At 40.4% G+C, this 288,358-nt stretch overlaps 1 protein-coding gene and 4 long non-coding RNA genes across 47 annotated transcripts; 3 read left to right on the top strand and 2 right to left on the bottom strand.

Annotated features, from left to right (window-relative positions):
- The first annotated feature begins 30,053 nt into the window (after positions 1-30,053).
- Positions 30,054-232,358, top strand: TCF7L2 (transcription factor 7 like 2). 43 transcript variants are annotated; one of them, XM_083616611.1, is made up of 16 exons: positions 30,054-31,359; positions 31,780-31,846; positions 32,078-32,202; positions 107,228-107,329; positions 189,901-189,969; positions 197,512-197,644; positions 201,071-201,173; positions 203,870-203,956; positions 209,090-209,230; positions 211,796-211,955; positions 213,461-213,580; positions 220,774-220,822; positions 221,359-221,409; positions 223,260-223,332; positions 224,128-224,152; positions 229,560-229,667. In XM_083616611.1, exons 1-15 carry the CDS (start codon positions 31,171-31,173, stop codon positions 224,132-224,134), a joined length of 1,476 nt encoding a protein of 491 aa, XP_083472737.1. In that variant the 5' UTR covers positions 30,054-31,170; the 3' UTR covers positions 224,135-224,152; positions 229,560-229,667. The 43 variants fall into 43 exon arrangements, with proteins under 43 accessions (XP_083472737.1, XP_083472741.1, XP_083472738.1 ...); XM_083616604.1 differs by lacking the exon at positions 229,560-229,667 and adding an exon at positions 222,548-222,620 and having other exon boundaries at positions 30,055-31,359; positions 224,128-224,153; XM_083616603.1 differs by lacking the exon at positions 224,128-224,152 and adding an exon at positions 222,548-222,620 and having other exon boundaries at positions 30,056-31,359; positions 229,560-229,700.
- Positions 50,091-51,159, bottom strand: LOC310763855. Its single transcript, XR_014548852.1, has 3 exons — positions 51,091-51,159; positions 50,939-51,059; positions 50,091-50,727 (listed from the first exon to the last, which is right to left on the bottom strand). It is a non-coding gene; the product is annotated as an uncharacterized lncRNA (long non-coding RNA).
- On the top strand, positions 54,765-66,444 carry LOC310763858. The gene is made up of 2 exons (XR_014548855.1): positions 54,765-62,264; positions 62,434-66,444. It is a non-coding gene; the product is annotated as an uncharacterized lncRNA (long non-coding RNA).
- On the top strand, positions 79,692-88,022 carry LOC310763857. The gene is made up of 2 exons (XR_014548854.1): positions 79,692-79,868; positions 83,061-88,022. It is a non-coding gene; the product is annotated as an uncharacterized lncRNA (long non-coding RNA).
- LOC310763842 lies at positions 182,146-187,123 on the bottom strand. The gene is made up of 2 exons (XR_014548835.1): positions 186,562-187,123; positions 182,146-185,729 (listed from the first exon to the last, which is right to left on the bottom strand). It is a non-coding gene; the product is annotated as an uncharacterized lncRNA (long non-coding RNA).
- Positions 232,359-288,358: the final 56,000 nt, after the last annotated feature.

Genomic DNA, 288,358 nt, shown 5'->3' on the forward strand with positions numbered 1-288,358 from the left:
TGTATAAGACTATGGTTTTTTTACTGAAAAATTATGTTTAAAACAGGGGGTGGTCTTATACATGGGTAGTGCCTAGGGGGGACTTGGGATTGGTTGATTTTGTGAGCTAGAGATGGTCTGCAGCGTGGTATTGGGGTCAGCGGCAAGGAGTGGCATTGATTGGGTGTTGCTGCATCAATTGGCTGCTTCTACCAGTGAGGGGACAGATGTTAGGAGGAGTGTTAGCGTTGGCCAGGCGGGTGAGTGATATTCAGCAATCCCTGCCCCCCAAAAAGCTCAACAGCTCTGGGCCACCCTCCCCCCCCAAAAGCTGTGAACAACTCTGGGCAATCTCCCCCCATTTTCTAAAATTTTAGTCCCCCAAAATAGGGGGTGTCTTATACATGGGGGCGTGTTATACACAGAAAAGTATGGCAATTCAATTCAAACCCTGAAATGGTGGGAGAGAGCTGGAGAGTCCTTGTGGCTCGTGAGGAGGACCCTCCCCCTCCCCCGAGGACATCAGTGAGGGCAGAGGAAGCCTGGAAGAGACAGGTGGTCCAATGGAGCTTTGTTAATGCTGCTTAGCCTCCCCACCTAGCAGCTGATGTGCAGGGTAGCGCAGCAGCAGCAGCTACTTTTCCGCACGTCCTCAAGCCCCAGAGCTTCAATTCTAGTTGTGGATATCTTTTGGATACAGTATTTTGAGTATGGATTGAAGACAAAGTGGCAGAGAGGGTACTACCCACATTTCGCAATTTCACTTATGTGCTCAGGGGCCCGGAAAGTAACCCCTGCGAAGGTGGGGGGATGCTTGCATTGCCTTAGAAAGCATTTTTATGTAACACATCTAAATCAGGGTTGGGGAACCTGTGGCCATCCAGGTGTTGCTAGATTACAACTCCCCAAATCCCCAGCAATTGGCTATGCAACATCTGGAGTTCAATAGCACCTGTCAGGGACATGCCCAGCAGAGAGGAATCTGCAGAGGAAGAGAAATTGGCTGCACCTGAGTCGCCAAGAAGTAGGAGGCGGAACAAGTGATCAGAGCAGAGGCGGTCCAGCAGGAGGCGGGGGAGGACGTGGTGCATATCTGGCCTTGGGAGGGGTCAGAAGCCAGTTGAGTCAACTGACTCTGATGGCAAAGGATGAGTTGTGGAAGCTTGGACTGCTGTAAGCCTGTTGTTGAGAAATAAGCCTCAGCTACTTAAACTGCCAGCATTCTGTGTCTTGTGTGGGAGAAGCGCTAAACCTGACAGCCTCTGGGCATGCGCAAGTTCCCCATCCCATCTCTGAAGTAAGAGCTGGTTTTCTTAAAATGTATTATATTACAAAGAACTATAGACAACTGCTTTTCAAAATGCATGCTTAATATAATGTGTTTTGAGACAGAATAGAAAGATACTAGGAAAAGTCAACTAAAAAGACAAAGGTAGTAAATTATTTTAATCTCGCTATTTTAGATATTTAGAAGGGTTTGGTTTTTTTTTTTAAAAAAAGAAACCACATAGATAATTTTAGCTCATATTTTAAGAAGAAACAAGATATTTGGAATAGAATTGGTGTTTCTGGACAATTTTTAATTATGGATGGCAATACATTTTTTTCTGAAAATATAAACTTTCATTTTGAAAAGCCTTTATATATGAGGCAATTATGTAAATTTAGTAAAACAATTATTCAGGATAATTATTAACTCACCAATTGAAAAGAAACAGGTTTGAAAAGTGGGAAACCTTGGCTGAATCATGACTTTCTTCTCTTTATCTCTCTCTTGCGAAACATGACATATTTGACTATGTAAGTCTGTTTTTAAGCATAATCAACATGGGCTGTAATAGAAAGTATCAAATAAATATCACATATTCCATTGTGGATTTTAAAGTTTGATATATCCCATACTGATATATACTTTTAGATGAAGTCATAGCTTACACATACTTAAAATAAATAAATATTGTCTTCATATTAAATAATAGTACCATATTTCCACTCCACAGTAAACCAATGCAAATTAGTTTCTTTAAAAACCATTCATTTCCAGCCTTTAACTGCCCCTATAATCATGTAGCTCCCAATTTTGAAACAGTTTATATAATTATATGAGTTTTACACCATGCCCTGAAGGTTACCACGTATGTACATTTATACATCCATATCCATACAAATTCTTGCTCTGGAACTAATCTACACATCATAATTAACACAGAAAATCCAGGCATTTTCTCTCTAATTCTTTAGGAAAGAATTAGGAGTCTATGTGCTGTCATAAGGTCACTAGCAGTAAAGACTTCATTACCCTGAAGAAATGCACTATAGAAAATGTGCTGGTCTGTTATGAATTTGAAACATAATTTTATTACAGATATTTGCCAGTCAAAATGGTGAACACAATAATTTGTATTAAAAAACTCCCTTGGAAATGTATTTCTTGGCTACTGATGAATACCTGCTAATAGTTGTGCTTGGTAGGCATAGTAAAATATTATAGTGATCCTATACCCATTTACCTCTTGGTAAACCTCACTGAACTCAGTGGGACTTATTTCTGAGTAGAAATGGGATGTGCTGTTATATATCACAACCATATCCATTTCTATATCATATTATGGGGTGTATGAGGTGTTGGGGTGGAGTGGTAGCTCTGAGACATGGTGCTTCTTCTCAGGTTGTTTGTCCATCTTTAGTCCCTATCCTGCACTTGCCTCTCAGTGGTGGTTCCTAGAACAGAGTGGTTCAACACATGGCCGAAGGGCCCCATGTAGACCTCAAGGCCTTTTTTGGTGTCCCCCGACAACATTTAATGCCTCCCTCAGCCTTTACACTGTCTTCCCAAAGCCTGGTAAGGGAGGCGTTTTACTTCCCAGAGTCCTCCCGCCTCCTTCCCAAAGCCTATTTAGCATTTCCCCAGCTTTGGGGAGGAGGTGGGAGGGCTCTAGGAACCTGCCAGAGGAAAGGGGAGGGGCAAACAGAAATATGGGTGAGCTCTGAGTATCAGTGCATTGAGTGCAATTCTATGCCATGGAGTTTGATGTTCATTGTTTTGGTGTTTTCCATACTGCAGGTAATTTTTTGGTATTGTTTTGCATATTATTATTTTTTGCTTTCACTTTGTGAACCCCTTTGTGAGCTTTTGTGATGCAAAGCAGTATATTATTATTTGTATTAGTGACTTGCTAAATCACTTTCTAATCCACTGTATCAAGGTGACACAGAAGATAATTAAAAACAGTTCAAAACACAAAAGCAACAAATGCACTTAAAACAAACTGAAACCTTAACAAATATATATATATATGTTTTTATCTCCACATATTGCGCAAAAGAATGTTATAGCTATACTAATACCACAGAATTAAATTGCTCATCACTGTGGTGCTCCACCTAGTCACGTGGCAAAAATATTAGTTGTTCCCACACTTGATAATGCATATCTTATCTGAATATGCACCTGATATCTGTAGCTGCAATTCTGAATCTACTCATTGTGTGATTCATTTGATTTCAGCAGGGATACTGTACTTGCGTGTAATAATTTCAGAACCGTGGTTGCTGGAGTCCAAGAGATGTTGTTGTTGAGGCATGGTTGCTAAATTATAATTAGTAGTACAGTTTAGGAGGCACTGCAGTTCAGCAGTTTATTCACCTTTGATTTATACATCAGCCAGCCCACTTATCGATCATCTTCTGAGTGCTTTTGAATAAGAAAAAAACATTTAATGGCATCAAAGACCCCCCCATTTCCTAAATAAAAGTTTCCTTCCATACTGTCTGCTTGCTTGCTTAATGCAAACACTAAAATATTCAGAAGTAATGTTAGTTAGATGAGGAACGGACTTCCACATCTGCAATAGGAAGCCTCAATCTCATCCACAGGAACCCTTCAATTTCAGTGGGGGAGAGTTAAGCACATCTTTAATTTTCCCACTGAAATATGTGAGATTTAGATTATCCTGAATGTCTGGATTGAGTCTAGATTTGTTCTTGAGTTGACCTCTCTGCATTGTGTAGGGCTACCTAAGCTAACTGAGCTAAAATGAAGCTACATCTAAAAGTCGGTCCTTTTAGGGATGGATCACAGCTCAGTGGCAGAGCACATAAATGCTAGCAGAAGGTGCCAGTCCTACTCCATGGTATCTCCAGGTACAATGGAACTGGTAGCAGATTGTGGGAAAGGCTCTGGAGACTACAAGGCTCTGGAGGAGCAGGGAAACACAAAGCAGACAATAGTCGATCAGATGGGAGAGAGGGGAGTCTGATCTGGTGTGAAGCGGCTTCTCCCTCTCCTGTCTCCAGACTAGTTTGAGGTTTGGGTGAAGGAGAGACATGATAGAGCATTTCCCCTCATCTAAATTTATTTAAACCACTATGCACTCATCTGGGAGAAAAATGTTCCTGTCACAGGCAATCACATCTTCTAAATTATTGAGGTTAGTGTTGTGGCATCTTTAACTGGAACAACTTTCAGTGTGTAGCTTGGCTCCTTCGCAGAACTCATTCTCAGCTATTTGCTCTGCAAGAGCCTTCCTGCAATGCTTTCACTCTCTGCTTGGGCCACATTGCGGACTAGAAGGATTTTCTAGTCTACTCTTAAAACAGCAGGTTAGATTAGACAGCCTTTTTATTCTTTTCAGCTGGTTCCATGATGCACAGTTCCTTTTATTGAGATTCATAGTCCACCCTAGTCTAATAGCAAAGGGCAGTGACACCAACTGGACTGAGCTGATTTTTACTTTCTTCAAGAGTCTCTATGGGTGGGAGATAATAAAAATGGCTGTCCTTACAGCAGGGAGGGGGAATCTGTGGCCCTCCAAATGTTGTTAGACTACAGTTCCTATCATCCCTGACCATTGGGTATGCTGCCTGGGACTGATGGGAGGTGGAGTCCAACAATATCCAGAGGGTTAGAACATTCCCCACCCCTGCCTTGCAGGGTTTTTAGAAGGATTATAACTAGTAAATGCATGAGATGCCCTCAAAGCATTAGTTGAAGAGCAGTAATATCCCTTTATTGGTAGTGCTGGGGGTTTTTTTAGTCCTAACATTTGAGAAAAGTTTTTTTAGACACTAGCTTATTGGTGCTGACCCATTTATGATTTTACCATTTGTGGAGAAAAATGTCCATTTGGGTCTATGCCACAACAGAAATACTATGTATTCCTGCAGGTATTACATTCTCTATAGGCACAATCTTGCAAACTACCAATTACTGTGGACTCAGTTGAGCAAATTAGTTATCTCGGTAACTCCATTAGGGTGTTTGTGTTCTCTTACAGCTCTGCTGATTCAGCAAGAGTGCTCAGACTCAGCTGCTTCTAGGATTGAGGTTTATAATCCACCATCGAGGGAAGGGTGGGGGCGCACACACACAAACTTGCAATGCAAGTACAGAATGTGCTTTAGAAAACAACCACATTCATGCACAGGTAACTTTTAAGGGTGCTAAATAAGCTGCACATCTTTCATTAAGACATATAATAAATGAAAATAACCATTTAAGTGGGGAGAAAAGTTCTAGTAATGCATCAAACCATTTTTCCCCCTGTACAAATTGTTCTCTGTATTAATATCATATCTCTTATATTGTCTAGAGAAGTTCAGAAGAATCTCTGTTCCCACCCACTCCCAACTGTCTAGGTAAAAGTTCGCACTGATACTGGTATTGGGAGAGTTCTGAAATGGCCTTGAAAGGAAGGTCATATTGTGTTTTAATAGCTGTCTGAAGATAAGTTCAGACAATAGGAGAAGCAAAGAGGCAGCTGTATTTGTGGTCCAGTCCCTGGGTTAACCTCAACAGGCTGCGCTTTGGAGTTGAGGTAGGGAGTCTAGTCAGATCTGAATCCAGCAATTAACAAAAGCTAGAGTTCACCCCACCCCACCCCCCGCTTGCACTGCACTAATGGACCACTAGAGCAAGCCTCCTCAGGCCTGCATAGTTGCATTTATATTTGAACAGCAAAAGCCGTTTAGACCTCAGGCACAATCCTGCAGATCAAATCTGTATGCATAATTGGAACTTCCTTCTTGCTATTTAGAACCAGGAAAAAACTGAGTTCCAAGCACTAGGAGAACTGTACCTAAAATATCCGGCTCACAGTGGGCTCTGATTTGTGGCCTTTGCCTATGCAAAGTGCCTGCTTGAGGCATGCCTGATTGACAACCCACATACACTTGTGTGCCCTGCAAACGTCTGGAAGACTCATTTGGTTTGGAGTTGCCTTGCTGTCAATTATGCTTGCCTGGAGTGGGACAAATTTCCTTGCTTTAGTTAACTATGGTTTTAAAAGGTGTGTGTGCATAGATAGATTATAGGAACACAGGAAGCTTCTGTGAGTCAGACCAGCACAGTACTGCCCACACTGAATTGCAGTGTCTGTCCAAGATTTCAGTCTGGGGGTTTCTCCAAGACCTACGTGGAGAAGCTGATGATTGGACTGGGATCTTTTGTGTGCATAGCAGCTAATCTGCCATGGAGCTCAGGCCCCGTCGCCTTGCTTTCCCCCAAAGTTTTGTCTGCTACCACTTGCTCAAGAGGTGAGGTTTCAAAGTGGCAGACTATATTTTATTCCCTGCTTCATCCTTGAAGTAGCCTGCAATAATATCTGTTAACATTTTAAAATAATAAAAAGAGACAACCACATATACCAGTTGCTGAGTCTCAAAGATGGGGACAGTGCTTTTGCATTCAGGTCCTGTTCACTGGTTTCCCATAGGTTGACCACTGTAAGAATAAGTTGCTGGAGTAGTACAGGGGCGGCCTGCCCTGTTTCGCCACCTGAGGTGAAACGGGATGGTGCTGCCCTGTACATGCACCACCTGTTGCTCACCACCCAGGTTCCCTTGCCACCCCCGCTGAAGCCTGGCTTGCCAGGGTCACACGGCTGAGGCTTCAGGGTCCTGGCAAATCTCACTGGGATCTTGCTGGAACCCAAAAGCTGCTGCAGCGGCTTCTCCACACTTTTCTGGCAGCAGCAGGAAGGTACACCTGTGCCGCTGTACATTGGATTCCATCGCCTGATGCAACTGCCTCAATCTGCTTCCTGGATGGGACGTCCCTAAGTAGATGGCTTTTGTTCTAATCAGCAGAGCTTTTCTTGTGTTCTTAATTTCTATTTATGAAAGACAGGCACCACCTTTCTGTAGCCCTTCATTTTTGGCTCATGGCCAAATGCCCATCCCCTCACCTTTACAATCACAGGGCAACTGATCAACTAGCACAGCCAAGTTCATTCTGGAAGCAAGGGGGAGCAGGCTCCTAGCAGCTGCTGATCCTCTGCCTTATGACTGGGGCAAGCTAATCTTGCTGGGATTTTGAATTAGTTTCTCCACGGTGAGAAAATAATCCTCTTTTCAAAAGATACCTATAAACAATGGTGATCATGATGAATGAATATTTGCAATCCTATCGGTTGTGTTTCTTTACTCCCCTTTGATTTTGGCTGCAAAATCAGATAGCAGAAGGGTGTGGGTGCAGCAGGAACAGTAAACAAAGCCATGATAGTGCAACAAGCTGCAATGAAGATACATAACATGGAGACAAACAAACCACTGATTTGGATGCCTCTGAAGATACCATCACCCAGTTTGGTGTACCATTGCCCAATTGGCTCAGTGCACCAACATGGATGCCGCTGAAGATATCATTGCCCAATTTGACATGACCATTCCTGAGATTGAGGAGCAGGTTTTGGTCTATGCTTGGAAATGTTTGTGGGTGGCAATACAGTGTGGCCTGAACCACACTGAGCCAGGACACACTGGAGACAACAATGCGGGAGGGGGGCATGAACCAACATGATTGGTCAGTCGTTAAGTATTTCTATTGTTTTACTTGATTGGGGTGGTGGTGTGCAGAATGAGGAGGCTAAGCTGGTCATGTACAGCATGTACAGGCATGTACAGCCAGGCATGTACAGCAGCACTGCAGTACCTCCTGCAAATTGGGCCAGAATCATATCAGGTTAGGAACCCGAGTGGGAGGGACTGTGCAGAGCCCTAAAGCCAACAAATTATGTTATCCATTCATACGTGTGTGTGTGTGAGAGAGAGAGAGAGAGAGAACGAGAGAGAGCGAAAGAGAGAGAGAGAGAACAACAACAACACCACTTTATTACGGTTGTAGACCAGCATAAGGAGGGAGGGGTACAATCACTTAAAATCTTTTAAAATCTAAAGAAAACCACTTAAAAAGCCCCTAAAACTAAAAGGAGTTAAAACAGAATGTGTGTGTGTGTGTGTGTGTGTGTGTGTGTGTCCAAAAAAAGTCTAAAAGAAGGGTTAGGAACATCAGACAAGAGTGAAAGAGCACAAAAGGCTAGTATATATAAGACTACAGCTATCAGTCTACAGAGCACTCCAATACGAGTGTATTTTAACCAAATTTTACATGGTGGTTCCTGAGATCAAGGAGCAGGTTTTTCTCTGTTTCAATACAGTTGGATGCCATTTTGAACCAAGATGGTGGGCTGAATCTTTCAAAAGTGTACTGATTTCAAAACTGATTTCTAGGTTTCTTAGAATTCCCGTTAATTTATGCTTTGATTATACAGAGGGAAAAGAAATATTTAAATCTGCACAGCAAAATACAGCAGTGCAAAATGTCCTATTAGTTTATGAGTGTTTATTCAAAATTCTAAGATCTCACTTAATAAAGGCACTATATAAGACAGTTAAGGAATAATTATTGGATCTGCTCCAGTCAAAATTGAGACATTTTAAGTCCAATTTATTTCAGTGGTTTCATTGCATATATGCTTAACTTTCATCAATTTATTTTGTTGGAAAAAGAGTTCAGCTCATGATTAACCCTTCTATGAGTTTAACTCCCTTCTACTGGAATCAATGGGACTTAAAAGTGCTTAACTGTGACTGGATCTAGTTCTAAGTATATTGTTGCTCCTGAAAATATCATGTGACTATATGAGAATTTGTATTCCACAAATTGTTCCCTCTTAATGGGCATTCTTCCTTTCTTGACTGCTTGTCTTTTGCTTGAATGGTCCTGATGAGACCATGTAGAAAGCACCTCTTGTTCTTTCGAGTGTACCAGGTACGACCTGTCCAATTACTTAAGTGGAATGTTAATAGATGCCAGCATCAGAGCAGGTGTAGTGAAACAGCAGTGAAAGAGTCTATTCAAAAGAGATTTGGGGTTTTTAAAGTTTCCTTTGTGCATCCTGCCTCGTAGATGCAGTATGGTTTAGATAGAGTGCTCACAATCATAGTATCTATCTGTTCCAGATTGTATGTGAAGGATCTACAAGTTGGAGTGAGGTGCCTTTCAGATACCTCCAAACTCCAACCCTTACAGGCAGTCCAGAAGGAGGATATAGTCCATGGTATCAAAAACCACTGTGTTAGCAGCATCCAGGTATCAGAGCTATTGGAATCTGTCTGTGGTGAACCACTAAAAACATAAGAAGAGTCTGGTGGATCAGGCCAGTGGCCCATCCTGTTGCCACAGTGGTCAACCAGTTGAAGGTAGAAAGGGTGTAAGCAGGAATTGAGTGCAACAGCAGTCTCCCCTCCTGTGGGTTTCAGCAACTGGAGTTCAGAATCATACTACCCCTGAGAGTGGCAGTAGAACATAGCCATCAGGGTTAGTAGAACAGGAGGTGGCTGTCCTCACTTGGAAGAGCCTTTTTTAGTGAAGACCCTTCTGAACTGATTCCACGCACCCAGGCTGAATCTTTCTAAGAAAGAAGGAGTTTAAGGGGCTTCCTTTTTCTGGATGAGCTTTGCTTGAGCAACAAGGTCTTCTTTAGGTCTGGTTCTAGCATGTTCTTTATGCTATCTGGTTTGTTCTCCAGTCCTGATTTTTCATTTCATTCTGATTTGTTGCTTGTTCCTTAGTCCTACCTCTTGGTTTGTTCTTCCTATGTGGCAGGGATGGTGAACCTGTGGCCTTCTAGATGTTATTGGACTCCCAAGTACCATCAGACCCAACAACTATGTCCAATGGAAAGGGATGATTGGAGTTGTAGTCCAGTAGTATTTGGGGGTATTCAACCTATGCTGAATATTGGATTATGAGGCGTGTATGTGATTCTGTATTTATTATTCATTCATTTATTACCCTTATATACCACTTTCCTCCAAGGAGCTCAAGGTGGTGGTTATGGTGGTTTTTCTCCCCGTTTTCTCCTCAGAACAACCCTGTGAGGTAGGTTAGATTGAGAGACGGCAACTGGCCCAAGGTCACCCAGGTGAACCCTGGTCTCCCAGGTGCTAGTCCAATGCTCTAACCATTACACCACACCAACTCTGTTAGCTAATGTGCACATAGATCATCCTATATAAAAACATTTAAGCAATCATTAGAGGAAAATTTAATAAACATAAGGAACCATTCTTTTTGGAACATGTCATTGTTTACAAACTTTACAAATAAAATTTATACTTGGGTTTGATGGATACTGTACTACTTTCAGAAAGCTAAGACTGAAGATTTAGAAATGAAATCACAGACCTTTTCTCCCTGTTGAAGTTCTATTTCTTGTTCCTCAAATTGCACTTTTCTTAATGAGGTAAAGCAAGATTATGGAGATCATTTTTAATGAGAATTCAGGGACATTACTGGGTTAGCTGAGAAGTATGAAAATACTTAACCTCAGTTCCATGGGCTGCCCTTTATTAACATTTTCCTGCTACAGACATTCATATAATTGCAGTTTCCAGAAGTCCCATCTCAACTGTTTGGTCCATATATTTGGTGTTAGCCAAAAGATACAAAACAACCATGGAATACAAATCAATTTCAATCATCATTTCTTCTGACTACAAGATTCTGCAGAATGTGTCCCTGTCATTTCTGAGTAAAGGGCTTTGATGAGCTAAAATATCGAAACATTTATTGACATTGCTGTAAAGACCTTGGAATTGGAGAAGAAAAAGTTAAGACAATAGCAGTAATGGGTGGCAACAGTTTGGAGGCAAAGTGAAACAAAATGGTAGTTTGAGAGGGAGGATGGACCAAAATGTTGGAAGCCGGGGCACAGTTGGTTGCAATTGGGCAATGGTGGGGAACTGCCCATTTGGCTGCTGCCCATTTGGAATGGTAAGCTGAAATGCAGGGAGCCCAGCAGTAGGTAAAGGCATAGCCAATGACAGGAGGGCCAGCTAATTCTACTTTTGTCCCCATCCTCTTTCTTTATGAGTTCTATGAAGACAACATTGAGACTAAGGAAGAGTAACTTGACAGGCAGTGCTGTCCCTTGCCCCTGGACATTGCAAATAAGAAGGCAGACAGTTTGGGGCAGACTGAGGGCAGTGCCCAAGTGGGTGGGGAATCTGTGTCTCTCCAGATGTTGGATTCAAACCATTTGGTTCCATTTCATTTACTACATTGTCATAACAATGCAAGGACAGGATGGAAATAATACTGATATTTCTTCCCCCTGGCTCCTGATCTCATTTTCCCTGTTCCCGCCATCCTTATCCACCAGGCAGTTTGTTAATCAAAGGAACTCAGCACAAAAATTGATTCTTCTGTATTCTCAGCTGTTCTTCACAAACTTCCTTATTCCCAGGGCAGGAAAAGACAACATGTCTTCTTTAGCCTTTTTTATGATCTGGCAGGTTTTCCACAGCTTTTAATAATCCCCTTCTCTAAACACTTTACAGCTGATTGCTACAGCTGTCGTCCTCAGACTTGTGGAGCCTGATGACCCCAGATGTGTAGCACCATTCCTGTTCCATGCCACTTTCCCCTTCCTTCACAGTTTATGGCTAGTATTCAAAGTCCTATGCAGCAACCTAACTGGGCGGTGGAGCTTCTATTCCTTCTAATTGCCACCGCTACCCAACAACCTGTGTCCAAAACGATAAGGGAGGATATTCAGGAGTCAACTCTCTGATTCAGTGTTAGCAGCTGTGGTCAGAAAACTCATCCTCACAAGCCTTTGTTGTGAAATGTTTCTATCAAATACAGCCAAATCCACTTGATAAGATAGATTTCATAGATTAATATTCCTTAGCACAAGGAGCCATATATCAGTTATGAGCTGAGTGTTCCGAAACGTGAGAACTATTTATCAAAAGGTGTTAATGTTAGTGTAATTGTTTTATTACTGCTTCAAGCATTGGTAGATAACCTCATCAGCTTCAAGATATATTATGGTCCAGAATAAAATCCATCAGTTAGTTTGCTTCTGTACATTTTGATAGGAAAAGTGCAGAACAGCTCTAAATTCCCTTGTGATAACTTGATTACATTCTGGTCTATTAATAATTGTGCAAAGCTAGGCTCTTAAGTGTCTATTTAAGCACTCAAATAAATGCTGTATCTTCAATGCTGTTGTTGAGCTTCAGCTAGTTCTTCGTCACATTCTTTTACTCCTTTAAAGGAATTGGTCTGATAGCTGAAGATCGACATCTCTATTTATGCATCTAATTTTGAGGTCATATTCATTTAAAGGAATAACACTTTGCAAACAGTGCCAACAAAGAGATTTCAGAATGGTAATCTCCAACGATTGGCTCCTGTTTCCCAAAGAGCTGACAGTCTGGCTAGAGTGGAGAAATTAACAAATGCTGAGGAGGGGACATGAAAAATTATCTGAGGGAAAAAGCTTTACAAAACAAGTATTTTCTGTCAGAAGTACATCCATTGTGCTGGAGTTACATAGATTCAGTTCCTCTTCCTTTGTTCCAAAAATCAGCAAAATATATGAAATTAGGTTGCAGTGATTCTCTTGATCTGTTATTTTTTCCCCTTTGCCAAGAATAAAATACTGAACAAAAGAACTTGTAAACAGTATTCTACACTGATCACAGTGTACGAATTACCATCCATTAGCATATTCTTTGCTAATATTTTTTTCCTGCTATGCATATCATGCTACAGGAAAGAGCTTTGCTATCTGGGTATAAATCCTACACTTCATGTGAAAGATCTATCCATGGACTAATAATATAATAATGTGTTTCTTCTTTTCCATATAGCCAGACTGAAAGCAGGTCTAAAAGTGGTTGTTGTTTCTTCTTCTTCTTCTTCTTCTTCTTCTTCTTCTTCTTCTTCTTCTTCTTCTTCTTCCAACTAAGAAAGATAGATAATTTTGAATTCACACATCAGCGCATAACTATAAAGACCAGGGGGGCCAGCCTTGCTATTCCACCAAGGCATCTTTATCTAGGACTGGGATACTGCACAGGGATATCTGCTCTTTCTGAAAATATAAAATTTATCAGCAAAGGAATATACTCTATATACTTAAAGTTACATCAAGTTACACCATAGGATTAAAGGCCTATATAAGTTAATATAGAGAATTTTCCTTTTAAAGAAGGTGTGATAGCAACACTTGACACCTTAATATTTTCCTCCCTGTTTTCACCCAAGTTAGTGGCCTTCAAACTATATTCTACTGAGTCCTGTGGCCACTGGAATTTATCAGTGGGGAGGTTAATTAAAAGAAAGCAAGTGTGCCAATATTGCCACCAATCTTCCCTTACAGTGTGAAGCTTCAGGGGAGTGTTGAGTAGATTTTAGGGTGCATTCTCAGATTGCATAGAGCCACAATGAGTTTCAGAACACCTGAACAGTGAATGAAGTATGGCTTCTACCAGCTGTTTCATAATTATTTGTAATGTCCAGGGGATACATAGTAGATAGTTTGGGGTTCCTTTAAAACAAATTGACATCGAAAGCCTGGGTATCACTAGTCTAAGTACAAAACGTAGACTAGGGATTATGGAAGTTGTTGCCAAAACCATCTTGAGGGTACCACATTGACAACCTCTGCTGTAAACGATTGACTTGCCATATTAGCTGAAGCCATTGTTGAAAGTTATGTAAACATGAAAGCTTCCTAGTAGTTAATTCAACTTATTTATTTCTCTTTTAGCACACAGTTTATTGACCACTGTCAACCCTGCTACATCAATAAATGAAGGTAGGTTTTACAAATAAGCAAGAATCAAGAAGACCAATCTAGGAATTAAAGTATTATTGAGGAAAGGCACAAAAATCTAAGCCATCCTGCCTGCTGTTTACTTCGTGTTTCTGTTTATTTGTGCCTTATTGCTTTATTTGAAATTAATTAGACATTTTCCCTAAGTATCGCAGCAAAACCTGCTATCATTATCTGCTACCACATTATCTGGATGCTGAAAAGTAAAGAGAGTCATCATTCAAGCCCTTAACAAATGAATCCAAAACTGGATCTATCACAAGTAGGTTTGCTACCAAGGCTCAGGCAGGGGGTGACTTAATATGCTCCCCAAAGTCCATGATGTTATCCTTGTCCAGGAAGATATTTGTGCCCAGACTTTCTTGAATCAAAGCAAAGCCTGCCATTCCTTGACTGCAAGCCTGCTGTTATAGCTTTTCTCCCCTCCCCTTCCCAGTTCCTGGCAAAGAGATATCTGGCTCAACTACATGCCAGATTGATGCTCTTTGCGACAGATCCCTTAATAATATTCAGGTCTCCTAGGCCCGGAACAGAAAAGCTCAGCAACAGCAGAGATTTCTATCTCCAGTATTTTGCTGATATATGAGAACACTGTTATTTCTCTCCCTCCCCCACTTTCCCAATGAACGCACTCACAAAAAAACATTCACACACCCAAGCCCTCAGGCCCTACGATAAGATTATTTCTGCCTTTACACAGGACAAGCAGCAAAGTGATTTATTTTTAGTTTTATCAAATTTACAGTCAGTGAGAGAAAGTTTACACTTGGGGCTAAATTACATCAGTGCAATATCTTTTAATACATGTATTCAGATGCTATACATGTCTATAGTGGGGCCTCCGTGACAACTGGAGCTACTTCTCCAGGTTCAGCATACAGTGGTACCTCGGGTTAAGAACTTAATTCGTTCTGGAGGTCCGTTCTTAACCTGAAACTGTTCTTAACCTGAAGCACCACTTTAGCTAATGGGGCCTGCCGCTGTGCCACTGCTGCACAATTTCTGTTCTTATCCTGAAGCAAAGTTCTTAAGCCGAGGTAATATTTCTGGGTTAGCAGAGTCTGTAACCTGAAGCGTATGTAACCTGAAGCGTATGTAACCCGAGGTACCACTGTATTGTGTAAAACCGGCTTTTGGTTTTGAATTTGGGTATCATGGACACAATTCATAAAAGAAGTTCACAGGAATATGCTGCATAGCCCATAAAATACTCCTTGCTAGCTAAAAGCCTAGAAGAAGACAACAACATAGCACAACAATGGGAACGTCAGTGGGACAAAGTTGACTAACCACTTCTCACTTCATATACAATGTTTGCGCAGGAAGGATTGCCTGTCCCATTGCCTAATGTTCCACTGTATGGGCCAAAAACACAGCAACCTTTTTTTTTACAAAAAGTTCTTTTTTGTCTGTATTGCTATTGATCAGTACACTAAAAAGTATGAAGCAACAAACTGCAATCCTTCTCTTCTTCCCACCTATTTGCACAAGTTGTACCACAGTTTAACTCCACCACACAGCACCCCGTATATAAGTCTAATTGTGCCCACTATTTAGTCTTTATGGAATCAAGAATAATATCTGAAAATGTATGAAATCCAAACAAACAGCTTTTTTTATTTTAATTCCCATATTCTGAAGTTCCCCTTCTAGTGCAAACATGTGCTTTGAGTCGAACTTCATACAATTTAAAATACTCATTGTGAGCGTTTGCCACAACCATATAGAGAAGTGACATTGCATGATCATGAGTGCCTTGAGATCCCACAGAAGCTCTGGCCGCAGCTTTTACTATCATATAGGCAAGAGAAGATTATGGCAACTTCAGACATATATGAATATATTTGTATCCCAAATTCAGAAAGTGTTTCAAGCAATCCTGAGAAGTATTAAATGAGAAATCTTTTGTATTTTTAAATCTTGTGGTTCAACAGTTTTAGCATTCTGTAACTTAGCCTAAAGTACACTTACTTGGGAGTATGCCCTGTTGAACTCAATTGGATTGACTTCTGAGTAGACGTGTCTTGGACTGTTAGTCTGCCATCGTCCTAATGGAATCATCACACCTATTAAAATACCATTTTAGTCATGCTTAGTTGCAAATGAGATCTTTGTATAAGTTTTAAGAGCCTCGCCTTTAATTTACTATGCACATTTAGTAATATGTCTAGACAAGACTCCCCCCCCCCACTTAAAGCATATTACTTAAAATATTCTAATTAACATATCCCAGGCCTTAAAATCAAATGTTTTCTAAAGCACAGTGTTTCTTTTCAACCTTCACTGCAGGGCAACAATGCAAAACCTGATTGTTTTGTTTACATTTTTTTCCCTTATGTGGTGCACCTTTAACAGACTAAGCCAGCAAATAATTTCTGAGGGTGTCGGTGGTTTATGTGTTCTTACTTGGTCTGCAGTTCCACAAATCGCAGAAGAACAATGGGTTTTTGTACATCGCATTTTGTGCAATGTGTTATACAACACATTTCATATAAATACAGTCATGGACTGGAAAAGCTTACGTCTCATGGAGTCATTATACTTCATAATTTTCAAATTGCTATTGTCTGGTGAGTGTCTCATCGCTTTACTAGCCAAGAAAACCACAGAGATTGTAGCCTAACAGTGCATTCCTATGCAGGTTTACTCAGAAAGTAGTCCCATAGTATCCAGTCAGACTTACTCCTTAGTAAGTGTGTTCAGGAGTGCAACCTAAAGCAATACACTTCAACAGTATTGCCCTTAAAGAGTGGAAGTGTTATTAGTGGCTAATCAATGACTTTAGGCCAATTCAGAAGTTCACACGCAGGCACAAACTGTGTTGGGGGACACAGGGCTGGCAGAATGTGAATATTTTTAAATAAATGAAAGACACCCAACCAGTTTCACTGCATATAGCAACAAAGCCCCACATTTCCTGTCTCTTCTTCTATGCACACATCCTCACTGAGAAGTGCTCAAGACCAAGCACCAAGAGGGAACAGGTATCTGTTAATTTCCCCATGCCTCATGCCACTTTTATTCTCATTAATTAGTATACAGTGGAACCTCAGTTGTCGAACGTAATCCATTCTGGAAGACTGTTTGACTTCTGAAACGTTTGACAACTGAGGCACAATGGGCAGTTGGCAATTTCAATGGAAAAAATGAAGAAATGCGCCTTGGAAGCCGTTTGACTTCTGAGGCGCATTCAAAAGCGAAAGCATTCACTCCCGGGTTTGGGGCATTTGGGTTCTGAATAGGTCATCTTCCGAGATGCTCAAAAACCAAGGTTCCACTGTATAATAATAATAATAATAATAATAATAATAATAATAATAATAATATGCCATCCATCTGACTGAGCTGCCCCAGCCACTCTGAGCGGCTCCCGAAAAAATATTAGACACAATAAAACTTCAAATATTAAAATTACAACAGTGTTTACAGATTGGTGCTCTGGGATCATTATTTTCTTCGATTCAAGCTGGATGGACAGCAGCCCAATCCTAGCCATGACTGCTTAGAAGTAAATCCTATTGAATTCAATGGACCTTATTCACAGGTAAGTGGGTTTAGAATTGCAGCCTAAATGTATATAGTTTGCAGCTTTTCTGACACAAGGACTTTGTTTTCTTTATGATAGGGTCTATATAGCCTAGCGAATGACAACCAGAGCACTGCTTCTGATTCAGGCTTCTGTATTCTCCCAAGATAGATAAATATAAAATAATAGAAATTCTCAAAGGTACTCTTGATATTGATCTCTCTGGGAATACTCTAGATGTTGTTACTGTACATATTACTTGGATAGCAGATTGACACTTAACTGTACTACAGGAAGGCCTGTCCATTCCATCTCCTCTGCTTACTTATGCCCTTAGGCTACACACATACTGAATGTGCCTGAGACAACAGCCGAAACCAGAAACGTCTCCCTTGCCACGTCTTTTTTGTATGCAGGAGCTTCATTTCTCAGCTGCAAAGAGAATCATGTATCTGAGCATACTAGTGACAGTCTGCTTGAAAAAAGCAAGAAGCTGCTCATTTGACTTGTGTTCGTGGATGCACTAAATAGCAGATAATGCACGCGCGCGCACACACACACACACTTTATTTTATTTTTATATTTTATATTATTTTATTTTTAAGCAGTATAGGGGGGAAGGGCGGGTAGCTTAGGGCATTAATCACTTTCATGATAATGGATCTGGTCAGACATTAAACATTTAGAGAGAGAGAGATTCAGTTGTGCAAAAGGATCTTTGCTAGCACAGTGGGACATCCGGTGGTTTCCAAACTCTCTAGAGAAGATTTTTGCAGTGAATGTGGTGGAGTGGGGAAGAGGAGGATAGACAAGGCCTGTGGCACTAGTGAACATCTGCTGTGACTGCACTGTATCTCATCCTTATGCCTTTATCCAGGTATAGTAAGTTGCGGATGAGTCCCACTGAAAACAACGGGTGGAGTTCAACTTTATATTCTTCCCAACAGTCCATTCATTGCAAGTATTTCAGCTTGTCAGATGGAATCATCCCCACTCTCTTCCTGCTGCATGCTGTTCTGGGGTTTCTCCTGGCTCTAAGGGGCCAATTTCAGTGGGCGCACAGGAGGAGGAGGAGAGTAGGAAAGGGCCGTTCCACAAATGGAAGTCCTTGTGCAGGGCTGCCGCTGACAGGGTGCTATAGGTGAATCCAACACAATGAATGGGACTTAACTATAGTAGTGGTTCACTTGTTTCATTCATTTCAATGTGCTGCACCCCTACTAGACATACCTCCCTTTATTATATTGCATTTTTCTTATTTTAGGTGTAGTCAGCGCTTTTTTATGGGGATGGACGCAGGGGTACGCGTACCCCTAAACATTTTGTGAATTAAGTTTGGACTCATTGAGGGGCAGTACAGTGGTACCTCGGGTTACAGACGCTTCAGGTTACAGACACTTCAGGTTACAGAGTTTGCTAACCTAGAAATAGTACCTCGGGTTAAGAACTTTGCTTCAGGATGAGAACAGAAATCGCGGTGCAGCAGCAGGAGGCCCCATTAGCTAAAGTGGTAGCTCAGGTTAAGAACAGTTTCAGGTTAAGAACGGACCTCTGGAACGAATTAAGTTCTTAACCTGAGGTACCACTGTATTTCAATATGAGTAGGAAAATGAGAGTAACCCTAAACATTTTTTTTAGGAAAAAAAAGCACTGATGTAGTTAAGTGGTGACCATTTTAGGTGTGATAAGTGTCCCAGTCTTCAAATGCAAAGGACACAATCCAATGGAGGTCGCTCATGTTTAAGACCCATTGAAACATTTAGCTGCACACTAATTCAACTGATAGGATGCTAACATTTGCTACATTGCATCCAGCAGAAGGAAATCCTTGACATACCCTTTCTTCTCCTCTTATACATTGTGGTGGTAAACATGAGATTGAAAGCACCTACATCTGTTTTAAATGAACTGGAACACTTTGCTGCCAACTGAGACACATGGCACCTCATCTTTACACGTTTTCTCTCTGGCTCTTTTCTCAGTATCTCCTGCTTGCTGATAATAGTAACTCCTTTTGTTTATCTATGGGGAATTTTACCTGGCTCTGTTACTACTCTCTTAGATGTTACTGGGTTTTCAGAAAGGGTTTTTTTAGATTTGTGTTTTGTCACATTTTTTATTGTTTTGTTGTGGTTATGCACTGCTTCAGGCACCATTTTCATTGGTAGGGAATGTGGCACATAAATTCAAGAACTGTATCTAAATAAGATAAATAAATGGAAACCTTAAGAGTTGTCCTGTGAAACTGGATGTCAGAATGCATGCAAACTATATATCAGTATAGTACAAATAAATCAAACTAAAGGAGCCCAATGCTTATAGACGGGCATTAGGATAAGTATATCTTAAGAAAGTTCTTATTCAGACTTGGCTTCAGGCAATGAAACGTCATAGATGTAGAACTCTAGTGAGTGAAATTTCTAGGGAGCAAATTAGGCTAAAAACATCTTCTAGAGACAGCTAGAAAGGAATCACACACCACTTGAAAATAAGGCAAGTTATTCAGTAAATGTTTCATTTATTGGTCTTCTTCCATTGCTGTTTAGGGTTAAAAGACACGCTGTCAATAAAAATGGTAAATTTATGGATGGTTTGGTTTTTCAGAGCCTCGGTCCTTGTTACATACATGTATTAAGCTTGATATTGCCTCATGATAGTGTGAGATTACATTTCGATCACTGCCCCTTTCTTTCAGACTAATAATATTTTTGTTGTCTGGTGAAACTTACTAATAAACCTTGGAATTATAGCAGAATATAGGTTCAAAGAATTTAGTGGTCTACATAGGCATGGCTAGTAAAAAGAAGCTTGGCTTTTAAGACGTTAAGTACCAAAAAGGCTGGGATTTGTTTTTTGTTTTAAAAAATTGGATTCCTTTTAATAACGTTCTTACAGAAACACTCCAGTGTTCAAACTTATAAAAGAAAAGCAAACAGAGAATGCTTTTGATGCACACTCTTGGGAGTATTTATCCATCCACCCCCAATTCTCAGATTTCACACAAAAATTTTAAAATGCATAAAATGTAGGGAAACATGATTGCAATGTAATTTCTGTTTGCTCTAATAGGGACACAGAAATGCACACATCCAATTGCAAGTAATCAGGTTTAAACTAACATGGTTGCAGATAGACACTGTAGCATAGTGGATAAGGTGAGGACTTAGAACTGGGCTGGTATCAGAAGCTCTTCTAGCATCCCTCCTTTTTCTGAAGGAAGGCCTGAGGCCCCAGCAAGGCTTGTTATTTGATGTCCTGCCGCCAGTGTAATCTCACTTCTGAAAATGGTGCCATCTTGAGTGGGCTAAGATGGGAGAACAAGTCCAGTTTCTGGGGAGGGGACAGCATGGATTTTCTTCCTTTCATTCCCTGATGCTACTGTGAATTCTCCCACTGCCAAGATGCCCGAAGAACCAGTTAACGGGCAATGCAACTTCACCAAGCCAGGCCAAGTGAAGCTGAGAGGCTAGGAGATAGGAACCTAGCCTAAATAATACCCAAATTGGAGGCAGGACAGTCAAACACCAACAGCTGTTATAAAGACTGTGCTAATGGTGTGAGGGATTGCATTTGCACAGTAGCCAAACCCTTTCCCTGTCAGTAATTCAGATGAAGGTGACATAAATAAAACAAATCTGTTGAAGGGTCCCCAAAACTGGCTGGTCTAGTCAACAACCAACTGGCTATCTTAATACAGTGGTACCTCGGGTTAAGTACTTAATTCGTTCTGGAGGTCCGTACTTAACCTGAAACTGTTCTTAACCTGAAGCACCACTTTAGCTAATGGGGCCTCCTGGTGCTGCCACACCACCGGAGCACAATTTCTGTTCTCATCCTGAAGCAAAGTTCTTAACCTGAAGCACTATTTCTGGGTTAGCGGAGTCTGTAACCTGAAGCGTATGTAACCTGAAGCGTATGTAACCTGAGGTACCAGTGTATGAAATTAACTGAAAATATTACATCAGTCTGGCAAACAGAAATTGGAACATTTGGAAATTGGAACAGCAGTATTTGATAGCAACTCTGTTGTATCGGGGTGCTGTTTTGGTTTGTACAGTGGCATACCTAAATGGACTTATTTCTGAAAATGTATTACTCATTGATCATATATTTTTGAAGACTGGTATCTTCAAGACACATGGCTCATAACTGGAATGCACTCGCTGAAATCCCACTACAGACAATGGGGCTACTCTTGAATGAATGATTCAGACAGCTAAAGAAGTTCTATTGACTTCAGCCACCTTACTTTGGATAAGATGGCTTGAGGTCTAAAGCATATGTTGTCTAATTCAGTGAGGGTATGACCTTAAACTCATTTATGCAAAAGTAGGTTGACAGAAAATATGGCTTATTTCCATGTAAAATAGTAAGTGACTGATCATGGGTTTACAAAACACCTTATAACAAGTTACAGGATCAGCTCAAGGCTCCTTATCTTGCTGAGATAGTTAGCTTGTGTGCATTTTCCCAAGCAGTTCTGCAAAAAGCAAAGGTCAGGTATGCTAGGGGATCCAAAGCAAATTTAGCAGACCATTTTAAGCATACATAAAGAATTCTGGCAGAAATCCCAGTTATCTTGAGGTCAGTGGCAAAACTCCAAGCTATTTCAAAGGAGACAAGATTTACCTGCAATATTACTTTTCATAGGATTTGGAGGGAGCTTAAACTGGTACCATTGTTCAAACGTCCTTGCTTGGCTCCTTCTTATAATACGTACAGTCCAATCTAAATTATAGGTGTAGATGCTTTAATACAAAATACATTTATCTCAGATCAGTTATTATTATCTGCGTAGCCACCTTTCCTGCAAGGAGCTCAGGGACACAAATATTGAATCCACCTTTTAAGCCTCTCAGTAACTTGTAAGGTAGGTTAGGCTGAGTGGTCAAGGGTCACAGACTAAAATACTACCCATGTCTACTCAGAAGTAAGTCCTGATGAGTTGAGTGTGGCTTACTCCCAAGTAAGTGGATTAGGATTGCAGCCTAAGTGAGTTTCATGGGTGGACTTGAACCTGAGTCTTCTGGATCCTACTCCAATACTCTCTCCACTAATCCACACTGGGTCCATGTGTTATGAGTAGCTTAAGTTATGGCTTTGCTTTTAGAGACATGTAAGTGGGATCCATTCCTTTTCCAGTTTCTCCTTGTGTGTGTTGAAGTGAGATTAATTATACTTAAAAAAATGTATATTGTTCTAATTAAAGTAATCCATGTGCTTAACATATACATGGGCTCCTAAAGTGTGGTCCATGGAAAAGCAGTGGTCCACAAACTTCATTCAGGTGAGCCGTGGTAAATCTGCATTAAATAATCATATTGATTTTTAATTGCTGTTTTAGTTTCTTGTATTGTATTTTATAGCCTCACAGTCTGAATTCTGTAGAGGAGTGCAAACTGCAACACAATATTAGAAATAAAAGAAGCCACAAAAATAAAATTAAAAATCATATAGCACCTAGTACAATTGCTACAACAGGACCCTCAGGACCTTGAGTAATTCTAAAGTGGTCCATGGGGGGAAAGTATGGAAACCACTGTCTTATGGAAAGTATTCATATCACTTGATTTTTTAAGTATTTCATAATACATGGATAAAGCTGTAGGTGGAAGATACTTTTTAAAGTTGCCTTTTATAAAAAAGACTTTTTGAAAAATAGCACTACAGGAAGGTGGTTAGCGTAAAACATTTCTCCCTATCATGAAATTGTAATTGTTTGTATTTTCATAGAATCGTAGAATTGTAGAGTTGGAAGTGTCCACGAGGGTCATCTAGTCCAACCCCCAAGCACAGAGCACTGTCAGAGCTAGCTTTGCAAATGTGCTAGCACTTTTATAGCTCAACCATTTTTAAAATCATTGTCTGTATTATGTCACGTGTAGCTTCAGCTGCGACTTCAAGTGGCAGACTGCGAGTTGCAGAAGAACTAAACAAATACACAAATAAATAAATGAAAAGTGCTAGTATGTTTTTACAGGGAAGAGCATTTAAAAATGGCATTCCTCCAGCAGCAATCTAACAGCTACAGTCCTCTGTGAGGACTTTGCCTCTCGGTTGTGCTGCTTGTGTCAGCACTGACACTGCCAGACATCATTTCAAACTTCAGTAATGGTGATTCCTGTGGGAAAATTAGCCCTTAGTAAGCCTTAACATAGCCCAATAATGCAGGCCTCATTAGTGGCTCCACGGGTTACAGATTTGCTGGGTGTATGGTGAGTCCTTTTCAGCCTGACAGCCATGTTCCCTTCTGAGCATGCCACTGGGTTAGAGGCAAAAACAAGGGGTGTGGGTGGGCAAAAACATTAATGTGTGATGTAACATTCCTTTGTATGGAAGCTCTCTAGATGATGCTCTCTAGATGATGCTCCCTAGATGACGCTCTAGGGAGTCCTCTCTCTCTCCATCCTCCATCCCGGCAGGCAAGAAGCATTATTATAGTATATGTGCTGCCAATGTGAGCATGGCAAGAAGCATTATCACAGTTGAATAACATAGTCCAGCCAGGCAAGAACTGTTAGAACCCAAAACTAAGATTCTGTCAAAAATGTATAACTTGCTGTTGAAATGGAACACTCAGGATGAGTCAGTTAAATCTATGATTAAATGGGCACAAGATGTTGGACATAACATTATGTTTGCTGACTGGGAACAGTTGTGGACCACAGGTATGAAATTTACGGCATGCAATGCCTTAAAAGAAAATATTATGAAAATGATATACAGGTGGTACATGACCCCAGTCAAGCTTGCAAAAATTTACCATTTGCCCGATAATAAATGTTGGAAATGTAAAGAAAATGAAGGTACATTTTTTCACCTTTGGTGGACGTGCCCTAGGATTAAGGCTTTCTGGGAAATGATTTATAATGAATTGAAAAAGGTATTTAAATATACCTTTGTGAAGAAACCAGAGGCCTTTCTCTTGGGCATGGTCGGCCAATTGGTGTTAAAAAAGGATAGAACTTTCTTTATGTATGCTACAACAGCAGCAAGAATACTCATTGCAAAGTATTGGAAGACACAAGATTTACCCACTCTGGAAGAATGGCAGACGAAGTTGATTGACTTTATGGGATTGGCAGAAATGACTGGCAGAATCTGTGACCAGGGAGAAGAGTCGGCAGAAGAAGAATGGAAGAAATTCAAGGATTACTTACAAAAACACTGCAATATTAATGAATGTTGAGTGATGTTGGATTGAAATTAAGTGGTTTCTAGCTGTAATGGCACAAAAGAATATGAAAAAATGGTTCTTTTTTCTTTGTATATAAGTAAAAGTTTAAGTTACAATAATTTAAGAAGATGGATAGAAAACAAGGGGTTTTTTAGCTGTAATGCTATGAGATAAGGATTTGCTGGATAAACAATTTGAACGGGAATACAAGAAAGGGAGGCATGAGGAGGTCAGGGAAATATGTTATTGAAAAATAAGTTATGAACTTTATGTGTTTTTATTATTTTTTCTTTTTAATTTTTTCTTTGTATAAAATGGAAAATTTGACTAAATATCTTATATATATATAAAAAAAACATAGTCCAGCCAGGCAAAGGACGTGGAAAAGGACCAATGAGAAGGGAAGTCTCAAAGCGGGAGGGGAGAGTCCAGGAGGGCCACGTTTGGCTTATGTTTAGCTCCTGAACCAAAATTTGCTCCTAAGACTTTCTATGTCAGAATTTGTGCAATTAAACAGCATACTGCATATCAGTTTGTGTCATGCGGGGGTTTTTGGGGGCCTGGCACTGTACCTTTGTAAAATCCTTCCCAGAGATATTTGATTGGCACACTACTTGCTGTCTTTATGGTGCCTGCTGAGTGCTATTTCATTCTCTCGCGTGCTTTTTGTTAATGTTTTTAAATAGCTGTTTTGCTTCTCCCTTTTAGTATGTGTTGTTCAATATTTTATTGTTTTTAAAATTTTGGTTTTATGATCTATTTGAAGATTGTAAGCTGCTTCAAGCATTGCAAGGAAAGCAAGATATAAATGCTTTAAATCAGTTCATTCATCATCACAGATGCAATGCTTCAATATGCCTATGTTTGGGCCTGGAACAGAAGTACCAGCTGATGCAGAAGGCAGAGGCCAGACTGTTGATGGAACTGCCTGGCCAGCAACATGTGACACCATTGTTAATGCAGCTGCCTTGGCTACCCATCTACTACTGAGCTACACAAAGGTGCAACAATCATGCCACCTGGACTTCAGGCTGCTATATTTATTGACTATGAAAGCACTTTGGTGGTCTAGACAGGGTCACTTCATCAGTTTTAAAAGGTAGCAGTCTAGCATATATAGGAAGAAGTTGTTGAAGTCCAGCACTTGGGTTTGACATAGCAGCTGCTGGTTAGAATGTGCTTTTCAAATCATATATCACATTGCTCACAAAATGGATTAGTCTGAATTTCCCCTTGAATATTGTATTACTTTGGCTATAGCAAGTTATGCATTTGTTTTCATCTAGGATACAACCTGAGAACTTTGAGCAAACAGGTGTTTCTGATCTTGGTAAGTTTTTGTTTCCTTGTATAAAAAAGTGCTGTAAACCTAAGTGCATTCATCTGGAAGTAAGTCCTACTGAAACCAGTGGCATTTACTTCCAAGTAAATGTGGTTAGATAAGAGTTGTGAAACTGTCAGATATGTAGCATATATACATAGTTTTATATAATACTAAATATTTGGTTGCTCCTATAAACTTGTCCCCATTGCAGATGTTAATATGTAAGGATTATTTCCTTAGGATTATTTTCAAAATATGTTTACAAAAGTCATTCTTATCCCACATGCTAGCCACAACCACAATGTAAACATGTCTGAAGAATATGGAAAACCATTTCATTTGAGGGAATATATTTTTAAAAAACACATGTGTTGGTCTTTCCCAAGTTTCCTTCTGTCCTGTAGTGACCCTGACATCACAAAATGCTTGTGTATGCTTTTACAACACTTCCCCTTCTATTAGGTTAAAAAGGTAAAGGGACCCGTGACCATTAGGTTGCACTTTGACGTGCTTTCAAACTGCTAGGTTGGCAGGGGCAGGGACCGAGCAACGGGAGCTCACCCCGTCGCGGGGATTCGAACCGCCAACCTTCTGATCGGCAAGTCCTAGGCTCTGTGGTTTAACCCACAGTGCCACCCACATCGCTCACACGCAATGGGCATAGTGCAATGTGTGTATATGCACAGACAATTCTGATCTTTTGTTAGTAACCTTTGGAGAATGCAGTGTGCATTTGGAGATTCTCTTGTGTGATTCTTGTGTGAGCGGGCAAGCTCTTCAATAATTAGCCACAATGATAAAACTTCAGGAGTGTAGAAGCTTGTTAGTCAGTTGTAGTAAAAACAAAAAAGTCCCATGGCAATTGCAGAACTGTAAGGCCTACATGCATTACCATGCCATAGTGGCAGCACAGTTACCACTTCTGTGGAGGATGCTTGAAATATTTGTTGGGGTAGCTCTGCCCCCATCTTCCCTGGGCTATACAAGGCTTAAGTGCTCTGAGGCAAGGCAGAAGCCAGGGTGCCCAGGCCAACTCCTGAAGGGACTATCAATGGCCTGAGAGAATCCTGGGGTAGCCCCACTTCCATCTTCCTACATCTTAAGGCAAAGAGGAGAAGCCCAGCCTTCAGAGCTAGTACCATCAGCTTCTGAAGTCAGACTGCAGATATTTGTAAATTTTCTTTTTGTTAATAATTGGGAATTGCCTTGGGTGCCTTCACAGAAAGGCAGTCTATAAAGGCAATAGCCAACTAAATAATGTATTGGTGACCACATGGCATTCACAGAGCATATGGGAGACTCTCACACCTCTACCACTGATCCATGGGGCAGCTTAGTGAGTGAACCTTTCCCAAGCGCTTAAGGCAGGCATAGGCAAACTCTGCCCTCCAGAGGTTTTGGGACTACAACTCCCATCATCCCTAGCTAGCAGGACCAGTGGTCAGGGATGATGGGAATTGTAGGCTCAAAACATCTAGAGGGCCAAGTTTGCCTATGCCTGACTTAAGGGAATGATGGCATCCGCTTTCAGTCAGGATTATGTGCACTCAGAAGCCCTGAACTGAGACCCTTATGTTTAGGATTGAAATGCCATATGAAAAGTGCTTTGTGGGTTGTGTGTTTAGTGCTATCCTGCCCTACTAGCTGTGTAATAACAATGACATTGGTTTGCCACATTCAGACATAGGAGCATGCCCCTTTCAAAGAAACAAGACCATTCTATTGATGATGCTATGTCTACTCAGAGGTAAGTCACACTGGAGTCAATAGGGTTGCAGCCCCAGGCAGGTTTTTAGGATTGTGGTGGTTACAATGAATGCTTCCTCTTGGGGACTTTTTTGACACGTCTCTCTGTCTGTAGTTATGATTTTATGTATGTTGTATTTTTAAAACTCTATCTCACTTTGACAATTCCCATTGAAAAGCAGGTTATAAATTTGTATTCAGCTAAGGTTGATTTCAGTGGGTTTAAATTAGTCATGTTCATTAACTCCAATGGGTTTGCTCTGAGTAGGAGATTTCCTACCAGCTGTTGTAAATACATATCCCTCCGTTTAGCTAGAGCACATGGCTCCATACAGCCAATGAAATATTCAGCATTTGATTATTTTTCTTATATTATCTTGGGGTTAAAAGATATTTAAAAACAAAACAAAACAAAAAGCAACGTTGTGAGAAACACTGTCAGTTAAACCCACTTGTTAATATATCAGGTTCATTATACTGATCAGGGGCAATTGACTAGTATGTATGCCAAACATAGTTATTTTTCAGAATGTCTGAAAGCAAGTTGGTCAAAAACCCAGAAGAAAAAGAAACTGTTAAATCCATTTGTACATTGATTTAACAGAGAAGTATTTCATTCTTCTTGTGTTTTTCTTTTTTCTCTGGGTGTCTTGAAATAATCCTTTTTCTGTCTCCATCCTCCCACTTAGACATTGTTCACAGACTTACTTATTTATGAAGTCTGAAGGTTAGTTCCTACCTGCTGAGAGTAATTAGCCCTGTTCTTTGTGTCCTATGCAATCCTGTCTGATTAAATGTACACATTTGTTTTACTTCTTTTCATGTCCCTTTTCTCTTTACTCCTGTTTTCCTGATTGCAAGTTGCCGTGATTCTTTTTTTATTAAAAAAATCTATTTTGCCTGCATCTTTCCTTTAGTATGCAAATTTCTATGTGAACTTATGGTATATATATATATGCTGTGTCAATCGCTGTTTTATTATTTTTCATTCATGTTGCCCAGAGCAGACAGTTTTAGGGAATATCTCCCACCCTCTAAACTCTCTAAATATTGCATGACAGATTGGCTTTGTTTTGGAAGCCCTTTAAGATCCAGTGGTTCGTAGTAAGAGCAGCAGGTTATGCTTCTTGTTGTGTGTGTGGAATGCTTGGATTTAGTACAGCCTATACTTTTTTCTTTTTCTTTTTGACACCATTTCTATTAGGCAATTTACTAATTCCCCTTGAATTTACTCCGTGTGTGTCTTTCTCTCCCGCTCCCCCTCCTTCCCGTCTCCTCTTTTGTTCCTTGGCCCATGTTAAAGTTTCCAATTGACTCCTCCATTGTTACAATTTGTCATTGCTGGAAGATCAATTTGTTTTACTCCCCTCATCAGCACAGTAGAATCGGGTGCCAGATGTCTTTCTTTCTCTCCTTTCTTTTTCTTTTTTTAAAAAGCAGCCACATTATTCTTCTGCTCCCAGTTTGCGCCTGTTTGGAGCCTGATCGCTGGCTGGTAACTGGAAAAGAATGTTCTGTTGCGCATTCCTGAACTGCATCCCCACCCTCCTCCTCCGCCCACCCTCTCCCAATAATCTATATTTGGCAATTCATTTACTAGCCTGCTTTGGGGACCACACAGTTGGATCACACACAGAGAAACAAGCGATATTTTCTGTCCCCTAGAGCCAGTGCGTTTTTGCTTGTTTGTTTGTTTTCTTTTTCCTGGAGGAGCGAGCGAGGGGAGCCGGATGGCGGGACGCGCAAGCAAGAGCGGCCAGCGGAGGCTTCGCACCTCGAGTCTCGCAGCCCTTGATTCTCCCGCCCCGCAATTAACTTCTTCCCATTCAACCGCTCTCTGCCAATCTCCACCAGCCCCAGTCGGGAGGGGGGGTGGGGTGGGCAGCGGCGGATGGTGCTGAGACATCCCTCCCTCTCGTTGTTTGGGGAGGCGACGCCTAATCCCTCTCCAGGAAAAGGGCTCTGGCACACTTTGCCCCGGCGCTCGTAAGGCTCCGAGCCCCGCAGAACCCGGCCGATCTTCCTTCCGAGGAGGAGACCTACGGAGGAGGACGCCGGGCGGCTCCTACCCAAGGAGGAAACCCCTCCGGAGCCAGGGGCACTTTCTTGCCGGGAAGCTGCGCGCAGGGCGCTGCGCGCGCGCGCCTTCCCCAGCCGCGCTCCTGCAGGAGCAGCTTTCAAGTCCCAGGCAAACTCTGCTCAGAAGGGAGAGGGGGGAGAGGGAGGCGCCCTCTGACTCGCTTGCTGCCCTGGCTCAGCTATACTCACGAGGTTTATCTCCAATAAACTTCCTAGCTGCTCAGGACAGCAACATACATAAATATATATTTGAGTGCAGCCATGTAAATATCGCAGGGACGAATAGTTCCGTCCTGGAGCCCGCTTACTGGGACGGAAATCGCAACGGGGTTTACTTTCAAGTAAACGCGCAGAGGTTAGCAGCCCCAATTGCGGTGCTCCGCGTGTGAAAGTTGACGGCTCAACAAATTGCACCGCTGCTTCTAGACTATTTTTGCGCGCAAATGCACAACTGAGGCACAGTGCCATTTTCTTTTAATTGCGTGTGTGTGTGTTTAGCCTGTGTTTTCTTTCCTCTGGGTCATTTCTCTCTACGCCCCTCTCTCCTATTTTCGCATTGTCTGCACTGGACCATTCCCTTCTTTCTTCCTTCCTTCCTCCCTCGTCTACCCCGCTCCTGGCTCTCGCTCCCTCTCCCTCTCCAAAAAGGATCATTGTTAGTTTCTCCGCTTCCCCCCCTCCTCCTGTTTATTTATGCACACGTCATTGGGGAGCCCCCGCCCCCTCCTGCATCTCATTAAGTGCCTAGTGTGTTTCTTTTTCCCTGTCAATAATCCTGGATCCCAGACTTCTCCGTTCCTCCGGATTTCGATCCCCCTTTTTCTATCTGTCAATCAGCGCCGCCTTTGAACTGAAAAGCTCTCAGTCTAACTTCAACTCACTCAAATCCGAGCGGCACAGGCTCCCTATATCTGCGGCTTCTACCCCCCCTTTTTTACAGCTGACTTGTTGTTTGGTTTGTTTGCTGCAATTTTTTTATAGTTCCCCCCTCCCCCGTCTCTCCCTCCCTCCCTCCTTATATAATTTTTTTATTATTAATTTTGTGTGTGTCTACCCGCGTGTGTCTGTGCGCGCGCTTTACACGCTGATCTGATCTTCGGAAGAAAAGAGAGAGAGAAAGAGAAAATCCAGAAGAAGGAAAAGAAGAAACCCAAAGTCACTGGTGCAAAAGGAAAGGAGAAGGGACACTGCCCTCCCCTCCTCCTCCTCCTCCCTCTTTTCCCCTCCCCAGGAGGAAAGAAAAGGAAAAGGAAAAAACTTTCACCTTGGACTTTTTTTAAAAAACAAAAAATTGCAAACTTCCCCCTTTTCTTTCTTTCTTTTTTTAATCCTTCCCCCTTTTTCCTCCCCCCCCCTTTCCCCTTCTTCTCTCCCTCCCCTCCCCTCTGTCCTTGCAAAATTGCTGCTGGTGGGGTAAGTCAGGAGGAAAATGCCGCAACTAAATGGCGGTGGAGGGGACGATTTGGGGGCGAACGATGAATTGATCTCTTTTAAAGACGAAGGGGAGCAAGAAGAGAAGATCTCGGAGAACTCGTCGGCGGAGAGGGATTTAGCCGATGTCAAATCGTCGCTAGTCAATGAAACAGAAACGAATCAAAACAGCTCTTCAGACTCAGAGGTAAGGAGACCCCCCCCAGCCCCGCCGCCGCTCTTCCCAGCACACCTGCCTTACTCCACCTTGGGGGTTCCCGGGGAGACGGGATGCATGAAGTTTGGGGTGGGGGTGGGGAGAAAAGAGAAAAATGCCATGGAGGGGGTGGGGGAACTGAGCTTTCGCCCGGAGTTGCAACTCTGTTTCTTATAGTATGGTCGGCGACTGCCCTGTTGCTTCTCTGGTGGGTTCAGTTATCTCTGTATTTTCCGTATCAAGTTTTGCACAAACTTCTAACTTGTTCTCTCCCCCTTCTCTCTTTCTCTCTCCTCCTTGCTTCTTTTATTTTCCCCTTTCCCCTCTTCACCAAACTGCCTCATTCATCTACTCTCCCGGTGCCCTTTTATTTTTATTTTTTGCCTATTTTCCACCCTCTTTTGATCCAAGGCGGAGAGGCGGCCCCCGCCTAGGTCCGAAAGTTTCAGAGATAAATCCAGAGAAAGTTTAGAGGAAGGTAAGTTGTGCTTGATGGCTCCATCCCACCCACCCCCTTCCCCTTTCCACGGTGGTGGTGGGGGGGGGGAGAGAGAGCGCGCGCGCGGATCTGGAGCACCCCCCAAAACCGTGCTCTCCGTTTGCGCAAACAAACGCTCTTCCAAGTTTCGAGAAGCACTTTTTCTAACCGTGATTTCCCCCCCGCTTTCTGTTTTCTCTCTCCTTGTGCCTCGTTCCCCCGCCATGTTAGCTGCGAAAAGGCAAGATGGAGGGTTGTTTAAGGGCCCACCATATCCTGGGTATCCCTTTATAATGATCCCCGACCTGACCGGCCCCTACCTTCCCAATGGCTCCCTCTCGCCCACGGCAAGAACGGTAAGTCGAGCGTGTGCATATGTACAGAGATACGGCATATATGTGTAAATACCAGCTGTGTTTTCCGCGCATTTGTGTCCCACACCCGCCCAGGTCCCCCTGCCGCCTGTTCCGCCCGCCCCCTCCGCTCCCGGCCGCCGCGGCGCTGCCTGAAACTTTCCAAAACTTTTGCGCCTTCCGCTGACTGCGCGCCGAGGGGGCGGGGGGAGGGCAGAGAAAGGGGCTGTTTACACTTCGCCATGTTGATTCCTTTACTTTCAGTTTTGGGGCTTCGGGGCTTCGGCCCTGGGACTTGGCAAGGCGAAGGGCACCCGGAGTCCCAGCTCCCGCTTTTTAATTCCCCCCCCCCCGCGCCCAGCGAGCGAGCCTCCTCCGCTCGCCTTCCCACAAAACTCTTTTTGCGATTTCTATCGCGCTCTGTTTTCCTTCTCCCCTCTCGAGTGGCGACTGGGTTTCCTTTCTCTCCCCTCCCCCTTTCCTTGCCTCCCCCTTTTAACCCTTTGCTCGCTTGCGGAAACCTTCCCGAGTTACTAATTTACTGGCAGCGTTGCCATCGAGTGATTAATTGGTGCAAAATCTTATCCGGGTTTTTTTTTTAAAAAAAAAACTTTAGGACTCTTTGTGTTTAAAAGATTTCAAGGGTGGCAGTTAACTATAGACAGCTCTCTTCCCCCCTCCCCAGTTTTCCCTTCCTGCTATTCTGTGTAAGAATTTTTTGGCATCTTTCTTTTGGAAGGGGCGAGAAATTTTTATTTTCATTTCTTGGTAGACTGGCTTTGCTTAAAGTCACCAGCTTTCATTTAAATAGATCACATGTATGAGTTCCATAAGAAGATAGTGGATGTGGGCCCCATGTTTATTGTGTTGGGAAGAAAATATCGAAGCCATATATATATATGAGAAGTTGGCTCAGCTGAGTCAGGACATAGTATAGAAAAGGCAAATGCAATCCTGCAAACAGACACTGCCTTCCCATTAATAAACAAAAGTTAAAAGCATTATATAAAGAAACAAGCCTTCACTTGAAAGGAATATATATATATGTATTCCAAAACAACTGGGCTCATCTGTGTACTTCAAGACCTTTGGGTGTGGCAGGAGGATCCGAAGGTGTGGCAGTATGAATGGAGGGAATAAGTTTCTTGTAGCCCTCAGACTGGTTTTGTTAAAACTTTTGGGAGGTGTGAAGTGTTGGTCACTGCCCTCCTCACACATCCTCATGGATTTATGCCAGCTCTACTTCCTCTGCCCAACCATAATACAATCTTCATTAACATTGTTTCAAATACAACTTTTTTTTTAAAAAAAAAGCCTGTTCCCCTAGGGAATGCAGGATTTGTATACATTTTATCTGTTATCTCATTTTCTATTGCATCTTTTAACTGAAGTGATTCTTTCCCAAACTATCCACTTAATTCTTTCTCCTCCAAACTACTGTTCAAATTCTCACCTCTTTTCTTTTAACTTGATCATTTGAGGCAGCTATTTGAAATACAGGCTCCACTGTTAGGTAGCTGCTGAATCTGTTTCTAGACTATGGGATGTTTTCAGTGTGTCCAGTCTACAATTGTTTTTAAAATGTCAGATCAGGCTTGTTTTTTACTTTAAGTCCAAATTCAGATTACAAATTACAGGGGGAAAGATGACAAAATAGTGTTTACTTGTGTATTTTTAAATGTTTTCAAGGATGAGGTTAACCCAGTCAAGATATTTTATAATTTACTTTTATTTTGGGGCTATGGTCATAGCAAGGAGACATTTTTGTAACCGCAGTTTTAGCATAATGGAAAAGAAAGGTGACTGGATTTTGTAATTGGAGAGGTGATGGGACAGGTAAAACGTCTTATATGTTGGTAGGCATAGAGTGTTTGTTTTGTGGTTATTTTAATTATGTACTATGAAAGCATAACCTTTTAAAATTATTCCTCAGAGTGGTTTCTGTTCAAAATAGAAATAATTTTGCAAATTTAAATTAGTGGGGCTGATGAGCATTAGAGGGAAAAAAATTCCCCTGGAAAAAAAAGAATTTTATATTTATTTACATCTTTGTCTAGAAGCACTTAGGATTTAATATTGATGCAGTCCATTACCTTTTGAAATGAGTGGGAACTATTTGTATCGAGGTTTTGAATAGATGTTTGATCAGGGCCCCAGAGTAGTTATTAGTTAATGGAGAAAATTCTTCTTGGCCATATTTAAACATTCTCTCTCTAATAACAACACTGTTACAGTGAATTCATTTCATTGTATAAAAATATATTATTTTATTGATATAACAGGTGACCTTGTTCCTTAGCATCATATGGATTCAAAAGACATTTTCCATATTCAGTAAGCAATTTGCACATAAGCCAACAGCATATTTTGGGCCCTTTCTTCTACTCCCAATGATTTGTATAGTTTGCATTTGTGAAAGCAAGATAAATTATGGTTTAAAGAGAACCCATTATTTGTTTATGGTAGAAACCAGAATGATTAAATATTACAAAGGATTTATTCAGTTTATAGTGTTCAAGGTGTATTCCTGTAATTTGGCTGTTCTTTTTAACTCAAAGGTGTAAGTAAATAAATAATATTGAGTCTTACATATAGGTAGAATTATCACACAGGATTATGAGCTCATGAACCATATTTTTCACTGAAGGTTAAACAAGTTGTTTTGCAATATTGTTTCCTCCTTTTTGGTTTTTGTTCTTTTATTTTTATTTAGAGGAATATTTTTTGTTCTCATATGCAACCTTCAGTTCTTAGAAATACATAAGCTGAACACTGATTTCTGATTTTCTGCTTTAAGAAATGTAAAGAATTATGAAGTATCATTAAATCTGCTTATGATGAATAATACATTACTTTAGGAATAATGCTTTAATTGCCAAAGAGTCCATAAAGCTTGTTAGCAATAATTTTATTTTAAAATGACAAAAGATTATTCTACATAATGCTAATTTTGCTTTTGCTAAAGTAATGTGCCTGGCTCTGAAGAGGACCAATATGCAGTAAGGAGAGCTCTGTTAGAAATGAAATAATGAATTAAAGAATACACTTGTGTAGGCAATGTGGTAGTGGTTGCAATAGAATTTAACAGAAGAACAATTAAGTAGTTAGATGTAATTCTGGTTATGAAAATACTGTTAATTTGCTTTTTGTGGGTGAGAGTTGTTTCACGGTGCTGAGTTGTTTCACAGTGCTCATCTTTCATGAATCTAAAATGGTTAGTGTAGGAAAATATGAAAGTGATATGGCTTGTGATCTGGTAAATGCCCATTAACAGAAATATTTTAAAATAATGCATTGGAAAATGTATTTTCTCCCTTTTATTTCCTGAAGTACATAATCTTCTGCACAAGATTGTAGATCCTGGTGCACGAAGAGTTAATGCTATCCCCCCCCCCTTGTTCCCCTGTCTTGAATTGTTTTGACAACACTTTTCAAAAGTGTGACATTTGGAGCCCCTGCAATACAATGTAATATTACTATAATTACACAGGTCATTACATTTTAAATAGAGAACAATGGAATGCTTATCATGCTGAAAAACAAAGAACAGGTGTTCCTGCCCTTCTTTGGTATTTATGCTAATTTGTTTTTTCATCTTCCTTAGAAATATTTATTGCTCGGCACTGTTAAGATTTCTGCTTTCAATGTGATGGTTTGATTCCTGACTAATCCTTAAGGTTGAGGGCTTAGCTGATTTTTGAAATAAGGGTTATGGTGTTAAACTAGTTGGATGTTCACAAGGTACATACAGTTTTCATATGTCAGCGTGTTTGCGCTTCATGGCAGAGATAAGCTATTCATTGAATTGTACCATTCACCTTCTTGATGGCTTTAAAACAACAATGAAGTTTCCCCCCCTATAACTGTGTAGAAACAAGCTATTCTCAGCCGATGATCTTCTGACACCAATCAAATGAAGCACGGGAGTCTGAAAACCTCTCAGTTCTTAGCCCAGTTAGAACGCTGTTTCTGCTTTGCAAGTGGCTTGCGAAATACATCATAGCAACTAGCATTAGCTTTGTTAACTTCTTTTTTTTAAAAAAAGGCATTTAAACTTCTCCAGCATGATTTTAAGGTTGCAGGACAGAGAGGGAATCAGTGAATTTTAATAGCCAGTCCTCCTTTGGAAGCAGAATGCAAGCTTGTGAGCCCAGAGAAGTAAAAGTTTGATGCTTCTGACTTGTGGCAAAATTTGCAGCATCTTTTTGTGTGAGGGTCCCAAATATTGCCTTTTGTTGTAAGGCAATGCTAAGATGTAGTGTTTTTAAATAAGTATACCAATATTTGTCTCTTGATTTGAAAGCTCCAGTTTTCATGGATTCATAAGAAAATGCTACCCCTCCCCTTTTTTAAAAAAAGCAGAATAGAGAAAGGACAGCTGTAGATTTCTTTTTCTGCCTTTCTTTTTTTTTTTTTTTGCATGCATGTATGTGTTTCCACACTGCACCATGACTAAAACTGTAAGGCCCCCCCATTTCCAGCTGTCTGGTAGTTATGTGGAAGTTGGATTATTGGCTGTTAAGCATGAGACAACCTGGATTTAGCAAATGCTTTCCTGAACAGGGGAGTAGGTGACTGTTTGCGGGGGGGTTTGAGGGGAGAAAACATTTGTGAGGCACTTTGTGGTTGTTCTTGAAACATGCATGCTGCCACAATAAAATGAAGAAGGGATGCACTCTTTGGGTCAGAGTGCATCTAGTTTCCAACAAAAGAGCCCTTGCAGATAAGAGGGCATGGATGTGTGTTTTTGTAAGTGCATTCAGGGATGTAGGTGGAATTAGAATGTTCTCCTTCCCACACCTTACCTGTTGTGGGAACTTTTTGTTTCTTGCTTGCTCCAGACTTTTTAACTGCTGCAGCTGCAGCTGCTGGATTGTTTGCATAGTAAGAGAGTTTGTACTCACCCAAGCCTTTGTGTGTGTCATGTGTGTGTGTATTCTCTTTGTACTGAGCTATGGCAAATATGCAGGCAGAGCCTTGCCCACTGACTCGTAATTGGGCATGTTTGTGAAGGAAATGGTTAATTTTACAACCAAAGGCAAACTTGCACCTCAACAGGTCTGCTGAAAGAAATGTGCCACAGTCATTTGCTGGCAGGCAGCGAAGGGTCATAAATCTACAGGGTTTATTTACAGCCTATAACACTTATGAATGTTAAGATATTTGACGCCACGCTGGCCTTATAATATCCAAGGTCCACAGACACTGGCAGTGGGTCAGGTTTCTTTCACTAATTATAAGCAATGAGAGATGGGGAAATTGGGGAAATAAACCCATGAAAAGCTTAGATTGTTTTGGGGGGGCTGGTGGGAGTTTGGTGCTTGTTCTCCTAACTGCACGGCTGGCCTTTTCCTATGATTCAGAATTAACGCTTGAAATACTGAGGGGCAATGTGTAGTGGCTTAAGCAAACCTTTCACACAGCCTGCATTCTTTATCAACGTGCTCGCAGTCTTGTGTAGGATATCTAGACAGGAACCCTGCAAAATATTTCCCAGAATACTTTCAAAGAAACCTGATATAACCCTGAATATATTTGTTGTAGCTGAGAGGGGGGGGAAGAATTGCCATGCCTGAATTAATAAACAAGTTACATTAGGCTATATTTAACAGATGTATGTTTATGATTGATCTCTGTCTTTCTTTCTTGAAATAATGCAAGAAAGTGGCACTTCAATAAGAATATCTAGATAGCAGACAGATGATACATTTTTCATTTCAAAGTCTGGTTTTAAATTACGTGCCTACCTCCCCACCCGTTATTTTAGAGAACTGAATAAAATCTGGGTTTCTAGAGGGGACAGATCAGGAGAGAAAACACATTAGAAAAAAAACGTGTATCTGGGAAAGAATGTGGTAAAATCCAGAGGCCAGGAGCAAATAAGGAAGAATGCTAGTGTGTAGGGGGTGCTTGAAAAAAATATTGTTGAGATCAGCTGCTAAAGGGGAAGCTGGGCATCTAGGGAATGATTGGCTCATGTGTCAGGAAAGTCTTTGGGGCCAAGGCGAAGCATCACTTGAGGGGCCCCCTCTCTTGTTCTCCCTGTATTAAACAAGTGCATTGTTTAAATGCTTTTAAATGCAAGAGTGCTTTTCTCTTAATCTATATGATGATGCTTCTTTTTTTAAAAAAAGCCAAACCCTAAATTATAAAAATAGGCCAAAGGATAAATCAGGGTTTTTAAATAAGTCCTAGGAATATATTCCCCCACCTCAGCAGTCTAGTTAGGTGCATTATCACATTCAACTTAGAGATACTAATTTGGGCAAGGGAGTATGGGAAGAATACATATATTGGTTTTCTCCCATATGTTTTTACCCCCTTCCATTTAAAATACTGAGTCATTTCCCCCTGCAAAATATAAAATTGTATTTTTTAAAAAAAAAAACCCAACAACTTTCCACTAGTAAATGTTCAAGAAGCCTAGGACATAATGTTTTATGAATTTTCCTAACCAGTAGAGTTCTGTAACTTATTAGCCCCTAGGGATAAATCTGAATCCTTAACACCACATTACAGAGGTGATGTGGTAGGACCTTTTAGCAGGTTATCAACAGTGGTGTTTGTCTGTTTCCCAAGAGAATTCATTCATTTGCAACTCCCTGTTTAATTCCAGGTTGGCACTTGGTCTGTTCTTTTGTGTGTTTTTGTTCAAGTACTCCAAAACCCTGATCCTCATTATTCTTGAAGCTGTACACAGTCAAGCAGGCAGCCATGAATGAGTTAAGTTGCTAGCTAAACTTTGGCTTGGGGAAGAGAAATTTGGGGGCCTGGTTGGCATTAACAGGGTACAGCACATTTTACAGAGCTTAATTAGTACGAACTGTAATTGTTTGTGGTCTGCCAGGAGGAGTAATGTGCAGGAAAAGTGGAGTCGTTCTTTTGCAGTCTTCAGTTTTAAAACGATAAATCACTTGCATATTTGTGCAATGATTCAAATGGAGCTGAGACCTCTCCATCTCAACATGTGGTAAATTGTAAAGTCAATGAATTGCAGATGTAGGCTACAGTCTGTGTGTGTGTGTGTGTGTGTGTGTGTGTGTGTGTGTGTGAAATGCAGAATGAATGGGAAAGAATGACAGTATAAATATTTACTGAGAAGATAACTGAGCTTTAACTTGCTAGGCCAATTATGAAGTACTAGCCAGTCGTTTTGTTTTTAGCCATTTGTTTTAGCTTTAAATAAATTAAATCAAGGTTAGGGGCACTATTAGCCTTGATGAACATTGCTGATCCTCGAGAAACAATGGCTTTCTTGCACAGGACCGTGAAACAATTGGATTTAGTAGAAATTGGTTCACTACTATCACTGGCAGCTAAGTAAAATAACAAGGGAAGGGGCACCTAAAATGCTTCTGCAACAAAACCTTTAACGAGAGATGTAGACAACTTTGTGTCTCTCTTAGAGAATATACTACCAGTTTGTAAGAGATCTGTTTCTACATTCCTTGCACACCCAGAAGTCTCATCAACTTCACTGAGACTTCCTGCTTGAATAAGGAAGGCATAAAGACCATGTCTTTCATTTTTAGCATGTTTGAAATGCTCAATGACCCCATTGTTTGCATCTCAGTTATCCAGAGCTACTTGTTAGCTTGATTTAGGCCCCATTTACACAGCCAAATAGCGCCAGTGTTTCTCCCTCCGCCCCTTGTGTTGGTTAGTTAGAAAGGTATATCCAGATAATTTAAATCAGGGCAACTTTTCTGGACACAACAGTAGCAATATCTTCATTGGTAGCAGACTGGTCATAATCACAGATACTGTTGCTCATTGCCTTTCTCAGTGGTAATTGAGTTTTGGTTTTCTCTTCTACCTGATGGTATTTGTTTATCTTTGGAAATGTAAACATTCTTCTGTGAAGTAAACAAGTTACAAGCACAATGAGTAATTACCCTTGGGCTTAACTGCATGTACCCTCCAATGATGACTTAACTATTTCCAGATGTCACATTTGCTTGTCTTCAACCTAGGAGCTGTGATTTAATCTCCTCCCCTTTCTCTTTTGGATTTCCCACATCCCCTTAATGGTTTGCTACAACCATAGCTTGACAAGACTTTAAAAAAAAAATTGTACAAGTGGTTTGAGCTCCAAGTCTGATTTCTAGATCTACTGGTTAAATGGTGCAAAACACTAATGGGAACTAACTGATTTTACCTTTGGATCCGTATTCATGTGAAACTGAATGTGCACATTCACATGCTGGCTGCCCAGCTAGCATTTGTCTTCCTTCTTGCATCCCATTGTATTTGTCAACCTGATGTCACTGATATTAGCGAAATCTCCTGTGTTTGATTTGTGGATTGGTGCTACAGCAGTGAGCCCAGTGCCTAAGCACTTTCCCTCCTTCCACTCTTGTCGTGTGTTTTAGGCACATAAACCGCCTTTTTATTGAGTCAGACCATTGTTCCATCTGGCTCAATATTGTCTGCAGTCACTGACAGTGGCTCTCCAGGATTTGAGAAAGGATTCTCCCCCAGCCCTATCTGGAGTTTCTGGGGATTGAACCTGCAATCTTCTGCATGCAATGTAGATGTTCTACCACTGACCTATGGCTAAACCCTCTGTAACCCTCAGCTGTATGAGGGTTCTAAGCATAGAAGGGGAAGCAGGGCCCCAGCTTGGCTGCTACATATTGAATAGGGGCATATGAAAAAGCAACACCCTTATACATATAGCTCTTTGCTTGTAGTCTAGATTGGGGTTTCAGATCATCCAGAGGTTCAGGTACATAATGTTGCACACAAATGCTTTCCTTATCAGATGTCCATGCCCAAAATGTTGACATCAGGGGTGGGATCAGCAAAATGCCCCCATTTCACCTTCTATGTGTTATGGGGGTTCATTGCTATGTGTTAATACCACGTTGACAAAAACCATTGTTTGCTGCTGCATCCAAACCAGTTGCACTTGCAATCTGAAAAAAAAAGACTTGACACTAGAATTTGGAACTGTTGTCTTATTCAGCTTGTGTGATAAGCGTCCATTTTTGCTTACTATTTTGCAGAAAGTTAGTTAGTCAATTGAGTATACAGGAGAAGGTGGGAGCACATGGCTGCAAGTTTGGTTCATGTAGCCCTGAATAATGCTTTGTTGTCAGTTTGATTATAGTGGTCCAAGTAGGGTATAAAATGTAGCAGATAGTTTATTTTCTTCTTGTAAAAATAGCTATTCTGAATTTGCCAAAATATACATTTGGTCAACAGAAACAAATGATAGGCATGGGTTGTTAAAGGAGCTATTGAGCTGGTGAAATTTACCAAGATTAATAGTTTCCTAGCTTTCTGTCAGTCACAGACATGATTTCTTAAGTTGGTTCAGCTTGCAGTTAAGATTTAACACAGTTTCAGTGATGTCCTTACATTAAGAGGCTGAAGCTACAGCATTTTCCAACTGATCAAATTAAAACAAATGATACTTTTCTTGTAGAGAGCTGGTTGTGTGGATAATTCCATTCAGAGATGGTTGCATTAGTGTTGACAAATCGCTGCAGAGTATATATTATGTATATAAATTAATATTCAGTGGTACAAGCATTCTCATGAGAGGATATGACCTTGAATGAAAGATCAAAAGAATATGATGGCAGCCCGCTGGCTAGTTGTTGTTTTTTTATATGTATTTTTTCCCCTTGCCACACCTTTTTAGAAAAGATGTATGTCTTATTGTGCCTTGCATAGATGTAAAATGTTTAAAAATATTAAGTCCCTTTGTCTGTCTTCTCTTCACCTTGAGAGATGTATAACTAAGTATAAAGGCATCTTTTAAAAATATGCTTCTCTGCTTCTCAGTTACTGGATAAATTGTGTCTGAGGGACTCATCAGTAACAACCCACCCCCTTTCCCGCTTTGCAATAATCAGAAAGCAACATAAAGAGAAACACTTCTCCCACTGAGAATATTCGCTTGCATCTCTGCATTACCTGTAGATCACCCAATAGCGCAAGTAGCTTCAATGTGTGGGTGTACCCATGCATAATGAAATACATTTTTGCATTTTAGTTCAAATTTACTCACTTTTAAAAATTCTTCTGGTGTCTAATTTCATTGCTCTCAAAACATTTCTGTGATGCTCAAAGAAATATGTGAAGTGATAAGTTACAACACATCAGTTTCATTAATAAACATAAAGTGTATCTGTATTATGTTTATACTTTTGATACGTATACTTTAGTTATCAGGTGCTATTCAGTATAAACGGGACAATATGAAATTCCTTGGTTACAATGTGTTCAAATTGACCAGGGACTCTATGGGGTTCGTGGAAAGAAAAGGCTGGGCAAGTTTTCATTAAGGTTTAAATCTGGCAATTGGAAAAGAGGAGAATAAAGGGAGCTCAAAAGAGGGACAAGTGGTTAATGTAGCATTCTGTGCTCCAAAGGGAAACCTCTTTTAGACCAGAGTGGTTCACAGGCCAAGAATTTCAAACTTGCAGGGAAACCTGTCCAGAACACACAAGTCGTTGGAATGGTTGCAGAATTGTCACAGCAATTAGAGCAATCTCTGCTAACTGAGTGGCAGTTTTTATAAAGGACAGAAGATAAAGGGTTCAGATTCATTTCTCCCTCTCTCTGTGTCCCCCTCTGTGATTCACTCCTGATCAACCATTGTCTCTTTGGGTATGTACAAGAGACGGGGAGAAGGGGAATGGGGTGAAAGAGGGCAGGCATGTTTTGAACTGCTTACTCGTCATTAGCTTTCCTTATTTTTGATGAACCTAGAGTTGCATTGGCCTCCTCCCCCTTCAGTGAAGTCCAGCTATTTTGGCATTTCCTACTCCCATTTGTGTGTACTAATTGTTGACACTTTAGACAGCCGGCTTGTGTGTTAATTTAGCTCTGTTCCTTGTTTAAAAAATGTGCTTGTGGAAAGATACATGGTCTTTGATTTGGTATAAGGATTGCATATAGAAGCGTAAGCCTTAGGTTTTACTGCCCTTAAAGCTTGTGGTGTAATAGATTGAGTTTTGTGGTGCTGGAAGAGGTGCGTTTCTGCAAAACGATAACTTTCTTTACAATATTTCAAATGTAGGAGGGTGACCTTTTTCTGACAGCGTTCTGTGCATTGATCAGTTTGCATGACAAATAGAAATTCGGCACACAAAGCTTTCCCCAGTCAGCATGATGCATCAATTGGAACAACTTTATCTGCTTAATTTCTGCTCATGATATAGCTGTTAAAGGCACAGGAGCCTTGTCAGGTACTTGCCACCCACTCACCTGTGATTCATTTGAAGTTCTGTCATTTAAAATGACTTATATCCTAAGATAAATGAAGTTGAGAAAGTTTATTAAAACTTCTACTTTTCATACACCCGACTCGCACCCCTAAAGACCCATCTCATCCGATATTCTGTTCTCACAGTAGCAATAGCACTCTCTCACTTATGATGCCATCATGACTCTGTAGCTATTGATATCTTTATTGATGATGCATCCTGTGTTCCTGATATACGTGTACCTATTTCCTACTTTCTCTTTTGGAGTTCCCTCAGCAGTCTGAAAGAGTCATTATAGGACTGTTTTAGCTATTTACCTTGTATAGTTGGAAGGCTTTTCAGGGATCGCAGATAAGAAACCTCTTTTGTTAAACTTGCCCATGTCTTGTGAGTAATCTGATTGGTTCGTTGGAAGGATTATAAGCCTGAGCTGATAGAAATGGCCCCATGAATCATATGCTTATTACATTCCAGGGCTGAGGCACACCTTCAAGTAGAGGTGTGTGAAGTACTGGTAACAAGGTTCAGGACTACCTCAGATGAAACACGTGAAATTATACGTTGGTGTGCTTTCTAAATGTCTAGCTAATTTTCTCATTAGATACATTTCTGTTTCCATTTTTTCCTGTCCTTAACAAACACGTATTTGAAAGTTTGGGATCTAAACAAACACTGGCTATTTTGGTTTGAAACATCAGTGATTTCTGGGGCAAATGTAGGCCTGTATCTTGGAAAGATTCAACTCCTTCAAGGCAAAAAAGAACCTGATAAGGCAAATCAAAATCACTCATTATGTTAATTAAGTTGGAAATTAATTTGCAAAACACACCCTATAGAGTCAGCTCGACTCAATTTCAGCTTAGTAATTATCTTGTGGTGAGAGCAAAAGGTGTTGAAATATCCCACTCCTTGCAAATGTAGAGTACATGGATATTGGTTTTTCCTGCCTAAACACTGGAACTTCTGTGGCAGACTAGAGTCTATTTTATCAGATTGACTAGGCTGTTTCCTATGGAAGTTCATGCCAAATAAACTAGTTGGTGTCTCCTGATTTTTTTTTAACCTAGTAGCTATGGATACAGTAACCATGAAACCCACTTACTATAAAATTCTTTGTTTGATAAAAATCCCATACATTTCTGTTGATCCCTAGAATGAGGAGCACGTATGTAGTCACGAGATCTCTTATCTCCAACACTTGCGGCAGTTTTTGTAAAACTGTTTTTGGCAAGTTTTCATAGTACCAACCGACGTCTGACTAATAAGAAAGTGTCAGTCAAGTAATACCAGGCTTATTTTCCTAAAACAGCTCCCCCACCAAGATACGTGAGGTGTTTCCTGTTGGAACTGCTAGCTATTTTCTGCAAATATTTCAGCACGTGTAGATAAAGATGTTGTTGTCACTGTTGCTGTTGCAATTTAATTACAATGTTTGCTGGGAGAATACTTATTCAATCCTCACAGTATGTTTCCATCTTTTTACAACACACGCGAGGATATGCAACCGGATGGGCTGCATGTGTCAAACATTATTTGTGGCAATCTTGATAACGTTTGATCCTGTGATTGAGGTGGATATGTTTTTATGCAAATGTTTAATGTGCATGTGACTCTTTGGGAAACAGTGTTACTTTACTTAAAAGCAATTTGCATTTTTATGTACTGATATTTATTTATTTATATACAAATTTGTATTTTTAAAAGATAACTAAAGCAGTGAACAACAATAACAAAATCACTTCATTAAAAAAACCCCCATAAATGAGTAACACCAAATGATACAATATTCACAGTAACATGTGGCATGCACCAAGCTAATATTAATGGCCAGGGAATTTATTTGTTTTCAGAAATTATTGGGATGGGATCAGGCAATGGGGACTTACACAGGATCATAATGCTATTCAGCTTGGTCACATGACCTAACAACCCAGCAGAACATACATCAGCCAAAAAGGTCAAACTCTGTTTGAAAGGCTTACTTCTCCCCTCCCCCATGCGAGGCCCATTCCAAATCAGCAAGCAGTAGCCACACTCCTGAACAGAGTTGGGATCAAGTGTACTTTTCACTGTGTGATTGCTGCTAAAGTAAATAGTTCCATTTTCTTCCATGCAAGTAATCTTAAATTGGTTGTTCTGATTCTTGGTATTTCTTCCTGCGCTCAGGATTATGGGATACATGATATATGAAGGATATTGCCTCTGGCACGACACAGGTTTTTCAGGTCCCTTTTAGTCCTATGGTTGCAGGAGGAATTTCTTCCAGAGACTTTTCTCTGCAGTGATTGCACGAATAGTTACTAGTTAAATCACTTAGAGCCATTGTGCCTTCACGTTATTAGCAACACTAGGTTATTTGCACCTCAGTGATCAAAATTGCTAGCTTTATGCTATGTTTAACTGTGTGAAAATGATGCTCTGAGTAGCTGGTCATTATCGGTGCCCCACAATTTCAGACCACTCTGGTAGCCAGCCCAACCCTGTGGTTTCCAGGGCTCTGTGCCAGCCCCAGTGTGTGAGAGGTGAGATCTTGTTTCTGACATAGTGTTGGATTCAAGTGCAGCACAGAGACAATCCCCTGTTATTCTCCTCAGGTCCAAGCTCATGAGGAGTGTTTGGTATCACCCATGTGCTTCTGAAGTGCTCTGGAACTTCTGCATGTCATGAACTAACCCTAGCTATCATCAAGCATCTTAAAGCTCTGTACAACTGTGGGGATGGTTCCTCTTCTATCCTTCCCATCTCCATTCTCAATGAGAGGTTTGGAGCTCATTACACTCACAAAAGGAAGACTTGTAATGAAAAGTCAATTTTGTGGACCTCTCATCATTAGAATAATTTGGATGCTGCAGTCTCCCCAGGAATATTCAGAGCAGTGAAGTAAAATATCACAAGGTGCAAAATGTGCTACCTAGGTTTGCAACATTTGTTCATCTGCATTGTCTACTTGTATTATTGCATTGCCCTTTTGTCTACCAGAATAATCCCTGCTTTAAAAATATTTTTACTTGAGCTTCACGATGAATAAAATCAACCACTTTTGCATTTGGTTACCAGACACAGTATTTGGTCAAGTGGTGTTTTTGTGTTTCCAGTTAAGCAAATTATCTTTGCAGAAAGTGGCACCTATGTAGCCATAGTTTTTGTGTTGTAAAGGATCCTATTTCTGAAAAGCGGCAATGTAAATGTATGTTTCAAGCTACCTTATTCAGAAAGTTGGGTTCCATACAAGAAGAGAGATAGTACACATGATCAAATGTTTTGACTTATGCACCACTGAACATCATTTTGTGTTAAGGTTTCAGTTTCATGATGTACCATCCATGCATGGCTTTGTCATTCTGTACTGATAAAACCAGTGTGTGTGGTTTATGCATCATGAAGTAGACATTCTCTGCAATCCCAAGCAAACTTGGCTCTCACACAAAAGATTTTTTGAAAAACAATTTCTGAACTGAAGCTTAACTTCATGCAACTTTTTGCTCTGTCTTAAATTGCTTAAATTGTAGACTGCATGACAATACTGGGATTTTGTAACAGTAATAGTAATTAGTATCTAATGGAGCAATCCTACACATGTCTATTCAGAAGTAAGTTAAAATGTGTTCAGGGAGACTTATTTTCAGGTAAGGGTCTTGCAGCTTTAATTTTGCTAAAGTTGTTAACCATATCAGGCATGTCACCTAATCACTTGTTTGTCCAAGAACTAAGGAAAAGGAAGTCTTAAAGATTTATTCTCAACTTACTTGCCACTATTCATAGTGAATGTTTTTTCATTTAAATGGTTAATGATTATGTTCCCTCTTAACATAGCTGAAGCTCTTTCTCTCTTAGAAAAAGCTCCTCTTTTTTGTGTGCAATGCATTTGTTTGCATACAAATATGGGGTATTCACAGGAAGAAAATCTCCCAAACTTTCATGCAAACCCCCGTAAATGATAAAGGTAGAGTATTTCTGAATCTGATAGACCAATGTATGATCTGGGTTTATAAGGCATTCATTGTTTGTTTCTAATAGTTATAACCCATCTTCTAACAAGGGTTCCTGAAGCAGCTTAGCAATTCATTTAATATGCAGTAAACAGGAATGCAAAGTTTAATATGCAGTAAACAGGAATGCAAAGATAAGCACTAAAAAATAAAAACAGCACTAAAGTTAGCGGCACAGCTTATAACTAAATGCCTGCCTAAACAATGACTTCCTTGCAATTAGGCACCAGGTCATGTGACATCGAGAGAGTGATCTCATTAGTAGGGTACCACTAGTGAGAAGGCTCTCCACCCACCACCTTAATTCAAGATGTGGAATGAAGATCTTAGCAGTTCAACAGGTGTATATAGGAGCAGCTGATCCTTCCAGGTAGCCTAGTTCCAGACTGTTTAGGGCAGACTTCTTAGCCTTGAGTCCCTAAATGCTGTTTGACTACAACTCCCACCATCCCCAGTTAGTGTAGGCTAGGCATGTCCAAAGTCCATTTCAGGGGCCTAATCCGGCCTGCTGGTTGATTTAATCTGAACCCTGTGGCAGTTTATTTCCTGGGGGAAAATAATAAAAAAAGCTCAACTAACAACTTCAATCCTAAAAAAAGGTTAACAACTTTGGTTGGCCCTTTGGTCGGCCCTGCCCTTCACTTCATCAAATCTGGCCCTATTTGAAAAAAGTTTGGACACCACTGGTGTAGGCAATAGTCTGGGTGGTGCAAGTTGTAGTCCAGTAATGTATGGGAACCCAAGGTTGGGAAACACTGGTTTAGGTATTTCAAACCCTCTGAATTGTAGCTGGAAATAAACTGGAAGCTAGTGAAACTCTTTAAATGCTGGCAAAAGTATGTTCCTTCTAGCCTTCGAGCTGTATTACAAACCATTTGAGGTTTCAGAACCTTCTCATCTAATTTAAAGAATATTCTAAGTCTGATCTCTGGTAAACAAATCTTAAATTTGGGAGAAACCATTGTTGGTAGTTTGGGTTTGGATGAAGTTTTTGATTAATATTTCAAAGTTAAACAGCTGAAAGCCAAAATCCAATACATCCGTTAAGTGCATTGCCTGAAATATGTGGCTGTAAGCACACTAGCAAAACAGTCTTTCTTCCTGACTGAGGGGAGCAGGGCAGAATGAAGCAGCAGAGTCACTGCTGCACCCAAAGCCTGTGTCCTACTAGCCAAGAGGGAAATGTGAGGTGGTTTTCTCCCCCCCTTTTTTTTTTGCTGTGGCAGTCTAGGCTGAGGTGGCTCAGACTGGGGCCTTGAAAATGGGCCAGGCTAGGATCCATTGCCATATCTGCTTCACCTCTGCCCTCCTGTCCTGCATGCCCTGTTTTGTGGACTTATGTTCATGACTGTCATTGGGAGCTTCCTGAACGTTTGTGTTTTTGGTGAGCGCAGTTTGGCAGAACCAGGTGAAGGCATAACTCCACCCAGTCGCATCTCCTTCCAGATTGGGGTTTAGGATTGCTCTCTACTTGTGCTGGATTGTGGCCAATGTGTTTCATAAGGTTCTAAACACTTCAGCATAAAGCAGAGCCTAAAGAGAGATTATGTAGTTATTAAACCAAATTACTATCTATTATTTATAGGCTGCTTAAAGCTATGTGTACATGTCTGCATTTACCTTTTCCCAGTGGTATTTTGTCCTCATCTGATACTACTTTTGCAATAGCTACGTTGCTTTCTATCTGTGTTCTGTAACATGGTTGTTTAATTAATTCCTGTTTGCACAATGTCTTCTTACTCAGAGGAGTACCACTGTTTTCCTGGAGCAGGTAGGAAGCCGTCAGGGACTCGCACAATAGGTTATCTGTTTGCTACAAAACCATCCATGTAGTCTCTTAATACTGACTTAACTTGCAGTATTCAGAACTATTGCTGGGTTTCCCAGTAGTGACTACCTTAGCATTGCATTCAAATACTACTGAGGAAATGCAAACTTTATAGTGATTATTTCATCAGGAAAGGGCTAGTGGAGCCATCAATATTTCAAGTTGTGTACAAATGAGCCTCCAACTACAGAAAAACGTGTAAAGTTAAAATACAGTGGTACCTCAGGTTACATACGCTTCAGGTTACATACGCTTCAGGTTACAGACTCCACTAACCCAGAAATAGTGCTTCAGGTTCAGAACTTTGCTTCAGGATGAGAACAGAAATCATGTTCCGGCGGCGCGGCGGCAGCAGGAGGCCCCATTAGCTAAAGTGGTGCTTCAGGTTAAGAACAGTTTCAGGTTAAGAACGGACCTCTGGAACGAATTAAGTACTTAACCCGAGGTACTACTGTAGAACGAGTTGGTACTCTGGCACCAGCTATGTGGGAATTCTGACAACTCCATTGTTGACTGCCCTCCTGGTCTTGCAGGATGAACTTTTCGTCTGTATAACCCCCGCTACTTCAGCTCTGCATTTTCATGTGGAAGAGTTACATGTCACTTCCTGTAGTGGGACAAGCCCACTGTCCATATATGCCCAGAACAGCCAACTATGGCACACCCCAGAGCTTAAAAGAGGGAAATGAACAAGCTTTCTTTCAGTTTACCCAAAGATTCTCTGATTGAACTCCTGGAGTTTTATTGGGAGAAGCCATAATTTAAACAGTTAGGTTGACCAAATTGCTACTTATGTTTTGCAACAAGTAAGTGGTACCAAATGGAATTTATCATTAACTATCCTTGCAAATAGCAGGGAGGAAGTTTAAAATCAGAACAATTTTCTGTGTTAGCAATAGAAGACTCAAGGCTTTGAGTTGTACAGCCTAGCTGTACCTGAAATGTCCCCCAAAGGCTTTTGTAAAGGACTCCGTATGGTGGTGCATACGGAAGACCTGGTTGCCGTGTCCTTCCCTAGAGACCTCTGCAAAACATCATACAGTGGACTCACTCTCTCTGCAATATGGACATCTCAATTGGCACCCTCCAGGTTGCAACCCTGGCACCTCTGATGCCAGGAGAGTAAGATTCCAACCAAGTCCTGCTGGCAGCCTGCAGTGAATTCTTCCAGTGTTGATTCCTAAATCTGGCCATGATTCTACCTTAGCAGAACTTGCAGCAAGCCTAAACTGCTTTGTAATATTGTATCATCTTAAACTCTTTTAAAATTCATATTTTTATGACTAAAACTTTCTTATGTATATAATGTGTAATACATACCATAAGCGACTTCAGATAAATTCCCTCCTGTATTGCAAGTGTGTGAGAGAGGTTTATAGGACTGTGTGGACTAGCCCCACACCCAACATACCCATTGGGTGACAAGGGGCTTTTTGCATGTATTGATGTATGCATGTAGGGTTCTTCAATGAGACAGCAGGTCCTGCTTGGCCTAGGAACCCTCCACAGGTAGAGGAGCCCTACACCTGTGTAGGACCTCTTCAAAATGTTGCTGCACTTCGAGTCAGCAGGAATAGCAATGCCCAGGTATTCAGGGGAGGTGGGGCTTTTGTGTTTAAATGCAATGTGTACATACCATGTCTCAGGAAAAATAACCAATTTTTACTGTCTCAACTGTCAAGCAGCTGTTTGCTGCCCCTGACTTTGGTGGTGGGTTTTGCTCTGAAAATCTCCCATCTTCAAGAGGAAGATTAATCCTCTCAAAGCTTGGGTGTGTGTTTTGTTTTGTTCTGATGCTGAGTGAAGGGAGAATGATGTTTTCTGCTCAATATCAACAGTATATGTATGAATTGACTCTCTTGCTGTAGATGGTGGAAAAAAAGTTTTAACTCAATTGGGAACCTGGTGTGTGTTCTGCTGTTCCAAATCTTCTTCTTCTTAATAATAATAATAAATTTTATTTATATCCCGCCCTCCCCAGCCGAAGCTGGGCTCAGGGCGGCTAACAACAATCAAAATAATCCAACATTCTAAAAACATTCATTATAAAATTAATTAAAATCAAATTAAAATCAAATTGATGGCAACCATTAAGCAAAATTCTGTGCAGATTGCCAGAGGAGGGGGTCAGGCTGCTCCCTGGCCAAAGGCCTGGTGGAACAGCTCTGTCTTGCAGGCCCTGCGGAAAGATGTCAGGTCCCGCAGGGCCCTAGTCTCTTGTGACAGAGCGTTCCACCAGATTGGAGCCGTGGCCGAGAAAGCCCTGGCTCTAGTTGAGGCCAGCCTAACCTCTCTGTGGCCTGGGATCTTCAGGATGTTTTTATTTGCAGACCGTAAATTTCTCTGTGGGACATACCAGGAGAGGTGGTCCCGTAGGTACGAGGGTCCTAGGCCGTATAGGGCTTTAAAGGTTAAAACCAGCACCTTAAACCTGATCCTGTACTGCACCGGGAGCCAGTGCAGCTGGTATAGTACCGGATGAATATGATCTTGCAGCGAAGACCCCATAAGGAGTCTCGCCGCGGCATTCTGCACCCGCTGGAGTTTCTGGGTCAGTCTCAAGGGCAGCCCCACGTAGAGCGAGTTACAATAATCCAGTCTGGAGGTGACCGTCGCGTGGATCACAGTGGCTAGGTCAGGGCAAGAGAGATAAGGAGACAACTGCTTAGCTTGGCGGAGATGAAAAAATCATCCTCCTCCTCCTCCTCCTCCTCCTCCTCCTCCTCCTCCTCCTTCTTCTTCTTCTTCTTCTTCTTCTTCTTCTTCTTCTTCTTCTTCTTCTTCTTCTAAAAATGTGAACTGGATTGATGGCTCCAGACCTGTAAACTGATTGTGGGAGAGCTTTTGCAAGCTGAGCTTTGGTTCTAGTTTTAGTGGAGCCCACCCCAGGGATCAGACAGTGTGAGTCTGTCTGACAGAAAAGTCATGCCAGTTTCATGGTTTTGTGGTTGAAGGTTGTTATCTTAAGCCCACTTGGTCCTGAACTGGCCATTTGAAGACAGATAACTTCACTGGAGGGTAGGGCACACTACAATGTGCATTACTGAGAAATCTTATCCCGTTAATATTTGTCTGAGAACAGACAGCATTGTTCTCTTGGCTTGTGTTTGCTAAGGCTTGATGCCCATGTGGGCAAACAGAAGCATGCAAAGAACTTGAATGCTTTTAGTATGTATTGATCTGCTTTGAATCCCCGATACACCACATTGTGTCTTGCTTCGGAAAGCTTATTGTCCTCCCACTCTCATCTAGCTTTAGCATTCAAGGTGAATGTGCTAGAAAGAGTTGGGAGGAGAAATATTCAGGATAGTGGAACAATATCTTTATTGTCTTTTTTTAAATCCCTCGAAAGAATTTGTGAAATGCTTTCTCTTTTACTTTTGCATACATTTTAGTAAAGGAGAGCTTCCATCAATCATACATACTTTAGCACAGTGCCACCCTGGGTTTTATTTTCGTATCCTGAATTTTGGATTTGGTTGAGTCATTTATGTGGCAGATTATTGTGCCTTCATAGGTCTGTTAATCCCCTCACCACTTGTGGCAAATGGGTTTTGCTCTTGGTTTTGGCTGCAACAGGGTGTTCCTCCACTTATGTGTTCCTTCACATAAGAATATGATGTGGGGGGGTGGGGATGTTTGTTCAGTTTAGACAGCTGTAATGCACTTTACTTCTTCACCCTGTCATTATTTTATTTTATTTATTTCCAAGCTAATGTTTAACGAGGCTGCACCTAGTCGTTTTATAATAAGTAGCCTTAGGAATTCATTATGTAAAAGCTTTTGGCAGTGGTTTTATAGATGAGCCCATCTGTTTGCAGGTGGAGGTGAAGTCTGGCTCTCTGTCCAGACTGGTGAGGAGCCATTGTTGCTGGAACTAGAATGACAGTGGTGACAGCCAAGGGCTACTCTCTTTACTTTTGAGAACTTACTGCATTGAAAACCTGCTAAAACATTGCAGAAGCTTTACTTCTCCTCCCTTTGGGCTTCCACAAACTTTTACTTTGTGGCAATGCTGACTGTGTGTGCGTAAATCACATCTCTATGGTATATTTAATCAGTGGAGAAATTTCATGCTCTGTCCTAACATTTAACCAAGTATTTCACAACTTGACACATGGAGCTGTAGGCAGTCCACCAGTGGTGTGGTATGTGGCCTCACTGCTCTATGACCACCCCATCTTCTGGTTTTGTTCTGTCCCAGATATAATAAAAGGAATTTTATTGGGTCTCTGATAGGCTTCCTTATACGGCTGATGGTACAACTTCACACATGGCATTTTACCTGCATGGAAAAATGTGTGTGAGCTGTCATGGGTGATGTACAGCACACTTGACATTTTCCTGCAAATACACAGCTCAGGCAGCTGATGCGTGCAAGGGAGCCAGCTTGGAGGGAGGGCAAGACATGCACAAACAAGAGAAGGAATTCTTATTTCTTTGGTGCATGGTGTTCTCTTCTCACCTTTTTTCGAAGGAGGTTGGGAGGGAGGGAGATCAGAGTAGGTTCTGCTAAGACTTCAAGGAAGAAAGAAGATTTAAATCATGCTGTCCCAGGGAAGAAGATTGAGATTAAGACTGGGATCCACCAGGGAAGGAAAAAAGGATGTTAAAACTGGACTTTGCTAGGGAAAGCAAAATCTTCCCAGCTCATCCTAACTCTTCCCACCTGATTTGTCTTCATGGAAACTGGTTGGGAAATGAGATTTGAGACTGGACTGCGTGGGTGGCCTTCCTGTCGTTCTTCCTGGATGATTTCAGAAACCTGGGTGCCAGATGCCAGTAATAAATTTAAAGAGGGCAGTAGCAACTCAGTTTCTGCAACCTTGTGGAAGGCATGTCTGTGTGTATGCTGCATGGGTGTTTTCTAGCCAGGCTGGCTATAGACCTTCCTCCCACCAGCTGCAGCTTATGATACATTGCACAGCATGCAGCAGAGCAGACTGCCAAAGGCAGTTATTCATATCCATCTAACTGGAAAACCCACACACAAAACAAGTAGAGCAAGTATTCCCATGTCAAATTTGGAAGATTGATCAAAATGTAGCCTAACAATTCTTTACCTAGTTGTCTCACAGGGTCAACTTGCATGAGCTGCTTGACACATAGGAAAGTGTAGGATGAGACATTGTATTCTGGGGCTATGTAGCAAAAGTGATCATTGTCTGAGTAATTAAAGAACAACACTAGTTCCATAAGGCAGAGGAAACAAATTTTGGGTTTTTTTTTTTTTAAAGGTTGCTTGTATTTTTTTTCCCATTTTGGCAACAATGAAGAGACTTTCCCCCCGTTTTGTATGAAATATTTTGCATAAATGGGGATGATTCATCCAGTAGAAGACAAATATGCCCCTCCATCACAGTGGTCTTGACAGCATCCTAGCCTATAAACATTTTTATTGTGTCTACCTGGCTTCAAGAGACTTTATATTCCTATCTTTATCTTAAACTTGCCATTAATTAATCAATCATCCTGGCCCAGAATTCCTGGGTTCATGTTATTTATGTAATCCCCCCCCCCCTTATTTGAATGTGGAAAAATCTCTTCTTTAGTTGTGCCCTGGAAAAGCATGACTTTATTTTATAAGCTCAGTAGTAGTATTTGAGCAGTCTAGTTTGGCTTTCCAGGTTTGGGGGCATATGTTTCCGATAGTGCAAAGAAGGTGGAAACTATGTCTATGAAAGCATTTTTCCATACTCTTGAAAGGAAATGTAAGGCTGCAATCCAATGCACATTAACCTAGGAGTAATACCTATTAAACTCAGTGGGACGTTTGAGTGCACATTCATAGGATTATTTTATACATTTATTTAAAAGAGTTTGAAGAGAATCCTTTAGGTCAAGATTGAGGAACCTGTGTCCCTACAGATACAGTTTGACTCCAAACTCCAACCAGGCCCAGACAGTAGGACCAATGGTGAGCAATGATGGGAGATATAGTCAATTAAAATCTAGAGGCCCACTGGTCCCCATTCTTCCTCTGTAGTCTAGCCTGTCTTTGCTACTGAGCAATGTTATGACTCCTTTTCTCAGAAAACACCACTAAATGCTTTTTCAGAAGAGAAACACTGTGTTTCTTCAGGAAAGAGTGGCATTAGAAATATTTTTATCCTTTACCTCTTCCTTTAAAAAAAAAAAGAAAACCAGCAGGTACCTAGTGTCTCACTAGAGTCATCTTGAAAGCTAGTTTTTTTATTTTAATGTACTTATATAAAATTTCTGTCCTGTCCTACCTCAAGGGCTTAACTTCACAACAGCTCTATGAGGTAAGTTAGACTGAGAGATAGAGAGCTACTGTTCCAGTTAGTCCCTGAATTTCCTGATTGAGAAGACTTGGGATTTGGGTCTTGTTCATAAGTCCAGGACCATAATCATTAAATCACACTGGTTTGGTATTCAGTTTGGCTAATGTAATATATCCTGAAGCGATTTCTGCGTTTGTGAGACATTTGTGGGTACCCTTCTCATGCTACATTTTGCAGGTTTGAGTTTGGTTTTGGAATTATTTTGGTGGATGTATGTTTAAACATGAAAATATTTTATTAATGTATCACCTGTGTTAATGATTTGCCCCATGCAGGGTGCCTTTTTGCAGTAATCTGGGATCCAGCTCACACAGGTTTTCATTTGAACTTTCCCCCAAAATGCCCTGTGGATGCAGACCAATTTTACTGGAAGCGTTTTAGAGTTGTGGCACCTAGGAAAAATTATATAGCATAAAGGAGTGACAGGGTGTTTTTCTCAGAACGAGGGAAAGGATATATTTCTTTAATGCCACCAAATATTTAAATAGATGGATGACATACAGCTGTTTGTCAATAAGTTCCTTTGAGAACCGTCTGCTGAAAAGACAGGACATTTCCTGTGTCAACAGAGCTGAAGTTGTTTCTGCAAGTGTTGTTGATGATTGAAAATGAAGAATTGTAAGCACAATTCATCTTAGCGAACACAGGGTGTGAGTAATGCCGACTGGGGCCAGACATTGACATACGGGCCGTCATCAAACTAATTGTTGTTTGAATTACCTGTTATGATCCGATGACAAATCTCCTTCACTCCTGCCACTGGAGCAGAAAATGTAGCTTGAATTGTCGTGATGTTAGCAAGTGTAAACTGTACTTCAACAAGATGGATAAACCCAATTATGGGGCAGACCTGTAGAGAGAAAATCCATTTAAATCTCGTAATGTTAAGCAGAGCTGTGTTTAATTCATTTGGGCCAATTTGGGAATGATGTATGAGTCTTGGTGAACATTAGTCAAAGGAGGAAACAACATAGGAAAGAGATGCTCTATAAGCTTCAACAGAGTGGCAGGCGAGTGCTGTGCCGTTTCAGTGCCTAATACTAATGACTCTGGAAAGCTGAAATGACAAAAAGATGTACTAACAGCTATTCTGAGAGCACTACTGTGTAAATGAACCCACTGGAGAAACATGGAGGAGAACTGGTTTGTGGTTATTGGTAGGATGTGGGTTCTTATTTTTGCTTAAAACTATTGATTTTCAAATGAAGAAGGAAATATTAATTTATTGTTACAATCTATGGTTACCATAATGCAGTAGATTATGTCAGCCTTTTTTTAAAAAAAGAAGAGCTAGACATGTCGAGAGATCTATCAGTTGGAGAAGACAAACAGAATTCTGAAACAATTCACCATTGTGTTGAATTCTCGTTTTTAGGTAACATGAACATTATTCCTTTCATCACCATAATAAGCACTAAGTTGATGGACTTAAAGATTGCATCCTGATTCTTCCCATTAGTAGTGGGGTGGGTGGGTTGGTTGTAAGCTGTGTTTCACAATAGCAGTCCTGCAGGCTCAGTGTTTGCCAAGCACGGAAAGCAAGATGGTTCTCTGACCTGTAAAGGATGTACTCTAGGCTAGTAAGCATTTTTTGTGATGTGCTTATCTTAGCCTGACCTCATTGTCTAGTATCTTGAGTGAAGGTCCCCAAAAACTCTCGTGGACTGTATTTATTTGTCTTAGTTATCTTTGTTAGCCAGTTGAAAGATATGTTGATTTTTTTCTCCAAGGTTTTATAAGCACAAAAACCAACTGTGGACAGTTAAACTGTGTTGTTACATTAGTATTAATGTCCTTTGCAGCATGTTCCCCTTACTACTGCCTCACTTTCCCCCAACGCATTTGTCACCTTCAGTTTTAGGTAGCATGCCTAGCATTTCATAGGGTTTTCGTATATGGTTCTTTACCAGGCCCAAACTGAAGCAGTTTTTGCAAATCTTTCAAAGATTTCCTAAACTAAGCCCACACGGTTTATTATGCAACATTCTCCTTTGTTTCCAAACAAGTCAATCTTTTCTTGTTTCTTTATTTCCCTTTGTTTGTCATAGTGAGTTTCTTTTAATTAAAGGCATGAATAATCTAGTATGGTTTCATTTGCATTTGTGATTGAGGTCTTGTTCACACTTTGTGAATTACTCCTGGGTCTCCACTCAGGGTTTGCCATTCAGTCTTAACCTGCAGTGTGAGCAGAGGGCAATTGACACTGAAGCCTTCTGATTTTGAATGATGTTATCAGGCATGGAGTGCCATTGTTTTTATTTCCATGTTGATGTTGTACTTATAAAGGATTGTTGACACTTATCAGTTGTGGCTGAACAATATTTCAATCATTGTGCAATTTACACGTCAAGGCCTTTTTTACCTGGCAAGAAATATATTTTAAAAATTAATTGTAACATAACACAGCAACAATAGCCTGCTATGAGGCTAAGTCAACCTATCAATTGATTCTTCTGCTATAGAGCACCACCTTTCAGAAGCTTAATCTTTTGCCATTTGAACTCTGAAAAGCTGATACTTTTTTTTAAAAAAATGCAGCAACTTGGAACTAAAAGTATTGTGCAAAACACTTCTGGGTTTATTTAGCATCACAGACAACAAATCTATTCTCCATTCAAGTAAAGACTTGTAATGAATCCCCATGTTCCCTTATATAATATTTTTGTATCAAGGGTTGTGCGTACATAGCAATTGCACCACAGAAGCACAGAGCTCGGGGCTGACTTCAGCCTGCAAATCATGTTGTGTTGTTATCCCAGGCATTTTTACTCAGAATTGAGTCACGCTGATGAGCTGCTGTCTAGTGAGGGCACTCGGGATTACAGTTGTAGCATCTAAAACATTTTTCCCCATGTCCATTTGCTCCAGGTCTTAGCAACCTTCTTTTGAGTGCTGATGCAGCAGTACCCACAAGCTAACGTAGCACAATCATTAGATTTTGGTTGCATCTATAAGCATTGGATAAAAGTTGTGAGTTTTTCCTCTTGCAGCGGTTGGAAACCTGCTGCCTAGTCAACCATAGACACTCTGATGTTTGGCAACGTAAATTGCCACTATTTCTGTCTCCAGACCACCAGCCCCCTGACTTCTCAGTGGGACTTTTAGCTAACTGTTTACCTTCATACTCCAATTACTCTGGTTTCCAAATATGTATAAATCTACAGCTTTGGGGAATAACCAAAGTCAGAATTGATGATGGAAACTTGGGTTGCTCAAAATATTGATTTAAAACAAGGATTTGAACTGGTTTATCTTTTAAAGGATTCTAGAAATGTGTTGTTTAGACTCGCTTAAAAATGCCCTCCTAAAAGTAAATGGCACTTTAGCCCATAACCCATTTTGAAGGTTTACTAACCCTCAGTCTGTTGACAATACAGTCTATTTATGTTGTCATTTTTCCTCAAGAGCTACACACAGAATTATTATTTAAGAATCTGCAAGTGAGTCAAATTAGTGGTATTGCTTTTCAGCAAACCACATGCAAAATGTATATGGTTTTGATTTCTGCTTTAGTGGTTCACTTATCATTCTCATTTACAGAGTGGCTTTTTATCTCTGTGTTTTGTGTTTTTTCAAAGCTAGTTTTCACTGCAGTTCATCACTCGTGGTTTTTACTTGCAACACACCTACAGAGTATATCTAAGACTATGTTTTAATATGTCTTACATACATATTTTAGATTAGCTGTAACATTATAATTTTCTTATTCTCTTTCATGGGCCCTCCTAGTGAGGTTGGACTCCAACTTCCAGCCACAAAGGCCAAAAGTCAGGGATTATGGGAGTTGTAGTTCAGTAACACCTGGACAGCCAAGGTTCACAATCCCCATTTGATTTGTTCATTTAGCTCTTCATCAACAGCATGTGAAAGCTGTTGCAAGTGAAGCTGTTGTGCAGAAATGACTACCTCAATCTATTATGAAAACATTTGCAATAGTATGCATAGTTACAAAACACTTTAAAATTATGAATTGTTTGGACCCAGTCCACACATTTAGGGGAAATTGTTTATTTCTGATGTTGCATACGGCATGATTTTGCACCTCTTTGGTTTCAGTGACAAAAAATTTAATTGATATGAATTGAGGCTTTAGCCTCAGTGTCAACAGATGTAATATATCCAGCAATACCAGCTAGCCCTTACAACAAGGTGGAGAAACTGAAAATCTTCCTATTGCCCTGCCTAAAGTGTTAAATTATGTTAATAGGTACCATAGCATTTAGGAGTTCATCTTGCACTGATGTGGCCTGGTGTGTGGATCACATTAAACCAGGCATGGCCAAACTTGGCCTTCCAGATGTTTTGGGACTACAACTCCCATCATCCCTAGCTAACAGGACCAGTGGTCAGGCATGATGGGAATTGTAGTCCCAAAACACCTGGAGATTAAACTATAGTGCTTTTTATTATCAAGAACTATGGTTGAATGTGAACACACAATGTGCTGGTGCACCTGCTGAAAAGTTCTTGCTCCACTTCTGCCCTGTTCTTGGTACTGCTGCTCTGATGGAAAACATAGCATGTTGTGATGTCTAAGCCTGGCCTCATGGTTGGTACCTGGATTATAGTTCATGATTTGCTTGGGGGAAGTTTCTCTGACCACCACTTGAGTATAAAGGCTGGAGCCTGAGTCAATGATGTAGATAGAGCTGGTGCATACATGAGACCCATAAAGAGCTAATAGCAATGTAAAGAACAAAATGAGACCGAGGAATTGATATAGCATTTGTCTCTACCTGGTCTTCTCTAGGGTCATTGCTTGCAGCTAGGTGTTCTGCTTCCTCCCAGGTAGACCCTTCAGAGCAGATGCTTCCTCCCAAATTAGATCCCTGCTGGTAGAACTGTCTGGCAGCTAAAGGGGCATCCCTTCTGCAACTATGGCGTTTCTGTCTAGTCTGCTGCCACCTTTACTCACACAGCTCAAGGGATAATGGGGAAGAATAAGGAATCAAGACAGTGCTTGGAATGGGGTCATTGGGTGACTCAGGCAAGGCATTGTTGAAATGAGTCTCTTCAGACTGCTTTTAAGACTGGAATGTTGTCCTACATGGGCCTCCAGCCACTTCTCCCAAAGAGGGCTCTTGCATCTAAATAAAAATGCTTAGGATTGCTTTGCACACATATTTTAGAAATGTGATGGTAGAATTCATAGTTCCATGCCCATTATCTCTCCCCCCCCCATCCTGCTATTTAAGTCAACCCTTTTCCTCTTTGCCTCCCTAGGGAGAATGTCATGCTAGAAAGGCATTATTTCAACTATGTCTCTTTAATTTCTTCAGATCCCAGCACCATTGTTGTTTTAATTAAACCTAAAGCTATAAAAGTGCTGATGAGCTTTGCTAGACACTAATCATGTTTACTCTTTGCTGTTCAGCCGCCATATGCAACAGTAAAAATCATCCTCTTAAATCATCTCTACTTGTGTACTTTTGCTCTTAATCGTGAGCCCCCTCTCTCTCTAAAACATTTGCCCTTCATGCATTTTATAGTGTTATTCAACATTTTGGTTCTTTTAAAAGTTTTAGATAATATCTTTTTCCATGAAATGAAAGCAGCATCTAATCTAATTCTCCCTCCCCCTTCAAATAATGGTCAGCTTATGCTTTTGGTATTGGCTGGTGTGATCCATGTGGCCAATATTTGGTTAACAAGAGCTGGGAGGGAAAAGGGCATAACATATGACCTAATTTATCTTCCTGGGGTGCTGGGACAAAAGGTTCCAGAGAGGAAGGATCTTGGAATTCTCCAGCTCATTGATAGGCATGAAATTAGTGGCAGTCAGATGAGGAATCTGTTGCCAGTTGCGCTATTTTGTTCCATGTCAGCTTCTTTTATGTACAAGAAATTCCTGTCACGGAAGACTTTATTTCCATTTTACAGCCTTCAGCCTACTTGTTAGAATGTTAGACTTTGGCCTTTCAGGGCTAGAAGGTTTCCTTCATTAACTGCAGGAGCATGTTTTTATAGGCTCAATAAACATCTGAAAATTATCTGTCCCAATTAATAAGTATGTGATACCCATCCCACTTGTCTGGTTTGCTTATAGAAGTTGATTAAAATAATACTGCCATGCCATTATTGCCGAGAAATCTTGTGCTCTTTTTATATACAACCAAGTTATGAGTTTTCAAAGCCATCTGTATGAAAAGATACGCAAAACACTTTGCACTGTTATCGCTTCATCTGCTTGTCTTTCGTTTTCACATTCTGCACACTTATTGCAAGTCCTTCGGACGGCTCCATTTTAACAAATAAATAAAGGACCCCCCCCCCCGGTGATTGAATTTCACATTTGGGCCTAGGCCAGTTTCTGAGCTTTGGTTTAGAATGTTAAAGTATTTTATGACTATTGAGTAGTTAGAAATTCTACACTTCTCCCATGTGGAAGGCCACAGTTCTTTGCCCTCCTGAAAGAAGAAAAACTGGATGTGTTAGTGCCATGGGTGGCTTGAGAAGTGCAATTCAGGCTCCCGTGTCAGTTCTCAGTGGCAGTGGATTGCACCTAAGTGTGCCTGGAGGAGTAGACTAAGCAATGAGGAAGGTTTGCAGCTCAGTTGCAGAGCATATGCTTTGCATGCAGAAGGTCCCTGATTCATTCTCAAGCATCTACATGTAGGGCTGGGAGAGAACCCTGTCTTGAAACCTTGGAGAGCTTCTGCCAGTCAGTTCAGACAATGCTGACCTAGATGAAGTGAAGCTTACCTGTATAGGGAGGTTTTTTAAGGTTTAATGTTTTATTATGTTTTTATATATGCTGGAAGCTGCCCAAAGTGGATGGGGCAACCCAGTCAGATGAACGGGGTACACGTGTATTATTATTATTATTATTATTATTATTATTATTATTATTATTTATTAACTTCCTATGTTCCTATACAAAATAACATTATTAGGAACCCTAAATAAATACTAGGACTACTAAGCCTTCTAAGAACTTACTGTGGCCCTTAGGAACTCTACTCAAGACTCCTCAGACGGTTCTTGTATAACAGAAGAAACATTGTAGGAATGTGATTTCCATTCTAAGACAAATAATTGGGCCTCTTGTAATCTACTCACAGTCATCATTGTCTGCATACTGGCAAATGTGGAAGCTTTCCTGTTTATGGTGGACTGCAGTAGAGGGTCAAAGCATAAAGCAGGGGTCAGCAACCTTTTTCAGCCGTGGGCCGGTCTACCGTCCCTCAGAACATGTGGTGGGCCGGACTGTATTTTGAAAATATATATGAATGAATTCCTGTGCCCCACAGATAACCCAGAGATGCATTTTTAAATAAAAGCACACATTCTACACATGTAGAAACACCAGGCAGGCCCCACAAATAACCCAGAGATGCATCTTAAATAAAAGGACACATTCTACTCATGTAAAAACATGCTGATTCCCAGGCCTTAGGTTGCCTACCCCTGGCATACAGCTTGTAGGTGTAATAGGCATTTTGGAATGTGGGGCAAAACCAGATAGGCAGGTGTTTGCGGAAAACCCAAATTGTGCTGCTGTTCCGATTCAGCTTTAAACAGTGGGTTTATGTGGGGGAAGCCCTAAAGGGGGCGGGAGCACTTGGACATGGCACTTTAAAATGCAGACCTGTACCTAGAAAGCACAGGGCCAAAGGTAATATGTATGAGCCCTGAGTTTCTTGCCTATTGAGAAACATCTTCATACTCATGGGGGCTGAACCTTGTTTTGTTTAAAATGAGATTAAGGGGGTGGGGAAGCTGTGGCCCATCAGATGTTGTTGGACTGTGTTGTATTCTGTGCTGTGTCAGTGGAAGTTCCTCTCCACCCCAGCCCCTCAAAGAAAGCCATAGCCCTGCTCTGGAGAGTCAGTTTTCTTTTACCTTTAAAGGTTGTGATTGTTTTGAGGTAGCCCATATCTTGTTTGACTCTGCAATCTCTTCCCCTCCTTTTTATTCACAACTTGAGGAAGTGTAAATTAAAACACGGCACAATTCTTTAAGAAGCTTTTGTTTGTCTTTCCTTGTGTTACAGAGGCTTACTGTTAAAAGAACCCAGTTGTAACTTGAGAAACTGAAAAGCATTCTTAATCAATGGACTCTTAACTCTGAAGACTTGAGTAACATGTATTTATTGTTTAGTCAGATAAATAATTGATTAGGTTGGGATGACAGCTTTTGTCCATTATTTATTACATATTTTTTTTTTACCCCACTTCCCAGCTGCACAAGGACCACAGGCTGCTTACAACAGGCTAAAATAGAGTACATACCTGTATAATAAATATGGTAACATTAAATCAAAGCACAGGATAAAACAATAGTGTGAAAGGCAGGAAAGAGACCCATCTGCTAAAATAAATTAGGGTATTAGATCCTTCCTAAAATGTTCTTATTCTGTCTCCTAAGTGCAGGGAGTGAGGGAGTCAGTTGAGTATCTCTTGAGATGGTCTTCCATGCTTTACACAACAGAAGTACAGTACAGAGGTATAGTTAGCAGGGAGTATCTTGCTAAGAGGTGGAATGTATGGGAGGAATATTTTGTGGGAGCTTGCTACCATTATTTTAACTCTGGCCCCGTAATGTATTGGTAGCTAATGAAGTTGTTTGAGGGGAGGAGTTATATGTCCTCTATGTTTAATACCAGTCAGCCACCTTGACACAGCATTCTGGACGAGTTTAGCTCCACATGGATTGGATTGCAGTGCTTCATTTTATCAAAACATCTCTATATTAACAATTGTTTTTAGATCCAGATTTCCCAGGTGCTGTGCTGCACAGCCGTTGTACCAACCCAAACCTGGAGCAAGTACCTTCTAGGCTGTAGCTGCTTTCAGCAAAGCAGAACCCAGGAGTGGCCCAATCTTCATCCTTCAGGATGATTTTAATCCCTTTATCTAGAACTGGATGACAATATGGCCACCACTACCCATGACTAAATCATATTTCACTTGAGCTTCTGTTTATTGCATCCTGTCAGCCCATTATTGATTCCAAGAACCAGTTCAAGGAGTCTACCACTTCACTGGAATTCAAAGAAAAGAAGAGATATCTACTAGCAGTTGTTCTTAACTGTGCATTTTATGGAGGCCCCATAAAACTACTATATGCATCTAAACGGGACAGAGTAGAGGTAGGAAGCAGGTGGGGCCATCTTCAGCCTGGAGAATATGATTAGTAGGGAAACTGACACCACCTTTGTCCCTATTATTCATCTTTTATGATCCCTTTTATGGGCCTTCCAAGCTCTGTTTGTCCATGGAGCTTTTTGGGCAGTATGGAAATGTTGCAAATAAATGCCAACTGTTGCTAAATATGAAGGGTGAAATAAGGATTTTGTCTGACAAATATGTCAAAGATAGACTATGCTCTACTTGAGCAATTGAATTTGATTTTACTAACTGTGGCCGTGCAGTGACTGGTTTGACTGCTACAATGATAGAGGCTTTATAGAGCTGGGCAGTAAGAACGACCAATCCCTTATTTACATAGGACCCAGCTACCAATTCAGATCTACTTAATGTTGACAGGGGAAAAAAAGTATCTCCTTACATGTATAAACACAAAAAATATATCGCCTCAAATGGAAATGAAGCAAACTAACCCCCAGCGTAGCCTGTTTAGATGTTGACATATTTTGTGTGTGAAGAAGGGAACTCAGTGACACAATTTTTTTCAGTGAACTGTAAATCAAGGTCATAGAAACTCTTGGCTATCGAGTTGTAACTATTGAGGCTGTTAAGTTCTTTTTCAATACTTCCCCCTCCCCTTTACATACACATGGTTGTATAATTATTATTACAGCGCTCAGTTTCTGCTGGCTTTCTTCCAGTAACAACATCCCTGTCTTTTTTCATCACTGAGCAAAAGCAATCTGAAGGCTCCATAATTCCTTAAATTGGATTTTAATTCTGATCCCTTTACATTCTGTAAACAGAGTGTTTTATGAAACCTCATTGCTTTATGAATAACAAACCAATGATAGTTCTTTTTTTCTTTATTTTTAAAGTGCAAATATATGTTCATGAAAGGTGCACTTGTTTTCTGAGTTGTGAGCCTGGTGGCCAGTGCAACTGAGATAGTCAGAACATGCTTTCCCCTTCAGATGGTTGATCCGACAGATAATTCTATGACCACGGAAGAAGGAGGGCAATACATGTGTGCGGGAAAGGTGATGTGCAAATCAGCCCCTCAGTGCTCCACTCTGAAATCATGGGCTATGAGTTTTAAGCATGCTTGAACATTTGGCGGGGCTGAATGTATCATAGCCTGGAAATAAAGTGTGGAGGAAGAAAGACCAATGAGAAGAGAATATTTTATCTCACTGGTGTACTAGTGCATTTGCTTTGCATCCTCTGCTTCCTCCACACCAGCTCATAATGTTTTTTTTTAAAAAAAATAAACAGAAACAAACAATTTCCTTTTAATACTTAGTGCTCTGCAAACAAGGCAATGGGCCTTTGATGTTATGTTTATCTCTTGCTACAGGGGATAGAGACTGAAGACTAGAGTGATTTCCTCTCTTGAGATTATAACCTAAGATTTAAACATAAATTAACCCTGAAAACACACCGTTTGCACAACTGGACCTGTAACAGTCGTTTGGGTGGAGCATAGGGGAAGTATTCAACTAAATAATGGGGCAAGTGGAATAATATCTGCTTGTGTAACAGGACTTCCCCTATCTCACTTTCCCTGCATGTGTCCTGTGTCATTCCCAAATTTGCTACAGAGAGTTGGGGAAACCACCCCTCACAAAAAACATATTTGGACAGCTCACAGAGGGGAAGGAGGACATCCATTTGTGCAAGTGGAAGTCACTGAATGCAACCCCTGCTTGCTTTTTTTAAAAGGTAATTGTAACGCAATTAATTGTGGCATATAGGGATATCCTGTGTTCAGATTTAAAGGTTTATATATTTAGGATTGGGACAAAAATAAGAAAATTCTCACTATGAATGTATTGGTGTGAGAGCTAATTTTCTGACATACATACATATATCCATACATGGTAAAAAAGAAAGAAAATAAGTAGGTGTAAGATTACAATACTAAATGAAAAGACTTTTTTCACATACTGAAGAAGAGTAACCAGATGGAAAGTAATGGTAGACCTACTTAGAAACATGAATACGTGGGATGTCTTCACTGTGAAGAAATCTACTCCCCTGCAGTAAAGTTTGTTATAAAGAGCAAAATGCTTAGGATTCCTGCATTACAGGGGGTTAGACTAGATGACCCTTGTAGTCTTTTCCAACTCTACAATTCTGTGATTCTATTGACCATTGAGAGATAATGTAAGCAGCAGAAAATCAAAAGATTAAGCGCTTTTATCTTGGCACTTAAAAAATAAAGGGAGACACTGATTGTTTATGACCACTGAGTGCTAGTTTACTTTTATGGAAAATTCCCAGATACTCCTATTTATTAGAATGCATTTGCCAGTTTTGCAGAATCATAGAGTAGAAGGGGGTTGTTTGTTATTTGGAGGACCAGGAGTGGGAGTGTAGCTGTAACCTATGCAGATAAACTTGTTGCTGGTAAATATCAAGAGGGCTGAAAGGAATGTGACAGAACCAGCTAGCATTTCTTGGGTGTACTCTGAGAAACGTAGTGGGTGAGACATATTTCATTGTGATTGCTGTCACCATCATGGAGTCCACATGAAAGATGAAGAAACAGTGCTTGAAAACTTTGGTAAACGATTGTTTTCTAGGAAGTATCTACTTCAGTTATGCAAATTTAAATACCTTTTTGTACTTGCTTATAAATATTTAGGTATGCTTTTTAATTTGGATTTTCAGCCTATGCAGCCTTGATGTCTTAAGGCAGGTCTTGCTTGTTGGCATTATCAAATTTTGATTTGAGTGTTGCAAAATATAAGTTAGAAAACTGAAGTGCACAATTTGAGTTAGAATTACCTCCGTAATGACTTGAACCCTAGGCATTACTTTCAAATCCAGCATAATAATCACAGATGTAAGGATATAATTAAAAATGTTCAGATAAATGGAGGCTTTTGCAAGACTCCAAAGTATGAGAATACCTAAGCCTGAGAATGCATGTATTAAGTGTCCTTGTGTTGGTACGCTAGAACAATCCGAGGGCTGCATTCTGTTATAGGCACCCTTCCAATGGCTGCTTGTCATTACTGGGTGTGGCCAGAGGCAAAGTGGGAGGAGCAATGGATGTGACTTTTACCTTTCTGCAGTAGAGAATGTTCTAGCCATGCAACATACACCTTCCCAGTCAGGCAAGCGAGATGTATCATCACACTTCAACAATATGTTCCAGCTAGGCAAAAACACTCAAGGAGCATGTGGAGAAAAAAAAGCCAGTGAAGGGTGTGGGCTGGGAGAATACCAAGGGCCAGGAAAAGAGGCCTGGAGTTCCACATTTGGATCCTGAGCCTGAGATTCCACACTCCTGATATAAAATATGCTATTTTCTGAAGAATTTCATTTTGCCTACTTGCTTGTATGTAGAGCACCATCACTGTGCTTTCGGTGGCACAAGAAGACATACCTGCAGCAATGTTAGGGGGAAGGACCACAGCTCAGCAGTAGAACATCTGCTTTGAATGCAAAAGGTCCCGGGTTCAGCCCCTGGTGTCCCCAGGAGGGTTGGGTGGGAGAAACCCCTGTCTGAAACCCCGGGGAGCTTCTGCCAGTCAGCACTGAGCCAGCTGGACCAATGGTCTGCTTCAGTTCAGTGTAGCTTCCTGTGTTCCTAATGGGATGGGGAGAGGAAAGAGAAGATGAGGTAAACAGGAAAAGGATGTGCTATTTCAGCTGCAGGTACCTGGCCTTAGTTCCAGTAGGGCATGGGGAAACCAATCCAGTGATTTAAAACATTCTGATTGAAAGGAAATATGAGAAGCCTGCATATTATGATTCTTAAGGGGAAAATGTCCTATAAAATGTGGTTTCCATTTCTCCTCCGCACACCCAAGTTCCCTCGTAGCCATCACACTTGAACTTTCTGGTTAGTTCCTAAAGGAATTAACAGGTTGCCAAGTTAGCTGCAATCTGAATGTTTTCCTGCACCTATTTAGGTGTCATGGCTTCTCCAGTGCAAAGCATCTTAGGAGGGGGAAATCTGAAGAAGAAACAGGAGGGAAGGAAGTGTTTTAAGCTTCCCTTGACTACTTACTTTCCACAGATTCCGGACATATATCCCACCTGACTTGAACCCTCGTCCTCCTGTTCTGGTCCCATGTTTACCAACAGGATCTGGAATGCTGGGGTGGGGGGAGTTGGGTTTGGGGGGAGTTTTAAGAGAAAGTTGCTGGTATGGGAGGTGTTAGACTTTCCTCCTGTTACTTTTCTAATGCTACTCTGCCCTTTCCAAGGCCACTAGACAACAGAGAAGTGTGTACAACTGCAATGTGTAATGTGCAGCTTGCCCCTTTCAGTGATGATGTCAGCTGCTGCTCTTAGGTACGAGGGGGTGGATTTCTCATGCTTTATCTTATAAATCCTAAATTAACAGCTGGTTTGGTAAGAGTTCTTTGGGATCTGACTAAGGGATTATGGCCATTCTCAAGTGAGTCAATCTAGTTTAATTTATTTCAAATCTATAAAAAAAAAATCAATCCAAGCTCTTTTGAAAGTAAAACTGTAATCAGCCTGCGTACTTAGATGTCAGTGTAGTTGTTCTTTTTTGCTTCCCTGACGAGAAAGGAAAAATTCCAGGCTGCAGCTATGAAGAATATATTTTAGTAAATATATTGCTTTGTTTCTTTCACGCACCACTAGCAGTTTTTGTAGTTTCTTTCAAAGCTTGCTTGCGTTTTGCGAACAGTTAAAATCTTCATATACCTGTAAACATATACCTGCTTTTTGAAAACCTGAACTTGAAATTGTACTTGAATGGGAAACTGGTGCTTTAGTGTTGTTTAGTGTTGTTGTTTTTGGAAAAACAAACAAAAAGAAATGTGCTAAATGGTTTGGATCTTCTACAGTTGACCTATAGTGTGGATATGACACTTCTCTTCCTTTCAGTACTTAACATTTACTTTCAGTTAGTTTGGATTGGCATAATAAAGGACAATAATTCTAGGCTTCTTAAACTAAGCCAAGAATAAGTGAGTGAATAATAAATATGATGATGAAGCAAGTCAGGATCTTTATGCTGAAGCCAGCACATAATAATGGAAGGAGAGGGGGAGAGAGAGGGCACTTCACTGGGTCCTGATGCTCCTTCCCAGCTTCATAAAGATGACTAATCTTCACATATTCCATCAAAAAGGTTGCTGCACGGTGTTGTAAATGCGTGTTTAACCTTCCACCACCATCACTAAATGTGCACTCGTGAACTCAGAGATATTCCTTTTTTAAAAATAATCTTTTAATTTGATTTTCAAAGATAAAGAAAGAAAAAGCGAAAGAAAATAAACATACATAAAAAACCATACAATATTCACATATTGAAATTACTCTGAATCTCCTGACTTCCCCCCATCCCCTCCCTGGGTCCTTTTGATTCTGTTTTCAACTGCATATCAATATTTCTCCAATTTTTCATCTTCCTAAGTTATCTATACATCCTGTTACATTACAAGTGTGTTTAAAATCCTACTAATGTTTTGACCTGTTTACAATGATTTTATATATACATTATAAACATTCCCCATTCTTTTTTTAAAATTCTTGTCTTCTTGATTCCTTAGAACTCATAGATATTCCAATCCACTTTGGATTGGTCAGATCTGAACAGGCGGGGATTGTGACACAATCATTAAGTTGTCTCCACTTCTCTAAAAGCTACCCCTCTTTCAGTAAAATTAACAGATTAAGCTAGTGAGGTCCATATGGTGAGTATGTTTTCAAAACAAAACAAAGGCTGCTTAATTAGCAACAACAACAACAGCAACAAAAAATTAAAAAAAATAAATAAATTGAGAGGAATGTGAACAGCATAGGAAGGAAAGATATGTAGGTTTATTTTGAAAAATGAGGCTGTGAATCAAGAAGTGACATTGCTTCCAGCGCACTTTAAAGAGCTCAGTTGCCACTGTAACTTAACCCCAGGGCATGGAGGGATGTTCTAGATTTTGTGAAGCTTGGGATCCAGTCTCCAGATGCACTGGCAGGGAAATTCAGAGCTTTGTTACATACACAAATGAAGGCTAGTGCACATGTAAAAGAGCCAAACGTTTAACTTGATTAAGAAATTGGAAGTGTACTGCAAGATCATGGGCTCCTCACTCACAGGCCTGCAGTAAAACGATTCACTCGCACTGATGTGAACGTGTTAACGGTTCATCTAAAAATGGAATTTCAGGACAGTATTCAAAGAAATTAAAATTACAAGTATATTATTAAACCAATTTAGGTCTGTATATTGAGGTCATGCATGTAAAATGTTCATTTGCACTGCATAACTTGATTCCTGGCACATAGAACACATATTACAGTACATGTCGGTAGCAGAGCTAATGATGGGATGACCTTCTTTGCTTCCCTATCTCTCAAAAAGCATCCTACATAAAAAGAGGATTTTTAGCTAGTTAAACAGTGGACAAATCTCATATCAGGAAGGAGGAGTAAGATCTTAGTAGCTGGCTTGACCTGAAAGCTTATATCAATAATTACCTCATTGCTTGCTCCTGGCTGTTCTGACAATATCTGCCTGTAGAAAGGGAACTGGAAAAGATGACCTTCTATCCCTTATAACCCTACAATTCTGTGGTTTTGTGATGTTATATTATGAGACCTTCTGAGCACATTGCAGCATGGCATGAATGATTCATCCTGTTATTTGGGTGGTATGCCATTCCAAGTTCCATAGTGGAATATAGCCAATTCACAAAATTAGAGCATACAAGATCTGTCATGCTACAGCTCCCACTAATTAACATTCATGTTTTGCCAACATTGTCCTAGGTGCTGCACGTGACAGGTTGCGTTGAACTTAGTGTGCACCCCATCTGTGGTTGGCAGTGTAAATTTCCAAAACCATGTACAATACATGAACTGACTTTTCAGTGGAGAGTCTCCTGTAACTAATTTCTAGCTTCTAACAATCAACTTGGAAGCCATAAGATTTTTATCACTTGGTTGTTTTAGGTATATTGCCTACCAGATATCCTCTGCTGGAAAATGCCAGGTGTGCTCCTGTTGTAATAAAGATGAATCTGAATTGGATGTGCCTAGCAGTTCGAAAGCACGTCAAAGTGCAAGTAGATAAATAGGTACCGCTCCGGCGGGAAGGTAAACGGCGTTTCCGTGTGCTGCTCTGGTTCGCCAGAAGCGGCTTAGTCATGCTGGTCACATGACCTGGAAGCTGTACGGCGGCTCCCTCGGCCAATAAAGCGAGATGAGCACCGCAACCCCAGAGTCGGCCACTACTGGACCTAATGGTCAGGGGTCCCTTTACCTTTACCTTTAAGTAAGAAAGTCCTCACTTGAAAATATATTAACTTCCAGTAACCTCCACATCTAGAGTTTGGTTGATCACTCCCGATTTTTATCACTCCTTTTAGTATCTTGTCTTAATGTCTGACCAGAACAAAGAGATTAGGAAGTTTCCTGTTGATTAGAATATCTTAAAGCCAAAAAGCAACAAATAGAGATTGGTGTTATACAATTACCAACTTATTTACAGTAGTAGAGAGAGAAATTCTCCAGAAACCTAATTGTCTTTCTTTTTGTGTTAGATCAGTCAGTATAAAGAAATCCTGGTAGACCTTTCCCCTGCTTTCTGACTCATTTCTTTCATATGGAAAGGTTGTTTATGCACCTTTTCACAAAGGATTATCTCTTAAGAAAGCTTGTGCTTTTCCCTGAGTGTTCACACATTTTATATGCTAAGACTTAGAACCAGTCAGAAGAAGCTACTGACATGTTGTTGACAAAACAAATAATAGGGTGAGTACATTTTTACTATCAGTGATTTGTTAAGCTGCCACTTTGAATATCCCAGGAAGTAGCTACTCACGTAAAACAATAGTTTCATTGGAAAATGTTTTGCGTAGTTTCCAATTAACAGTATCAATTAGTTTTCGTGATTTGGTGTTACTTGCCTTGAAATAGACGCTTTCGCTTGAAATCCCAGAAGTTTTGTGCCAGACACAATGTAGTTCTCTCATGGATAGATCATCTTTTTTATTCTGATTCCTGTACATGTGACAGAGGTTCGTAAGGAACATGTCACTGTATCTACCCGCTTCCCTGCTGCCTAACCACCATCTTCTATATCTTCCCTTTCCAGTGCTGAAGTTGTCCCTTTTAAAAGCAAGCACTCTAAGGAGGTCTCCTACCTTTGATGCTGATGTGTACTCGAACCTTTAATAATTATTTTTTCTCCCTATTACTTTTACCTGGGCTAAAAAGGAGAAGGAATATCCAAGAGTAAATGCTAATAATTGTACATATAATGTAATGGAAGCAGTTCATTTACATGCTTATGCAAGCTTCTTCATCTCAGTACTTGAATGTACCACTACACTTGCATTTAGGTTTGTGTTTTTTTTGCTGTGCTTTGATGAAGGTAGGCCACATTATAAATAAGCTGGTTGCCATGGTGAAAATCAGAGTCCTTGTCTGTTGTGTATAACCTTTCCTATCTTTCTGGACACTATAGAGACAGTGTATGGGTGATATAATACATATTAAAGTATGTGTGTATGCTTAGTGGTAGCTGGATAGATAATGTGTCCAGTGTAGAGGAGTTGAACAGAATCTCATTTATATTGGGTGATATTTGGACATAGGTGGCAAATTCAACACTCCACTCATCTTTGATTTAAGATGCCTTAAAACTGGGAAATATTTTTGGGGCCTTGTCTTGAAAAATTATTGAACAGTCCCAGATCATTGATTATGAAACTGCAAGGTCAATGCATCCTAATATAAAGAGTTAGGCTGGTGCAACAGGCTCTGCCTAGCCAGCTACGAAGCCTGTTGGAAACAGTTGACTCACATGTTTATCATGCAACAGTCTCCAGATTCCAAGGACTTGGAAGTTTATTTTAGTCTCAATGACTCTGATAGCTGAGGAAGGCTCTTCACTGTACTTTGCAAGACACTCTGCTCATTAAGCTATTAAGGCCATTGTTCTCTGCATCACTGTTTATTTTATTTGGCTGATAAGTGTAATAAGAGGACAAGAGAAACTAGATAATTTGAAATTGGAATAACGGCAGTATGAATCAGCAAGCACTGTCTCTTTCCATCTAGTAGTATAGGAAATTCTTTGTACCCCTTAATATTTCATGTGCTCAGCTTCTCGGCTAGCATTGCTCCTAGCTAGACCACCTTTATCTGATTGCCGACTAGACAGGTGATATTTATTTTGAATTATTGTAACTGCTTTGGATTGGAGGTTGTGCCGTAGAGATTGCAGTACAAAAACCTTTAAATTTTGCAATTGGAGCAAAGTATGCAGTGTTATTTACATTTGTGAAAATAAGACTTGAAATCAGCCTCTTGCTAACTATGGTTTGAACCAACCAATATTCCTAGAGTTCATCTGCAATGGGGATCTATGGTTTGCTTAAAACTGGAACCATATGCTTTTGGTTGCTTCTGTTAGTGAATGAAAGAGGAAGACAGTGCAAGAATGAGGCTTGCTACAGTTTGTTCATGTAGCAATAAACCATGCTTTCCCAAAACAGGCCAATGAGGATTATCCCTGGTAAACCATTCTGTTCCTTCAGAAAATGGCTTGAGAAGAGCTTTTTGTTATGTTTTATTACTGTTTATTAATATGCCACCATTTGGCCAAAAAAAGGGGGCCCCAGGGCCTTTTTTCAGACACAAACAATACAAACGACGATTCAAAACTAAATCTTAACATTTCAAAAAATATTAAGACCAAATACATGCATGTTCCTGCCCAAAAGGCAAAGTGCAGTCCCCAGAAAAATGCTAGAGAGAACAAGAGTAAATACTTCAGCATGTCTTCCTTATAAGAATCTCAGGCAGCGGTTGAAGTGGGGCAGGACAGGTGGAAAGCTTGCCCCATGATGGTTCCCGCAGTTTTTCGCCTGTAGCAATATTATTCAAAAATTATTTCATTGTGTATGTTTTGGGACAGCACTCAGGATCTGATGAAAACCAGTAGCCTTAAGGGACCCGGTTTGCGAAATTCAGGTCTCAATTACTCCACACACTTACCTTTAAGCTTAATGGCGAGAGATGAGAGGCAAATTGGCAGTAGCTCCAGAGGAATGCTAGAAAGTACTGACTGATAAATGCAAGGTTATCATGTCAATAGAACGGAGGGAATTTTTGACTTGGAAACCACCCTCACTCCTGCTGCATTCATTTATATATATATATTTTTAAGCTTTAGCTCTAGCCTCTCCAGCCATTTTTGCAAATCTGTGGAGAGGTAATTTGGGACTCTGGAAACTAACAACATGGCAAACAGTGGTAGTGTTAAAACAGGTCACGTTCAGTAAGGAAATAGGGGCAATGGAGAAGATAACACATTGGTGAACTGGATGGAGATGGTAGTGGTGGTGCATGTCAGGGATGAATGTTGGGACAGCCTAAGCCATGGGTAGGCAAACTAAGGCCCATGGGCCAGATGCGGCCCAGTTGCCTTCTCAATCCAGCCCATGAACGGTCCGGGAATCAGCATGTTTTTACATGAGTAGAATGTGTGCTTTTATTCAAAAAGCATCTCTGGGTTATTTGTGGGGCATAGGAATTCGTTCTTTTTCTTCAAAATAAAGACTGGCCCCCCACAAGGTCTGAGGGACAGTGGACCGGCCCCCTGCTGAAAAAGGTTGCTGACCCCTTTTAGAGCATGGGTTGGCAAACTAAGGCCCAGGGGCCGGATCCAGCCCAATCGGCTTCTAAATCCGGCCCGCGGACAGTCCGGGAATCAGTGTGTTTTTACATGAGTAGAATGTGTCCTTTTATTTAAAATGCATCTCTGGTGATTTGTGGGGCCTGTCTGGTGTTTTTACATGTGTGTGTTGTTTTTAATGCATCTCTGGGTTATTTGTGGGGCATAGGAATTCGTTCATCCCCCCCCACGGTCTGGCCCCCCACAAGGTCTGAGGGACAGTGGACCGGCCCCCTGCTGAAAAAGTTTGCTGACCCCTGGCCTAAGGGGGCCTAAGCCTAGGAAAGCATGCTGTGATAGAAATATAACATAGAGTTGCTGCGAGAGAAAGAGGGAAGGGAGCTGTAGGGCTGTTGGGGTCTATCCAGGTTTAGCCCAATAAATGGAGATACTCTGACATGCACAAACCTAAGACTGATTTGCTGAACTGCACAGATCTCTTTCCAACCATTCCCTTTTTTGTGCCTTAAAAATGCTTCCATCATTCATCAGTCTGAAAATACATTTGTGGCTGGAATTTGAGGTTGCTGTTCAGTGCAAACCTGCAACACCCTTTCACTTATCTCTGCTTGTGGTTCTTGGCTGAGACTACCTGCTCTGTGATTGAAATAATCCCCTACACCGTTTACGACCTTTTTCTGCCCAGGAATCAATCTGTTTCTAATTTGAAGTGTACTTTACATAGGCATTTTAACTCTTGAAAAGGTAGCTGCATTCTCTTCAAGCTCAGCTTCTCTGTGCCAGGCTATATAAGTTTTAATTGAAAATAGTTGCACTTGAAATGGATAGCATTAGGTAACTCTTGTTTGTGGGAAATCGCTGGATGGTGGGGCTCATGGCTGGCAGTCCTCTGTATGCACAGCTGCTGCAGCCTGAGAGTCTGGTCTTCTCTGTTGGCCCAGATTTGGGGGCCACTTCTTATGTTGCAGCTTGTACTTTGTTATGAATAAAAAAGGTAAAGGGACCCCTGGCAGTTAAGTCCAGTCGTGAACGACTCTGGGGTTGCAGCGCTCATCTTGCTTTACTGGCTGAGGGAGCTGGCGTTTGTTATGAATACCTGAATGCAAAAAGAGACATGGGTTTTGAAGGGAGCATGCAGATACAGTGGTACCTTGGGATGCGAACGGGATCTGTTCCGGAGCCCCGTTCGCACCCTGAAGCGAACGTAACCCATGTCCGCGCGTCTGCGCGTACGCGGGTCACGTTTTGGCGCTTCTGTGCATGATGTCATTTTGATGGTCTGCACATGCGCGCACGGCGAAACCCAGAAGTAATGCGCGCTGTTACTTCTGGGTCGCCGCGGAGCGCAACCCGAAAATGCCTAACCCGAAGCGTATTCCTGAGGTATGACTGTATAAGCCTTATTTTATACTTTATAATGTTCATTGGTGGTGAGTAGGGAAGGATCTGACCGCCATTTGCACATTTTAATCCATGATGAGGGGATACGGGAGAAAGAAGCATTAATATATTAATTTTAATATCTATAAACTGCCCTTCATCAAAATAGATTACAGCTTGGTTTAAAACATTATACGTTGGTCAGTGGCTATTCCAAAATGGATAAAAGTGCCTAGCTTTGGAAATGCTCCAGATGTTGGCTTTTAACCACACCCCTGGTTAGCATAGATAGCAATACTGCATACAGATGAGTGAGTGGGCTGTCAGAAGGATGGTGTTTACCAGCAAATACCAGTTGCTGGGAAGAGGTGTCACTACATTTGGGTCCTGCTTGTTTTGGGCTACCCACAGACATCTGATTGGCCACTGTGAGAACAGAATGCTTGACTAGATGGACCTTTGATCTGATTCAATAGGGCTCTCCTCCCTGCCTACCACAGAAATCAAGCAGGCTGCCAGAAGATGAGTAGAGGACTCTGGTAGCCCACTGCATTTCTATGCTGGGTATGGAAGAAGGCACTTTGGCCTCCTCCATGTGCAGCATAGAAACTATGTGGGGTGCCAGAGGATGGATGCAGAGCTTTGTCCTTCTTCTAACAGCTCATTACATCGCCATATAAACATGCAGGAGATGAGGTTCCTTCCTATGTGCACAGATACTAAGCATGCTGGTGCCAGAGGGAAGGAGCACTCCTTTCCTCTGCTGCCTCCATTGTTGCTAGGCAAACACCATGCATATCTAGCACATAAGTGCATCAGGTTGGTAGTGAATGAACAGAGGGATCAATTTCTCCATTGCCAGGTGGAGAAATTGGATGTGGAGAAAGCAGCTGCCTCTTCCATGCATCCAGCACAGAAATGGTGTGGTAACTGGTTGGGTTTCTATACTTGGTGAGCATGACAGCTCATCTGGTGTGCAAACATGGTGAGTGATGGTAAGGGGGCAGAACAACCCATATACCTTTCTTGCTGGCCTGCTGAACTTCTGTACTAGACAAAGCCCTTTGCTGCATGGCCAGCATAGAAATCAAGTGGGTTGATATCAGAGGCATGGATCACTCCATCTTTCCACCACCAGCCTGCTATGTGTCCTTTCTGGATATGCAGGACACAAAAGTTGCACCAGTCTTGCTTTTAACCACTCCCCTAAACATGCAGGGTGCGCAGCACAGGAACCATGTGGTCTGGCAGAAGAAGCACAGATCACTCTGTGCCCCTTTGACAGTGTTTGTCGCCTGTAAAATATTTTACTTGCCTGCATTTTACTCACAAGAGGGTCTGGAAAAGGAAAAACACTGTGCTCTGTTCCTCCTCCACAAGCTTTGACTAAAAAGTATGTGAGTAAAGTTTTTGCTGGCTAGTAACTTTCTGAGACTATTTTACATGGTTGGTTTAAGCCCTAGTGTCTTCTGGAGATACCAAAAGAATCTGATGCAAGTGTTCAGAAAAAATCCCCAATAATACCAAAGATGTACCACTTAAGGTTTCAGGTAGAGATTGTTTGAATTCTGTACTACTAATCCCTGCGCACAAACATATTTTTGACATTCCAAATATAGGGGGCTTAAATACAGAATATGAATGTCTTTTTTGGTGTTTTTGAACTAGTATTGCATAACTTTAAGTCAGAACTATTTTTAATCTTGTTGGGCGTATATCTGAATATTTTATCCTGTTCTATCTTTCAGTTTATTTTGGATTTTGTAAATAAATTGACAACTGGTTTTCTTTACATTGTTATTTTTGCAGCTTATAAAAATGTTTTAGATCACATCTGTCTCTGTTGCTCTCTCTCTCTGCCTCTCTTTTAGAAGAAAAAAAGACTTGTTTTTCTTGCTCTCCATGCTTCTCCCATGTAGAGAGCCCCTAGATTTTGCCTCTGATTCTTTCATAAATCCCCCAGTGAAGGTGGAATCTATGTTACAATAGAGGTGGTTGTAAGGGCAGCTGACAGATGAAATGTTACAGTGGCACGTATTGTATCCTAAGCAGGGTTGTATATAGACCTCATGATGGGCTGGCTTAGGTATTTACTTAGAAGCATTTCTAGAGGGCAACCTCATTGGGCTAAAAAAGCGTGCCTGAACAAGGAGCCTGTTGTTTGTGCTTGGCTCCTCTCACTCACTGGGAGAAAAAAACACACACAAATGCCTGGCAGTCAGAAAGCTATTCAGTAGGCAGAGAGGTGTCTAGGAGGCCTCGGTCACTCATCAGATGCTGTAAAAGCCCTCACCCTGTTGTAATTCCTGGATAAAAGCAGCGCCAGATCAGCTGTCTCTTTTTTGCGGTGGAAACGCTAGAAAAGAGCTCTAAGTGGAGTTAGGTGGTTTAGAAGCTAGATATGAAAATCATCTGTCTCCCCAGAAATAACAAAAGGAAAAGGGGAGAAAAAGACAAGTAGTTTGAACTGGGATCTTGCCTCAGAAATCAAGCTATCATAATACAGCTGGTGCAAGTTGCTTGACTGCTGCTTAGATGTTGTTAATTCTGAATTGTAAACCAAGGTTAACTGTGTTCACTTGCTGAGAGGAGGCTGCAGAGTAACAGCCCAGGGTGCGGCGTGGGGTCTCAGGAACACTGGGCACATTAAGAAAGAAGGGGATAAGTTGGCTGTTTGGGTGTGCTACTGGATGCAGTGCTATTTCCTGATTTGCTGGCTTCTCTTGCACATGGTGTGCACCAAACTCATCAGTGTGTGCTTCCTCTGTCCACATTGCTCCTATGGTTCAGATTTGAATTTCCCACTCTGATGCTGCTGGCCTCAAGGAAGGCTTACCTTTCAGCCATGGGGATCCCAAAGGAAAATAAACCAGGACAGGGAAAATTTGGGGTCGATTTTCTATGCTGGAGTACCCAACATGGTGCCTGTGAGCCCCCTTCCCCAATTTTTAATGATTTTTTGTTTGTTGTGGTGAGGTGTTGCCCACATTTTCCTTTATTTCATTTGTTTTGGGGTATGTTGTATCCTACATCATCCATGTTCTTTCTGCCCTTGGTCCAAAGCAGAACTACCGTACCTCTTTCTATAAGTTTGCATTGTTCTTTCCATTTCTGGAAAGCCTTTTCCAGAGGACCCTTTCAGGTGCCCTGATGACCACACCTCTTTGTCTTTCTGCTTCTCAGATGAATGTAGTTACTAGAGGTTGTCTTCCACTAACTTTTACTCATAGTAGACCCATTGAAATTAATGGACATGCCTAAGTTAGGGCCATCAATTCGAATGTGGTTACTCTGAGTAGAATTTAGGAGAATACCACCCCTAGGGTTCTCCCCCCGCTCTTAATGGTGTGCTTTATGTTATTTTATATTATTTTTAATAAGTTTTGCTAGTTTTGCTTTGGAGATTTCTAATCATGGATAACCGTGGTTTTGCTTGTAAACCTCTTAACAAATGAGTAAATACATTACATTAAACAAAATGCGCACATAATGGTATCCGTATGCTGCAGACAAGACAAGATTCTGACTACTTGTCACTATGATTGCTTTCAAATTTCACAGCTTTTTCTTTTTTTGGTGGGGGAGGGAGCACGGAAGCCATTGCAGAATTTGGCAACTATGACTTACTTTTGTGCATCACGATCCTAAGCATGTTTAATCAGAAGCAAGCACTGTTGATCTCAGTGTTATTTATTCCTTTGTAAGTGTGTTTAGGATTTCAGCCTTAATGTAGCAGTTAGGCACATGGCAGATTTTAACGGTAATATTTGTATGTGTAAAATGTCACACTCTATAGCCAAAACATCTGATACCCACTCAAGTGTCAGGAAACAGTCGCTAAAAGTACCAGTGGAAATCTTTGGAATTACTCCATGACAACTCCTGTGAATGACAGTCTCAGGCAGCCTCTGTAGCTGACATGGAAATGTGATGCAAGTTTGTGAATAGGACCTCCTATCCCAGCTCTGGAACATAATCTCTTTTACCTTAACAGTAAGCACTTCCATGACCTGCTGACATTATCCAGTATAATGCATCTTCTGAGACCGAAATTATAATCACATCTACACAAGCCATTAATTCAACATTATTTCTAGTTACCTTGACAATTTTGGATATAATCCACAGATTTATGGACACCACTGAATAATAATGACCATCGAATGATGTGCATAGTTTGTGCATCTTTGACATATAATTGCTGCTTGAAATTGATCCAGCCAATATGAGCCAGTGAAGGCCAAACCTTCAGGATTCAGAACGGATCAACAGTGCTAAGGTATTGGGATCAGGCTGCTGGATCATACATTACTCTGCCCTCCCCTATTTATATTGCAGCACTATGTATAAAGGTGGCACTACACAGGGACAAAGTGGTCTCTGCCTTCAATACAGAACTGCCATGGTATAGCTGCCCTTGCACCTCTGCTATGTAGCCGTGAAGAATTAAACACCGTAGAATATGCAAAGAGAACAAAGGGTAGGCAGACTTCAACAGCATCCTGACCAGAAGAAAGCTGAGCTGCCCATTTCACCAGCAGTTTTCTCTATAATAGCTCCTTAGGATGTCCTATGAATATTAGCATGCCCCTTACCTATTGGTATCTTGTAACCCTAATGAAACTTTTATTTATGGTGCATGAGTACACTTGGAATGCATGGCTACAATTTCAACAGTGAGCTTGCCTTTATCACAGCATACGAAAGAGATTTTTGGGGCGACAGAGCCTATTGCTCTCCACTGTTCCTGCCAATTGTGTTGGTTGCTGTCAGGGTGAATTAAGTCAGTTGGCAGCACCTATCGATGGCTGTGCAAGTCCAGGGAATGAGTGACGTGGTGGGTGAACATAATACAAACATTGCAGAAGCTTTCAGTTTGTGTTGAGTGTATAAAGAGATTTTCTTTCTTATGTTCACTCCAAACAAACATAACACTGTTATCCAAATTGGCTTCTGCCAATTGATTTAGCCCATGATAATGGCCTGAGTTGTCTCCTGAAAACATATGCAGGAGTTATTTAAAACAAATAAACATTGTTTATGCTGTGTTTATAAGACATGCTGTAAATTATTCTGTAAAGTTCTGATTAAGTTGCTTTGTGTGTGTGTGTGTTTCTTTGTTTACTGGAGCCCTAAGGTTTTCTTGCTGTTCTATTTAAAAAGATACCAAGTAGATATTGTTTGAAAACCCCCACTAGCAATATTTTAGAATGTAAGTCATTCTCTGTAACTCCAGTGGTTTTCACATCTATAGCTACTCCTAGGGTTCATGCCGTATATTCTTTCGGTGTAATGTAAATGTGTGACATAGAAGGTTGGGCCCAAAGGTTCTTTTTCTCTGATGGATGGAGTCCATCTATTGGAGAAAGACCCTTTCCATTTTTGGAAGGAAACCTTTGGATTCAGCCCAGAGCTCCTGGCATATTGATAATCGAAAGTACTGCAGAACTGCCAACTGTTCACTGATCTGCATGCCTTTTGCTTGCCTAAATGGTACTCTTGAATATTGTGTTGGAAGAGATTTGAAGTTTAGCAGGCCTCACTCATGTTTTAGGCAGAAGTCTTCATGCACCCCTTCTCTCATTTTGTTCACTTGTTAGAAAAGGGCTCTGTGGTCATATTGATTCCGCATTGAGTTTATGTTTAATTCTAAACATGAAGTTTATGTTTTCTTCCAAATACTTGATTTTCATTCAACCTTTTAAGCAGCTGTACCCGACCAGTACAGTAGGAGGAGAAAGACATGTGTGTAGAACAGCCATTTGCCTGTCTGGAAATGTTTGGGTATGTCCAAGCTAGTAGCGCCCTAGGGAAATTGTGAAATGCTACCTTGGGTCATTAATTGAGGTTCCAAGATAAGATGTTCATTAGTGTCCTTTTCCTGGACTCGTCCAATCCAGATCCTTGTGTTCTTGTGATGTGGTCTCATCAGCTACAACTGTATCTGTCTGTAGCGATAATAAAGCAATACACTTTAGTTAGGAAATCACATTTTCTTCCTCTTTGCCTCTAATTTGCTTACCCTTCCAATAAGCCTTAGTGAGAAGGGAAGCTTCTGCCTTCCTTCTCTGGTACCAGTTGGCACAAGTATTGCCCAGAAGATACGATGTGAAAATTGCCAGTGATTGCAGTGGCAGGCAGCCTAGGCCAAGGTGGTTTGGCAGGGTTATACATCCAGTTGAGCTGGAAACCACTGGGCAGTAGTATGTGAATCTGATGGTGGTCCCTTTTTCTTTTAGCAAGCAAGCAGCTCCATTTGGGGGATTGTAGCACCAACTTCTTGATGCTGAATTTGTTTACTACTCTGTTAGTAGAGTAAAGAAAGCCAGCTGGTTTCAGCTGTCACTACATGCTAATTAATAGGTATGGACAGGCTATGCTGAGCTGCTGGCATATCATCTCTGGGAGCTTGCCTTTTTAGTGGTAGACCTCAAATAAAAAGTAATATGGGAAACCTTATAATGGCAGGGTTCAAGTTTGCATACTGCTTACATGACCTACTCTGTAAATGCGTACGCAGCAATATTCAGTTCTCTCTGTTCTCTACATTCCCTCTTTTTCCCGAACTGCTCTGCATTACGGGAGTAGTTTATGTCTTTGAAAAGATACCAAGATTTGGTATATTTCCCTGAACCACTGTATGGTGTTTTGTGGTTTCAAAGGCTTTAAAAAAAGAAAGAAAAATGAAGCCCACTCACGTTTGGTCAAAAATGTTTAATACCATTTCCACTTCCATTTTTCATCATTTTGAGTCATGCTAAGTTGCTGACCTGAAATCTCAACACGCAGAGCCAAAGTGAGGGGGAAAGTGGGTTTAGGACCAGCTTTGACCTTCAGATATTTTACACTACCAATCAAGTGCTTCCTGGTGCCAATACGAGTTGTGGTCTAAAACACCTGGAGGGCAACAGATTGGGTAAGGCTGGTTTAGTGCACCATATTGGCTTTGAAACCAACTTTTAATGTCCCACCCCTGTTTCTGATTTCACACAGTCTTGCTCCTTCCCCACCATGTTCTTCCTCCTTTTCCTTTTTCCAGATTCCTCATCACTGAAAGAGTGATGACCGGAGAGGTCATTTCTTGTGACCTTGCAGCTAGAGATGGCTAGAGCTCTGCAAAATAAAAGTTCTGTCTTGACACTCATCTTAAACAGGAATGATAGCTCTCATAGCTGGGCTCTTCAGCTTTGCTGATTGGTTGGCAATCTCAGCTATCAGAAATCTATGGAGGTCTCTGTGCATAGCTGCAACTGAAACTTTTATCACCACCACTGCAGGAGAAAGACTTTCATTTGGCTGTGCCGGTCCAACAAAGTATTTTATTTATGTGCTTCCAAGCCCTTAAAAATTCTTTTAGGGTACATCAGTAGGGAGTTAATAGAAACTTTGAAACAGGAAAAATGCCTGTGGGTTAAGCAGAAAACCCAGTTGACTGAGCTGAACAAAAATCTTGTACTGTTTTTGATAGGTCATTTGCCAAAGGGGGAGCTGAATGGATTGGTTTCCAGTCTTCCAATAGTATCTGCAATTTATTTTGCTCTGTGGAAAGGAGTTATCGGCTCCTTTTGGGGGCTAAGTAGAAATATCATTCAGTGATGCGATATTAAAGAAGCCGCAGATAATTTTAATCATTAATTTAATCATTAATCAATACTGTTGGATGTAAGCAACTGTTTCTATGAAGCTGTTGATTTGAGAGACAGAGAGAGAGACAGACAGAATGTGTAATATACTGTATATTCCATTTCAAAGATTAATTTAGCTCAGTGTTTGGAAGATTATATACTGAAAAAGCCTGTGTCTCTGCCCTGACTTCACTATACCAACAACAGAGATGAAATAGAGAGATTCTTAATCTTTCCCAAACACTCTTCAAGAGAAGCAATTTAAAAAAATGTTACTTTCTTAAGAGACTAAAATGTCTTAAGCACAAACGTGCTGCTCTACCTCGTTTGTGCTAAATGGGATTATAGGATTTAATTCTGTGAGAAATTTTACATGTTGATGGAGGCAACTTTTCACATCTCTTTTAGGTGGGAAAAGGGGATGGAATGTGATATCCTCATTAAATTCACATCAGATCTTTTGTTCTCCTAACCTGGATTTTTCTTGTGCTTTTGAAGGAATGAGGGGTAGTGGGTCAGGTGTATAAATCCCTAAGACTGGGCTTTAGGAGAGAAGTGTATATTTTCAATTTGTGATCCATAGCTACACAACAAGTATTGTTGCTGGAAATACCTGCTGGCACTTGAGAAGTTTATTCTCATCGTGATGCTATAAAAGTTGCTCTTGCATTGATAACACCCTCTATCATATAATCTGTATGTAAAATTAAATGTGCTATAAGTGTATGCCAAATTCTTTCTTCCTTTCTTTCTGCTTATAAAGTTTGCTGTCAAACTTTGTTCACCATGGATATTTGTTTATTGGCGGCAGGGAATGGAAATTGAATGCAATTGTAGGGCAGTTAGGAGCCCAGACAAAATGTTGGTGGCAGTGACACAAATTAGAAAGGACTTTGATACAGGGTTTTATATTTTTAGAAATACTTCTTTCCTTTCTCTCTCTTAAAGAAATGTAAGACTGTACATGGTAGTTTACTACTAGGCAAAGCTTGAATAAGATGTTCGTCTATTTTTGTTCTCAATTATTCCCTTTTGCTATTTTTGTCTTGATAAAATTGACATTGTTGGTGAGGTGTTAATTTCCTCCCCCACAATCTTCATATAATCCCTGAATAGAAGCTTATTACTGGCAGAGATTTATTCTGGGTAAACATAATTTGCCTCTTCCTGTATTATTTTAGGAATGGAATGCAGTACAGGATTTTAATTCAGTTTTCTGCCAACTTTATTTTGGATTCTTCTGAGTCTGTGGGGCCATTATCAGCCCCAGAACCCCAGTATAGCAAAGGGTTTTTTTGTTTTCCCCCCATATTTGTAAGTAGGCTCCTATATGTGTATCACTTGTTGGATTAGGCATAAATCAGATGTGCCTGCTGATTGAGTCTGGTTTAGGACATATCGACTTTACTGCACTGTTCATGGGTTGTGAACAGCTAAGTGTTTACCCATGTTATAGGTTGTACCATGCAGGATGTGAAACCACAGGAGGGGAAGTACATGTAACCTCTGCATGGCAGGGGCTGAAATAGCAGCTGTAGTTTCTTCCCTTCCCTGACATGTGTCAACTGCCATCATTACCCCATTCTCCCACCTCCAATTCAGAGTAGGAGAAGTGCCCTTACTCTCAATTGACTTCATCTGCCCACGGTGCAGTCACATGATGCTACGTATAATGATTTTTAAAAACCCCTGGAAATATGGCTGGGGTGCAGGGACTCTTATTTCATTGAGATGCTCACAGTCTCAGGGTTATGTGATAATTATACCACGATAGGGTCTCATAGTAATTGATATTGCATGCACATATACTGCCAGCTGACGCATTAATAATGTTAAATACATCTGAAAAAGGGAATAAAGAGAGAGAATAATTTAAAGAGGAACCAACAGTGAGTCTCCTAAAAGCACCTAGAGTACTGATTTTATTTGAAACACCTTTTTAAAAAGGTACGGTGGGAAAAACTAACGTGATTATCTTGAGAGACTGAGTTCCACACTGTGAGGTCCTGTTTGCTCACTGACTTAGGGCAAAATCCCAGGACAGCCGGTAGTTTCTGAATATCTGCTCTTCCCACTGTTGTTCAAAGGCAGGACATATTTTGGTTTTGGTTTTCTAAATGAACTTTTCAAAGAATAATCTGAGAAAAAGAAGACAGGTTGATGACTCTGAGGAAGTTCTTCTTTTTGTCGTGAGAACCTTGTGTCTTACTGTTGAATAAGCAGAAGCTACTTCCTCAACAATGGACAATCGTTTTTTTTAGGAAGGCAGTACTAATCAGACTCAGTTCATTGTTTTTCACTGATTCAGATATGTGGAATTTTCATCGCCTAAGAGCTAAATTATTTGATGGTTATGTTTCTTCTAGGGCCCAACTGAGGCCCATAGAACAGAACCACAGAACTCTCATCCTAACACCAGTGCCACTACAGCTTATTTGGACAGGACTAGGTCAAGGATTTGTTCTGCCAGTGTGCCCATGTCGCCCCAGCCTCCCCCTGCTTTGCCCCATTCCAGTAAACTGCACCAGTGCCAGTATCAAGAGGGTGGTTTTACAGCTCTGCCCCACCACGTAGACCACTAGAACCCTTGGCTTATGCTTGGTGGAAATGTTTTGCAAATTCTATGTGCAGCTGAATGGGCAAGCTGGTTTTAAATAAATCCCGCTTGCCAGTTGATTGGCTGCAGTAAAAGCTTTCAGTATATTTCTGGCTGTGTATGCTTGTCCCTCATGAAGAATGCATGTTCCTGTCTAGAAACACTGCAAACAAATATACAATATTATTTATTTAAAAATTGTATTAAAAATTCCTAATCCACCTGCTCATACATAAGCGTGAGTCAACTGAGAGACACAAACCAACTTTTTCTTCGTTTTACAAATCCTCCTCACTTCATAACATTAAAAGTATATTTGCTTCCCCCTGGTGAGTCGCAGTTTACAAACTTGGTGTGCAGGAATGTGAAACTTTCCATATTCAAAATTAGAAACGCCTTCACTTCCAATATAACATCAAGGATTGTCAGAAATCCCATTCCTTCTGTGGTGTAGGTCATGCTAACCTTACTATCCAAGATTACCTGTATGGGTTTTAGGCTCTGAATTGATTTAGCTTACTCAAACTTTCTCAGGTGGTTGGTATATTTTAGTGCAGTTGTAATTTAAAGAAAGTACATTGTTGCAAAGGTATTGCACATAAGTACAACAAGCTTTGCCCAACGGATATGAGCTAAATTACATGGCCATTCCTAGTCAAAGTCTTGTTCACATATGCCCTCTCCAAAATATTAGGCATAGTTGCATCTGTGCACTGCATACAGAGTGTGCTTTAATTAAGCAGAAGATGTCGATGGAACCCATTTGGTTTTTGTGTTTGAGCTTTGCCAAAATGTCACTGCCTTTTCAATGGTATAAGCTGACACCTACCCAATAGCAAGCTATAGAGTAATTGGAGTGAACTATACTACGACTTATTACTACCAAAGTCTCAACAGATTTTTGCTCTTATTTCCTGGGGATGGGTCTAGCTTCCAGTAGCTGCTCGGTGCTCACTATGTTTTTGTTCACTATATTTTTGTTACCTTGCTTTACTTGTGTCCTCCTGTCCCAGACCTTCTGCTCCCTATAATATATTTGAAATGATTTTCTATATGTCCCATCAATGGCTGAAGCATGTGTGGTCAGGATAAGAGAGAGAGGGCCTTCTCCGTTGTTGCACCCTGATTGTGGAATATCTCCCCCTATGTAACCTGTCACTTTTTCCAAAAAACCAACTGGTTAAAATTTCCCAGTTCTGGCAAGCATTTGTCTCACTTAGCTGATGATGATGGTGATGACCCACACATTAGAAATGTTTTTCAGTGCTTCCATTTTTATGTTGTTGCTTTTATTTCTTTTATGGACTTGTTTTGTTTTAAATTGTTGCAAGGGATGCAAATGTATTGGAAGGGCAAGGTATAACATTTTAAAACACACACACAAAATTGAATTCTGTTAGTTGGAAAGATTCTTCAGGAAACTTTGGATAGAAGACTCTATAAAACTGTCCGAGCTGCAGCGTATCTAGATTTTGAGCTCTTTAAAATGGGGAGGTAAGCTGTGTTTTGGTTTCTCTACCCCTGGCACACTGAAATCCTGATTTAAATTGTGTCCTCTCAGTGGTGAAGGAATAAATAATTTAATGCTGTGAGGTGAAGCAGTACATGAAAATTGTAAGTGGATAAGTTGTCAAATTGAACACACAATTAGAAATGCAGTTGATGTCAGAACTTCTTCTTTTTTAAAAAAAACCCGCTCTGTTCTGTGTGGATTTTTAAAAAAATAAATAGGAGCTTTATTCTGTCAAATCCTCACATTGGTGCCCTGCTTGGACACTTTTCCTTTGCTGGTTTTTCTTTCTTTCCTTCCCCCCACCTCTCTTCCCCCTCCCTTGTGCGCTCTCTCTCTCTCTCTCTCTCTCTCTCTTTTTTGGCCAGGATTTTAACATATATCACAGGCTGGTAGGCTAAGAGCCTGGGACTTCCCCTCACCACACTTGGAGCCTTTGATCTTTTGCTTTGGAGGTAACATCAAAAGGATGGCTGAGAAAGACAGCCAGGCTGTGAAGTTCAACATTCAAGTTAATAGCTTGACTGAAGGTTGTGCTGCATTGCTGGAGCTGGAGTAAACATGGGCAATTCAGCAACATTTCCCTGGAAACTGACCCAAATGTTGTGTATTAAAAAAAAAAGGAGAGAGCTTAATTTGCATTAGGATGAATGACAGCTTTTTCCCTCTTTTTTTTAAATGAAACTTCTACAGTCATGAGCACTATGCAATAAAGAACTCAAATGATTCATGTGGTATTGCAGGCATGGCATTTAGTGATCATAGCAACCTGCCTTGTCTAGATACTGCGCTTCACAACCAGGCCCTCCTATTTACATGGATTGGTTGTCAGTTTTGATATTTTCCCTGCCTCATCAATATGATCACAGTAGTGGAAAGTAGTCAGATGCAGAATGTACAAGCCAAAAGACTTTCTGCGTGAATCCAGGCTGCATCTTGACCAAACACTATAAAATAATATGCACAGGATCTAGCCTCACTTTCAGAATTCTAAAAATTCCCTTCATTTTTTATTTTATTTTTAAAAGTGTGTTTCTAGACCTCATGTATATGAACAAGGGGGACAAAGAAGGGAAAATATTGGAGGATGTGACTGAGAAGCCAATAGGAGAATCTCCAAGGGGATTCCAATGTTAGGCAGTCTTCCTGCCTTCTGCTTTTATACTGCTGCCAAGTATCTCATTGTCTTTCCTCTTTAAGTGACATAATGCCATTGGGATAGACAATGGGTGGGTTTTTTTGGTAGACCAAATACAGAAACATGGAAGCGTTTGTAGCTCAGTGCTAAAGCACATAATTTGTATTTAGAAGGTCCCAGAAAAATGGATCAGGCAGCATGTGATGTGAAAGGCCTCTTCCAATCCAAGTAGACAACAGTGGACTAGAAGCCCAAATCTAACCTGCAACAAAGCCACCTTTTATGCATCTTTATAGAATGCACACTGTTAATCATCTGTTTCAATAAAGAATAAGATTTTGGGAATTTGCCCAGTGTGGTGTAGTGGTTAAGAGTGGTGAACTTGTAATCTGGTGAACCGGGTTCGATACCCCACTCCTCCACATGCAGCTGCTGGGTGACCTTGGGCCAGTCACACTTCTCTGAAGTGGGATATCAAATCCAAACTCAAATCCAAACTCTTCTGTATAATAGATATCACCACCACCACTTACCTACGTTGTTTTGTTATTGTTGTTATTACTATTTACAGCAAACTCACACAATGGATGCATTTGCACTTGGCTTGTCTGTGAGCTGTTTCTGGATTTGCACGCAGTGGAAAGCTATGGTTAACAGCTGAATTCTGGATTGTTCAGCCACTCGCTTACTGGGTAGAGGAAGGTAGAGAACCAGGCCAGAGTGCAGAGGGAACATTTTCGCCACTGTGCACAACAGAATGCCTTGCGTTGGCTTGAGCCACCACGCATCATCTCAGGAAGATGGTTCAGTAGATTAGCTGCTATTGGATCATTGCATATTCTTTAGTAAAGCCTGACACAACATTTGTGTGAGTTGTAAGCTTCTTATGTGCAGGACAGCGGATTACACTGCCAGGACCTTGCATTCAAAGGTCTTTTAAGTCGAAAGGTCCCTAAGGTGACTGCCTTTGCCACACATGCAAATGTTTGAGTGAAGTAGCCTTATTCAAATAGTGTGTAATGCAGTAATATTGTCTCTGTGTGTGTGATATGCATGTTCATAGACACAGTGCGAACTAGAGGCTGTTATATTTTTCTGTTGCACAGCTAGAGACTAGAATAGAGTTTTGTTTTTGAGGAGTTAGTATCTATTATGAAATGAGGCAGTGTAATTAAATTATCTTAGTTTGCAGTTACACATATGCAAGTTATTTTATCTTCTAAAGGATAGGTGGATAATAAGTCCTCTATGTATTTCTCCTAACCAATTGTACCCCCTGCTTGAACCTTGAAAACTTACTGTGGACTCTCATAAAATATAAGATTATAACATGTTATAAGATTGGAGCCTTTGCTTTACTGGCTGTTCAGTAAATACATTGGTGTCTCTTGGATATGCCCTGAGGCGCTGAAACCTGAGGCCTGCCCACATCTTGAGTTCTACTTTCCTGCTTGCAAAGTGCCTCTGGCTAGTGGAGCTGTCGATTTCTCCCACCCCCTTCCCTTCCCTCCTAATAAAAAGATTTTTTTGTTGCTTAAATAAAAAAAAAAGGTTGAACAGCTGTAATGAAATTCAACAGTTTCTCCAGTTTCAAATCGTGTTAAAGCTTGACATTTTTCATTGACAAAAGGTTTTAAGCCTTGGATATTTGATTTAATGTGTGTGTCTATTTTAAGTGTGACACACACACACACACACAGAGAGAGAGAGAGAGAGAGAGAGCTCATGCACAAAGTATTCCAATTCAAGAGGCACAAATATGGATGCAGAGAGCAGGAGCTTCCAGATGTGCATATCTCCTGCTGTTTGCTATAAGATGCAAATTGACAGAGGACGATATGGTTGGACAGTGTTCTCGAAACTACCAACCTGAATTTGACGAAACTGCGGGAGGCAGGAGTGCCTGGCGTGCTCTGGTCCATGAGGTCATGAAGAGCTGGACACAACTAAACAACAACAACAAATTGATTGGCCGACAAATATATCCCCTTTACTTTGTGATTCAGGAAGATTTCTACTGTTGATATTAAGTAAGCCCAGAAGAGTAAAGTCATGAAATGCAGATTTTAATAGGTCACCCCTTTTCTCCTTTGCACAGTTAAAGGAAAAGATAGTCAAATGCCCATAGGTATAGGAGAGTTGGTAGATGTATAGGTGAGTGATGAAGCAGGTGAATAAATTTACTTCTAGCACTTACTGCAGTAGATTTACCTAGTGGCAACTGGAAGGAAATGGATTGTTGCTAAATTATATGCATTGTAATAGTATTTGATGAGGAGTGAAGAAGAAACAGTAAAGAAGTGGAGAGGAGTCTATCAAATGGCAATTACAGATTTTTTTAAAGGCAAGGGTAGCTTAGAGAAGACTGTTGGTTTGTGAGACTTTGTTATTATACTTCCGCATATAGGGAGTATAACGATGGAAAGCACAAAGACTGGAAAGGGCAACAAAAATATAACAGGCTTGTAATAGGTGAATCTCTGAGAGTTTTAGAAGGTGTCATAAGGTGAGAAGAAGGTTGTTGTGAAACTGAAGGATGTAGAGCTTTTAAAATAAGGACCAGTGCTCTGGAAGTGTAGCAGGAAGCCAGTGCGGGGATTTCAAAAGACGGCCACCATAAGCCTGATTCAGGCGTTACTTGTATATATGGTGTTATCGTGATTATTTTTGAACACACGAAGAGCTGTTGGATCAGGCCAGTGGCCCATCTAGTCCAGCATCCTGTGGCCAGCCTCTGCGTGGTTAGAGCCTCTGCTACCCTTTCTCTTCAGACAGCTGCAGGCCATGGTTGTTTGAGGGAAGAGACAAAATGTTGCTAAAAGTTCAGTCCCCACAGTTATGCCATACAAGCGAGTGATATGCCTCAGTAGCGCTGCAGTTATCAAGGGAGGAGAGAGGTTTTGTGAATTTTCTAAAGAGAAGCCACAGATGCAGGAATGGTTAGTTAAGAAAATGGTTCAGCATCATACGAAAGAACAAGGCATATCCTAGGGATTTAACACGCAGAGATAAATACCAAATCTTGGAGTTGTTGGAAAGAAAGAAACTGGTATGGCTTGGGTGGGAGGGAAAAGGAAGAAGAAAAGTGTTCATAGATGTGTGGCTCAGATATGTAGGGCGATGGTATAAGCCCAAACATAGCAGAGAAATGTGGGCTGTAGATAAATGAGGATTATAGTTTTGTATGGTTTTGCTGAATCGTAGTTACTTAGAATGCTATACAGTGCTGGCTAAAGAATGTCCTACGTATCGAAGGCAACTCACTTTGAATCACTACCATGCTACCAACTAACTAGCTTGACTTGGGCCTGCTTCTGTTTTCATCTCAGCCTTAGTTTGCCATTGCAACATGAAGGTAGTAATCCTGTTTTACTTTACTGAATTACAATGAGTTAATGTATGAGAAATGTATTGGATACTCTTAAGGCTCAGTACTATTTCTATTACCCAATAGCTGTAGGTCTTAATAGAACTTACAGTGGGATTACACTGTAAAAGCACTATCATGCCATTATTTTTGCTAACATTTTACTAATTATTTAAGCTTTATCTATATTTTGTGTTTTCTAACATCACAAATAGAAGCACAGTCATACCTTGGTTCTCGAACGCCTTGGTACTCGCATGTTTTGGCTCCCGAATGCCGCAAACACGGAAGTAAGTGTTCCGGTTTGCGAACGTTTTTGCAAAGCGGCTTCCAGTTGGCTGCAGGAAGCTCCTGCAGCCGATCGGAAGCCGTGTCTTGGTTTTCGAACCGTTTCGGGAGTTGAACGGATTAAGTTCAAGAACCAAGGGACGACTGGACTATCTATCATCGTGGGTTCCTCCCATGGCCCTATGTTTTGATATAAGTGACATGATGATTGAGACAGACTCTAGATGTGCTGTGGCTCTCTGCTTGTGTTGATGAGATGAGGTGTCTATTTGGGATATGAGCAGCCTTTGAACAGTAATGCATTTATTGGCATTGTGCATTCTTTTTAGCGGTTCTGCTGAGAAGTATTTTGGCCACTGTTAATGCTCTTTAACCAAATGATTGGCAATGTGCAAGTATCTACAAAATTTAGTATCTCACTTTGGAGTGCTGTTTATTTTGTTTCACATGTATGCTCTCTACTGGTTTGTTGCTGCCGACTGCATAGCTGACTGTACTGCAAATATAGCTGAATCCTTCTTGTTTTCACCTTTATGTGGTGGAGTTATTTTAAGTAAAGCTGCTTTAAAAATAAACAGGCATATTCCTATTTTATTTGTGTGTGTGTGCGTGCCTGTTTGCACTCGTGCACTTGCATAACGACAAAATGTGAACAGTGGCCTGTCATATTTCCTACTCCTGAAAGCCACACTCCTTTAAATAAAAATCAATATCAAAAGTAACCTTGTGGGTGACGCCTGTTATTTACAGCTGATCTATGCTTAGGAACAAGTGTATCCTTTCAGGTTATTTAAAGGTTTTAAAAGTCCACGGGCCCCTTATATTCCCTCTTTGCTGTAGCCTAAGGGCTGAGAGTGTTTGGCCCATAGTTGAATATTGTGGGTTAGTGGAGTGGGTGGGAGTGGCTTAGTGGTTGAGATGCCTGTGGTGCTGTTTTGTCTACTGGGGGGAAATGTGGTCAGAGGTTCTCAGTCAGTGTGCTGGGCATTCTTCAGCCTGGAAATGAGAGAGGAGGCATTCACATTGCTTCCTACCTCTCCTTGTCCCCCCCACACCCTGCAAGAATCCCTCTCATCCACTACCACAAATATTTGGCACAGGGAACAAATGTCAGCAGGAAGTGAAACACGAAGGAGGCCAAATTATGTCCTTTAACGCTCCACCTTCTGTGTTTTGCTTATTACATCTTTTTGGGAAGAGGCTTATGTGCGTTTTAAGCCTGGAAAGCACCACTCATTAATATTAAAATGTTCGTGTTTACTGCTTATTTACTGGCCTCTTGTCTTGCGTAATATTTTGATTTCGATAAAATGAAAACAAATCAATACAAGCCTCATTAATCATTAATGTTTTACATAGTGAAGCTGCTTTGCCGGTTTAGATCACTGTATGCATTAAACTCATTCCTGCATGTTCCGTTCCCGGAAGTTCAAAAAGACTGTTATTGCTGGTGTGATATTTTTTTTTGCACCAAACGCCAGTAACGGTTTCCACTAATCTTTTTTATGTATTTTAAAAAACTGTTGGTCACCTTTTCAACAAAACAACAGTTCTATCGGCTAAACTGGCGTTAGGGATTTAAACCAAAGTACCTCAGCCAAGGGACACGGGTGGCACTGTGGGTTAAACCACAGAGCCTAGGCCTTGCCGATCAGAAGGTCAGCGGTTCGAATCCCCACAACGGGGTGAGCTCCCGTTGCTCAGTCCCTGCTCCTGCCAACCTAGCAGTTTGAAAACATGTCAAAGTGCAAGTAGATAAATAGATACTGGTCCAGCGGGAAGGTAAACAGCGTTTCCGTGCGCTGCTCTGGTTTGCCAGAAGCGGCGTAGTCATGCTGGCCACGTGACCAGGAAGCTGTATGCCGGCTCCTTTGGCCAATAAAGCGAGATGAGCGCTGCAACCCCAGAGTCGGTCACGACTGGACCTAATGGTCAGGGGTCCCTTTACCTTTACTTTACCTCAGCCAAACCAAGCCCAAGATCTGCTACATCCTATATCACTCAGCCGGGAAGATGTGGCCTCACTCTTGCACTCTTAATTTACATCCAATAATTTCAGTGAGTTTGCTTTAACTTAGTTGGAGTCAACCCTCTGTCAAGAGCAAGCAGTGTGCCAATATAAAAATTCTTTCTGATTTTTAGAATTTTGGTAGAAATTCACTTAGGTAGAAGAAGAAAAGCAACAACTTTAACCGTTTCCTGTACAAAAAGAGGTTCCTCCTTTCCTGACTATTGCTCAAACTATATTAAAAAGTGTGTTGATTGAAATGCTGCACTTTTGAGGGGATAGCCCAAGGAATGGGCCTATATTTCTCCAGCAAACCCAAAGGGTTTGTTTTCCCAAACATCATTTCCACAATTCTTTTAATCCACCCCTGTGGTTCACTTTGATTGGTTTGTTCCTTCACAGCTGAACATTTCGTGAAATGATTTGGGCTGGTGTTGGCTGGTAGGGAGGCTGTGAGCCTGCACTGAGTGACTTGGATTAGACATTTGTAGTGTCCTATCAAAATCACAAGTGTGTGGAGATAGTTAACCATTGTGCGAGGATTTCGGCCTTGCATCTTTTACTTTTCTAATGGACAATTGAGACATTCAAGCTTATGGGTTGAAAGGAAAATGGGTGCAAGTGGTTTTGCTGGCCTCCCAGGCTAATGCTGTAGAAGAAGCAAATAGAGAAAAGGATTATTGATAGGGGAAACAACTGGTCTTGAATCCTGGGAGGGAATGTTTATTTCTCTGCTCTCTAGGAGGGATTTGGAAAGAGCTGTAATCCTGGGTTAGGAGTAATTTGTTACAGCAAGATGATACTTGAGTGGCAGGAGGTTTCTGGCTGAGGCAGCAAGATTTTTTTTTTTATTGTTCAGGGGAGTAGCTGGTCTCTTCCGAAGGTCAGCCTGACATAAATCCCCCACCCTGAAAATTTTGTTTCACAACTGACAAAATTAACCAAGAGGACAGTTGACCTTTTTGCATCATCCTAGGGCATCTGTGCACACACACCCTCCCTCTTCCCTCCCTTGCCCCCAAAAACGGTTTCGACGAAAAGAATGTGCAGAAGAATGAGAGCACAGTGAAAAGTTTAAGTTTTCTGCTGGGACTTTAAAAGCATTCCCACCTTCTCCTGTGAGACCAGAATGTTTCTGTTTTTAATATTAGCTCAGCAACTTCCAATCTTTTTTTCTGTTTTACTGAGATGACATTTTCGGTATTAAAGCATCCTGCTTGTTTTTCTATTTCCCCACTGACCCTAGGGAAGAGAGAATTTTGCAAGTCTCTGGGTTGTTGGTTTTGGGGGGTTTTTTGGTGAGAGAGAGGCAGTAATCTTTGGAGCCAAATGTTTTGAAGTAACCCCTTGTTACAGTGAAGGCCCATTCACAGGAAAAGCCACAAAGGACGTGACAGAAAATTCAGTTTGAAATTTTATGGGTTTACTTAAGAGCATATTTAGCAATTCATTCCTTTTTTTGTCATGTTCAACATTAGGAGAAAACTGGATTACTCATGTTTAAAATGACCCCTATAGTTGTCATAGTAGTATGCTAGAGGTAGTAGTACTTGGAAGTTAAGAAAAGAAAATGAAGTAAGCATAAAAGTACATCTGTATCATTAAGCAGACTAGTGTTACTGATAGCAAAATTGATATGGGGAAAATAATAGTCCAAGGAATTGTAATTAAAAACATGGAGGCTGACACTGTAGTGGGCATTTTCAAGGGCGACTAAGTGGATGAGAGGAGTTGCTTTAAGTCTTTTAAAACACCTAAAGATGTCCCCCAAACCAGTTTTACTCTAGCTGGGCTCCAAAACTATCATTAAGCATAGCTACAGAAAAAGATTTATGTGAGGAATCAAAGGCAAATCTGGGGGAGTGCAGCTGGTGAGCTTGCACCCGGTGCAGAGCTTCTGGGGTGCTGCAGGGGGCGCCACAATGATGACCTCTAGTGGAAGGCAAGAGGCAGGGCGTACATGCCAGATTTTAGCATTGCACAGGATGCTGCTGAAATTTGAGGTGCCCAGGTCCACGAGTAGTGGGATTAATGCAAGGAGAAACAGGGAAGATGGGAAAGTTAATAATAAACCATTTTTCTCTCCACCAATTCACCACCACAGTCACTACTCCACCACCATCATGGTCATGTTATCTCCATAAAAGTGTGTTGGAACATGAGTATGTCAAGTTAACAGCATTATTGTAAGCTTCCATATTTGTGGTTTACACAGGGAGGGAGGAGCAGAACTGCACCCTCCAGTCCCTTCCTGACATTTTCATGGGTGCTGCAGACCATCAGAAAGGAAATTTCATGTATGTACACCCATAAGCGTACCCATGTAGTCAGGAACCTTCCATGTTCTAGATTCCTGATCAGCTAGAGGGCATGTGTGCATATAACTTTATGTATGTAGGCTTTGTTTCCCAGTAAGCACTTGGAGATTGTGAGGTCATAGACATGCTGCTATAAGGGGAAGATGTGCACCCAGTGATGAATAGCACATGCATGCAGAGATGCCAATGAATAATCCTAATGTGTAGCTGTTCCTTGAGAGTGGCACCACATGGTCATTTCTTATTTAAAAGTGGCTTAGAAAATATGGCTTCATTGGGACCACTCTCCTTACATATTGGGTTATTTGCTGACTGTGAAATCTGAGTGTTGAGCTCTCTCAGAAATTGTTATTTTGTTGTTGTCGTTGCCAGGCAGGCCACCTTGAATAAAATATTGGGGCGCAGGTAAGTCCCGCTTGCATAATCAATCACAAAACACGGCGCGTGAACACCATTTGAATGGCAATGCATATCTACTGGAGGGGGGAGCCCCCTCAATTATTTTATTGGGGGCAGGGGTAAAGGGACCTTGGTCTCAAGGAGTTTTAGTGTCACAGGCACATTGCTATTTGAAGCTGGATCTCATCCGGTTGGAGCCAAAGCTGTTTTTCTTGCCCTTTCCCTCCTGATAATAGTTCCCTGCCCTGAACTCCTGAAAAGATGTTCTGGAGGGCCAGGAAGCCTTTGGAGTGAAGTAGGAGGCTACTATTGAAATGGGAGGTAGCAGAAATAGGTCAGGGGCAGATGAAGTAGGGTGTGAAGCTGGAACAGTCAGGATACAATGGCATGGTGCCCTTTCCCACACAGCAGAGCTCAGCCTACTGCTTTATTTTCTGGGAAACTAGGTTCAATGAAGTAGACTTTGAGATGACGATAATACAAATAAGCAAAAGTCTTAAGGTGGCTCCCCTTGAAGCCTCCTCCATGGCAGTGAAGACACAATACTACATTGCACCAGCAGAGTTTTTCCAGCTGGTACTGGACTTCCACTCTCAGAGGGCAGTTGTAGCATGTTTGCTAAGAAAGTTGTTTTTATCCACCTTGACTTTAGCTGTGCTAGTTCAGCATTTTAGTCCGTGGTTGTGCCCAGAGCACTGTCTAATATTGGGGCTATGAAATGAATTTACGTTATTTCAGCACGAAGACCTGGACCTAGTGGTGGTTATTCAACCCTCACCATTATGTGCTTATTGCATCTAGCAGATGTGATTAATCTTACAAGAGGAGTGGGCCCATCTGTCTTGAAAGAAGTTGTTGTGAGGCCACTATTAAATAAGCCCTCTTTGGTCCAAGGACTGCAGTACTGCAGAGTTGGAATGGATCAAAAAGGTCACCTACTCCAACCCGCTTCAATGCAGGACATTTTTTTGCCCAGTGTGGGTCTCAAACTCATAACTCTGCTTGTTTGTATGAACGGTCGCTGTGTGACTTCTAGTGCTCTTGAATGAAACTGATTGCCTGGATCTGTTTCAGTCTAAGTGTGGGCATGGTTTGGCACAGAAATTGCCTTGGCTGTCCTAATGGATGACTTGGTCTGGATAATGTGCCAGGGGATTCTGAGCCTGCTATTTCTTCTGCATCTTTCAGCAGCTTTTGATAAGTACCATTGACCATAATATCCTTGTGGATAGGTTATTGGGAATGGGGGGTGTTCCCTTTCTGACTGAATGATTGATTCTGAAAGATGTTCTTCATGAAAGCTGTCTCTTAGTAGATGATCAGCTGCTTGCTTCGTCAGGTGTAACTTCAAATCATTCTTCAAGGGCAGCACCATGTATAAAGAACTACAGTAGCTGATCCATGAGTTTACCAGAAGTGTTAATGATGGTTGATAGAGTGACATAGTCCAGAAAAAGTCATAGCAAGTGAACCTGCTAAGCACAATAAAAGACACTCTTCATAGAATATTTATAGTATTAGAGCAGGAACAAGTGGGCTGTTCAATCTGGCATCTAAATTGTTGTTTCAGAATGCGCTATCTGCTACTGTATGATTTTTTTGGTTCCTCTTCCAGTTATGAACCTATCTGTTGACCACATTTTTGTGAATGAAGCTGACATTCTAAACTTTAAAAAATAAATGCATTACATTCACTTGGAAAATCTTGGTTGTATTTAAGGATTATGACAGAAAAACATGTCTAGATCTGTCGGTAGTGGATTGGTAATCTACCAGTGGTTTACAGTAGCTTTCCAAGTGGATGATTTAGCTGTACATTCAGTACACATTGTAGAGAATGTAGTGCAAATCATTGAAAGGCGATTGATTTCGGGGTTAGGTGGTGAGATAGATTAGTGGCAATGAACAAATTCTGTTGTTGGATCTCTATAATATAGTGTTGGGAGCCTCTGAATAAGCTTAGCAACTGCTCTATATTTCCATTGTCATATCTGTTCCATAGGATTAATATAGTGATGACTGCAGATTATTGGGTGGAATAGACATTTCTGTGTTCAGTGTGTTTGTGTTTTTCCTTGGTAATGTCTTGTTCCCCCAAGACTGGGCCTAGCTGTGGGAAAACTTTCCAATGGCAAATATTATCTTCTAGAACTAGATTCTTCCATCTATTGAACTAAGTGAGTTTTTAGTATATTATGTCAAGAAAATACCTCTTAACATCAAAAACAAAAGGAGTAAGGACGTAAGGAAAGTGGTGCTATAAATATCTTAGGTCTTGGTTTTTCTGATACTGTATCATAATTTTCCTGACAGTCACGAGGTAGAGCATAGTGGCAGGAGTTTAAGTTTGCAACTTTGTTTTTTGGTAAATTTATTTTATTTTATTTTCTTCTTTCAACAATAAGTAATAATTCCACAAATAACATCAAAAACAAGTCCCCCCCTTTCCCCATATGTACATTTATCCTTTCAACACTATATCTTGTGAGATTCTTAAAATCTTTCATCTTCCCTTCATTTCTACTTCTGGTTCCTTATATATACCAAATTCTTCTGCATTTCCATATCTACACTTAACCCATTATTATATCCTTAATTATCCAAATTTCTGATAATTGCAAGCATTTAGTTGACTAAATGCTTGAGTTTGCAACTTTGAAAAGGTCTTCGTGTTTGCCCCCCCCCTTTCCCCCAAGTCTGCTGTTCCTAGTCTCCCTGAACAGGATTTTGCTCCACTTAGCCATATTGCCATTACCAGATATTTTCTCTAGAAGTGCTTTAGCTTTCTGCCTTGGGCTGTGCCTCATTTCAAATGTCAGTGTAGCAATAAGATGGTTGATAACATCTGCTTTCTTGCAGGACCCAAGATACATTTCCTCCTCCCTCTCCACTTTTTAAAAAGCCCTATCCTTTGCCATTTGAGGTGTTTGCTTTCCCCCTTGTGATGACAATTTAACAGCCTTTCAAGAGTGTGTTGTGTTTCTCCTCACCCACCCCCTGTGCACGGATTCTAGCCAGCCACACATTATAATATTTTGCACAGACAGTAGGAGCCTTAAAAGATTTGGAGTTCTCTCTTCCTCTCTCTCAAAAACAGAAGAAGCAATAATGATCTATTGCTAGATCATCCTTTTAAATCAATATTGAACTTCTGGCCAGTATATCTATATTAATATTTCAGCTTTAAAATGGGACATCAGAACCTATATACATTTCCCCCCTGTTTTTAATATTACACCAGTTTGTTGGAACATAATATTTCCTGTCAAATAGAAGTAAGGCTGGAAAAGACAAGAAATTACAGAATTTTTATAGAACAGAGTATTTGGATTCTCTCTTTACTGTATGATATAGACACAAAGTTGGGATCCCGTGAAGGAAATATCTCGCCCCCTCCTCCCTTCACCTTCTCCTTTTGCAGACACTTGCAAGTTGAAGGGACTCCTGGCTCACATTTGTATTTGAGTCTGAAAGAATAGCATTTCCTGCTGTTTCATGTAGGAGGAAGGAAAGGATTTACCACTCTCTAGTAATGGGACAAAACCCCCCCAAAACTCTAAAAAACAAACAAAACACTATCAGAGAGAGAGAGAGAGAGACACACACAGAGAGAGAGAGAGACAGAGACAGAGAGAGAGAGAGACCCCTCTGATTAGTTGCATAATTCTGCAATAGTAAACCCGAGAAGGCAATTACGCATTCCCCTTCTAATATATGCTGTGTAAGTGCTGTGATGCAAGTCTTCCTCTGCCAAAAGAACCATCCCTTCTTTAGTTTCCAAACTAATACCTTAAAGCATTGTGTGTGGATGGTGGGGCAATTACTTGGCAGTTCATTCCATTGTGCAAGAGTTGCTGTGGGCTGGAGCGCTGCTACATAATTCCATAGCAGTGCTTTCTCTTTCTCACTCTCTCACCATCTGGATTGAGTTAGCTCACTCGGCAGTAGGACTGAGTCTCATTTCCTCCAACCAGTAATGTTATATAGGCAGTGATCCTGCCCTGCCCTAACATAATTGAAAATTATGTGTATTGTAGACTCGCAGCGCTGAAATGTAGACTCGTAAAAATCTGGGGCTCAGGTAGCCTGTGGAGATTGGATTTGGCACACAATGAAGCTTTTATGTAAAATAAGAATTATAAGCCACCACATTAATATTGTATTATGGCCATGACAATTCCTGGGCTGGGAGACTTTGAGGCAAGCTTGAAGCTGTTGAACGAAACAAACGTTTTATTCTTTTATCAATAGAGCTGGATCTTTTTATTAGGGATGAGCTAAAACCAGGGGGTAGGGATTGAGGGATTCACAAATTTATTCGCTCATAAAATGCACCCCCTTTCACCAAGCTTTTGGGTCTCTCTCTCTCTCTCTCTCTCTGCAGGTGGTAGGTATACTGCAAAGAAAAGGTGGTCCTTCTCACACATTCAGGTGACTACTGGCCCCTGTTCCTGTCATTCAGGCAGTGGTGGTGATACAATTCCATTGAAAGTGTGTTTGAAGTCCCTGTTGGCTGCAGCTTTGACACCATTTTTGTGCACGTTCAGTATAGCCCCCTTCTTACAAGCAGTAGATATTTTCACATAACCAATCAGCTTTAGCTGTGTGATTACTCCACTGAGGGCAGAGCTAACACAGAGTGAGAACAGAGCCTTTCCTCTGAACTGGGTTTGTTGTTAGCTGAAACCTATTGACTATACAGTGTTGGTGTTATTTGGAAGAAAATAGGCTGCAAAGCAGGTACAACAGTTTCTGGTGATGGGAATACAAGCAGCAGTGAAGTGGTATGTAAAAAGGTGAGCTTCAGTGGGTCTTTTGGGCCTGTGATAGTGTCTTTACAAAAAAAGGCTTTCTGGAGAATATTGCTGGAGAATCATTTTAGCAAGCAGCATAGTTTTTTTAAAATTTTGATGAAGACAGCTTTTTCAGGTCTTCTTTTTGTTTGTGTTCCATAGTAACCTTCACTTGGAGGTTACTTCATTGATTGCTGTACAGTATTCCAGTCTTTGATTGAGTTCGTTTACCCGATGGTTTATGTATCAGCATAATATCAGTTGCTATTAATACCATCCTTATTGCTAATAACACGCATTGATTTTTTAAGGCATAGTTCTACATAATTTGAGATCACACCTTTTAATGTCAGAATAGTATTGGTAGAGATTTTCACACTTTGAGACTTTCAGGTTTTCCTCTTAAACAGAAACATTCTTCAGGTCCTTAAGCTTTTAAAGATAAGTTTAGAAGTGTGTAACCAATGCTTGGTGAAATCTCGGTAGCAAATTTTCAAGTGATTTGAGATGTGGGCTTCAGTTTGCTACATAGATAATGAGCAAATGAGCAAACTCAGAATAAATTTAGCAGAAGAAGCTAAAATCTTTTCCAAATTTGATAAAAAAATTAAATATTTAATCTGGTTTGAGTCTTGTAGCAGAATCTGAATTATCGTTTGGTACAGTGATTTGACCCCCCCCCCCCCCGGCACAGTCCCCCTACTGACATCTTCCTACCAGCACACTCTCTCTACTTGTTTCCAAAGACTGACTACAAAAGAAGAAAAATGGCACCTTTTAGAAAGGTTTTTTAAATTGGCATTTAATATTTGGGAGGGAGCGGGGGAATCCTAGCAAAAAAAGACTGCAGTTAAAATGTATAAGGAAGAGTGTGAGATCCCTTTTGGTATGAGCTTTCGTGTGCATGCACACTTCTTCAGATAACAGTGTGTGCATGCACACGAAAGCTCATACCAAGAACTAACTTAGTTGGTCTTTAAGGTGCTACTGGAAGGAAATTTTTTTTTTGTTTTGACTATGGCAGACCAACACGGCTACCTATCTGTAACCAGATCCCTTTTGGTTGCTGCAATTATGTTTAGAATCTGATATGATTAGATAGTCTCCAAACTGCAAGTGAGGGAACTGGGCCTCTATTTTTGATAATAGTTTTTGGCTACGACTCCCAATAAATATATATTGCATTGAGCAGCATTGCTAAATTACAGTGGTACCTCTGGTTACGTACTTAATTCATTCTGGAGGTCCGTTCTTAACCTGAAACTGTTCTTAACCTGAAGCACCACTTTAGCTAATGGGGCCTCCCGCTGCTGCCGCGCCACCGCCACACGATTTCTGTTCTCATCCTGAAGCAAAGTTCTTAACCTGAGGTACTATTTCTGGGTTAGCAGAGTCTGTAACCTGAAGCGTATGTAACCCGAGGTACCACTGTACTTGTTCTTAAACAAAAGGTTAGCCTCTGTGTAGTAACAAAATGTTTTGCACTCCTTAAACCAGCATTAAACCTGATGCTTGTGGTAACCTAAGCAAGGATTTTAACAGCCATTCTCGTCAGAGCTCAAACACATGATCAGTAGTTATTCATTATGTATTAGTTGCTGGGCTATACCACTTCACTCTGCAGTGACTGCTGCCAATAGGAAGGAAGGCCCACATATGAAAATCTAGCAACTGGAGAACAGAGTCCAGACTATCATTATCCTGCTAGTGCTAAGTATTTATGTGTGAGGTGGTTCTCTCTCCCCCCCCCCCCCGTTCTCCCAGTAAAGGTCAGTTGTGAAGCCTCACTGGAGCTTGTGCTGAAAAGTGACTAGGTAAATTCAGCACATTCTTTCTCAGCAGGACCTGCTTCCTGTGTATCCCGAATCCTATCTAGTGACCTCAGTAACGAGAATAAGCCTTGGCTGCTATTGTTGGAGGGAGTGAGCTGTACCCTATTCCTGCTTGTGCATTGTGAACAGGATTGTTTACGGAGTCTCAGTTTCACGGGCAATCTAGTGACTTATGCAAAGCGGTTGCTTGTACGTCATGGGGACACATGTTCTCCAACCGACTATCTTTTATAACTTGTGCTGATGGACAAGGAGGAAAGTGCTCTGCTAGACTAACAGAACTCAAGTCACGGCTGTCTTTTGAAGAGAGCAGCATGCAGATACAACACTGTGGGTGTGATCATTGTTATAAGTGATGCTGACCTATTGACAATACAAATATTTGGAGAATCCATGTGTCTATTTTCTCTGTTCTAATCTGTTTTCATTTTATTTTGCCACATTGCCATGCCCACCCACCCACCCCTTCTTTCGTGGGCAGTTTTTTTAGCCTAACACTAACACAGGGGGGTTGGTTGGGGTTGGGGGCTTCTTCAAGACTATCTGTTGTGCTTTGCAGATGAGAGCCCCTTCTCTCATTACAATTTTAGGGATATATTTGTGATGTTTCAAATGAAAAATATCAGCTTTGAATGTATGTGTGTCAGATGTAGGACTGTTACCACCATTCATATTCTTGATGCAGAGCTTTAGCTGATTCTGACACGCTGCACCTCTGTGATGGATGGGCGTTGGCATGTGCATAATGCATGGAATGGTCCAGAGGAGGGATTTTAAAGTGGGTTTCAAAAATTGAAACCTACACTTTGAAAATAGCACTATACTGCCTATCATAGATGTTGTCTTGCATGAAGGAGTAGAGAAGGACACACTTTACTAGGGCCTGGGTTCCTGGCCCAGATTGCAATTTTATTACCATGACAGGGCAGCTGGAGGGAATGAGTCAAAGTTGCAGATCTTGCTTGAGGATGTTTATGGAAACCTGTTTCCTGTATTTGGATACATTGGGCAGGATTCACCTAACATAACCCCATCAGCAGAAGACCTGCACAAGAACTTCCGCTTGCCCAATGGGGCTTTCCTCCCTGTATAACCCTCCCTGAAACTGGCTCCTGGAGGGAGAGTCCCACATAAATGATAGGGTGATAATGGTTCCTGGCTAGCTGAGATGCTTTCACAGATGTAATGACTGGAAGAGCACAATGATGAATTTATTATTATTTAATAAATTTATTTACTGCCCTTCATCCAAAGATCCCCAGGCATATACAACATAGAAACATATTATGTATAAAACAACAACAACAAGCAATACCCCCACATCTAAAAGGACAAACAGTGTTTGATAACCAAAGGCCTGGTTGAAGTGGAATGTTTTTGCCTGGCATCTAAAGATATGTAATGAGAGCATCAGGAGAGCCCCCCTATTGTCCGGGTCTTGCGAGATTTGCTGGTCCCAGTCAGAAACAGGATGAGAAAAAGCAATGTTCTGAACAGTCAATTATTGGTCTGTGCCCTTCTTTAGAACAGAGGAAGTGTGCTTAGAAAGTTAAACCATGACTTGTTTGAGTTTGAGAAATAGTTGTACTTGCTTGTGTGGCATGCTCAAGGAAGTACCAGCCCCAAGTTTCTTCAGGTATGAGGGAAAGCTGGTGTGAGGAACATAAAAACCACAATAATTGATACCAGAAAGAGTGGGAAGCCAAAATTTATGTAAGTAAATATCTAGTACACCCACCTGCCAAATATGACTATGTCATTCATTCTTTGATATGAAATCATTCATTACTTTGATATGAAAAGGCTATATAAATATAGAGGTTTAAAGTGAATTAGTCTATTTATAAAATGTTTGTAGCTATGGTAGTCCATTAGGCAAAAGCAACTTGTTGGGTTGGGCAGAGTCCACTATCCCCGGCAGGTGGGTGGCTTACTGTGAGGGAGAGGGGAAAGGCAGTGGGGCGGGCAGTGTGGTGCAGACACACTGGTGGAGCCAATCTGGTGCTACTGTTGGTTGGTTTGCACCCTGCCTCCTTCTCCACCCCACTCTCAGTGGTGTAATTTCAGAAATGTAGAAAATGTAATTTCAGAATTAACATAAAAAGCTTTGTTTCATAACTCATGAGACTGTATGTCTGGAATGGGATTGTAATAAGAGTATGGGAGGGAACCCATGTTATGTATTTGCCCGCCCCCTGCCCCCGCAAAAAAAATAAATTGTTTAACTTTTAGAAGGCATATATTCTGGCAGTAGCTTTTCAGCCATTCCCTACTTGGTTTATCAGCTTTAATGCCAGATTTTTCAACGTTAATGTGCAGTTTTAAAGTTACTTTTTTCTGTTCTGGGATTCACGGATATTTCTATTCCTGCAATTGTGGTAACGATGCGTTGCCCTGTTTATTCCTTCCGTCCTCTGCATAATTTTTCTTTCCGGATTTACCATAGCGATTGGCATATGAAACAGAACATTGTGTTTGCCCTTTTATTCCCCTTTTAGTAAACACCTTGGAAATGTCTGTACACTCCATTTTTGTTCAACACAAACCCAATAAAGTATTTCTGTGGGGCTTTTACTTTATTTTTGTTGCATGCATTTTAGTTTCACTTACTTCCCCACGTTCCTAATATGTGTTTGCTTTTATTTTATTTTTAAAGTTGCCTTTCTTTTCTGAACTCATTTTTCCTTTCCCCCATTTTTGTTTCCTCCATCCAGTACCTGCAGATGAAATGGCCACTGCTTGATGTTCAGGCAGGGAGCCTACAGAGTAGGCAAGCCCTCAAGGATGCTAGGTCTCCATCTCCAGCACACATTGTTGTAAGTAAACGAAGATGCACTACTTTTGTTTCTGTGTCTCTGTTTCTTTGGTGGAGGGGAAAGAGGAACGGGTTTAATGAGTATTGCTTGTCACTTTTTGCCTTCTCCAGTTAAACACATTATGAAATAGTGGGGATAAATTCTCAGTTCTTGCTCTTTGAAATATCCATCAAGTTAAATACATTTTTTCCCTTTGTACCACTTATAAAAGTGTATTAAGTTATCTTATTAAGGAACGAGTGCTTTTTTTGGTATAAAGTGAGAGGGCCAGTACACTGGTACCTTGGTTTACAACCATAATCCGTTCCAGAGGTCCATTTGTAAACCAAAACAGGTTGTAATGGGGCCTCCAATTTTTTTTTGTTCATAATCCAAAAAAAAAGGGGGGGAAGGTTGTAATCCAAAAAAAGGTTGCAAACTTGGACATGCACTTCCAGGTTTGACGTGTTTGTAATCCAAAACGTATGCAAACCAATATGTGTGCAAACCAAGGTACCACTGTACTCATTTTTTATAAAAGACCCATGGGTGCCAGCACAAAATGGCCGCCACGGGCAGCAAAAAAGAGAGATGGTGATACTCAGTACTGGTGAGTGCTGTCACAAAGAAAACCACTGGTCATAACTGTTGATCTTCAAACTGGGCTTATGATGATTGTTTGAAACACAGTTTTACTGAAGAAAAGGGACATTTCATAAGCAAGCTTCTTATTTGTGTGTTTCTTTTTTATTAATTCAGATTCAGAACACAAGGAATTTGGGCTGCAGAGAATGTTAATTTTCTTTTTTTAATGAGCTCCGCTTTTCTTAGCATGAGAAATTGATATGCAGCCACACTGTATCTGAATGGAAAATTAATTTCAGTCTGAAAATAATTAAGGATGGTTTCTATTTTTGTAGGCAGAGGTGTGTGTATGTATGTGCGTGCGCATGGAGGTGACAGAATGACATTTTAAAAATTCTGGATCAGTTTTATAAACCTGTTGTGGTAGTATTTAAGGAAAGCTCTTCCTTGACCAAAGCGTGCTTAAGATAGCTACCAAAGTTACAACATGAAGCCTACTTGTAGGAATAGTTTCTTTAAATACTTCAAAAAGCTTCATGAAACAGCTTGTTCACACTACAACCATAATTCCCACATTCTTATCACACTATTCATAAAATAAAAATGGAAGAGAAACCCACTTCAAGAAAACAAAGGTTTAGGTGAATCAAAGTAGGCCATAAATTTTTTATATTTTATTGGACACCTGTTAACCTTTTAAAGCGGCTTGTTCATTTACAAAGTCCTTAATTTCACCTCACACAGCTAATTTTCCACCTTTTAATTACAATTCATACATTTACAATGATTTCCATGATAAAAATCTAAGGTATAAATGGGAGTTAAACACTTACAGCTAAATTATGATTTATTATAACATCTATAATGGTATATAATAGTGTGTGTAGGTTTTGTTTTTTGTTTTGGTACCAGCAGTTGTTGCTTATTGATAATATTGGGTGGCATCAGGAATACTTGCTATTTTACCTTGTAAGACTCTATATTCTGTTCAATGAAAATGTCATTACCATTTTTGTTCCCTATTGAGCGCACTGAATGTGGCATATTCAAATAAGCAACCTCCCCCATTTCTAGAATACCTATAACCTTTCAGTGAGCTGGTATTCTTCTGCCATTCCCTTAAACGCATTTGTTAAATGGACTTTGTGGGGTGGGGGGAGAACCTCTAATAGTAGCAATTTACTTCACACTTGTATCAATTAAATCAGAACTGGAGCTAGATGGTTTGAGAATCGAGGGACTGCAAACATTATCTGAAATATCTACTGTTTAAGAAAATTTTAAATTACTGCTTGCCTGTGCTGAAATAATGAAAAAAAGGGGGGGGGGACAAAATACCCTGACTTTATATACTGTACCTCTTAAATTAAAATTTTTATTCTCTGTAATGAGTCATGTTTGTTCAGAAGCAGCAAGTTTTGAACTTCGTTGAACATGGCTGGCTTTCGCATTGGTTTCAGTAGTTCAGCTAAGTCTGAATTCAACCTAGTAAGATTAAGCTGCAACCCTCAGCCTCTTTTTTTTTAGGAAGTAAGGCTTCAATCCTAATTCTATTCACCAGAGACTAAGCCCCATTGAGTTCAATAAATCTGAATTCTGAGCAGATATGGGCAGGATTGTGCAGTATATCCAACTGAATTTAGTTGGATTCTACTCTTGTGTGAGCAAGAGGCATATTAGACCATTTGTAGTGTTTTTTCTCCCCCTCCCTTTTTAAAGTGCTCTAGTTTTTCTTATGAGAATATATTCTTGCTCAAAGTGCTTGGGCAAGATCACAGGATTAGAGTGCTAAGACCATTCCCAAGACATACTTCTGTATTTTTGCTATACAAAGACTTACATTTAAGTTCCTTTGTACCTGGCAAAAAATCATGCCATGCCAAAAATAGTGGTATTTTGGTAACACACACAGCTTATAAAACGGAAACTCTTCAGAAATTCATCTGATTCCCTCCCTCCCTCCCGGAGGCAAGACTTTTGAAGTCAATGTAAATTTTACCTTGAGGTGAGTTTATAGTGAGCAACTGTCCTGACTTTTCATTGTGTAATGAGCACATTCATAAACTAGGTTGGAACCTCGGGAAAAAAGTACTATGGTGCTATAGAAGATCTATAATTACGTGTATGTTTTTGCTCAAGGAGAGGGAAATCTTGCTTTGAAAATGCAAGAGGGCAGGAGTAACTTAGGACAAAAGTTTCTGAAATCTCTCTGTTCTCAATATATTAACCTATCGATTTTCACCATAGGAATCTTTGCACAGTATTCAAAGTCATGAGCTGAATTTGGACCACAAGGCAATTTTATCTGAACGTTCACTGTTTTCTTAAGTTTCGACCAGGATAGTGATAGAAAGTTTGGCCACAGCTGCAATAGTTGCAAGAGGATGGAGTTACTACTTTGAAATGTTTTATTTCCCTTGGGTTTTGCATTCAGTTCCTATATGCACCAACTGTGTGTGTTCCATATTGTCCAAACCCTTTTAGTTAGAAGTACAACAATTTATCAGCTCCTAGTAAGATGTTGATTGTGCAGCAAGGTACACATATAGCCCATTTTGAGACAGTTCTCCCCTGACTATAGAAACACGGCTCTTCCAAGTCCTAAAAATCGAATGATATAAGCAGTGAATGTGAAAATGTGTAGAGTCATTCTCAAATTCGAGGGAAGGGATGGACTAAATAAACTTTTGCTCTTTGGGGGAAAGGTGACTCTGAGAAAAATCACACGACATTTTGACAGCATATTTATTTTTGCAGCGTATTTATTTTAAAACCATTTGTGCATCACCCTTTATGTGGTTCTCAACAGTTTTAAACAATATTTAATACACAGTAGGAAACTTGCATAAAAATAAAACACAGAAGGAACAGTAAGAACTGTTTGGAGGACTAAGAATAAATAAAATAAAAGATGGTATGGTGGAAGACATAGGCGAGTAAAAGGATATTTGCCAGCTGTCAAAAGAATTGATTGATTATTTAATTTCTACACCACTAACTATATTAAAAAATATCTCTTAGTGGTATATAGAAAACCGAAGCAACAACAGAAAACTTAAAATATTACAAAAGTACAGTTACATAAAAAAGTTACATTAATGCAAAGTTACACACACACACACACACACACACACACACCCTACCTCAGTTCATTTTCCTTCTGACATACCCTCCCTCTCACCCAGGGTCCAAACAACCCCCCCCCCCAAGTTTCACAATGAGAAGAGTTCCTAGTCTCTCACTCTAGACTTGTTTTTTATGGGCAGGCCGAAGCGGATGGCACTTCCTCAGGCTGCCCATATCTGTGTCTTGTTCAGCTTCACTCTCCACACCCAGCTCCAGGCTCTGCAAATTTAAGGAGCTTTCAAGTGGGTCCAGAGAATGGGACAAGGGCTCCCCGTCACTCACAGATTTTTCTTCACCCTCTGTCCCCTCCTCCTTTTCAGCAGCCCCAGCTTTTGTAACTGTAGTCAGTCAGTGCCCCACGGAAAAGGGCCTATGGGGCAAAGAGCAGGTCTTCCAGGACTCACAGCCAAGATGGGAGATTAGGTTCAAGTTTAAGCGAGCTTCCTTGTGGAGAGCGTTCCACATGTTGGAGCACAATAGCTGCAAAAGCCCACAGTCCAATTGTCACCAGCCTAAGTTGAGGGCCTCTAGAGATGGGCGTAGCATCCAGGCTAAAAAAACTGGATAAGTCTTCAAAGGCAGCTCCCATGCAAAGCACTGAACTAGGCAGCCCTGAGGGGAATAACACTGGATAGGTTACCTTGGGGCAGGAGTGGTTATGGCTGGTGCACCAGCAGCTACAAAGCCCTAGACTTACCTAATAAAATCCTGTCCACAGCAGGCTGATTTTCTGGATTGGAAGAACAGCTGAGTAACTGTATCTTTGCTTATAAACATAGAGCCTCATTACTGTTTTCTAACACTGATACAGCACTTCCACTGCAGCTGAATTTTGGGAAAATAGACCCCGAGGGGGGTTGGTGCCACTAGCAGGTTCTTTTGCCATAGGAGACTAGGTTTAGATGTATAACCATAATTGCCATGTGTCTTCTGCTGGTGCCAAAGTGTGCCAACACTGAATTAGAACGGCACCTACAAAACAAGAGAGATTCAGCATTGGTGGTGATCTTGTCAGCAGCCGTTATCACAAGATTTGTGGATGGGGTGGGGGCTGAAAGGATCCCCCATTAAACTTCCCTCTGACTTTCTACTCTGGCCAAGGGGTCACTTACCCCTCCCAACACCACTGTCAAATCTGACAGCGCTGCTCATGTGTTGGGTGACTTAAGAGCCCATAGAAATGCCAGCATGTAGATAGATAACTGACTGCTGCACTTGTGCTTCTTTTTATTGGGACTAGTATAGGAGATGTACCCAAATTTATACTACTAATATGGATATACAGACCATCACAGATATCTTGCTGCCTGACTAAGTTCTTTGTGCATATCCGTTCTTTTATTATGCATTTATTCAGCACCATCAGTGTGCATGGCACTTAACAGTTTATGAGAGGACAGTTCCCTGCCCTAAGGGCCCTGCAATCTAAATTTAAACATAGAATAAACAATAGAGGAAAAGGAGAGAAGTGGCAGCAGTGGTAAATAGAAAATCAGTGTGCAATTGTTTCAATTACATGTACCTTAGCTTAGTTATATGCTGTGGCTGGAGTCCTTTATCTACTTACCTGAGAAAGACTCTGAGTAGGTGTGCAGGGGATGGTGGTGTAAGGTACGGTGGCACAAAGCCTTCATGGAAATGTGAGTTTTGAGGAGGGATTTGAAGGAAGTAAGACATGCGTCTGCTCCCCGCCCCCCGCATTTTACAGCCAGACACTATTATTTTGGGTCTTATATCCGTTTACTGGTGAAAGGTTTGCAGCACTGTCAGCTTCTGCAAAATGTAAAGCAGAAAAATTGATATTTCTGCCTCCCCCCCTTTTTCAGGCTCCTGTCCTCAAAAGTTTACTATGGAGAGTCATGCCACCCAACTAATGCCCCCCCTCCCAGCTATTCTTGAATTTCATGCAGCATGTGTACCTGTTTCAGTCCTTTCTTCTTCCCAGGGTCTTCAAAGCTACCATCTTTGCACACAGGCTGCATGTTGAAATCCTACCAGAATCCTGTGGTACTACAAAGGGAAGGGTTTGTGCATGTTTCATTTCATTCCTTACAACGAAGAATGCTGCATAATATGAGGTCAAGGAGGGCTGGGTATTAGCATGCGTTGCAAAAGGGCAGATTTTGGCATATAGACATTTGGAATAGCTTTGTAGCCCTTTATGAATACTGGATGTGATAACTATTATTGCTTCAACATGAGTCACAATGGAACTGTTCTACTAAGGCGTTTGGCCCAAGTTAACCCTTGTGAATTATAAACTGCACATGATATTATTTAAGTGGATGTTAATGAAATGCATGTTTATGCCCCCTGAATATGCAAATGACATCAGGACACAGATGAGGGCAAGGCCAGGGTAAATGTGGAAAATGGTACATGTGGGTCTTATCTTTCAGTATGCATCTGCATGAACAGAAAGGGAAGGCCCATGTTGCCTGTTTGGCATTTTGCTTCATAGCCACCATTCTTGGGGGAGTAAATGACTGCTTTCATATGGTACTTCACTACATCCCTGTGTGTGTTGAGTGTCTCACAATGGGACCATGCTTCTGCCCGGAGATAAAGTGCACACTTTAAGGTTAAACGTTTCTAGGCTGATGGGAGTAAGGGAGGTTGGACTTTGTTCCAGAATCAGTACCCAAAATAACAAATAACTGCTGAAAAGTGAAGGGTCTGTTTTCTAAGCAAGATAAATGGCAAGCATCATCCCATTCATGACTGGTCTTCATTGTTGAATTTTATCTGTGTATTTATTTCAGAAGTGCGTATCTTCAGAGATAAGCATTTGCAGCAATTCCTGCAACTTATTGTGCTACCTTTTGGCAGTGGAAGGAACCATCTGGTGACTCAATGATATATTCTCAAGGTGATAGTTTATATGAGGATTGAGTTGAAATAATGCCTCATCCTGCTTCAGAATATTTTTGCATAGCCAACATACATGCACAGTGACTGTTTCTTCTTTCCCATGTATCCAGCAAGCCAGAAGTATTCAAATGTGTTTGGGCAATAGTAGCAATGATTAGGGTAAACAGTCTGGTATTCACCAACGGAGAGCATACCTGCATGGTAACACATACTCAGCCGTGTGTCTCCAGTATGGGAAACAACATTCTCAGTGATTAGGTTGAATCCTTGAAACACTTATACTTTGTAGCAGCCTTTCTTATCTGTGAAACAGGGTCTGTCCTTGCATCTTTAGTTGTACAAGTGGAGTGCAGGCGGGTGCTGGATGTTTGTGTCAGGCATCCTGAAGCAGAGTACATGTCAGGGTTTTAGGCAGACAAGTGTAAGTCTTTAAGTATTTATTCTACATCTTTATTTTGCACCTATTCATGCCAAGTACTTTGTTTTTGTTCAATTCACCCTTCTCTATAGTTCCTGTCACCAGTGTTCACCTCTGTATGCTCTAAGCATGCACAATATGAGGCCTCAAGGTGACGTTGCTTAACATCCAAGTTATGGTCTCCCTGCTTCATGTTTATAGGTTCCTACTGCACTGTGATCAGAGGAATGTGATGGGAGAAGGAGGGGACAGAAGTTTTTTGGTCTCCCTTGAGTTCTGTGAGTGGTTTGGTGTTTTGCTTTATTTTTCACTTGTACCACTGTCAAAGTCGGTGCAGTCATATGTTAGAATTGGAGGTAGGACTCGATCCTTAGGGAGTATAAAATTTGTAATAAATAATAATTACTCCTCCCATTTTGTCCACTGGCAGTGCAGACAAGCTAGTGTGGAGGTGCACAAGCATCACAAAGTTGCAGTATCAGTGGTGATGGTGTGCCTTGGATGTATGCTGGAATAGCCAGGTTTTCATCATACGCTGACTAGGAAGGCTTTGGAGTATTTCCACAAAAATTCTTTAGCAGTTATTAGGAATAATTGTATGAAAATCCAGATGCCTAGCAAGGCAAAATGAAAGCCTAGGACATTGAAAGTGCAATAAAGAAGAATATAGATTAAGAGGATGCAAGAACTGACTGAAGGAAGGGTGATGAGGAAGAACACAATATTGACGCTCATTCCTGGCTGCTAAACTGTGGCTCATCTAGAGCAGAGGTAGCCAGCACAGTGCCCTTCAGATGTTGGACTGTAACACCCATTACCCATGACATTGGCCATGCTTGATGGGAGTTGGAGTCTAACAACGTTTGAAGGGCACCACTCTGGCTGTCCTAGCCTTAGAGATATGACTGTCTACCCCTCTTGTTCTGCTGTTCATCCCCAGTGGCTACAACCTAATGACAGTTGCCCTCATAGGAACACATAAGCATTATACAGAATCTGACTATTAGTTTATCCTTCTTGGTATTGTCCACAATGACTGGCAATGGCTTTTCATGGTTTCAGACAGGGGGCATTTCCTGCCCTCTCTGGCTATGCCAGGAATTGATCTTGGCACCTTCTGCATGCAAAACAGATACCCTAACACTGGGCCACAACCCATCTTAATATTCCTTATGACGAGCTTCAGACATCTCTATATACAGTTTAATCTTCAGAGAGAACTGAAATTACAACTTTTAATAATCACTAATTACTTTAGCATGCTTTAACTGGTGCACTGCAACGGAAACCAATCTCCTCTTCTTTCAGTGCTTACATTGTCAGCCAACATGGCATTATTTGTAGTAACTTGGAAATAAGTGTTACATGGCTAAATGTGACTGGTAATATTTCACTATTTATTCACACTCTTATTTACAGCATTCAGTAGCTTGCTGAATCCTTGGGAAGCAACAGGTAGGAGGGGATTTCATTCCATGTAGCTCAGGTGTTATTTCACATATTATAATATGGAACTTGGATCAATGAGTTAAACTGACAAACAGAAATCCAAAACACTTAGGATATGGATTGTTAACACATAATAAGGCATCTGCCTTCTTTAAAAAAAGTAGAAGCAGAAGAAAAGAACACCAAGTCGTTGCATCTCTCTGTAATCTTCTGCTGAATGATAAGTCTAGGATATCAGAGTGTTTTGCAAAGAATAGACACTGCCATGTAAAGTCTTGAAAAGACAAACCAAGTACAGCTGTTGAATGTATGCTTCCTACCATCTGTTAAGAGTTCACGTCTTCTATCAGATTACACTGTTGTTCAGTGTAATTGCATTGCCTTAGAAGGCATGGCCTTGGGCATTCCAGAACCTTGGCATTTTGGTAATCTTCATTCATACCCTAAGATTGAAAGTCACTGATGGAAAAAGCCTGAATGAATCAGTGTATACATAAACGTTGCAGGAGTACTTAGCTACTGTGCTAGAGTTTATTCAGCTAAACTTCATTTAAAACCAACTGTACATTCCAAGCAATATGTAAAGGAGTGATTCCTAAAACAATGTGTTTGTTTTGATGTCCTAGTTCCTGGGTTTCAGTCAGTGTGAAATGTAAAACTTCTTGATTAAGCTATGAGATGAGCAATGGATGTTTGAGCAATGATATAATGTAAACATACAGGGTGGAATTCAATGTAGTATGAAGGAGATAGTTCTGTCTGTGCAAGCCTTTCTGTTTGCCCGGTGGAACAGTCTCGCCTTGAAAACTGTGTTTATTGCACTTTTTTTGTCAAATGGAAGGGAATTTGCAAAATGTTTGGAGGATAATGGAACTTACATAATACTGTGCAATACTCTGCAATTCCCACCATGGCATTGTCTTTTGGTTGCTAAGTGGTTAGCAGAAATTATTCACAGATTTTTTGGGGGGAGAGGGTTCTGTGGAATAATAAGATGTGGGGAATAATTTTCAACTATTAGAAGCTCTTGGGAATGATATTCTGCAATATTTAGGCTCATTAGTAAAGGACTGTTGCTTGGCTCATAGTGAAGATCTGTGGTGTTCTGGTTGTTGATGTGTGAGGCTGCTCCATCCCAAGTGTTGCCTAATCAGTGTGGGAGACTTGGCTGGGCTGCCTGATACAAGACTACTTCAGGCAAGTTGTAATTAAAACTAAAACTAAATGTAATCTGACATAGTGAAAGAGATTGGAATTAAGTAATTATAGATTTGACATTTGAGCCATGGTCTGCCCATTGGCTGAATCCAATTCAAGAAATAGGTGTTTAATACGATGCCCAATATAAACTGGAAAAGCTGAATCAGTGTCTTTGTGAGGTAAGGATGCAGTAAGATTTGGGTACTGTTCCTAAAAATAATTTTAAAAAAGAATTACCACAGCTGTCCAGGAGCAACCTAAAGAAAACAGCAGATCTTTGATATTATCAAGGAAGTTAGAATCACTATTTGCTGAAGCTGCTATAAATTCATTATGTTACTTTGGTGAATACAGTTCAGGAGCTTTGGGTGGGCATTTTGTGTTGCTCTTCAGACATTTTGCCCTCTGTATTTATCTCACGTTTCTACTGTCCCTTCATATTTGTAGGAGAGAATAAAAGCACTGCTCAGAAGATTCAGTGTAAAATTTAAATTAGATGTGAACAACTTGCTTATGGGCTATGTCTAAAGACTGTTGAGCACTAATCCATTAGATTGGAAATAATAAGGTTGTCCAGGAAAAGGCTTTTCTTGTCTCAAAGCCATATTTTGACAGAAGTGTTAAAAAATGTTCTAATTCTGGACTTTAGGTAAAAAAATTCTAGAGGAATAAAAAAGAAAGAAGGAAAGAAAGAATAGTTCCTGACCACTGAAGTACAGTATCAAGACCATTAAAATTGCAATTTCCCCCTTGATATTATTTTACATAAAGAATTTAAAATCATATATATTATCACATATAATGAAATAAAATGTGAAGACACAAGAAGAACATAACCAACAGCATTATAAAGTTCTTAAATGCATTTTGACTGTGTGGTCGTCTTCAGTTGCAAATAACAGTAGTAAGTAGATTAGCCGCTCCAGGGTGGCTCCAGAATGGATTGTATTTCAGGCTTGCTAACATCAGGGTTCATGGTCATATGATCTGGGAAAATACTATGATGAAAAATCCTCCAGTCACCAGAGTATTGGAGCCTGGACAAGAAAAGTTCTAGATAGAATCCCAAGAACCCACTGCAAATTCCTTTGAATATCCATCCACATAGGCCTTTCTGTAGAAAGGGTGCCTATCCAACGGTGTATGGAATGCATATTTGTATACAGGCAGTAGGCAAGCACTGTAGAACCACTGCCAGTTAGGACTTTCTGGTGCATATTCAGTGTATCTCCCTGTAGTTTTCATATATGAGAATATATGTAAATTGGGTCTCAATATTGCATGTTTACAGAGGTTATATATTCCATGGTAATTGGATAGTGAAAGGCCTCTTGACTTATTAAGCTCTCTCAATAGTAGTAATATGTTTATCCTTCATTATCGTCATAATACTAACAAGTATTGTTAGACACTTCTATGTTATTAGGTCACATTCCTGTTCCTAGGTACTTACATATTCAAACTGCCCTGCTGTTATTGCATGTTGCTACTTGCACAAGGCAAACATTACACGGTTGTACTTTGCTATCACAGTTTTAGCGAATTATGGCACACTACTTGGGATTATTAAATGGGCCACCCAGAAGCAAGTTGCCAGACTTCCATCCTGAAAGAACTTGTAGCAGCATCCTGGTTGCAATGGCTTATTAGCACTTGGATATTTTCAACAAGCTCAGAAATCTTGATTTATATATTTTTTACTTTTAAGGGTATTGAACTTTCAACCCAACTTGAGCAGTATTAAGGTCTATTAAGCAAGGTTATGGTTTACAATAAAAGGCTGGTGTATTTTGCGTTGACATTTTTGCCCCATACTTAGGGAATCTAGGCACAAGTAGGCATTTCAAGCTTTCCCAATATTTCACAATCACAAACGTCACGCAACATGAGACAAAATGTCCAGAAGTGGCAAATGGTTGATATGTAACATGTTTCTGTAAAGTTATTATCTCTCGATGCACTACCCAAGTCATGGACTTGGCATGATCATTCAAGGTTCAATTGAGCCAAGATTCACAAGGCTCTAGTCCTAAATCCAAAATGCATGAAACAGTAATACAGTAGAAATGTTTATAGGATATATTCATTTTGTTTCCTCTAACCATTGAAAATTTTCAGCTAGCTCTATACTGACACTTGCCAGCCTAGTTCCCAGCTGCCATAAACTGCAGCCAGCACAGCCATTCTGCCTAGGCATGGTTAGAGCTGTAATCCAAAATAGTTGGGATACACCAGGTTGGGAAAAGCTGCCCTGCACATGTGAAAAGAAGATGTCCAGGACTGCATGCATGGTTAGCTGTAAGACACAAATACTAGCAGTTCACAGCTATTGTTTTAGATATTAATGCTGACAACAGTCTTGTGTGGGATGGACCAAGTCCTGGGCCCAGCTTGGTTAAGGCACCATTTGTTGTAGCCATTAGTGGGGTATATAGCTGTTAATATGTTTATGTTTCAAGCACATGCTGTGTGCGCATGTGTATGCATGCATTAAATAGGAGAGACAGTAAAAAAAAAAAAATAGGAGGGACAGTGCAGGAAGTAGCAGTGTGTTAATTAATGCACAACGTGCGAAGTATCCCTCTATTTTATTGTATCTAATATGCGAAAAGCTGCTTACAGACGATGGAAGTCTGAATGCCTGCATTGAAAACACCCTCCATAAAGCCTGTATAATGTTGCTGTGTGCATGTTGTACCTCATTGCTAAGAGAGAGAGAGGGAGAGACCTCCGTGAAGAGAATGACAGGGTTTGATATAAACCAGCAGGACTGCATTTCTGCCATTATTCAACAGTAAACCCTTTCACAATACCATATGCTGTGCATTCCATCACAGCAGTGTAGGGTGTGATATAGTTAAAGCACATTCTGCAAACAGGAAATGCTGGTAACCACTGTGTGTGCTTTTCATGGAGATAAAGTAATGGGAGAGAGTTAAAAAAAAATATACTGCAGTCTTGGCAAAGGGAAGGAAGGGGGAAGGTATGATGTGAGACTGAGAGAAATTTCAGACCTAGAACCACTAATATATGTAGAAACTCAGGTTGAAAATGAAGCGACTCAGCACTGAGCAACAGGTGAAAGTACTGCTTTACTCTTGAGGGCTTCTCTGTTACTACTTTTCAGTGTGGTTCTCCTTTGCCCTCATGGAGTAGACCCACGTGGGTGGCTTTCATTCCCCCCCCTTGCCGCGCCAGTGTTTTCCTCACACGCTCCTTTGATTTGGGTTCCAAAAAAAATTGCACAAGGCTTATTTTTAAATGTTTGTGTGCTATTTAAAAATAAATAAATAAAGCATGAACTTTTTTCCTCCCCTCATCTTGGCAAGCCCTGCAAACATTGGTATTAAAAAATATTTTGTTACTTTCCTTGGCAGCCTTCTGGAAAGAAGGAGTTGCAACACCAGCCTAATAGGCAATATTCCAAAAAAGTAAAGGAGATGGAGCAGTTGAGAGAGAGAGGAGAGAGAGAGAGAGAGAGAGAGAGAGAGAGAGAATCATAAACAGACACCATGGCTTTAATAAAATAAATGAAGTGAAGCCTTTTGAGCTCTGGGTGGACTATGTTGGTGCAAGTCAGGCTTTACTAGTGGTAGTGAAAATTGACAGGCTGAGAACTGGGACATAAACAAAAATGTCAGTCCCTGGGAGTCTTGTTCGCTGGACAATGTCTCAATTGTTTCCTTGATTTTTCGCAGGCAGCAGGGGATATTGGGAGATTAACTGTTTACCATCCATACAGGCTTTAGAGGTGTTTGCAGGAAGAGGTGGCAGAAAATAGTGTTTTCTGTTTGGAAGCGATTAAACATGTCAGTGGGGAGATAAGGAAAAGGTCACCCTGCTCTCCACATATTTGTCTAGCATTCAAGTTGAAAGCCCCATGTGTTTAAAAAGTTTTGCTCTCTTTTTTGCAAACTGCCTTTTTTTGCATTCTGCAAAGCAGGTTGTTAGAGAGAGAGAGAGAGAGAGAGAGAGAGAGAGAGAGAGAAAGAAAGAAAGAAAGAAAGAAAGAAAGAAAGAAAGAAAGAAGGATGCGATGTTTCTTTGGAGGTGGGGTGAGCCGGATTTTTGTAAATGTTCATTGGAAAGATAGAATCAAGCCTGCAAGGAGTTTCTTCTTTAATTTAGGAGGCAGTGTTGACAAGACAGTTTTGAAATCGGGCGAAATCTGAGAAGCAGCAAGTTGCGTCAGTATTTTAGCCACTTATTTGTTTTATTTTTAAAATATACAGTATCTAAAGGACAGGGAGAGACTGGCCACTTAGTCTTCTCCTCATACTTGCACTTTCTTCATTACAAAAGCAAGCAACAAGAGTCTATAGCATTCCAGCTGTTTCTGAATATGTGTCTGAAACAATGGAACTTCGAAACCCTTCTGTCAGCATCTTTTAAATGTATGTTTTGTTCCAAGGGAGGAAGGAAGGGGAAGGGGGGGGAGCAGGAGAAGCTTTTTTCTTCGGGGTACAAAGATGTGGAGCTTCACTGCAAAGAGATAAAGTCTGTTTTTAATAATTTCTTCTTTTGTCTCATAGTTAATGCACTTTAGGGCTAGAAGACAGTTTTTCATACAAAAGTCATGAGGTGATATGATGCTGCTAGTGGGAGCAGAAAACTGAATTTACTGTATTATTTTTTTTTCAGTTTCCCTTCCTTTTTGAAACATTTTGTGTCTGTTCATTCTCTGTGTCCCTCTTGATTTCATCTGCCTTGTCAACTGCATTGGAAATGTTATTTGCATTTTGTAGGCTGCTAAATTCTATAGTACCCCCTCTTTCCGGTCAGAAAGGAAATATGACAACACAGCATGGTACAAATCATCTTAGGGACATAGTTTATTTATCAATATATAACACTATTTTTTTTTCTTTCAAAGTACCATTTAGATTCTGGCAGTGCCGCTTTTGCTGCTTTTCTATAAAAAATAGCTCAAACACGGCTTGTTGATTTTGTTTTGCGATTTTGCAAAACAAACAAACACTCAGCAACCCAATGGCTTACATTGCTTTGTCACATGGGTTAGCACTGCGCTCTGAAGCAAATGCTAGACGATTATTTAAATGGGGTGGTGGTGAGGAGAAGAATCTTTGAGGAAATCAAGTGAATGGCTGGCCATGAGTGTGTCGTTTCAAGCTGATGTATACATGTAAATGAAAATCTGGACAAACACTGCCATCTTTCCTTGGGAGATAAGTCCCACTAGATTCACAGTGCCTCACTCCTAAGTAGGAGGGCCTCTTTCAAAAAGTACATAGGAAGATGAAGATTAGCATAAAATTTGCACAAGCTAATTTATGTAGGCTGCCCCATTTTTTTAAATGAACAACAGTCTTAACAACAACAACAACAACAACATAAAATGTATAGATGAAAATTTAGAAGATAATCTACTGTAAATTAAATAAGTTACAATCCATATCACCACAATGGGTAAATCCAGGTGCTGTCAATTAGCAGCTACAAGGTCCCTCCTATTCTCTCTTTTTATGTTTTGTTTAAAGGTCAAATAAAGGTAGGGCACCCTATAGATAAGTATGCACAGGATTGTATCCTAAGAACCAACACTTGTTTGAAAGCATGCTTTGTAGCAATATCGGTGGTATCCAAGTAAATGTGTTTAGGTCTCAGGGCGTATGGTTTAAGTGAAGTACTGGTTTACCCTGGGCAGGTAATCATCAAATAAGAGAGCTTGTTTGTTAAATTACAGTGCTATTAACTGTATTAAACAAATTGAGCTTGGGTATCTGCAGGAGAAATCTGGAAGAAAGGGAGGTAAGGATATTTTATAATATTGTTCTTTCTGGGTTGGTGGTAGAGGATTCTGCTGGAAATCTCTCCTATAATTGGTATTTTCACATTTTTTGAATTGAATTAGTACCACACGGTACTTGAATACATGCAGTCTGGGTTGGCGAGTTCAAATCTCGCCACACCTTCTGTGCAACAGCAGAATGCATGCAGAATGGGCACACCTACCCCAGCCTGTAAGATGGCGATAAAAACACTGACCTAGTTTTAAGAGTTGCCGTAAGCATCACGAGAAGTACACTCTAAATAATTATACTATTTTGCTATTTTTATTTTTTTTTCTACTTTATGATGGTGCTATGGAAGTACCTGTCATTTAGCATGCATAACAATATGAGCAGTGCGGCAGCTCTTAGGCTAATTAGGATACAAGGAAGTGGAATGGTATCTGTTTGCTCCCCCCTCAAGAAGGAGAGAAGGCTTTCAGGGTTTCCTTTCCACATCATGTGATTGTTTACAGGATACACCATGAAAACACAGCAAGGTAAAACCCTGCAGATTATCGCATTGCACGCTTTCGTATTCTGGGTCAAGAGTTGAAGGGAAGTGTATCAGCCTTGAACCATTGCAGCATGACTTAATATGTCAGAGGGCAAAGCATGTAAATGAAAGCTTGTCCTCACCCTCTTTTTCCTTTCCTGTGGTAAGATAAATATTGGATACAAGAGCCAAAGTGCTAAAGCTATCTGAATAGTACCAAAAACCTAAAATTATTTGGATATTTGCTGCAAATGGATGCAGTAAAGTATTTTTGATCATTTCCACCTCTGCCTTCCTTTCTTGACTTTAAATGTGGATTTTTAAAAAAGTTCTGTTGTTATTTTGTCTTTGGATTAAAACAGAAACAACGCTTACAAGAAATATCACTATTATGCCAAACTTAACATTCAGCCCATTCCCTTACATTGTTTTATGCATTTTGTAACTTGTTTTTTTCTTGTGCCCAGTGCATGAGTTCCTATTGGATTCATAGCTTTACCTTCTGTAACTGTGTGTGCATGTGTATGTATTGTGTTACCCTCTCTCTCTCTCTTTTGTAAAAGAGTTTAATAATTGCTTTTGGATCTCTGGAGACACGTGTCAAGAATCATCTCTGCGTTGCTAGTCTAGTTCAACAAGTATGCTATAGAAATGGAAGGTTCTGTTATCCATCAGATTTTTCTGTTCCATTTGTTGCAGATGAAAGGCGAATGAATTTAGTGCTCACTTTCTTCTCACTCTGACAGTTATTGATCCTCTCTGGAACTTTACAATTCACAGTCTGATCCTGTCATGACACAGGGAATTCCCAATTTGTTGTAACTGAGCTTTCTGCTGCTGCTACGGTTAAGAAATTGTTGCCTGGCTGTGTTTCAAATGCAGAACTTAACATTTTCCAGTGGTGCATCTTAATAAACTAGGCTTGACTTCCTTGCTTTGAAGAAATTCTAATTGAAAAAACTATTTTTTTTTAATAAACCGAGAGCTTTGTTTGGATATTGTAATTTGTAAGTGCAGTGACTGGTACACCCGGATGAGGTGGTGCTCAAAGTTCCAGTGCTATCTCTAGCCATCCTTTATCCGATCAAGTGCCTTCTCCCATCTTACCCAAAGTTTACCTTCCCATAGGAAATAAACCAGTGTGTGTGTGTGTGTGTGTGTGTGTGAGAGAGAGAGAGACAGAGAGAGAGAGAGAGAGAGAGAGAGAGAGAGATTATTTCACTTGATATTCTAATGACTGACCATGAGGATAAATAAAAGTTGTGGTTTCAAAGGCCTGTGATGATAGTGGAAGTATGTGGGGATATGGTATCAAGCAAGGCAACGATTGTGAATCTACTGTGTTAGTGTGTTAACTAAACTGATAAAGCAGACTGTCTGGTTATTCCAGAAAGAGGAATGGTATTGTTTGTAGTAATGCTTCTCTTGGGTTTCAGTAGCTGTCTCAGCACTATGGAAAAGATTTTCACTTCAAATTCTACCCTGGTTGCACTTTTATAGTAACTCCAGTGTGTTCACCTTTTCTCATTTGCAGTGTTTATACACACAGTCTTGCAATTCCATGAAGATCTCAGTCCTAAACACACTTACCAAGGAGTAAGCCGTGCTTTTGCATAAATATGTATAGGGTTGTAGTGGGATATTATTTTCTGCTAGTTTTATTAGAGAGAGAAAACTTGTTTTACAGTGGCGTAGCGTGGGGGGTGCAGGGGGGGCCGGCCGCACCGGGCGCAACATCTGGGGGTTAGGGTTAGGGGGCGCAAATCCATGGGTTAGGGGGCGCAAATCCATGGGTTAGGGGGCGCAAATTACTTGCCTTGCCCCGGGTGCTGACAACCCACGCCACGCCACTGCTGTTTTATCACTGCAATCATGTATGAAATAAGACAGGGGAAGCCAACATGTTGCCCTCTGAATGTTGTGGACTACAACTCCCAGAATTTTGTGAGTGTTGACCATACCAGCTGGACCTGATGGAAGTTGAGGTCCACAATATTTGGAAGGTACCAAATTGGCTACAGCTAGATGAAGGAAACAACCTTCGTAAGCAAGCACTACAAATTTGTATGTGGCGCCATCTGCAAGCAGAAATGCACCTCCATTTGCACAAAGGGGGACCCACCCCCATTTGTGCTGATTCCCTCTACCTCCTGCAGCCTCAACAACAGATCCCTGTGTTGTTCTGGGCAGTCCGCTCTCCAGGAACAGATTTTCAACAACTGAAAGGCCAGAGTGCATGAGTGGGAAGTTTTTTCTCAGATGTTTGGGTCCAACCTGAGACTTATTTATTTATTTAAGATATTTATATACCACTTAATTACAAACATTTCTCAACTGTACATCAAAATTAAAAAGCATGCAATGGGAAATATTGATTAAACTAAGTCATAAAGAGCAGAAAACATCCTTTAAAGGCTTGCTGAAATAGAAGGGTCTTTTGACAAGAGCCTGAAGTTCAACAGTGAGGGGGATCTGTCAAATCTCAGCCAGGAAGGAGTTCCACATAATTCATCAATATATCCTAGAGCAAGCTGTTAAGCACCTTCTAAATTAATACAAAGACCTTGAACCCAGCTCAGTAGGATATGGGCAGTCAGTTCAAGCTTTTACGACAGGCTTCCTCAAACTCTGCCCTCCAGATGTTTTGAGACTACAGTTCCCATAATCCCTGACTACTGGCCCTGCTAGCTAGGGATCATGGGAGTTGTAGGCCAAAAACATCTAGAGGGCTGAGTTTGAGGAAGCATGTTTTACGAAGTGGTCTTATGTGCTGGTGGTAGTCTGTCCCCACCAGCAGTCTAGCTGCTCCACAGTGTCCAAGCTTGAACTTCTGTACCAGGCCTAAGGATAGCCCCACATAGAGTGAATTGCAATAAGCAAGACTTTGCTTGACTAAGAATTTGAATATGGTTTGGCTGTGGCACAGTTTGCTTTGGTGTAAATGGTTTTCCCCTCCAGGATGATTTCCTAGCCATTCAATTTGGATGGTAATTCAGTTAACCATAGCGGTTAACGGGATATAGCACTTTAGAGTATGGTTAGGGACCCAGGGCTTATTAGAAGAGGAGAGAGCGAATTGAACAGCAAACGCTGAAATGATGGTAATCAGCCTTTCCCAGCTGGTTATATGCATTGCAGGAGGTTGGCAGGCCCTTTAAACAGGAGAGTCTCACATCTGCTTTTGTTTATCCTTTTGCTGCAGGCAAGGCTGAAAACTTAATAAATGGCATGAAACATAAGGAAGCATAAATATAAAAGAGCATTAGATAAATTACACCATCCTTGCCTACCTGCAATGTTTTAATAACATAAACAGAGGGTGTATGTATAATTTCTCTATAAAAGCACCCACAATGCACTGGCTTTTTACTAAGGTTCTCTTGTTTGAAACATTCCCCCCCCTTCCTCCCTTTTTGGTGGGGTTACCACTCTTTCTGGCCTGGTTCCTATAACTCCTCCCTAACGCTAGCATCATTTTGCAGTGGCAGGCAGCTCTGCAATGATGCAGTGATAGTTTTGCAGAAGGATATTTTATAAAGTGGTGTTTAAAATGTTACAGAACCTTATATCTCACAGAACAGATGAAAGTCCTTTGCAATGGAGGCAGAATGTACAGCCAATGCCTCTTAATACTACCTTTAATACGCTCATGTCTTTGCTTTCATGTTTTCCTACCATTTCTTCAATCCAACCTTCCTGTCAGTGAGAGTGGTGTGAGTGGGGCTCACTAAGGAGAAACAATGAGCATAGAAGCCCAGCCACCTTGGAAAGAGGGAGAGAGATTGAATTGAGTACATTGCTGCTGTTGTATGATCCATTATGAAAGAACTGGCATTTATGCATTAACCCTAATATAAGTGTAATATAATGTACATTTGAAGAAGAACCACAAAATAAGTATTTTCAACAGCTAATGGTTTGTTGAATACCTTCAATTCAATTGCCTGCTGATTATTAATAGGAGGTGTAACTCGGGTCAGAAGAACAGTATAATTTGAAGACCTTGAACTGTTTTTTGTCAGTTAAGAGCTGCAGTCTGCATCCGCTCAAATTCAGATTAATTAATCTAGTGAAATGGGAACCTTATAAACTGAAGAATTCAGAGTATACTGAGAAACAGGTTTTGTCTCTTAACATTCACTCAACTATATTCTCTACCATTTCCACACCTGGAAATGGAAATGAGGTTGCCTTGAAGTTTAGTAATTAGTTTCCATAAGGGATGAATGTACACAAACTAGATGAGTTCCCTTCCAATTCTGTTATTCTAGATGTCTTTTCCTTGAGGCATAATCTGTAAGTAACTACTTCAGTGCACAGCATGCTTCTTGTGCAGTTCTCCTTATTTCAGTAGGTCCTGTATGGGACATTTTCCCCATTTGTCACACCCTTCAACTGTGCATGCGCTATTTTGTCTCCAAACATCCTCCTACATTCTTACATATAGCAGCGGGATCCCAAATAATTTTATGGGTGTGTTCAAAGCAATCTACCTCAACCCCAAATAGGCACTCAGAGTTTGCCGATCACTACTTTGAATCTGATAAATATTGAATTAATCAGCATTTAAAGTTAGTAAAGAAGTAAAAGAAAGGGATTAGGATGAGAAGATTAGGAGGGAGGGGAGAGATGGGAAAGGTGTAAGGGTAAGGCATATGAGAAGGAAAGGAGGCATTCCGCTTCATTTGGAATTATTAATGTAGCATAGAGAAATTCAGAAATTGAGATTTATCTTCTTACAATAAGGCTCTTGTAATGAAGTATAGCTGCATTTACGTGAACAAGCTGTTCTGTGTCTGGTGCTCCCAGCGTGCTCTCAAAATTCAAAATGTACCCACTGGTTCAAAAATGTTGGCAACTCATGGTCTATAATAACCCAGTTCTTCAGAACCAGCCACAATCACTAAAGATGTCATCTACTCCATTTCTATAACGGTGTGTCAAGGAAACCAATGTCACTTCCCCAGTGCCTGATATCAGTGACATGTTGTATGAATAACTCTGTCCTGTTCATCTTCTAATAGTTCCTTCCTTAGTTTTATCCTTAAGATACAGGTTTTTCTTAGATCAGTAGCTAGGCATTGCTAATGCAGCTGAATGATACTAGACAAACCTTTCAGGACTTATATGTGTTTGGGTTATCTAAGTTAAAGTGTTCTTATACATTAGAAAGGTATGAGATTCCCATGTAGTAGTTTTTGGTTAATGCTTGGGTTGTATGAGATTCACAGTTTGCATGCATGTGCGCATGCACACACACACACACTGCAGTTGAAAGCTCTTCAGCTAGCTAATGTTTGATGTCAAGAAAGAGCCACCAGGCAAGGCAAGAATGATTCATATATGTATATGAGTGGAAATGCCATCAATATGCACGTTCCCATGCAAATTATAAGAGCACAGGGTCCTGCCTGAGGAATTTACATCTGTTCAGGGCAGACAACAGAGCAGGAGTTGAGAGACGGAGACGGGGCAAAGAGGGGATATTATTATCTATTTCAGTTGCATGTACTCAGGATTAAGTTACAGCAGAGTATGGGAACAAGGCGGCTGTTGCAAAGACACAATATATATATATATATATATATATATATATATATATATATATATGGACGCGGGTGGCACTGTGGGTAAAAGCCTCAAGGCCTAGGGCTTGCCGATCGAAAGGCCGGCGGTTCGAATCCCTGCGGCGGGGTGCGCTCCCGTTGTTCGGTCCCAGCGCCTGCCAACCTAGCAGTTCGAAAGCACCCCCGGGTGCAAGTAGATAAATAGGGACCGCTTACTGGCGGGAAGGTAAACGGCGTTTCCGTGTGCTGCGCTGGCTCGCCAGATGCAGCTTTGTCACGCTGGCCACGTGACCCGGAAGTGTCTCCGGACAGCGCTGGCCCCCGGCCTCTTGAGTGAGATGGGCGCACAACCCTAGAGTCTGTCAAGACTGGCCCGTACGGGCAGGGGTACCTTTACCATATATATATATATATATATATATATATATATATATATATATAATCAATGATAAAGTCTGTGTATTTTATTTGCAAGCTGTATTCCAATCTATCTTTTTTTTCATCCTTCTAACTGTTCAGAAAACTTCATCACAATCTTATTTTATAGTTTAGGAACTTAGAAGAGTAGACGGTGATGGGGCTCAATACTATCTGGGAAGAAAACATTTGACTTGGAGTTGGACCTACATGTTCAGTCCACTGTATTCTCTACAGTCCCTGTGTGTTCCTACACTTGTGTGTAGGCCATGAGGCCATCGTACTCCAGTAGGGTTCATCCTTCAGTTCAAGTCTGGGTCGCTGTCTCCACATATGGCTAACCTATGTTCTGAAAGCATTGGAATGAAGCAGCTGCCACTCGAGGCTATTTTGATTACATAACTCCATTGCATTCACAGTGTGATCTTGCATAGCTAGCTTTGTGTAGTGGGAGAGATAAGGGTCTTTCTGCTTCTGTAGCTGGATGCCCATATGGGTAGTCAGAAGCAATTTTTGTGGTTGTCACCTTAGATTCAAAAGCTGTTCAACTTAACACTCCTGTCATATTGCAACAGTTCTTGCTTTCATTTAATACTTCGTTAAGTCAAGAAAAGAAAATGCTAACCAGCTCAGGATGTATATGAATTTCAAAGATACTGTTTTGGGGACTGCAGAAAAATAATTTTGGAACAGAAGGATCACCGCCACTGTTATACTTTTCAAGTCAAGAAAAAGCACAGTCTCACATGCATGCAGTGAATGTTGGACTTTGATTAAGGCAGTTCGTGTGGCTATGACCTTTCACCCATGATGTTCACTTTTTGACCATCTCCAGTCTTTATTATTCAATCCTACTTACCTGAAGATAATTGTGAGGTTATAAAACAGAAAATATTATGGATAGTATGGAACTAAGTTTTACTTAAGAGTAGTCCCATTGAAATTAACAGCCCTAAGTCATGTCAGTTGATTTCAGTGGGTTGAATACCACCCTATATGTATCGTCCTGAGGTCCTTATAGTAAGGGATGTCTAAAATGAACATGCTATTCTGAAGTTAAGAAAAGATATCAGCACTATAAAGCCATGGAGAGTGGTATGATCAGGTTTCCCCTTTCCTCCTTCATCCACACCAAGCCAGACCCACCTCTCACCAAACCAACCAGCTGTGGTGCAGCTTTCCTCTAATGGCTCAAGGAACGCCCCTCACCCGCCTTATGTTTAATGATGCAGTCAGTGCTTTTTTCCCCCTAACAAAAATGTTTAGGGGTACTCAATTTCCACCATTTTATTGTTCAAATTGGGGAAAATAAATACAGTAAACGGACAAAAGTACAAAGATTCACAAAATGTGTAGGGATACCCCTGCGTCCCCACAGAAAAAGGCACTGGCTGCAGTCCTGTTGTTGTTTTTCAGTGCTCATAAACCTTAGAAAATAGTAGTTAATGTCGTGGCTGAATGTTGTGTTGATGGATAAATGTCTTTATCCATTTCATCAAGAGCAGTTTGGAGCTTGATTCAAGTATGCACTCTACTTTACATCATGGGTGGCTCGATGGTCAATAATCATGGAAGTGTGGATCTGGGCCCCAGTTTTCCAGTTGCGTGTTCTTTGGACTAAATAATACCATCAGCTATTTTCTCTCCAATCACTAGTCTTTAACTTTCCTAGTGTAAATAACTCACCATTGAATGTTATATACGGAATTATAGGAATTTAAGGAGGTTTCTACTTCCCACTTCGGGCAAGATAACATTTTGGTGTTATCCTGACATTTCCCTGATTGTAACCATCCAGTGAGTAAAGGACTGACAGGAAACAAGTGCACAAACTGCTGTGTTCTGCCTGTTTGCAGTGTTTGCATACATCAAGTCAGGATTTAGCATTATAGGACAAAAATTCATCATTGGTGTATTTTAATTTGTGTATTTTAATCATTAAGGTTCTCTAAGAAGTTGTAAATAGTTGAGTGGATTATTTTATTTGTGCATATGAAAAACTGAAACCTATTACCTGCTTAGCAATCCATATTTTACTTGTAAATTAATTGCTCAGTATATATTACCTGGCTTTTAACGCTAGATAATGAGGGTTTTGTAGGTTCACATGAATATGTGGTGTGGAATTCATGCCGAACAATTTAGCTATTTCCTCAGCACAGAGCAATTCATTGAATTTGTGGAAATGCAAGATGTCCTGATACTTCTCATGGAGGAAGTCCAGTGCCGTGATTATAAAAGGCATAGCTTGATGAATGGGCAGCAACTCAAATGGGAATGCCAATCAGTGATAGCAGCCAGTGGTTGTTTAATTAAAAAATGTTAATAATACAACAATTGGGTCAAGGTGCTTCTCAAACACATGCTGAATCACTCCTGTACAAATAATGAGAGTATATTATCTCCCACCTTGAGGTAGCAATTGTGGTAGCAAAGCTACAATCTAAGAAATGGAAGGTGGGACAACTGAGACCTACTGATGAGTGTGTCGTGATATTCCAGTGAAGAAACAGGAAATTCTTCCCCACTTCAGTTAACATCCAAAGCTGCTTGCAATAGTCTCTCGCCAGTTAACCAGCTGGCATATTTTGATATACTCTTGTAGAGGGAGAGTTGTGTATCACACAGGATACGAGAGGGCAGATCTTCAAAAGCTCAACAATCTTGTATTGGCATAAATCTCCCAATGATAGTTAAATGCGACTGAAATCAAAGTTTATCCTTTTATGTTAATGAAATGCAGGTAGTAAGAAAGTGATGGTTCAACTTACTAGTTATATTTGCTAAAAGACAGCAAAGCAATAAAACTTCAATGTAAGCTCCAAATCTGTCATTTAGCGATGGGAGTAAAACATCTATAAATAAGGAAATAGCAGACACCTGTAATTTTGCTGAATGGCATCCAGTGGCAGATTTCGCCAGTGTTGTTGTTGTTGCTTGACACAGAAAGCAGTAGGCCCAACGTTTCTCATTTGGATTTTGCAAAGAGTTTGTCAGATTTCTTCTTGTTTTTGATACAGGCTTTGGCAGCTCCATTTCACTTTGCTACTTAACCATAAATAAGTTAGCTTGTGATGCACCTAGTACTACCCTTGCCTTACAGAAAGCTGCTTGAAGAACGTTGAGTGAAATGATAAACTTCATATCTTGTAAATCATAAAGGAGCATATTTGCATCTCTCAGTGCTCTGCAAACATCTAACATTTTTTCATTAAAAAAAGAGAGAGTTTTCCAAACGAAAGTATAAGGTTGGTGGGCAATTTATGATAGAATATCTGCCAAACTGTAGTGTCAGTGTTTGTAGTGTCACTGCTTATGCAGTGCTTCAATTGAGGTGCCGGTAATAATTGAGATGGATGAACTACAACTCTTACCATCCCAGTTCTGCCAACTTTGTGAATCAGCTGACATCTGAAATCTAAAAGGGTGGCTGGTCATACTGAGGGGTCATTGTTAGGAGATGGTAATGAAACATTTTGTATACAGTGGGACCTCGGGTTAAGAACTTAATTCGTTCTGGAGGTCCGTTCTTAACCTGAAACTGTTCTTAACCTGAGGTACCATTTTAGCTAATGGGGCCTCCCGCCGCCACCACACAATTTCTGTTCTCATCCTGAAGCAAAGTTCTTAACCCGAGGTACTATTTCTAGGTTAGCGGAGTCTGTAACCTGAAGCGTTTGTAACCCGAGGTACCACTGTTCTGGTATCCTGATCTTATAGATAAAGAAACATAACTGCGGCTACATAAATAATGTGTTGTGTTCTGCCTAATTGGTATGAGTCCATTTTAAAATATTTTAAATCAAATATACCTAACATAACATGCTCTGGGTTGGTCAAAATCCTTTGGTTAGTGTGCATAATTCAGTCTCACACCATCCACTGTATATCACTCACCCCAATACACTGGTCCTTCTGGTAACGGTAGCTGTTTCTGGAGGATCATTGCTGACCCACACTATTGTGCTTGTATAACGTCACTGAACAATTTCTGTTGAAAATGCAACATTAAGGATGGTGTTTCTCCACTGGAGCAATAGTTGTTGTGCTCTGTGCTTTAAGACCAGTCCTTAAGACAGGGATGGAGAATGTGTGGCCTGCTGGATGTTGTTGGACTCTCAACTCCTACCAGTGCCAGTCAGCATGGCCCAATGGTCAGGGATGATGGGAGTTGTAGTTCCACAACAACACTTGAGGAGGAGGGCACAGGTTCCCCATTCTTGCTGTAAGACAGTCCTTTGTCAGTACTATAGCTTTTTCAACCCCTCTCTAAAAAATAAAATGGCACTTCTGACAAAGAAGAAAACCACAGTTATATCTGAGAATTGGAGGGTAATGCTTAGAGAAGTGGCTAATTTCTTCAGTTTATAGTTTTAGAACTACCTTGCAGCTTCTAAGGGCTTATAATCAGGACTTGTAAACTGGGTGTTTGCAAGTGCTGTTTCACGGTGTACATAGGACCAAGAACATAGAACTGGGAGGTAATGATAGCGATCTTCAAATATCTAAAGGGCTGTCATGTGGAAGGTGGAGGAAACTTGTTTTTTCCTGCTCCAAAGACGAGGACTTTCCTTTACTGGATGTCCTTAAGCAGGGTTGAATGGCCACCTGTCATGGATGCTTTAGTTGAGATTTCTGCATTGCAGGTGGAAAACTGCTACAATGAGTTACCGGTACATGGAAACTCAGCTAGGGGGATTTGAGGAAGTCACCCGACAATGGTAACAAAAGTGGGACTATAACAGTTAGGATAAATGTTTGTTTGTTTGCTTATTTTTCTATGTTTTCCTTGTTTGTTGTTATGTTTGTTATAAATTTGGAAAATCAATAAAAAAATTTGGAGAGATTCCTGCATTGCAGGGATTTGGAATGCATGACCCTTGGGGGTGGAGTCCCTTCCAACTCTATAAATCCTCTGATTCTGTTGTAGAAACTATGATTGTACTATCTAGAATCCAGCCGGTTAGTTCTCTGCACACAGTCTTTCCCATAATGATATGTAGAACAGGGAAGGGAGGGCCTGTTGCCCACAGAGTACCGTCTTCTAAAGCCAGAGTGCCATCTTCTGTAGCCAGGAGGGAGTAGATGGAAAGTTGCAAGAGTGATAGCTGGAACCAGCATTCAATTCGCTGATATGCTTCTTTGTTCTCTTGGGAAACAGAGATGTTCCAGCATATTTGAATAGCTTACATTGCATCTGCCTTCTACCTGCATTAGTTCAATAATAATAATTGTGTGTGGAGATGATAATCTTTGTGATTTCTCTCTCTCTTCTTCAGATATTATTCTGCTATACACCTTAAACCGAAGGTGGTTTTTTAATGCAGCAAGCTTGTAATGTGTATAGGTTATGTAATCTTGCATTTCTATACTATCAGTCATAGCTACACATTAAAATAGTTGTTGACTATTCCCTGGGAGAAAGCATTTAAACAAATTATGTTGTTTAGAGTATCCTCTACCTTGAAAGAAAAACATTGTGTTGAATTGGAATTGAAATGCATGTTAAACTTGAGGACTGTGACATAAGTGCCTCTGTATCAGAGTCTAAATGTTCACCTTCTTAAAAACCTTTTAAAATTAAAATGAAATACGGTAAATCCAGGCTTTGAAAATATGCTCTCACCAATACATCTTGCATAGCCGAGCAGTTTTGTCAAGGGCATTTCTTAAACCTAAAAAGCCTGATTAAAACTGCACAAACATAATGACATATAAGCTTATACCCTGCCATGCAGAGAACTGAGGTTGTGTGTGTGTGTACACTGAGCAGTCCCTTATGGGCTGTATTTGGCTAGCCTCATCTTTGTGCTAAAATCAGCTACTACCTGATCATTAGTAAAGATCATCCAAAGTCACCGGGGCACAAATTTTCCCACCACCTGTTTTATCTGCAGTGGATAAATTTGTAAGTTGAGGGCATTTCATTATTGGAAAGAAGAATGATCAAGATCACAACATGCTACTATTTGTCTTAAAAGTTTTGTATAGATCTTGATTAGATTCTCCTAATCCTCCCCTTTCTTATATAAAAAACCCCAGCATCTTAAAAAGATGCTTACACTTTTAGTACTCCTGTGTGACATTTTAAACTTTTCCTGGTTTTTCTATTGAAATATAAGTGAGTTTGCACATGTGCTACTTTAATCTTGTGTTCAGAAAAATGGCTTTGCTAAAGAGAACTAAAAAATACTTAGTAATCTTGACTGCTAGTCATGCTGTTAGTTGCTTTAGTAAGTGGAAACGGAGTTAATATATGTTTGATGTGAAAATTATATGGAAACATGTAATTGGGTTTATTTGTACCGCACAGGTAGCCAGCTGAATCGATAACTGACATTAATTATTTTTAACCATCTCCCCATTTCTTCTTCCTCTTCTGCCCTATTTTCTTACTTGATTGCATTTCTGCTTTAGGGTAGAAAACATGGTGGGATATTTGGGGCTGTGACATTCAAAATTAAGGTATGCCCACCATTTTCTATAGGATAATAGGTTGACTTTAAAAAATCTGGTGCAGATTTTACCTTCATGAAAACTTTGCTTTTAAAGAAGTTTTTTAAAATAAATGTTGCCAAGCTCTCTTGGTTATAGGGACAATTTTGAAACTATGCATTTGCTGGAAAAAAATGGAGGGTGCTTCCAGCACATGTTCCCCTTCTCTTCCTTATCCTCACTCCCCACCCCCAGCAGAGCCTTGGACCTGGCCCAGAGCAAATATTTCCCCCATACATGCCCACGTTCTTCTCTTTTCTTTCTATTTCACTCACTCCATCCTTGTTCATCGCTCTCAACTTTGCAAGCAGAATAAATTATGCATGTATAACGTGCATAATTTTTGAGATGGTGCAACTTGCAATGTTGAGCCACAGCTAAATTACCGTATTGCCAATGTTTTGCTGGCAGGCCTTCTGTTCCTTCAACAGGTGCATAACAAACTGATAGGCGAAGCTTTCCTCAGTATTCAGATGTATATCTGTGGATGACCTTACTGATTGCTTCAAATTTCATCGCCCATTTTCATTTGGTATGTGTGATAGTTTATGAAGACACTTTACTCTCCTCCTTTCTAAACAATAGAAAACGGAAATGTGAGCTTCTGTTTTGCATTCAGCATCTTTTGTGTTCTTAAGTGTCTGGTTCAAAACAAGTGAAGGTTTAGTGATTATTCTAGCGAGGAGATGGGGATATCAGGTTTCCATAGTACCTTTCGCAGGCATGCACATGTTCATGTACAAGAGTTTTGTAATACGAGAATGGCCATACCAGTTTCATTTGTTCTGACATGGATGTAAGGATGCTGATTTCCCCATTTGTCTCCTGATACATATCTCTGTGAAAGGATGCACTGGGAGATCAATACACACAACATTGTTGCAGGCATGTGTATATGTAAAAATAACAACAATGGAACAGCCCCAGGCATGTGCTAGATGATAGATAGGAAACCTTATTTGTGATTTTTAGGGCACATTATTTAATTATAGTGCCCAGATTGCCTTTAGTATTGTTCTTTCCTGGAAAAAGCCAAATATCGCCCAATAATTGGCATTACTAATTATTAGACTATCTTGTGCAATAGCTTTATGTCTATTAGTGATGGATATGTTTTGCAGAAAGATAAACTGGCTTCAGGAACATGTAATAACTTGGCCAGCAGAACTGATTCATAAAGTGGAGGTCTTTATGTGTGCAAAAAAAATGCAGCGCCATAAATAAATGCATTTTCTTTCTGTGTCACTTGCAAATACAAAATGGTTACATTTTGATTCCATTATCACTGTCTTGCACACTTTCAAGCAGCATAAAAGAATTTAAAAGCAAAATGTTTTCAGTATTATATTAGACAGTTGTTGCATCACAAAGGCAGTGGCAGTTTGATGCTATTAGCAGAAAATACACATTATTATATAATGCTAATGAATAGTCCTGCTGCTAATATGGAAGCAGTTATAAAGCTCTGTCCAGGAGGGAGACCAAGTGCTGTTTTAAGAGCAAATAATGAAGTGATCAGACAGTGGAGAATTAAGTGACTAGATGGGGTGGTGGGGAGACTGCACATGTAATTAAAACACATATATAGTTTATATTTATATAGGGATATATCTCTACCCAAAGTCAATACTACCCAAAGTCACAATGGGCCAGCATTTCCCAAAATCTTTCTTTTCTCTCATTGCTGTAAGATATAATTGCCTTTCTTCACTCTCTATAAGACACTTTTCACTCACTCTCAGGCATGCTCTCTATTTCTATCCCCACCAAAGTTAGGCATGTGAATAATGTGCAACATAGAATCTAGGCATTAGGTATTAGAATTGAGGTAGTGGAATCTAGGTATTAGACTCTACGGAGTCAAACAGGGTATGTTTGAACTTAGGACACGAGGCACATGTCTTCCAAGATAACCTATCTTCTCAGGCCTCTTCCTGACTCAGTGGTATCAAGAACTGGAAGAAGGCCCTTGAAAACCAGATAAACCAGAACCTAACCCACGTAGAGCAAAGATGAGGAACCTGTGGCAACTCCCATGGCCAGTAGCCAGGGGTGATAGGAGTTGCAATCCAACAACATTTAGAGAACCACAGATTCCCCATCCAGTTTTACAGTCTAGACCAGGCATCTTCAGTGTGGGACCCCCCCAAATGTTATTGGGCTACAGCGCCCAACAACTCTTGACTATTGGCCATGCTGGCTGGAACTGATGGGAGTTGGGATTGAAAAACATTGGGGGATATGAGGTTGGCTGTTTTAGCTTGCTTAGGTCTGCATAAACAAATACTTCAAACTGCTTTTATAAAATACCTGCAATGTGTTTTCCCTTCCTGAACAGGGATAAGGAACCTATGGCCATCCAGATGTTTTTGGACTACCACTCCATTCTCGGTGTTGCCTAATGGGAATTGCAGTCCCAACGGCATCTGGGGAGTCACAGGTTCCTCACCCCTAATGTAGGGGATTATAGATAATGCTTATCTATAATCATGTGACTCATATGTCCACTGGTGGCAGAACTCAAATGCTTCTTTCCATCATCCTAACTTCCATGTCCTATGCTCACACTACAGTTATCAATTCTTGTTTCCTGCAAAAGCTGGACATGTCTACTAATCTAAATGGATCCCATCATATATGGTACTTGGGGGTGACAAGGTTATGAATAACAAATGAAATCCTAAGTGCAATAAGTCCCATTGATCTGGGCTTTTGAATCACATGCTGAGGATTACACTATGGACCTGTTAGATTTAGGCTACAATCCTATACACAAATACCTAAAGTAAGTTTAAGTGAACTGAATGGGGCTTACCTTTGGGTGGAAATGTATGTGACCGTACTGTAAACCAGACCTAAAGGCACTGCTTATTATGCACACCACAGAGATAATTTCCTTTAGGTATCTATAGAGAGCAGACCTTGGTTTTTCCTGACAGCAGCAATGTGCTGGTGTATGAAAGAGTCTCATCTGAAGTGTACTTTCCTATATCTATTGGCAAACAGGATGGAGCCACAGAGCACTTAATTGTCCTATATTATCTTATCATACATAACGAAAGGTACAGGTAAATAGCCATAAATCATCCATCTTTTATATGGCACCCACCCATGATATTTGACCTTTTCAACTTGCTGTAAACACATTCTGTTTTAAGGCAATTAAAACAATAAGAAAAGGGACATGTATTAGTCATATCATGTTAACGCTGAAGATTGCACTTTGTTTGCAAGATTGACAACTTTAAGTCATTGACCCATGGAAGACTTTGAAATTTATCCAGTTCCTGGTGATGTGTCTTCCCATGTTTCCAAAAGTTGACTGAATATGATGGCACAGCAAAGGTCTTGAATTGTTCTTCATTTCTTTAAGACAAAGCATTTGTTGGTCAGTGAGCTTCATGGCTGAGGAGCTTCATACCTAGGCTCTTACTCAGGCATAGGCAAACTCACCCTCCAGATGTTTTGGGACTACAACTCCCATCATCTCTAGCTATCAGGACCAGTGGGCAGGGATGATGGGAGTTGTAGTCCCAAAACATCTGGAAGGCCAAGTTTGTCTATGCCTGCTCTTACTGAACCAAGTTAATAGAATGCGACAGAACCCAGTGATTTGGTGAAGATCCAATGGTTGGGAGTTCCTGTGCTGCAAATCTTCGAGATTTTTTTTTTAAAAAAACCTTATCTCTAATTTTTTAGTTTTCCAAGGAAAAATGATGGATAGAGATGCAAATCCAAAATGAGCTTTCTATCATTTAAAGCCTTATACTATCAGCAAAAATAGGATGTCACTCCTAGGACCATAAATCCCCCAGCTGAGTGTGTGTTTCAGTATTACAGATACCGTGTTAGGTGGCATACTGCAGGTTATCAGTGAAGCATCTGCATCTGGTACAGAATTTAATTCATGCCTGCTGTCCTCTTGCTGTCAGTTTTATAAGCCCAAACTGATAGCGTTTTTCTGTGATTTTGATTCTTTCTAACAAAACAAAACAAAAAAAGTTTGCCTGATTTTTTGCAACAGTCTTTCCATATCACTTACATATGGGACTGTTCATGTCATTCAAACTTTCTGGATATCTGGAAGTCATTCCGCTACAGGTATCATTTCTGCAGATTGAAATGGAAGTGCAAGTGCAATTGAATAGAGGAAAGTCAAAGGAGGGAAGAAAAATATGCCCAATGGCACCAAATAATGACTGGACTGAAGAAGAAAGTGTGAGTGAGACATCAGATGGCAACTAGTACTTTTCACCTCATTTGCTTGTTACCTTGCCACTTCCTTACTCTACTTTGGTGAGTGCAATGCTGTTTTATTGATTCCTCTCACATTCTAGAAAAACACAAATATTCTAGAATAAGAACAATTTCACTATTTTGTAACTACCAGCTCTGTCCATTCTAACCTTCTATTAAGTGAAAGAAAGAAAACTATTTGTTATCAAATTTTTGCTCACAGGGCTAAACGCCAGTGTTTTCTCACCTCCAGCAGTAAGGTTCTAACACACTGTATGTGGTTTCCCCCTATTGTTGTTCTTTGTTTTGCAATAATCATTCTTTTTAATGCATTTTTAATAAACAAGATTCTTTGGAGAGAATCTTGAAATGATGCTACAGACAGCAGACAGAATGCCTTGTCCTAAAACACTTTCTCTTGTCATGTTGGTAGTTTTAGCAGATAAAAGAAGCCGGGCTTTGGGCACTGTATGTTTTACTCTATACATTATATAAATGTGTATAATAAAGAAGAGTGCCTGCTCTGCTCAGTTCAGTTCAATGCAAATACAAAGGGGAAAAAAGTAGATAAGTTGGAAGCAGGTTCGTATTTAACCCTTGTATGTTGCAAGATATTTTTATATGTAGATTGGTTTTGGGTTCAGCATAATGGTCTATTTGAAGTGGAACATAGCTCTTAGTTAACAGTGAAAGTGATAAGTTGTCTAAAGCCCTGTTTAGACAGACAGAGCTTATTTGGCATCCGCATTAAGCTGTTTGACAAAATGTTTCGAATGTAATTAGTTCACATCAAAGGTACACCATCTTCAGTGACGGGTAAAATTGATGAGAACTAAAGAGACTTAGATCAGCATGAATGGAGGCCTTGGGTTTCAAGGTTTTAGTGTTGTTACATTAAAAAAAGTAAATCTGCTCTTTCAAACTAGAAGTTGTCTTTAATATTTGGTAGAATTTCTGACTTTATATTATGTTCTCTATGTTGTTCTTTTGTCTTCTTAAACTTTCAAGACAGTGCACCCCAAACAGATACAATTTTCATCATGATTGTAAAACATTAACTGACCTGCTTTGTTTGTTTTATAATTACACCTGTTGAAAGAGTGCTTCTATTTTGATCATTGGGGGGGGGAGGAGGGAACCCACACACTTCCTAGATTGCACCCTGGAGACCTTTCCAGATGACTGAGCTATCCATGTTTTTGTTATGCCAACAACACCTTCATATTTTGCCTTGAATCTGAGGGCGGCTTTCTACATTATGAGGGGGAACTATGCAAGTTCTGCATATTTTTTAAATGCTAGATCGAGGTGCAAATATCTACCAGGTATTCCCTGCAGCATTATATCAGTATCAAACTCATAGGCGACTTGTGTTTCTTTTGCAATTGCTTCTTGCCTCAATTCAGTGAACTGGGTCAGATGTTGTCAAACTGTGGTATGGTGCTACAAGAACAAAAACTGAGCTTGCATGTTGCCTCCTTCTCTTACACACACACACACACACACACCCCACACACCCTCTTTCTATTCCTCACAACTACATCCATCACTGCTCAATATCTCCTGTCCTCTGGGTAGAACAGAGAAGAGAGGATTTCTGATTAGAAGGATGTCTGAACTTTGCATACAGGCCAGAGAAGGAAGCAAAGAGCATGAGGAGGGAAGTGCCCAGTTTTTGTTTTTATGGGTTCATACCTTGTGTTTATCTTTTCTAGGACTGCAATCAAGCATCAAACAATAGTCTACAATTCCAGTTAGGAAGCCAAGTATGAATCATAGTTTGTTCATTTGGATGTAACAGAGAACTGTATCTCACACTAAAGAGGAAACAACCAATTGGATTAATTCAATGAGTGGAAAATGGAGATGTGTGATACTGTTCACAATATCTGCTTTTCAGTATTGTGAAGTGACAAACTGGGTAAATTCCATGTAAAAATAATGAAAGAGGATCCAGTTTTTATCTGACTTCTGTGTTCATCCTTTTCTATGGCAGCCATTTTGTGACTGATGCCCATAGCACTTTCTCAGAATTCCACGTGCCCAGGTCTAAAAAGGGCAGAGACCTCCTTGGTGGTTACTTTACTCAGAAACAAAACACAGTGGTATGCACTAGTTAAGTGTGCTAGCAAATGCTAATATTTTTATCTTTTCAGAGTTTTTCCCAATGGGATTCCAGTTATCTTCCCAAGATCTTTCTGTCTTCTCCTTTTTTGTTTGTAGGAAATCCTTTGTTGTTTCTTTGTTTCATCTTTGAAAAGAAAAACACAAGCAAACAAAAAAATGAATTCCATTTTTAGCAATCATATGGTGTGAACAATGGGAGTACACACCTACCCACCCACCCAGTAAATGTTGTAGATGAATCATTTCTGTGAGTAACAAAGGCTAAGGAATACACAGATAACTGGCAATCTCTTAATTCTCAATCTGCATCACATGGGTAGTGCTTACAAAAGGAACGTTCTAACACAGCTATGTGCCCGTTGGACTTGAATGGACACATGATGCCTGTTAGGATTCTAAAGTCTCCAGGAGAAACTTTCAGCCACCTGACAACCTCAAGGATGTATTCCAGCTGCATGCTTTAAAAGTCTATGACCTTTTCTTCCCTCTGCTCTTTCAAATACAAGGGCTGGATTTAGCTATCCCATTATGCTAGCGGAAGCCAGCACAAGGACCCCCCTTTTCCTCCCCAGTGCCTCTCCCAAAACTTCTCTGGAGGATCAGGTCAGGAGAACCCCCAGAACAGTGCACAGGGAGAGAATAAGAGGGGAGCATTCCATCTGACAAGCAGAAACTCTTGCATTGATGGAATGAGCTACTCAGAACTACATTGAATTCCACCCCTACATTGGAATCTCTCACTTACAGCAGTCAGCAGATTTCTTGGCATCTTCCTTCTTAGATTGCGAGTGTCACAATTTGCTGTGTGTTATGGAAAGTCAAACTTAAGCACCCATTCAATTGTTTTCAGGGTGATACTTGGGAAAGGGTGGCAGTTTGCTGCTTATACCATTGTTAATATCAGATAGCTCCAAGGAATTCTAGTTCTATCCTTGTAATAGGTCTGTGAGGGGGGTCATGGTGGGACTTCCTTTGTTCCTAGCCCAGTAACTGAGTGCACTCTTTTGTGCACCTTCCAAGTAGATGAGCCAGGAAAGCTGCCCAGCCACTGTCACAGACAATAAGAGACCACAAATTTAGTTTGATTAGCTGACCTCCCTGTGGGATTGTTACTGGAAAAAGTTAAAAACCCGATATAAACAAAGGTGTTGACAATTGCGGACTGCTATTTTTGGAATACACAATATTTTACCATAGTTTGATTTAGCTCTATCGTGAGATTATTTCCCACCACATCTAGTCTATTTCTTTGGGTGATAGTGGCTGGAATACAGTGTGAATTTTCACTGATTTCTCTTCCCTGTCTTTTCTCCCTTCTACCCTGAAGTCCAAGTCAATGGCTGTTTTCAAATAAATGGATTTTCTGCTGTGAGGTTTTGTTACCTTCTCTCTGCTTAAAGTATAAAGTAAAGTTCTGAAACAGAGTATTTGCTCCCTGTCCTTTCCATGGACTTTCCCCCTGATATTTGCGAGAAGACTGAGGTTACCACTGCTTCAGAATGGGCAAGATCCCTGTGAGTAGCGTCTCCAAGCTATTGGTAATTTGGGTGGTTTTGTAAAGAAGGTCTGATTGTGAACTTCTGTGTCATAGGGGTCTGACTGACAAGTCTCTTGGTATGTACCCTTAATTAAGCAGGACTGTAGGTATTCTATACTATGTAATATTATGTGATATATAGTACACAATATATAAACTGAGGCAGAAGTTCATCTGTAATATTTTGTTTCTTATCACAAGACAAAAGGAAGCTGAGTTTGTCATCCTATAACCACTTAACTTAGGAAAAAGACCAATTGAATGGAATGGATTTCAGAGTAGACTTGGGCTGTGAATTGCAGAAATTTGGGGCTTTGCATGCAGTTTCTCCATGAAGTCATGCATAACTAGGCAACTTTATTTCTTGCCTTTTTATTTTTCATTGTATATAATTCTGAAAAACTGGGGCTAACATGAACATAAGAAGAATGCTATGCGTTGCTTGGAAATAGCAATCTCATAGGATGAGAAGCACTGTTAATTCCCCTTAAATAATTCAATATAATGTCAATATCCCACAACTCCCTAGACTTAGAGTGACAAGCCTGTTCAAATTAGTAGCCCTGAAGACTAGAGAATATTCAGGACATGCTTTTATCTCAGGAAAGACAGAGCTCAATGCGGATGCATAATTTTTGCAAGGAAGAGTCTGAAGACCAGGCTTAAACCTGGATGTGACAAGTTATTCAATGCAAATGCCATTACTGTTTAACCAGCACCAATATATTTCATTCACTTTTTGCCTAGTTAATAAAATCACAGTATGTTTCTTTAATTTTGTTCATAGTTTTACAAATATGTGATGATGGTAAAGCATGAAAAAGTATTATTTCATTTTCTTATGACAACTATGTTGAATATATACTGTAAAATGTTGAGATCTGTGGTTTAAATTGTCATAGGATTACTTTCAAAGTGAACCCTATTAATCTAGCAAGATAACTCCGAAAAGCTAGCTAACTGTGCAAGCTTAACCACTTCTACTCAGATGTAAATCCTATTGAATTCCACTGGGCTTACTCCCAATTAAGTTGGGTTAGGATTGTAACCTAAATTGCCTAGATGAGTGGAATTGTGTATCATATTTTGGTGTGCTCTTATGTGATATGGTTGGACCATTGATCATTTCTGTGATGAATTTAATTCTGTTGTTCTCTTTGCACAAATCTGCAGCCCTATGGGTGTGATTTCACACAGCAGGGTGTATTTTTGAACAGAACAACTGTGTAAATTCCCACACAATTAACACATTCATGTGGTTGTTTGTATGCAGGATCCTAGGATTGCACAGCAGCAAAGCAGTTCTCACACCTCTGTAGATTAAAGCCTCTAGCCATATTTGGGTGCTAATGCTCCCATGCTCCTCAGCATAGGAGTGGGTGGGGGGAGAGACTACATGGCATGTCTTTGTCTAAAGAGCATAACAGCTACAGCACATTTTCATGGACTGCTGCATGCACAAAGCATTACAGTGGTACCTCGGTTTAAGAACAGTCCAGTTTAAGAACGATTTGGTTTACAAACTCCACAAAACTGGAAATAGTGTCTTGGTTTGAGAACTTTACCTCAGTCTAAGAACGGAATCTGAATGGTGGAAGGGCACCGGTGGCAGGAGGCCTCATTAGGGAAAGCGCGCCTTGGTTTAAGAATGGTTTTGGTTTAAGAACGGACTTCCGGAACGGATTAAGTTCATAAACCAAGGTACCACTGTACTTGCAAACCGTAAGCTTAATTGTATAGCTTCTGAGTCACATGGAAGCCTGTATGTCTGGGGGCTCCATAGTTACAGATGACCGGCTGTGCTTTTCACACAAAGGGGAGGGGCTACTTAGTGTGTCCCTTTCCCCATATCAGTGAACATGGGAGCATTAATGCTCAAATAAACTTTTGTCTTATGTACTGTCCTCCTGAATGCTGGGTGCTTCCTTTCCTCATGCTGGGTTTGTCCAAATACACCAAGACATTTAGACAGACTCATACTTAATGACTCAGATGCTTACTCAATTCCATTATTCCATTATAAGCCTTGTTAACTTACAGTACAGGCACACACACTTTATGTGCCATCCACTCACATGTGACGATGTTTACGCGGGTCATCCTGAGATAGATTGACAAATAGATAGATAGACAGATAGACAGACAGACAAATAGATGATAGATAGATAGATAGATAGATGATAGATAGATAGATAGATAGATAGATAGATAGATAGATAGATAGAAGTCGCTTGGGGCTACTGCCCGGAAGTGAGCAAGGAAAGGTCCACTAGGCAGCAGCCCCTATCAAGGGAAGGCTTAGGACAGGCTGGGCAGCGATCCCAAGCAACTTCCAGGCAGCAGCCCCAGTGATGCATATGAGTCTCCTTCTCTCTCTCCTCCCAATACACCCTCCCCATTAAAGTCGTGTGCTCCCTATTTACATGATTTCACTTATGGTCACAGGGGCCCAGGATGTAACCACCCTGTAAGATCTCCACATGAGTAAGGCCATGAAGGGGAGGTAGACATTAATCCTTTGGGAGTGAGAGGAAGGAGTGATTGAGGTCTGGCATATGAGGAATTGATGGGCAAGTTTTGTAAACTTAGATGAATCTTATTCCTGGCAAGTACACATGTAGTAGAAGAGTATAAAATGTAAGAAATATATCTGTAAACATTTCAGAGTTATGATTCCCTCTTTTCAAAGTTTGCATTCGCAAGAAGGTTGGAAATTTACTATTATTTTTCTGAGGTTTTTTCTTATGATGTGAGAGCATGACAGAACAAATCTGCTTTAATTCTCCCTATAATCTACTAACACCTTCTTCTGCAATCAAGCTGTTGAATTTTTCTTCTTACAAAATCACAGGAACGTATCCAGATTTGAAATGCACTTATAATTGCAGTTAAGAAAACACAAATAAAGTTTTGCATACAGCAGGCCAAGCCAAATATAGCTCTTGAAACTTGGCAAAGAAGTATAATCTGCTTGCTCAGGTTATAAATTTAAATTCCTTAACATTCATTTTATACTGTATTTTTCTAGTACATACACATCTGGGGCATTGAAAATATTTTTTTTTAAAAAAACCACACACACCAAACCAACCAAACAGTGGTTTAAAGCATTCAAATGTACATAAGCCCTAGATCTGATATGTTTTCAGTCTTATGGAATCTTAAGATTCCAAGGGGCCATGGCCATTTTTCAAAATATTAACAGTAACAGTATTTATCTCTCCAGCTGACTGGATGTGGGCAGCCTGTTACAATCCAGGGCATTAGCTCTTAAAGTAAAATCATAGGTTGTATCTGATTGTGACTTTGGATAATGGGATGTGTTTCTGCTCATGCTAGGTGGGACTTCCAGTTTCCACCAATACCCTCCATGTGTTTCAGCCCTCTGTTCCACATCTCTTCTGCCTCTGAATCAAATTTTTTGATGATGATAATGATACTTTATTACTTATACCCCGCCCATCTGGCTGGGTTTCCCCAGCCACTCTGGGCGGCTTCCAACACGAGACTAAAAATACATTAAAACACCAGTCATTAAAAACTTCCCTAAACAGGGCTGCCTTCAGATGCCTTCTAAACATCAGATAGTTGTTTATTCCTTTGACGTCTGATAGGAGGGCATTCCACAGGGCGGACGCCACTACCGAGAAGGCCCTCTGCCTGGTTCCCTATAACTTTTCTTCTTGCAGTGAGGGAACCACCAGAAGGCCCTCGGCGCTGGACCTCAGTGTCCAGGCCAAACGATGGGGGTGGGGATGCTCATGAGTGGCTTCATTGGGTGGCAATTGAAAATTGTCACCCTTGTCTTTTGTGCTGTTACAGCTATAGTGCAAAGCTTCTTTGAGTGACTCTTATAGTCTGAGAGAAAACTTGCTGTAGAGAAGGAGAAACCACACTCTGGAAGGCTCCTTCTCACGGTGGTGGTGGACCCCCTACAGGTGAGAGTTCATTATGCTTCTTCATGGGGCAGGGAATCCCTGCACTATTTGTATGCTGGGATTTTTCCACACCTGTAGTCTGAAGTGGTACAGCCCTCATAAGAGGCTGACTTCCTCGTTGACACCTAGGTCCTTGGTTTCTTTTCCTTAGAAAGACAATACTCCTGGTATTTCTCTCATGCCTTGCCATGTCCAGCCTCAGCACTTAAAAATCCATTGCATGTTGTTTCTGCACCTTTAGAATCTTTTCTTCTTATCTTACTTTGCTGATATTGCCTCAGCTCAGGATGTTGAGATCTGTGGCTGTTTTTATGCTCTGATTTTGTCTACATTCCGACAGGTTTATTGCATTAATTTTGCTGCTTATAATGCTAGCACTTCTTGTCCTGATTTGTCGTGCTCCTTCTACTCTGTGTTACCTGTTGCTTAATGAAACTGTGACTCTTTCATCAGTTTGCTGACCTGTCACGCTAAATTTGAAACAGTGGGAAAGAACTGTATGCCAGGATACCACCCCACATTTTGCCACGTGAAATTGCGACACAAAACTCATGCTTTTCAAAGTTATTTTCTTGTGGTTTTCCTGAGGCAACAATTAACAAGGAAATAAGCGCTAAACTTCTATTAAGATTCCAGTACGTTTTACTGGAGTCTGAGTTTTATTTGTAAAATTGTAATAAATAAATAAATACTGGGTTTTATTTTATTTTTTGTAAAATTGGAAGTGGTTTTGCAGATTTCTACAATTCTTACAGATACTCACATGCCTTGTTTGCATGTCATAGTAAGTCATAGTTTAAAGAAAACTATTGCTTAATGGGAATGAACAGTGAGCTGGTAAAGGCGGTTAAAAAGTTTCTTCCCCCTTCCTGCTATGTAGCAGATGAAACAAGAAAGAGCCTGGTTCTATTATCTGAACCCAGGCTCATTGTTTTGCTTCTCTCCAAACAAACCATGAGGGGTTAACCAATGTTTTTTCTTTGCTTACCGCTTATAGATTATTTGGAGAGAAACACTGTGAGCCCTGGTTTGGATGACACAACAATCCAGACTCTGGCCTTTTATTTTTATTTTTGCATAAGAATTCAGATTAAACTATAATTTCTTTAAACTGTGGTTTAATATTATATGCAAACTGGGCCATAGTTTGCTTCAGTAATATAATTTATTGGACAGTGCTTAATCATTTACTGCTATGTTTCAGGCTTCCATATGTGGTGTCACTGCTACAACCAAATGATCATCTTTTAGGGCTCAGTACCAACATGGTGGTGGTGGGGGGACAAAACACCACAAACTCATACATAATGAGTCATGGAAAACAAAGTTTATGTTTTAATTCTGAAATTATGTTTCAACAATTATGAAATAACACCAGAGACCAATTTACTTTTAAACTTTTTTTCTGGCCTTTTTGTTGCAAAATCATTATTTATCTACACAAAGTTGCTTTGTCTTGCAAGTTCATATTGGACAAACAAAGCAGCTAGGTGAGTGAACTATTCTTGCACTGTGTGTATGACTAAATTTTCACTCGTATATACATTTTAAGCCTGTAAAAAGAACCCAGCCTGTCCCTGGGATAAGTGTTCCTTGATTTACTGTTACGTTTTCCCCCTCCCCATAGCTGAACCTCCATTCTTACTCACAATCAAAACCTAGTGCCTAAATAAAGTACTGGAATATGATTTATAGCCATTTTTTTTATCCCCAATACCTTAGAATTTCAATTCTGAATTAGCCTTCTATTTTCATCATTATTTTGGGATGGAACCCATAAGTGAAAGTTATCAACCAAACTATAGAACAGTTTTGTTTTTATTTTATTTTTTAAAAGTGGAGGGAGGCAGACTAGCCACAGCTACCCACATGATCAGATATAGATTTCTCAAGTAGTAATCTAGGATTTGTGTGGTTATGGGTGTGGTTTTCTTCCACCCAGAGAGAGCAGTTTCATTCTCTGCTCTCCCGCCCTGTCCTGCACGTACACAGTAAGTAAGTCTCTCTCACCACCTTGCATTAAGGGTGGTAGATCAGTAGTGTAAACATTGCTAAGTAAGTAAACACAGCAGAAAATGCATCATTCACTTCCTTTTGTTTAGTTATCGATAGATATTTGAAAGCAAACCACCCTAAGTAATTGTATTTGGGTCATTAAACATGGTTTAATAATGACAATAATAGGGTGTGTACTCAGGGAAAAGCCAAAGCCATGCTCCTATAATTGCTCTAAAAGCAAGGTTATTACTGATAACAAAACAGCTTGTCCTGTCTCATTGGGATTAGTGGAGGGAGGGCAGATTAATGGACAACTTCTTCACATGTTTCAACCAAATGCTTCAGTTCCCCATTTGACTCTTGGCAGCTCTTGAGATTGGAAATGAACCATTCATACCTGTATTTGCTGTGGGTTTCATCCCTTTGTATCATACTGGATAAAAATCTAACTTCTTGGGGCCTTTGCTGAATCTCATGTAATTGTGCTATATGTGTCCAGTTTTTGTGGGGACTCAAACTACAAGGGCATCTGTTTCAGTAAAATCAGGTTTTTCTCCACACTTAAAAGAGTAATAATTTGTTAGAAAAAATGTGATCTGACCCACCCCACCCTGATGTTGCCTTTTGGGTACCATTTTCTTTATATTACCATTTTAGCAACATTTTAACAAGCTTTTAAAGCTATAAGGTTGTGTACGCACCATACAGTTAAAGCACATCACTTACTCAAAAGAGTTGTGGGAGCTGTTCTTTGTGAAGGGTACTGGGAATTGTAGCTCTGTGAGGGATCAGTTACAGTTCCCAGCATTCTTTGGGGGACGTCATGTGCTTTAAATGTATGCAGCCATAGTATTGTTTCCTGCTCTACTATTCCTCCACTATTGCTGTAAGAGTCCTATATAAAATAATGGACGAAATCCTGGTGGACATCAAAGTACTCTGTCCCTTAAAGCAGTACCCAATGTTCACCTTTCTTTAGTGCAGTGGTGGGGAATCTGTGAACCTCCAGGTGTTGTTGGACGCCAAATCCCATTAGCCCCAACCAGCACGGCCAATGATCAATGGTGATGGGGTCACAGATTCCTGGCCCTGCTTTATGCTGTGCACTCCTCTGCTGAATCAAACTCTACTTTACTGTAACCTAATGGGGCAACTACACAGTTTGATGTTTGCATACCTTCATCTAAAAGTTGACTGATTTTTAAATACATTCTTTACTTACCTGTGAGGTTATCAAGCACTCATTAATGGGAGCCTTTGACTGCTCAGTCATCATAGGTGAATAACAACTTTGCCCATTTTATCATAGCTAATTTTGCTACTGATTAATTATGTAAGTGGTATAACTTCTTTATAATCCATGATTCAGGATAGATCAGAAACTGTAAATGAATTAGTGGGTCCAGTCCTAATCCTTTGTACTCTTGTACCCTCTCTGAGAAAGTAGCATTCTGAAAGAAATGCATGTTTGGAAGATCAAGTGTTGTGGACTTAATATGGACGCAATCTGTCGTTGTGGTCTTGCACATTCCTGATCATTTTAACAAGTGTGTTGGTAGGAAAACTTCTCAGTTATTTGTTCCCAGTGTTAACTTATTTGTAATTGTATGCATGTGGGTGTCCATCCCTGTAATTATTAGAATGTATTCATTTGTTTGTTTGTGTGCCTGTGTTTGGAAAGGGACTTTCTGACATATTTATTGATGGCACGGATTAAGCTGAGGTCTGGACTCACTTGAATGTGAAAATTTCAGCCAGTTGTCCTGGTACGCATGAAAAGCGTTCATTACACTGGAGGGATTTTAAAAAATTTTTTTACAGTGGAAATAGATACTACTGATATCATCCAGATTACTATTTATGATAGGTAGGGACATAATTCCCATGTGAAATTGTTGCATTTTGTCTTTGTTTTCTAATTTTGGTAAATTAGTTTGGTTAGTTAATAAATTGGTTTGGGAATTTAGCTTGAAAGACAAAAATCAGAGATTATTGTGCATCCAAAATTGTTTTTAGCAGAATTTGACTGATAAACCAAATGTCAGTATTTGATTTAGTTTTCATACAGTTTCTTGTTTGTCTGTTTTTTATTCAATGTATAGTGATATATCCTGGTTAACTTTTATAGGCCAACCCCAAAGCAACATGTGCTAATCCTATGGTTCAAACTACTGAAATAACCATTGAACACTGTCTTTGTCCCCTAACTAGGTAGAAATTTGTGATAAAATAATACTCTGTGGGGGTCCTGTTTTTGATAGGTCAAAATTACTTGATAATCTAAAGAGATGTACATAGTTTTAGGTTTTGCTTTCTTCATTCCTCATAAACTAAGGAAAAGTTGCTTAACTGGGAATTTAATGGAGGCGGGGGGAGAGCCGTCTTATATTTTTGATGGGGTCCACTCTGTGTTTCTACAAATATATCCTACTGAACCCTTTCCCTGGTTTGCTTTTCCTACTACATACAGTAGAAACCCCCTTTCAGCTTGCATTTAGGTAATGAGGAAAAGGAGACCTGAATAAGGAGTAGCCGCGAGTGGGAAATAGCTGCTTTAGAGCTCCACCTTCCAACAGTTTTCCCCTGTCAGCTTTTCACTGCACTGCCTCTGGCCCAAGGCTCTGCACCAAGCCTTTGCCTCTTAAGAAAACAACATTGGCAGGGAGATAATGTTAGGTTTAACATGATCTACAGAATTGGGGTCAAGGGTGATCACAAAGGCCTTCAATCAGTAGGCATTTGTTTTAGTGTGTCATCAGTACCAGCAGTTTTCAGATCAGGGTTACATTTACAACAAACTAAAGTGACAGGTAAGAAGCCTGCTTTTAACAGCACACGGAAAAAGTGTAGTTTGGAAACTGCCAGGGAAAAATAAATGCTACTTGAAGAACATGTCACTATTCACTGTGAAAGGAAAGAAGGTTTGGTGCTGGTACTGCTGGTACTGCTGCTATTAAATATTATTATTAGTAGTAGTAGTGTTAGCCTTATATTTATGTTATTTATAACTTTTCTCCTAGGTTCAGTCCCTGGTATTTCTTGATGAAATGGGAAGAGACTCCTGGTGAAAATGCTGGAAAGCCATTGCCAGTGGTCTTGTTCCCATGCCATGTTAAACTGACATTTCATTAGTTTTTTCCCACCTAAGTCTGCACCATGGAAAGTTTGGATCCTTTTGATGCATAAATAGTATCTCCCGCAGATTTTTTTTTAAAAAACGAACTAATGTTAGTCTTGTAAGAATACTGTTAGCATCCATATCTTGAAAGTGGAGCACCTTTAGGGGACTGTGGCCAGTGATACAGACTTGCAGCACTTGAATGGTCATTGCAAATTTCAGCTGGTGCGAGCTTTGCTCAAAAATTTAATTGCAGGCCTACACATGTGAATTTAGTGTGATCTAAATATTGTCTTCTAATGAGTTGATAACTCGTCCTTCTAAGAAACTGAACAAGTTGGAGGCACTGACATATGAATTAAGTTTCCATTTTTCCTTCACCTTGGTCAAATTTCATTTCTGTTTTGATATCTATGACAGCGGGTCACTAAACACTTGCCTTTATTTTTAGGGCCTTACTAATAACATGTATGCAAGCAAAGCCAAAGAAATTGGGTTGAAAATGCAGTGGCTATAATGTTGTTTGGACCCAGAGATCTTGCAAAGGGGAAGTGGAGGCAGATTTTCAAGTTACTGAATTCCAAAAGCAGTACCGTGTGCCCAGGCAGCTGAGGATTGCAAATGGTCCTGGCTGCTACCATTGCTATAGTACCTTCTGGTCTGATCTGATCTTTTTTTCACATTCATCTTCCTGTGCAAAAGAACCTCTGAACAAATGTGTTTTAACCACAGGTGGGATCATTTGGCCGCTTTCTCCTGTGCATATTCCAGTGCTGTTTGTTGCGATATTCATGCTAGTAATAACAAAAGAGAGGTGGAATCACATCAGGTGCAAGCAAAGTTTGAGAACACCAATGTGTGAAATGTTATAACTAATAACTTCCTTTCAGTATTATCACATTAGAGACTGGTAAATTGACAATGTCAAGAGCGCAAGGAGTTCCTTAGAACTAATGATGCATTTAGCAAAACACTGGGCCACCTCACATCATGAGGAATTCATTGTAGGAACATAGAGGACATGACCACACACCATGTTTCCATAGGGATGACTCAGTGTGCATAATTTACCCACTGAGGAAAAGCACTCAGTATACGCTCAGAAGCAATCTCTTATTATCTCCTTTTTCAGGATAGCCCTGGCCATGAAAACAGCTTCCTGAGCAGGATTCCTTGCTGAGCTTAAGCCTTGGGAAGGTTATTGAGTATAATGTGACTTTGCAGGGATGGATGGGAAAGAATGATCTAATAATTAGTAGTAGATGTTTGTATCAGTCTCCCTTTTGGTGCCTTTAAACTCTAAAACCAAGGCTGCAGTTTTAACCCTACTTACCCAGGTGAAAGTCCCATTTAATGCAATAGGGCTTACTTCTGAGTTGACATGTTTAGAATTCCACTGTAAATGTGTGGAAAAGGAAGTGGGCATTAATTACATCCCCTAAATTTCTCTCTTCCCCCTCTCTCCCTCATGCTTTTTGGGTAGTGTCATCAAAGGGCAGCTTTTGCATTTATAACTCCAGCACAGCCTTGGCACGCTGCATTCTGTGGCAGTCAAAATGTTCACGTGTGGCCCTCTGCACAGCAGTTGTTCCAAACAGAAACAGCCAAACATTCTGTGACCTGCTTCCGCTTGCTCCTGTTGTTAGTCCTTATGAACAGAGGGAGAAGGAGACAGGAGTTTGGCTTAAGCACAAAGCAAAAATGATGGTCTGGGCTGTGTTCCCCCCCACCCTTCCTTTCTCTCTTTTATGCCAAGGGAAGAATGTGGAATGAAAGCTGCAGCAGGGCCAGGCAAGCAAACAGCCAGCAGGTGATGAGCCATTTGAGAATAGCAGCAGGTCCCTAGACAATTTAAGAGGCTAAGAGCCTCTGAATGCCAAAATGTTGTGGCTTAAGTAGCTGCGGGGGGGGGGGGGGGGAGAAAAAGAGAGAACAGCCATACCCTTTGGTAAGGACTAGATGGCGCAAGCATGTCTCAGTTTAGACTGCTTATTTAGAAAAGAGAGTTGTGTATTATTACTTTGTTATTGTTGACAAAAAGAAGCAGAAGACATGACAGCTATGTTGAGTGTTTGGCAAATGGTGCACTGAGCCCAACGTTCTGTTTCCAACAATTATCACAGGATGGTACTATGATATTGCTTCCTTCTGCCAGTAGGTCCCACAGTTCAACCAAGCTTTAGGTACGATACCTGGACATTTCATTTGATAGACACTGGTATTCCAATCTTTAATCTAATCTAGAGCTTTCCAAACTGTGTGTCACGACACGTTAGTGTGTTGTGCAAATGCTCTTATAAGGGGTCAGTTTAACCTCCGGTTTGCTAGTAAAACTGAAATACTGTGTTGCAAATGACCCGTGTCTAAAAAGTGGGTCACCAACTTTAAAAGTTTGGAAAGCTCTGATCTAATCCTTTTCCTAACCCTGTTATACTATAGACCACCACCAGAGCCCATGTAGATCAAAGTGTTCCACAAACTGCATCCTGCTTTAAAATATGATGGCCATTTTATCTGGTTGATTGAGGTGAACAACATTGATTTATGTTTTAGACTTCCTGTGCTTTCTTATTAACACTGTAGATCAGTGTTTTTCACTCTTGGGTCCTCAGATGTTGTTGAACAACAACTCCCATCATCCCTCACCATTGGGTAAGCTGGCAGAGGATGAGTTCTAAAAAGTTTAGGGATGCAAGACTGAAAAATACTGCGCTCTCTCTCTCTCTCTCTATATATATATTCCTAAAATATCTGCATTGGCTCCCAGTACGTTTCTGAGCACAATTCAAAGTGTTGGTGTTGACCTTTAGGACTTTAAACAGCTCTGGTCCTGGAAGGAGCATCTCCACCCTCATTGTTCAGTCTGGGCATAGAGATCTAGCGCCAAGGGCTTTCTGGTGGTTCCCTCTTTGTGAGAAGTGAAGTTACAGTAAACCAGGCAGAGGGCCTTCTTTGTAATGATGCCCCCCTGTGGAACAGCCTCCGATCAGATGTCAAAGAGATAAACAATCATAAAGGTTGTCTGAAAGCATTCCTGTATCGAGAAGCTTTTAATGCCTGATTTATCATGTATTCTTTATATTTTGTTGGAAGCTGCCCAGAGCGACTGGGGCAACCCAGTCAGATGGGTGGGGTACAGGTAATAAATGAGGGTTATGATGATTATCATCATCATCATCATCATATGTTACATAGATGCTCTATGAATTCTCTATTATCATAATTGCATCTATCTATCTGTTATCTATCTATATCTGCATAATGTCTGCCTTATATTGTGATTTTAGGCCCTGAAATCTATGGGAATAGGGCGGTATACAAATTTAGTAAATAATAATGTTAATAAATAATAATGTTACATTGTTTTTAAGTATCCATAAATGTTTGTGAACACATGCATTTCTGCCTATGTGTGGACATCTCTGCTCCCCTCGCCCCCGCCTCAGAATTTCTGTTGCTTTATTGGACTCTGCTTGTGATAATCTGAAGAGTTAGGCAAACGGTTTTACAGGAGGTTTTGGGGCACTAGCTTTGGGAATGGCACTGCTTCTTGCAAAGAAACCAGTGGAGACACCAGATTGGCTGTGCAGATGTGTGTGTAGTACAGTGACTGACTGGAGCTCAGATGATCAGCATACAACAGCATACAGTGCATACCCTGTGGGACTTCACTTGGGCCTGTTTTGGAAGCGCCAGCTGACATAGAATCCAGCGGCAAGAATGCTGGTGGGGGCAGATGGCAGGCCGCATGTGACACCTCTGATAAAGCATCTGCGCTGGCTGCTGTATGTGCTAATGTGTCAGGTTCAAGGTTTTTGAGTTGATATACAAAACCCTGAAAAGTTTTGGTCTAGGATACCTGTGGGGCTGCCTGAGCCCATATAGTCAAGCCCAGGCTTCCTCAACCTCGGCCCTCCAGATGTTTTGAGACTACAATTCCCATCATCCCTGACCACTGGTCCTGCTAGCTAGGGATCATGGGAGCTGTAGGCCAAAAACATCTGGAGGGCCGAGGTTGAGGAAGCCTGGTCAAGCCCAATCACTGAGTGCATCTGGAGAAGTGTTGTTCATTGTCTTCCATGTTACAAAGATCCACTACCTAGAAGCCAAGTGTTTAGTGTTGCTGGTCTCATTCTGTGGAAGGCTCTTCCAACAGAGATTTGCCAGGCATCATTGCTTTTTACATTCTGGTGTCCCTTGAATTTATTTATTTTTACGCCAATACACCTATGTAGTTGTCTAAAACATCCCTTGAGTAGTCATTCATTTTAATGCACTGTTGCTTTGTAAAGCTGTTAAATGTTTTTATGTTGTACATCACCTTCATGTTTAGAGAGAGGGAGGTATATAAATACTTTTATAAATATTAATAAATAAATACGCTACTTTTCCTGGGTACTCTACTCAGTAGTGAGAGTTTGAAGGCCAGCTATAGAGAGAGATGCTCCCTGTCTGGTATTTCGTTAAGTTCATTCTTAATGTGATTCCTATCTTGTATGTAATGAATCAAAATCCAAGAAGTAGCGTCTTTCCCAAAGCTGCAAAGTGACCCCAAGGAGGAGTTGATACTTCCAGGCATCTCTTTACATGTTCTATCTACATTGTTTTAAAAAATCTGAATGCTAGAAAGTATCAGGGATAGGTAGGAAAAGTACTAACAAGAGGCAGTTTGGGTCTAGTGAGGAGCAAGGCATATTCTGCAGTGCATGTGCTCAACATTATTGCAGGAAGTTTTAAAGTTACCTACCCAAATTCTTTGACAGCAGCTGAATTCTATGAAAAGAGCCATCATTGTAGGGCTCTAGGAGAATGCAGCTGATGTTCAATTTGTTCATGTACCACAGTTTGTAAGATGTACTTTTCAGAGCAATAGTATAGCATTTACCCTTATCTGGTTGCCATCAGAAACTTGCCATTCTCTCTCCCCCGCCCCACGAGCTCTTGCATAAATGAGGGGGGAGGGATAGGGTTTGGTGACAGATTGCATGTTAAGCACTGGAAGATGAAAGTGCCAAATATTTACTTTGGAAAGCTAAAGTGAAAGATTCTCTCATCCTTCTAACTCAAACTGAATAAGCTAGAATTCCATTAACAAAAATGACTCTCTACTTAAACTTATTGGCACCCCCTGGGCATCATTAAGATCCCTTTTTTCCATTTTACAGAAGAAAGGAGGGGTAGCAAAGAGCTAATTCAGGGCAGGGTAGCTCATGTTTTAATTCATCATAATATTCTGGAGTGAGGGTCCTTTGTAGAATAGTTGTCAAGCTCCATAGTTAAATGTGACTATTACACAAGTGTTATCTTCATTTTTCAGGAATATTGTCCGCATAGACCTCCGTTTACCCACCTGTGAAAGATAGAGATTGTTCATATGGTATTTCAAACTGCTATTCAGAATCTTATTTTATTTATATAAAAAAACTGTGAAATAATAACACGAATTGCTGAATGCTTGATATTTTGGTGAACGAGTAAGACAGCTTAAAAAGTAATAGCATCCGTATGGAATGACTGTCTATCCAGTTTAATCCCAAAGAGCTATTAATATAGGGTGGCCAACAGTGGCAGCTGCTAGTGCACTTGGGTTGAGCCCCACTTACTTGTTTGCAAACACCAGTTGTGTTCCTATTCCGATTCTTGGGATCCTTGTCATGGTCACCATGAGTGAGACAACAGGACTGTCACTGCTGGATACCAGAAATGACTATCACAACTCCATGAAGGACTTCCAGCAAGGCGTGATGTATGAATGAAATGGATTGGTGTGTGCAGTCAATCGTTTGATGCTGTCTGAAATTACTTTAACAGGTTTTAGAATTAATTTTTGCATTGTTGTAACACTTCACCTTATAGTGAAGGCATGGAATATGCTGCTCCTGCTCCTAATAAGAATAATAATAATCAGATCTTGTGACTGCTTCTCATGCTGCTTTTTAAACGATATACCCATCAGATGTCAAGGAAATAAGCAGCTATCTTATTTTTAAAAGACATCTGAAGGCAGCCCTGTTTAGGGAAGTTTTTAATATTTAATGCTGTATTGTTTTTAACACTTGATTGGGAGCCGCCCAGAGTGGCTGGGGAAACTCAGCCAGATGGGCGGGGTGTAAATAAATTATTATTATTATTATTATTATTATTATTATTATTATTATTACCACTATCAATGGATACATAAAAATATCATGTGGAAACTGGAATATACTAGTGGTGTGCACTGACCACAAGATTTGGTTCCGATCCCAATTTGGTGCTTTGGAAAGAACCCCACTTGGGTGTGGGGCACTTCATCAGCTGCCCCATTTGGTTCGGAATGCATCCAGTTCTGCTTTGTCCACCATTCACACCCCAGTTCAGTCCTGGAAAATAATGTCGTAATAAATAACCATCTATAACTTTTTTAAACTTCTGATACAGTGGATGAAAACTACAGGCGAGCTAGTGCTCCAGATTAGCTAAAGTGTGCCAAATTATAGGCAGATAGATTTAGGGATGTTTTTTGCCGAGCACCTTTAATAGTTGCCTTTTTTTTAAAAAAAGGAAAAAAACACACACACATATATAGGGGCAGAGTTTAATGAAAATCATAGGAAGCTACTCCTTTGCTACATTTCTAAAGGATTACTGCAGTGAGTTTCCTGCAAGCCACCTGTTAAGAATTCTGATGTGGATGAAAATGAACTCTTCTAATTTTCCCATGTATTTTATGTGCAATTGGTCTGAAAATCGCAGAAACGAAAGCGTAAGAAACCCGCCGAATTGTAGACAAATACATAGAGGGACTTCTGTGCTAGACATCTTTTAAAGTTGATTTGGGGGTGGCGAAAATTACTCCCTTTGACCTATCAGTCACAGTGGACTTCTACCTCCTTCCTCTTCTGATTTGCTTTCCCTTCTTCCACCACACCATCCAAGGCTGGATCTAGACACATCAAAGAAGCATTTCAGTTTAAAGCAGGAGTCAGCAAACTTTTTCAGCAGGGGGCCGGTCCACTGTCCCTCAGACCTTATGGGGGGCCAGACTATATTTTGGAAAAAATATGAACGAATTCCTGTGTCCCACAAATAACCCCGAGATGCATTTTAAATAAAAGCACACATTGTACTCATGTAAAAACACGCTGATTCATGGACCATCCGTGGGCCGGATTTAGAAGGCGATTGGGCCAGATTTGGCCCCTGGGCCTTAGTTTGCCTATCCATGGTTTAAAGCATTGTAAATTTAAACAGGGAAAACAGGTAGAGAAAAATGGGGCTCCATGTCGCCATCTGGTGGCACAATGTTATATTACACATACAATGCATATAAATCATTTTTTCTTTGCCAGTCTAGCAGAGTCCCTGGTGTTATAGGTAATATTAGAGACATTATGTTTGCATTCAGCCAATGCTTGCCTGCAACTTTCTTTTTTAAATGTCTAGATCACTGAGGCACCCCAAAGTGCTTAAGGAGTTCCTGCTTACGCTGGTGTGCCTTGCAGAGACCCTGCTTTGCCTCTGATAAACCAAAAACTGCAAGAGTTTTGAAAGACCAGCAGAGGTCAAGAGTGCACCAGTGCTGTTGTTTTTTTAAGGGACACAAGCAGTGATGCTCACCCTTACGCATGCTGAAGTCTTCTGTAAGGATTGACTACTTCTTCAAAATATGTACAGTGGTACCTCAGGTTACATATGCTTCAGGTTACAGACTCCGCTAACCCAGAAATATTACCTCGGGTTAAGAACTTTGCTTCAGGATGAGAACAGAAATCGTGCTCTGGCGGTCCGGCAGCAGCAGGAGGCCCCATTAGCTAAAGTGGTGCTTCAGGTTAAGAACAGTTTCAGGTTAAGTACGGACCTCCGGAACGAATTAAGTACTTAACCTGCGGTACCACTGTATTCCATTTTTACTCTTTTTTAAAAAAAATGTGAAAAAGACATGTTTTGTGACCCCCGGGCTGCTGGAATGTGGAAAGATGGAGTGGAATGGAGCAGATTTGTGTGTTCAGCCCTAATTCTTAAAATCCTGGTTTCAGAGGCAATCTGTTTCTTACTTCTGGGATGAGAAATGGGAAAAGATAGAGAAAAAGATATTCTGTGCATTGTCCAGCAAACTTTGCTTCCCATAGCACCATAGCTCAGTGGTCAAGCACCTTCCTTGCATCTGGGATATCCAGATTCCATGCCCAGCTTGGTATGGCTTGGTGAGAGCCCTATCTGAAGCCTTGGATAGCTTCTTGCCAGTCAGTATAGACAAACTGAGCTAGGTGGAGCAAGAAGTCTGTCTCAGTATAAGGCAGCTTCCTATGTTCTTATGTTCCTATTCCAGTAGTCAGCCCTGGTTCTGAAACCGGCTAGTATTGAAAGAGCTTATATTTATAGTGGAAATCATAGAGGTCTTGTAAACAGTTCTTGTACTACAGTCACACCAGGAGTGGTAATTAAGAACACCCACATTGCCTTCCTTCATAGTGTCAATAAACATGTTTCTGGGTCATGAATTGCAGACTGCAGAAAAGAAAAGGTTTCCCCCTCCCTGCTGTGTTGTGTCTTAGTCTGTATAATTTCACAGACAAGCCTTCCCCCCACCCTTCACACACCCCAAAACAATTGTCTTCTAAAGTGCAAAAAACCACAAAGCCACCCCCCCACACACAAACATAAACATTCATGCATGGTGAAAGTTTAGTAAATTGCAAATGTAGAAGAAGAAACAGACTTTTTCGAAGTACTGCTTAGGTGGAATTTTGTAGGCTCAAATGCGATTGTGTTGTTTCAAAGTCTTGCAAAAATAACTCCTCAGAAGGAAGCTCTAAGTCTAAAGGGGATTCCCAATATCATTAACGTGACATTTCCTTGGTAGTATTTTTGTCACGATAAGGAAACATGTTAAGGGAATGATCTTTCAGTTTTAGCTGAAACATACATGCAAATTCAGTTTCAAAGGTTTTGTGGTACTGAAAACTAAAGTGATAATCACAAGGGACTTAGTCGTGAGTGTTAGCTGTTTTGGGGCAATAATATACTGATCTGCATTTTGAGGGGGCGGGTGGGGGGCTTGCTTTTCCATCTCCCATAATCCCTTCTAGCTTCTGCACTTTTTATCTAAACTACCTGAAACTTGCAAAAGAAACACCTGCATCTTTTGAATACCGTTTCAGACAATAGACACGTGACTGCTGTTGAATGTGTACCTCTTATCCATTTAACCCATTTTGCAGATTCTAGAAGGAAGACTGTAAAAGTCATTTGCTCGTTTCTCATTGCCAGCAACATTTCAGTCCTATGGATTTCTGATGCTTGTAAACACTGAGTCATAGCATAAATGTGTATGCGTGTATATAGATGTGTGTTTTATTTAAAGCACATTTCAACTGAAAAAGCTCCCAGAATGGTGTGAGATCATTAACAAGCGAGCCAGTCCTTGCCCTCAGGTTTACAATCTAAAAGACATAGCACAAAAGGAGAGAAAAGAAAGCAGATGGGTAAAGGAAAACAAGCAAACCGAGGCACCGGTTCTTGAGAGTTGTGATGGTCATCTTGAGGGAGAAGAGGCCCAATGGACCTGGTGTCTTAGCAGAGCCGATGGGGTGGTCCCACTTCCCATGTATTTTGCTGGGCTCAAGACTCTCCCTTCTCCTCCTCTGCCAGCCCTGAGTGAGGTGCTGCCCTGAGACTGCCTTTTCCTCTCTGCATCTCTCTGTCTCAACTGTGCCACGTGTGTGCTGCTCCCAGGGGCACAGTCCAACTCCCCCCCCCCCCCCGTGTTTGCTGCACCAAAATTGGATCCAGAAACCCACCCAGCAGAATTCTGCTCATGCTGGAGAAGGTGAAGATAGGTGATTCTTCCTTCTTTGTAACCCCTGAAAATCTGCTCCAGAGGTTTAAATCTGGAGAAAATCTGCTCCAGGGGAGTCTTCCAGGGTTGTAGTTGAAGTGCATGACACATGAGAAAAGAGAGTAGATAAAAACTGCTTCTCTATTGTGGAGCTTCCACTACTAGATCTTGGTCCATTCTGTGGATGGAAGGAGCCCTTCCATTCGCAGAAGGATCTAACCTAAGGTTACCAGTGTGGTGTAGTGGTTAAGAGCGGTAGATTTGTAATCTGGTGAACCGGGTTCGCGTCTCCGCTCCTCCACATGCAGCTGCTGGGTGACCTTGGACTAGTCACACTTCTCTGAAGTCTCTCAGCCCCACTCACCTCACAGAGTGTTTGTTGTGGGGGAGGAAGGGAAAGGAGAATGTTAGCCGCTTTGAGACTCCTTCGCATAGTGATAAAGCGGGATATCAAATCCAAACTCTTCTTCTTCTTCTTCTTCTTCTACTACTACCAGACGTCCCCGTTTCCCGGGGACAGTCCCCGGTTTTACAAATCAGTCCCCTGACAAAATCCATCTATTGAGTTTTAATAGGAAGTTGAAAAGTGTCCCCAGATTCATGGAAAAAATCTGGTAACCTTAATCTAACTCACTGTTTATACATTGCCGTTTACCTTGAAGCTCTGCAGGCACAATGTTCCTAACCTTAACCCCACCCCTTCCCTTCCCTTCCCTCTCTGCATGAATCTTATGCCAACCATACTCATGATATAGAGTTATATTGAAGAAATAATAATAATGATTATTTATTTATTTATTTATTTATTTATTTATTTATTTATTTATTTATTCCCCGCCCATCTGGCTGGGTTTCCCCAGCCACTCTGGGCAGCTTCCAACAAAGTATTAAAATACAGTGGTCTGTTAAACATTAAAAGCTTCCCTAAACAGGGCTGCCTTCAGATGTCTTCTAAAAGTCTGGTAGTTGTTTTTCTCTTTGACATCTGATGGGAGGACGTTCCACAGGGCAGGTGCCACTACCGAGAAGGCCCTCTGCCTGGTTCCTTGTAACTTGGCTTCTCACAGTGAGGGAACCGCCAGAAGGCCCTCGGTGCTGAACGATGGGGTAGAGACGCTCCTTCAGGTATATTGAAATCTCTATGACCATTTAGTTTTTAATCAGAATTTGGAATTTAATCAGAGTTTGAAACTGGCTTCACAATTCCATGTTAAGAGCAAACCATGGTTAGCTAGCACCGTGTAAGACTTAAGTGAAAATTTGTGTACACAACGGGAAGTGCTGTCTTCTATACCCAACCCTTAACTGCAGTTTAGGCATTGACAGTGTTTTGTCTGTATAGGCTCTTTAGGGTTTGCATTCTGCTTCCATTGAACTCCATTAAGAGGCTGCCAGCTAGGATCCAGATACGTATTCAACTGTTCATGGGCTGAATGATTATAAGCATGTGCAGAGAAAGAAGCAGAGGGCATTTTTGCTCCTTTCGCTTTTAAGGAGTACATATGCCTTGGTGTGTCCCACTGATAGCTGGAATATGTGTCAACAAAATTTCTGACTGCATTGCAAACACAGATAATCCTTCGTTCCAAATCTTTTGGAACGGAGCCTCCAACTTTGAGGAAAGATTTTTCCTTTCCAGAGATTGGGATGGGGGGTGGGGAATATTTTAATAGAAAGAATCTTTTCCTTTCCTCTAGTTGAATGTCAAACTAGAATTACCACTGAAACCACATACCCCAAAGGCTTTCTAGCCCTTTTGCAACGCTTATGCTTGCATACCATTGAATCAGAGGTGAAAATATATGGACACAAATATTCATTTATTGTCTGGAGCCTTTGTTTTTATGCCTCCACAGTGTTCCAGCATATTGTATTGAATGCATTTTGGGGAGGAATTGTTACAGTACCTCTGAAAGTAATCAGTTACACTGAAGCCTGCTGTAGACTGGTTGGATTATGTCTGAAGACCATTTAGATTTCCCTAATTTGTAGAAAAGTTGTGTAGTGTGTGGCCATATATTTTTCTGGTTTTGTCGCTTACAGCCTAGGCAGCCTAGGCATGCTTCCAGCCATACCAGAAGATGGTGCAGTTTGCTAATATCCATTTCCCTGTGAGCGTGTTCTAAGCAGCAAACTGACTCAGCGATTATGAGTTCTCATAATTCAATGCTTAGTAATGCCATAGATGGTAGTGATAATGTTGTACAGTGGTTAGAGTGCAGGGAAGAGCTGAGTTCAGATTCCTTCTTGGATCACTGCTACCATAACCTCTTTCGCATGGCTGAGATGAACTTTCACCAAATATTGGGTGAACTCAGGAAGCAAAAGGAGGGACATAACTAGCCCCTAAACTTATCTTATTTCTCTGCCACTGCTTGTTTTCACATGTGACAAATATGGCCATTGTGAGGTAGAAACAAGTGCTGAAGTCATTGCTGAAAAACAAAACGGAAAGCCCAATTTCAGCTATTGTTTTCCAGTACAAAGAAAGGGCCTGCCATTCCTCAAATGCTAAAAATTTATTTTCATATCAGTGGAGCTTTTTATTTTCATTTTTGATGGGTGGTGGGGAATAATTAGAACAAAATGAATTTTGAACTTAGTGAAATTATGCATGCATATAGAGCAGCCCATCAAATCCCAAACATTAGGGTTGAACTTCAGATTCTGCAACCAGTTAAAAAGGCATCAACATATTGCACAAATCAGTGGGTTATTAGACTGATTTGGCAGGTCTTTCTCTCTAAACCTTATTCATTTTAGATCTAGACAGCAAAAAGGGAAATTGAAAATAAGGGCGCTAATTACCTTTTTAACGTTAATACATTTAAATTAGTGATGCATCTTTACTGGAAGATAGCTGATTATCTAAATTTCTGGTGTGTTGTTTCCAGCATATTTCCTTTGTTCTGTGTTACTCTGTTTCTAAATATGTATCAGTGGATAGAAGTCTATATGCAATTAACTTTTCATTATCTTGCCAGTTTCATATGTTTGTATCATTTGTATTGCACACTTGTGGTGCTAAAGCTGGAATACTCTTAGGGAGGCTTAACAGAGCGCTTTCATATGTATCGTACTGAAAATTGTTCATGTATTTAAAATATTTATCTACTGCCCCTCATAAAAATAATATCAAGGTTGTGTATAATAAAACAGTTCCATACAAAACAACAGTTTTGAAATTCAGTACACAATAAAAACAATGCAATAAAAAACAAATTACAATTATCTAAAGCAAGTTGTCCATTAGTGTTAGGCAGAGCTGCTACATTGACTTAGTGGCAAGGATCGGAGTATCTCCCGTTTTGCACTAAGAAAAGAGAGGTAAAGAACTACCGACTGCCACTATGTAGGGGAACACAGTTACAGCTTCCTTATTCATAACTGCAGACTGAGGTCATTGCACATTAATGTGCTTTGCACAAAAACAACACTTTTTGCCCCAGACAATGATAATGGGGAGAGCTTCACTAATGAGGGAGATCTATGATATGGGATATTAGAATTCATATTTTGTGGTATAGGGTCAAATAAAACATTTAGGTTATCCACACAGCTCTTTGTTGAATAAGGAACTGGGAACTGGGAACCAACTTCAGCATCATAAATGCACACAAGACAGTGATAACTGCAAAGTCATCATCTGCTTTCCAACTCCTGAGGTTCAACACTTGCAAAAACAAACAAACAACCACGTCCAACCGTGGTACACTTGGTACCAATTCATCATTTTTTGTGTCTGCATGATTGGGTGGCAACATGGCACATTAAATTTAATGTAAACAAGACATCTTAATTTCACATATATGCTCATGGGATCTGAACTGGTGGTGACTGACCAGGAATGAGACCTTCATAGCAGATAACTCAGCCGTGGAAGAGGTTAATTCCAAGCTAGAGATCACCAGGAAAGGAATTGAAACTAAAACTGCAAATACCACAATGTCATTATACAAATCTACAGTGTTACCTCATTTGGAATACTATGTGCAGTTCTGGTCAATGCACCTCAAAACGATATTGTAGAGTTTGAATTGGTTCAGAAAAGGGCAACCGAAACAATCAAGGAGATGGAGCAACTCCACAATGATGAATGGCTGCGGCACATGGCATTTCTTAGTATACAGAGAAGGTGAGTAACAGGTGATGTTATAGAAATCCATTTTAAAAAATACATAATGGTGTACCTTTCAATAGAGAAACTCTGAGATGGTATAACGAATTGGCTCCCGTTACAGTCAAACCTTGGTTGTAGAACGTAATCCGTTTCGGAAGACCATTCGACCTCTGAAACGTTCAACAACCGAGGCACGGCTTCTGATTGGTTGCGAGAGCTTCTTGCACTGAAGCAGAAGCCACGTTGGATGTTCGGGTTCCAAAAAATGTTCAAAAACTGGAGCATTTACTTCCAGGTTTTTGGCATTTGGGAGCCAAAACGCACGATAACAGAGGCGTTTGGGAACAGAGGTTTGACTGTACTGCAAATACAATTTTTTTGGCTAAATTTCTTCTCTGTGCTAATGACATGAAAGCCTCTGGATAGTCTTGACAGGCGGTGTTCTTCTGTCTCATGCAATGGGTTCTAACATGAGAAGCCAATATTGGTTTGACAATAGAAGATAAAACTTAGCAAGCTCGATGGTGAAAGTGTCCAATTTGAGTTATGATTGTTAGAGCCAAACAATGCATAGCTTGGAGCAAGTGGACAGAGAAATGTTTTTATTCCTCATAACGCTTGAACTCATGAACATCCATAGAAGCTGAATGTTAGAAGATGCAGGTCAGATAAAATGAAGTACTTTGTTACGCAGTGCATAGTTACAACTATGGAACTTATTCCCACAGGAGATAGTGATGGCCACCAACTAGCATAGCTTTAAAAGTGATTTAGACAAATTTATGGAGGATAAGTCTGCCAATGGCTACTAGGCATGATGGAGGCCATTTTCTGCCTCCACAGTAGGAATCAGTATGTGTATGAATACCATGTGCTGTAAACTACAGGAAGTGAGAGTGCTCTTGTGCTGGGGTCCTGCTTGCCAGGTCCATAGATATCTGGTTGACCACTGTAAGAACAGGATGCTAGATTAAACGGGCTATTGGCCTGATCCAGCAGGCAGCTCTTATGTCCTTGAACTGAGTGGGAAAGTTTGAAGGGAGTTTTGCAACCTATGATGACTACTGGGTACCCTCTGTTATCTTCTTCAATGGGGTTGTTCCATGACAGATTCACACCTGTACATCTGTGCCACTGACACTCAAACTTTGGGACTGTTGAAATATATACAACAAAAAAGTAATCAATTTGAGTCATGTGACTCAAACTGGGTCTACTAGATCCAGAGTTTTTAAGCAATTTGGACTAAAGTCAATTCTGGGGCCTCTTCAAACTTAGCTTCATTAGTTTCATAGTAGATCTGCCTCTGCTCATGGAGTTGTTGCAAGGAAAAAAGTGGGAACTATGTGCACTGTCTTCAACTTCTTGGAGGAAAAGCAGGCAGAAACACAAATATAAATAAAATATATTTTCACGTCTCTACCCTATATCAAATATAAATTACAAAACAGCAAATTCTTCAGACACTCTATTGTTCCACTTATGGTGATAGTTTATGTAGCATTTATTATCAACAAACGATAGGATTAATTTGCTTTCTAGTATATTTTACATATTAAAGAGTCATTACTATAGGCATGTATTTTCTTAGTGGTGTTTTAACTTCAAAAAAGAAAAATATGCATATATTTCAGTATCTCCAAAGTCTGTACTTTAATCACTTAGGCCCCATCTGCACTATACATTTAAAGCAATAACATACCCTATTGTCATTGTATACACTGAAATATCCATATTTTTATCAATATACCGTGGTACCTCGGGAGTCGAACGGAGTCCGTTCCAGAAGTCCTTTCGACTTCCAAAACATTCGGAAACCAAGGTATGTCTTCTGATTGGCTGCAGGAAGCTCCTGCAGCCAATCAGAAGTCGTGGAAGCCATATTGGACGTTCAAGTTCCAAAGAACGTTTGCAAACCAGAATACTCACTACCAGGTTTGCGGCGTTCGGGAGCCAAAACGTTCAAGTCTTAAGGCATTTGTCAACCAAGGTACGACTGGAGGTTATACTCTCTTAAAACACAGGAATAGAATAGAATTGCTTCATAATTATTTTCTGGTATTATTATTATTACTTACTAAATTTGTATACTACTCTTCATCTGTAGATTTCAGGGAGGTTCATAATATAAAAATACAATATTGTAAACAGTCTCATAAAACAGAATATTTCCTTAAGCACTTTGGGCATGATCCAATCAAAGTTAAGTGCTTTTAAAAATCCTAATTGATTTCTGTGTAGAAATTAATTTGACTTCAAAGTGCTAGACTTTGCTGGATCTTGCCCTATATGCATTAACTGTGAAGAAGTTCCTTTAGAATAAAGCGTGTTCTCCTTCATGGAGAGCACGTGTTGCGGTGGGGGCCGCCAGGATACTCCAAAGTTGGGGGCGGGCTAACTGATCGTTGGCCACTGATGCGATTGGGGCTTCCCTTGTTGTTGGGAAGAAGTTAAAGTTGCCATTTATTGATTGACAGCCAGAAATACTAAAACTCCTTGCACAAGGCTAGGGCTTCCTCTTTTCGCCCGTGCATCGGATTGCCCGTCCCTCCCTAGAATAGGGTTGTTCCCTTTGACCTTGCTATGCCTGTCATGGGGTCGTCTGCTTTGGAGCGGGGGCCTGGTAGGAATTTTGTCCATCTGGCTGATTGGCTGGGGCCATTTGGGTTTTGCCTACTGCATAGCAAATCGTCACAACTTGTAAGGTTGCGGTTAGGCATTGGCTTATGGTTTGGTTGGTTGAGGGGCATGGATTGGCTGTGCCTGCCCCTCTAATGCTGCTGCTGCAAGGGATTCCGTTAAAGGAATTGGGGGCTAACTATTGCTTGTCCACTCTGTCAAGGGGGCTCGGGCCATAGCAATGAGCTCCTGGTTGCATTTGGGGTGAGGGCAGGTTCCCTGCTCCGCGTAACCCCCAAGTGTATTCCCCCATTCTGACTTTCGCATCGTGCGGAATGTCAGTCTGTCCCCCATGGTGGGGGCAGATAGTCGCAACCAATGCCTAAGCAACCACTCACAAATTTGTATTTTAATAAAGTTGTGGCCAAAATTATGCCAAAAATCTTAAACAAAAATTCTGTGTGATGTGTGAGTTATTGGGGTGGACCTGGGGACCTCGACACGCAACTTGTGCTTCTTGAAATTATACTCATCATGTTTTTTTCTTTGGAATGGTAGTTTCCTGCCTATTCATGAAATGTTTTAGCAACTTCAAAACATGTCTTAAGTTGTAACTGTATAAGATGTGCATTCTCCCCATATTTATTCATGTGCATGTTCTGCATACGTATGCAACACCACAATACACAGCATGAATGGGATAATTAAACGGTGGGTGATTTACTAATAATGTGAAGCTATCATCACTTTGTTGACATAAATATACTGTAAAGAAATAAAATTTATACAGAATAAGTAAATAGAATACAACACACCCAGGCATTATACAAAATACAATTTTATGCCATTTTAACTTGAATTCACAAGTGTCTCTTAAGTATTCATACCAGCCAAATGCTTTGTAGATAACTCAAAAGAAATATCTCTGAATAGTGGCTCCCTAATGGTCTGTTTAATAGACGATTTTTGGGAATACTAAGAAGTAAAGAAGACAGGTACAGAACTGACTTTTTAGATTTGGATGATATACTGCATATTAGTATGATATAGACTTAAATGAATAAAATCCTAAATATTTATAAATTCCAATGATGATTTCATAACACACAAATCCCAATAAAAAGTTTAATTTTGTGTTCTCTTCTGTAAAAACTGCTACATGTGTACTTTGATGTGTGTAGATAAACAGAAATTCTGAAAGAATTTAATGTTCAAATGTTTTATTCTTTCCCACAAACATCAGTTTGCACAATCAAATACCCATCTCCTACTAAGCTAGCCTTTAAGCATGTCATTTAGACAGCTAAATGCTCTGAAAACTATGATTAAGTGTAATTCAGAGAATTGGGAGTATTATAATCTGTAATGAAAATTCAAGTCTGCTACTTGGCCTTTAATGACATGTTTATCGTCACCTCACTGCTCTTAACCTCTATACTTGCACTTTTGGTTAATGTATTTGCCTACTGAATCATTGCCTTGCATCAAAAATTGTGCTTAAAACATCGGCAGTTATCTCATGTGTGATTTGTATTCTTTACATAGGCATATATTTAATTTTACTTACATTCTTTTGCATTGGGCATGAAATGCGGTAATGTGATACACCAGATTGCACGGTAGTTTCGTAATATAACATTATATTTTTTCAACACAGGTGTGTGGGATGCTTAAATTGGTTAATTTGCAATCTGATCATAAATATTGACCTGCCTTGTCATTAATGAAGGATGAGCCTAATGATAAATTGTTAGACAAACATTGCAAATGCAAGCATGTGTGTACATAAGAAGTCATCTTGAGCTATATAACATTATCCGGCCTTGAGTAGTCCTATTTGTAATGATCCATAGTTTTGCACTTTGGTGCAGCTGGAATTGATCTCTTGAATAATAATTATCCACCATTCCACATTGACTGTGATGTTTGTTACAAAATGAAGCCAAATTGCCCATTGATAGAGTTAGATATCTCAATACATTCTATCATATGAGAAACCTGATTTTGTTTGACATTTATTCATATATATTTTGTTAGCTAGGGATCAATATACTATGAGTTTTCTATATGTGGTCAAAGTTTATGGAGGTTTCAGGAGATTAACTTTTAAAACTTAGGTCTTCTTAGGTCAACATTTAGAACTAGGTGCAACATACATCTGGTGAAGATTAAGGTGTGTGTGGACCAAGTGTGTGAAGTGTCAAATTCCCATCTAAATTCCAGAAAGTTGGTAAATCCAATGGAACATATGGGGTTCAGGAGGACTTTACACTTAACTTTGTTTCCCATGTTGCTTAACATTTACATTAAACTGCTAGAAGAGTTTGTCCAGTGGTTTGGGTGGCATCAGTATGCAGATGAGACCTTGATTCTTTAATCTAATTCCAGGGAGGCAGTGAAGGTCCTGGTCTGGTGTTTGAGATCTGTAAAGGACTGGATCTGAGTGAAAAATCAGAAACTTAATCCAGATGGATAGAAACACTTAGAGGTGTTTTTTTGGGTTTTTTAAGTCATGAAGAAAGTTATATGACATGTTTTCAATGTGGTTGCCCTTCCCTTGATGAACCAGGCTCATAGTTTTGAGTACTCTTCAAATTAGCATTGATTCTTGATCATTGAGCAGGGGCTATGGCCAGGATTGCTTTTGCTACGCTAACTCTGTCCTTTTCCATAAAAGTCAGCTCCTACCGCTATCACACATCCAGGTTGAATTAATTCAGCACATAGTATCTGAGTACACTTTTGAAGCATGCTCAGAAACTTCAGCTAGTACACAATGTGGTGTACCAGGCTAAGCTTTTAAAATAAGATATACCCCTGCTGCTTTATCAGCTTCATTGCTTCATTATTGTTTCCAAGTTCCATTGTACTCATTATCTTCTGAGTTCTGAATGGTGAGACCAAGATATATAAGAGGCGGGTCTTCTGCTGTATAATCCTTTCCATCTGTGTAGATCTCTGGGGCAGACTTTGCTTCATGTTCCACCATCAGCTGCTGGGTACATGGGAAGGCCGCCTAAGTTCTGAAACTCCTTATCTTAAGAGGTCTGGTTGGTCCCTTCTTTGATAGTATAAAACAAACAAAAAAGGTGTTACTCCATTGTTGGGGTCTGGATAACTCTTCTTAATGTTGATTTTATTAGATAATTCTTGATATGTTTTAGTGTACTACTTTCTCTTGTAATTGATTTTTTAATATATTAAAATCTTTGTTAATTGACTTGGAGGATTCATTGATGGAACAACAAGTATGGCATATACCATATTTTTCCGTGTATGACTAGGTTTTTTTCCTAAAAAATAATGTCAAAAATTAGGGGGTGTCTTACAGTCTGGGCCATCTCCCCCAATTTTCTTAAATCTGAGTCCCCAAAAATAGGGGGCGTCTTATACATGGGGGTGTCTTACAGACGGAAAAATATGGTACTCTGTGGGATATGCTTGATTTGATAGGCCAGTAATAAAATATGCATTAATTCACAGTGTGCAGAATTGATGGGAGCTGCAGTTATATTTAATACACATTCTCATATGCACATGTATGTTAAGCTTACATGCATTCTGTATTATCGGGTCATGCCCTTATTCTTCCACATGTTTGCATATATCGGACACCTATTCCATGGGACAAAGTTTCTAATGTGCACCTAAGACAGTCAGTAGTCCGGAACACTTCATTCTTAAATGGTTTACTTTCTTAAACAAACAAACATCTTTGTCATTGTATGAATATAGCTGGTGGCAAAATATGATAACTCAGTGAAGGCAGAAGTACATTAAATAAAAAAAAAAGAATTTGTAGCTCTAATACTGTTGTCAAATATGGTGGAGATAAAGCAGGGGCATTAGGAAGTTAAGCAGCTTTTTTGTTGGCAAGATGCCAAATCCAGTCTATATATTTGATAAGATTTAGACATTGCATAGTCATATCTCCCTTTTGTACCCCAACAGAATTTTGCTGAAAAGCTCTATTTTATCTTATGTCAGAAATGATCACAGGAATCTGTTTAATTGGGAAATACTTTTAAAATAGTTTCTAATTGGCATCAGAAAGTTGAAAGTTCAATTCAAAGGTGAGATCTAAGCTTCCTAATTAGATTGAATAGGCTTAAATAATAGTTTTATTCATTACAGAGACAATATTTCAATGAAAAAATGCTCATATTAGAAGAGATTCTTCCACTGGGATCGTAAGTTTATTCTATAGTCAGATAAGAATGTATGCTGCTCTAAATTTATTTTTGTTTTAAGGTCACAAATAATTTTATTATCTACAGTTTACCATCAATTTAAGATAACTTTTTTTTTATCAGAACAAAGCTGTCTCATTTTCTGCTGACAAGAACATTCTTATTTCAGATAATCTGCCTTTTTTAAAAAACAAAACAAAACCCAACAACCCTCAAGTATTATTTTCACTTGCATAAAATTGTATTATGAACTTATTTTCCCCCTTCTTCCCCCCCCTCCCAAATTGTTTGATGCGTCTGAAATGGAAGGATGAAGTAGAAGTCGCCACTTAAGCAGTGAAGGGTTATTCTTTGTAAATAATAGATCAAGAGCACCGGAGCTATATCTAATGGAGCCGTATGCAGCCTCCGTTTCAAGGACAGCGCGTGGTTGAAAAAACATAACCGCAGTTCATCCTATCTGTAACCTGTGGTCAGTTCTTTGCCACTGCCAGTCAAATATAACCTAGTAGACTTTTCAATGCTGTAAAATACCCTCACATAATTATATATAACTCTATCTATCTATCTATCTATCTATCTATCTATCTATCTAAATGTTTACACATATATAAAACCATCACATGTAAATAATGTTCAGTATTCTTGAAGAGATGAAAAGACTACAAACTTTTCAACATATTTAATTTCTTTTCCTTAAGAATTGTTGCACACCAAACCTGGAAGACTTTTCACAATGAGAATTAGTCCAGCTTCGCAGTGTTGAAACAAATCAATTGAGTCTGCATAACAGAAGCATTCCTGTGTGTTGATTAAAATATCAGTTTGCATTGCCTTAGTTTCGTTTTTAACGGTGGTAATAGTCGCCCCATGCAGTTGCTGAAGGTCCATCCGAGAGGACCCTTTAAAAGGGTGTATAACTCTTGCTCCTGAAAGGTTTTAGAGCTTTGTTTTAAATGCTAGGGCACAATCCGCTGGGAAAGTTTTCCCACACAAGTTCCACGGAAATCAATGGAAACCACACAAGAGCATGTACGTTTGAATGTGCGTGTTCTCGCGTAGGTTTCCTTCATTTCACTGGAGTTTGTGCAAGAAAACACCCCAGTGGATTATCTTACTAGATTCAAAATGACTCTTTTGATTCAAACAAAAGATTAGAGACAGAGAATTGTCACTCAACGGAGTGTCGCTGTTTATGTTTAGAACAATGTGGAAAAAGCACAAGAATTTGTCTCCGAGATGATGGAGATGGAACCTGTTTTGCAAATATATTTTTGAAAATTCTTTCAGCTAATTTTTTTAGCTTTATTGGGGCGTAAGAAAGAAATCAAAAGCAGTAATTTTAGACAGCAGTAGTTTCAAATATTGGTTTATATTCCTTGCACACACTTACCTGGTAGTAAGTCCGACTGAAGAATGTGACAGTTACTTCTGGGTAAAAATACACATGATTGCACTGCAATAAACTAAAATACATGGCTAATTGAACATTTTTATTCATTTTGGGTTCATGAGAAGCTCTAGTCATTAGCAAATAATAGTGCAATAATATATTTTATGAATCGGTTTGATGATTACTCATATAGTTTATAATTTATATAATTAATAATACTGATTTTTCAATAAGATGTTATATTGACAACCAGTATAAGCCTCAAAAAAATCTTTTCAAGCTTCGATTCATTGCCATCATCCATATTTTTGAACATTCTTCAATATTTCCTTTATGAATGTGATCTGTTTTGTAAGAAGGCAGGATAAGTACTTGTGTCTCATAACCTTACGAAAGCTCCAAGAACTGTGCGCAACTTTTCAGGAATTATTTTCCTTCCTGGTTTGTGTATCAACACGGTTGAAATAGTATCAGCTTGCTCAACAGAACCCTCCTCCTTTGCTTCCACATTTCCCATACTTGACTTCTTCCTAGCAAGGTTTTGCTGGGTAAAGACAAAACATTAGATCATGATTAGCTATCTTTGAAATAACTCCTGTGATGCGCATCGTCATGCCGGTTCTCGGCATTCTATTTGGGAATTTGTTAGTCGGTGCCGGGAAAAAAAGTCGGGTTGACAGCTAATAGATATCCCCACCATCAATTGTTTAGACATTTTTGTCTTTTGTGACATTGAGAAAAAGACAAGGAAGGGAATGGAAGCAACTAAAAAATGTCAAAAGATCAAAAAATCAATGGGCTGAAGGAATGTGATCTGTTTATCAGGGTGTAGCTGCTCTTTCTGTTTGCATTAAGTCCGAGTGAGTGTCTTTGGTAGCCAACTGAAGCTGCTTTCATTCACTCCCTAGGAGATGTAATACAAGCATGAAAGTTACGATGTCTCACAAAGCAGACACAAGAACAAAAAAAAAATTCGTTAAATCAGCAGCTTGGTATTACGTGTGTGTTTTTCCCCCCACAGTCGTGTTAAGGCTGCTATCCTCCCCACAAATTAATTGTTGAGTACTGCATACGTTCCATTTTGGTTTTAAGTGTTTTAAGGTGAAGGGAAGATATTTTTAAGTTCTTGTTTTTGAAAACATCAATAAAATGAAATGGGTTTAATAGTTCAGTTAGTGAACTTCAAGGAGATGATTGAAGACATGTGCTTTCAGGTTTTGACAGGTAGTATAAAGTCTTTGAGTGGACTTCTCCCTTTGCTTTAATGGAAGAGGAGTTGGGTTTGCTTTATCTGAGATGGGAAAAATGCAAATGGAAGGATTTCCCCCCCTAAAGTGTTTTACTGCTTGCTACTGTTTTAAAGACACTAGTTAGTCTAAAGCTGCAATGGCCATGATTCCTTCATTTCTCTAGATGTCGGTGTGTGTCCTTTCTCTCTCGCTCCCCCCACCCCCTTCAGTTCTATGCCAGCCTATAAGAACCGATGAGTAGACAAGGCAGTGGTCCAATCTGGTGGACAAATTTCTCATCCCTTCTAGTTTCTGTGTGATAGGAAGTATGGCAGGGGCTGCATATTTTATAAACTTTCTATTAAAGTTGTGGCATGTTATCATAAAAATGAATTACGATACTTTGTATTACACTCTGGGATTGAGAGATAGACATAGGATTAAAAAAACAATTTCTAGGCATTTCTAGATGATAAATTTAATTTTCTTTGCTATTTGGAGGTCTTCTTTGAAAATGCAATTGTAATGAACGCATTCAGAACTGGAGAATAGATTTACCCTTGGCTTCAAATAGTTGACGTTATCAGGCTCTGTCATTCGTTCCTTCCTATTTTCGGGCTGCTAATTGATGTTTTTGATGTCAGCAAGAAAATTGAAGAAAATGTCATGTGTGAACCAGTGCGGAAGTTAATAAGATTGACTTCGTTGACAGAATTTACAATGAGCGCAGAGACCGCATAATGGGACCGCTGCGAATTCGTGTGCTCTCTTTGGAGTCAAAATTGACACCTCACGCTAGGCCAGCGGTCGATAGGAAAGATGGAACATTTGGGAAGGTTCTTAATCTCATTTTTCTCCCTTTCTTACCCCCCTTCTTCTTCTTCTTCTTCTTTTTACCTTTTGGAGATTATTCAGTTGCACAAGCAACTGTTTATCCAGAAGGCTACTGCTTTGGACCAAGTCAAAGTCTTAGTTCAATCTTCTAGCGCCCCCAACAATGCTAATTCTTTATGCTGTTTTGAGTTTGAAAGCAAACAAGTCTTGAAAAGCTTGAAGTAAAATGTGTCTTAAGGAATGATATACTAATATCACACGGGGTCATTGCATAGGCTTGGACTATGTGCGATAAAGCTGAAACGTAAATCTCATCTATATAAAGGACGGAAGCACCTAGAAAAGTTTGAAACAAAACAGAAGACTCAAATCTACACTATTCTCATTCTCGACTCTAAAGACAATATCCCTTGAAGTTCAGTGTTTCATCAAAATGTTCCTTGAACCAAAATCGTACCCCAAACTTATGCACAATAGCAATGCCTTTGCTATAATGGTTTAATTTTCCAGTAATGTGACAAAGTTTATTGGATTTTGTGTGTATAATTATGGAATGGATTAGCTGAGTTTGGTTCAGTGCATCTGATTATTTTCTGGCCTTTAGGGAAATGCGCTAAACCCCTAATATGTCCACTGCCCCCCAAGCGGTCTTTTTTTGAAGGCACCGCACAAAATGTGGTCTCTACTCGTGCTCGGCCTCCAAGGATCTTCAGTGAGAGACATTATTCTTGGAATATCCAATTAATTCCATGGGCAGTGATCAGTTAGCGCTTCTTCTTCCTTTCTCGCCATTTGAAATGCTAACACAATGAATATTTTCTCATTGGTCTGCGTCCCTCGGCTAAGCTGTTGCCGCGGGCTGAGAATTTCATCGACTGATGAGACCAGAGGCTGCACCGATAAAAGGTTACAGTACGTGATTTGCATGCCAATTGGGGGTTGCTTACATGAACTTGAAAGTTCTTTAACTTTTATTTGACTTTTTTCTTCTGTACATAGATGATTTGTGTTGGTAAAAAACACACACATTAAATTGGTATACACAATACATTATTATTATTATTGTCTTACTGTAGATCTTTCAAATAAACAGATAGAAAATGTTCAATATCTTGAAAATTTAAACCTATTGCTAGTCCTCATTGAAGTCTAGGTAAATAAAAGCTCTGAGTTTGTCTACTGAATCACAGATATTTTCAACTTGGATATGTTCATTTTCTTCTGTGACACAACATTGCCTTTTTTGTTCCACTAAGCCATAATTACTACAGCAATTTTCCTTATATTTGATGGTATAATATTTGTCCTTAGTATTTGTTCTAATGACAAAATACCCATGCTTCCTCAGTCAAAACAGTACAAGTGAAAGGTTAGCACAATTTTCTTGAATAAGACAGTACAGTGCTGAGTTTGATGGTAAATTGGCAGAAGGTTCTTCAGATTTCAGTTGTGCTCCATCAAGAGCTGAGACAAAATATTGTTTGTTTTGTTAAATTATAAAATACTTTAAAAATCAAATATATCCACCATTTCATCTGTAGATGTCTGCCCATAGTACAAGCAACACAGTGGTCTAATGTGTAACAAGTTCCTAAAAATATGGTGGCATATAAACTGGAACAATGCCAGTACCATGTTCTGTGTCAAACAAACTATAGGATCTCTGTTGAGGGCAAAGGCAGGTAGTCTACACTGTCTTCAGGCATGAGTTATAGTTGTGATTGGTTTAGAGTTGCGACGGAAATGTTTTAGATCTGGGAATATGTGTGATAGTGAAGGTAACGTTTCTTCTATTTAAAAAAAGGTGTGTGTGCGTGTGTGTGTGTGCCTGTAAAAGAGCGAGAGAAGATGAGAATTCCAGTCTTCTATAACTGTAATCTTAGAGGCTGGGTAATGCGTTTGGAGACATGACATATTCCTACTGAATAAAAATCAGGAGACCCTTTCCAAAATTGCCAGCAAAAGGGTCTAGTGAAGATAGGTATGAAAGGCTCCCCCTTCCTCTCCCTAGCTGTCTACGAGCAGTAAAGCAGGTGGCTCCCCGTGGCTGACTTTTCATGACAACATGCCATTAGAAATTGTGGTCCTGTTGATCAATCCACTCGACATGACAGCTTTGCCGCAAGGCCTGGCTCTTTGAGCACCAGCGCTGTGGCTTTTCCCTCCTTTTTTCCTGCACTAATTGGTGAAAGTTTTTACTGTGCTTGTGGCATAGGAAATTCTTTTGAACATTGTCACAATCAAGTGTTGACTTCTTTAGAATTGCAAGTAGGTTAAGTGAGTATCAACATAGCAATATCTTTTTAGGGCTTCTCCCCCCCCCCCCCCGTGTTAATTTAAATTTTATTAGAAACAAATTCTTGAGGGGGGGGGAAATAGTTTTCCAGAAACAGTATTTCTAGAAAATAATATTTTGGTGCTGAGCACCAAAGTATATTCCTTCTGAGGGGAAAAATATGGCAGAATTGTATGGCAGAAATGTTGAGATATGTTTTCCTCAGAAGGAATATACTGGGAAAATTAAAGGTATAATACATCTCTTAATTTTCCTGTCCTTGATTTTTAAAAAGAACCGTTTTTAGAGTGCAATCCTTTGCATGCTTGCACAGAAGTAAACCTGCTATGCTCAGTGGGATCAGGATTGCTGCTTTAGTTTGTGTAAAGTTGTTCCTGTACACAGCTTAAATATATATATATTTGAGGTACCTTCCCTCAAAATTTTCTTCAAAAAGTGCCCTAATATTTGACGCTGATTAAGTATTAAGGATTATTGTTCTTTTGCTATGCTAATACAGAAAGTTGTTGACTAAATAATGTGTGTCTCCATGAGGAGAAAAAGAGCAAATATTCACCATATATATTATTTACTTTTATAATTCCATTAGATTTCTGCCTTCAGCATGATGTTCAAGAAAATGCTTATAATCTATTAGTGGCACAAAGGATTGTTTGATTTAATATATAACAGAATCTAATTAGTGAACTTATAAATATATAGATTTAAGTTCCTCGGTATTTAATCTTTAGTATTTAAGCACTGATTTATTCTGTTTTTCAGGCAACATGATGCTTGCCTCTTTCTATATTTGATAAACTGTGTGAAATCCTTTTGTTGTACCTAATAATCGTATATCCCAAGGTACATGCATTAAAGAAAGTGTTATTTAATGTGAACATATTGCATGAAGTTATTTGGAATTCATATGAAGAACAAACAAGGACTCGTTGTTTATACAAGTGGCAAAAAGACAGGAAAGCGAATATGTGAAGCTTGCAAATAGCTGCTAGTTCCCACTACACATCGTACAAGAACGCTAAAATAATTGTGTAACTTCTAGCCCAAAGCTCAGTTTTATTTGCAGTAAATAGCAGGTATTTCAGTGTGATTTTGCCAGTACAAATACCAAAAATTGTTATAGTTTAAATGCAGAACACGAGCAGCATTTCTTTTTTGCAACTGTAATTGCTGCCATGATTTTTTTTTTGTACTTCAGATGCCCAAATTGAAAGGAGCATAAATTCATATAATTAATTTTGCCACTGTAAAAATCATTTGCTAAAATTTGCATTATTAACATTATCAAGTCGCTGGTTGGTAAGACATCAGACATGACGAGTGAGAAGGGCAGCTTAGGGAGAATTGGGCTTTAAACCCTCAGCAGATCGGAGTTAGGATCAAAGGCACTTGTTTTATGTGGCTGTGTGAGACTTTGAAGTCCTGACTGCACCTACAGCACTCATTTCATCAGGTTCACTGGTGTCTTAATAGCAGATCAATAAGTTTCAAAGTCGGAGAGTTAATTTGATACTAGTGCTGATGCAGTCGTGCTGGGGAAGCAGAGAGAGGCAGAGAAAGCAGCCTATTAAGAACTGAGATGGGGATAGGTGTCTGATGGTGTTGATTGGTATCCACAAAATCCCAAATTGTAAATATTGACCTAAAAATTTGCAAGCTCTAACATATTATTAAGGGGAAATGAGATGTTGGCTTTATTGAAGGAGATTATAAGCTACTGGTTTACTGTTGTGACCAGTATCGGGTTTGGTAATACAGGCATCGAAGTAAATTTCCATTTAATGTAGAATAAATAGGCCTGAACAAAGCCCAAAGCATAGTACCTCTTGAAGATGATAAGTCTCTTATTACTCCAAAAGAGGGTATACAAATGATAGAAAATGTTCGTTTCTTTTTCCTTTCTTACTCAGCTTTCTTTCCTACCGCAGTGTTGCTTGTTCACACTGAGGGGTGGGGGGAATGGATTTTAAGACAAAGGAAGTTCCCCCTATTATTAAAACCCATAGGAAAATAATTATATATAAATAAATATTCTTTTATTCTACCTTTCGCAATTTTTGGATGCTTACAATTAACATTCGGTAATGGCCAAAAAAATATTTTTATGACAAAGAAAATGATGTATGGGTATGTCGGTCTTTTGAAGGCATCCTAAACCCAAATAAATGAAACAAAAATCTGCTTAGACAAAGTGCATTGAAAGAAGATTGCGTTTTATTGCACTTTTCCCCCCCTGTACCAAAGAGTGGTTGTGGGTGGAAATGATTCCCAAAACTCGGCAACAGTGTTCTTGTTTTATAGAAAAATCAATATACTAAAGAAGTTTGTTACCTATTATTATTATTTGTCTTGACAAGGCAGTAGTTGATGGTATCCATAAAAACTGCTCCTAGAGAGAGAGAGGGCACACACATACGCAAATGCAAAATCCCTTTGAAAAGGAGATTTCTTTAAAAAAAAAAATCATAAGAACTTTTCCATCTGTATGTACGGCAGAGGTTTCCTGGCACCAGAGGTCAACTTCACACCCTTTTGGAACAAAACTCTAATTTAGAATGTTCATCTAAGGGTTGATAATGGTATTAGGGGGCCAGTAGGCTGGTCAGTGGGAGCTGTAGATTAGCGCAGTAGCCTCAACAGCTTTACCTAGACCCCCATGATTCATTGGACAGATTAGCTATCACATCTGTCATTTTCATCCCCTTTCGTTCTCCCCCTTTTACCACATTTAAAATAAGAAACTTCTCCCCAAAATGGAGGGAGGGGGAGGATTAACAAATATGATCTCGGGAGCAATTTCTGCGAAAGAAGCCACCAAAGGTATGTTCCAAAACGCGCCTGTAAAAATCACATGCCCAGGTATATAAATTAAGTAACTGATTTGATCTGTGTGGGTGTGGGTGGGTGGGTGGGTGAATTGGATACAGCAGTGGATACAGATAAATTGGTTAAAACAGGTAAGAGACAACTTTTTAAGATGTGATTTATTTTAAAACAGCGAGCGTTGAACTGCTCTAGTAGCTCAGCTCTGTGTGGTCATTTTTCAAAATCTTTCCAGTATTTCCTTCGGTTTCCATTCGCTCCTTTTGATTTCACGAATCCATTAATTATCATAAGGCATAATGCACGACTTTTCATGTTCAAAAGTTGGGACCTGGTTGAATTCAAATTAACAAGTTTGATCTCTTCCGAGTCCAAGGGAGACCACTTTCCGCTTACTGGTTCGTTAATGGTTGTTCTTGGGTTCTTCAAGTGTTGTTTCCTGTGTGTTTATTACAGAAAGATGTCACCATTAAAAGGGAATTTAAGAGTTTCTGTAAATGTAATGGTTCATCCAGAATAAAGTGAGTGAGACAGTTCTTGGAAACTAGGGAATTGGAGTAGAAGGAATTGTAGCTGATGAAGGTGTCTCTTGTCAAAATTGTGTAGGAATTATTTACTGTGCTGTCTTTTCTGAGCTGCTAGACTAAAAGTGAAGACATGGAAAATTATCCCAGATGGGATGAATTGCTCCTTCTCTGTTCTTTTTTTTTTAAGGAAAAAAGATTTCAGAAAAAGTCTTCTTTTTCTTAGAACAGTATGAATAAAAATCTGGACAGCTGTCAAAAAATATATGCAGTCTGTATTTTTTTAAAAAAATAAAAATAAAAATCTAACAATAAGCATAACTAAATAGCTTCAATAGTCTATATCTCACCCCCCCTCCCCAAATAATGATCTGTACTTCATTAAAAGAGTATTAATCTAGTTGCCGGTCTCTTGGGAGACACCTTAAGATGATGATATTGTGGGGGGAGGGGGTTCCCCCCCGAATTGTTAAAAAAAAAAATTCTAGCAGATTTGGTCCCTGTCAGTCAGAAATAATTGTGTTCTTAATCTTGTCCCTGATGGATGACTCGGAGTTCAGCAACGGGCCAGCTCCAATGACAAATACAATATTAATATTCATTAACTGCTTTGACAATGCTAATTTTGATGCAGTAGTAAAGGGCCTTCCAAAGTTAGCGGCCAAAGCATCAGAGCTACGCAAGGTGGCAAGATAATTTGTGCTGGTTTGCTGAGCTGAAGGCTTTTAAAGTCTATAGCAAAAAGCTAGGTACCACAAACAAAAAAGAGAAAGGGGAAAAAGTTCTGAAGCATTGGAAGGCAGGGCGGCGGAAGTAATACGATCACACTCCGCTAAAAAATTTGACACCTCTGATGCAGTTTCTTTGAGTGAAATTTCTACAAAGTTGCAACAAAAAAAGCATAGCATGGTAAGTCAGCACATTCGTGATTTTGTTTAATCTTTTTGATCTTTTCAATTATCGCTATTTGAAGATCAATAGTCATTTTTTCCTACTATGCTTAGAAGGCGCGCAGCGGTGGTTTAATATGTGTTAGGACCATTCGCTTTAAAGGAAGACATCCGCAAGTTTCTGTGATTTTTACTTAAAACCATGGGAAAAATTACATACTAAATGCTTCTGTTTTTGTTTTGGTTTTTTTGTCTGCTTTTTAGACATTATGCTATACTTTTTTAAAGTCTTTATAAAAATAGAATTCAATTATTGCTGTTGACAGGAATTTGGGAATGGGGGAATTTTTGTAAGCAAGGGGGTGGAAAGAGCGGAACAATCTTCTACCTTTTACTGAAATTGAACCACGGGCTTCCCCCAATTGAGTGGCATCAAATAGCCATTAAAGCTTCATTTCAGTGATGAGCAGCAAAGCAGTGCTTTCACCAAGTTAGGTGAACTTTGGAGAACTGAGATTTCCTTTATATTTGCCAAGTCGGCAAACAAAATATCGGCTTTTGTTCTTTAGACTGAATATACAGGGTTTTGTGGGAAGGAGGGGAGAGAGAAACGAGAGCTTTTTCACTTTTTTGTGGATTTGCATTGAATCAGGGGGAGAGGCGAGTATTGTTCATTTTCCTACCATGCGAGATAATTCTATGAATGGAACTGGACTTGAGCATCTTTTCTGAAGAGCTGGCGTTGCAGAGCTGCTTCCCGTGTGTTTATCTGCTCAGTGCAGCTCAGTGGTGAATGGCTTAGGTAGGGTGCTGCCCTCCAGTGGATCAACCAACGGCAGTCTTATTGCACATCATGTAGGTATGTTAATATAACAAGCGGCAGCATGCTTGAAACCAGGCAGCGTGAAGCATCCTGATTAAAACTGTTGTAAATGGTAAGCTAAACCTTTTCCTCTTTCCCACAAGGCTAGCAGAGTGAGGCATTGCTTTTAATGAATCGGCACTGATACTTTCATTTCTGTCGCATGTTTTTGTTGCATGTTATTTTTTCTCTGTTCGGAGCATTTTAAGATTGACGGGTTTAAAGCATAGCAAAGAGTTTTTGTCTTTTAAAAGAAGCTTCAGAGCTTGGGAACTTTAGCATGGACAAAGCGATCTCTGTCATCATTAACAACTAACCCTTTGCCTTTTTCTTCTTCTTGGAGACACACAATATTCTTCAGTGCTTTGCTCCTCAAGGTTAGGTTAAGTAAGGCCATCACTTTCCTTCCATCAACGAAAAGTTGTCCTAGGGAAGCCGAATGTTTGGGGGATTCCTCCCCTTGTAGAAAATCTCATGGTAGTACTTGTTCCCCTGTTCCCATAAATAATAAAGTTTGCTTTAACATCTGTGTGCTGGACCTAAGAAGAATCTGATATTGAACAGCAGATCCATTTGGTCTCTCCCATGTGTAATTGCAACTTCATTGCAACAAGAGGAGGGTTCTATCCCTCCACAGAGGTACTATCACAGCTTATTTTGCTAACTTTCAGATATTTCGTTTCTTAATTAGTTGGGTTTCTGTTCTTAGACTGTGCTTACTTCTCTGACACTTCAACACCCCCTGCCCCCGCAAACCCAAATATTTTTGGAAATTTTAATTGCAGGACGCTAACTAGATGACTGCTCTCCGCAGTGCTTTCAGATCAGTTCTGCTGAGAAACTATTTTTTGAGGAAACTTGGTAGGTGCATGCATTGCTTATAGGAAAGAAGTAAAGAAAAAATACTGGGCATTATACTGTTGTGCTTCCTCAACCCCCCCCCCCTTATGTTGCTTCCCTCTGCCTCCTGTTTTTGGGATATCCAAGAAAAGGAAAGCCTCTGTTTAAAAGCTGCCCATCCTATTTGCTGCACTTTATAAGTTATTGTTGCTAAATGATTGGGAACTGTCCATCACCAGCCAGAGAACTTGCAGTTTACTTAAGAAATTGCACGTGGGACAAAAGCAGCGGCTGGAGTGTGGTGGCCGCTGTGAATAGAGGGAGGGAAGGCAATTAGTTGCCGTGTTGTTGGAGCTTTTTACTTGTCAAACTGGAGCCTCATTGCTTTTGTTATTGCCATGTAAAGGGAAATTGCAGGGTTTTGTTTTGGTATTAAGGGCCTTAACGGTTGCTGGCTGACACTTTACGTGCAAAGGCCAGATAAGTGCGGAAAAGGATGGTGGTAAGAAAAGCAAACAGAAGAACTTTCTGTCTCCGTTGATTACATTCTGGCGAGTGTCTCCAGATTCTTAAGGTTTTGTCTCCACTTCTGAATTGCAGATCAGTCTGTACACCTGTAAAGTAATAATAGCAACGATAGTAATTAATACAGCAGGACAACATTGCAGTGACTTCTGTAGTGATTAGCGCAGCATAACTTTTGAAACTGTCTTAAAAATCATTGTGTACGTTATATTAATATATATAAAGGTATAAGTGTTTATGACAGGTCTCCTTCACATCTCCTCCAGATGAGTATAAATTCTTTGTGGGTTTTGGACAATTCAGAAACTTTTTTGCTCTGATAAAATTAACTTGCACTCCTAACTACTAATGATACTGAACCACAGATAGTTTTACCTATCCATCATGCTTAACCATATTACTGGCGCTTTCTTGTCAGGTATTTTGAGAGGTAGCCACTATAGGTTTGACCGCATTCCCCCATAAAAACCAGAGCTGCCTTTGCGATTTTTGTTTCTTAAGTCAATACCTATCACAAAGGATGGATAACTTATGAATGTAGATGAAAAAAGACACAATTTTTCAGTTCGTGGAGGAATCTGGTCTCTCTTTTAAGCTTGTGCTTACAGAAACTAAAATATGCTTGCTGTAGCAAAATACCTTAGACAGTAAGACTGTAGTAAACTTGATGAGCATTTCTTATACTGTTTTCATGTGAACCAACCTGTTTAAACCAAGAACCAAAAAATTTAATATTGGTAAAAGTTGGGGGCGAAGGAGAGTGATTACTAATGTGTCAAAATGATAACAAAATCAACTGCTTCCTGCAGGTCTCTCCTGAAGAAATTTGTTTGGTGGGATCTGACAGTGACTGCTTGTTACACTTAGGTGCTCCTGCTCCCTCATGGCTATCCGTTGTTGCCTCACTACGCATAGCATTACCTGTAACTATCTGAATCGTAGTAGCGTTGTCATTTATTTCCAAGGTAACTGCTTCTTTAGCTATCCTTAGCAAGCAAACGGAGGGGCGGTTGGGGGGGGGGTGTTTGACAGTAAGAGAATTTGTGTATTAGAAAACCGAAGTGATTATTTCAAGTTTCGAAATCTGCAACAGAGACAATCTTAGAAAATAAGACACCTTCTCTCACAGCCGACATCCGATGTCACGATGGATGCAGAGCATTCAGGGAACGCCAGGCCTCAAATCTGGAAACATCTTGATCTTTTAGGACTGTACTTTAAGTGAAAAAACGCAGGCGGGGGATGGGAGGGAGACAGAAAGTGAAAAGCTGCAAGGGAAATAATACAAAGCTAGTACAATTGGCATCTAGACAGTGAAGGGGGGAAAAAGTTTATGAGATTAAGAGTGGGAAAGACAAAGCCGTTATGTACCCGAGGGATGCAATTTTAGTGGGAATGGAAGATTTGAGTGGTAAAGGAGGAGCACTCGCCTCTGGGTTCTCTCTGTTTCAGCAGTTTGGCTGTTGGCATCTCAATTTGAATTGCTGGGTGAGTAGCATTTGTGTTTAAGTGTGTGTGTGTGAGAGAGAGAGAGAGCGAGAGAGAGAGAGAGAGCGCACATCTTGACCATTGAACTAGTTGTGTGACTTGTTTTTATTCGTGTCTGTGGAAGCATTTTTTAAAAGGAAGATAGAACAGTCAATTCAAGCTGTGACCTTTGTTCAATACTTAAAAAAAAATACAGTGCGAGTCAGTTTAGGGGAGGGGGTAGAATGACTTGTCAGTGACAGTTCTTAACATACTGTAATAGTTACAAAACAACACAAAGCATGCATGTCCTTTTCATCACATGCAAAGGCCTGGAACAATTAAAAAATAATTGTTGGAAGGGATTTTTCTTTTGCCTTTTCTTCTTCTTGGAGAGCAGTTCTCTTTTTCGTTGCGGAGTGTTGTCATAGTGAAAAGGCCATTTCATAATATACAGCTGGTTGTATTTATTGAGCTAAAGCTGTTGAGTGGAGCTTGCCAACAAAAGCAAGTGTGTATGCGTGCATGTATTTTTTTTGTATATGTACTGTGATAGGTGTATGTAGCATAACAAAACATTCCCTTTTTATTTATTTGTTATGTTTGTTTCAGAATTTTATTTGATTGTGCAGGTATTTCATCTCTTAGTTATTCTCTGCTTTGGAAGCCAAGCCTTATTTCTGCTTGACAGACATAAGTATTTACATTAGTAAAGTAAGTTCTGCTGATTTTAAGTGCCTGATTTCCACAGTGGAGGTTTTTTTTATTTTAAAGAATGATAATGTAGTATTTAAATTTTCTACAGTCTTAACCTTACATATTACTTGTTTAAATGTCCCATTCACCTTCACCCGAGGTGTTAATTTGAGTAGATTTGTTAAACATGTGCTCTTTCGAATGGTTCTGGGTTCCATGTGGAAATAAATTGGATTCAGTGAGGACAATATTCATTTACTCTATTAGGAACATAGAAGAGACAACAGGTTGTTATAGTAATTATTTGCATTGCAAAGATATCCAAAAGATGTTAATTGAAAAGATACATATACTTCAGTGCTTGTGACAAGAAAAATGCATTCGGGGGGGTTTTCAGGACGCATCTAAGGGGATGCAGAACATACCTTGCTTGCTATGCTGTAATTACCAAGCTCTGCTTCACTGAGGTTTAGGCCTTGGTATGGATAGCCTTCCCTATCTAATGTCTTCAAAAAATGGTTGAAATGCTATTATATATCATTTTTATCTTTCAGTTTTCAGTGATCCTCTCGTCTCGCGCGCGCGCGTGTGTGTGTGTGTTTAAATATTTTGTGAACTAAAAGATTCTCAAAGACGAAAGTTTGGCTTAACGTCTCTCTATGTCTTTATAGTTGTGGATATTAAACTGTTACATAACGCACATAAGTTAATAAAAATGATCTTTTATAGACTATGTAATAATGAAATGCATATTTATATAGGATATTGGAGAATTTATAATATTGAATTTTATTTTTTAAATGCTGTCTTACTGTTGCGATAAAAACTACATACATATGAATTGCAGTTAATCTAGTTTTCTCTCATTTCACTCTCCCCTTTATCCAAACCATCTCTTCATCCTCAAATACATGTAGACTTTGGTTCTGAATAGCTTTTCTACTGTATATAAATACCATGTTTTCCCCAGCCTGGGCCGAGTGTGTGTGTGTGTGTGTTGTTTTGTTTTGTCTGCACATAATAGAGACCTGCATAAACAAGTGCATGAATTGGCACACCACAGTCCCGTCCTCCCCTGTGTTCTGGAAATCAAAAACTAAAGCGTTTAGATAATTTTTACCTTGATAGTGATTCATATGAAAGAGGAAGCCAATCTTTCCTCTAAATACATTTGGAACAAAACAGCACGACCTCGTTCTATCTGTACATTATTCCTGAATTCCAAAGCACAGTTATATGCTTTTTTTGCGTGTGTGTATTGTTACTTGTTTTGTGATTGGTTTCATTTGTTTCTCTGTTGATGCATGTACTTCCGAGCATCACTTTGGAGAAAAATCATGTCACTGGGCTCTTGATCTTTATCTGTATTATATCTATATATAATTAGGTGTATAACAACCTAAAACAAATTATGTAGATGAGTTTAAATATAAAGTAGAATGAAATTAGTGCTTGTTTCAAAGTTTCCATCAAGAACTAGGCAGGTGGGTAGGGGGCAGATTGTGATGGCTGTCCGTTTTTCCATCACAACTTCTTGTATTAGGCATACACCTGTGGGTTTCAGTCTTTAATCCTTTTATAATGCTGGTAAAACTAACCTGGAATTATGTAGGCCACAATTTTTAAATGGCTAGTTATTTAACAGGCTGCTAAATTGTTTCAAGTAATAAAAAACCAAGCATTGTTGTCACTTCATAAAGAAATTAGCATGAATTAGGAGAAAACTATGTTTAATGTATTAACTTGTAGGGTTTTTTTGCAGAACTTTTAAAAGCTAACACTGACTGACATGATATTGATTGTTCCCAAAATCTTCTTGCCGGAGTATTTAGATCTCACCCCAAAATAAAATAAAATAAAACCTCCCTGTAAAAGAATATTTCATGTATATTATCACATTTATTACCTGTACATTCTGGGCTATGTCACATGCTATTATGAAACACGGTTGGTTTTCTGTCCATCAAAAGTAGCTTTAAAATAACAGCAATCTTTTTTTTTTTTTAAAAAAAATGCATTTGTTTGAATCTTACTGTTTGAGGTACTATGTATAGTTTTCTTTCTCCTAAGCAAGTGGTAAAATCCTAATGATTTCAGTTACAGACCGATCCTAGCCATGTTTACTTGGAAGCAAGTCGCCCTGAGTTTGTTGGAACTTGTTTCCTGGTAGGTATTCTTAGGATTGTATCCTTAATGTGTCTTTGTTATTAAATTACGTGGGTATGTCTTGCAATCTTTCTATAAGAAAGAGTGTATAAAAGTGTCATGTAGAAGTGAGGCAGGGGACATGGGATATCAGTGAACATTGCCCCCAGACTTTGTTTAAATTAGCTGTCCCATATTTTAGAGCAAGAAGCCAGCATTGTTTTATTTAAACAATTTACCGAATTACAGGGACTGGAAGGTAGGCCCTTATTGATAGGAGCAGTCCTCTAACCAGGAAATAGCTGCTAAAAGAAAAACAGAAGGGAAGTAGAAATATCCTGTGCCTACGCCACTCCTTGAAGAGGTGTGTGTGTGTGTGTGTGTGTGTGTGTGTGTGTGTGTCTCTCTCTCTCTCTCTCTCTCTCTCTCTCTCTGTGTGTGTGTGTGTGTGTGTGTGTATGTGTATGTGTGTGTGTGGTTTGCTTTTTGTCAGACTCAAGCTAGGGGAGTATTGTCCCAGCACATGGTTGTCAGCGCTTCTGTTGTCATTTGTGTGAAGGAAGAAAATGAGCCCTTTTTTTTAGTGTAGGGAGCCATGGTTATCAATGGAGGCCTTGTCTTCAGTTACAATAGGGAGCGAGCACAGGGCAAGACCTTAGGTAGAAATGAGCTACACTAAACTTTGAAAGGGTTCAGAGCACTGTATCAACAATAATAGGCTAAGGAGAAGTAGATTTCTGAAGAAAATGCTTAGTCAGGTGTGAAAGCATTCTTTATTTCAATAAAGTGCATGTTGCGTAGATAAACAGAATGGTCTCATTCCGCACAAGAACATGTCTAGCACTTGGAAGGGGGAAAGATGAAGAGTTTGTTTGTATTCATTGTCTTTTAAATGTGTCAGAATTCTCTAAAATGTGACATTTTTTTTTCTTATTCTGTTGTATTTGTTTATTTAGGTAATTTATATACTGCTCCATATTTCAAAAGGTTTACAATCTTATTTTGTTTGAATTAATAATGCACATTAAAGACACACATTTCTGTTGTAAATATGGCATTGGGAACCAACATGACTGCAGGGACCGACCAGGTTATAGGAGACAGGTTGGTAAAAATAAAATTTAGAAATAGCGTAAAATTCAGGCACTCCTCCTGTGAAATTATGGTGTCCCAAAACAAGAGAGAAATCCATGTTCAGTGTGGCTGATGTTGTATTATAATAATAAACTGGCTACAGGCACATTGCTTTTTCTAGATTTGTAAAGTCCAGAAACTTCTAAAGAAAGCTTTAAAACGTTCATTGGTTAGTGAAGATAAATGAGATTAAATTTATGCATTTCAGTCTTGATAGTAAAAATTAGTGGATCTTTCTAGTCATAAGCGTGTTACCTCATAATAATATTTTACCGACTGCCATAAGTATGGTGCAGAGTTTTAATAAGAGCACCTGGAAAGAGTATAGAATACCAGTTCTTAAATGTAAATGTGTTGTGAATGGCACAATTTGCTGGTGCACAGAGCTGTCCTTGGAAGGGCTTAGTAATCCAAGATGACTGTGCTTTAATGCAATCTCTCAAAGATTAACAGAAAAGGCCTACAAAACTACTTCGCTTTTGCTTTAGTGTATTAGGCTTTTAAAGGCAGTTTTAAGTTACAAGTCCAGTTTTGATTGTGTAGAAAAATAAAGCACTAAGGGAATATTGATGGGGAGGGGAAGGCAGGTAGAGCTATAATTCCATTTGTTTTCAATATGTGGTGATGATTCATAGATTTAGAGGTGAGTTGCAAGATTCCATTTCTCTTAGAATATGAATCCTAGAGGAAGAATTAGAGCCATATAGGTCTGGGGCAAAGTGCCTATTCAATATTAAATTTACCACAATCCAAAATGTGAACAGTGTAGACAGGAGGATGCTAAGAGAACATGCTGTGCAAGCTAACAGAAGTTTATGCTTTAAGTATGCTTGGAAGGTGAGCGGTTCTTTCCCAGGGTTGTGACCTTCATGAACTATGGCATGGATCTCATTTGTTCCTATTGAAAGCTTTCTGTACCCTTGAGCATTTGGCATATAAGAAGGTAGTGCATTGGGCTGTATATGTAATTATTGCTGTTGTGTGCAATTACCTTTAATTTTACTAGCAGTATCCCTGCATGTGTAATGCACTGGTTTTTCTCCACCTCATGCATTGAGGGAAATGTATAGGAATTTACTCACAACACAGCTGTTCTTTCAACTACAGTTCAGCTTACATTTCTAATGGGAAACTCAGCTCTATGGTTTATGTTATCTTTGTTTATACATGTGCTAAACCATCCCTAATTCCTGTTTGGTAACTTCATTGTTGATTCCATGAGTGCAATTTAATTTGCTTTGCTTCAGGCATAGGCAATCAAGGGGGGAAAACAAACTTTTCCTGTTGTTTGTATTTTGATTTGCCTTTTCAGTCCAGAACATTAATTAGCAAGTTTAAAACAAAAGGAGTGCCTTACTTCCTTATTCTCTCATTTTATATTTACGTTTGCATTTATTCTAAATTCCGTCTACTAGGATAACTAACTTAAAAAATAAGAACTGCTGTGATAGCCATTAATGGCATAAAAAAGAGATGCTGTTTCCAAAGAACTTCAATTTTCTCAGAATAGCTATTAGCTTTTATTATAAAATAAGCATGAACAAAGTAAGAGGAAAATATACTCCAGGGGACAATCACATACAGTATCTGGAAGACGGGATGGGCTAAGATGATCTAATAGTGCTTTTTATCTAATTTCTGTGACTTACCTTTTATAGCCATTGGATAGTGCTAGAGACTGCTCTTTTTAGTCAGGCAAACCCCCTGTATACTTCAAAGAGAGAAGCAAATGCAGGATTAATCTTCTTCTCATCACTCACATTGCTAATAGTCTCCCCCTGTGCCTCTACTCCCCCCCCCCAGTCAAAGCTTATTTAATATAATTCCATAATCCTACTTTTAAAGCCAACCTTGTTTGTTACACAACCAGAAGTGCTTCCAGAATTGTTTGTACCTTCCTCTTGCAAATTATTGGATATCTTTAAACCGAGCATAGCTTTCCTCTCCCAATGCTTCCTTCTTCAGTGATTGTCTTCACCTTACTCTTCTATCCGTGACAAAACTAAATTGTGACCACCAAACAAAGGGAGAGCTTCATTTCTATAGAAATATGCATATATAGATAGATTGACATAGATTAGTTTTAACCATGTGTGGTCAGCACTATGTATCAGCACACTTAGTGTTGCGTTTCCCTCTTAACTGTGGAAACAGCCCCAGACCCTAGTTTTGAACAGAGTGCTGGTAGGAGAAACTGGAGTGGAAGAGACTGCAGACTCATGACTCCCAGTCTTCTGTTGTGTGATCTGCTTTTTTAAACTGCTGATTTTAACTGCTGCTGGGTTTGTTTGCTAGTGCATTTTGTTCTTAGGTTGCTTTTTAAATCTTATTTTGTACTGTGTCAGTTTTGTGTAAACTGCCTTCTGTACAAATTTGCAAATTCAACAACCACCACCACCGTGCTGTTGTTCTGCTTCACTTCTGCTTTAAAACCAACAGCGTGCCGAACGCTTATTCAGAGATCTGATCACTGGTATCAGACCTGGTGGACAAAGCAGGAAAGGAAGGCTTGACAGTACGTGAAGGGCAAATGAGTGTTTGATGTGACAAGGGAGTAACCTACAGAACCTTCAGGAATAAACTCCCCTAATAACCAGGTGAGGCTGTTCCAGGCACTGAACGTGGCATGGCAGGACTCAGAATAGCAGGACTGAAATAGGAAAACAAAGGCTTCCCTCCTTCACAAAGCAGTTATTACAAGTCTGATGATAACTCAGAAGACCTGCTATGAAGGTGCCTCAGCCTCGAATTCTAGCATAAATTTCTTGATGTGGTGAAGAAAAGTCAGCATCGCTCATGCTAAACATTTATAGGAAGAGTGAGGATTGGAGCTAAGTGCTCACTCATAAGAACATTAGCTTCTGGGCAACTATTTGAATAAACGAGATTTTCCCAGGTAAAGATTTACCAAATTATTCTCTAAACTCTTTCTTTGGGAATTGTACCAGGGTTCCGCTGGTGCTCTGTCACCATCCCAAACTCACTGCTGCGATACCCTGCTCCTGCCCTGCCCTTGGCAAGTTCAGTGACACCGGTACCAGGAAGCCAGGTCCACAGGCTGCCCTCCCCATCAGCTGCTCTTGTATTTTACCATGTTGTATGTAACATTTCATGAACTTTGGAACACCAGAAGCTGGCGTCATGATTTTACTTCTGTATCTGAGCAGGTCTAATGCCGAAGCAGGCATGTAGACCATGGATGCTGTTAAGGCAGTGCATGTTATTAATGAAATGCGTCAATCATTCCCAAAGTTTTCATTGGTTTGTCACATCTGGCTTAGTATGTAGTGGTCCAAACTATACACACAAAGTAAAAAGATGTTCCATGTCATATATTTTGGCTGGTCATACCAGATTATATGCCATGGTTTCTCATGGAAGCCATGGAGGTGTGATCTGTGAACTGGACTCTGCTGTACAGTACATGGAATCTGAGAATTCTACATAGAATCCATGTGATACATTTGACTGATGGTTCATTGAGGAGTTTAAAAGCTACATGACCGAGTACACTCTGACATACCTACACTGTAAAAACTGCAAGCATGCAATTTGTCTGAAAACAGGGAAAGGAAGTGTGGAGGCAGTGTGTGTGTGTGTGTGTGTGCAAAGCTTGTTGAAGAGATAAAATGAACCCCAAAGGATTTTCTTCTTCTCTAGTGTGACTTTCCTCTAACATTTTGGTGTGTGCATTCTTTTTAATTAGGTCACAGTTTACAGTTTGCAGATATAAAAATGCAAGATGCATTCATGGAAGGATGAAAGATTGCTTGACTGCATCACCCATTTAGAACAATTTAGAACAATTCCACACAGAACAAGATGGGTGAACCACCACACCTTGTAGTCTGTTAGAAACCCTTCTACACATACCTACCCATTTGCTCCATTCAAATACCACTTTTTAGTCATTCATTTGTGTGCTTCTGAAATAGCTTGCGAAATAAAAGCCGTAAAATAACGAAATTCTTCTAAAAACGAGTTAGCATAAAACAACAAATAAGAACAATAGGCAGTAAATGCACGGTCCTTGTTGAATTATTCTTCATAAAATAGTGAGTTAAGTTGTGTTTATTCCCATTGTACAGGTGGGAAAATCAGGCCAAGAAAGCACGACTTTCCCATGAATGCATGCAGTGTGTTCTTCTGAATGTTTACTGAGAAGCAAGTCTCCCTGTGATCATTGGAACTCAGTCCCTACTAAGTGTGCCTAGGATTGCAGCCTTCCAGATAGATTCTTGGTTTTCAGTAGTAACTCCTGTAGCATTAAGCAGACCTCACTCACTCCATAGCTGTGCTGAAGTTTTAACTTAATTTTAACCAGTTCAAAGCTTTTGTTAATCTTACTGCAAAAACAAACATGAATGATACAGTATTTTGAAAAGTGCTTTGAAAAGATCAACAAAACACATACGTATTGTTTTTTAATGAACACATTCTAGGTTTCATGGTCTCCATTGAAAATATCCATCCCCTTTTGACAATGGATGCTGCTAATCTAGTCTGAGGATAATAGCAAAGACTGACAGGTGCTGGACTGAGGTGGCGCTCGAGAGCACCACTGCACTGTCCCTCGGTCTTTTAATGTAATTCCTTTTACTTGATGTTAATGCAAATTGTTCCTTACTTAAAGTAATAAAAGAAAATGAAGACACATTTGAAAATGAAAGTTGACTCTAATCCATTTGTCATCTAATACTAGCCTCTTTATCTTTGCTGCTACCTAATCTGGTTAAATGTCCCTGTTGTAGGATTTTATTGTAAATCCTCTATAGGGAATAAGCCTCTCTCTCTCTCTCTCTCTCTCTCTCTCTCTCTCTCTCTCTCTCTCTGTGTGTGTGTGTGTGTGTGTGTGTGAGAGAGAGAGAGAGAGAGAGAGAGAGAGAGAGAGAGAATTGGATTACTCACAGTGAAATGGTTCTTTGCTTTGCTTGTTTCATCTTAATTTTTCCTTGGTGATCTTGTGAAGGTAACTTACAGTATCATACAAACTGTAGCACTTAAAAAAATATATATTGTTGCATTCTGTTTGCGTTATTTTTAAAAATAAATAATAGCTTTACATTGTCTTGGAATCATAACAGAAAAAAATGTGCCCTCATGTCTTTAAGCATCTGTTTATAACCATGCCATTTTTCTCCCTAAAACTTAGTGTACTTACATTCATTGTTAAGAAGCTGCTTATTAGTGTACTTCGAACTGAACATTGCTGCACAGTTTCATACATAGCTATTCAAAAGTAAGCTCCACTGAATTCAAAGGGTCTTACCCTCAAGAAAATGTGTAGAGGATTGCAGTCTCAATCTCTTTTACTACAGAGCAGTGACCAGTTGTTCGTTTCTAATTAATGGTCTAAGTACTGCAAAATGATTTGTCCCGTTCTCCGGTTCATATGGAAAGAGTTTTAAACAAAGCAAAACAGAAGTTGGTCCTTCTGATGAAAGAAGAGGATGTAAATAGTTTCTCCGTAAGGAAATAATAGAACTGCCTGTTCTCAAAAGGCATGAAGGGAAAATTGGGGGTGAAATTTGAATTGCCAGGCCTCCACGTTTCCTTCTTGTAAAGATTTGCCCCTTTTTTTTTTTTTAGAACATACAAGATCCAATGGGAATGGCAACTTATTACAGGGTGTAGCAGATGCACAATTGGCTCTGGCTTCTGCATGCCCGCTAATATAACTTTTGAACTACTGACACATGGGTCTCACTTTTGGCTAGATCTGTGTGTCCTGGAATGAACTCTGCAGCATGCACACATCTGACTGTGGGTGAGAGCTGTGTCTCAGCAGTTTGAACATTGCATTATTAGCAGGTACATATTGGTGAAAGTGATCCTTTTAACTCCTATACCCGATAACAATCAACAATCAATTGCTCCCTTAGGCTTCCTTATTTCAGGATGCTAAAGCCCTTTACAAGACCACAATGCATCCTGCCTTTGTCTAAGCACAGTAAAACAAACAAACACAATATACTACTTTCTGTGCCATAAGGGCAGCCCCCCCCCAATCGGTGGGTGGCCTGTCTGTAGGTCCCGAAAACCATACAGATGGGTTACAAGGTCACCAGGAATGGGTGCTGGGACAATACAGTGCATGGGATTAAAGAAGTTTCATTTTACAGGTCAGGCTTTTGCAAGCCAAAGGGTGGTCCTTAATAACAATGAGCTTATCTTGACCGACATCTTTAGCAAACAGTTTGAGAACCAGATCATTAGGAAAAGCAGGAACTAATAAGCTTGTGTGAAAATGTGGGGGGGTGGGGGACTGAGGCTATTTTGATGACACTCTTACTGTGTACAAATGTCTTACGCCTAGTTTTATAGCAGAGTATGTGTGTGTGTGTTTCTAAACTGCTTTCTTAATGTTTGCGCTATGTAGCTTTCTTAACACAGCGTTTTCCTCACACTCTCCATTTTCTTTTTTCACAGTCTAACAAAGTCCCAGTTGTGCAGCACCCACACCATGTACATCCTCTCACGCCGCTTATTACGTACAGCAATGAGCACTTCACACCAGGGAATCCTCCTCCACACTTACAAGCCGACGTAGATCCGAAAACAGGTAGGGTGAACAATGTTTGATGAGGAGCTAGGCTATGCGGGGACGAAGCTTCCTGAAATATCATAGAGTTAGATCATTTTGGGGGTGGGGGGGACACACAAAATATTCACTTAGGAGTAAGTATATTAAAGCTAATTGTCTGCAGATTACCCAAAAATAAATAAAATGAACATATTGACTGTGTAATTGATCTCAGGATGCTGTCTCCTGTCCTTTAGGCCCTCAATCGCATTTTAATAACAACAGTGTGTTCAATTTCTAACATCTATGCGTATGATGGAATACGTTGATCAAAATCTAGAAACTGAAATGACAAGTTGTCCCCATTGTTAAATTCTAATAGTGCAGCAGTCTGTAATGCTATACAGGCATTCACTGTTCCAAATAACTGATGTTGGAGGTGCTATTTTGACTAAAGGTTTATATCATAAATTACTTTAGATGTATGATAAAGAACATTTCCTAAAAAGAGGATAAATGGAGATTGCCCTGCTTTTTGAATACTTTTTAATTTCAGAGTCATTTCCTACTACTTTTTATATTATAGTATTTAAAGGTTCTATAATACTTTTTTAGCTCTTTTCCTGGATAAAATCAGTTTTTTACCTTAGCTTTTAACAATTCTGTTTTTAAAAAATGAAATCTAAATCCTATGTGTAGTTATAAAACCACATTCTTGAGGCCATTCTGTTGACTTCATCAAGTTATATATGTGGCTTGCTGATTTTAGCCAATGAATAAAATGCATAATCTTGTTAAGTGATCTTTTTGGCTGCCAATGTCACAGGATCAAATGCTCTCTTGTAATTTTTAATCCCACTGCTACATTCTGGTAAATTTTACTCCAGTCCAAATTGATTATTGTGGACACATGGCACTCTCTCAACCCTGCTTAGATTTATTAGTGTTAAAGACTAGATTTTAGTTATTTTGTTAACTAAAAATATATATCTTGTTAGCCTGTTGCCCTAGAGGATGTAATAGTGTCAGTCTTTGTTCTGTAGACTGCATAGAGTCCTCAGAGGGCATTTTTTTCAGTTAGTCCAAATCCTTGCAAGTTAATTAAAAAGTAAATTTGAAACCGTGAATACGTGTTAGAGCTTGTCAAAGAATTGCTGTAGTTGTGATTAACATATTTAGATAATGCATCCAAACTCAGTCTATGAATGAATGAATCAATGTTTCTTTTATTCCCATATGCCACAATTGGGCTTCCTTTGGATTGTGTTTAATGCTAATATCGCATAGGTTTAAAAGGATCTTCATCCAGCCATCTCTGTATTGCAAGTGCATGGCAGCATAGTCTGACACCCATTTAAATAATGGTAGTACAGGGAATGCTTTCTAAATGGTTATCGTAAAACATATGATTAACGTCCATAGACTGTTTACTTTTCTTCTGCGAACATTCTTTCAAGTGTGCAAACAGCTCACTGTATGGTTAAAGCCCAGTTAATCTGTTTGGATTTTGTAATGGAGAAAAAGCTGTGTCTGCCCGAAAATGTCACACAGGAAGATTTAATTTAGAGATTAAAAGCTCCCTGAGTGTCTTTTAAAAAAATCGTTTTTTAGCTGTGAATACAGTGCCTCTTCATTTTAATGCTTCTGTTCTTAATTCTACATTTGCTATATTTTGAAGAGCTGGGTTCTCTTGAGGTACCCAACCATGTAACTTTTACTCACCTGAGAAAGTTTGAACATGCAAGCACTGCAAATTATGATTATTTATTCCTGGGCAGTCTTGCAGAACAATCGGAATAGTTCCAAACAAAGTGTTTCAAGGATCTCATCCTTTACACTCATTTTATCTGAAAAGATAGATGTTTACGCACATATTATCATCAAGAGTCAGGATTTGCTGAAGCTCCCACTTGAGTTTACACTCAGTCTGAAACTTGAGTTTGTTTATGGCTGGGAGGCATTTGAAACTGGTTCTTCTGAATCCACACCAAAACAATCCAAACCACTCATGATTTGGACAGTTATCACATATAGCTGTATATATTACAACCAGTGCTTTTTTTCCTTAAAAAAAAAAATGTTTAGGGGTATTCTCATTTTCCTACTCATATTGAAATACAGCCCCTCAATGAAGCCAAGCTTAGATTCACAAAATGTTTAGGGGTATGTGTCCCCCCCCCCCAGAAAAAAGCACTGATTACAACCATCACTTGGGGGGAGACACAGCGCTCCCAATGGCTAAAAGGGCTTAAAAATCACTCACTTCCTAGCTTCTCTCTCACAATTCAATCCCCTACTTCCTTTGGCTTTAACCATGGTTAAGGATTAGTGTGCACTGATTCTAACCAGGGCTAATACTAACTAGGGTTCCTTTCATGATAGCTTTAGTTTAGAACATAATCTTTAACTATGCTTATGGCCATCAAGGGAGGATTTGCATGCATAGGTGGAGGGAGCATACAACCCTATGGACCACCATTGAGCACTTAAATGAAATCAGAAGCACTGTGTATGCCCAAACCCTTGCAACTGAGGATGCCTTTTCTACCTAGAATAATGTGGATTAATGTAACCTTTCATACATATTTCTCTTGTATGTACAATACAATATGGTTACTTGTGCTTGGAAAATGTAGTATTCTTTGTTAATCCAAGGATTTGTTTCTAGATTTAGTATATTTTCTTAGTCACTAATGAAGTTAAATTTGCCATTCTATTCTCTAAATGTATTTTGGAACAGTGAAAAACTTTACTGCTTTGTACAGAAACAGAATGTGATCCATAGGAAAAGAGTAATTAAAATAGCTAAGGGCTAATAATGTCCATTAATTAAATGGATGACTACCCCCCCCCAACTCCTCAGATATAAGTTCATTGTTTTGTTTCATTTTCTCAGCACTCCATCCCCGCCCCCAAACTTCCCTTTACCATCAAGGTTTTAATGTTTCATGTGGAAACACTAATCCAAATCAAAATTAGAACAAATGTGGCTTATATAAACTCGTAACAGGAAAGTTCTGGTAACAGAAAGGCACTGCAGCCATATAAAATGGTTTATTTTAGAAAGTACCTTTTTGAGTGACCTGAAGGTGTCTGCACAAAAGAGGCGACACACATGATGGTACAAAATGAAAGCAAGGTGGGAGCCTCCATCCTTTTAAGACTTTGGGAGAACAAAGTCCTGCACGGTCTTTGACTGTGGGGAAGAAAACAGATCAAATGTCCTACTTCTCTAGCTGAGTCTCATTTGCTTACTGTACTAAGTAGGACGCTCTGGGGACGATAGGTGAAGGCAGCAGGCCATGTCTTGAGAATAGGAAGTAGAGTTATGAAAGGCAGAAAGTGTGGTACTCATGGTGTAGAAATTTGTATGACTTTCCTGCCTCCTTTTTCTTTTCTTTTTTAATCCCCCTTTTCCCCCTGCCCTGACCCACTTTCATGATGCTTCCTTTTCCTCTTCCCTAGGAATTCCACGGCCTCCGCACCCTCCAGATATATCTCCTTATTATCCACTATCACCGGGCACTGTAGGGCAAATCCCCCATCCGCTAGGATGGTTAGTACCACAGTAAGGAGTTCCATTTTTTCCATTTTATTTTTTATTTTTCATTTTTGTACATATGTGGGGGGGGAGTGGGGGGGGAGGATAATTGTGCTTATTTGCTTTGCCTGAAATGCATACGTTGAGTTAAGCATGCTTGCCAGCTGCCAGTTTATGGCATGGGCAAATCAATAACTTTGGCTCAATAAAGATTAAATGAACTAAAGTGACGGGTCATTGCGTGTTAAATAAGAACAGAGCATGAGGGCATCATTTCATGTGTCCTGACATCAGAGGGTGATCCATGGATCATAAATGTCAAACATTTGTTCTGATAGAGTGGGGTGAAAACGTTCTGGATGGTATAATTTGTAGGATTGCTGTTTCAGAAACATCCTTTGCTGATACCCTATTATTTTTATAGTACACTACTATTGCGCATTGTGCAATTGCATTACATTTGCATTCCCCTTTAATTCTTGTTTCCAAGGTTTGGGATAATATTTTTTAATTGGCTGGAACATGGCCTAAAAATTGGGAGGGAGCCAAGTGAATCATAGGATCATAGAATTGTGGAGTTGGAAGGGACCATGAGGGTCATCTAGCCCCACCCGCTGGAATGCAGGAATCTTTTGCCCAACATGGGTCTCAAACCCACAATCCTGAGATAAAGAGTTGCAGGCTCTACCGACTGCAGGAGAGAGCTCATGGGGAGAACCTAATTTCAAAATGTGTAATAACAACAAGAGGGAAGAAGAGTTCTAATGTGTAGGCAGTATTTTTGCAATGTCTAATTAATAGGTGCAGTAATGGTCTTACTAATCTGAAAATTAAAATTAAAAGAGCCAAAATCTTAAAACAATGCTTTAAAAAAATGTGATTTGCCTCATACATTTTGACTACTTGTCTTCTTCAGGGACAAGCAAATCTTGCACAATCCTGTTCCACTGCACTAGTTGAAACAATTGATTGCAACATGCTCTAAATTAATAGTTGTAATAAGCCACTGTAATAAGATTGTGTGATTTACATGAGTCTGAATATGACAATTAGTCAAAATGCATTAGATGCAAAAAGTACATTGATGATTTTGAGTATTAACTTGAACCAGACTCTCTCTCTCTCTTATTTCCCCCCTGATTTGTGGTGTTGTCCCCTCCTTTCCTTCTGTTTGGCTTTATTAATCTAATTTTAGCTTCAAATAATTTCCTTTATTATGTAACCCATTCTAAGTAGCAGGTTCCCTATGTCCCTGCAACCTTTTGGTGTTGAAATGGGAGAAAGGTTGTTTGCACTGAAAAAATATCAACCTAGTACTAATACTATACTACTATACTGTAGTATATACAGCTCGAATATATTTGCAGAATTGGAACCTGTGGCCTTTTATGTGGCCACCTGGAAACAGTGGTTCCTTTTACAGGTGGTACACTATTCTATTCATTTTCCTGGTCCTATGGGCCTATTTCTTATTTTTATAGACAAAATGTGTGATCCCTAGGGGGGGTAACACTGCAGTTTTAGAAAACACATCCTGATTATGCTTCAGAAAGTTCACACTTCAAAGGAAGAAAATAATAGCAGGAAAATAGAATCACTAGCCTCTTGTTCTCCCTGTGACAGTTATCCAAACAAACACCAGTATACCTTTGGTTTCTATATTGTAGTAGGACTTTTACAATGTCTTGTCATTTGATGGGCTACCTACATATCTTCTGTATGCAGGAGTAGATTTTACAGAATTCATAATAAATAACTGTTTGGGTATTTCAAAGACATTTTAATGTACAACTATCATCCCCCCTTCTTTTCTTCAGAGAGATAACTTTTTTGTACCCCATGCAACTTTTTGAAGAGCCAAAGAGCATAAACATCAAATTCCTTTAAAAGATAGGACTGTCCACCTGGTATTTTTATTATTTTAACCATTTATGGGCTCTGCTCTGTATTAAGATGGGCTGTGAGTATATTTAGCAGAGTAACCTTTCAAGAAAAACTCACACCCCAAATAACAACTTACCCGTTCAGTGGATACATTTGAAAGACAGATGAAAAGGACCAGCCAACACAGACAAACCTCAATCAGAAAAAGTTGTGTAGCTTTCATGAGGATGCTGTTTTGCATGTTGCTGTATTTTTTAATTATTGTAATGAGGTATGATTGTCTATTGGTTACCCACAATACTTCTTGGGGACTCTCCCCCGGTAACTCTTGTCAACACTTGTTAATCTGACAAAAGGCTACAAATTAAGCTCTGTTAATTTAATGTTTTCTCACCGAGATCTAAATACCGAAAGAGGCCCAAAGCGCAACTGAAGTCCTTTGATTCACTGTACTTTATTTTGGTATAAATTTACATTCATTATTGTTTTCCTTTGGATGTGTAGCCCTCAATTAGTGTGATGGCTCCATTAAAGCAAGCAAGACTTCGCCTTTAATTATTACAACAAAACACCTAGTTTCAGCTTGGGGAGAGGGTCTCTATTGACATAAGCAGAGGTTATAAAATTTAATTAGCCATTCGTATCAGATTTATGGCATTCAAATTGTTCTGTGTTTCTTTCCTTTGATCCGTGCTGTACAATCCCCAAGATTTTTGTTCTGATCAAATGAGAATAAAGCTTACTGTGCAGAGAGAGAGAGAGAGAGAGAAATTTAAAATGCCAAAAATACATACCCCTGGTTTTTTACTCATTCTTTCCCCCTCCCCCCATCTTTCTAGGCAAGGTCAACCAGTCTATCCAATCACAACAGGGGGATTCCGACATCCCTACCCAACCGCTCTGACTGTCAATGCTTCCATGTCAAGGTGAGTTCAAAGTACTCAGGTCCAGAAGTAGGGGCATCTGCTACTTCTGTTTATCACTCTCTGTAGGGCAGTGAAGTTTGCTAAAAAAAATGCCTTTATTTAGTTATGCAATGATCTTTGTTTTAGTTTGGGGTGGGTGTAGGGAACCCTCACATCGTTCCCAGTGACAAAGCCTTGTCATATAAGTCCGTTCTTGAAGATCAGTGCTTTTGAACTGCGTTTATTTTAATTCTTAACTAACTAGAGGGAGGCATCATTGTAACCCTATGATATTGAGAAGCCTGGAGATTATGCTGTTGCAAGTTTTGCTTTCTCCATAGCTCTCATTTCAAGCAGGGTTTTCTATGAAGAACAGGGTCTGTCTGCTTTTATTATGCAAGCAGACTTAGAAGGAGGGGTGTTGCATTTTCTTCTCATTCCCAAGCTCAAATTATTTTTAGTTGACATAAAAAGACCCACCTGATCCTCTAAAGGGCTTAGAAGTATATATTTTCTCTCTCTCTGCCCCAACCTCCAATTAATTCCAGCTAATTTTCCAAGGGCTGCTAGTTTTATTTACAAACTGCTTGGCAGCACTATGTTTAAGTAATCACTAATTGCTCCTAATGATAGTTTTATTCTCTGTTCATCTGATTTTCAGTCTAGTTAATTAAATCGGTGGAGGTTTAGACTTTCCTGATGGGCTGAAACAGCTAATCCATTTTGATGATGGTACATAATTAAATTAGCATGCATTACATAGCAAGGTTCCACATTTCCCCCTCAACTCCCTCCCCCTCCTGGACCTTTCCAATCCCTGCAGTTAATACGTGAAGGTTAGATTACAGAGGAGGAAGGGTTTGAGGAAGCAAAGGGCATGGAGAAGCTAAAGGAAACTTCATGGCTAGCAGATAACTCTTCTCTTATACAGTTGCAGAACAAGGCAGCAAACCAATTCTGCACACACAAATATAATCAAAACCCAGATTCCCTAATGCTAACCTTTCTGCTAATATTGCACATTTGTGAAAAAGACTGGCAAGCTGAGAAAGGGCAATAAAAATGAGTCTGAGTTCATCTTAATTATTATTAAGGCTGTTCTATTTATCTGTTTAGTTTTTTGCAAGGGGCAGGAATGAGTGAGTGAGAGAGAGAGAGAGATCAGTTCTATCCCTTAGATATGCCTTTATGAAAGGGATCTAGTTAAAAAGGGTATACAGCAAATTAAATACATTATTGTGGTAATGGGACGACAGAAGTACAAGTCTATTATACTTACAGCAGTTATAGGAATTGTATGCTCCTTGCCCTGTTCTAGCACATCCTTTGATATTCATTCTATTCAGCAGCAGGGCCAGGACTTCTCAGAATTAAGTGATGGGTCATTATACTTTAAACACCATGGAGAAGCCAAGATTGGCAATTAAACAGCACTTGCTGACACTCGCTTGTGCCACTCTGTGACCCCCTTTAGATTGAGATGTTGGAGCTCGGGGCCCTCAGCCTGCTAAATTGGTAGCAGGCACTTCTCCTGACGAGGGCTGGCTCTGAAATCTGCCGGCTTCAAAGGGAGCAAGATCATGTATAAACCATAATATGGGTGCACCGTGGCTCAAAAAAAGGAGGAAAAAAAGGGGGGGAGGCAGGAATAGATGAAATGTTACAAGTGCAAGGGGAAAATGAGGGAATAATGACAAATCTAATGCAACTCAAAGCAGAATTGTTGCACGAAAAAATGCATCCCACTGCTTGTGCATAAAATCAAGGCAGGCAGATGACATCCAGTTAACAGAAACATGTCAACAGTGAAGTAAAGTGAGAGTGAGTAAGAGAGAAGCCCCTGAGACAGCCAGGAACAAAAAATTAGTTGTCCTTAACAAGTTACGGCTCATCATTATATTCTGGCTTGGAGCCATAAAAGCAGACAGGGGTATATAATGAGCTGCTTAGAATTTTTTAGGGTGTTTGTTGCAATTCATAGAATACTTGTCTGCGGAAAGGAATTTCTCAGTCAAAGAAGGGTGTGTGTCCTTTATATGTGATAGCACGCTATGCAAACAAACACGCAGAAAAAGGGGGGGTAGCATTAAAAAAATAATCCACATGTGCATGCACATGGCATGTGTGTGCGCAATGAAACATGTTCTCTATGTTTAACGGACAAAAATGCATTAAAATGTACAATGTGTGCTTTTATTTCATATGTGAAAATTTCAACTTTAAGACCTACTGTGTGATGAATAGTGTGATTAAGCATTTTTGCTGACATGCAGTTTCTTACATTGCTAAATATGCTCTGTGTAATTGAACATTCACCACATTCATATGTTCATGCTTGTCCACTTTTGACATTCATATGTTCATGCTTGTCCACTTTTGACATGCATGAGTGCAGGACATGTGCCTTTTATAATCATGCCCCATTGTATTGAATAGGTGGTTTGATGTTTGATTTAATATTTAATTATATTTATTTAATAATAATATAAAAAGATGATAGATTCCCCCCCTTCACACAGACCCAGAATTAAACGCTAAAGTAGATTACTATCTTCTCTCTCACCCTCCCTGCCTCCCTCTCTCTCTCTCTCTCTCTCTCTCTCTCACACACACACACACACACACACACCACAGCTCTCTGTCAAATTCTGAAATTGGGCATCAACTCATATTTTACACCTCTCTACTGTTGAACATATAACTTTGCCTACTTCTTTTATGCCCTGCTACACCCCAAAGGCATAGCAAACTTTTATGACCCTTGTGGTCTCTTTCGATTCTATGATTCTGTGACCACATATTTTACAGCTGAACATAAAGTTTGAGTCTTGATAAGTACCTTTGTAGTTATAATCAGAAATCCCATAGAGTTTTGTTTTTTTTAAAAAAAAATACAAACAAATTTGAGGGTAGTATTCTATTATGTTTTATTCAGAGTACACCTATTGAAATTAATAAGCATGATCATGTTTGGTCATTGATCTTTTTTTTTTTATAAATTTTTTATTGGTTTTTCAACACATATTAAAAGACAAAACAACACAATACATAAACAAACAAACAAACATATAAACACATGTAATTTCTTAACTTTTCTTTCCTTAAACCTTCTTTCAGCGACTTCCCCATACCTCCCCTTTCTGCATCCCTGTTTTAAATCAATCCAGCAACCCCTAATTTCAATTTCTTATAGCACTTTCTTTAAATCTTTTTTCTCATAACTAATTGTTTGTCACTGCAATTCTGTTTTGCTTTACCCATGACATTTTAGCACTCATTAATTTTACAACAGTTCTTAAGATAAACTTTAAATTTCTTCCAATCTTCTTCCACCGTCTCTTTCCCTTGGTCACGGATTCTGCCAGTCATCTCCGCCAGCCCCATGTAGTCAATCACCTTGGTCTGCCATTCTTCCAGTGTGGGTAGTTCTTGTGTCTTCCAATACTTTGCTAAGAGTACTCTTGCTGTTGTTGTAGCATACATAAAAAACGTCCTATCTTTCCTTGACACCAATTGACCTACCATGCCCAGGAGAAAAGCTTCTGGTTTCTTCACGAAAGTGCATTTAAGCACCTTTTTCATTTCATTATAAATCATTTCCCAGAAGACCTTAATCCTAGGGCACGTCCACCAAAGGTGGTAGAAAGTACCTTCAGTTTCCTTACATTTCCAACATTTGTTATTGGGCGTATGGTAAATTTTTGCCAGCTTGACTGGGGTCATGTACCACCTATATATCATTTTCATAATGTTCTCTCTTAAGGCATTACATGCCGTGAACTTTATACCGGTGGTCCATAACTGTTCCCAGTCAGCAAACATAATGTTATGACCAATGTCTTGTGCCCATTTAATCATAGCTCTTTTCTTTCCCATTCTCGTTGCTTCACCCCCTTCTAACCCCTTCCCTTCTCATTTGATGCTACACCTGTCCCAAGTGAGGTGGTGGGGAGGTTGGTATCCTGGCAACCAGCCAGGATCTTCAGATTGGCTCTGCTGTTGCATTTGCATCAAGCAGACATCTCCAGTGCCTTGCTCCTCCTGCCCCTCCCAGTAAGCAATAGTGACCCACCTGTTGGGAAGCTAGCACAGGTGATCTGCTTGGCCTCACCTACTGAGCTGCTTCTGGCACTAGCATATGCCATTGTTGTTATCTGTAGCTTGGTTATGCTAGATTAGAATATGGCAAAGAATGACAAAAAGATGATAGGGACCTATGCAATTTTGCATGTGGGTTGAGGTGAAGGAAGGACTCTACTTCTTCTTCCATCTTTCTTTGGTTCAGCACATACATACACACCCCTTTTAGAGTAGCGTTTTAGGATTGAAGGGAAATAGCCTAGTCAACTTTAATGTTGCTGCTACTTACTTTGAGTACACTTGAACACCATTCATTAATCAGTGTATTGTTTTGCCACTAGAAAGCATGTTTATTGATTCTTGTTTAGTGAAAGATGGCTATAGGAACATAGGTACAACACCAGTGCACGATCCAATATTTATTTGACTGTACATTTGGATCTTACCACTCACATATCCCATTTTCCTTTCAAATGTTTCCTGTTTTCCCTCTTTAAGAAGTCCCTGCTTTTAAATCTCAAGTCAATTTCAAATTTGATTTCCTGTGCCATGGAGTTATAAGACAATGATTAAAAAACAACAAAACCTGCAATTTTCTTACGCTCCATTTTAAGAGACTATAGCTAATAAGGTGAAGAATTGCATGTAAATCGAGGTTCCACAAACACTTGCTATTTATAACAATGAAATAAAGAGCCATTTTATAATCCTCAGCCTGATTTGAGGTTCATATTAAAAGTTCAAATCCCCAGAGGCTGTTTCCCCATAGTTTTATATGAGTAGGACTTGCACTTTACAATGAAAAAGGAGTGGTCAAATTTCTGGTTTTTTTTTAACCATGAACTGAACTATTATTATTATTGTTGTTGTTATTGTTACTATTATTATTATTTAAAAAGTTGTTATTTCTGTTCATGATAGTAGAAGAATTATGATGTTTAAAGTATCATTTATTGTTGCTGCCAGTTTTCATATATGCTTGTCTAGAGTTTGTTTGCTTTTTATATGCCTTTTATTATATGCGTGTACACACCCCTCCCCATTCATTCATTTTTATTCTGACGATTTACACAGCTTTCTCTCCTCTAGGTTCCCTCCACACATGGTCCCTCCACATCATAGTTTACATACGACTGGGATTCCTCATCCGGCCATAGTCACCCCAACAGTCAAACAGGAATCTTCCCAGAATGATGTCGGCTCACTCCACAGCTCGTAAGTATTTTTTTTTAATATTCAAATCTATTTTACAAACTTTTATTTAATGTTGCTTATTGTAGAAGGTGTGGAATATTGGAAGCTGCCTTATGACAAACAAAGTAAAGACCATTGGACCATGCAAGCTCAAAATTACACATATTGGCAATAGTTTTCCAGGGTTTCAGACAGGGAAATATTGTGGATCAAGTGTACTACCTTCTACAAGCAAAGCATACACCTCTATAACTAAACAACAGCCCTTTTCCTACAGGATGGGTGTGCTGGGATTTACAAGCACCTAGACTGTGTCTTAACTTTCATTAGCCTTTGAGTTGTTCAGGGTGAATTGATGTCAGAGAGACATGAGCCTGCCCACCCCAGACCTGAGAAAATCCCAAGTCCCCTTTCCTTCATTTGGAGAGTGCCTGTATAGATATATATGAAGTCTATGGTTTTTGAACGAGTCAAGATAGTGAACAAATGTGTGTATTTGAAGCACTCGGGAATTCCTTATCTTTTTATTTATGGGTGGCTAATAGCAAAGTATTTATGGGACGCGGGTGGCACTGGGACGCAGGTGGCACTGTGAGTTAAACCATTGAGCCTCTTGGGCTTGCCTATCGAAAGCTCGGCAGTTCGAATCCCCGTGATGGGGTGAACTCCCGTTGTTCAGTCCCAGCTCCTGCCAACCTAGCAGTTCGAAAGCATGCCAGTGCAAGTAGATAAATAAGTACCACTCCAGCCACATGACCCGGAAAAACTGTGTGCGGAAGCGGACAAACGCCAGCTCCCTCGGCCTTTAAAGCGAGATGAGCGCCGCAACCCCAGAGTCGTTTGCGACTGGACTTAATTGTCAGGGGTCCCTTTAAAAAGGTAAAGGTACCCCTGCCTGTACGGGCCAGTTGTGTCCGACTCTAGGGTTGCGTGCTCATCTCGCTCTAGAGGCCGTGAGCCGGCGCCGTCCGAAGACGCTTCCGGGTCACGTGGCCAGCGTGACGAAGCTGCAGCTGGCGAGCCAGCACCAGCGCAGCACACGGAAACGCCATTTACCTTCCCGCTATAAAGCGGTACCTATTTATCTACTTGCACTTAAGGGTGTTTTCGAACTGCTAGGTGGGCAGGAGCTGGGACCGAACGACGGGAGCTCACCCCACCGCGGGGATTCGAACCGCCGACCATACGATCAGCAAGTCCTAGGCACTGAGGATTTACCCACAGCGCCACCCGCGTCCTAATAGCAAAGTATGCAGCTTCTGAAATAACTTCAGTTATTTGTTTCCAGAGCAATTGCCAACAATTCTGGCTAAACGCAGTGTATGTGATCCCATGTAAAGCCTGTTGTTTCTAGTAAGACTTGGAGAGAAGTTTTGCCCCACAGATATTTTGCACATTCATATGCTGTTTATTAAATAGGGGCCGTAATTTTATTGGCCAAGATTATTATTAACCAAATAAGCATTTTGAATGGTTAACCCGGGGCCCAGTTTTTCATCCGCCCAGACATTGTGTTAAACCTCCCGCCTTCAGAGTCATCACAATCGGCTCAGTTGGTTTTAGAAAAGCAAACACATTTCAGAGCCACATGGTAGGGATAAGCATCAGGAAGGGGCTATCGCCTTCACACACTGCTTGGCACCTGGCTGGCTACTGCTGGAAGCCAGATGTACAGCATTGTTCTGATCTTGGAAGGCTCTTCTTGCATTCTCATGAGCAGGTTCACTTGCACAGGCTTAGATTTCCCATTCTCCAACAGTTTGGATACCTGTCTCTTCGTCATCCTCTACCCTAATTGCTTCATATCTCAGCACCTATTGCTAGGCAAGAAAATTAAGACCTGGGGTTTGAAGGCTGTCTACTGCCATGGGGAGAGTGGTTATAACCCAGCAGAGTAACACCTACTTTATGCCCCAGGTTCCCTCTCTGGCATCTCCAGTATCTGATATGATTGGAGAAGACCTGTCTGCTGGAGACTTTGGAAAGCTGCTGCCAATACTGGGCTAGTTAGACCAATGGTCAGGTTCACTATAAGTCAGCTTCTTCACACATTCACTGTGTAAATTATTAGATGCCTGTGTTACATGACGATCCACAGGGGAAGTTACAGGTGGGGAAGAGAAGAAAATTGTTGGAAGTGTTTATAAATATCCTGGGCAGCGGGGAGGATCCCCTTACTGTGAGGGCAGTAAAATGGCTCCTTGCTACCTCTGCATCTTATGATAGTTCACCTCAAAGCTCATATTTGCTTCAGAGTCAGGTACTCGAAACTGATGGCTATGTATATTTTGGAGCACAGAACCCTAGGTTTGCCCATGTAGATATGGCAAAAGGTTAAAAATCTGATGTAAAAAAAATACATGGAGTAGTGTACTGTAATCTCATGAAGCGATGTGCTCCAAGGGCAGCTCTCTCTCGTACATGGCTGCTGGTATGATGCTTTACAGCTAGTTTCAGGGTTTTTGAGTTTTTCTTTGCTCCCCTCATTATGGTTTTAATGATGGAGGCAAAGATTGGGATAAGTGCATAGAAGTATTTTGACAATGTTGTACAAGCTCCTTCTGTCTGTTCTTGTCAACCATCCAGAAAACATCAGGACTCCAAAAAAGAAGAGGAGAAAAAGAAGCCACACATAAAGAAACCTCTTAATGCATTTATGTTGTATATGAAGGAAATGAGAGCAAAAGTTGTAGCAGAATGCACATTGAAAGAGAGTGCAGCCATCAATCAAATCCTTGGTCGAAGGGTAGGTAACTAGTCAGGATATGTATATGCAAGTTTGCATGTGGGATAGAATGAGAGTGTGATACTTGTCTGAAATGAAAGGGCACAATCCACAATGTTATTTTAAGTGTGATTATGGCATTTGGCTGCCCAGTGGAACTTCCGAGCTTTCTGGTTGAATACTTGTGCTTTGAAACTTCCTTGCATTCTAGTTACACAGACAAGGAAATAAAGTTACATTTTCACCAAATGCATGTGCACATGCACAGCATAATGATATGCTACATACTTTTATCCAGCAGATGCATTTCTTTTTCTGTCGCTATGACCCCACTTTGATGTAGACCTTGCCTTTTCAACTCCATCCACCTCTCCATCAGTGCTTGGGCATCACCATACCTTGGTTGCTCTGCCCCTTAATTCTGAGACATGTCTTAGGAACCCCAGCATTCTTACTTCTCTCTGTAAGGTATCTCTAAACACACCACTGTAGCCTCTTAGTGAAGAACTCTGTACTTAGAAGGCTGTAGAAGCTTTTACTTGAAGCTTGATTCTCCATTCTCTAGATGTAGGAACCTTAAGTCTGGATGTTGTATGAACTGTAGGCCTCTGTTCACGAGTCCCATGTGAAGCTATAGTAATTTATGTAACTGGTAGCCGAAAAATAATAGTAAAAACAAACTTCTTACATATGGAAGATGGAGTTGTATCTTAAAGCAGGCCTTCGCAACTTGTGGCAAAGCATAGTTCTGAAGACAGGTAGCAAATTCAAGATGTATTGACTTCCCAGCAAGCTACAGCTTGTAGGTTCTATTTTACTTATTCTGTCACACATTGTGCAGGCCTGCCTTACAGGCATTAAAAATAGGTGTTTGATTAATGTATGTCATTATTATTATTTGGAGGGGGCTGGTTTACCAGAGTGACAAATTGTGACAAGTGGGGAAGGGAGAGGCAGATTTAAAGTGTGGTCTACTTTATGGGCATTCCTTACATGTCTTGTTCAAATGAATGCTGGTTAAAGGGGAATAGCTGTTGGCGGCTGGTCCATCCAGGGTGAGTGGGGCTCTGTCCCATCAAGACCTCACCTGCCTGCCTTCTTACTTACAACCATTCCTGGGATGGCACCGCCTGTCATTTTCCTCCTCCTTAGTCTCAGTACTGCCCTTTCACAACACAGCAAAGAGGATGTTGGCGACAAAGCTGGAATTAGTTGATTCTGCCTGTCATTGGCTCCTGCTTCTACTACTGTTGGTCTTCCAATGGGCACCATCTACCACTGGTAAAAGTACTTGAAGAATTACACTACTCCATTTTCAAAAGTGAAAGGCTCCATCGGTATAACCCAGCTTAAGCTAACCTGGATAAAATAGAGTTCTTAATAATAAATAAATGAATAGTCTGCATCAGTTGATATGCTTTAATTGGCTGCCATTTTCCAAAGCTTGAATGTGAATGCACATTGTACACACACTGTATTAATGACATTCTGTTGTGCTTGTGGTTTTGTTTTCTTTCTCTCTGCAGTGGCATGCATTATCCAGAGAAGAACAAGCTAAATATTATGAACTAGCCAGAAAGGAACGACAGCTCCACATGCAGCTTTACCCCGGCTGGTCCGCACGGGATAACTATGTAGGTGGCTATGTAGGTGGAATTTTTTTCAGTAGTAGAGCTTGTAGACAAGTACTGCTGTAATCTGCTGAAGTACACCCACACACGGAAGACAAGCACTACCAATCCAGTAATTCTAGCGGATGTTTTGGTTTTGTCGCCAACCCATTTGGATACAATTGGCACCCATTCAACTGAGGTGTGTCAGTAGAGCTCTGAGGGGGGGCGGGGAAATCTGGCCGTGTGTCTTCCATCAGGGCACCAGCTTTTGTGCAGTTTACAAAAAAAGAAAATAAGAAAGAGCTCCCTGTCTATTATCACCCTCATCTCCTTCCCTTACCCCCCAAATTAGTGCCTTGTTGCATACCTGTGTGAGAGTATAGTGGAAAGTGGAAGAATGACTTACCCTAGCTTCAGAGAAGGACTGGCAAAGACTTGTTGGAGGTCTTGCTCTCAAGTGGGGCTAAATAAATTATTCCACCCTCTACTTTTTTATATTATTGTACTGTTGTCTGTCATGGTCACAATTTTTTCATAAATGCTTTCAATTCATGATGTCTTTACCAAACATCTTGGTGCTAGCTATTGGTGAACTATTCCTGTGCAATTCTCATTTGCCACACTTTTCTTCCATTGAGTTATTCTAGCTGTGGCTGCTTGGTTTCAGAGATCAGTGTCTCGATTTAACAAGAGAGAGATGTGCATGGAAGCTGCCTTTTGCATGCATGACAAACCCTGCCTTTGTGCTGGCAATGCAGATGCATTGTGAATGAGCATTGGACACTAAAATGTTCATTCAAACCCTGATGAAGTGGCTGGCTTCATCTTTAGATGTGAAGGGGATGCAAACCTGCATAAATCTACCAATTAATATGCATGACTGTTTGGTCACAGCTATGGCTGAACTGCAACCAAAATCCCATAGGCAGGAAATAAGCATAGCATGTACATTCAGAAGGAAGTAATAGCTCACTGATAAGTATTTCCAAGTTTACAGATTGTACCTAAAAGAAATTGGTAAAATCTCTAAAGCTTCCCAGACATAATTAATTAATCACTGAAAGGCACCAATCATGTAAGGGAAAATTTAAATAGAGGCCAGATGTCAACAGTATCAAGACATTATTGCAAGATCACAAGTGGAAGGGGGGTAATCAGTTTATTTCATTTAAAAACATTGCTCCTCTGCTTTTGCCACAGATACTTTTGAGCTGTTTCACAGAATTAGCATAATATACAAGATGACATAAAAGCTGAAATACACAGCCCCAACATATTAGACCCTACCAAACAGATGTTTAAACCAAGTCTTGCAAGCACTATGGAAAAGTTAATACAAGTAGGCTTTGACAGACCTCCTGAGCCGCTGGTTCTACAAAGGCCTATAATTGAGAAGGGTGTGCTTTATATATGGTAGGATGACCAGATCCTGTTGCTTTAAGAGTTATATTGGAGAGATTCCACCTTAACATGAGAAGCTGGACCTCTGAAATTCCTTCTTCACACAGGTATAATAGGTACAGGATCCCTGACCTCCTTTGCCACTGGACATTGTATTGTTCCTGCCAATCTTACCTCTCTTATTGTAGACAATCTGATATGCATTATACTTAGCAATTTTGTTGAATCTGCTGTCTTGATTATTTCTTTAGACTGCAGTCCTATGCACACTTTCCTGGAAGTAAACTCCATAGAACTCAGTGAGGCTTAGATCTAAGCGTGTGTGTGCACGTTAGTTTTGTTTTGTTTTGCAAAGGCAGGAATTTGTTCTTCTGTAAATTAGGAAACCTATGTTCTTATGCAGCTGCACATATTTGCATGCATAAGCCTATATAGCCTTACATGAAGAGGAGAGGCACATTAATATGCTACCAAGCAACATTTTATGAATTCCATTTATTGAGAGAAAACAAAGACAGCATCTTAGTTTAGTATTTTGGCTCCTAAAGATGAAGTGTTGTGTAAAACTTATAATCAACATCTGTGGTATCAAAATCCTCACATTATCCTTTCCTAGTTCTTATTTCTTCACGTGCATAAGAGAGTATCTGTATGCCCTCTTTTGAGGCGATTTCCCTTACAACCCAGGAGCTGTCTCCGACCATTTTTGCCACCACCAAATTCATAGCCCACATTTTGTGCCATGAATGGAGTAGAATGAAGTTGTCAGACCACAGGGCCGATTCATTCCTGGTACTCTGCAGTCTGATTCCTCTTGGGAGTTCCTGGGGGAGTAGCGCTGGGATGTGCCGTAATGCTTGAAAGCTTTCCAGGAAACATTTCCTCTGCTTTAGTGACTGTGTCACTGACAGATGGGCATGTACTGTGTCTTAAATGTTTAGGACCTTTACATTTGTCCTCAGCGTGTGAGCACTGAAAATCCCTTTCTTCTCAAGCTAAAAAGGACAGGATAAGAAAGCTGATACGTCCCCAGCAGCTTGAGGCTCTATCCCCACCTGACCTTCAGGGGGAACCTTACTACAGTAGGAGAACTCAATAGCTTTGGATCACACAAGCACATGATCTACAAGGGTTTTACTTTTTTCTGCATAACACTCAGAATTCTTGGAGCCTATGCTCTTCCACATGCTTTCTTTGGACATCAGTCTTTCTACAGATATAGAAAAGAAATGGGGACTGCACTCTATGTAGTGACTAGATGACCCTCTGTGTCCTTTTCATCTTGTATTTATGTGTCACACACATGATAGTGTCTGCCATACCTAATGAAGTTTTGGAGGCCTCTGTGCACATATCTTAATTTTTTCACAACTTGAAGCAAAATTAAATATCAGAAACTAAGTCCTTGGTTCTAACTGTCCGGTCCGATTCATATTTTTATTTTTATTTATGCAGCATGTCAACTAGGATAAGAGTTTTGTATACTTGAACGATATTTTTTTAAAAAACACTCCCTGAAGACAGATTAAAAGTTGTTATACAGAAACATGACTTTTAATTTTAAAAATAATCTCAGAAGTTCAATTTCAGTCCCAGGATGGATGGATTCAGTTTACAATAATACCCTTGCTATTCAGTCTCCATGGGACTACAAAAATTTATTTTGATGAGCAAGACACAAATGTACGGTACTAATAAATTGACAGCTGGCTCACACATGACAATGCCCCTACCCCAAGATCACTTAGATTACACAAGGTCTCACCACCAGCTCACATCTAATCTATGCTTATATAAATTCTCTTGTTTGTGGGAGCTGGCACATCTCTGCAGGATGCGTATATATCAGAGGTCTAAGGTTTTTGAGCTTGTACCACTATGGAAATTGTAGAGGTTTCATATGCCACACCCATATAGAAGCATCAGTTCACTGTGACATGACATGAAGATGGCCCAGCTATAGTTACTTGTAATTTTAAATTGAAAGGTATAAGGTTAAATAAATAAATAAATCAGTAAAACAACAGAGTAGAAAGATTAGCTGTTCTGAGCCCGGCTTCGGCTGGGGAGGGCGGGATATAAATAAAATTTTATTATTATTATTACTAAAGCTACTTACAAAAATCACAAAATACCTAGAGAGCTATGGGTTCAGAGTGGAGAGCTCACTATAAGTGCCTGTTTCATCCGTGAAAAAATAAAAATTCAGTGTTAGGAAATACTAAAGGACTGAAATTATCAAATAAAAGTATGATCACTCTGAATACTATGTACATTTCTGGTCCTCTCTCTCAAAGAGTATGCCAGTTTGCTGAAAGAGCAACAGTCTTTGGGGATTATTAGTTTGGAAAATACAAAACTAAGGAGGGATATAATAAGTATTTATAAAACCATGCATTTTTATCAAGTGAATGATGAGTGAGAACAATAGAGTAGAGCTTAGCAGTGTAACATTTAGAAGTAAAAAAGGAAGCACTTAAACATGCAATGCCTTATTAACGTATATTATGGTGAGATATAATGTCTCTTAGCTTAGATTGCTTTTAATTAATCAATAATTAGTCAATGGCTATTAGCCATGTCATAGCATCTCCATCTTCAGAGGCTCTAGGTCTCTGGTGGCCAAACTCTGGGGACTAGCAGTGGAACAGAGTTTCTTGGTTTTAAGCCACCTAGAAGCATCCAACTGTCTGTTATTGGGGAAAGAATATTAAGAGTAGGTAGATATTGGGCTGAACCAGTTAGACAATGCTTTTGAATACTGTAAAATGTAGCAATTTTGAGAGACAGTGACATATTTTCCATGCATTTTCAAGATACCATATAACATGATATCATAAGTTTCCATGCTGAATGGACCTGTCTGTGTAACATTTACTAATATTAGGTTATGTGTTTTTATATTATAAAACTCCCTGTGATGCTCGGGTGAGGGGCAATGTATAAATTTAATTATTATTAACACCAATGATGAAGAACCTGTGGTCCACCACATGTTGTTGGACTGCAGCACCCATCATCCCTGACTATGAGACAATACTGGCTTGGGTTGACAATATGTAGAGAGCCACACATTCCCTATCCTTGCCTTAGGCACTAGAAATGTCTGTATGGTGGTTCAGTAAACAAAAAGAGGTTTGCCAGTCCACCTAATTATAGCTGTTAGACATCATCTGTAGGAGCTTGTGAACGTTGCATATTCTATAGTGAAAAGTACGCATCTCTTCCAGAATGCCAGGATTCTAATAGAAACAAAACATCTTTATACTGTTTCTCTTCCCACAACATTGCCACTTATTTAATATTATGTACTGGGTTCAGAAACTTGTTTTTGAGGAAATATGGAAGGGCCTTCGTCAAGTTCATCTATATTAACACAGATTTTCTAGCTTGGTTTGAAAAGTCAACCAAACTATCTGAAGTGAAAAGATGCACTTGTCAGGTATTTTTGATGGATTACTTTCGAAGGGGAGAATAGTTTTTCTAAAATACTTATTACAGTGTCAGATTAAATGATAGGAATTTACTTTTCAACAAGCTATCTTGTTATCTGATGGTAAAGGAAGCTGGTCAAGTAGAAACTTATAATTGCTTGACTTTTATGTGGGGAGGGGGGATTGAATTTCCCACCTCTTCCTCTAGAAGGATTAATTCAGTTCTACCTGTTTTGCTCCAGTCCTTTTCATGCAAAATAATAAACTCTCCATGAAAGATGTTGTTTACTAGTTCACTATCCTTGTCACTTTTGTTGGTAAAATAAAATCTATATATTTTATACCATAAATTTAAAACTGTTTCAATAATATTGCGTGAAAATTTTGATCCTTAGTTATGCAGTACACCATTGAAATGTCTGAGTTGTTTTGGTCCCCTCTGTGGAATTATTTATGGAAAGGCTGTGAAACATTAATCTTTCTGGATTTTGAGTATGGTAGTACTATATAGCTGAGATACTAGTTCCATTCTGCAAATCACCTTATATGTGGTAGAGATTAAGTTGAGGCTTAAGTTGGGTAATTACTCCGTTTCTGTAGTAGTGCCACAAAATTCCCGGCAGGTGCATTAAATCTGAACAAAACAAGCAAGCACAGACACAGCCTTCCATCAGCAAAAGTTCACCTGAACAAGACTTTATTTGTCACATCCAAATCGGCAGGGTAGCAGTTTACAACCAGAATGAGCAAGGAGGAACAAGTTCAAAGACCTTATGCCTGGAGACCTGCATGAGCTACATTTTCAAAAGGAACGTTCACATCTCCTCTTCTTACTGGTACATTCCAGGGAACATAAACATCATAGTGGACATGCTGAGTTGAAACCCAAAATGAATCGCTGAAGTGGGAACTAGACCAAGCTATTGAAGAGAAGACATCACAGATCTAGGAAAGCCTCTCGCCCACCTACCTTAGGGTTGTAGCCAAATCTTCACTAAGCCCAAAGCTTTCTCGTTCCGAGAGCATGCTTTCAGTTTACCCGCTGATGAACAGAGATCTAGTCTCTGTTACTCCCTTGTGAATTTCCATTAATATCTCCTTATTAGAAGCAGAACATGCAAGTAACCACCAGGCTAACCACACTACGCAGAGCCAATAAAGCCAGGTGAGACTGAGCAGCCTTTTAATGTTTGCTCAGCGTTGCCAGTTCTGTTGTAGGGAAAGCAAATTTACTGAACATAGACATGAGCCCTATTCAGGCCTTACACTAATGAGGGATGTGAGAGGGCAGATGGGTGTGAGCACGCTAGCTTTACTTCACATACACCCACAAGGTTGCTCTCCATGACTAATTGCAGCCGGGAACTGGCTTTTGCTTGTGATAAAAGTGAGCTCTGCATCATGGAGGAATCCTAGCCAAGTGGGAAAAACCTCCCTGCAGACCGTTGCAGCTCAGCTTATGAGGGGCAATGGCAACAGTGATGGGGGTTGAGCCTAGCATGTTCACCCCCATCTTCCTTCTCAGGTGTTTTATTTCCTTACTGATATAATACCTGAATAGGACTGCTGTTCTTTTCATTTCTTGGCGTATTAAAAATAAGAATTATGCTTCCTTAAGGTTCATGGGGAAGTTGAGCCTTATTTCTAATACGTACATCTTTGTTTGTTTGTTTGTTTGTTTGTTTGTTTAAATTTATATACCCCCCTTCATCATAAGATCTCAGGGTGGTTTACAAAATAAAATACAAGATAAAAACACAAGTAAATAATTAAAACAAAACTGTTGACAGGAAAAGGTTTCCTGCTGAATGCAAGTTTGCAATCCATTTTTAACTTTATTTGTTCATGAGATTTTGTCAGACATTGTAGAACATATTTTGGGTGCAATATTTTCCCACCCATCCCCAGTCCCATTTGTTCTGACTGGATGAAGTGCAGAAGTATGTAATGGTAATTATGTAACACAAACAGAGTCTTGATTGCTGGCCAGTTTGGGATTCTTTATGGGAAGTGTTGACATTAAATGCTCTGACACAATTTTATCCAATAGTAGTCTATATCAGTAGTCTTTAGCGCTTCAGATCCAAGACCCACCTTTAACCCAAACACGCATTTGGTGACTGATTTATTTTATCATACATTTATGTGCTGCTCTTTGTGCACGGTGTAAGTTATACTCTTAGGAGTTCTGAAGTGTCGCTATGACTAGAATGAAATGTTAAGTAGAAAGTGGGCAATTTGAGATGCTGAAAAGCGTTGTGTTGCCACACACATTGAAACGTTTTCAAATATGTACAATTCTAGCAAGCTTTGCAGAACATTCCTTTCCTCTTGCCTCTTTTTGAAAGTAGGTTCTGTAACAACCTTTTCATGTATTTGTGTTTCATTCAGGGCAAAAAGAAGAAAAGGAAAAGGGACAAACAGCCAGGAGAGACCAATGGTAAGTAAAATGGAATGTTTTACGTATTCCTTAGTGGAACAATGAAGGCCATAAGTTACTAATACTGTGCATAAGAAGAAAGTTTGAAATCTCCCAACCTTCTTGCCACAGGGCCATTACTACATCCAGCTTTTTCCTGTTGGATTTTAAGTACAGTTAAATTCTTATTGCTCGCCTTTTAAAACTAGTAGCCACGTAAATGCATGAATAGCATATTATAATGGTAGTTATGTTTGTCCTTAATAACTGCAGAGCTACTCACTGTAGAGCCATAGTTTGTTAATGCCTGTGCCATTATTACCAAAGGTGTGTGTGTGTGTGAGAGAGAGAGTTTGGTATTAATCTGGGCTGTTTCTGTGTGAACTGATGCATGCCTTTACAGTGGTAAATTGCAGCCATTTTTTTTAAATTAAGGAGGTTTGCCATTCTTTCTAGAAAATTAGAAATACTGCATAGGCAATCTCATAGTCAATTTTGAAAAAGCCCTGATTAATTTTTTCTTTGAAGCCTTTGTATAATTTGTTCTTTTTTTTCAGAACACAGCGAATGTTTCCTAAATCCTTGCCTTTCACTTCCTCCGATTACAGGTGCTAATGTCATTTTCAGCCATTTAAAATAGTTTGTAAATTGCTCTTTTTTTATCCTGCCATTTTAGATTTTATTAACATTTAAACACTGACATTGAAAATAAATTTATCATTCACACGTTTGTAGCGTATATATATGTGCTATGGTTAGTTTTTTTCTTTGTTTCTGATTTGTTATCCATTACAGTTGCTATTAAACAGTAATGCAGTAAAAATAACTCATTTGTACTAACTGTGCAAATTGAATATGCAGTATTTCTTTAAAGAGACTGATATAAAAAGCTTAATAATGAACCTCCTTAATCTAATGGCATTTTATGCGGCACCCACTAAGTCTTCTCATGCCTGCATGCGATATATATATCTGTATAGAGATATATATATATAGACATATGCCTTTCTACTCAAACATATCCATTGCTATTCACCTGCTTTACCTGCATACCACTTGCTTCCATGCTTCTGATCATTTTATTTCTGGCTGAAACTAACATATCCATTTTGCTATCTGCTTATTCTGAGCCATTTCTTTTTTTCTTTTTTAAATTATTTTTAAAAAAATACAAATTGAATGTTTATTCCCAAAGCTGCATTATCCCCCCCCCCAAGAAGAAAGCATGTTAGCTATTTCTATACTAAGTTCCTTGTCTCCCCCCCACACACACCTTTTTTCCCTATAAAAATAAATATTTCAATATCAAAAGAGAAGTCCACCAAATAGTGTTCTTCACAAACCCGCTGCATTTCTTGGGGGCTTGTGCAGAAACAGTAGACGGGTTGTGCCTCCAATGCCTCTTGAATCAATTGCAGTTCTTCCCATTATTATTATTATTATTATTATTATTATTATTATTATTAAACAGTCCTTTCCAAAGGGATACTGCAGCTTTAATTGCAACAGCTAATTTCAAAAGTTTGATAGATGTGACAATCACTATTTAAAGAAAATAAAACAATCAAAAGTTGATATTTTGCAGTTAATAATGAGGTCATTGATTTTATTTCCTTTTATTTTTATTTATTTTTCTTATTTTTATTTTTTATTTTTTTATTCTCCTTTTCTCTCTCTCTCTCTCTCTTTCTCTCTCTCTCTCTTTCTTTCTCTTTTCCTGCTCGCTTCTTTCTTGACCTCATTCAGACCTGAGCGCTCCTAAGAAATGCCGAGCGCGCTTTGGCCTTGATCAACAGAATAACTGGTGCGGCCCCTGCAGGTGTGTATAGTCTCCCCCCCCCAACCCCGACTTGCTATGGCTGGTTTTGCAGCTGGTTTATTTGGTACTTCCCCCTTCCCCTCCCTTTCCTCCTGCTTTGTTGCTTTGTAGCTCTGTGTTGTGATCTAGAAGACACAAGGGAGTGGGACGCTGCCGTGAATGATCATCTCTTTCTGTTTAAAGGATTTCGCTCTCTTCCGCCGCCCCCCCCCTCATTTTTGTTTCCTCCACCCACCTGCACACTGCCGCTAGCTGGAAAATTCCCACTGTAAGACAGCATCAGCCTAGGCTTGCACACACAATCCCACCCTCCTCTCTGGAAAGTTCAATACCATCCACATATATATATATATATATATATATATATATATATATATATATAGCATTGCTAAACATCCTTTGATAGCACAGTGCAGAATTCAACAGAGAAGACACAGGGCTAAGTGAAGAGAATGCACAGCAGGCTTAGGCATTGTAAGTGTGTGTCGCCTTGTGGAGATCCTCTTTTTTTCTTGCCCTTTGGTCTGCAAGATTGCCAAATGAACTGGGAGAAATGTTAGCTGTAGCTAAGATTTCGCATCCAACTGAGCTCTATCCACCATTGTGTTGTATTTTTTTGTGTTTACCTTGTGCTAACAGATGCAAATACTCCAAAGAAGTGTCGGGCATTGTTCGGGCTTGACCGACAGAGTTTATGGTGCAAACCGTGCAGGTATACTACCCATTAGGCCTTTGGGAACTAAAAGCATTCTGTCATCTTAGTATTAAATGTGTGGTTTATTTTTAACCCCTCCCCTTCCACTTCTCGCCTTCCTTGCTTCTACGACATTGATTGCTAATCAATTTTTGATCTTCAGAATTCTTTGCTAATTCAATGCAAATTTCTTTTCCTTCTTGACCAATAACCTCTCTTTTGGTAGTAGAACTGGGAGTTGGTACACACATCCCCAAGATGCAGAAACTAACATTTTCTTGGTCAAACAAGTGTGTTAAGTGGACATCCGTACAAGTGTCTATGTGTATGCTCTCAGTCTCCAAAGGATATTTGCAGCACTGGTATTTTCACTGTGATGAAAGAGGATACAAATTAGAATTTCTGCTTGGATCTAAGCTAATAATATATTGGGAGTCTATATAACAAATTCTTCTGTATATTTTTGAATCAATCTTGTGTGCTTATGAAAGCTCAACTAAAATTCATATTAGGCACATTCATAAGGTGCCTGGCAAAAAAATATTTGCAGTAGTCCATTTGTCTCTGGCTTGTTAAGTTGACATTTGCTTGGCAAGTTGTTTTGGGATTTTAATCAAATTACAGGACATTGTTCTGCATTGTTCAGCTTAATGGCACCGAAGACCAAAACATTTGAAACAACCCATGTTCTACTGCAGGATAAATTCAGTATGCACTTGTTTCTTGGTGAAGGGAAGCAAACTATCTCTTGTTGCATTCTTTTTTCCCCTTAATATGGTTAAATTTGTTATTTCTCTGTTCTGATCCAAGCAGTCTTTGAATTTGGAATATTATGATGGTAGGTATCTCAGTCCAACACACACTCTTTTCTGTATGTAGTGCTCCCCCTCCTCACCTTTCCCTCTGATTCACACCCATACCATGTGCTTCATTCTGTTTTTTTAGACAATAGAGCAGTTATTCATATTATATGCATGCCAATTCTGTTAGTTTTGTGATTCCGAGCTATACACATGGATTGAAAACGTACTGTACATCTAATTGTTAGATAAAGTTCATGCATTGTCCTTTATGGACAGCATTCCACCTAAACTCTGTAACTTCCCATCAGATGCATGCGTAAGCACTGTGATTGTGTGCCAGAAGCAGCAAAATAGCACAGGTCATTGTCAATGCAGATTATTGAATACCTTTTGGAAATTACAAGTTCAAGAAACATTTGAACAGCCAGATTACAACTTTAGCTTTCTAAAAATAAGACAACACTACTAAGCTTATCTGGCAGTTATTCTAGTACATAGAGAAATAGGCGGCCATTTTTATATTTGTCAAAACTAGAATGCTGATGGAAGGTAGGAATTATGCTCTAAATCCCTTATCAGTAAAGGGACTATTTTGAACTGAGACAGAGGCCAGCAATGTTGGCTCCACACGTCTGGTCACTGCAACATAAGCAAAGGCATCCCTAGCCATCTATCTTGCAGGCTATACAGTAATAAATACTTTGTCAAAGGCTTCGTTTGGGGCACCTCAGGTGCTCACTGCCATATTCACCTGTGACTTCGTTTGTGCACGGGTCTGAAATTCTCTTTGCCCTGGGAGGAAAATGAGATTAAAGACCATTTTTGTATGTTTCTTGGTTTGGTCGAAAGTGGCCAAGGTGCCTAATTGTGCATGGGAAAGAGGTTGGGATCAAGGGAGCCCGATAGGATGTCTTTTGAGGATCAGATTTGGCTCTAGCTGCCTGTCTCCAGCATCTGCCTCTTTTATTACCTTTTTACTGCAGCCAGTATTTTATTGCTTTAAAACTACATTTAACTGTTTTCAAGTCATATTTAAAGAGGATCTGCTACATGATCAGTAGTATTTTCAGTCAAATGATTGTTGAATTGTGTGTGGAGAGAAACAAACTCTTTTTTCTAATACAAAATAGCATTTTCAGCTTAACATAATTTCAGTTTAGTTCTAAAAGCTTTGCGGTAGGATCTTTAAAATGTCATTCTTGAAGCTACAGAGCATGCATATTAACACTTGCAAAAAATTTTTTTAAACAAACTGTTACAATAAACTTTAACTTGAAACTCTGTAGGTCATCACTTTCTCTCTTTCTCTCCCTCACTCTTTCTCCTTGACTCCAGTGTTTTGTTTTTCTGGGGACAGATGATACATTGCAGAGTTCAGTAAAGGAGCAAATACTGGATGTGATTGGGTGAGGGCATCCCACAAACCCAAGATAGTTTTTTATTTCTGATAGCAAAACTCTACTGAGAGTAAAATGAGGACAGTTGGGACAATATTAGTATTAATTAGTACTTAATATTCCAAATTTGCATTAGTCTGTGAGGATAGGTAAGTATCATGGCCCACACCTCATGTGTGTATCATACCTAGGTCAGTACTGTCATAGAGTTAAAATACTTTAAACATAAATACTTTAAAGGTCAGTTAAATTAGGTATAATGCTTTTAGATAGAAAATTGGTTTTCTATAGCTGTTACCAGTGCCGCCATAACTAGCTGAAGAATAAAGTGCTTTTGGGTTTCAGTTCCAGTATTTGCTTCATGGTATGTCATCTACACTATATCAAAGCATATATGTACGAGACATTACCACTGGGCTCAGGGACACTTTTATTATTCAATTAATTAATCTAAACATGCTTTGGAGCTAAAAAAAATTGCCCATAATCCACTAGGTCTAAAGTGCAAAAAGAGAGAGCGAGAGAGAGCGCTTTGCATGTTCCATGACTGCGTTTTTATTTCACAGTTCTGTGGCTGCTCTGTGTAAGCACAGAAACTTTTGTTGAGTGCTGAATTAAAAAGTTGTAAGATTATTTTTTTAAAAAATCAAGTTCCTGGACCTTATGGTCAGGAAAATCACTGCCAACATTTTGAATTTCCAAATGTTGACCAGAGAAGGAAAATACATTTATGGCTTGCATAGCACTTTGTCCCTTGCCATAACTCACAAAATAAATTGTTCAGGATAAGAAAATAGGTCTGTATTTATTAGTTATTATAGAATTCAGCTTTTCTCAGCACTGAATTTTTTTATATATATACTACCCTGGGCTTACTACTTGTTTTCTACAAGCCTCATGCTGATGACCTACTGTTTACTCAGCTATAAATCTATACCTGTTGCAACACTAATCACACACGTCTTCAGAAACATCCGTTTCTCTTGTCCTTTATATAAAACTGATTTGCCTGAACCATACGAGACTGATTCTGATTTTGAAGTGATTTCTGTAAATGAACGGCAGCAAACAGTAACAACCAAAACGCCACTTTCAGTAAAGACGCTACATTTTGCCATCGCATGTTCTGGGTTTTCTTGGCCCGATGCTGTAGGGAAATCCTTTAGTTGTAAAGAAGAGTGGGTGTCAGGGAGGTGGAGGAAACTGAATTTGGGCACTGATCCCAATCCTATTAGGGACAACACTGGTAATGCAGACATGTAGTTTTCTTCAGCACCTCAGAACAAGAACCCATCTTGAAGCTTGTTGGCTTCTTTATGGGCTTACCATTTCAGGCTATGTCTGTAATGACCAAATCCTTGAGCAAGGAGGTGCATCTGTGAAGTTGAGTTTGGTGGGAGGGGTTAGCATCTAGAGATCCTATCCATCGATCCATGAAGTGTATGCATGCACACACATGCTCCTCTACCCTTTGTCCTGCATGGCCTGCCAGAGCCTCCCACTGCCTCCCACCAACAGCATGGCGACTGATTCAGAAGGTCCCCATGGCAATGACAGGTAGAGCTCTGTGTGCTATTTGGAAAACGCTGATCTGTAAGGGAAGATAATAGTACCTTGCATGCCGATGTGGAACAGATAATGGGATCTCCTAAATATTAGCACCACTCTGTTAATATAATCTTGCTTATTTCCCATGGGTTGGTAAAAAAAATATGCTGCTTTGAACTGTTGATATGGTAACATTGCCTCCTTTCTGCCTGAAGGGACTAATTAAAGAGTAAGACATAAAGAACATGAAATAGTTCAGGCCAGTGGACTACATCAATTTCTTGCTAATAGATTTCCAGTTTTTATTACTTGAGGTAGGAGGCTTCTAGCAAGGTTCTGTTTAGAGCCCACCAATTACTCTTTTTTATCTTTTAACTTGCCTTAATAAAGCATGGTTTGCTGTTGCTTGCCATCTTGCACTTTCTCTTTCCTTTTATTTTCTGCTCTGTGCTTTGTTGCTTTAATTCATAAGGTTTTACATGCATGGCTGTCTTAGTTTCTAGCATGTATTGATCAGCAGGCTAATGTGGTTAAAATTCCCCACTGCCCTAACAATTGACTTTGCTGTGTGGAACTTTGGGCAGAACCTTAATCTCATATTATTATTTTTTTGGAAGGGAAATGTTCTTAATCTGTTCTGTTCCAGAAAACTTTAGGAATTGACAAGAGCAAGTTGCTTGGGTTTCCTAGCTAATCCTTTCTAAAATGTGACCCATTTTATTTATTTATTATAAAAATATTTATATACCACTAAATCCTAAGAGCATATCAAAGCAGTTTACAACATTAAAATGATTTTTAAACAACATACCATAAAAGCGTAAAGGTTAAAAACAATTCAAGGGGGGGGGGGATAAGAGCTAAATTTGGAAGCTGCCTTATACAATTTGCTCCATTTTGACCAGTATTGTTTACACTGCCTGGCAGCAGCTTCCAGACAGAGGTCTCTCCTAGTCCTACCTGGAGATACCAGGGATTGAACCTGGGACCTCATAGAATAAAGTGCAAATGTATCATTAAAGGTGCAGTGACAGAGCATCAGTGAAGTGAAATGGAGATTGTGACATGAGACTAATGCTGGGTGGAATGCCCTCTGAAGTGGACATAGTCCACTCACTTGGATTTGAAAGTGTTAACTCTCAGATTACAGATGACTGGGTGATAGTGTTACTTTACTGGACTTTTATAATTACACCAGTGGAAAATTTTCCAGCTGACCTTTATAATTCTACATATGGGTCAGCTTGGAATCAATCACTTAAGCCCTGACACCTGATGGGGGCGTTGGCCAGTTTCAACATAGGGTCAACTGGCCACATACAATTACTTGCCTCTCAGCCTCAGCTGAGAGTCTCATGCTAACAGACGTGAACTTCAGTTGAGAAAGGTGCCTTGTATTACTCCAACACGAGTGCTTTGGGCAAAAAAGAAAAAGATCAAAACGTCGTGTTTGCTGTGACCGGTTTTTAGAATCCGTTTGCCCTGTGGGAATCTGCTCCAGAGGACGCATTCATTGTACGCCTAATATTTTTGTTCTGCCACTAGACGTGTCTTCTGAATATTAGGCAGTAGGTGCAATGCATAGATTTCGTTCTTTATGTAAGTTGGATAAGCCAGGGTGCCTAGTGGCCTGATTTAATAGCACTGATAATTTTTGTGAAATTCTTAACCGTTTTCTGATTGTTTCTCTTTACAATGATACCTGTTGTTGCTTTGTTTGTGCACTCCACGCCTAACCAAGATTTAAGTTTTCTTTTGAAGTTCTTTTAATTTCTATAAATTAAAGTAGAAGCCAAACGATTCCTTCTCCCACCCCACCCTTTACGAAATAAAATAAAATAAATGAATGTGTGATAATCCACAACCTGCAGGTTATACAACCAGTTATTCTTGTTAATTTGGACGGTATTTCTGTTCATCTTCCTTTTCCTTCATTTCCCACTTTTATTCTTCCTGTTACTCTTTCCTCTTTTTTGTGTCTGTGACGTTGATTTTTTTGTTTGTTTTTGTTTTCACACGGTGTGGTTCTAAACAGAAACAAGCAGGAGTGGTAGATCCTCGGCTGCAATTGGTCGCAAAGGTGGGGTTTCTTCCAGGGCAGGCAGGGAGATATTCCAGAAGCGAGACTCCAGAGTCAGTCTTTCAGAATGCTTGGTGCCAACTGAGAGGAAGTATCTGCCATATTTTGGTTTGTAGGGGAACGAGAATGTAAAAGCTAAGAATAAATTCACCTGGTGCTAAAAGAACAGAAAACCGATGGCTTTTAAAATAAATAAAAAATTACCTAAATGGGACAAAGCACAAATTCCGCTAGTTAGGAGAAAGACGGATTCCATAATTGTTGTCCAGAGGTAGACAGCACCATTATAATAATTGGGTATAGCTAAACAGAGCCCGGCATAGATGGTTGATGGCTCTTTGCTTTAGGGTTATTATTTTTCCCCTCCAAATAGCGTTTTTGCCCTTCATTCACAGATTACTCTCTCCCTATTTCTAGGAGAAAAAAAAAGTGCGTTCGCTACATACAAGGTGAAGGCAGCTGCGTCAGCCCACCCTCTTCAGATGGAAGCCTACTAGACTCTCCACCGTCTTCTCCCAACATGCTAGCCTCCCCCACAAGAGACTCAAAACCACAGACTGAACAAACCCAACCTCTCTCGCTCACATTGAAACCCGACCCACTCTCACACCTCTCGATGATGCCGCCCCCGCCGTCCTCCATAGCCCTGACTGAAAGCTCCACTAGCAAATCCAGCGGTCTGCCTGCTAGTAATTGTCAGAACGGGGCACTGGACCATCAGTCTGCCACTTTACCGCAGTCCGCGCCGTCCTCCTCTTCGCTAGCGCAACCCTCAACATCCTCCTTGCATTCCCATAATTCTTTGGCTGGGACACAGCCTCAGCCACTGTCACTCGTCACCAAGTCTTTAGAATAGCTTTAGCCTCTTGTAGCCGTTTTTAAATTTTATTTCATTTCTTTTTGTGTCAAGATTTCTCCCCTCCCCCCTTTTTTCCGTTTATATATTTTTTAAAAATTTGTGCCATATGGCTGGCTACATTAGTTGATGTGTATCGAGTTCATTGGTCAATATTTGACCCATCCTTATTTCAATTTTTTTTTTCCTTTTTAAATATGTAGATGGAGAGAAAAAAAGCCTCATGATTCTGCCAAAATTTTTATCAACAGCTGTTTAAAGTCTTTGTAGCGTTTAAAATATATATATATATATAAATATATATATACATAACTGTTATGTAGTTCCAATAGCTTAGTTTCAAAGACTGATTTTAAAAATGAAAAAAAGAAGCAATTTTGAAGCAGCCCTTGCCGAAGGCGTTGGTTCTTTATTATTTGTATTAAATACGAGCTTGCGAACCAATCATTTTACATCTGGTTTTTAAAACTTTTTAAGGGCACAATGAATGCAGTGCCGCTATTTTTTCCCCGTTTTTTTTTCCTTTGTGTGATATAACTTCTCTTGTGATGTTACTTGTTATTGTTTAAATGTACAGAAACAAAGGGTTAAAATGTGTTAATATACCTTGTTCCATGGTGTTGTTCTTTTTTGGGGGAGGGAACGCTACTCAACAATTAAAAAGTATCACAACGCTATTGGACCAGTAGTATTTATTGCTTTAGAGATTGCTTGTTGTATCTGTATGTTTGTCCATTTTTTAAAAGAAATGCTTTCCTTTCTTTTTTTCCTTGAAACATTGTGTAAAGGCCTTTTTTCCCCCCTTAGTGTAAGCAACATATATATAACAACTCATTTGTACAAGGTTTTTAAGTTTATATATAAATGTGTATATATATATTTTTGTTGGCTTCTTTTTTATTTTGTTTTAATTTCTTCCTTTTTTTCTGTCACACAGTTGCCACCAAATGGACATTTGCAGATGGATCAATAGTGTAAAAAAAAAAAAAAGCTTTAAAAGCCATTACATGAAATAAGACTTGAAAATTTAGCACGGGACTTTTTATCAGTGCTGTTGGAAAAACAGCAGAATTTCCCATTCAGAACTGCAGATGACTTCCCCTGCCACTTGTAGGCTGTGAGCAAAAAAATTTATGTGCCAAAATTCTCAGTGATTTTCTCCTTTCCCGACAATTTTTATGCTGTATTTTTTTTTGTTCATCCTGTTTTGCTGTGATGTTACATAGGTAGATATGTATGTAGTTTTTAATGTCACCTATTACAGACGTGTTTGGTAGCAGATTGTCCAGAAAGCATTTTAAAATGAAGAGGTATAAACCCTAAAGGGCCAAATTCTGTATATTAGATTATTCATAAAATGAAAAATCAGACTGCCACTTTTATGTACACTTACTACATACAGGTAGGTAGCAAACTTTAAAAAAAAAAAACCTAGGCATGTTGATGTTGCAAATTTTTTAAAAGAAGATAAATGCTGTATAAAGCTGAAAAAAATGTTCATCTGTTCATCCAGTGCCATTGTAGTTGACATGAAGCGATTGTAAAACTGTCTCCAGTTTTCTTCTCTGGTTTATTAAGATGCTAACTATGACATTTTTTGTGAATCCTTTGAATGTTTCCTAACAGTTGTGATGTTACTGTTCCGTTTTATTGCTCTTATTCCGATTTTTCATTTCTAATGGTTTGGAAGCCATTTTTGTAATGAATAAATGTCCATGCTGTACAGTATCTGTAGCATGCAGTTCTGGATTAATAAAAGCAACTTAGTACGTGCAGATGGACTTGCAGCTCATTTACCTAGAGGTTTTATTTAACCCCCAGCACCTCCGCCAAGAAGGCTTTTGACAGGATGTGTTTTTATCTGTTTCAGGAAAAGCAGCTTTAAAAAATGCTGAATAAACCAACATAGAGGTTGGGCAGGTTGCTAAGTATTTTGTGACTGCCTAGTCCTGAGGTTATTTTATAATGTTTCAGATCGGAGGAGCATAGGATTGATTCAAGACCATTTGGACACTGTGTTTATTCACCAAACACAGATAGGTAATATTCACTGAGAGATTGTGTCTCACCCAAAATACACAATCTGAACTAAATTTGGATACTTTAGCCTCTAGGCCAAGAGCAGCCAACTTACGTTCTCATCTTGGCCACTGGCCATGCAACAACCTCTGGAGGGCATCCATGGTGGTTCTCTCTGCTCTAGACTAAGCATAGGGCAACCATAATCTGAAAAGGGGTAGAGCTTCTGTTGCTGTAAGACATCTGAAGAGAACCCCGATGCCTCTTGGCAGGTTTCAAGAAGCATCTTAAGAGGGAAAGCACAACCACACCTAGGATCCCGCTTTCCACAGTTCCTTGCAGTATGCAAACAAAAGAACAAAAAAGGGAGACGTGTAAGCTTTAGATGAACATGGAGCTTATGTATTTCTTAGATGGAGTTCCCTTTTCTTATATTACAAGGAGCAGCAGAAAGTAAATGAGAGAAAACATGCTGAGATGCTCTTCAGTGCTTCTTGAAATGTACATAATATCCCACAATGTTGCAAGGATATGGGAAAAATGATAATGCCATTCTACTCCTCCATACAGCTCTTGAAAAGAAGTCCATCAGGAATCCTGTCTCTCTCTTTTTGAAATTTGGACACCCTTTTCACCCACAGTTCTTCCCCACTGCAGTAAATTCTGTTGTCAAAAACTTGGAGCAAATATCTCTCTCCCATCTTTGCAGACAAGATCATCTCTAGAATTCCACTGCCATTCATTTGAGGATTTTAATTATTGGTACAACCATACGTCTTCCTATGCCTGTTGAATGGAATCTCCAGCTTCCCTTCTCTGCAAGGACAGAATGCATTTGAAGCACATACAGTGCTAAGAATTATTGCAGCCAGGAATTTGTAGATACTTAGTAGGCTAAATTCAGCTTACATTTTGTGCATTTCAATTCTTCTGACACATGCTTTCCCATCAACTAAAACTCATGTGGCTCCTCAGTTCTAAGAGCTGCCCAACTTTGGACACTGTTGTTTGGAGAACATCACACATTTGAATAATGTACATATCCTTTACTTGGCAGTATGTTGTGTTTTCTTCTTAATGTTGCATTATCTGCATGACATTATTTTCTCAATAAAAAGGATTACTGTATCTTTTTTTGCAACTTGTAGCCATCTGTGAACACCAATAACTCATGTAGCTGAGAGAAGATGTATTTGAGACATTAGAATTGCCATATTGTTTGAGAGCAAAAAATGTACTGAGGGAAACACTGGAACGTCTTGCACTGGATATTTCTCTCTCTGAATTTCTTAGTCTTGCGCCTTTTTTTTTGGAGATCGACAATAGATTAAATGGTAGAGGAATGGTGGGATGAAAAAAAAGTATTAATCTCATGTTTCTCCTCCCAATCAGAAACTATTAAAACATACAAGGAAGAATAATTTCTGTCCCATATTTCTTACTGCCCTATACTGAAAGCTCAAACAAGTAAGGATATAAAACAAACTGAAATTTAAAAAATCACCTCTAAACTAAATCAGACAAACCTATATAAATTGGACACACATACATACTTTTACAAATATTATTCTGTTTGTGCTATGTTGTATAATTTGTTTCATATTATCTCATTTTACTTGGCAGGAATGCCACGCCTATTATTGCTGCTGCTGCTGTTTTATCAATCATTTTATTCAAAAAAGTAGATTTCAGAGTGCCTTGATTAAATTTCCATAGTGGTATGCCTGGCAAAAATGTAGCAGGCACAACTTTTGCTATATCTCTTAAGTGGGAAAAGCTTTACTTGATAAACCTCTGCTCCACACAGTTTTTAAAAACACAGGGCTCTGCCAGGAAATTGTGGTGGCCATGTTTTGCTGGAGCTTTGAGACCAATAAAAGTGCAACTAGAACAAAGTTAAGTTCACATAGTGGCTATTTCTAAACATTATGTGAAATTCAGCCCCTTAAGGTTGTTAAGTTGCAAAGACAGCTTAAGCCACCCTGTTATCTGCTGGTCCACAGCCCAAATCCTCTTCCAACATCCTTTAATTTTGCTTTTTCTACCTGCTTCCGGACTTTTTCCCCAACCCTGCTTCTGCTTTTGCAGGCAGAGGACCACACTGGCCCAAAGTCAACTCTCCAGTGACATTTTTTTCTCTCCAATAGGGCACAAAAAACTTGTTCATTGCTTACTCTGCACTCTTCCACTACCCTGCCTTTTTCCCTTGCCCAGTGGAGTAATTTTATCATATTAAGATGTAAAGGACTAGGGCTGTCCTCACCCACATCTCTAAGGCTGATCTTGCACATGCCACCTGAGTCGGGCTGCAGTATTTAATTGATTAATCAATACACACCTTTTAATCGTCTAAATGATGCCCCCAATTAACCAGGCAGTAGATTTTTACAAATGGCAAATTATTTTTATTCCAAGTACTTCTAAAAACTGCAGAAGGCAAACCTCATCTTAAAAAAGGCAACCTGTCTTACATTGTGGGTGCTCCCCCTCCTAAAATGATACCTGCTACATGCAACAATTTATCTGAGAACAACAAAAGTATGCTCCTCAATTTAAGTATACTGCGTCTGCATTTACGCAAATGTAATTGCTCAGCTGAACTTCACAAGATTAGTTAAAACGTAATCAGGTTGCAGCCCTACTTTTGAGCCACTCTCCTGATGATGGTATGCGTGTGGTAAAAAGAGTCATTCAGTCTTAACTGCAGTAGTGTGAGGCTCTTCTGTCACTTACTGCCAATTGAAGAAGCAGATGTGTGCATTTCAGCTTTCCTGGATTATTGTTTAAGCTATGAATATATGCACTCTTACCTGAAGCAGAGCAATAGGAGTCATTCTTCAGCAAAGGCCAGTTAAGAGGAGATGTGGTGACATTTAAAATATAATGGGAAAGGGGAAATCGAAAAAAGGCATCAACAGACACTTGACAGGTTGGGGTTTTAGTAAAAAATCATTAGAAGCCTCTTTCCCCTCTTATTGCTCACTGGATTTCTTCCACCCCTTGCAGTATAAGGGGGGCACATGAGGATCACCTTGGATTACTGAGGTGTCCTGCCTCAGTTACAGATTGTTAAACCAGCTGCCTCCAAACTGCATTTTCTAGCTGTGGTCACAGCCCAATTGCTCACCCTGACTTCTGGTAGTGCGGAATTAAGTCAATTGATGGTAGTGGGTCTGAGGAGTAAATTTTAGGGAAAAAAGACTGTTTGGCTTGTTCCATAGGTTGCAACCAACATGGGGCTTGAGTAGGGAGTCCAGAAGGTATTTACAGTGGTACATCGGGTTAAGAACTTAATTCGTTCCGGAGGTCCGTTCTTAACCTGAAACTGTTCTTAACCTGAAGCACCACTTTAGCTAATGGGGCCTCCCGCTGCTGCCGTGCGATTTCTGTTCTCATCCTGAAGCAAAGTTCTTAACCTGAGGTACTATTTCTGGGTTAGCGGAGTCTGTAACCTGAAGCGTCTGTAACCTGAAGCGTCTGTAACCTGAGGTACCACTGTATTTATGCATTTATTTATAAGAGTTATTCTCCGCTTTCTGAGGAAACCCTCCACAAGACACCTTTCAACAATATGAAAAGTAAATCTACTTTCATAAAACCATTTAAAGCCCCTAGTCATCATCAATAATAATAATTGGGGGAGGGGTGGCTAGCACAAAACAATAATAACTGAGCTATATCCCTACTCTCATTTATAACCTCAGATTAAAAACTTTCGAGAACTAACAGGCTTTAAAAGCTGCCGCCTTCAAAGACCCGAGACATGGATCCCACCTTATCTTTGTAGGGATTGCAGGTGTTCGGCGCTTTAAAGGTAAAAATTGGCATTGTGAATGGGGCCCAGAAATGCAGTTGGTGTGGCCAGTGGCGTAGCATGGGGGGTGCAGGGGGGCCGGCCGCACCGGGCGCAACATCTGGGGGTTAGGGTTAGGGGGCGCAAATCCACGGGTTAGGGGGCGCAAATTACTTGCCTTGCCCCGGGTGCTGACAACCCACGCTACGCCACTGGGTGTGGCATATTTTGACTGCCTGCTTCTCACCAATAGCCTGGGAGCCATATTTTGTTGAAGCTTCTGAAACATCTTCCATGGCAGCCCTACACAGAGCACATTACAGTAGGCCTGGTGTGGTTTGAAACTGAGGTGAGATTTGAATTCTTCGGTCAGGTCTCCCAAGTAGCATACCAATCTAAGCTGGTAAAAGGCACTCCTGGCTATCATTGTTACCTGAGGTTTCCCAGCCAGCACCACCAAATGTTAAACTTAATCCTTCAAGGGGAGTACAACCTCATCAAGGACTGATTGAAATCCTTCCAGATTTGCCAGATCTCCCACTCTAAGTATCTTAGATTAAGCAGTCTCCTAGCCCTTCTAGAAGCTTCCTGATGTTGATTGTCCATGCCTTTCAGAACAAAGATCAGTCACAGGTTAGAGCCTAGCACAGAGTCACCTGTACAAGCCAAACAGCAAAATACATTTTACTCATTTGTTAAATGTATATACCACCCACAGGCCCTGGCTCTCTGACCAATTTAAAGTCCCCTCGCTCTCATATTTACACCAGAGTTGTCTTTAAGTTAATAATGGTGCAGATTAGACATGTAAATTAATAGTTATATGACCCATAGCTGACCTACTCACAGTCTCTCTCACGTCTTAATTCCAGGAGTGTGGCAGGAATGCAATTTTTGCCAACCCAATAGTTTACATTTAGTGGGTTTTTCCAGTTCATTCAGCGGACTAAATTCCTGTCTAATGTTCACTTGGGGAAGTAGTGCTTTTTCCCCCAACAGTGGTCAGTGATTTTGTAGTGGGGTTTAGAATGGAAGCTGGGAAAACAATGTTGTTTCAGAAAATAAACTCATGGGCAGCTGCTAACCTATAAGATCCAACTATGATCTGAGTCAATCAGAAGATATTGATGTCAGAGTTAATTGATCTCTCAGGTTTGACAAGTTGACTTCTATATATGAACTTGGAAACCATTGGTTTTTTAAACCACTTTGTGAGGACAAGCCAGAAGCAAACTGGTTTCAAAATTTGGCTTTATTTAGAGTTTTGAAGCCACTTTCGTAGCTCTGCAAGCACCTACAGCTAACTCTTATTTTCTGCAGGTCTCTCTTCTTCCTGTGGGCCAATGAGGCTCAGCGGTACTTTGAGTTGCTTAGTAAGGAAAAGTTTCTTCTGCTTTACTTCTGTAGGTTTGCTTTGTAAGCTGGTCAGCAGCAAATATTCCTATCAGAAACTGAAAATAAAACACTGAAGCAAAAGCTGGACAAGCTAGGACAGCTGTCATTTTAATGAAGCTTTGAGTTGAAAGGTGCTTTGAGATTAAAGAAAAAAGGTGTAAAATGTTAAATACCGGTAACTAAAAAAATGCATATAAATCAATATCATATTTGGTTCCGGCTGATGATGCAGTAGTCAACAGAGGAACAGAGGAAATCTGGAGAACACTATCATTAGCTATCAGCATTAGAATTATCTAAAACTCACAAGCCCACAATGGACAAAACAAGTGAGATTGGAGATGTTCCTGTATCAGGCCTGAGAAACTGAAATGGTTGTAGTACCAAGCAGTGGTTTTTCCCCTGGGGGGACACAGGGGGACACATACCCCTAAACATTTTGTGAATCTAAGTTTGGACTCATTGAGGGGCAGCATTTCAGTATGAGTAGGAGAATGAGAGTATTCCTAAACATTTATTTATTGTTTTGGGGGGAAAGCAGTGGTACCAAGTGTCAGTGAGGCTTTAGAGAAGTGCTTTGACACTGAGCTGACTATGTCAATGTGGAGGCAATCAGATACAGAGAATTATAAAAGGGAGATCTAATGATGGGAACCAAAATTTTCCTACTTACGAGTGTCTTAATGAAAGCATATTGGGGGCATACCAGCAGAGAATTGAAACCTAGCACAGGAGCCATTTTGAGATCACCTGTAGTTTAGGTGTCAGGTGAAGTTTGCGCCATTCACATCTCCTGTGGCACTGACATCTGCTTGAGGGCTTCCCAGAGGCATCTGGTTGGCCACTCTGGGAAATAGGATCCTTGAATGATAGGCCGTTCTCTTATGGCATCATTTGCCAGAGTAAACGTTGCAGTGGAGTCAAGTTGTTGCAAGAGAACCAGAGGAATGAAAACGAACATGACGGCACACTGCTCTCCTTATACTCTCATGTTTCTGTTTCATGAGCCATGCAAAGTTTGCAACAAACAATATTATAATAAGAAGTTTCTTACACCAGGAGTATTTTTCCTTTATATACAAATTTTATCTCCACATCTGATTTATGCCACGTAATGGAAATCTTGTTCTGACATAAACCACAACAAATCCAAAATATCAAAATATAATAAAATGCAAAACAATACTTATGAATCACATTTTTAATCTAAAGGCTCTTAAAATAAAATAAACAGATGTAATTTTGTACCATATGGTGGAGAGTGAATGGGAATTTTAAATTCATTACTTCTGCTCCAGTTACAAAGTGATCTGGTCCAGACTATTAGTTTAAACTTCTGTTTAAACTGTTCATTTATAGACATCCAAAATATAAGCAGTGGGCAACAATCAGTTAATTGCTTAGTCATATTTTCTGGCAATGAGTTCAGTTGCACACACTGGTTCATTGGATAGGACAGGGTCAGAGACAATATAAATAAGTCGCTATCACCAGGACAAAGAGAGAAAAGAGGAATGTTCAGGATGAACTACTTCTGAAATTTCTCTAACGCTTAAAATAAAATGAGGTCCTTGTCTGATGAGAGAGAAAGATCCGGGCGGTGGGGGGAGAAAAACTATAGCTCTCCCCAGTTTTATGGAATTAGGGTATGACTCTGACTTTTTAAAATTTTGTCTCATTCCTATCGGCCATCGACTCTCCCTAGCTTTCCACCTCCTTGCAAATATCCCTCTTCCTTTGCCACTTTAAAGCAATCAAGTAGTGGTGGAAAGTCCATAGTTGTAAAGATAGAACCCATTAAAAGATTTGGTACCTCAAGAAAGTTCTATTTTCTTATAATCACTTAAATTTGTGATTCATTCTTGGTTTATTAAGGGAGCAGAGTAACCATATACACCAAGAAAACCAGACAAACCCTTTGAAACAAGCTAAAAAATATGCATTGCCTAAGCATCAGATGAACAAAAGACAGCTTGCCTTAAAACCATGAGTGTGTAGTCTCAAGAAACACTTTTATTCAATAAAAAGGCAATTGTCATAGAATTCCAGAAAAAGTAAATTAAACACAGTATCTGGCTTTTAAAAAAATTAAAATCACGTATCCTTTATATGGTAGTGATTTGGGTTGTACCCAGCCATTTTCTGTTTGTTTCAGAGTGAAGAGGTTTAATAACATCTGGGGGTTGTTTTCAAAGACTTTTTAGAGAAGGAAAAATTGGTTCCAAAAATAGTGTTCACAAAGAAAACCCCAGCAGTTATGCTTCATATCTCCTAAGCATGTGTTGAAAATAACAGGCAATCTACTGACATCACTTCTGTAGACAAATTAAACTGCAAAAAGGGTTCCAATGCCTTTTCCTTTGGCGATCACTTGCAGCCGAGTCAGAATGTCTTCCCATTGAGTCCACTGGGAAGTTCCGTAGCTGGCATACCTTCTGTCCTGTTCTGGGGCTGTGTCAGCAGAATGGATTGGATTCCAGTGGATCCGAAGTATCCCCTGATCCACCCCAGAATGCCCCCTTTCCCCCCACTTCCACTACCTGGGCACTGACAGTGGAGGACGGGCAGCTACAGAGGTTTCCACAGCTGCCAAGGAAGATGCCTTGGTGAGTGAGTGTCCTGGTCAGCTATTAGAGAGGGAGGTCCATACTATTCTATGGCCTATGGAGAGCTGTGACAGGGACATGGGTGGACTTTGGAAATATGGCGCCTGGAGCAATAATTCCTTCTGGTGCAGTTTACTTGTATATTTACCCACATAAATATAGGTTGTTGCTGTTGTTGTCATGTTCCCCTTTGGCTCTGTGCCTTATGTAGGGGACTGTACTCCACCGCCCTAAATCTGGCGTTGACAGGGACCATGGGATTGCAGCCTTAAGAAGTTGGAATTACTGTGGGGATAGGTCTCCTTTAAAAGGTAGGCTGGAAGAAACAATAGGTAATTATAGATAATGATGTCAGCAATTTCCAGGTGTTCCACCTCCACCGGCTGTCATTTTGTGACTGGTGGGCTCCAGTAATTTCCAACCCTTTCAACTGGGTCCTGGCAATAGAAAATTAGAGAAACTCCGCTTTACAGCAACCATTTTTGACAAAGGACTGGAATATTTTGTTAGAGGTGCATAGTTTTGCAGGGAATTTCAAACCGAACATGGCAGCACAACCAAATATGATTACTGAAAGTGTGGTAGCTCAGTTGGAATGGGTTACAAAACAACGTGCTCATTTTGTTTGTTGTGTCGGATAATGGACCACCTATATTAGAATTTGAGTGCTTGGCTTAATCAAAAGAATGTACTCAGTGGAGGAGGAAACACCTGGTAACATGGAATTGTTTCATTGATTTCACAGGGGAGTTGGTAAACTAAAAATGGAATATGATATACAACTGACTACACCAAATAGACCAAACATACATACCCCCATATATGTTACTCTAGTACTGCCAAATCTTTCAAAGCAAACTGGATAAATTGGTGGACTTTCAAATTACTGGAAATTACTTTATTACTCTTTGGTGATAAAACTAAGGAGGAAAAAGGATCTGTGTCTATATCTCAAACAGTTAAATCTATACGGAGAGAGAACATTTTTCCATTTCCCAGCAGAGAAGAAATCTTGAGTGTGCTGGCAGGTGCAAACTATTTCACTACTTTGGATTTCTCATGTGGATTTTGGCAGGTCCTCTCACAGACTGCAGTTCATGATTATGCACTTTAAAATTCTTTATTATTCATATTTTATTTCAGTTTTTTAACAGTAGGTGTTGATTACAAACTACTGTTTTCTTGTCCCACAACTACCTCTCTTATCTCCAGTTGTTACAGTTTTGTATTAAGCATTTTTGCTTAGTGGAAATTGCTTGTGTACAATTTGGGCTTTTTTTAGAAAGTGGGAAAAAGAAAAAAGAGAAAGTGAGATGGGAAGAAAGAGAAAGGTAAAAGAGATGAAAGAGAATGGAAAGGAAGAAAAGAGGAAGAAGGAAGTCAATATTGTTTTATTACACATGCTGTGCCAAGGTGTCTAATTCTACCCCCACCCTATTTTTAAAATTTGAAATACCACATATTTTTGTGGGCTGCTAATACTAGGAGTCATAGATGCAAGTATCCATTCTCAGGATGAACTTTGCTTCCCAGATTTGCAAGATGATACACTGGCTCTAGACTTCCTTTTGCCCATCAAATAAGTTTCAGTATATGACCCACTTGGGTATTACATCCTTCACACACCATTGAAAGGTACTGTGTTTTCATATTACTATTTGGCTTAAAGTTTCCCCCCAAATCATTCCATAGAAAAATGCAATTGCTTGAGGTCACAGAAAAGACAAAAGTGATATCTTCATCTGGTGTAAGACCCTGGAAGGACATGCTCAGAAACTATGAAGGAGACTTATTCTTCTTTTTTCTTTGGCGATCATTCATAGGTTAGTAAGATTGTCTTCCATGAACACAGCCTTAACAGTGAGTCCGCAAGTGACTATGGAGGCGAATTCTGGATCCACATGTCCTTCCACAGTGGGGACATAGGTTTCCAGGTGGGAGTTGATCATGGTGAGGGTTTGCCAAATGTGCCTTCCTCTTAGCACGTTTCTCCCTTTTGTCCTGAGTTTGAGTGTCTTCAAAGTCCATGACACCTTTGGTAAAGGCTGCTCTCCAGTTGGAATGCTCGCAGGCCAGTGTTTCCCAATTGTCAGTGTTTATATTATGTTTTTTTTAAGATTTGCCTTGAGATAGTCTTCTGTAGCTATTATAGTCTCATTTTTTTGCCATATGGAAAGAATCTCAGAGGGCAGTTTGAACCAACAGCATTCCACCCATTAGATCCCACTGACTTAAGATAAAGAATGCAGTGTATTTCCCCCTCTATATTTTGCCTTACTTTCTCCCTTCCACCCCCCAAAAAACACAAATACAATAAAATGTAAACATATTGACAGGTTTGGATTGCCTGTGTATCAGATCGATGCCAATCCATCTCTATTGTGTGATCCCACAGTGTCTTAAATGCTGCAGAGTGTAGTTGTGTTACACCATGACCTCTCACAATCATTACTACAAACCGAGAGTCTATTTTGCCTGATTTTATTCTCCCCAGAGCAGGAGGCTTGTACCTTACTTTGTGTGTGTGTTGACACAGAGAAGTAAAATACAAACTCATGTAATTATATCATTTTGTACATTTAAATTATCCCAGTTTGTGCAATAAAGTTTGCTCTTTGACTATGCTAATTGGCATTGACAATAAAAAGGAATTCATAGGAGCTTTTTCTGCAGCCTGAATTGCCTTGCCACTTCCATGCCAAAAATAAGGGATGCTGTGGAGCTGCTATATCAATTCTATATAGTCAACATAGTGTGTTGGATGAAAGGGCTGTTGGTTTTCCTGTGCCCCAGTCCCAGCAATTGACCTGTGGACCACTGCTGGCCTGCAAACTGATGGAGGATGAAGGAGCCAGGTTACAGTCCTACTTCTAAATTGAAAGCCGCCCTCTTTCTTTCCTCCTGCAGCAAGCCAAAGAGATCAATTGCTATTGGATGTGAAGCTGCTGGTGCTAACAAGTTGGTCCCTTTTGCCTCACTTAGCTTGGTGACTGCAGTACAGTGGCCTGGCGGCCCTGGCCTCATGGGTCTCAGGTAGCTGGCACACTAAAGTGTGAATTTAAGTTGGCCCATATAGTAAAAGCATTTAAACGAGACAAAACCTGTGCAGGACATCCAGGTAAATGTTTTGCCCATGATCAACTTTATGCTTAAAAACCATTAATCTACTGCGTGTGTGCATGTGTATGTGTTTGTGCATATATATATATATATATATATATATATATATATATATATATTCTGTGACCTATGGGTTTTGGAAGAAGGGACAACAATATTTGACTATGATTGAACCTCAGCTTGTAGATATATATATATCTATATTGGACTGTGGGATAGTAAATTATGAAATTCTTTAGACTTGTTCATTTGGAGGAAATTCAGCTTTCTGTGCAGCGAAGCCCCAGGACACTTCATGGTTCTGTAGCAAAGTCAATACCACCGCTTGGTGTCATCCACGCAGGCAAGAGCCAGTTGGATTAAAATACACACTCTGCTGTGTGGTGCAATGTTAGTGAGCCTATTCATATTTGTGGAGCATTTACAAGATGTGGCTCTGTGTGCGTTATGTCTTGTTTGGCTGCAAACCTTTTTCCCTATATATATTTTTTTCTGGTCGATGAGCAAGGCAGGAAAGCACTGAGAAAACATCGCTATCTTATTTGCAAAACAATCCCATTTATTGCTGCTGGATGCCAGGTTTTGCCAGATAACTTTGTTATCTTCCCTTGTCAACAGGCTGCTGTTTCCCACTCAAGTCCCAATTGTACCTTTTAAAGATGCTCTCTTCACTTTCAAATGCGTCAAGTACAAAAGATCCAGGCAGGTGGTAGTTTTAAAACACAGTGAGTTGGCATTTTTAGGTAGGTGGGGACTAAGTTTGGAATGGAAACACACGGCTTTTGAGCCTCTCTCCCTCTTCCTATGAATAGCTGCCGTTGTTCTCTCAGGCCTTAAGCACCGGTTTCAAGACCACCTTCAGTCAGCCAATCAGCACTCTGTTATTTAATTATAACAAAATTCTTAGCTGTGTCTGCTGCTGCTGCTGCTATAGCTTCTGCGTGGGCAAGTGGGGGGTACTGGATTGACTTTTGGAGCCAGGCAGGCTTGCCAACAATAATTTTCCTCGTCCCAGAGGGCCTACGAAGCCTGGAGCAGGTTCCAAGTTCCTCCTAAACTGGCTGTTCAATTTCGGCTCTTTACCAGGGGGCTTGAAAAGGGTTATAGAAAGGCAGATAAATGCACTTCTTGTTGCAAGCGTCCCTGACAAACCAGGCCTCAAGAACAGTGATCTCATTTCTCCCTCATTATTAGTAGGGCCAGATTTTTTCCATTAACAGGTAATTGAGTAGAAACTAAAATAAGCAAACTTTGTTTTATCCAGGGCATTTTCTTGCTTGCATGCAAAGGCAAAACACTTTTCTGAGGAGTTTGTTCAGGGAAAACATTTCTTTTCCTCACAATTCATCTCTTCTGGTATGTGATTGAAACCATAGCAAGGGTTTGGTTTGTTGCTTAGATGTCGGTGCCTTAAAAACAAACAATACTGTTCTTCCAAAACAAACTCGCTAATAGAATTATGATTGTGACATGAGTCTCATGCATGTGCACATACACACACACGCCAGTCATGGGTCTGGGTTTGGTTCATGATTCAGAAGGAAAGAAGGCAGCCTCGGAGCTTGGATAAACCTGCATTCACATTTCAGGTGTGGAGAGGAGGGTAAAGGGTACTGAAGGTCCAAGCAGGTTTATCCAAGTTCCGAGGCTGCCTTCTTTCCTTCCTTCCTGAGATCAGTTGGAATTGCATCAATGGTGCAGCTCCTCTGCAGCATCATTGTGCACCTGTACAAGTGTGCAGGTGCTAATCTTGCCTTTGCCTTTCTTTGAGCCAGGCTGCTCTTTAAACAAAGTAAGTAAAGCCATGCACTCCCTTCACGTCCGAGCCCATTTGGAAAGCTTTTCTCTGCAGCCAGACGGATTGGCAGCAGGATGAAATTATACTGACTCGAGGCTGGATGGAGGTAGTAAAAACAATTTGGGCTTGGATTTTATTTTTTTTAAGGGATGTCAGTGGAATTTATTTTCCTTCTCAGAGGCTTTCTGTGGTAAGTGTAGGTGGTAAAACCTTCAGGTTCTTAAAAAATTGCAATTGAAATGGAGAACGGTTAATTTCGCAAAGATTGCACAAGTTCTGGCCTATGTTAAAATCCATGACCATTGGCCACTAACCCAGCCACCGCCACATCCTAGATGTTTTGGTACTTGGCATAGTGAGACAAAAAGCAGTTGGCACACATTGTCACCGTACCTGTGTCTGGGCTGAGCCCTAGCATGAAAAGCAAGTTTGTGGCTGAGTGCTGGTCCTACTGGGCTTGCTGTTAGATACATCCTGGAGGAAACCAGGTTCACTTCCCTCTCCATTAAACCAACATCCTATAGTTGTTATGAGAATAAAATGGAAGGGCACAATATATGCTGCCTTGAGCTTTTTAGAGGAGTGGCAGGGTTAAAAACTGTAGTAAATGAAGCTCTGCCTTGACAGTAGCGGTGTGTGTGATGGGGTGGAGCCACCCTCCTGGCACAGAGACTGCTGTAGCTTACCTTGATGCTGTTGTGGTGGGGTGGAAGCAAAGGTGAGGCAGCAGCAAGGGTGGGGTCAATATCTGTACCCACTGCAATAGAACGTGGATATTGTGAGAGATTCATGCAGCCAAACATGACTCTGCATAATTGCTAGTAAACTAAGGGGTTGAGGATCACAGAGCTCTTAATTGCTAAAGAAGGCTTGGATTTGTCAAGATCCCTCAGCTGCAGAGAGGAAGGAAGAAAAATTTCCTCTTCCTGTTCTTTTCCGTTCTCTTCTCTTTGAACCATGCAGCTGACATCTGTGGATGGGCTTCCAGACTCTGACCACATGTGTGAGACTAACTTTTGCATTTTTTAACCAAGAACACCTTGCCTGTGTTGTTTCTGCTATAGCCTTGAACGAGGCACGATTACTGTAAGTAAAGCATTTAAACTTACTTTAGGTTGTAATTTATTCACTCTGAGAGGGGTAGAGGCGGGGAGCACAATTGTGAGTGCTTGATACTGGGACATTTAAATATCTAACAACCTGTATTCCCCATGCTTTACAAACGCTGCACGTATTTCTGTTTTAAACTCCACCAGGGGCCCTTTTGGCTAGAGAGTGAGTCAAGCCCCTCACACTTTTTGAATTCAGGCAGTCAGACATTTTTCTTCTGTATTTCCCACACATTCCCCAATTATTTCCTAACAAACATTACAATACTTTTCAAGTGGTCAAAAATAATTATTTCTATCTTGCAACATTTTGCCTAGGGCCATTCTGCGAGTTCATTATGAGGTGGAATTTGGGAGTGCTCACATTGTTAGCAACACAACTCTTTTTTATTAGTCTCCACCCTGCTCCACCATACTATCAATCATTTCTAGCATTTTTATTGATCAGGCTTAGAATCACTTAGGTGTTATCCTATGTCTCTGTTTTCTCAATTTTAAACCGACCCTCCTCTCCTCCTCCTCTTGTTGTCGTCCTGTGTGCTCTATACGCAAGCATATTTGCACTTTAGCTGATGTGACTCTAAGCATCCTTCCTTTGACCAGCAACACCAGTCAGTTAACATACATGACATCTTTAAACTTTAATACATTTCCTCAATATAAACGCCACCAGTCAGCTTCCATGTAGGTAGGCTTCCATTGTTCGTTGTCAAAGTCCTCTTGAGTGGATTTCCCACTGTGTCGCTTTTGTGTGAGTCAAATCAAGATTATAGGTAACAGAGAAGAAAAAGAAGAAGAAGAGAAGGTTAGACCCTCATTTTAGAGTTTAAGAAAAATCTGCCAGCAGGTTGCAGTTCAAGTTGGTAATATACATGAAAGGAAGAGTCCAAGCTGTGTCACCAGTGTCACTATATTAGGCTTTCAGGAGAAAGCATACAAAACACATATTGTAGTGGTCACACACAGAGACATAAATTTAGGAACAAGATCTGCCTTAGCTTGAACATAGTTGGCTCTGATAATAAGGAACAAGGAACAGAGGCTATTATGAAACGAAACCCAGGTGCTTGAATGGATTGAGCTTTGAGTTGAGTTCTCCCAGGAATGGAAAACACAGTCATACACACCACTCTAATCTTTGGCACGGGTTGTATTCTGTCCTCATTTTTTTCTGTTCATTTGCCCATCTCCAGGTATAAAAGATCATAGGCTTTATTTATGGATCAGTTTTCTATTACCGGTATGTGATCTGCTGATCTGGATGAAAACAATTTACTAGTTTAGATGCTGCTTAATTTCATCAAGGTGTAGTATGGTACCATTTTGTCTCCAAAATAAGTCCCTATGTGCAAATACTTTACAGTATTCACTGTATTTGGGGGCCTAGATGATTTCACAGCAATATTCTGCAATAACTTGTATGTCAGGCAGCTTGAGACCAACCACAAAACAAGATTTCCTTCAGAAGGGGATTATGACCCTTTGCCAGTTTTTGTGTGTTTCCCACTGCATAGAATCAGATCTGCCTCACCGTATGCAGAAAACAGCCTTCTGCAACCTTGGGCCCTCTAGATGTTCTGGAATTGTAGTCCAAAACACCCAAAGCTGATGAAAGTTGGCACAAAGATGGGAATGTATGTGCCACAATGATAACATTTTTGTAGAAGGACATGAGAAGAGCCCTTCTGAATCAGAATATGGGTCCATCTAGTATAGCATTCTGTAGCTCATCATGACCAACCAGATTCCACCATAAAGTCACGAAGGCAGAAACTCTCCTATAGCTTTGACCTCAGTAACTGGCTTTCAGCCACAATACTGCTTCTGGACTTGTAACCTCCATAATAGCCATCAGGACTACAACCAGCTCACAGCATCTCCACAGTGGTCCACATTTGCACCCCAGCTCGGGGGGGGGGGGGCAGGAGGCAGCTAGCTGAGTCTGGGTGGGCCACCTTCAAGCTGTACCTCAGACCAGACCTGGCCCTTTCAGGAGCCAATAGGTGGTCCTAGTTGGCTCCTTGGGTGGGGCCTATGGGGAAGCCTGTTTCTGCACTCATTCTCTGAGGACTGGCCTTCACTGTGGGTGCTGCAGTGCATTCAATGTTGCCAGCTTACTCACTCTGAACCCTTGCTATGAACAGAATTGGTTGCTAGTTAGCAGATCCAAGAGGGCATTCTTTTCATGGCCTCAATTGGCTGGTGAGCTCCTCCTGCCTTTCTTCATAACAAGGCTGTGAGTGTATCTGTTCATTGACTATATCAATCTCTCACAAGTTTTCCACTGATGAGTGGGGGCATTGGGCAGGATCTATCACCTATGAGGGATGCCCATAAAGAGTCACAGAGTGGCACTGAAAAACAGGGGGCAGGTGAGTGAGCTGGAAATCATGGTCCCAGATTATTTGAGGACCATCATGCCCGGCCTGCACTACAGTGAAACTGACCAGCATGCCAACTTCATTGGTTTTCCAGCCAGCAAATGGGCTGTCCAATCCTTGATCTATACTGCGCAAACTGGGGGTGTTCTGTTATCAGTAAAGTTGTAGGTATGTTAAACTCACACTTGGTTGATCCCAGATCCTTTCCACTGCAAGCAAATAGCCATTGATAGCCTAGTCCCCTTTAAAGCCAATGAAAGGGTCACCACTACGTCCTGTGGTAGCAAATTCCTTTAATTATACATTACAGTGGTACCTCAGGTTAAGTACTTAATTCGTTCTGGAGGTCCGTTCTTAACCTGAAACTGTTCTTAACCTGAAGCACCACTTTAACTAATGGGGCCTCCTGCTGCTGCTGCGCCGCCGGAGCCCGATTTCTGTTCTTATCCTGAAGCAAAGTTCTTAACTTGAAGCACTATTTCTGGTTAGCGGAGTGTGTAACCTGAAGCGTATGTAACCTGAAGCGTATGTAACCCGAGGTACCACTTTATGTTGTGTTTTTTGTCTGTGCTGAATCTCCCACCAATCAATTTCATTGAAGAATTCTAGTATTATTGGTTTCTTAATTTATATACCACGTAATTGCCAAAGGGCTTCTAAGTGGTTTACAAGTGTAAAACCAATTCCACAACGATATAGATAAATACACATTATTAAAATATGCAAGAAAAGAAATTAGGGGAGGGAAAAAGTTTTCCCTACTTTCTTCGCCCCATCATTTGATAAAACTGTATCATACCCCTCCCCAGTTTTTAATAACCTTTTCTCTAAATTGAAAAGTCCCCAATACTTGAACGCTTCCTTGTAAGGTGGGTCCTCCAGTCCTTAAATTCTTTTGGTTGCTATTTTCAGTACCCTTTGAAGTTGTACAATATCCTTCTCGAGATGAAGTGATGAGAAATGCAAAGTGGTCCGGATGTGGCCAAAACCTTCATTTATATTATACTATACTGGTAATCTTATTTTCAGTACCTTTCCTAGCCATCCTACACAGAATTAGTCTTTTTACCCACCACTGCCGAGCTGATATTTTCAGTGAGTCATGGCCCCAGGATCTCTTCTTCACTTCATTACTGCCAATTTAGACCTCATTAGTGTATATTGGGATCCCCCCCCCATGTGTATCACATTAGATTTACTTAGACTGAAGTATATTTCCCATTTTGTTGCCCATTCAATCAGTTTTGAGAGGTCCTTATGAGGCTCTTCACATTCTGCTTGAGTCTTTTAATACGTTAATGTTATTCTAACATCTCAAACTTCCTAGTATTTGGAGTTTTCATCTTTATATGATGGTGTCAACGTTGATACTTGTTTTCTCTTGTTGGTTGGCTGCATTATTTGGCTGGTATTTTGCTGTTTTACTATTTGCTTTCTATTGTACTGTACATGACCTACGTAGAAGCTCTTCAGGTGAGATGACTGATAAATATAACAAAATAACACTGTATTTTTCTGTGTATAAGATTTGTGTTTTTTTTTTTTTTTTAAAGGTTTAAAATTGGGGCTTGTCTTATACACGGGTAGTGCTGAGGGGTGTTTTCTTAATTTGGAGTCCCCCAAAATCAGTGGCGTCTTATACATGGGGGCGTCTTATACACAGAAAAATACAGTAAGTAATACCATTCTGGAAAACGTTATGCTATCCACAATTTGATCACTTTGCTGTTCACCCCGAGTTGTGATCATAATGAGTAATTAAATACCATTGGTTAATCAAATATATACAAGTCTTTGGAAGGTCTCACAGCAGTTTCCCATTGTGAGAACTGTCCATTTACTAAACCCCTCTGTTTCTTGTTGTTTAACCAGTTACTAATCCTTAAGAGGACCTGTCCTCATATCCCATGACTACTAAGTGTGCTCGGTGCCATTTGATGTGGAATTATAGGCTCAGCCAAGGAGAACGTATTGGAGATGGTCTGGTCCTTTTTAGATTACTCCTCTGAAAAGGCAAGTGGGCAGCCTTGGAAAGCGGGATTAGCATTCTCCTATGTAGTATATGTGGAGGATGCCATCTTGCTGTTAAAATGTGCAGGAAAGTAACCTTAAGCAACTTCCAACGAGGAATGCTCTTATTGATTAATCAATGAATACATAAAATAAACAGCTGGCTGCTTTAAACTTAAACTCTCACAAGAGCCATAACACTAAATAATGCAGCTGAGATGTTTTGGAGTATCCTTGTAAACTGAGACATTTAATAGGGGGAATTCTGTTTTCAGCTGCTTTGTTCCACCGTATGGAACATTCTTAAAGCAGCCAAGGCTTATTACTGTATGGTGGGAAAGAGGTAATATTATCTGTATTGTGGCAGTGGAGGACAGTATTTGGCAGTGCTAAAGGTAAAGTGCTAAACCATAGGTAGGCAAACTGAGGCCTGGGGGCTGGATCCGGCCCAATCGCCTTCTCAGTCTGGCCCGCAGGTGGTCGAGGAATCAGTGTACACTACAGCCATGGGACTGCGAAGGGGAAGAAACTACAGCATAATGGTGAATTACAGTGGTACCTTGGGTTACAGATGCTTCAGGTTATAGACGCTTCAGGTTACAGACTCTGCTAACCCAGAAATAGTACCTTGGGTTAAGAACTTTGCTTCAGGATGAGAACAGAAATCGTGCTCTGGCGGCACGGCGGCAGCGAGAGGCCCCATTAGCTAAAGTGGTGCTTCAGGTTGAGAACAGTTTCAGGTTAAGAACGGACCTCAGAACAAATTAAGTTCTTAACCCGAGGTACCACTGTGTATTGCCTAGATGCACTTCCTGTGCTCCATACTGCAAACAGTAATGAGACTGAGGTTGGGATTTATGACTCTTGTCCTTTCCAAACGGAGCAGGGGCAACCTCTGGGGCTTCTTCAATCTGCTGTCTGCATAGGTCAGAAAACACCCACAGTGCTGTTTGTCCTGTTATTTTCCACATCTGATCAGTATTGCTGGTGTATTTTGATAAGGAGAATTTCCAGAAAGGCCTGCAAAGGACATTAGTTAAAGTCACAGAACAGTTAAGCATTTCAACAGGCTTGCAGCCATTTTAGAGCCTCCACACCTGGTTCTTGTTAATTTCTCTGAGCCCATCACGATACCATTGTGGTACCAAACAGTAATGAGATGAAGAGGTAGCATTTCCACAGCAGGAGCAATCTAGGGACATCATTATGAATGTTCTTACAAAATTTTGCCTCTCTACATGATGTCTCCATATCCGAGATCCAGTCTTCTGCCAGATAGAGAGAATCCCAACAGGGCTCAAGGACTTAATGGAATGTATGCTCTTTAAATTGCTCTTATTATTTAAGACTAAGGTACAAAGTATAGATGTATGTATGCAGGGCATTTCTCTCCATTGCTGGCAACAGAGCATAACTGTTTCTCTTTTTAAAAAGTTATGTATTGACCCAGGGAACCAATAATCTGACAAACCCAGAGCTGATTTATAAAGTTTACTTGATCAATTATGGAGTCAGAAAAGCAGTCTACGGAGACCCCCTTTTCAAACATCTAAAGAGACATCATAAGCAATATTCCTAGATATTTTGGTGAATATGTGCCTAGATCAAGATTATGGTGTGCTCTCCTATGTTATATACTCTTCTATGTTAACAGTGTTTCCATTTATTTCCATAAAGCAATATATAATCAAACTAATTACTGTAGTCAATGCAGGTCCTGCCATTAAAATGAAAGAAAGGATAAGAAAAAGTAACGGCAATATCATCTGGGGCACTTGACAGATTAGATTTTGCCCCTCCTGCCTTTCTTAGGAAAGAGAAATGAGTAAATCCAGCACGATGTTTTCTGTTGATTACCTGAACAAATGTGCTTGCCCTTTCAAACCACTTGGCTGTCTTTCTTTCAATAGATCAAAGTCATCTGGCTGCTTACTGCTTCTAGACTCACCATCTTTATATTTACAGGTAGCTAGCCGTGTTGGTCTGCCGTAGTTGAAACAAACAAACAAAAATCCTTCCAGTAGCACCTTATAGACCAACTAAGTTTGTTATCGGTATGAGCTTTCGTGTGCATGCACACTTTTATATTGTTTAATCTGTAATTAGTGACAGAGCTTGTGTAGTGGCTGAGGCTGACATGATGCTCTCCCTAGTTTCAATGCCACCACCTTATCTGCCAGCTGGTACAATGTAGGACAAAGCACCCTTGCTCTTGGCACTGGCCAATTCGCCAAATATTTTTGCACCTGACATTGGATGCTGTCTCATAATATGACACATAACCTTGATTTCCACAGGAACTGCCTGCTGGTCTCTCTCTGCTCCTTGCATCACAGGTAGGGGAAGACCAGCCCGGCTCCATCCATCTGCCTAAGAAGGAGAAGCTGCAGGAAGTTCTCTTCCCTGACAGGAAGTAGACTCTGCTCCAGCTGCCAGTTGCCCTGGGACTACAGAGCTGAAGGGAAGCACACTCTGGCCTCTGTCACCAGCCGGGGGAACAAGGGCTGCTGGATGACTTGCACCACCTCTTTCCAAGCCAAGTCCACCAGCCATGGAAAATCTGTCTGGCTCAGCTGGATATTCATGCCTCTTTGTTTGTTTGTTAAACTGCACTTTCATAGAAAAATAACATGGCAGACAACACCATTAAAGCATAATGCTGCAGCAATAGCATCAATAGAAACATTAATCGCATATCAAGAAAACTAGTTGGTAAAATAAAGGTATGAAGAGCTGCTTCTGCTTCCTGGGATGGTTGTGCCGGCTGCACAACGAGGGGCAACAGTGAACCATGAGTTACAATTGGGTGAAACCTTCTTGTCATGTTCACCCATGGCAGTTTCTTTGTTACGATATGCTCCAGCACTAGGGAAAGAACTGCTGCTGATACAGTGTGAGCCAGGGGAGAGAAGAGACCACAGATGAGCGGACTGCCAGATACCTTTGAAGATTGACCCGGAAACTACAACTAATCCAGAATGCGGCAGCTAGACTGGTGACTGGGAGCAGCCGCCAAGACCACATAACACCGGTCTTGAAAGACCTACACTGGCTCCCAGTACGTTTCCGAGCACAATTCAAAGTGTTGGTGCTGACCTTTAAAGCCCTAAATGGCCTCGGTCCAGTATATCTGAAGAACCGTCTCCATCCCCATCATTCTACCCGGACACTGAGGTCCAGCGCCGAGGGCCTTCTAGCGGTTCCCTCACTGCGAGAAGCCAAGTTACAGGGAACCAGCCTTCTCGGTAGTGGCGCCCACCCTGTGGAATGCCCTCCTACCAGACGTCAAAGAGAACAACTACCAGACTTTTAGAAGACATCTGAAGGCAGCCCTGTTTAGGGAAACTTTTAATGTTTGATGCATTACTGTATTTTAATATTTTGTTGGAAGCTGCCCAGAGTGGCTGGGGAAGCCCAGCCAGATGGGCAGGGTATAAATAATAAATTATTATTATTATTATTATTATTATTATTATTATTATTATTATTATTAGGGATTATAGGCACGAACGTGATGAGGTACCCTTTTTGAATTGATTACATGAATATACCACACATATCTGCTTTGAAGCTGGCTGTGTGTTAATGTGCAAGAATATTCATGGGAACTAGCAGATGGGGGGAGAGAGAGAGAGAGAGGATAGAACTAGTTCGATTGCATTTGCCCAGAAGGGCAAACAGAGTTAAGCTAGTTCTTTTTTTCTTTTTGGTCCCTTTCCTTCTGCTAAGGTGAGAGCCAAGGGTGGGGGGCAGAGAGGGTCTGGCAGTGCCCAGAGAAATGGAACAAAGTTTAGCTGGCTGCTTCATTCTCCCAGTGGGCTGGAAATGGGGAGGGAGCACTGAGGAGGCTTTTCTGCAAATGAATGCTGCATTGCATGGGGTTGGACTAGATGACCCTTGGGGGTCCCTTCCAACTCTTCAATTCTAGGAGGCTATGATCCTCTGAATCAGGGGGTGGGCTAGCTCCCAGTCTGATTAATGGCAAGTCTGGAAGATGGGTCTAAGCAATGTGCTTAGAGTTGTTTAGGGATATGGAAAAATATTTACCTCACCCTTGCACAATTTATTACTTATTGTTTGACAGAGTTGATTCCTTTTTTGTGCCAACAGCTATCATCCTGGGAAACACACTGGAGTGTAGCAATGATATTAAACACGATGCATTCTGCTAGGATAAATGGATATTGCGGTGCCCCAGCAAAGCTAGCCAAAAACCACACGTTAAAACTATTTATTTGAAAGGGTAACATGTCTCAACATTTATCATCAGAAAATGAGCAAGTATTATTGGCTAAGCTGAATGATTCAGGCAGTCCTGGCTCAACTTCTTCGAATCTGCAGTTCGCCTTTGATAACGGCTCACTAACACATGCAAAAATATATGAACTATTCCAATGAGTAAATGCTATAGTCAGCTTTATTTCCCAACTGAAAATTACGTTTTGTTGCATGGCTTTAAAGAGGTGCTATGTCCTTTGATCAATTTATTTCCAGGTTCCTGAAATGAAGACCTGAGAGAGAATCTAAGAAACAATGCAGGGAATCTGCTATAGTTTGGCATATCCAAGCAGAGCTGCCCTAGCCATCAGGCACAATGGGAGTGGGGAACCCTTTCCTGAGGGCCACACAGCCTTCTGGGAAGCTTCGTGAGGGTCACATGCCAGTGGTGGGAGGCAAAGGTAAGCAGAGCAATGAATATATATATATATTTACCTTTGCACAGTGGCCTGGTTTATACATTCACATATATACTGACACACCCACCTCCATCCTCCATGCAGGCAAACGAGAGGCATTCACAATGTTCAATAACACATTCCAGCCAGACAAAAACACTTAGAGAGAGTATGAAACAGAACCAGTGAGGGGAGTTGCCTGGAAGGAGTCCCGATGGTCCTAGAGGACCTATGGGCCTGAGGAGACCCATCTGTGAGCTAGAGTAAGGCACTCATCTCAGCAGCAGAACTGAGTTCCCTTGGGCATCCCCGGGGGGGGGGGGCAGAGCTATGTGTGCCATGTGGCCAGCCCCATGTTCCTGGCTGCCCTCAGTTTCAGCTGCCAATATGGCTGGCTTTTGTACATGAAATGGGGACCCATCTTTCACTTCCCATAAGCCTTAGGCATCAGACATTTCTCTCAGACAGAGGGTGAGATTCCCCTAACAAGCTCCATCCATGGAAGCTCTGTGCAAGGACTGCCACTTTCATCATGGGACTTTCCCACCTCTTCCTTGTCTTGAGGGGATCAGGATAACCCCCCTCCAAAAACATAGCATGCATGGTGTGGGGAGAGGGGGACCATTCTGTCTGGCAAACTGCAATGCCTGCTCTGATAGAACATTAATCACAGCACAGCATTGAATCCTCCCAAGAATCATTAAGAACAGCTTATGAAGCTCCAAATAAGGAGCTGCAACCACAAGAACATCATACTAAATTCTAAAGGACTTTGAAATTTGCCACAATTTCTGCAGCCTATTATCTTTACTTGAAAGTTGGGACCCTGGAGTTCAAGTGGGGCTTGCTCTCGAATAATTGTTCATAGCGCTGCAGCCTTACCCTATTTGTTCCGTTGTTTTAACAATAGAAATCACAAAATAGGAGGCGAATTCCATAGTCCTATTGAGAAATGCATAACTGTGTAAGGCAGTTTATCATTCCTTCACCTGAGCACATCAAGCGTACAATGCAGTGAGCTGGTATTTATTCATTTCCCCTAACAGAATGAATAAATGCAGGGCAAAGCAAGGCAGAAAGGCTAACCAATGCAGCCTAACATAGCATTCATATTTGTAGTCAACTGCTGGTCATTCAACATGGTAGACTCCCAGCATTCCAGCTCAAAGCCTTGCTGGCCTCCAGAGAGCGCTTGGAGGTCCAGCTGGACAGAGACTTCACTCTTCAATTTCCATGTCGGAGGCAGCTCTGTGTGGGCATACAGATCAAAAGCTCCATGGGTGCACTGGCCCAGGATAAATATGTAGTCCCCTTGGTATCGTTGCAGCCAAAGCCATCTAATTACAGTGAAGCCCAAATAATGTTTATTTGTTTTATGTGATTAAAACATTTCTATGCTGCCTTTCAGCAAAAGCTTCCTAGGTGGCTTTAGGTTATTCGTTTGGCAGCACCCAATCTCATATTTTGCTGTCTTGAGGATTGTAGCAAATACTGGATCATTTAAGCCATTTGGAAAAGTCAAACTAGGTCTGTTCTATACTTAGGTTATGTGTCAAGAGGGGATGCACATCTACGGATCAGGTTTCCTTTCTCGTTGCTACACTTTGCCCTGTCTGTAGCTCAGCCATAGAGCATCTTCTTTGCCTGTAGAAAGTCCCTGGCTCAATTCCCTACATCTCCACGTAGGACTGGAGGAGACCCTTGTCTGAAATCCAGAAAAGCTCTAGTGAAATAAATCCAGAGTAGACACCGAGCTAGAGGGAGCTATGGTCTGCATCTGTACAAGGTAGCTTCCAATGTATATTGTGTGCTGTACTGACTTGTAAAACAAATATGTAATCGTGGAGTGGTGCTATGCTGAGATTCACTTTCCACTGGTGGCTGCAGATACAAGGTGAACATCTGTAGGAAAGAGGGCTTTGCTTATGTAGCTGAATGCATGAAGGCTTTCATGCAATGTGAAACCCTAAGCACCTGGGGTTTCAGACCTGTGGAACACGTTGCACATACAGCTGTCTGACCTTAGGTACAGATGCCAGGAAAGGTGCTGTTCAGCAGGACACCACTCACATATTGGTTTTATCCTCAACTCTGATGCCTGTAGAGAACTGAAATGGCTTCCATTAAATGAGCGGCAAGCCTTCCTCTAAACATGGCCTCCCACTCTGTTATTTTCCCTGTGACTCTGCTGCTTCCAGCCTTGGTTTCTCCACTGCTTCAAGCACTACTACTTTGTCTTTTATGGATATTCACAGGCAGCTCCAACCCCACTTATTATTTCTAATACAGCACATTTGCCGTCGATCCCCCAGCCCATGCTTTCCTAGGGCAGAAAGATGAACCTTTATCTGACAGAATCCATTTCCCCTCAAAGATTTTTCCTCCACTCTCTTTTGCACTTGGGAGGAGGCTTCCCTATAAAAGTGTGTGCAGTCACGACCCCCGTCTTTCATTTATCTGGTACGTTTTATCCCAAAGGCTTTCCAAGGTGTCTTGTGGAGCAGGGAACAGTGGCACCTGTCACCCATCTTTGGAGTGTCACCATTATGCTGACACTGACGCAGAATGACAAGATTTCAGGGTTGTGATATTTAAATTTCCTGAGCATTTTTTACAAAAAGGAATGTGACCATTTTGGTTTACCACATGATCAGCACCCAGCATGAAATAAACAACGTTGCAACGCAGCCCTGACACCCTTGGAGTGAGTCTAAGCCTTTTATCCAGTCTCTTGGCCCAGTTTAGTACAGAACAGTCGCTGGGACTGATTTCCATATTGATATTGCACACTGATGGCTACAGCCTCTTAAGAACATGCACTACAGAAAAAGAACATAGGAAATATTAGGAACGGGGAAAGACTATTCACCACATTGATGCCTGTCTCTTGTATTACAGCATTTCCCCCAGGACAGCATCTAATTGCTTCTTGAACGAACCCACTGCCTTTTCCTCAACAACCTTGCCCAGTAGGCCATTCCAAACATTTATTATTCTTTGAGTGACAAGACAAGTCTCCTCTGAATTTGTTGTTTGAACTTCCATTTATGCCCCCAATCCTGTCATGTATCCACATGGTATCAAAAGTAACATGCATTGATTTTATGCATTCACCTATGGTTTTTGTATACTGCTAGACCCCCTTAGACAGTTGTTTTTTTCCTCCCTCTAAGTTGAACAGATATCTTCTTTTCAAAACTAGTCGGTTAACTCTTCTCCCATTTTAATGGGGTAAGAAAATGTCTGTGGATGCCTGAGCAGGGGGCAGGGGAGGAATTTGGATTGGTGTCTGTCTACCCAGTTCAGCTGGTCTCCACTGGATTACAGAGAGATGCCAGTGTCCCTATGCTGACGTGGAACTTCCCATTCGGCCTCCAAATGTGTGGGCAGATGAAAGTGCCACCAGCAGTTGCTGCTGCTGCTAGCCCTTAAAAAAAAACCAAAACAGGTTGGGGAGGAGCTGAGCTGGGCAAGGGTCTGAGCCAGCTTCACTGTGATCATGAAATGGCATCAGGCCTGATCTGGTCTTGATTTCTTGCCCCCATCACCACCTTCTTCTTCAGGTGGTATACATAGCTGCGGATGCAATGGTTGTCCTGCTGCTCCATTAAGCCCCGCTGCTCCTCAGATAACTGTGCCCAGAATGGTATTGAAAGACCTTTGACTAGATTGTGCCTTAGTGTTTATATAGCATTCCTCAAGTACTTGAATACTCTTCTCACATGTATCCTAGTTATGCCTAAGAAGAGTCTAAAGTAACTCAGAATGAGATATAATGGCTCACCTAAGCCCACCCACTAAGTTCATAAATGACACCTACATTGTGTATGTCATTCCTCACATAGCTAAATGGCACCACTTATGCAAAAGTGGAAGGTATCAACAGGCTTAGGAGAACCAGGCGTGTTATTATGCTAACCCTGAAGATTGCAGATCTTCCTCCCCAATTATGTTTCTAGCCATGGCTATAGATTCAGTGCAAGTTAAGCCTCTGTGTTTCTTCCCAACATCTGCACAAGACAAGACAAGACTGTTCCCTGGCCTATTGTTCTCCTACATCCATGTGAGGGTGGAAGGTCTGCCTCCATCTTCTGGAAGCATCATTAGCTACTAATTTCTATGGCAGCATGCCAGTACCTAGACAACTCCTATTGTCATGCAGAAAAATACTTAATGAATAGAGCCACTAATTTAACAAAGAGACTGGTTTAAGGAATTCATTTTTCTGCAGAATCCCATCACATAGGCATAACACCACATACTAGGAGGGGACCCAAAGATGACATCTCAGCTACCACCTCCATCCTATAACAGGACTTTCCCACCCACGATCCCTAGCAAATGGCATTAGAGGCATAGTGAGATAACATTATATACACACCATAGAGTGGAAAATAGCTAGTCCCTAGTAAAAAGGTTAGCTAAGGGGGAGAGCTTTGATTTTTTCCTAAAGCACTATTCAAATTTATAAGCAACAGCATTGAGAACATCAGTATTAAAAAGAAACACATGCAAGATAGTCAGAACCTTCTGCATTAATGTCCTGACCTCTGTAATAACCCATTTGCTGCTCTCCTTTACATATATTGTTGTGGATATCGATGGGTCAGTCAGGAGTGGGGAACCTTTTTCAGTTGAAGGACCACATTTGCTCTTGAGTAACCTTCCAGGGGGCACCTGGTAGACAGAGCTAGAGGCAAAGGTTGGTGAAGCAACTAATGTAAATTTCACCTTTGTACAGCAGGCCAGTTTCTACACATCCAAACCCTTTCTATTCCCCACCAGAGTTGAAGGACACCTTCTAGCTTGGCAAAAAGACCCTAGGATGGTGTGAAGCAGGACTACTGAAGTGTGTGGCTGGAGAGGGTCTGGCCTGGGGAAGTGTCCCAAGAGGCCTGAAGGCCTTCATTCAGCTCCTGGGCCCGAGGTTCCCCATCCCTGAGGTAAAAGTTCTGCTGGGGGTCAAAGTCTTGCCAGACCAGATGAAAACAGACCTTGGATTGTTTGCAAGTGTTGTTTTATTTTTCTTCTGGCCAGAGCTCATCTGATCGTCAGAGTAATTTGTCCTCTCAGATCTACCAGAGTTCATTGGCACTGATTGCTTTCAGGTGCTTATACAGCCACATCTCTTAAGCCAAGTTGGGCACTATATTGTGCTTGGCTTCATCCTTAGACTTTATGAATTTATGTGCTTCTTTTTCAATGAGCCTTGCTTGGTTGGACAAGGAACCAAATATTGAGAGTTCTCATTGGGAGTTTTGTCTTTGTAGCTTTCGGAGTTTCCTTCACGGATATTAGTTTGAGAGCCAAATTATGCATTTGGAGATATGCCAGCACAGGGAGAGCTCCTGGGGTGCTGTACATCAGGATGTTTTATCTGTGACGGCCTTTGTGCCAGAAGTGAAAGGTGGTGTGGAGTTCTATCGACATAGACCAGTGACAAATAATCTTTTGATAGTGAGGGGCTATTTGCAAAGATTTGGCACCATTAAACTGTCTCTAAAAGGCTTAAAATAACACTTAAAATAGTTGTGTTGGTGAATTCTTTCATTGTTTGTTACATTTACCCTTAGCTTCTAGCAATGACTTGTTTGCATGTCTTGTTTCAGCTCTTGACAGTATCTGTCAAGGAGAAATGGCTCTTCAGCTTCTGAAGAATGAATCCCATTGGAAGAAGCAACATGTAACTTTTCATAAACCAATGTGGCTTAAAAACAACAACAAGGAAATCCTTGAGCTAATTGCATTCTTTCAAACTAGATACCTCACTTCAGAACCAAGGGTCAACTGAATGATGATGTGATTCAGATGCTAAACAATCTACTCAACTGAATGAAAATTAGGCTCTTCAAGATGGTGTTGTCTTGTGAAGAAGCATTAATTTCAGCGTTGCAGGTTTCCTCCAAACACTTCATCTTGATTTAGTTACATTGCATTCCGAATGTAGACCTTTTGGAATAAGAGTATGTAAGGCCACTTGTGAAGGGAAATAAAGAAACAACTCACCTCGTTAGATTGTCTCTTTGACTAAGTTTGTGAGATGTGCCGGGAAGACTTCAAATGCAGCATAAATGCCTCCTCTTGTCAAAGTTCATTTTTTTGCCCAAATTTCAGTTCTCAATACAGGCACATTTGTGGATTATCAAAAAGAGAGGCCACAAAAATGGGGAAGAGTATTTTGAAAAGAAAACATAGGAACATAGGAAGTTGTCTATGAGTCAAATGGTTTCTTCATGCAGCTCAGCATTGTCTATTCTGAAAAGAAGTGGCTGTGTTTTAGACAGGGGTTCTCTCAGCCCTGGGGTCTCTCCCAAAAGAGGGAGAGGAGAGTGGAGGAAAACCTGGATAAAAGAGAAAGCAGAACAGGAAAAATAATGAAAGAGGCAAATAGAAGAAAACGCAAAGAAGAAACATTTAAAGGGAGAAATAAGGGGATAAACAGAATGCCTGAAAGAGCGTCTCCACAGCCATCATTCAACCCAGACACTGAGGTCCAGCTCTGAGGGCCTTCTGCCCGTTCCCTCACTGTGAGAAGTGAGGTTAGGGGACCAGGCAGAGGGCCTTCTCAGTAGTGGTGCCCACCTGTGGAATGCCCTCCCATCAGATGTCAAGGAAATAAACAACTATCTGACTTTTAGAAGACATCAGAAGGCAGCCCTGTTTAAGGAGGTTTTTAATGTTTAATGCTGTATTGTGCTTTTAACATTCGGTTGGTAGTTGCCCAGAGTGGCTGGGGAAACCCAGCCAAATGGGCAGGATATTATTCTTATTCTTATTCTTCTTATTCTTATTATTCTTCTTATTGTTATTATGGCTTGTCCTGTCCTCATACTGGGAAGGAAGGAGAGCACTGTAACATGCAAGCAAATGAGGAGGCAAAGGAAGGTGTGTAGCCCAAGGCACATTCTAAGTTTTTCATATATTAGCAAACCACGGTTTAGTGTTGCATCTGAATAATCCCAAAGAATGAAAGGAGTTAGGCATCCTAATCTTTGTGCTGATGAAGATATATAGAACTATATTTTCAAATTACATATTGCTTCATGATTGCTTATTGAAATAATCAAAATACCAGTTTTCATTGACTCACATGAATTAGTAGTAAGTAACAAGCACTCCAATCAACCAGCAATGTTTCCAGTCCTAATATTCTATTTCCTTCATATTGTCAACCATTTCATTGTATAAAGGAATAGAGTCACTGCAAAGCCAGCAAGTAATTTGTTCAAGGGTTGCCTTCCTATCTAGGTATGTAAAACTGGTTTTATCTCACATTTAAATTTGTCTTTTGCCTGCTATGATTGGTTTTGCAACATCAAAAAGCTTCCAGCATCTTCAAAAAATCGAGAACAAACTCCTGGAAATATGAAATAAAATTTGAAAAAGGAACTCTACTTAATACAGCCTGCTTCTCAGTGTCGCTTTAAAAAAAATGAACAGATCCACCTGGGATACTGGTGACTAACAACTGTGATAATAAGAATCCTTTTTGATCTCAAGGCCCAACATTATTCATATTTTTTTCCTTAGCCTCAAACAATGTCTTTAGATAGCCCAGGTAAAGGCAAGTCAGAAACAAAACAACATCATAAAGCACTCCTTTATGCAGACACTTTCAGCTGCGCTACACGGCTCACATTGTCTTTGAACCCTGTGTAATGAGAGAAATTTTTTAGACTCCAGGGACTACTCTGGGTTATGTTTTTACCTCGGCATACAGAGTGAATTTTGAGTTCCTCAGCTTAAGAGAGATGCTTGGCATTTTTTCTGCAACTCTTTCCTTTTCAGTGATTTCTCCTCTAAAGGCCCAGAAGTGAGGGGAGCAAGTGAACGAACCCTCCAGTTGTCGTTAAAAGGCTGGTGTTATCTAACATGGAAAACCTTGGACCTGGGCTCCACCCAATCCTTGTGTGGCCATGAATATTATGGGCTGCAGTCTCTTAAGCCTCAGTATCCCCATCTGGAATACATTGTAATATTGATGTATCATCTTCAAGGGTTACGGCATCAATCTACAATGTCATTATGAAGGAAATTGTATGCGGATATGTAAAGCGAATTGGATGTATTGAGAAACAAATTCCAATCTGCCATCAAATTCAATGTGGAACATTGCATTTGGTTGATCTCCACACTCAGTGTGCAGGACAGGAACTCTTTCCTCTTAGGCACTTAAAAAGGTAAAGGTAAAGGACCCCTGACAGTTAAGTTCAGTCGCGAACGACTCTGGGGTTGCGGCGCTCATCTCGCTTTACTGGCTGAGGGAGCCAGCGTTTGCCTGCAGACAGTTTTTCTGGGTCATGTGGCCAGCATGACTAAGCCGCTTCTGGTGATACCACAGCAGTGCACGGAAACGTCGTTTACCTTCCGCTGGAGCGGCACCTATTTATCTACTTGCACTTTGACGTGCTATGGAACTGCTAGGTTGGCGGGAGCTGGGACTGAGCAACAGGAGCTCACGTTGTTGTGGGGATTCGAACCGCCAACCTTCCGATCGGCAAGCCCTAGGCTCAGTGGTTTAGACCTCAGAGCCACCCGCGCTCACTTCCTTATATATCACAGCACAGTACAACTACTGGGATCCCCTCCCCCCCCCAGTTCTCCCACTGGTGCACCCACATGACCCCAACCCCACTGTCACCCTACCTGAAGCCCATCCAGTAATAATTTATTTATACCCCGCCCATCTGGCTGGGTTTCCCCAGCCACTCAGGGCAGCTTCCAATAAAACATTAAAATACAATAGTTCATCAGATATTAAAAGCTTCCCTAAACAGGGCTGTCTTCAGATGTCTTCTAAAAGTCGGATAGTTGTTAATTTCTTTGACATTTGATGGGAGGGTGTTCCACAGGGCGGGTGCCACTACTGAGAAGGCCCTCTGCCTGGTTCCCTGTAACTTTGCTTCTCGCAGTGAGGGAACCGCTAGAAGGCTCTCAGCGCTGGACCTCAGTGTCGGATTCCAGTGCTGGAAAGTTGGTTTGGTGGCTCTGTCCCAATGCATGTGCCACTACTGAGGGGGAATCCCCAGGGCTCTTGTAATGCAGTTAGGCAGTTCTGCCACCCAATGGTGCACATATCTGTTATGCAAATTAATCTTTAAGAGGAAGGGTGGGATATAAAATATATTTGTTGATTTGTAAAATATATTTTTATATGCCTGTTGTTTTGTCCATGGAGTTTTCTTGGCAGGGATACTGGAGTGGCTTGCCAGTTCCTGTTCCAGGTGGATCACTTTTAGTCAAAACTCTCCACTATGACCTGTCCGTCTTGGGTGGCCCTGCATGGCATAGCTCATAGCTTCTCTGAGTTATTCAAGCCCCTTTGCCACAACAAGGCAGTGAGCCATGAAGGAGCTGGAGGAGACTCTTGAGAGTCCCGCGGACTGCAAGAAGATCAAACCTATTCATTCTTAAGGAAATCAGCCCTGAATGCTCACTGGAAGGACAGGTCCTGAAGCTGAGGCTCCAATACTTTGGCCACCTCATGAGAAGAGAAGACTCCCTGGAAAAGACCCTGATGTTGGGAAAGATTGAGGGCACAAGGAGAAGGGGACGACAGAGGACGAGATGGTTGAGCAGTGTTCTTGAAGCTACTAACATGAGTTTGACCAAACTGTGGGAGGCAGTGGAAGACAGGAGTGTCTGGTGTGCTCTGGTCCATGGGGTCACGAAGAGTCGGACGTGACTAAACGACTAAATGACTAAACAACAACAAAAATATATTTGTTTATTTAACAAATAAAACTGTAGGGGGGAAATTCCAACAACATGAACAAAATAGCCTACTCTCATTCACCTTCTCTGATCTTTGTAAAAATAAAATAAAATAAAATAATAGTGTACAGCTCTTTTATGGACTTAAATAAAATAGGTCAATTCATTCCCAGAGAATAAAGTACACATTCTAGAGATGGTGCAGCACAATGTTGTTCTATTATATTTATATCCCTTCTTTGCCCCATACATTACAGAGCTCAAGGCGATATAGAGAGGCTACTGGTTTCACCCACTATCTTTATCTGCGGCTCAGGAAAACAGACATGGGGTTGCTTTTCTAAATTATGAGGTGGAACAATAGGCTAATGTGATAGTGATACACACAACAATTACACCTATTTGCATGTCAGGCAGTGCCAGATTACCAGAATAATCCTGCAAAAGCAGAACCCCTGCTATAGACCAGCACCGTATGCGCCTACTCCACCCAACCTTGCATTTCATCCACTCGGATCTGCCAGGCCTTGCATTCTATGGAACATCCTTTATGAGCATACTGTACATTTATTTTCTGAACTAAACCCACAGTGGGATCTAATTTCAGACCTATGGAGGCTGATTTACCTCCTTTTTCAGGCTATGTACTCATTTGAACTAAAATTATCCAGCTGCCAGTCTCCTTGATAGCAATTACATCTTAAGAGAATGAGAGAGAGAGAGAGAGAGAGAGAGAGAGAGAGAGAGAGAGAGAGAGAGAGAGAGAGGGCTGTTCAACTTCATGTATTGGTAATGGGTTTTTCTTCTTTATTTTTCCTTAGGGATAAAGTTGCATGAGAAAATTAGGCATATTAAGCCTGAGAAAATAGTGAACAAAAATACATATTTTATATTTTTTTATCAAGAATCCTCCTGCTACCACTTAGAGACATTCTTTAATTCAGGTATTTTAGAATTGTGGGGCAATCTTACATGATGGACTACAAACCCATTTTCGATCGTTATTTAAGGTCATTCTAAATATGCATAAGAATAGTACATTTTAATTTTCAATAACACTGGCAGACTCCAGTTCTTAGAATTTAGCATAACCAGCAGGAAAACTGTTTGATGTTTTAATTATGTCCCAGGAAAAAAAAATGCTGAATATGTTATAAAAGAAAACTAAAGGGGGGCATATCACTGTTTGTGAGGGAGAGATGTTTAGCACATAGCATTAAAAATGTAAACTAGAATAATAGTAATGACAGTAATAACGAATGCAGCCAGTCAAATAGTTCTCTTAGGCAAAGTAGGCCAAAGATGTAAAGTAATATGTGTCAATTACAAATCATCCAGCATGAAGGAAACGGAAAAGAACGTTTAAGTAGGCATAAAGTTTGAAGGAATGGGAAATAGCCTTTTTTTAAAAAAAGGCTAATGTCTTTAAAATTATAGTTAAGACTAGCCAGAACCCTGTAACAGTTCCCAACAAAGTATCTCACCGGATTTAAGAGTTCCTGATTAATGCATTGACCTACTGGTCTCTGATGCAATAAGTTCAAAACCCAGCTGGGTATTCTCATTCCAGATGAGGCTTTGGGGACTTCTCAAGGCCCAATCCTGATGGCATGAGGGTCATTTTCCTCAGTGAGACTGAGAGAAGTTGTCCCTGAGGGAAACAAGGAATGAGAACCTGAGTCGTTTTGAATGACCTGAACCAGATGTATAGAGCTATAGTAATTTAAACTAGAATAATAGCTGAGGATGGGGTGGGGGGTGGTGCAGGGGGAATCTTTCTGATTTTAATATTTTTCCTCATCCTGCAGCACGTGGCTTAAGCCAGCGGAAGCTGATGCAAACTTATGGAAAAGGAATCATCAGGCCTGTTTGGGATGGGAAAGCAAAAGCACAAATATTAAATGGGGGAAGGGGAATGGCATCAAGAGGTTAGGAAACAGAACTGCTTTACTGTTTGAGGAACAGTCACTTCTGCATTTATGGCATGTTTTGTTAGTTTAAAGCAGAGTCCCGTGCACAGCAGAAGGATGAGGAGTACGTGCTGCATACTCTATATTGCTTTATTTAAAGTTCAAAGCGATTATATTACAGAAAGACATCTTGCCTCTGCCGGAGCAGAGAAATGCATCCTCTCTCCTCGACAGCTCGGAGAGAATCACCAAAGTGAAACTGCAAAGAACAGTGAAAAACAGGAAACCAGTGTACGTCACATCCAGTCTCCCTTTCCCGTGAGAAACTCCAACAGTACAGACTGTGGAATGTAAACACCTGTCTCGTGACAAACCCTTTCGCTGCACAGTGAAGGAAAGCAGAAACCAACATCCTCCCCCTTTCTGTGAACATCACTGGGCAGCGTGTTCGTACAATATCAGTATAAACCCAACTTTTGCACATAGGTACAGTGTTGATCCCTGGATACAATCTTGGACAATACATCAGCAGGAATTTCATTACCTGGCATATAGGACACCGTTACGAGTCCCTTCTGAATACATTCCCTAGCATGCTGCAACTTTAATTGCAAGTGCTTTGTGCTTTGCTTACAACCTTCAGACTTCAGCAAAGCTAAACATGCTTTGTTGTCCTGGTAAACCCGGATTGGATATTTGACAGGAATTTTCATATCTTTGCACAATTGTATTAACCATTCACAATCCTTAAGTGAATAAGACAGTGCATTCAGTTCGGCTTCACAAGAACTTAAGCTAACTGTTGTTTGCTTCTTGCATGACCAATCAAACAGACCCTGATTGTACATGTAGCAAACTCCAGACGTACTTTTCTTGTCTGTAGTGTCACTTCCAAAACTTGCATCTGCAAATATCTCAAGACCACCAGACTTTCGATTGTTAAATCTCAGTCTGTAATGCATAGTGCCTTTCAAATACCGCGCTATGCGTTTCAGAGCTTTCCAATCCTTGATACTAGGATTGTTGACTTGTCTGCTTAGCAAATTACAGCTAACAGCAATGTCTGGTCTTGAACATCTGGCAATGAAGTTTAGCTTGCCTAGCACACTTCTGTACAATGTAGTGTCAGAAAATGCTTCTTCAGTGTCATCTATCTGATAACCTGTTGTCATCGGTGTGTCTACAGGGTTAGCATCCATCAGATTTAGTTTGCTTAACACATCAGCAATTTTCCGTGACTGGTGTACTAGAATGTTACCATCTTGATCTCTCTCTATTTCCAGAGATAGGTAGTTGTTTACCTCACCAAGATCTTTCATGTCAAAGTGCTCTTTCAGTCGAGCTAGGGCGTTATTGTACATTGCGACATCTTTCCAAAAGAATAATAAATCATCAACATAAAACAAACAGTACAGTTTCTTCTGCCCCTCCTCTTTGACAAATACACATGGATCAGCTTTCCCTTGCTGAAAACCTAGAGAAAACAATACTTCAGTGAGTTTTGTGTGCCAACACCGTGCACTTTGTTTGAGACCATAAAGGGATTTCTTCAGAGCACAAACAAATCCCTGTTTTACCTGTACGCCATCAGGTGGAAGCATATAAAGTGATTCATCTAGAGATCCATACAGAAAAGCTGTATTAATATCATGGTGACTAATGTGTAGATTTTCCTCTGCAGCTAGCTTGAGCATAAGCCTTATGCTTTCATACCTCACTGTGGGTGAGTAGGTCTCGTGATAGTCTTCACCTGGTACCTGTGCAAAACCTCTGGCTACCAATCTGGCTTTGTGTCTGACTATCTTGCCATTTTGATCTGTCTTCGCTTTGAAGACCCATTTGCTTCCAAGCAGTTTCATTCCTGGAACTACTGGAACTAGCTCCCATGTTTTGTTCCTTTCTAAGGAATCAAGTTCAGCCTTCATGGCATTTAACCATGGCTCAGCTTCCTTTGAATCCAAACCCTGGATTTCTTGGAAACTAGAAGGTTCAAATACCTTCTTGGAGCTTTTAACAGCTGTTACTGCTACCGTAGCAAATTCATCAGCAAATCTCTTTGGAGGTCTGCCTTTTGTGGCTCTCTGTGACCTACGAATTAGCCTTAAGTCTTCAACACTCTCCTCTTCCTTCTTAGGAGAAAAACGACCTATTGTGAACAATGGTTCCTCCAATTCTTGATCAGAGCTTTCAGAGGGTCGCATAGAGGCTTTCGCACTCTTGAAATCCTCTGAATCACCCGATTCAGTTTCAGATTCAGACTCAGAACCTTCATCAGTGGGTGTGGGTTGTTGTGGCTGCTTTTGACTATCCTCAGTCTCATCACCGTCATCAGGATAACATTGGAAAATTCCCACATTCTCCCCCCACTTTGCATTGTACTCAACACTTCTCGTGAGCTTAATTGCCTTAGAGTCAGTCATCATTATTCTGTAAGACCCTTTCTGATAACCTAGAAAGATACCATGCAATCCACGCTTGTCTAACTTGGAATTTTGTGGTGAATGAACCCACATGTCAGAACCAAAAATTTTCATGTGTTTAATGTATGGCTTCTTGCCAAACATCTTCTCATAGGGGGTACAACCAATCGCTGAAGATAACCTGCGATTGTAACTGTAAACAAAACACGAGAGAGATTCGGCCCAATAACTCTCTGGAAGATTGGCATCATGCAGCAAGGTTTTTAACCCTTGAAGCAATGTCTGATTTGCCCTTTCCGCAAGTCCATTCTGCCATGGCGAGCGAGGACTAGACAAATCGTGTTGAATTCCTTTCTCAGTCAGAAAAGCTTCAAACTGCTGAGAAGTGAATTCTCCCCCGCGATCACTGAAAAGAGTCTTTATCTTCTTACCATGCACATTTTCCAACCAAGCACAGAATTCCTTGAACCTAGGAAAAGCCTCTGATTTCTGCTTGAGATTGTACACAAAAATATATCTGGAAAATGCATCAATGAGAACCATGAAGTACCTATTGCCACCCAAAGAGGGCGCTAGTGGTCCAACCAAATCTGCATGAACAATCTGGTATGGTTCCGTAGCTTGCCTACTAGACACCTTACCTTTCGCAGCCATTTTTACCTTGTTTGCTGCGCATGCTTTGCACTTCATGTGGTACCTGCAGGGTTTAATAGTCATACCTTCAACCAAGGCAGGCATTTTAGATACTGCCTCAAAATGCAAATGACCAAATTTTCTATGAAAATCATGAATACATTCTGCATGCAAACTTTTGTTAGAACCTGCAATGCAACAAGTGTCATCCTGCACAACATCATCATAATACAAAACAAACAAACGATCAACATATTCAGCATGCAATACATAATCATTTTTCTTTGTGATGATGCACTTCCTGTTCTTGAAGGAAACGTCAATGTTCCGCTCATTCAGCTGTCCAACGCTGAGCAGATTATGTTTGGCATCTGGCACGTAAAGCACATTCTGTATCGATAAGTCCAAACTGTGAAGAACAACAGTTCCGTAGCCTTTACTGGGAATTGTGTGGTCATCCGCCTGGTGAATCGCACCTTCCTGCGGTGTAAAAGACACAAACAGTCTCTTATCGTTGCACATGTGGTGGGTCGCCGCTGAATCAACAACGAAGAAAGATCTAGACGTCTTCTGGACCTCTGCAACCTTTGGAGTGAAGCGTGAAACCATAGCCTTGTGCTGCGTTGTCCTTGACACCGGACCTTTGCCTTTGCCTCGGCCTTTTCCGCGCGATGAGCTTTCGCTGCGCTGCTCTGTCTTGGCCCTGGGATATCTGCATTCCCTCTTCATATGGCCTAGACGTCCACACGAGTAGCATTTCACTGCCTTCAAAGCTTTGGCGCCATCTGGTGGTTCCACTGCACTATGGGACGACGTCTGTGAAGACTCCCCCTTGCCCATGCAGCTAGCACCCCGGCGATCTGCTTCATTTAAAATCACGGCAGTAACATAATCCACTGTTAGCTGAGCTGTTGGTTGCACAGCAATCTGGGTTGCAACAGACTCCCAACCTGAACCCAAAGATTGTAGTATCATGAAAGAATACACAGCCTCTGGAAAGTTGAGTCCTCTCTGTTGCAGCTCATGTCTCAGATTTTGCATCTCCATCAGATGTAAACGCACATCTCCACCTTCAGCAAGAGCCATATTATGCAGCTTGTTGAAGTAAAACATAGTGGATCCAGCTTCTGTCCTTAAGTGAGCCTCTCTCAAAGCGTCCCAAATTTCTCTGGCTGAGGTCTTATCACGCAACAGACAGAGCTCTTCCGGGGATACTATCAATGTAAGAGTTCCCCTTGCTTTGGAATCCTTAGCTGCCCATACATCTGTAACTGGAGCTGGGGGGTTGTCTGTAATCACCTCAAACAAACCCTCTTTCCGCAGAATTGCCTCTGCATACAGAACCCAGTCCGCGTAATTCTTCTTATTGAGCTTTGGAATCCCACAAGCATCCTGAAGGGCCATCATTACTCTGGCATTAGCCTTCAGCGTCATATATGCTGCTTTAAATCTTGCTGCGTCACTGCTGCAGCTGCCTTATTCCAAAAGCGCACTTAAAAGTTACTTTCGATTTCCCCAGCATAGTAACTTGTGCCTGGGAGCCTTTTGCCTCTTCCCAGCAAAACGGCTTTAAAGTTAAAAGTCCAGCCATAAGGCCATTAACTAGAAGCTGGCAGGCTGCCCGGAGCAGTAGCACATACCTCATCAATCATCTTGACACGCAGAGCAGATTCTGATCCGATCTGTCCCTCTGCATTCCGATCCCTTGCCGGCACTCCGATTCGACTTCTGGGCCCATAACCACGTGTTAGTTTAAAGCAGAGTCCCGTGCACAGCAGAAGGATGAGGAGTACGTGCTGCATACTCTATATTGCTTTATTTAAAGTTCAAAGCGATTATATTACAGAAAGACATCTTGCCTCTGCCGGAGCAGAGAAATGCATCCTCTCTCCTCGACAGCTCGGAGAGAATCACCAAAGTGAAACTGCAAAGAACAGTGAAAAACAGGAAACCAGTGTACGTCACATCCAGTCTCCCTTTCCCGTGAGAAACTCCAACAGTACAGACTGTGGAATGTAAACACCTGTCTCGTGACAAACCCTTTCGCTGCACAGTGAAGGAAAGCAGAAACCAACATGTTTATATAAATGATGTCATCTCAGCCATAACCTTGGGGTGTGTGTGTGTGGTCTGACACTGCTTCCATGGTGTGGAAGCTGCAAAAAGGTTGTCCTTCTCTGCATTACCTAGGTAACACCAGAAAACATGGACCACTTGGGAGAAGTTGGTAAAGTGGTATCTCTAACGCTTGGCCAACAAAGCAGATTCATTGTGCAGTGGCGGAGAAAGGGGGTGCTGTGGGTGCGGGCCACCCCGGGTGTCATCACTGAGGGGGAGGGTGACAAAATGACAAAAATATGAGTTAATTTTTAAAAAAATAAATAAATTGGGCTGACGAAACTTTTTAGTTCAGTCAACAAATGCAAAGAAACACAGCTGGCACTGGGCGCCACACTGTGGGGGCTGACACTTACCGGGGGCCTGCATCATGCCTGAGCCACATGTCTCTCCTGGGAGGGACGTGGTAGCTTGAGTGCCTGCAGGCTCAGCGCTGCCTGAAACGGCAGTGTGGAGCTTGCGTCTGCCCACCGCCTCTCCCTCAGCCGCCCAAAAGCTGAGGGGGAGGTTGCAAAGAGGCTCCACGCAGCGTCCCCATGGGCCACTCGCGTCGCACCAGGCACCCAAGCAGCTAGCTACGCCCCTGGCATTGTGGGCTCTTCCCACATGTTCTTAGTGGGCAACCAGATGCCTGTGGGAAGCCCATAAGCAGGACCTGAGCAACATGGCCCTTTCCCTACTTGGGATTCCCAGCAATTGGTGTTCAGAGGTACACTTCCTGACAGTTGAGGCAGAACATAGCCATTGTGGTGAGCTGCTGCTGATGCCTTCACCCTCCATGATAAGCACTTCACGTATATTATGTGAGTAGTAGTGTCAGTTCCTATAAGGCAGGTCAATGTTATCATTACATTTTGGATGGGAGAACCGGAGCTGAAGAGATGGGCACGTCTAAGTCTTTTCAGGCCCACTTCTGAAGCTTTTTTTGCAGCCCTGGAGCCAGTACATGGTAGCCCCTTCATATCCCCACTGAGAACCGAATGCTGGTCTAGATGGTTCTAAATCTAATTTTTTGCCTAATATGCACATTAAATAGGACTTAAGCATGAAGGTGGAGATAACAGCTTACCACTACTGTGGAGAATGCACACTTAAGATATAATGGCAGCAAAGATTTTGTCTGTACACATTACCAGCTTAGAATACAGCTAGATAATTCTTTTTCTCAATTCAGATCAAAACTGGTTTTGGAGAAAATGCATTTTCATATTCAGGATAGATACGGCTTCTGCCTAATGTCATTTGTACACTGCTTCCCAATTCAGCAGTGAGAGTGCGCTGGATGCAGCAGAAATGGGACTGGGTACACAGCCTTTGTGCCTTGACATGCAGTTTGAGGATCATTGCCATTCAGGGATAGTAACTATTTTAGTGCATGGTTCTCTGGTTCCATGTTGTTCCTTCTTCTAGACGACATTCTTCACTTCACTGTAGCCTTAAGATTTTTCTGCAGGTGTGCCCTATGAGACAAAGGATGTCTTGATGAATAACAAGGTCTCAGGGGCTTAACTGACAGGCAATGGGTCTTATGATAACACTCAACTTGCTCTCAGGGCCCTCGCATCAGATGTCAAGGAGATGAGTAACTATATAACCTTTAGAAGGCATCTGAAGGCAACCCTGTATAGGGAGGTTTTTTAGGGTTTAAAGTTTTATTATGCTCTTATATAAATTAGACGCTGCCCAGAGAGGCAGGGGCAGCTTGGTCAGATGGTCAGGGTACAAATTAATAATAATAATAATAATAATAATAATAATAATAATAATAATAATAGACATTTCTAGCGGATGCACAAAGGATGTTGAGATGGCAAAGATTCCCATCCTTTCTCATGCATTCCTACCTTTAACCCTATGGGTGCTCCATCACCTTCACCTGAAGACTAAAAGTTGAAAATTGATTGGATCAATAGGCCTACAAAATGGACAGTATGGCCAGCTTGACCCCTAGTGTATGCTAACACATGTAAAATTATTAATCTAAACAATTCTACAAATTTTGCAAATTCCATTTGTAAGATCAACTTGGCTGATAGAAGATCAAGGCTTTTACCTTTCTCATTTCCTTGCTCTTGATTACTATGTGTTTTAATTCCCGTGTTATTTAGTGTACAAACCCATTACCCTGCCTTTTTCTTGCTGCAGCCAAGATGTTACAAACTATCACTTAAGCTATTCATGTAGCATTTTATCCTTTCTTTCCAAAGACAATTGAGACTTCAGTCAAAGGCCTCTTGATAAAAGGAACTGGAAGCCAGAGTACGAGATGGCAAAATGCCGAAGAGTGCTTTCTGCACACCTGCAAAATAAAACTGTTTTCCATTACTTTCAAAATTATGCCAAAAGATTTTGCTTGTTTACCTCTCTCTCTCTCTCTCTCTCTCTCTTTTTTAGTTCCCATCCCATCCATTTCTCATTTAACCTTGAGGCTCCCTTGATTCCACCCCTCCTCATTGAATTCATAACAATGATTATTTTCTTTGTTGGGTACGTTCTGTATAATTATGTTGCCACTACAGTCATCATGGGAACATTTATTTAACCTGGTCTGAAGCTTCCCTACGCATGGCATTCAATTAGATTTAAAAGTAGGTGACGTGTAACATCTGTGCTATATTGTTCAGTTCAGAGAAATAGCTTAAGGTTGCTAATAGTGCATTAGTGGAACATTGAATAAAGATCAGAGAATGCAGATATAGCTTGTTTATACTTCTACTGTTGGACTTTCTCACATCTTTGGGAAAGGGTTTGATGTTGCTCTGGGCTTCCTTTCTGAACACCTGTAATACCATGTTTTTCTTGATTAGTTCACTGTCATAAGTTCTTATGACTATACACAACAAAAACTAGTATTTTCTGGCAACCCTGCACATTGCTACCTGAAGCTTGCTTAATAAGTCTCGTAGTGATTATTTTTTTAAAAAAACAACAACACACAATACCATCATGTCTGTTCTAACATTCTGTTTCTGGAAATATACTGACAACCTCTATACCCAACGAGCATTGGCTTTTCCAGTTACCAAGTTATAGAAATCAAGTAATATTTCTCATAACCTTTGGAGCCGTGGCAGTCTGTGAGTTCCAAAAAACATATATGATATGACTGCTGTTGCTGACAAGCTGTGGTTATAATTAAGTGCAAATAGTTGATACAGGTGAGCTCTGCTCATATGCAGCAAAAACCAGGTAGCTCTGATATGACCTTTTGTGAGAAAGCAAAGTCCACCCTAGCAGACCAAAGCTTATGGCTCCCATGTGTTTGAAAGACTGTAAGAATGAGCTTGTGGCGTTTGCCTCCTAGGTGGGTCATAAGGAAAGGGTTAAAATGAGTGTGATGTGATTGGCCAGTGAGAATGCAAGGGGGGAGTAAAAGTTAGAGTGGGAGGTTTTGAAAGTCAGTTGAGGTTTGGGAGTTGAAGAAGGAAGAGGGAGAATTAGGTGTGGGTTGGTAGAGTTGTATTGTGAGAGAGTGAGAGGAATTGTCAGGTGGAGTCAGATAGATAGTTGGAATAATCAGTTTGGAGTTGTTAGGAATTAAGATTAAGAAACTGACAAGAGAAAAATAAACTGAAACCATACGCTTGTTCCTGCATTTAAAAATAAACTTGATTATTTGTTTATGTTAACAACTGTCTGGACTCCGTGTGTCCCCGTGAGAAACGGGGTGGTAGCAGCGAAGAAAGCAGTCACAGTGGTGGCACAGGGTTAATAGACCGTCAAACGTCCGGGGGCCCTGTGTGATCGCCACAGAGCTTTAACATGAGTTTGACTGAACAATGCTGGTACCTTGACAAGCTTGGAGACGGGCAGCTTGTCCACCAAATGGTGATTATACCATGTTGGGGTCCCTAAATCTTGAACCAGGGTCTATCTAGTAGAAATTACCAATGAAGAACTTGGGACTGAGTGTAGCATTGGCACCACCAGTACTTGAAGAAATAAACGCCCATAAAATGGCAAAAGTAGGAGGGTTAACAAACTGAAGGACACCATCCTCTTTCTATGTTCCTCCCGATGGACACAGATACACCCCTGCTTTAAGCTGTTTATATACTGTCTTCTGTTGTATATTATTTACTACAAAGCTCAATGACTAAGCCCTTTGGGGACGAAACATCTGATTACTGGAGTGACGTCTGAGCACCGAACCACTGATATATTACAAGTGGACTCTTTATTTACTGTGTTTGAGATTATTTAAGATAAAACCTATTTTGGAAAGAAACTACTTTAGCCATTTCATGACCATTTATTGTTTGTTTACAGATAGTTGCCTTGGTGATATTATCTTGTGTCTATTGCACTACTCTTTTAACTTCTAGATTCCTAATTCTGGCTTGCTAATCTCGTTGCACAATCCTATGCCTATAGGTTCAGAAGTAAATCCCACTGTTTTCAATAGGGCTTACTGCCATTTACAATGTGTACAGGACTGCAACCTCAGAGAGTTAGCACAGATCACATTTCATTCCCTGATCATACAAGCTACACATCCAGTTTCCTTAAGATTTCTGTTTTCCCCTTGCCCCCTTGCACTCCCCATTCACTCAGCATTTTATTGCTTCCCTTGTTGCTTTCAAATGCTGCCTCCTGCTTTTTCACTTTTGCTTCTCCTCCAGATAATTATTCACAGTTCTGTTGTTTCCAGCTTCCAGAATGCCCCGCTGCAGTCTACATCCTCTTCTCTCTCTCTCCCCTGCCCCTCATCCTTTTGAGGATGGGGAGGAATTATATACATTAAACATAATTCTGAAAAATTACTTAATTTTTTTTCCTAGGCAGAAAAATCTACCACCATCTTTTAAAATTTTATTCCAAGTACAAATTATTTTTGACATATGATTCTTGTGAAGAAAACTGTTTTGGAATAGATGAATGCTTTCTCTTTTTAAAAACTTGCCTAGTTCCTCACACACAAAGGAAAAGAGTAAGAAAGACGATCTTCATGCGGCAAGAACAAGTGCAGAAGTGAATTCACCTTTACCGCTTTGCTTCAGGTGGGTTGGGAATAGGGATCCATTAGAGCAATACTTCACCGCATAATTAGAGGGAAATGGGGTTTCCTCCTACCTTGCTTTCCTAATTGTTTTTCTCACCTTAAACCTGTCCATGGACTGATAATTTATCTTACCCTGGATTTAGGAGCCTGGCATAAAAGGAACTCACTCACCAGGAGGTCTTTTCCCAAGTGTGTCCGGCTCTAATTTTAACAGAAATGCTTTGTACATATAATTATAAAACCAAGGGCCACTAAGTGCAGCCACGGAGCAAAATCTCGACTGTTCTCTACTCTGTTTTAATTATGAAGCCTTAGAGCAAGAGAAGAAGAAAAAAAAATCTGTTTCAAAGCCAACTTGCTGTACAGGCCTCAATAGAGTTAAAGGAGAAACATTTTAAGCTGATGAGCTGACACTTGTAGAAGCAAATATATTAAATAAATCATGATTCATTTTGGGGGGCTAAGACTGACTTGCATCAACTCCTGGAAAAACCGGATCCTTAATGAGTGACAGTTTGGTGTTTTCTGTCACTTCCTACAGTAATGGCCCCAAGCTGACACTGCTCTGTGGGAGTTTAATACTTCTGAACAAAAGTTTTTTTGGAGTGAGATAGACAAGGTAGAAATCCCAAGGTGACTGAAAGGAATGTCTAATGACTGGAAAGACATATTTACCGGCAGTCTGTATGTAAGCTGTGACAGTTGACAGGGCTTGATTGTAATAAATATAGTTGATGAAGAGAGGACTGACAGGTGAGGACAGTGAGAGAAAAAGAGTCAAAAGAGTCTGCATTGGCTGAACCTTATTAACGGTAAGTTGGTAACAAAGCCGAAAGTCATAAAAGCGGATATTTTGAACTGAAGCCTAAACAGTGAAATGCCTCCAGTCTTTTCCATGCTTCTACAACAGGCAACAATTTGTTGACCTTTTCCCCCTCAGCTCCTTTAGCAGTAATCCAGACCAGGGTAGAATGGAAGTGTTAGGGGCAACTGATAGGCGCCATGTTATGATTAATCCCTCTACCAGATTACTCCCACTGATCAAGGTTGTAACGATTGTTTCCACTTCTCCAACTTTTGATCAGGGGATATCATATCTGCCACCGTGGCTCTGCAAAACGATGTGATTTTGCTTCCGGGAAGAAAAATAACGATTGAATCCTCCATTCCTTCTAAAGGAAATTAGCTAAACAACCCAGCATGTGCTTCTCTAGGAGCAAAAAGAGTTGTCTCCAAAAATTGGCTACTCTATAGCCCATTAAATAATAACCCTTTCTTTTTTTAGTAGGAGACTGAGGCTAGCATTTGAATTTCCATTAATGCTGCAGTCCCTCACCACACAGAGCGAGAAAATCATCACTCACTGAAATTAAATACCATGTTTTCTTAATATCATATGTGCTGCTTTCTATGCTTGGTATTTGATATCATTAACTCTTAATCATACCCGCCACTTATTTTTAACAATGATCATTCAGAAGTTCGTTTGTGTTAATGCATGTGTGTGTGTGTCTTCTCTGATGATAGACTGAAAGGGTGCTAGTTCTGACAATTTTTTAATAAAGGGGGGGTGGAGTATGCTATGTTGCCTGAAGGAATGCACGCAAAAATTACAAGTTCTTAATGTGGAGGTTAATAAGACACAAAAGAACCCTGCATTCTAAATGGCTGCTGATTATTTCATCCAGCCTCTCAAAGATGCCTCCTTTATTGTAAAGTTTAACACCTGATTTAATGGTAAAGAATACTTCTTTTTCAATATATTTTCACTTTCAAGGTGCAGATCAATTGGTTTTATTGGCATCTGAAAAGGCCATTAAAGGAAAAGCCATCATAAGAGGTTTGCGATTCCCCTTCTCCATACCACAGTAGCTTCAAGTATCGCTGCCACAAAACAAATTCAGGGAAGTGTGGGGCGGTGGGGTGGGGGGAGAGAACCTGATGAGGCCATGTGGGCGCACGACAAAGGCCTCTCCAGCAGCACAATTCTTATGTGTCAGTCATTTTAACGTTCTTTCTTTGTTGGCTGCCTGTCTCCCACAAGGCCGTGGTTCAGGCAACTTTACTTAACACGGCTACCTTTCTCTTGGTGGCAGCATTCAGAGAGGCAGCCATCAGCATGGAAGATGTCAGCCTAATTGACACACATACCCACTCGCCAATATGTACACACAATGGGCCTGATTCCCAGCTGTCAAAGCAGAGTGCAGCGTGAAGTTTCCCGCAGTAGACAAGGTTGATTTACACCAGCCGAGATTCTTATATTCGATGCAAATATTCTGTCAAATCGACATATTCCCGCTATAGGTGTTTAACATATTTCTACACAAGCACATATGTACTCCCCCCCCCTCCTGCATACTATGCCTGTGATTAGGGTGAAATGCATACTCATTTTTCAGCTTGGTGATGAAAAATCTGAGTATTCCTTCATCGGCTCCCAAGGTAAGCCCTGTGAGGATAACACAACAGGGTCACACAGAACATGTGGGAAGGGGCATGTATACTGACAAATGTCTGTACAGAGCTTCTGGGCATACTGATTTGCACTTGCTCAGCCCCCACACATATGATCAGGAACCTTCCGAAACGAGGGTAGCCCGTTGCACACTGTCAGAAAAAGAGCAAATGCGTCGCCCAAAAGAGGACACAGATTTGCATGGGATAAAATATACGCTGAGATGAAAAATTAGAATCAAGGACTGTAATTAAAATTAAAAATAGCTCCCGTTACAGTGGGGGAAGACTGCGACTAGGCGTTGTATATTCCTGCTCTTTCTGCTGTCCAGGTGCCCTTTGGTGAGGAGTGGCTTCATGGGTCTTGCTCTCCTTGCTTAACTTTAAACTGGACTTGGACTGGACACTCCTTCAAATACAGGATGCTTTCGAATAGAGAACTGTCCTCTGACAAACCCTTCAAATAGAGGACTTTAGAGGAAGACACATGGCCATCCTATCCAAAACTAGGGCTAATATGCACACCATACAGACTCTTGGTATGAGCTTTCGTGGTATCTGAAGAAGTGTGCATGCACACGAAAGCTCATACCAAGAACTAACTTAGTTGGTCTTTAAGGTGCTACTGGAAGGAAAAAAATTTTTTTGTTTTGACTATGGCAGACCAACACGGCTACCTATCTGTAACTGGAACCATACAGACTGTTCATGATTCTTACACACCACTGCCAGTTGACTTTGACAGCCATGAGAATGGCTGACTCATCATAAAAGCCACTACTAGTTTCTTCCCTCTAATTCGAGTTGTCTTTCTTTCATCCAGTTTGTCTTAATCACCTTAATTTAATCTGTTTGTTTCCAGCCTCTGCCTTCAGATCTGGATAATTCTCCATTGCCACCAGGTTCGTGAGAAATACAGTTCCTAATGTTTCCTGGCTCAATGGTTTTTTTTGAACTTGGATAGATTTATTCTGTTAACAGCTGAAGATGTGGTGAAAGCCCTGAACTAAAGTGTTTGGGAGTATGTGTGTTGGGATGTATTCCTTCAGCAGTGTAAAAAACATAGCTAAAACTTCAAGCACATGGAACTTCCTGTGAACGTCTGTGCCCGGGATAAGTGATGCGATGGTAAAACAACACAGTGAATTGAATAGCTCAGGGCCAGGGCACATTATACAGCATACCCCATGGCTGCTTTGGATTTGTCCATGTGGCAGTGAGCATGCTTTAGCAAATGTTCCCCAACCCAAATGTTCCCCAACCCAAACAATGCAAGGTCTGCATATTAATGACTTAGCACATGGAGAGAACCACCACATGGCTGCCATATTTTATGCAACAGGCCTTTGTGATGCTCTTCTTTCTGTGAAACAGACCTTTAATATTGCCAATATTTTAATGGTTACAGAATGACACCTGCAAAGTACGAAAGAAAATATTGAATGTAGATAATACATTCCCAGGGTGATGTGTTCGTAACCAATTTGCTGGAGTAGGCAGTACAGCGTTTGGGTAATATGAGCAGTAGTGCACCAGAAAATACAGTAGAAGCAGCACATGGGGGGGGGGGAAAGAAAAATAGGCCTTTTGGATAATTTTAGACTTCCTTAGCTCTCATATCATTAGCCAGGGATGACGAGTCTGTTGTCTCCAGATGTTGTTGGATTATAACTTACATGAGCCCTAGCTAGCAAAGCAAAAGCTCAGGAGTGCTGGAAGCTGTAACCAACAATATCTATAGGGTTGTAAGTTAGCTTCACTTTCTGGCAGTTTATTCTTCCCACTCATTCTGTCCCTCAAACACCATCCTACATTTAGTAAGTCTCCTATACATCTGACTGCTTCCTGAAGAATTGTCTGCTGCGCTTTGCTAAATATGTGCAGAGGTTGAACCCCCCATGTCTATATTTAGATAGGACCTATAACCCCTATCTAAAGGTAAAGGTAAAGGACCCCTGACAGTTAAGCCCAGTCGTTAACGGCTCTGGGGTTGTGGTGCTCATCCCGCTTTACTGGCATTTGTCCGCTTCCACAGACAGTTTTTCCGGGTCATGTGGCCAGCATGACTAAGCTCCTTCTGGCGAAACCAGAGCAGCACACGGAAACGCCATTTACCTTCCCACCAGAGCGGTATCTATTTATCTACTTGCACTTTGACATGCTTTCGAACTGCTAGGTTGGCAGGAGCAGGGACTGAGCAATGGCAGCTCACCCCATCGTGGGGATTCAACACTGCCCCCAAATTGAGAAAAAGAATCAGTTTTGTTTTCATCTTTCATCCTACCACCACCACAAACTGTGAAGAAAAACTTCAAACATGGAATTGTGCTTCAGCCCTAGAGAGATAGCTGTAAGAATCTATGGACATAGATTACTTTGCTGTCTCCATTCTTGGGCAAACACATCTTTAGTGCTTTGCCTAAAGATAAGGCAGATCGTGGTAATAGCTGGCTATTATACTTCCAAAGATGAGGTGTCTCTTCTTCCCAGCAGGCCCTGGTGCAACCTTGGTGCAGCCTGACACAGCACCTAAAAGAGCCTCATTTGAATGTCAGTAACACGTTCCCATATTCTACCTTAAGACTCTTACCAGATGCAGACTCGCGGCATTCTCACTAGTCCAGTTTTCTCTCCCCTCCTCTTGTTTGCCCTCAAGCCTGATGAAGAGCTTGATAGAATATCAACACTGTGACATTTTGGTTGGCCTAATCAAGGGGTGGCTTTGAAATGCTACTTCTAGGCCAATATGGCCATCTTTACTTTTTCAAAGTATTCTTGTTTGCTTGGCTTCATTTCTAATACATTCTTCCAAATCAGGCTGACAACAGCAAAATGAAAGAAAGGAAAGGAAAAGACTACCTAACCAAAGTACTAGGACTCTTTTCTGTGGTGGTATTAGAATGGAGCAACATGAGGAGCACATTGCAATTGTGAACAGAACAATAATGACTTTTGATAATGAGGTCCTAATAATTTATTGCTGCAAGGAAAGACTGCATAGTGATGCAATCTGAATAATCCCAATGGAAGAGCAACCTACTTAAAAGTCTTTATATGTGCAATTTAATAGTAGGAGGGTCAATTTGCCAGCATGGACGCAACTTATGGGGGAGAGGAGAGAGAGAGAGAGAGAGCCCATGAAGGGGGAGAAATATTATTTTTCCTTCAGTGTTTGGTGGATGTTAATGCCCAGACCCTCAGCTATACTACTGCTGTTTTCTCCTATACAAGTCAGTCATAAAAGCCTGCCAAACACATTGGATCTCATTATATTCCCTGTCGTTATAATAACTCCATCAGAACACCCAGAATGTAATTCACTCCTGAGGACTGGTGTGGTTTTTTTCTGAAGAAAGCGAGAGAGAACACAGTTCTGAATTATGAATAAAGAGAAAGATGTTTTGGGGACTGATGTGTAGGTCACCTATCAATGTAGTCAAAGAGCGGAATATATCAGGTGATGCCTTAAGGAAAAGAGTGCGGGGGGGGGGGCGGGAATCCTGCAAACTGGGCCTAATGCTATCCCTCATGTAAACTAGCTGAGCTCAACAGTTACTCCATGGAATATTTTGGCCCGCTGTGTTACAGGCTTTTACACCGAGTTTGATTACAATAGTAACATAGAATTGATTTTCTGGGGCTTAGGACAGTTGGCAAACTTGACTAGACTTAAAATAAAGCTCTTTGATTCCATCTGCAAAATTAGAGCAGATTTGATAAAGTAAAGATGTATCCTTTGAAGTATTCCCTATCAACATAAGTGCTAAGAACACTTGAGTGAAGGAATTTTAACAGTTTTGAAAGCAGTAGCAAAGGAACATCAATAAGGATTGCAGCTGAGGGCATGCCCACAAGGCAGAAGACTAACTGCATCTATCCTGCAGGCAAGAAGCAATTGCTAAAGATTTCAGACTTTTTAAAGTTCAGAGTTCAACTCATAAAAACTTTATGTTTAACTTGTGATAGGTTTTTGCTCTGTGGTTTAGGTTTTGTTGTAAGACACTCAGGTACAGCATCAAGGTTCTAAAGGGAAGGAAATCTCATTTGCTTGCCCTCATAGGAGAAAACTCTTCTCTTTGTTTTGCATCAAAATAATGTCTAATGAAGAGGCCAGGAGATGGGGTAGTATTTTCTCCTGGGGTCTGCAGAGAAGTCAGGGGCTTTATTGTATACTTTGGGGGCAGGACTAAATTCCTCCCTCTTCAGGGGATAGCCACTGGTGACCATGGAGTATGTTCATCTTCTCCTATCCTATAGACATCTCTGACACAGCATGTATTCTTGTTAGGATCCAACCAGGCTAGCAGATGTCCCTGAACTAGAGCTGGAGGGTATGTACTCTAGGTCATTTGCAGATGCTAGAGGAAGCATGAGCTGGAAGAGCTGGGGAAGACCACAGAAGGCATTTCTCTGTTGACCAGGCAAGGGCAGAAAGCTGGTCTTTTCGTATTCATACCAGGCTTGGCCAGTGTGGAGACCTCATGCTGCCTTTCGATCACAAGGGTTGGTGTTGCATCCTCCTCTTGCCTACTGAAACCTGGGCATAAACACACATTCGAAGGTAGCTAAAATTAAGCCAGCTTCCAGCCTCAGGCTATAAATTTCCTCTTGGTTAAAAATCCCAGAGTCCCTAATAACATTGCCGAGTGCTTGTTCATTTATTTATAAAAAAGTATTTCTATACTGCCATATCATAAAATATATCAAGGTGGGATGCACTATAAAACATAAAACATCATTTAAAATTACACACACACACTCAGAGATAGAGAGAGAGAGAGAGAGAGAGAGAGAGAGAGAGAGAGAGAGAGAGAGAATCACTCAGGTGCCTGACAAATCAAAAATTAAACAGCGGCAAAGGCCTGTCTATGTCTCTCTCACACACACAACTTCAAGAGACACCAGAAAGTAAAAAGCAGGATGCCTTCCAGGATCTTTGCTGGAAGAATGTTCCAGAACATTGCACCAACATGATAAATGCCCAACTTCTAGCTGAGGCCAGTCAGGTCTCTGTAACACGGGGCAACCAACAGCACTCTTCTGGAGCCAGGTTGTTCAGGCTTTGTATATCAACAAAAGAACCTTGAACATGGGCAACCATTGCAGATATTTTAGGAGAGCATTCTGCCCCATCAGCAGTCTCGCTGTTTTATTCTGCACCAGCTGGAGCTTCCAGACAAGGCACAAGGGCAGCTGCATATAGAGCCTATTGCAGTAATCCAATGTCAAGGTTACCAATGCATGAACAACAGTGGCTGAGTTTATTCCGATCCAGATACAACCAGAGCTGGTGTACTAGAAACAGCTGGTAAAAGCTCACACCTTCTCTATAGTCAAGGACTCTTAATTGCCGAAATGTAGACGATTTATCCTGATGAACTTTTTTAAATGTACCAGTTTCATACTGTCCAACATCTTGAATTCCAAAACTGGGACACACGTCTTCCTGTCTGTGCTCCCACATGAGTCATGTGACCTGTACAGAGCACAGAGCCCCAAAGACATGCTTTTGTGGAGCATGCTTGCACGGTGCTTAAAAACATGTGTTTTGGGGTGCCACACAAGATCACAGCCCCGTAAAAAGAAATTTATACCAGCTACATTCATGAACTTTCACAATTCAAGATTAAAGGAACAGAAGAGATTTTGTCTTGTAGGTAAGAGTCCTCTTACCTACAAGAGATGGCTTGGTCAGGGCAATCAGCTATGGTTGGTTTGAGCCCTGGATTTATTCTAAAGCATGGATTCGTTTAAATAATTAACACATTTAAATAATTAACAAATTTATTGTTTTTCTGTTTCTTGAATTACCCTAAAGATCTTTGCTTTAGTTTTGGCATGGCTTGGCTCCTTAGCATTATGACTGTTTAAAAACAACAGCAACACTGAAAATAACCCTCATTCTTCACTTCCTAGGTAATAATTAACGCCGTGACAGCCTGGCAGACTTGTACTGTAAAATCTCCTCCTCACTGAATGCAAAAGGGTTGCTCCTATGAGGTGTCTCCTCGTGAATTCTGCAAAAGCCAATAAATATGGGCTGATTATACAACCCCCAGGCGGTGCATCTTAAATAGTCATTAAAAACAATCATTATGACTGGAAAGAGCTGCAACCGGCTTCTGTTGGAATGCTTGCTTATAATTAGGTAATCCTTTTCCAGAATCAAAATGAATGTGTAATCTGAGAACAAAGCAAACAGTTTGAAAGTTCTGAGCTGGCTGTGCCAAGATCTAATGCATCAGACAACCTCGAAATTAGCACATAAACGACAACTGATGTGTGGCGGAAGAAGCGAGGCATTTGTGACGTTGCAGTGCTGGGTTACCCAGGGCAATCACTCATGGGCTTCACATTGAGGTATCAAAAGAAAGATGCTTCACTAAATCCTGAATACATTGCCCCTTTAGTGCACAGGTGGGCAACCTGATGCCCTAGGCCCCCCAATTTAACTTCAAAGCAATAAGTTCACCCACACCTGCTGGGTGGGGATGAAGGAAGGAGGGATGGGAGACCAAAGGGGGGAGTGGGGGAGAGAGGGTGGGTGGGTGGGAAAGGGAGATGGTCCCTCGCCTTGGCTGTGGCCCAGCATGGCCACTGGTTTCCGTTTCACCTTCCACTAGTGAGGGGCAATCAGTCAACTTCTGTCTCCACCCCCCACCCCCCATCGTTCAGCCCGGACACTGAGGTCTAGCTCCGAGGGCCTTCTGGTGGTTCCCTCCCTGTGAGAAGGGAGATTACAGGGAACCAGGCAGAGGGCCTTCTCGGTAGTGGTGCCCGCCCCGTGGAAAGCCCTCCCTTCAGATGTCAAGGAAATAAATAACTATCTGACTTTTAGAAGACATCTGAAGGCAGCCCTGTTTAGGGAAGTTTTTAACGTTTGATGTTTTATCGTGTTTAATATTCTGTTGGGAGTGACTGGGGAAACCCAGCCAGATGGGCGGGGCATAAATAAATAAATTATTATTATTATTATTATTATTATTATTATTATTATTATTATTATTATTACTACTACTACTACTCTTTTTTCAATCTTGTTTTTCAGTTCTCCACATTTCCACATCAGTTTGAACATTATTTTTTTTAAAAAAACTACTCATGAAAATTCACCAGCATTTGAATGTGCATTTCTCCAAATATATATATTTGTATGCAATCCTATCCAACACACATTTTGTTACATGCTACAGTAATATACATGCATATGTTAGACAAAAAAAACTCTTCTGAAGGCAACCACTGCCTTAATCACTATGGGTTTATTTTCCTGTCAAATAGCATCATACACAATTCTGGAATTCTATGATTTGGGGACCAGACAGGGAGCATATCTTACAAGCTTACCGGTCAGGAACAGATTTCCAAATGCCTATAAAAGCCAAGGTCTTGCATGATACCACACATTCCATTTTCTATGAGCCTAAGGCAAAGGAAAAGAGGATTCACTCTCATTAGCCACTTCAGATTCATTAAAGAGTTCAGAATCCAAGAGTTCAATTTTTTTTTTAAGGGAAAAAATTCCTTTGTATTCTCCACAATGATTAAAAGCCTCTCACGTAATGGTGGCTTCCCACCGGATTCTAGAACAGCAGCAGTGCCCTGATCACAAAGTGAAGCACTTACAGAAATGGCAAGAGCAAAGCAGACACTCTTGCCTGCTCAACATGAGCAGGGCGTCCGCACGCCACTGAAAAACAGAGGACATATCTACATGCCTATCTCTGTAGACCCAGTAAAATTTGTGCGCTAATTTATATGCAATGTATATTGCATATAGAAAATAATAAAAACCGTAACAACGCAGAGAAAATTTGCTAGCTAAGAGTAGTCAAAGATAGACAACGCACAATATTGTAACGCATTATCAGTCTCCTTAAAGAAAGACTGCAGCCAAGCACCCTTTCACAGACTAAGTAGATTATTTCCTTTCCCAACCTGCCCTCTCACTGATAAATGAAAATATGGCCAACCACTCCAGCTAACTGCCATTTAATCAAAGGTCCTATGCCTTCCCTAATATTAAATTCTTCCAAAAGCTAGAATTCACGAAGTCTCTACCCTGTCCATTTGCCACTCCAGCTGCCACACTCTCTGCTACTCTTCTGCTACAATTTAAACAAGGGTCTTCATCGCTCCTTGTTCTATCGCCAAATGATGTTCAAGGATGTCCTCAGTTATTATCCGTTCAGTTCATGACTGCATTTTAAAGCAGCTGCGCTGGTTGCCAGTTTGTTTCCAGACCAAATTCAAAGTGGTCACATTGGTGTTTAAAGCCCTAACTGGCTTGGGTACCACAAGTCTGAAAGACCATCTTCATCCCTAAATATCTTCTGTGAAGAGCAGCAGAGGGACCTGCTTAGTTGTTCTGCTACTCTCAGAAGTACGGGAAAAAGCTTTCTTTATGGCAGACCCTAAACTGTGGAACTCGTTTCCCACAGATGGACCTAGCATCTTCCTTCACAGTACCTGCTATATGCTGCATACACAGCTCTTTACTCTGGTATTTGAAAGTCAAGGTTTGGTTTTGTGGTTTGTGTGGTAACTATTTTACTTGTTTTTATCACTGTATGATTACATCGTTTGTAAGTCACCCCGGAGACCTTATTTATAACTAACTAACTAAGATGTTGCGACCTGCTCTTCTCACTGCATCAGCCCAGTCTCAGCTCTATTTCTGAACTGGTAGCAAAGAGTGAACTGGAAATAGCTTTCCCAGGTCCTCCAGTCAGAAGTCTTCCTGGTTCACAAGTTGTACACATCTTACTGGTGAGTAAAGCCCACACCTTCAGCAGTTCTATGTCACATGGGCAGGCATGAGCAAGGAAAGGATATGATGTTACTAGTAGCCCCCATACCAGGCCAGGTTTTCTCCAGAGTACTGAAACTGTTGGTGGGAGGGGGTCCATAGTCTGCAGGTAGGGGTGGCTTGAGATGTGAGTGTGTGGCAGGTGGCAAGACTGAACAAGTCAGAGACAGGAACTGAGGTGATATGAAACTGCTCTTTATGTACTGCCCTAAAATCTGGGTTCAAAATCATTTTAGGATTTGATGAACTTCAAAACTACACAAGGTACCCATGCAACAGAGAGGTGAACCCTTCTCCCAGCAAAGCCCTATACAATGGTACCTCGGGTTACATATGCTTCAGGTTACATACGCTTCAGGTTACAGACTCCGCTAACCCAGAAATAGTGCT

The sequence above is a fragment of the Podarcis filfolensis genome (assembly GCF_964270895.1).
Source record: "Podarcis filfolensis genome assembly, chromosome: 5".
In the NCBI taxonomy this organism is placed as follows: Eukaryota; Metazoa; Chordata; class Lepidosauria; order Squamata; family Lacertidae; genus Podarcis; species Podarcis filfolensis.

Bases quoted from the DNA above. Each gene is read 5' to 3' on its own strand.
- TCF7L2 (XM_083616602.1), top strand. From the start codon at position 31,171: ATGCCGCAACTAAATGGCGGTGGAGGGGACGATTTGGGGGCGAACGAT. The intron at 31,847-32,077 runs GTAAGTTGTGCT...CCGCCATGTTAG, and splicing joins CAGAGAAAGTTTAGAGGAAG to CTGCGAAAAGGCAAGATGGA. The intron at 223,333-229,559 runs GTATACTACCCA...CCCTATTTCTAG, and splicing joins TTATGGTGCAAACCGTGCAG to GAGAAAAAAAAAGTGCGTTC.